The 215000-nt window shown below is 45.4% G+C and overlaps 23 protein-coding genes, 1 long non-coding RNA gene and 1 pseudogene across 35 annotated transcripts in view; 14 read left to right on the top strand and 11 right to left on the bottom strand.

The window, feature by feature from the left end:
• The window catches only part of nfixb (nuclear factor I/Xb), a gene marked incomplete in the record, with an annotated part of 110906 nt that extends 100484 nt beyond the window's left edge, over positions 1-10422 (bottom strand). Inside the window, 2 exon segments of the mRNA XM_030350166.1 lie at positions 1368-1454; positions 9418-10422. Coding sequence (XP_030206026.1) covers positions 1368-1454; positions 9418-9420 — 90 coding nt within the window.
• A 17756-nt stretch (positions 10423-28178) lies between these two features.
• On the top strand, positions 28179-30178 carry gadd45gip1 (growth arrest and DNA-damage-inducible, gamma interacting protein 1). Its single transcript, XM_030344028.1, has 2 exons — positions 28179-28618; positions 29588-30178. Exons 1-2 carry the CDS (start codon positions 28206-28208, stop codon positions 29871-29873), a joined length of 699 nt encoding a protein of 232 aa, XP_030199888.1. The 5' UTR covers positions 28179-28205; the 3' UTR covers positions 29874-30178.
• Positions 30172-42108, bottom strand: zgc:158403 (tetratricopeptide repeat protein 39A). Its single transcript, XM_030344024.1, has 18 exons — positions 41849-42108; positions 41105-41209; positions 40043-40174; positions 38801-38856; positions 38211-38278; positions 38061-38125; positions 37698-37797; positions 37498-37563; positions 35728-35836; positions 35490-35557; positions 35120-35179; positions 34721-34882; positions 34491-34582; positions 33695-33815; positions 33314-33425; positions 32643-32757; positions 31540-31656; positions 30172-30973 (listed from the first exon to the last, which is right to left on the bottom strand). The coding sequence occupies exons 1-18, from the start codon at positions 41881-41883 to the stop codon at positions 30862-30864; spliced, it is 1695 nt and encodes a 564-aa protein (XP_030199884.1). The 5' UTR covers positions 41884-42108; the 3' UTR covers positions 30172-30861.
• Positions 42109-43608: 1500 nt separating this feature from the next.
• On the bottom strand, positions 43609-49873 carry tspan34b (tetraspanin 34b). Of its 3 annotated transcripts, none has more exons than XM_030345815.1 (8): positions 49565-49873; positions 46778-46856; positions 46135-46350; positions 45584-45658; positions 45376-45483; positions 45143-45274; positions 44926-45021; positions 43609-44101 (listed from the first exon to the last, which is right to left on the bottom strand). In XM_030345815.1, the coding sequence occupies exons 2-8, from the start codon at positions 46832-46834 to the stop codon at positions 44042-44044; spliced, it is 744 nt and encodes a 247-aa protein (XP_030201675.1). In that variant the 5' UTR covers positions 46835-46856; positions 49565-49873; the 3' UTR covers positions 43609-44041. The 3 variants fall into 3 exon arrangements, with proteins under 3 accessions (XP_030201675.1, XP_030201685.1, XP_030201692.1); XM_030345825.1 differs by lacking the exon at positions 49565-49873 and adding an exon at positions 47199-47331; XM_030345832.1 differs by lacking the exon at positions 49565-49873 and adding an exon at positions 47077-47095.
• Positions 49874-51618: 1745 nt separating this feature from the next.
• On the bottom strand, positions 51619-61622 carry znf653 (zinc finger protein 653). Of its 3 annotated transcripts, none has more exons than XM_030376699.1 (10): positions 60931-61622; positions 60383-60423; positions 59819-60139; positions 58491-58975; positions 57796-57976; positions 57372-57456; positions 57161-57275; positions 55891-56005; positions 55426-55525; positions 51619-54060 (listed from the first exon to the last, which is right to left on the bottom strand). In XM_030376699.1, exons 1-10 carry the CDS (start codon positions 61395-61397, stop codon positions 53877-53879), a joined length of 2094 nt encoding a protein of 697 aa, XP_030232559.1. In that variant the 5' UTR covers positions 61398-61622; the 3' UTR covers positions 51619-53876. The 3 variants fall into 3 exon arrangements, with proteins under 3 accessions (XP_030232559.1, XP_030232568.1, XP_030232577.1); XM_030376708.1 differs by having other exon boundaries at positions 57161-57272; XM_030376717.1 differs by having other exon boundaries at positions 59915-60139.
• Positions 61623-61650: 28 nt separating this feature from the next.
• Positions 61651-63623, top strand: swsap1 (SWIM-type zinc finger 7 associated protein 1). Its single transcript, XM_030376742.1, has 2 exons — positions 61651-61983; positions 62249-63623. Exons 1-2 carry the CDS (start codon positions 61720-61722, stop codon positions 62798-62800), a joined length of 816 nt encoding a protein of 271 aa, XP_030232602.1. The 5' UTR covers positions 61651-61719; the 3' UTR covers positions 62801-63623.
• epor (erythropoietin receptor) lies at positions 63043-68176 on the bottom strand. Its single transcript, XM_030376730.1, has 8 exons — positions 67909-68176; positions 67509-67644; positions 67114-67280; positions 66697-66848; positions 66122-66278; positions 65754-65841; positions 65377-65464; positions 63043-65214 (listed from the first exon to the last, which is right to left on the bottom strand). Exons 1-8 carry the CDS (start codon positions 68012-68014, stop codon positions 64507-64509), a joined length of 1602 nt encoding a protein of 533 aa, XP_030232590.1. The 5' UTR covers positions 68015-68176; the 3' UTR covers positions 63043-64506.
• Positions 68177-69364: 1188 nt separating this feature from the next.
• Positions 69365-81527, bottom strand: rab3db (RAB3D, member RAS oncogene family, b). Of its 3 annotated transcripts, none has more exons than XM_030376764.1 (5): positions 81298-81527; positions 77387-77623; positions 73428-73546; positions 73188-73312; positions 69365-72324 (listed from the first exon to the last, which is right to left on the bottom strand). In XM_030376764.1, exons 2-5 carry the CDS (start codon positions 77621-77623, stop codon positions 72137-72139), a joined length of 669 nt encoding a protein of 222 aa, XP_030232624.1. In that variant the 5' UTR covers positions 81298-81527; the 3' UTR covers positions 69365-72136. The 3 variants fall into 3 exon arrangements, with proteins under 3 accessions (XP_030232624.1, XP_030232614.1, XP_030232621.1); XM_030376754.1 differs by having other exon boundaries at positions 81303-81522; XM_030376761.1 differs by lacking the exon at positions 81298-81527 and adding an exon at positions 77985-78123.
• Positions 81528-82475: 948 nt separating this feature from the next.
• tmem205 (transmembrane protein 205) lies at positions 82476-84605 on the bottom strand. 2 transcript variants are annotated; one of them, XM_030345239.1, is made up of 4 exons: positions 84482-84605; positions 84092-84207; positions 83827-83990; positions 82476-83615 (listed from the first exon to the last, which is right to left on the bottom strand). In XM_030345239.1, the coding sequence occupies exons 2-4, from the start codon at positions 84189-84191 to the stop codon at positions 83313-83315; spliced, it is 567 nt and encodes a 188-aa protein (XP_030201099.1). In that variant the 5' UTR covers positions 84192-84207; positions 84482-84605; the 3' UTR covers positions 82476-83312. The 2 variants fall into 2 exon arrangements, with proteins under 2 accessions (XP_030201099.1, XP_030201108.1); XM_030345248.1 differs by having other exon boundaries at positions 84092-84217; positions 84482-84582.
• Positions 84606-84974: 369 nt separating this feature from the next.
• On the top strand, positions 84975-85522 carry LOC115534342 (histone H2B 1/2). The gene has a single exon (XM_030345259.1). It carries the CDS (start codon positions 84990-84992, stop codon positions 85365-85367), a length of 378 nt encoding a protein of 125 aa, XP_030201119.1. The 5' UTR covers positions 84975-84989; the 3' UTR covers positions 85368-85522.
• A 698-nt stretch (positions 85523-86220) lies between these two features.
• Positions 86221-86969, top strand: LOC115538982 (histone H2A). The gene has a single exon (XM_030350182.1). It carries the CDS (start codon positions 86258-86260, stop codon positions 86639-86641), a length of 384 nt encoding a protein of 127 aa, XP_030206042.1. The 5' UTR covers positions 86221-86257; the 3' UTR covers positions 86642-86969.
• Positions 86970-95026: 8057 nt separating this feature from the next.
• On the top strand, positions 95027-112992 carry LOC115534265 (uncharacterized; annotated as a pseudogene).
• Positions 96830-97895, top strand: LOC115534257 (histone H1). Its single transcript, XM_030345117.1, has one exon. The coding sequence runs from the start codon at positions 96864-96866 to the stop codon at positions 97488-97490; it is 627 nt and encodes a 208-aa protein (XP_030200977.1). The 5' UTR covers positions 96830-96863; the 3' UTR covers positions 97491-97895.
• LOC115559668 (histone H2A-like) lies at positions 103340-104081 on the top strand. Its single transcript, XM_030378699.1, has 2 exons — positions 103340-103434; positions 103691-104081. Exons 1-2 carry the CDS (start codon positions 103340-103342, stop codon positions 104058-104060), a joined length of 465 nt encoding a protein of 154 aa, XP_030234559.1. The 3' UTR covers positions 104061-104081.
• A 1181-nt stretch (positions 112993-114173) lies between the features above and the next one.
• On the top strand, positions 114174-114973 carry LOC115532383 (histone H1-like). The gene has a single exon (XM_030342158.1). It carries the CDS (start codon positions 114260-114262, stop codon positions 114881-114883), a length of 624 nt encoding a protein of 207 aa, XP_030198018.1. The 5' UTR covers positions 114174-114259; the 3' UTR covers positions 114884-114973.
• Positions 114974-116298: 1325 nt separating this feature from the next.
• LOC115532401 (histone H2A) lies at positions 116299-117859 on the top strand. Its single transcript, XM_030342180.1, has one exon. The coding sequence runs from the start codon at positions 116972-116974 to the stop codon at positions 117353-117355; it is 384 nt and encodes a 127-aa protein (XP_030198040.1). The 5' UTR covers positions 116299-116971; the 3' UTR covers positions 117356-117859.
• Positions 117860-118583: 724 nt separating this feature from the next.
• On the top strand, positions 118584-119120 carry LOC115532422 (histone H2B 1/2). The gene has a single exon (XM_030342201.1). It carries the CDS (start codon positions 118586-118588, stop codon positions 118958-118960), a length of 375 nt encoding a protein of 124 aa, XP_030198061.1. The 5' UTR covers positions 118584-118585; the 3' UTR covers positions 118961-119120.
• A 1652-nt stretch (positions 119121-120772) lies between these two features.
• Positions 120773-122089, bottom strand: LOC115532430 (uncharacterized). Its single transcript, XR_003974034.1, has 3 exons — positions 121934-122089; positions 121689-121781; positions 120773-121276 (listed from the first exon to the last, which is right to left on the bottom strand). It is a non-coding gene; the product is annotated as an uncharacterized LOC115532430 (long non-coding RNA).
• Positions 122090-124342: 2253 nt separating this feature from the next.
• On the top strand, positions 124343-124969 carry LOC115532411 (histone H2B 1/2-like). Its single transcript, XM_030342189.1, has one exon. It carries the CDS (start codon positions 124373-124375, stop codon positions 124748-124750), a length of 378 nt encoding a protein of 125 aa, XP_030198049.1. The 5' UTR covers positions 124343-124372; the 3' UTR covers positions 124751-124969.
• Positions 124970-126646: 1677 nt separating this feature from the next.
• LOC115532376 (histone H1) lies at positions 126647-127743 on the top strand. The gene has a single exon (XM_030342145.1). It carries the CDS (start codon positions 126696-126698, stop codon positions 127326-127328), a length of 633 nt encoding a protein of 210 aa, XP_030198005.1. The 5' UTR covers positions 126647-126695; the 3' UTR covers positions 127329-127743.
• Positions 127744-128938: 1195 nt separating this feature from the next.
• Positions 128939-130296, top strand: LOC115532391 (histone H2A-like). Its single transcript, XM_030342169.1, has one exon. It carries the CDS (start codon positions 129275-129277, stop codon positions 129719-129721), a length of 447 nt encoding a protein of 148 aa, XP_030198029.1. The 5' UTR covers positions 128939-129274; the 3' UTR covers positions 129722-130296.
• Positions 130297-140746: 10450 nt separating this feature from the next.
• On the bottom strand, positions 140747-151656 carry LOC115537474 (uncharacterized). The gene is made up of 5 exons (XM_030349435.1): positions 150660-151656; positions 149556-149723; positions 146176-146300; positions 142369-145732; positions 140747-142167 (listed from the first exon to the last, which is right to left on the bottom strand). Exons 1-5 carry the CDS (start codon positions 151128-151130, stop codon positions 141514-141516), a joined length of 4782 nt encoding a protein of 1593 aa, XP_030205295.1. The 5' UTR covers positions 151131-151656; the 3' UTR covers positions 140747-141513.
• Positions 151657-154759: 3103 nt separating this feature from the next.
• grapa (GRB2 related adaptor protein a) lies at positions 154760-177520 on the bottom strand. Its single transcript, XM_030344381.1, has 5 exons — positions 176790-177520; positions 173143-173240; positions 171049-171168; positions 164607-164775; positions 154760-156404 (listed from the first exon to the last, which is right to left on the bottom strand). The coding sequence occupies exons 1-5, from the start codon at positions 176865-176867 to the stop codon at positions 156219-156221; spliced, it is 651 nt and encodes a 216-aa protein (XP_030200241.1). The 5' UTR covers positions 176868-177520; the 3' UTR covers positions 154760-156218.
• A 5369-nt stretch (positions 177521-182889) lies between these two features.
• On the top strand, positions 182890-206793 carry epn2 (epsin 2). Of its 5 annotated transcripts, none has more exons than XM_030378939.1 (10): positions 182890-183120; positions 188216-189039; positions 189477-189631; positions 193967-194079; positions 194786-194890; positions 196868-197024; positions 198426-198569; positions 199124-199216; positions 202118-202345; positions 203193-206793. In XM_030378939.1, exons 2-10 carry the CDS (start codon positions 188609-188611, stop codon positions 203510-203512), a joined length of 1746 nt encoding a protein of 581 aa, XP_030234799.1. In that variant the 5' UTR covers positions 182890-183120; positions 188216-188608; the 3' UTR covers positions 203513-206793. The 5 variants fall into 5 exon arrangements, with proteins under 5 accessions (XP_030234799.1, XP_030234806.1, XP_030234830.1 ...); XM_030378946.1 differs by having other exon boundaries at positions 182890-183130; XM_030378962.1 differs by having other exon boundaries at positions 182892-183120; positions 199124-199153.
• Positions 206794-207424: 631 nt separating this feature from the next.
• On the bottom strand, positions 207425-210320 carry b9d1 (B9 protein domain 1). The gene is made up of 7 exons (XM_030378983.1): positions 210108-210320; positions 209895-209963; positions 209187-209298; positions 208908-209004; positions 208702-208764; positions 208277-208344; positions 207425-207915 (listed from the first exon to the last, which is right to left on the bottom strand). The coding sequence occupies exons 1-7, from the start codon at positions 210168-210170 to the stop codon at positions 207767-207769; spliced, it is 621 nt and encodes a 206-aa protein (XP_030234843.1). The 5' UTR covers positions 210171-210320; the 3' UTR covers positions 207425-207766.
• Positions 210321-215000: the final 4680 nt, after the last annotated feature.

Genomic DNA, 215000 nt, shown 5'->3' with positions numbered 1-215000 from the left:
AAACTCCCGTTTCTGTTTCCCACGAGGCCATGCTCCCCTCCCCTCCCCTCTCCCACATCACTCCCACATTACTCCCACAGGAGGGGGAGTAATGAAACTAATGGCGGTAATAGTGAGCAGCTGAGAACAGCGAGACTGTGAACGACGTTATGATTGCTGCAAAATTACGGCGAAAAAAACATGCAACCAGAACTCAAACCGTCAAAGTTGAGTCAAATGCAACACTTATGAAGAAAAAAGATAATGGCTCATTGAGACTAATAACACTGTTTAAAGATGATGAACATTATGATGATGAAAATGCTATTATTAATAGCACTGCTGGTGTTAATAATGTGCTCTTAAAGGAAAACCAAACACTAGTTTGAGCTAGTCTCCTCCAACCAATAACATTTAAAAGGCCTCCAGACACTCTTCTGCCAGACGCTTTGTTTTCATTGAGGGGCGAGGCTGTGTTTTAGGGTGTAGCCGGAATGTTTGATCGACGTTACCTGCTATCCCAAAACTTCCAGTTCATTTAAGATGAAACAACGTTTTCAAGTTTATATTCTTTCAATGATCGATCCCCATCACTGTATCATGCAAGTACATCGCAGTTCATCTACAGTAAGACCTTTGAGGGTTTGGTTTTCCTTTTAGTGCCGTAGTGGTGGTGAGTCTCACCCAGTAGGAGTCAGAACCACTTAGTGGTGGTGGTGAGTCTCACCCAGTGGGAGTCAGAACCACTTAGTGGTGGTGGTGAGTCTCACCCAGTGGGAGTCAGAACCACTTAGTGGTGGTGGTGAGTCTCACCCAGTGGGAGTCAGAACCACTTAGTGGTGGTGGTGAGTCTCACCCAGTGGGTGTCAGAACCACTTAGTGGTGGTGGTGAGTCTCACCCAGTGGGAGTCAGAACCACTTAGTGGTGGTGGTGAGTCTCACCCAGTGGGAGTCAGAACCACTTAGTGGTGGTGGTGAGTCTCACCCAGTGGGAGTCAGAACCACTTAGTGGTGGTGGTGAGTCTCACCCAGTGGGTGTCAGAACCACTTAGTGGTGGTGGTGAGTCTCACCCAGTGGGAGTCAGAACCACATGGTGTTGAGTCTCACCCCAGTAGGATTTATTTAAGGTTCCACGTCTACGCATTACAAGTTGGGTTTACTGACCCATTTCGTCCTTGCGGACCCTCTTTGCGGACCCTCCTTGCGTCCACACCAAGGGCCAAAAAATTGTAACCTTGCGTCGAGGCGACGCAGCTGATTGGTCCCCTAACGTAAACCCGACGCAGAAGGGCAACCGGTTCGCGGCTGCTTGGTCGTCGCGTTGCGTCACCGTGGAACCATAACTAGACCCTTCAGAGACCCGGTGGGGGAGGTGCAGGGTGCTTACCCGGTAGGAGTCGGACACCACGTAGCACTCAGGGATCCCGTGGCCGCCCCGGCCCGGGTCCTCGCTCAGCAGGAAGGTTTCGGTGGTCTGCAAATAAAAAGAAAGCAAGCGTTCGTTAGGTAAACTAACGAAGGAACAGACGAACACAACAACACAGCAACACATTCTTATTGTTGTTACGGTTCACGTGTTTGGTCTCCATCACTCGTATTTTCGACCATTGTGTCTTTTATTTGAATTTGAAACAACATTTCTTTATAATTAAAAGTGATATTTTGAAGTTGATATCGTCTTCCATATTATGCGTCACACTTTGTGTTGTTATAAAGCGTATGGATTGAAAAGTCTCTGCTTGCACTGAACTGATCTGGATAAACACACACACACACACACACACACACACACACACACACACACACAGACAGGGCCGTGATGTATGCATCAGGAAGTGTTGCTCTCTTTAGTTTGTTGTTTCACTAAGTTGGTTCTTTTCAGCCGTGGTCATTTGTATGCTGGGGGACGCAGCGTCTGGGCAGCAGGGGCCCTGGAAGACAGATGGGGGGGGGGGGGGAGTCTGGGATCTGCTAGTACTGTCTGTGTCCCCTGTCTCTGGTCACCGCCCAACGCCCTCACTCAGACACACATTATGTATCAGTATTTATCAATATGCATGACTATGGACCAATAGTTATCAATACCTGACAATAAATATCATTAGTTATCAATAGTTATCAATGTGAATAAATATCAATATGTATTAATATGTACCAATATGTATCAATAGTTATTAATATGTAACAACAATACATATAATTAGTTATCAATATTTATCAACAGATATCAATATGTTTTATTAGTTATCCATATTTATCAATGATAACAATATGACTCAATAGTTTTCCTTAGTTTTAATTATGTATCATTATGTTTCTTTGTTGATCAATATGAATCATTAGTTACCTATACGTAACAATACATATCATTAGTTATCCATATTATTCAATAGATAATCAATATCTTCTATCAATATCTATCATTAGTTATAATTATGTATCATTATGTATCTGTAGTTGATCAATATTGATCCTATAGTTATAAATATGCAAAACGTATTTATATCAAGTATTACGTAATCAGACCAATCACATAAATTATGAAAGAAATACGGAGGAAGGACATTTCGAGCAGAAAACATATTTTCGTCCAAATGTGAGAGGAGATCTTTCGCTGTTTAGTTGTTTAGGGCTCAACCACAATAGAATCACTAACCGCATAAAAGAACAACATGAACTCGTTTTCGGTAAATACATAACTACTACCAAACTGCATCAGAATGCATGGTAAATAAGTTAGCATCACAGAGCACCACTAACACACAGTAACTCAACCCCCCGTGGGTGGAATTAACGTGGAACAACAAACCACAGCCTTTCTAACCAGCTCCACATGAACTTTGTTCGTTACTCCTTCAGACAGAGTCTGGGTAGGACAACACAACAGACTCCTCTAAAACGAGCCGGAATGGAGGACAACATAATTCTACGTCCCGCTAAACCTGGACCCCCGCCGTACCCCCGGGCAAAACGTATCCGCCAGGAGGAGCCTTTGGAGCCGCGAGTCTCTCAGCAGAACGTAGGGCTCTTCAAACCCAGATGAGGTCCGCTGACTGGGAATACAAACCCAATGAAATCCATTAACACTCACATATGGAGAAGTCCAACACACACACGACAGCCTCAAACTGACACAAGCAGACACACTCACGCAGACACAATGAAAACATACGTGTGCGCGGCCTGTACCACAACACATGCACGTATAAAATAACCCTGGTTACATGGCCAGACACGTGTATAAACACATACTCTATAATAAGATGCAGACTGGGGACCTCAGAACGCATTCCGCAGCAGACAGTGTGTGTGTTTGTTTATGTCTGTGTGTGTGTGTTTGTCTATGGCCTTTGTGTCTGAGTGTGTGTGTGTGTGTGTGTGTGTGTGTGTGTGTGTGTGTGTGTGTGTGTGTGTGTGTGTGTGTGTGTGTGTGTGTGTGTGTGTGTGTGTGCGTTTGTCTCTGTATCTGTGTGTCTGTTTATACATTTTTATTACATTCAATAAAACTGATCTTATGTCTTATGTGCTGTGTACTTAATGTACTATCAACCCAAGCCCTTAACTGAGACAGACCAATCCACGATAAAAATCTATCCAGCAGCAATTTGTGTCCCTTTAGCAATCTCAAATGGCTTGAGTTGTAGCTACTGATATATATACACAATTAGTTGATTGGTTAAAGGGGTTAAAATGTTCCAGAATAAAACAATAGGGACATTTTTCCCTGGATGGTTTGGCTCGTGGATGCAAATGTTATTGTTGAGAAACGTTCTTGGTCAGAAGACTTTAGAGCCAATGGCTGCAGTAGAAGAGGTTCATCATGAGGGTTTAACTGATCGCTTCATGTGAAACCTGCATTTATAGGCTGTCGTATTTTAATCGTCGTGGACGCAGAAGCCGAGGTAACCGGGCCATCGTCATCAATATCTGGGGACAGTCTTGAGGAAAAACATTGGCAGTTTCGAGGAAGCCGAAAACTAAAAAGGACGGATTCTCTCTATTTGTAATTCTCCTTGTCACCACTCTGCCCCTCTCTCTCCTTTCACTTCCCCTCCCAGCGAGATGAAATGTGAATTTAACATTCATTTAACTTCTAATTCAGTATCCTTTCGCAAAATGGCCTCCAACATCACACACTCCAGTCCGTCTCTCTGTCTCTCTGCTTCTCTCTCTATCTCCTCACAAACATTCCTGTGTATTTCACTCTCTGTATCTCATTACATTTTTGAATTCATGAATTATCTGTATCTCTCATCATTTCTCATATAGACACACAAAAACACGCACACACATACACACATGTGTGACCTTGGACCTCACAGGCTGTCACTCATTGGGCCAGAACCAAGTCCATAAGCCCTCCTAGTTTAAGCAATCCTTAACACAACAACAACCAGTCTGACGTCCATCCACACAGACAGCATTAGAAAACTGTAAACAAGTGTCTGTTAATTGTTCAAATCTTTGAAATGTTAAAGAAATGTAGAAATCCCCTTTTGAGGATCCGCCCGCCCGCGCAAATTAGTTTTCTTCGGGAGAATATCTCCGTAACGAAACAGGAAACATGGCGTAACTCTGTCCCCTTCAGTTGTTGGTTTCCGGCCCAGATTCTGTGCTGTCTCCACAAGGAACTGCTGGATCCCAGATTAGCTCTAAACTAGTCTCATCAGTTTTCAAGATTAATATCTAAAGTCTGATTTTAGATTAATATGTGAAGTCTCATGGCAGACGAGTTCAATCTGAGTGAATGGGACGTTTGACTTTCTTTTAATTCATATGTGTTTCGACCAAACGTGTTGCTGAAAGCGGGGATCAGTAAGCGTTTATTGGCAAACACAAACACAGCCAGCACTTATAAACTGTAAAAAAAGACTGCCCACTGTAGTAACACACTTATTAAAATCCCTCCTGAAAGCTTCTCCCACTCACATGAATGTGTTTCTTCGTTAAAAGCGAAACAAGGCGCAGCTACGCCCCTGGCAGTTGTTGGGTTCCGGCCCAGGATCTGTGCCGTCTCCCCCCAGAGGTTCTGCTATCACTTAGTAGGACAGCAGGATCCTCTAACCTAACACACATATATAGCCTTTGTAACTTGATTTAAAAAACCAACCCATTCCAACAGACTCTGGGTCCTGTGTCACAGCTCCTCACAGCCAGCCCGGTGTCATACCACCTTCACTTCATGAGGCCTGGTCTACACTCTACACATGCTAACCAGCTAACGACCCGTTTCCATTTAGTTAATGAGTTAACCGACCCGTGCAGATGTGGAAACCACATCAAAGTAGTATGAAAAGTGTGTGTGCATTTGAGGGTGTGCCTGCGAGTGTATGCACGTTTGTATCGGCATGCATTTGTGTTTGCGCAAGTGCTTGATTGTGTGTGTGCACATGAAGGCGTGAGTGTGTGTGTGTGTGTGTGTGTGTGTGTGTGTGTGTGTGTGTGTGTGTGTGTGTGTGTGTGAGAGTGTGTGAGTGTGTGTGTGTGTGTGTGTGTGTGTGTGTGTGTGTGTGTGTGTGTGTGTGTGTGTGTGTGTGTGTGTGTGTGTGTGTGAGAGTGTGTGAGTGTGTGTGTGTGAGTGTGTGTGTATGTGTGTGTGTATGTGTGAGTGTGTGTGTGTGTGTGTGTGTGTGTGTGTGTGAGTGTGAGAGTGTGTGTGTGGGAGGGGGGGGATGAGGGCAGTAGGTTGACGTGGAGAGAGCCCTAGCCAACAGCACCTCAGGGAGCAGCGCTGGAACATTTTGATATTTTACACCTGATACACCGGGGGGCAACGGTAATTAAAGGAGTGTGTGTGTGTGTGTGTGTGTGTGTGTGTGTGTGTGTGTGTGTGTGTGTGTGTGTGTGTGTGTGTGTGTGTGTGTGTGTGTGTGTGTGTGTGTGTGTGTGTGTGTACGTGTGCATGCGAGTGTGTATATGTGTGCGCGTGTACATGTTTCCGGGGCTTGCCACTGGTTCTTGTGTGTTTTTCTCAGATGTACGGCTGCCAGATTATTAAAACTGTGAAACCTGTTTGTGAAATCCAAAAAAAAACATCAAAACAATGTAACAAATATGCAAATATTTAAGCACCGATAAACAGTCGCTATGCTCCGTTTAATGAATAATGCTTTTGGCTCGCAGTCCCTAGAGGGACGCACATAAAGTCACTTCCTTTTAAGTTATTTTCCATCATGAGGTATGGTTGAAAAATGTTGAAAATATCGAAACCCAGAAAAAGGATGTAAACTGACTGGACAATGTGTTTGGTTGACATATAACTAAGTAGTCTGGGTCTACAGCCTGGTTAATCAGCCTGTTTCTAGACTTCTACAGCCTGTTTCTAGAGTTCTACAGCCTGTGTCCAGAGTCATAGCCTGGTTCTAAAACTCTACAGCCTGTTTCTAGAGTTCTACAGCCTGCTTCTAGTTCAGTTCTAGAGCACTGCAGTCTGGTTCTAGGTTGCACAGCCCTGTACTGGTCTTTATTTGCTGACTACACGCCTGCACATGGACAATGCAGCACACCAGCAAAATGTTCCCCTCCCATCGCATGGCTTCTGGTTGTGGCTTTTCAGGGTGATTTATCTGTTTTTGTTCAAAGGATGATCTCTATACTTTATTGTTTGCTACTGGTTCTGCATGCTGGGTTGACTGTATTGCAGTTGATTAACACATTTAACAAACCTCTGTTTGGTCGCCTCTGGTATTTGACCAGCCTTTATTGAAATGTAGAAGGTAAACTTCACATGAGTCAAGCGCTATGTCCATGAAGAGAAAAAGCATTTCACTAATGAACGGAAACATTATAGTAGTAGATTTAAAGTTTGATCACTGATCCAAACAAACCCATTTTGGAATGTTATTTGAGTTTAATGTAAGGTGTAAAAGTACTTCCTTTTGTCAGCTGATTGACAAAAAGCCCTGCAGCCAACGTTGCAACTCAATTATTGTTCCCATTAAGGAAATATGCAAGATAAGTTTACCTCCGCCAAGTTTAATTATCTGGTCTCCTCAGACGTTGTGATGGAGCTACCTGCCAGCATTCCACTTCACTAACTCCCGATATCCAATAATACACATGCACTTTAACCATTAAAACACCTTCACAGCTTTGTTAAAAACAAATATTTCCCCCGAACAAACTCCTGACCGACTCCTTCCCTGGTCCGTTGTCCCACTGAGGACATTCAGTATATATTGATGACATGATCACGTTGAGTAATGACATCACAGTGAGTGATGACATCACAGTGAGTGATGACATCACATTGAGGTATGACATCGGGGTGAGTGGGGTGATGTCAGGCGATGGTTGTTGTGTTGTTGGGGGTTAGTTGGGTTGTGATGGGATCGTTGTGGTTGTTGTCAGGGGTTAGTTGTTTTGTTGTCCGGGGTTAGTTTTTGTGTTGTGAGTGGATCGTTGTTGTGTTGTTGGGGGTTAGTTGGGTTGTGATGGGATCGTTGTGGTTGTTGTCAGGGGTTAGTTGTTTTGTTGTCCGGGGTTAGTTTTTGTGTTGTGAGTGGATCGTTGTTGTGTTGTTGGGGGTTAGTTGGGTTGTGATGGGATCGTTGTGGTTGTTGTCAGGGGTTAGTTGTTTTGTTGTCCGGGGTTAGTTTTTGTGTTGTGAGTGGATCGTTGTTGTGTTGTCAGGGGTTAGTTGTTTTGTTGTCCGGGGTTAGTTGTGTAGTCCAGCTGTCGCCGTCCCTGGAGACAGTGAACCCACTTGGGAGCTTTCTCTCTATCCCTCTCCAGACTGACGTGTATTATCAATATAATTTATAACACAGCCTGGTTCAGGCTTATTGTGTTATTGTGCCGGCCTCTATTCTATTCAGCGATGCATGTCAGACACTTTCATTCAAAGTGACTTACAGTGAACTCAGATCCATGTTATGAGGGAGCAGGCTAGGGTGGGGGGGGGCTCTTGCTCAAGGAGGCCTTCAGGTAGACTGAGGACTGCGGGTATTGATCCCAGAACTTTCCAGCTAGGAGACGACCTATGACCAATACTAGACTATCCTGCCTGCATCATCACAAAGGTCCTGTCTCCACAGGCCACGTTACACCCTGTAGCAGGCGTCCTGATAGGACATGTTGTCAGTGGATTACAGATGCCTTGAGGGGGAGGGGGAGGGGGACGGGGGGACGGGGACCCTGGCATCTGATTGACAGCTGCTGACTCTGAATGCGATACACTGACCGAATACACTAGGACGCGACCCCCAATCTGGTGCTGTGTTTAAAACATGAGGTGAGTTGATTACAGAATGACAGCGTATTGTAATCCCCAAGGACGCCGGCCCTGAATTCATGACCGGGTCCCGGGTCAACACGTCTTTATTCATACAAATCACCCCTCTTTTGAATGTGAAACTGAAACAGCGGATCCTGCTCAGCTGGGCCTGGATTCACTCATCAGCTCAGGCTGGTCACCCTACCGGACGAACCTGCTCTTTAACCCACTACCAACCCACTACCGATTACCAACCCACAACTAACCCATTACTAACCCACTCCTAAACCACCACTAAAGTGCCATTTACCGTTCACCCAATTCTAACCCACTAATCACCCACCCATAACCCACCACGAACCCACTAATAACCCATCACGAACACAATCCCAACCCACCAGTCAATTTGAGTGTTTACAGTGCATGAATAAGCTTTGGTTGATGATAAAATGTGAATATATATATAGATTAATATTGCAGAATATGTTAATATAAAACACATTGCATAAATTAGTAGGCCTAGAAAATGTGCCTTTCATCATTTTTGAAAAGGGCACTTAATTTCCAAAATGACATTATACAAAATAGAAAATGAATAAAAGCGTCTCACTCGACCGCAATTTAGAAGTTTAACTCAAACCGGCTCACCGGTTGCACACACAGAGCGGACAGGACCGCCTCTCCCAACAGGTTGGTTGAATTTGCAAAAGTCTGGCAAACTTCTACTCCAGCGACAGGGGGATATTAAAAAATACATGACTCATTTATTCATTCAAATGCATGACTCATTCATATCCCACCGCACACCGTGTCATGTAATTGTGCAATGAATATGTGCCTGCGGCGCCGCGGCAGCGGAGTGTGTGGGAGCCAGCAGCGGGGGAGGCGTGGTGTCGTGCCGGGAGAGAGAGCTCTCTGGGGCGGCCTGGCCGCAGAGCGACACCGGCCATGTGTTGACTGCTTTAAATGACGACAACCATACTAACGCGCAGTGTTTGACTTCATAGAAAGACACGCACACTCATAAGAACACATCGGTACCGTATATTCGCTATAGCAACTGGACGCCACCACGGCGAAGAAAACAGTTTGGTTCTCGACTCTTCACACGTTTTAAAAAGGGAGAGATAAACACTTGCAACATTTAGAGAGGGGCATTGCATCGTGCCCGCTGCTGCAGGCGCAGGTCAGTAACAGCATGATTGGTTAACAGAGCACGTACCATGGTGCTGCAGGGAAGCGGGCCAACACTCAAACTCCCATTTTCCTCTCGCAAAAGTTCGCTTTCGAAAAAAAAGTCGGGGAGAGAGCGCGCCGGGTGGACCTCGGTTCCGCCGGGCCTACCGGAAGCAGACGAACGGCCTTTTGCTCCTCGAATAGTTCCCCCGAATGTGATTTTTGCTCCGTTCTCGCCGTTCAACGCACACCAGATCGATCGTGTGATAGTATAATAATCCGTCGATTTGATCCAACTGTTAAGTAGACCGTGCAGCCGTTCCGTCCCGTGCAGCCCGGGCGCTGCAGGCTTGTCGGTGTCGGTGCAGACGGGTCGAGCTCTGTCGATCCGGTATCTCCTCACAGACCGTCCGGTGAGACACCACGTCGTGCTCCGCGCGTTTCTTGTTGCGTGTGTCTGTGTGTGGTTGCGCGAGGGGCACCGTGTAGCGACGGCGCTGCTCCCGGTCTGTCCGCGGATCAGCTGTTGCTTCTGCCCGCAGCGGGACACTCTCTCGTTGCGGTTCTCGGCTCGTCTCAACAAAGTTGGCGTCCCGACGGTGGTGCTCCTTCACCTGTCCTTGCGGTGTCACCAGTGCGTGGCAGAGATAGACCGACACCTCCACGTCTCCGCGCGGCCGTCGTGTGGAAGTTCAGCAGGTCGGAGGACAGGCGAGAGCGCGCGGCGTTTATAGACTCTTTAACAAAACAAGCGCTCGAGCGGCCCAACGTGATGTGTGTGCGTGTCTGTGTGTGCGCGCGTATGCGTGTCTACATGATTCGGTGTGGCCTGCCGTCAACAGACACTGGAAGTGAAAGTCAGTCCTGAGCGGCGCGGCGGCGCGGAGGCGCGTCGTGTCCGGGACGGGGAGCGCAGCGGCGGGCTGGTGAATTATTAATAACCCGGGCGCTCCGCTCCGCAGTCTGTCGGGCTCAACGAGTACCCGGGCGGCAGCTGGGGTTTAGGGGAATTAAATACGGGCTCAAAGTAAAGCAGGGACGCAGGGGATTAGTAGCTCACCGGCCGACCGGGAGGGAGGGAGGGAGGGAGGGTGGAGACGGCCGGGGCGGGGGACAGACAGACAGACAGCACCCTGAAAAAGACGCGAATTATCGCGGAGTCTGACTTGTGAATGAAACGGGGGTCCGGGGTCCCGGGAGCCGCCGTGTGTGTGCGTGTGTGTGTGTGTGTGTGTGTGTGGGGGGGGGGGGGGGCAGACGAGACCTTCACTTACAATAGATGTAGGACCTGCGCCTTGCGTCACCTTTTAATTGGCCCTCACCTCATCTCACCTCAACTCGGTGTGTTGTGGTTCGCAGGTGCGGATCAGCGGCAGGAAGCGTCTAACCTACAACACACCGACTCCTGAAGGAAGTGGCCTCATTCCCGCCGCGGTCTCGAGGAACGATCGATTTAGCCAAACAATAAAGGATAATTATGGATTAAATCGAATAACCTAGTTATTACCAGATATAATATCGACTGCTGATGCATTTCAGTAGGCCTAGTCCTTTTAATTATTCGGTCTTTCCGTCTTGATAATATAGCCTTACTAGGCCTAAATAGCCTTCACTTTGAAATAATACATCATGACCCTTCGATGTAAATCCTGTTGAATTATTTTGAGTGAAGGATAGGCTAATTAATCTCGATCTCGTTCTCATTTAAATTAATAAATCTCTTGACATCATCATCATAATATCAGGCCCTATATTTTTGCAATGTGGTTTGGTTAATGCTGATTTAACTCAGGATTCACCTCTTAAATACCGACATTTCTTTACAGAGTATTCCATTAGGGGTTAATCTACTCTTAATTAAGTGCCGTGTATTCTGGATTAAAGCGCACAGCGGATTTAAGAGCTATTTCAAGGGCCATCAAAGCGGGTGGGAAACCATTTAGTGCGTAGAATGAGCATGTGTTCAAGCACACCTTCTGGGTCTTCACACGAGATACAATGTCCCCATAAATTATTTTGTGAAGGGAATTTTTAATATCCCTAACATACATTCAGAGCGGTTTTTTTGCTTTCCTATCTGTGCATGTGCATGTGAGTAAAATGTGTTAGTACTTTAATGAAGATTTTTCTATGTTTTATATTTTCTTCTAATTATTGAATATATAATTGCATGGAGATTATTATTGTTGAAATATTTTTTTAAGATTTATTTGTTTAATAAACTTAAAGCTTCTCTCTAATAATTACAGTGGATATCTCTACTAAAATATGTATTTAGGAGTTTATAATTGAGGCTAGAAGGATATCTTTTATGTATTTGAGGCTAGAAGGATATATTTTATGTATCTCTTGCTACATTTATTAATTTAGGCCTACACAAATTACCATATAATGGTCTATTAGAAAAAAACACTCACAGCCGTAAGAAACTAGGCTATGTCAATGCATTTAATTAAAATTAACTGATTTTATGTGAATTTTATAACGTTTATAATGTCCAAAGACAGACAAAATACAATTTGTATAAATGTTATAATTTGACGTTGTAATGTTATGGTATTTCCTTGCCTTAGGCCTATCTCAATATTATTTTAAAGCCCCTACTCTTCAGAACACAGCCTTGTATTTCAATGAGGCCCGTTGCCCTTAGACTACAGGGCCTGATATTGCCTCACACGTTTTCATCGCAAGGTACAAATTCATTCCACCGAACATTCAAATAAGCCTAGGCCTACACAGAGAAAATACGACGTCCAATATGTCAATAGTCCAAAGTAGCGTCACTCTCACACACCTTAAACTTGACCTTTACAGTTGACCTTATAATTCACCGGTAAAGGTGCGATAGATCAAGTAGGCCTAGCAGAAATTATTCACTGTCAATAGGCCTGCATAGGCCTATATAGGCCTATAAAATATAAGCCTAGAAATCTGCCAATAGTCCTTAAGATAAAGTGATTGAATTTAAGATGTGGTCGAGGTGGTCTTCAGGCCTCGGGGGAACCAGCAGTGTTTTTAACACACCCGTCTCCAGCTTGCTGGCTCGTCACTCCGTTTAATTCCACTCACATCTCCCTTTCTCCTGCTCATTTTCTTTACTCCCTTCCTCCCGTTGGGGTCCACTTATAGGGCACCTCGCTTTTTTCCTCTTTTTTACACAAACCGTGGAACAAAAGTTCCACCGGGCAACGGCGTGTCGAGGAATGCTGACCTTGGCAGAGCTGCAACCGTGAAGCGAACCCCGGCCGTCCAGCCTGCCTGCAGCCATCCACCCTGCCACCCTGCCTGGGTCCGACCAGCCATCTACCCGGCCTGCAGCCATCCGCCCTGCCTCTGTCCACCATGACTGGGTCTGACCAGCCATCGACCCTGCCTGGGCCTGACCGGGATCAGTCTGATCTACGGCTGCTTTCTGAAGCGGGTAGAGACCGATCAGGACCTCGGCCTCCACTAACCCCAGGGTGCTTTCACCACTAAGACCAGGCTGCTTTCTCCACTAACCCCAGGGTGCTTTCACCACTAAGAGCAGGGTGCTCTCTCCAGTCAGACCAGGGTGCTTCCTCCACTGAACCCAGGGTGCTACCTCCACTAAACCCAGGGTGCTTCCTCCACTAAACCCAGGGTGCTTTCTCCACTAAACCCAGGGTGCTTACTTTTCTCACTCTTTGCCGGCCTTTCCTTGGCATGCAACCAGACTCCCAAATGAAAGGAAACACTGAGGGATTGTAGAGATTTGCTAAGACCCGAAATGACTGAATAAATATCTACCTTTGAATATACATTTAATTCCGAAAATGAATAATTCCATAAAATCCAGAATTGAGTGACTCCATTCATGGCCTATATGCTATTTATTATTTTATATTTCATTCTAAAACCTTTGATGTCTCAAATGTGGGTCACTTGGTGTGCCGATAAATCTCCACACGTCAGATCATACCAATAACCAATTCATTCATTCATCTTGAAACTTCAATGGAAGCTGAGAACGAGGCCTTGGTTGCTCGTTTGAAGCTCACGGCGGACCAAGGTGGGATCCCGCAGCAGACTCCGGGGACGGACTTCTGTGCAGACCCAGCGGCGGTTCCTCTGTACGCTAAAGAACTCTTTCCCCTATTACCGTTTTCTGGCACCTCTCCTGTTCCGTCTTACCGACGGCCGGTTCTAAAGGAGACCGCTTCGAGGCAAGGGGTGACGTAAGCTTTCTAAACGTCAGAACAAAGCGCTTTTTATGTTCTAATGCAGCTTGAGAAGAAGTAGGTAACGGTCACGTGGCTCCAGCGGGCAGACACGAGTCGTATCGACAATTATCAACCATATGTTTTGTCCTGCAGTTTTGAAATCGAGGCAGAAGCAATGGTAATGGTAAAATAAATAAATATCGATGGAAAAGATTAAAATAGTTAAAAAGTGAAGATATAGAATATGGGGCGATGCCAACAGGCAAATATTAATAGTTAATTTTAACAATCCGGAGAAATGGCTAACAGAAAAGGTATTCTGGATTTTCAGGTGGAGCCGGTCTTAAAGCCCATTGATGAGATGAAACACCTCTGATGAAGAGAGACGATTGGTTGGCAGCCTGAGCCCGAGCGCGGCTGATTGGCTCTTCAGCTGATCTGATGCAGAGGTAATCAGAAGGTGTGTGTATGTGTGTATGTATATGTGCATGTGTGTGTGTGTGCGTGTCTGTGTGTATGTGTGTGTATATATATATAGGCCTTTACATGTGTGTTTACGTGCATGTATGTGTGTGTGTGAGGGATGCTTTTGTATGCATGTGTGTGTGTGTGTCTTATCTCCAGCTCCACGGCTCTCAGGGGGGCTACAGGCACCCCGCTTATCTCTTCACAGCACGGGACCCTCTGAGTCCCACTGAAGCAGCCGCTTGTGTGTGTGTGTGTGTGTGTGTGTGTGTGTGTGTGTGTGTGTGTGTGTGTGTGTGTGTGTGTGTGTGTGTGTGTGTGTGTGTGTGTGTGAGTGTGTGTGTGTGTGTGTTCCTGTGTACAAAGGCTTTAACACACTGTTAAACTGACATCTAAATACGTCAGTTTAGGGGAGTGCACATAATGGACTGCATTCACACTGCATTAATGCTGCGCTACCCAAAGCACTTCACATTAAAAGTCTCCCATCGCCTTTACAGTCGCACTCGCTCAAGAGCGTGACGAAACACGCGAGGCAGCAACCAGCTCATTGGCAGGAATCAGCCAGGAGAAAATGGGATCAGAACCAGCAACCTCGTGGTCAGCAGAGTAGCTAATTTACTACCGCCACTCTCTTGCTGCGAATGCAGCGTTGCTACCTCAAATAAAGGGGGTTCAATGACAATGTGGGCCTTGCCGAGTTTTATTTTGAAACACCTATTCAAAACCCTTATAATGTCTTATAATAGCTCTGGTGATACACTATCAATAACTTATTTGTCTGGTGAGCTGATGTGTTCCATCGTAGGATTCATGGTTGTGAGTGTTGGAGCAGTAGGGGGGAGGTCCTGTTTCCACTATCACTTCTTCATGCATCCCTCTCTGTCAGGCCGAGGGATGGGGGCATAATCTCTTCCCCTGGAACGCCATGAAAGAGTCAGAAAGACCCACTAGAGTCCTGGCACGCCGAGATCACCTCCCCTCACCACCTCTATCCACCATTTCTCTCTTCATCCCTCGCTTCCTTCCTGCCTCACTCATCCTCTCTTCCTCTCTCCCTTATGTCCCTCTCTCCCCCCCTTCCCTCCCCTCTCTGTGTCCCTCCTCTAGCCATACTGGTTCCCTCCAAAGCTCCTTCCAACCCGCTCCCCTCCAGTCATCTCCCCTCTTTCCGCTATTCTACACGCTCAGCTTAGCTCCTCTCGCTCGCCGTCACCTGTATCCCGAAACCCCATCAGGAGTTTGGGGTTTTTCGGGGATTCCCTGCATTCCCTGTGTTTTCCACTGCTGGGTTCAAGGGGCCGTCCTCAAAGTTACATACAACTGCACTCTGCAAAACCACAGACCCCTGAGCTCAGCCCTGAGTCCCCTCTGACAACAAACAGACGACTGCACTGTTGTGGAACGCCCGCCAATTCCAGCGAAACAACTTCACCGAGAAGGAATCCGCGTCTTGGGCCGGCTTTGTTTGGTTTTGTCTATAGTTTTGACTTGTTTTCACCACAAGCAGCTCTCATCTAGGGGACGGCCGGTTAGTGGATGAATGATATTTGTATTATGATTAGTATACGGCCGGGAATGTAAACAAGCTCATACTGCAAACACAGAGTCTACAGATGGAAAGGCATTCCATGTCCAAGCTATTTCTTTTCATAAAAAATAAAAAACATGGTGGTATCCTATTTCAAGATTAAGCTCTGGCTGTCTGTCTGTCTCTCTTTCTCTCCGTCTCTCTCTCTCTCTCTCTCTCTCTCTCTCTCTCTCTCTCTCTCTCTCTCTCTCTCTCTCTCTCTCTCTCTCTCTCTCTCTCTCTCTCTCTCTCTCTAAGAGACTAATAATAATAATAATAAGGGAGAGGAAAACGAGAAGATGATAAAAGGTCAAAAGTGAATTCTCACACAGTTTGGAGAGAAACCATATGCAGGTATATGTACCACCTCTCCTTTCACCACCTCCATTTACTCCTTCATTCACTTAGTCTCTCCCCCCCCCCCTCTCCCCTCCTCCCTACCCCTCTCCTCCTCCTCGCTACCAGACCATCCAATCACAGCTAGTGATGGGTGTGGTGTTGGCCCTGCTGGGTAGAATCACTCGCTCTGGGAGGAACATGAATATTCATGACTAAGCCACTCCCCCCGTGCGGCCTGATGGTCGTCGACGGCAACACTTGGTCGCAGCACACATGGCGGAACAGCTGTTGGGAAACACAGAGGAGAGCATCTGGCGCAGGGCGAGAGACACAGATGGAGAGAGGATGGAGAGAGAGAGAGAGAGAGAGAGAGAGAGAGAGAGAGAGAGAGAGAGAGAGAGAGAGAGAGAGAAAGAGAGAGAGAGAGAGAGAGAGAGAGAGAGAGAGAGAGAGAGAGAGAGAGAGAGAGAGAGAGAGAGAGAGAGAGAGAAAGAGGGAGAGAGAGAGAGAGAGAGAGACAGAGAGAGAGACAGAGAGAGAGAGAGAGAGAGAGAGAGAGAGAGAGAGAGAGAGAGAGAGAGAGAGAGAGAGAGAGAGAGAGAGAGAAAGAGGGAGAGAGAGAGAGAGAGAGAGACAGAGAGAGAGACAGAGAGAGAGAGAGAGAGAGAGAGAGAGAGAGAGAGAGAGAGAGAGAGAGAGAGAGAGAGAGAGAGAGAGAGAGAGAGAGAGAGAGAGAGAGAGGATGTACTGATAGAGAAAGAGGATGGAGAGAGATAGAGAGAAAGAGAGACACGGAGAAAGAGGATGGAGAGAGACACAGATGAAGAGATGATGGAGAGAGAGACAGGAATAAAGAGATGGGATAGAGAGAGAGAATTAACATGTGTCCAAAGATCAGACAGACAGAACGATGACTGCAACAAGATATAGATGAAATACAGGCAGACAGACAGACGCCTGAGACACAGACAAGGAGACAGCCTAAGAGACGGACAGACGGACGGGGTGAGAGCAGGGTCACAACGGTGTAAAGAAAGGGGCGAGCCAGACAGTGGGAGAACATTAAGAGGGAGGGTCTGTCTGGAAAGAGAGAGAGAGAGAGAGAGAGAGAGAGAGAGAGAGAGAGAGAGAGAGAGAGAGAGAGAGAGAGAGAGAGAGAGAGAGAGTGAGAGAGAGAGAGAGAGAGAGAGAGAGAGAGCATATACGATTCCTTTAGACAGTAAGGGAGAAAGAAAGAAAGTTAGTCACTCCCCACTATAGCAATCATCGTAGAGTCAGCGTTGAGTCGAGTTGCATGCAAACTAACCAATAACAAAGCTAAAAGAATGTTGGGACACAGCCAACTAAACCTTTACTAAAGTGAGACTTGAGCCAACTGACTCTCATGACATGACAGAACGTAGCGACCAGCTAACTGACTGCAGTGACATGGCTAGCTGGAGGCTCCCCGGGCTACAGAATGCTCCTTCCCAGTCTCCATTCTGTTCCCACAGAACCCCATATCACACAGCCACACTCTCCCTGCCCCCTAGAGAGACCCCCCGCCCCCCCCGTGCTGCCTCACCCCCTAGAGAGACCTCCACAAACCCACATACTTCAGCCAAACCCCACCACCCCCACCCCCCACCCCCTGCCCAGCCGTGCCCAGCGAGGAGGTTGGGGAGGTGGGGAGGTGGTGGTGGGTACGGGGGGGGGGGGGGGGGGGGGGGGGCTGTCCTACATACCACAGCAAGCTGGCACCATGCGGAGCCCTGGGCCCCCCAAACTGTGTCAGGCCTCGCGACGCAGGGATGATTGACACATCCTCTCCCCCCACCCCTCCCCCAACACACACACACACACACACACACACACACACACACACACACACACACACACACACACACACACACACACACACACACACACACACACACACACACACAGGCACATACACACTGGTGTTGAGGTAATGCGACAGGGACGGTATGATGGATGTCACCAGGAAGGACTGAGAAAGATAAACAAACACGATGGAAGTCTGTCCTCTTTCTGGGCCCAAGCTGAGGATCGTAGACGAAAGTTTACTATAGACTACGGTGTCCCATCTGGGACAGTCCCCTGGCTTCACTAGCTGCCAATATCCTACACGTAGCGGACTTCTGTTTGGATTTAATCTCCAACAGGTAGTGTATCGTCTTTGGATTCAATATACCACTCAAGCCACTCGGATTCTTTTGAGTACATTTTTGTTCATAATTAATTAATTATTATTTTATGTTGCTGCTATTTCCCTTGTCATGCGTAAGTGCCACATGAAAAAAATTCATTGATCTTTAGTCAATTAACTCAAAGTTGTATAAAACATGCAGAAAAGGTGACCACACCACAACTCTGGGAACCAGTTTCAGCCAGATGTTGTACTCCAAACCCACATTCTGTAGTTTCTTAGATACATAACTGAACAAAAACAACCAATAGAAAATGTAATGATGTCATCAACACCTGACTATAAAATGTAAAATAAAGCATGATCTTTAGTTTCAAGTTGTCATCATTCCTCTTTCTGGGATCCATGGAGACAAGCCCTAGTTCTGATTAAACCAAACTTTAATCTCTAAGTTATTCACCCCAATATCAGGAGGTTCGACACAGTGTCCTAATAAACAAGTTGTGCATTCTGGGGATACCCTGGGGCCTATTCCATTTAGACTGACAGGACTCACTCTGCAACAACTTTCAAATTAAGACTACTGTCCATTAGCCCACTTTTAGCTCACCACGTATACATGCCGTATCTTTGGCTGCTTTAGAAGTTAATAATAATAATAATAATAATAATAATAATAATAATAATAATAATAATAATAAATTACATTTATATAGCGCCTTTCAAATTCAAGGACGCTTAACAATCTGAGAAGTTAGAGCTAATGCTAGTGCAGCCACTGTGCCAACACACTTTCTGTGTCTTTCTTTAAGGCATGAATCCAGAGAGTAACTGCCATTACAACACCTGATTTAACCTTGCATTTAAATTGGTTACATACTATGCCGACATGGATTCACCGAAATGCTAATGTATCAGCTTGTTGAGGTTATAAAAACACCATCCAAATAAAAACATTACTGCGAAACATAGAGAAATAGATAATACAAAAAAAATCAATGAGCGAATAGAAGAGAGACAAGAGAGAGATCGAAAGAGAGAGACAAAGAGATAGAGCGAGGGAGAGAGAGAGAGAGAGAGGAGAGGAGAGGAGAGGAGAGGAGAGGAGAGGAGAGGAGAGGAGAGAGAGAGAGAGAGAGAGAGAGAGAGAGAGAGAGAGAGAGAGAGAGAGAGAGGAAGTGCAGCCATCTTACTGTCATCCATGTTGGTTTAACCAGGAAGTTGCTACACCGCTGTCGCCTCTCCCGTGCCATCCCAGCTAGCCTTGCTGCTGATGCTAGCCTACCGTGCTACGCTGAGGCTAGCCTACTGCACTAGGCTACAGTACTACAACGACTGATGTGCTAAAGAACTAAACACTGGAGCTGGACACACGTCAGAAGCCCGGTCGAATGAACGCAGAAATGTTTCAACATTTGGAGCGTTGAAGAGAGAGAGTGTGTGTGTGTGTGTGTGTGTGTGTGTGTGTGTGTGTGTGTGTGTGTGTGTGTGTGTGTGTGTGTGTGTGTGTGTGTGTGTGTGTGTGTGTGTGTGTGTGTGTGTGAAAATGGGCATAAATGCAAAGGACTTCTCGGGCAGCTGGGTCCACAGTCCTTGCCAGGCCATGATCTGCTGCCATGTGCATGTAAAGCGTGCACTTGTGTGTGATTTTGTGTTTGTGTGTTCATGTGTGTGTGTGTGTGTGTGTGTGTGTGTGTGTGTGTTCATGTGTGTGTGTGTGTGTGTGTGTGTGTGTGTGTGTGTGTGTGTGTGTGTGTGTGTGTGTGTGTGTGTGTGTGTGAGAGAGATTTTGTGTGTTTCTGCCTTTTATTTCAGTTATCGTCAGGAATAAAAGGCCTCTGTTAAGAAAACCAACATTTGTATACCAAACATCTAAAGCGGACTTCCCTGCATCGACATAAACCAGCATTGTGTCGGATCAGAACTGGGTCATCGTGTGTGTACTAGCTCACTCCACCAGCAAAACAGACCCTCCTGCGCCGTGGTGTGTTCCGTGTTGATACGAGGATCCCGCGCGGCGGCGCTCCAAGCGCACATCTCGCGCCAGGTAACAGAAGCGCTGCCAGTGGGAAGCTCTGCGTCGCGAGGACGGAGAACTCACGCACTTCGCAGAGCTTTCATTTCTCACCGCCGTGTTGTCGCCCGTGTTGTGGCGCCACGGTGACATCACTCTCCTCCGATCAGCCTCCTCGAGCGCAAGCCACGAGAGCTTCCGTCAGTTGCCCCATCGTGTTTAATCGCGAGGCCTACGTCAGTCTGATGCCTGACCCTTTCTGTGGTCGATGTTAGGCAAATACGACGAATGCGCCCTGACGGTAGGCCTATACTCTCGCTTTGGGACCACCCGTAGTTGAACAAAAATGCACTGTTTGCGCTGTGTGCATCTGACGGGTGCTTTTGATCAAAATAAATCCCCCTTCACACAGACCCTGCCCGGGCCCTGCTCGCCAAGAGCCGCGTCTCTCCAATCTGTTCCTGATGAACTTCACGAAAACAAGGGAAAGTCATTTTCTCCTGCGGTATAAACATTTAGTCCTCGCACATGAGGAGGGCATTATTGTGGATTTTATTTAGTCATGCCCATTATAGAAAATAAAATGAGACGTCTGAGGAGAAAATTGAGTTTGCCTTTTGTTTTACTGGCGGGCTGAACGGAACGGCGGATTTAGCAGAGCTTTCTATCTCTGCCCTCAATCTGTCTGTCTGTCTGCCAAAACATGACCCTGTCGGTCTGTCGTTGCTCCTCTGTTCTCGGTAGGTCGACCTGTCTGCACTCGTCTGTCCCATTCTGTCTCTCTGACTTTAGCGCAGCAAATGTCTCTTTGTGTCCCAATATTCTCTCTCTCTCTCTCTCTCTCTCTCTCTCTCTCTCTCTCTCTCTCTCTCTCTCTCTCTCTCTCTCTCTCTCTCTCTCTCTCTCTCTCTCTCTCTCTCTCTTTTAAACTGATTAAATGTATGATTTATCTTCATGAACATAATTAGCGTACCCTCTCCCTGTGTTGGAACCTTAGGTCAGACTGAGCTGGATGGATCCATGCTGTGTGTGTGTGTGTGTGTGTGTGTGTGTGTGTGTGTGTGTGTGTGTGTGTGTGTGTGTGTGTGTGTGTGTGTGTGTGTGTGTGTGTGTTTCTGAGCCCTTTATCTGAGGCCTCTAGGATTCTCCTGACCTTTAGTGAGGGTATATGTTTTGGGGTTTGGCAGACAAAGCGCCCTTATCTTCATCTAAATGTGGGCATTACAACACATCTATCTTAAAAGGTCTGCATTGAGGGGGAAAAGAATTGTGTTTGTGATCTGGAAACTGATCTGAAAGGTGACCCTTAAGGAGCCACATGGCTTCCTATATCCTCCTCTCCACTCCTCCTAACCTCACTCCTCTCCCCTCACATTCATTTATTTATATATTCATAAATGCATATCTATTGATAGACAGGGATTTATAGACTGTATATTGATATTCATGACTGTATATTCACTTATTCACTCTTTCAGAAGTCTAGTGCCGAAAGGGCCAGCTGTTTGACTTTCTCTTTATTTTCTAGTTTGGGTCTGTATCTTACCTGTACCTCTCCTGTGTTTCAGTCTCATTGCTGTGGCTGTTATGACACCTGAAGACCCTCCGGGATTAATAAAGGTTTATATTATCTCTTCCGTGACATGAACTCACACCCAGGCCGGGCCCGAGCACGCACACGCACACACGCACACACGCACACACGCACACACGCACACACACACACACACACACACACACACACACACACACACACACACACACACACAGCGTCATGAGCCAGTCTGCGGTCCATCAGTGATCAGACTGATGCCCCACTCAAGTCTCTTAATGTCGGCCGTGTGTCCCCCCCTGCTTCCCGCCGCCTCCCCCACTCCTGCCTCCCCCTTTCTCTCTCTTATTACGTTTCAAAAGGTTTCTGGGAACAGGGGGGTCGGGGGGCTTGGGGGGGGCGGAGGGGGCGTGGCGCTGACTTGGCACCAGGCTCTGCCCGTCTTGGCTACAACGAGCTGGTAACCATGGCATCGCCGGGCACCTCATAAAGCACACCATTGTTGGGGCCCGTGTGTGTGTGTGTGTGTGTGTGTGTGTGTGTGTGTGTGTGTGTGTGTGTGTGTGTGTGTGTGAGATTGTGTGTGTGTGTGTGTGTGTGTGTGTGTGTGTGTGTGTGTGTGTGTGTGTGTGTGTGTGTGTGTGTGTGTGTGTGTGTTGCATGGCAACCACCTATGGGCACCAACACTAGAAACTCACATCTTGCCGGCGGTGCCAACGCCACTGTAGTCTCTCTCACTCTCTCTCTCGCACGCCCTCACCCGCTCTCTATATATTTACCTGCCACTCCAATGTCCTCCATCTTCCTCCCCTCTCCATATCTGTCAACCTCTCTCCATTTCTCTCGGCCTCCCCATTTCTGTCCAAGGCCCCATCTTTTCCGCCCGTCTCTCTCGCTCTCCTTCTCTACGTATGTCTCTCTACCCCTCTCTCACTATAACTGCCTGCGCCCCCTCCATTTCAGCGTCTCCGTCTCTTCTCCTCCCACACACACTTAACCAGTTTCTACACACTGCTTTTCTTAGTCTCAAGTACGTCAGCACATTACAGAGGAATTAGAAGATGACAACACGTTATTCATTCTTCCTCTAGCAGGTGGACCACCCTGGTCACCCGCAGGATCCAGAGCCAGCTCCACAGAACCCGAAGGGGAAACCAAACTGTGCGTATTATTTATTTCTCCTGTCTTCCAGCTCCAAGCGGAGCTGAAGAGCAGTGGTTTCGATAATAATTGTTTCATTCCAAATAGCCTCAAACTCGGGAATTACTACGTGTGAATATATGGAAACAATTTGTGGTTCCTTTTGAAAAAAATGAAAAACAAAGGAAAGGAAAGGTAGCCTAGGAGTCTAGGACTCTGGGGAAGGAAGGAAAGTTGATATTTTTGGTTTGAAAGGGTTCAAATGTCACGCCGTGCCAATAAAGACGACAAAATCCTCGAAGGGCATCCCTCTCAATGAGGAGCGACAACGTCTTGTTGGTAATCTGTAGGATACCTTGAATTGTTGCAGTCGCCAGTCATGCTGCAGAAGTGACGTATGTACTCTAGCTCCCTCTACCGGTGGATTTGGGTAGTTACGAGAAACTCCAAGGGGGATGACCAAGTCGATGAGACGGCCAACGTCAGAGGTGGTCCCCAAAATAGATAATCTGCTAATTTCATCATGTTATTTTGAACAGCAATTCGCTCGTTCCTGACAGAATAGCGACACAGTTAGTCTGAACTCAAATTAAATTTGTATTTGTACACAGTTAATCTGCTCATGTATACATGTGAGCTGCGTACCAATGAGAGCACAGTGTGCAGGGGTTATAAGCAGCGTGTCTTAATATCCTTCTCCTAACCCAGGAGAATTCTGTGTTGTGGTGAATGTTTGTAACATTCGGCTCCTTCCTAGATGTTTACTTGATGGTGTCCAGCCCTCCTTCATCACCACCTGCTGGTCTACAGCCTGCGTCCACAGCTCTCGGTGACGAGCCGCATTCCAAACGAGCCTCTCACATCCGGCTCAATCTCCAGATGTTCTCCATCTCCGTTGTAGCTCTGTTCTAGCTGAAGTTCCTCGACAAGACGCTCAGTCGGCCGCGGAAACGTTTTGGAGGGTAGTTGGTCCTACGAGGAAGTGCTGGCGCGATCAAGCCTCTGCTCGAGTATTCTCAGTATTGGAACGCACCCACGGCCTCCTCAAAAGAGAGAGAGAGAGAGAGAGAGAGAGAGAGAGAGAGAGAGAGAGAGAGAGAGAGAGAGAGAGAGAGACTAATAAGGAAGCATCAGTGTCCATTCAGAGTCCGTCAGCAGGAGGAGGAGGAGTCCTGCTAGCCAGACAGGCCGGGCTGAGGAGGACTGACACCACATGGTTCGGATTCTCAGTCGCTGCCTGCTCTTAATGGGGACACCAGCGCATCGCCGTGGCGATGGGTGACAAGGGCACCTTGGCGCTGCAGATGTTGCAGGCGGCGATGACAGATGGCGCCGGCGTCGCTAAGGGAACACCGGGAGCCCGCCAGCCCTGGCACCCTACCCCTCCACCCTCCCTCCCACACACACACACACACACACACACACACACACACACACACACACACACACACACACACACACACACACACACACACACACACACACACACACACACACACACCAATACCCCTCCAGCCTTCCTCACACACACCAATACCCCTCCAGCCTTCCTCACACACACCAATACCCCTCCAGCCTTCCTCACACACACACACACACACACACACACACACACACACACACACACACACACACACACACACACACACACACACACACACACACACACACACACACACACACCAATACCCCTCCAGCCTTCCTCACACACACCAATACCCCTCCAGCCTTCCTCACACACACACACACACACACACACACACACACACACACACACCAATACCCCTCCAGCCTTCCTCACACACACCAAGTGCGTGCGTGTGTGTATGTGTACGTGCGCGAGTGTGTCCTCAGTTCTGAGGGGCACCAGAGATTGGCAGACAGGCTGGTCAGGTGACTCCAGGCTCAGCCCAATCCCGGTCAGGCCCTCACAGGAAGGGAAATGTCACGATCAGTCATCTTGAAATCTCCAAACGTCTCATCTCTTTTCCACATTAACTCTTTGGTTTCGACTACGATTCTGAATTCTTTTGTCCACAGGAAAGAAGGAATTGGACCAAGTAGCATGGAATACACTGTACAGAGCGGACAATATAACAACAAAACATCCCTTATAAGATGCAGTTTTCTGCCTCATTTTCTACTCATATGACGTAGAGGTGCCCTCTGAATTGTAAACATTTGTCAAAAAGAGGATTCCTTGACATTAGCATCTGTTCAGCTAATATGCTAAATATGATGTGCAGTGCTCTAGACAGTAAATAACGGCATTGGTGACTAACGAGCAAGCAAGGGCATCAGCCGTCTGCTGGGACGCACGCCCGTACCGGGAGCTTTAAGTCATCAGGAAGAGGAAAACAGAGACGCCTCAGATCAGTCAACGTCCAAACAGAAGGGGAGAGAACTTGTTCTCAGAGGTACTGATGTTATCGTCTCTCAAATTTCCCATGTAGTCCTTGTGAACTTGTGTTCCCGGTGAGGCAGAGAATAAGCAAAGCGCAAAGCAATCAGTGTTGTAGAATGCAGATTTGGCAGGGGGCGGGCCAACAAATGAAACCCGATACAATGTTTGAGGAAAATCCATATAATTATCATCACAAAAAACTATTTTTGGTGTGAAGATCCTAACCCTGGTGAGACTGGGTCAATCTTCTCGCTGTAAATGAGCTCCACATGTCGGTAACCAGGACTATGGGATGGAATTCGCCGGTTCTGTTTGGTGGAGATCTGGGCGGCCTTTCTCGAGATAATGCTGACTAGTGATATTGTTCTGCCAGATCAGGAACAAAGCTCCCACTCCTCGCCAAGAGACACAGAATTGGTTCCCCCTTGCGTGTCACATTCTCGGCCAGTAACTTTTATAAATCAACCAAAAGCGGCAAACGCCTGATGTGGCATCAGAGAAGGAGTAGGAAAAGAGAGAGATAAAGGGAGTGCCAGATGAAAAAAAGAAGACAAAAAGTGTAAAAATACACCCCGGGATCATTTGAATAGTCTCACAATTGCATAAACAGTGAATAATCTTGATGAAGCCACGTAGGGGAAGCCACCAAGGCCCTACTAAGCCTTAATGTCTCCCTCTGTCCAACAGTTCCCTGTGCTCCTAGATCTCGAAACCCTGAGGGAGTGAGCATGCAGAACAGGCTCACTCCCTCCATCGCCAACGGCCTCGAAACCTGACAGCCGTGAGACGGCAGCAGAGGTGCAGAGAGTAACGAGGAAAAACGTCCAACTTTAAGTACCCTTAGGAACCAGTAAAAGTCTTCCATTAATCCTTCTACTGAAATATTAAATTACTTCATATAAAACATCCTGCGGAAAAATATATGACCTCATATCCTTGAGGCAAAAACCTGTTGATTCAGCTGAAAAGTGTTGACTGAGTTTAGGCTAAACACACCGTAGGCCAACTTGAGGTTGTACGAGTTGGCGTAATACTCAGTGGTTTAAGTTAAGCACAGTATCTGCTTTGGAATGACTGAGGACAAATAGGTCAATACTGATAAAAGTATCCAATCAAGTAGGCTACTTTACCAATACATACTTAAGTTCTTCAACAATAAATGCTCTGCTTGTACTGATTATAATATAAAGTAGCTTTATCATTGGCCATAATAAGTATTTCTCCATGTAATCATCTCTCTTGCACTGGCCTGTTAAATTGACAGGAGAATACAGATCATGTTTTCATGACCATTGTTCTTCAATCGTCTCCTCCTTAGCTAATGCTTAATTCACAGTTCTGCGATACCCAACATTTGCAAAGATTCCTGTCGTGACCTCATCAAAAAGCATATCAAAACATATCTATTACCCATCCTTTTAAAACAAAATGTCCACATCATCAGTGTTGTACTCAATATCTCTGTCCACAAGAGAACCATCAAAAAACTATTTTCAAAAAACGCTCACATAACAATGCAGTGGCGGTAAAAACCGGTGGCGGTAAAAACGTTACTTCAAACACACAGAAGAACAAAAGGAACATGCTCATTGTTGGTCTCGTCATCAGCATTGAATATAAAAACACAGCACATGATACATTATGGCTAGGTTTACTTTTGAACAGTTGAAAATTAAACTCAACAGTACTGGCAACACGTAAACACATGCAAAATTTGTCAAAACGCAATGGTCCTGCTGAGATAGAGGTTACGATGACATTGTTCTGCCATCCCTTCGAATACTCACAAAATAATTGTTATAGGCCTATACACCCTGAAAGGAGATTTTCAAAAAAGTCTATATTCAGTGACCTGACATAGAGCTCTTCAAAAAAGTCTATATTCAGTGACCTGACATACATTATGGTTGATGGGAGCAAAAAAAAGAAGACAAAACTAATATTGAAATGCCCAGAGGGATATATGTGGATAAAAATCCTTAAAAAACGAAAAAGTGGTTGAGGGGTTGTTTCTTTTGCCAGGTGTGTTAATTTTATGGTCATGTAGGCTGTCCAAAACTAAACAAATCTCACACTCATTCTCACTCGACCGATCACAGTAATTACTCTACACAGGATTGCTATGTTACTCGGCTCTTCTTATGCATGCAGGAGGACACAGAAGGTTGTTTAGGGCTTTAACTGTTCAATATTAATTACTGCTCTCAGACATAGACTAGTCTTCATCTGCTCACGGCTAAATCACTGCACTTGGCAGCCAGATTGCCCCCAAGCGAAACTAAGCTTAGGTTCTGCCACCCCCCCCCCCTAAGCCCCTCCAGCACGCCGGTCCTGGGAACCACGTCGTCGGCGTGGAGACACACACCACCCCGTGACATCTGCGTCTGAGGGCGCCGCCCGCTGCGGTGGCACCCTTGTCTCCCTGCCCCCGGATCCCTTTTCTAGCAAGGGGATAAAATGTAAAAGTTGGAGAGCAGTTGTTGTGGGTGTGGGGCTGCGAAAGGAGAGGGAGAGGGTTTAAAACAAAAACCCTTTATTCCTTTTCTCTCAAAGTAGGCCTTTTGGTTTCCTGCCCGGTGGCCTTTAAGTGTCCAGAGAATGTTTCGAAAGCTTTTGTACAGTGTGGTTGAAAGAGACTTCCCTGCCTACCGCCACCTGCTCAGCCTGCCCCACTGCCAAGTCAAGGTCTTTAAAGGGGAGAATGGCTTCATTCATCCATTCATCAATTAATCAACCATTTCTTATCAGTCACTGAAATGTAAAATACAAAAGGGAACTACAAGACGACAAAACAATAGATAAGGGGTCTCTAAAAAGCTGAGGTCATTGAAGAAACAGGCATCTAGAAAGTATTCAATCATCCAATTAATTAAACTATAAAATTTCTAAATTTCCCACAGTGCCTTGGATTCACCTCTGATCTACACAGTGCAACAAATATGTCTTTTCCCATTCGTTTTAATAAATCAGGCAATGAGTCAGTCGCCGAAACAGAAATAGACAGGCGGGGTCCTTCCTTCATGTCAAGAAAGATGGCGGCGCCCGTGCTGGCTGTGAGGACCGGGATTCTCTTTCGCTCTTTTAAAACCTTTACAACATTAAAACCTTTTATTCCTGTTATACCACAATATGGAGTGTTAACACATACGGCAAACTACCACGCCAAACCGCTGAAACTGAACCTCAAGGATCCGTACATCCCCGACAAGACCAGCGAGAAGACGCCCGAATGGCAGCTTACGGAGAAGTTCGACCGCAAGCGGTATGGCCGATACGGGGACGCGTCGGGGATTGACCCCGCGACACTGTGGCCGACCGATGAGAAGCTGGAGGCGATGATTAAAGACGAGGCAGAGTGGCATCCGACACTGGAGGTGATGTTGAAGAATATCAGTCTACGGGAGGAAGAGGAAGCTGCTAAACGACGAGCAAAGTGAGTTAGGACTCCTGTGATGTAAACCTAATGCTGGCCAGTGGCCACTAACATTTACTTCGACCTCCGAATACGTGTTAGAAATGGAGACGATGTTGGAAACCTACCTGCTAGAAATTGGTGTTGGATCCAGATAATGTAGGCCTACTGGGTTGGGATGTTTGACACCCCGCCTCAAGGTTCTTGGTGCGAACCCCACTAACCTCCACCTGCAGGCATCCTTGAGCAAGATTACCCCCTCCTCGCTAACTAAATGTGGTGGTTTACCTTGTAAGGAATCTTGTCAGATTCCTTACGGGTCTTTGAAGAAATGTCCCCGGTCCTCATGGATGACTTATTCCCAGCCGGTGGTTGACTTTAACTTTGTTATATCCATCAAATAACCCTTCATCAATATCTTGCCCAACATCTAACCTGAAATCAGTCTCTTTGCTGCTCAAAATAGAAAATATTCACACTGACAAATGTTGTGAATAACACTGGTGTTTCAGTCTTAGATTAATACTTGCCACATACTGTCAGTGAGATGTTTGTTAAACTTGGTGGTTAAATAAAGTCACTGCATAAATGGTGCTTAATGTGTTGGCAGTGTAACATTTAAGTGTCGACATTCACCCCCTGCTAATATACATTCATTATGAAACACTGACGTCTGCCCTGCGGTCACTCTGGTAGTGGTTGTACTTCTGATTTGTATGGTGAAGTGCAAGATGGAGGTGCATTTGAGGTCATTACATTTGATTTGATTAGTGAGTCATTCATCACACGCTTGTATCAGAACCAACTTAGGCTGTGGGGCTGCATTCAGAACGATCCAAGGGATGCAATACCTAGTTCCTAAAACCAAACCACTCTGAACGAATTTGGAATAGCCATGGGGATAAGAATGTAAATGTCGGTCAAGATTTTGCCGTTGGGTGCGTGTTTTCTTCACATTGGTAATCAACGCGTTTCTCCATGTGGTTTCAGGGAGAAGCTCATCGCGTCCAACATGGCCAAGATGCCCAAGATGGTGGCTGATTGGCGGCGCGAGCGAAGTGAGACGAAGAAGAAGATGGCAGAGGAGAAAACGCGGAAAGACAAGCTGCTGGCCGAGGCCCGCGAGCGCTTCGGCTACGCCGTTGACCCGCGAAGCTCCAAGTTCCTGGAGATGGTCGCCGAGGTGGAGAAGGAGCAGAAGAAAAAGAAGAAGCTTCTGAAACGCCGGCAGAAGGAGGAGCAGGCGGCCACGCCCCTAGCCCCCGCGGACGAGTGACGAGTGGGCAGACCTCCTGTTCCTGTACATAAACTCACGGTTGTGTTTTGTAGGACGTACATGCAAAATACCCCCCTTCGGATTTAAGACACTTGTGGTTCTAGAAGATGAACTGAGGTCTGGACTGGACATGAGCTATGCTGGTGGGGAACACCAACTGGTCCACGTCAAGGAGAGCTCTGGCCCCGCCCGTCCAGAAGCAGGCTGGCCGTGCGTTCTGAGTTTTGAAAAATATACATCCTTATTGTTCTTTTCAAATGTAATGTTAAAATAATGAATTATGAAAAATAAATCCGTCAACCATTGTTGCAAGTTTATTTACGGAAAAAAGCTTACCCATGGTTTCCAACATGAGGTCAACGTAAATTGAAATAATTACTCATTTTGTACGTGGATTAAAAAAAATCTTAAATCACAGGTTTCCATACCTTTTGGGAACCTTTCTTATAGCTACACTAGGAACACTAACACCATATATTAACTAAATCAACTAGACTCTTTCAAGAAAAAAACACTGAATTTTTACAAAGAAAATCTGTTGCGTATATATAGCTTACAAGTGCCTTCTATTACAATCTGGAGGCTACTCAATGTAAACATGAAGATGTGATGCTTTTATAAACATGTAAACTACAGGACTGGCGATTAAAAGCTTCACCTTTCATTCACACAGAATTAACTCAAGGAAGTGGCTGAGATGACACTGACATTGGCATAGCCACGCACATACTTTGGTTATCCCTACCAAACATTCCGGCCACACAACTGGAGTCCGCAGAGAGACGTAACCTTACATCATTTGATGGAACCTTTCTGTTTAAATCGCACTGTAATTGCAGTAGCTGTGGTTCACCAGAAGATGGTACTGTTTCTTCACTTTGATGCCAATGTTGCTGTCGATGATCTTTAACACAGTATGGCCTGCATTCTTCTGGGCCAGGAAGACTTATTATTTTGGGGGGGGGTGAGTAAGGGGTCTTTCTTCTTCTCACATGCGGGTCATCTCCTCCTGTTCCGTGGGGCTCACCTTCAGCTTGGCGAGTGCAGCGTGCACGCGGAACTGTGTGCGCGACTCCATGGAGTAATCCTTGTAGTTCGTTCTAAAAGGCGATAGAAGTCATTAAAAGTATAAATCTATCAGCCATTTCTTCTGTCCAAAGAGACTTACAATAGGTGTATTTAACCATGAAGATACATCCCAACATGTGTAATATGTCATGTCCAGATATTAAGCAATAAAAAATAAATTAAAGTTACTTTAAAAGGTGCGTTTGGAGTGAGGTTCGGAAAGGGCAATACATGCTCTATTTTAGGAACAAACCCCCCGTATTGGGCCAACGACAGGACTACAGTACCACATGAGAGACTACGGTACCAAATGACTAATGGACTACAGGACATAATCTACAAGACATACCATAGGACTACAGGACAGAAGCTCCAGTATCACATGACTAATGGACTACAGGACAGAGTCTACAAGATGGACTACAGGACAGAGACTACAGTACCAAATGACTAATGGACTACAGGACAGAATCTACCAGACCAACCATATGACTACAGGACCACAGGACTGATGGACTACAGGGCTACAGGACAGACACTACCGGACAGAGTCTACAAGACGGACCATAGGACAAGAGGACAAGACTACAAGACCCACTTGGCCTTGTGCAGCAGCTTGATAGCCTCGTCCCGGCGGTTCTGGTCGATGCAGAGCAGACTGAGCTCAAGCAGAGCATTGGGGACCAGGTAGTGGTCGTACCGGATCTTCTTCTCACTGGTAAGAAGTGAGGGATAGACAGTAGAGACAGGTCATTAAGGAGCAGGCAGGGGTTAGACAGTAGAGACAGGTCATTAAGGAGCAGGTAGGGGTTAGACAGAAGAGACAGGTCATTAAGGAGCAGGTAGGGGTTAGACAGTAGAGACAGGTCATTAAGGAGCAGGTAGGGGTTAGACAGTAGAGACAGGTCATTAAGGAGCAGGTAGGGGTTAGACAGTAGAGACAGGTCATTAAGGAGCAGGTAGGGGTTAGACAGTAGAGACAGGTCATTAAGGAGCAGGCAGGGGTTAGACAGTAGAGACAGGTCATTAAGGAGCAGGTAGGGGTTAGACAGTAGAGACAGGTCATTAAGGAGCAGGCAGGGGTTAGACAGTAGAGACAGGTCATTAAGGAGCAGGCAGGGGTTAGACAGTAGAGACAGGTCATTAAGGAGCAGGTAGGGGTTAGACAGTACAGAGACAGGACATTAAGGAGCAGGTAGGGGTTAGACAGAAGAGACAGGTCATTAAGGAGCAGGTAGGGGTTAGACAGTACAGAGAGGTCATTAAGGAGCAGGTAGGGGTTAGACAGTAGAGACAGGTCATTAAGGAGCAGGCAGGGGTTAGACAGTACAGAGAGGTCATTAAGGAGCAGGTAGGGGTTAGACAGAAGAGACAGGTCATTAAGGAGCAGGTGGGGGTTAGAAAGTACAGAGACAGGACATTAAGGAGCAGGTAGGGGTTAGACAGTAGAGACGGGTCATTAAGGAATGGGACAACTGAACATCATGGTCAGAACGTACAAGACCGCTGGTCTCAACCCTGATATGCAAGTTTAATTCACTTGTCGACAGTAGTCTCCAGTAACTTTCCATTGAATGTTGTCTAATGCCTGCAGTCTGCAGCGGTTACGCCATTCGGTAACAAAGAGCTGTCGCCTTCCTCTGTCTGAGTAAACAGGCCGCCCCTGCCACGGTGACTCACTCCACCTCCTCGGAACCTCACCTGCGGTACACATTGTTGAAGCACTCCTCCGCGGCGTGGAGCCGACCCTGGTTCTGCAGACAGAGACCCTTCAGCAGCTGGATCACACAGTAGTCGTCCACAGAGTAATCGTTCCCTGGGGGGGGGGGGGGGGGGGGGGGGGGTTGGAGTTTGTTACTGGCTTCACACTAACTAACAGGTTAGTAACGATCGGTTAGTTAGCTAGGACCACGGCTGGGGTTTTGGGGAAATTAGACAAGCTGTTGTGGCATCATGTGAGCTAGAACCAGAACCAGAACTAGAACTACGATACGATACCATACAACTTTATTAATCTCCAGTAGGAGAAATGTGTTTGTTGCTATAGCCCAGCAGCAGTGGAAAAACAAAGAGCTAGAGCTGAAACTAGAAACAGAAATAGAACTATAGCTAGAACCATAATGAGAACTAAAACCAGAGCTACAACTAGAGATAGAACTAGAGATAGCGCTATAATTACAGATAGAACCAGAGCTATAGCTAGAACTAGCGCTAGAGCTAGAAGTAGAGTCTGAATCAGACCTAGACCTAGAGCTGGAACTAGAGCCAGAACCATAAATTAGAAGTAAAACCAGAGATAGAATTAGAGAAAGCACTAGAGTTAGAGCTAGAACCAGAGCTAGAACCAGATAACACGTGGTGTTCTGCAGTACCAGGCGCTGCAGCCAGGGTGCGCTCCGCCTCCAACAGCGTCTGCATCATGGCGTCTGTCAGCTCGGGACACTTCCTGATCATGGTGAAGCCGTTCCACATGTACATCATCTCCTGTAGAGCACAGAGCAGAGCATGACGTGGAGCATAAAGTAGAGAACAGTAGAGCACAGAATAAAGTAGAGCAGAGAATAGAGGAGAGAATAGAGCACGTAGAGCACAGAGACACACTGGGGTCAGGGGATTACACGGCGGTGGTTGCGTCCTCCATAGAGGATAAGTGTGAACAAGCTGTGTATACTAAGGGTGTCGGAGTCACACGATGTAGTGCGTGTGCGTGTATGTGTGTATGTATGTATGCATGTGTGTGTGTGTTCGTGTACCAGGACGGGAACAGGTAGTTTGACCGGGCTGGAGGCCCGGTAGCGTCTTGCTTTGCGGATCGCAAACTTCTCCGTAGGCGGAGACTTTCCCGCTATCTTCTGCTTCAGAGTAGGAACCTGTCTGATACACACACACACACACACACACACACACACACACACACACACACACACACACACACACACACACACACACACACACACACACACACACACACACACACACACACACACACACACACACACATCTTGTAAGCGGCAGTACAGACATTGTAAATGCAAACTCAAAATGTTTTGCATGACTTATTGTGTTAATTAAACTCACCCCCTCCCTCATATTTCTTTATGAACTTATTGTGTTACATTTAAGACATTATTACATTTGGGCTCATCATGTCGGCAGCCATTCTTAAAAATGAAATGCATTCTGAGACACAACTCGCTCCGTTCTTTGGGGCTTCTGGAGGCCAAAGCGCCACGACTACTACACTCACTGTAGAACCATACCTGGCACACACACCTACCTGGCATGGTAGGGGGAGGGACAGTTTGGGGACAGCCTACCCGTCCCTACCTGCTAGTGGTAGGGTGAGGGACAGCAAGGGGAACCCCTACCTGGGAGTGATAGGGGGGAGGGACAGTATGGGGGTACCCTACGATGGTGTGGGAGGGGGGAGGGACAGTATTGGGGACACCCTACGAGGTAGTGGTAGCGAGGAAGGAAAGTAGGGGGACACTCTACGCTAGGAGGAGCGGCAGGGCGAGGGACAGAGCCAAGGAGGAGAGCCACAGATACCTGAACAGCTCCACCTCATCCTCCCCAAACGGTCGGGATTCATCCTTGCTGAGCATGCTGAGGCACGCCGCCTTCATGTAGACGTACATCGCCTTGGAGAGAGGGACGGGGGACTTGTATTTTAGCAACCTCAGATGGAGTTCATTTGGTGCTTGCGTTTGTATCATTTGGAGTGTGACGATGGTGTGTGCACTGCTTGTGGCGCGTACTGTGTGCGCGCTGTAGGCTACCTGGGACCAGCGGCTCTCCTTGGTCAGCAGGTCAGCATAGAAGTAGGCCATCTTCCACAGCTGCTTGTAGGTGAAGCACCACAGCAGCTCCCAGTAGCACATGTGGTGGAACTGCTTCCACTCCTGCTGGGCCTTGCAGCCGTCCTCAAAGAGACACACCGCCTGTCCCCACGGCAACGCACATCCAATAATATCATGAAGAGATCATTAGAAGGTCCGGTTTAGCCCACACTTTAATCCTAACAGCGTATTTGTATTCTCCTGGCAAGTGAAGCAATAATACTTTGTTCCTGACATCTAATGCTGATGCTACATGGAGAGGATGAGGCCGTCTCTACACTATAGGGGGTTTAACCTGGCGTGAAGGAGTAGGTCCAGCTTAGTGGAAGATAAACGCACCTTGTCTATGTTCCCCTTCATCTCCTCCGTCCTGCCAGCGAAGAACAGGAAGATGGCCCCCTGGGGATCAGCACATGGTCCATCAGTCCAGAGGACAGTCATCATTGGTCAACAGAAACTTCAATGACAAGCTTTACCCATAGAACGTTAATCGTTTCAAATGTTGTTATTCGATTAACCCCCATCAAGTGAACATCCCTACTGTTAGTTTCATACAATACTTACACCTGGTTTATTTGATCTGTAACAGATTACAACATGAATACTACTGGTGACACCCAAAGTGGGCGTTTCCACCCAGATGGAGAGCGATGAGTCTTCTGAGTTCCGAGGGCTCGGTCACCGTGTGTCGGGGCAGGAGGACACTCACCGTGGGGTAGCGAAGCCGGAATGGAGCCAGCAGCCTCTCAGCCTCTGCCACCTCTCCCTCCCCCGTACCTGAGACACACAAAGAAAAACACGCAAATTGTAACTTCTAAAGATATAAAGTGTGTGTGTGTGTGTGTGTGTGTGTGTGTGTGTGTGTGTGTGTGTGTGTGTGTGTGTGTGTGTGTGTGTGTGTGTGTGTGTGTGTGTGTGTGTGTGTGTGTGTGTGTGTGTGTACCCACCCAGTATAAAGGTGAGGAAGGTGTGGTAACATAGCAACAGCAGGGCACACAGAAGGGAGCGCAGGTTCACCACCGTGGCACCGCTGTGCAGCTGAGACAAACCGTAGTCCTGCAACCATAACACGTAGAGCTTAGTCCACCTGAACCATAACACGTAGAGCAGGGCTATTCAACCTCATTAACAAGTGGGCCGAAAAGGAAAACCATTGGGGGTTCATTGGCCACACAGAGTAAAACTATGTGAATGAATCGCTACAAATAAATCGTACTTAAAGTAGTGTTAACTTAATATATATAATACTACTACATGGAATAAACTTGTCAGACGCATTCCTTCCTAATCGTATCATTATAAAAGATTTTGTTCTCACATATTTTGGACACGTATTTAGAATTCAACAATGTTGTTTGAATCATCGAATCACAAAACAGAACTACTGTACATATGAGACATTTTGAGCCAGTGAGTCAGTGAGAAAGATTGCACTGCCTTGTTTGCCTAGTTTGGCTCATCCTGAGACACTCCTGCAGCTTCTCATAGGTCATGGAGCAACGTGCCCTTGTTCTGATGGCATTCATATGAGAAAAGCTAGACTCACACGTATCGGTTGAGCCAAACATTGTCAGAATAAGTGATGCCAGTTCCTGATTGTGGGGTACTGATACTGGCTAGTATCACCGGCTACACACAGAAACCTGATTTTCATGCAACTATGTTTCTCCTTTTTTTTATTTATTTTTTGCTTGCAACCTCTTTCGGGCCAGAAAAAAAAGTAAGAGGGGCCGCATTTGGCCCACGGGCCGCTAGTTGAATAGGCCTGACGTAGAGCTTAGTCCACCTGAACCATAACACGTAGAGCTTAGTCCACCTGAACCATAACACGTAGAGCTTAGTCCACCTGAACCATAACACGTAGAGCTTAGTCCACCTGAACCATAACACGTAGAGCTTAGTCCACCTGAACCATAACATGTAGAGCTTAGTCCACCTGAACCATAACACGTAGAGCTTAGTCCACCTGAACCATAACATGTAGAGCTTAGTCCACCTGAGCCATAACACGTAGAGCTTAGTCCACCTGAACCATAACACGTAGAGCTTAGTCCACCTAAACCATTACATGTAGAGCTTAGTCCACCTGAACCATAACACGTAGAGCTTAGTCCACCTGAACCATAACACGTAGAGCTTAGTCCACCTGAGCCATAACATGTAGAGCTTAGTCCACCTGAGCCATAACATGTAGAGCTTAGTCCACCTGAACCATAACACGTAGAGCTTAGTCCACCTGAGCCATAACATGTAGAGCTTAGTCCACCTGAAGAATAACATGTAGAGCTTAGTCCACCTGAAGAATAACATGTAGAGCTTAGTCCACCTGAACCATAACATGTAGAGCTTAGTCCACCTGAAGAATAACATGTAGAGCTTAGTCCACCTGAACCATAACATACATGTAGTGGTCAGTCCTGAACCATAACATGTAGAGTTTAGTCCACCTGAACAATAACATGTAGAGCTTAGTCCACCTGAACCATAACATCCATGAGGAGGTTAGTCCTGAACCATAACATACATGTAGAGCTTAGTCCTGAACCGTAACATACATGAGGAGGCTAGTCCTGAACCATTACATACATGCAGAGCTTAGTCCTGAACCGTAACATACATGAGGAGGTTTGTACTAGATACAGAGGAGGCACGGTGATGAAGATGTACAATGAAAAAGAGCTGAAAGTGAAGATAGACGATGAGTATATATAATATACCTTGTCGCCGGAGAATCCTGCAAACTCCAACACCTTCAGGATTCGGGCAGGAAACATGGACAGAGTCTAACAGGCAAAGAAATAACTACGTGAGGTCTTCAGGCTGGAACACTCTAACAAGGATTCAAGACTCAATAAGATTATATTTTGTGACTTTCCAAATTAAAAGCCCCTATTCAAAAATATATTTCGAGACTTACCAAATTAAAAGCCCCTATACCGAATGCCACACCTCCCTCGAGGTGGAGGTGGCTTGGTCCAACCAATGAGTCCTTGGACTGGATGTATGAGTGGAGCTCTCTGGGGGAGTCAGACCGTTACCACGGTAACAATGCATAACAATGAGACTAATGGAGACCAAGATGTCTCTTTTATGCAAAGGTATGAAAATGGTACATTGGTGGAAGAGTTCTGAACCTCCATGGGCATCTTTCACGGTTAGTTTAGTTCTAGTTTACACATGGTTAGTTTAATACATAGGTTAAAAATGGTTAGTTGTATTCCCAAGCAACAGATGGTTATTCTAGTTACTAGTCTACAGATGATATTATAAGGTGTCATACTTGTAAATCAGGTAACTGTTGCGGACTTTAATTCCTCCTTTGATAAAGCTGACCATGTTTTCATCCTGAAAGGGATTGGGGTTAACAAAATGTATCACAAGAATCACAACAACAAGAACAACAAAGAACAGCAGGTGAGTGGAGGTTTACCTGTAGGAATGTGAGAGAAGCTCTCTGGAGCTGGCATTCAGCAAAACACGCTTCAGCATGCAGCTGCTCTGCAGACACACACACACACACAAACAGAGACACACACAAACAAACACAAACACAAACACACACACCCTTCAATCTTGGAAATCAGCAGTGAGTTTGCAGCTCACCGAACCCGGGCTACCCGCCTGAGATCCATAATGTTTTACCCTGGTTCGGGCACGACCCTGACCCTGACTCTGGGGCTAAGCCCTGACCCTGACCCTGGGACTAGGCCCTGACCCTGACCCTGGGATTAGGCCCTGACCCTGACCCTGGGATTAGGCCCTGACCCTGACTCTGGAACTAGACCCTGACCCTGGGATTAGGCCCTGACCCTGACTCTGGGTCTGGGCCCTGACCCTGACTCTGGGGCAAGGCCCTGACCCTGACTCTGGGACTAGGCCCTGACCCTGACTCTAGGACCAGGCCCTGACCCTGACCCTGGGACTAGGCCCTGACCCTGACTCTGGGGCTAGGCCCTGACCCTGGGACTAGACCCTGACCCTGACCCTGGGGCTGGAGGTGCTGGAGGGGCTGGTCCTTACCTTCAGTTATCGACTCCCCTTGAAACTTCACCAGCCCGGGAGGTTTTCGACGAAACCTGAAATGTACACGGGGGGTTATGGTTAGGGTACCCCGTCAGGGTAAGGGTAAGCTCTGTTTAAGAGTTAGGGTAAGGGTACCCAGTCAGGGCAAGGGTAAGCTCTGTTAAAGGGTTGGGGTACGTTCTGTTACAGGGGATGGGTCATCACTGTTGGACCATAGACCTCAGTGTTCCTATTAGGCCCCATGCAGACTCAACATCCTGGAACAATGATGTCCATGGTCAACATTTTTAGGATTTGTGGTGGAAAGTGAGTTTTCCTACAGAACAAATGTATAAAGCATGGATCCATTATGTTAGAAAATACAGAATGGGACCCTCCCCTTTAATATATACTTAACAACAAAGGACGACATGTTTCAAGTTAAACCTACATTAAATACACCACATTTGTACAAACTTCCCGACTCCCTTTATGGATTCCAGCAAAACGTTCTGCTCCAAAGCAAACGCAAGATAGTTGAAGCCCAGTTTTGACACAGACTCATTTACAAGTGAAATATTTCCACTTATCTGCTGTGACTGTCAGATAAGTGGACGAGTGGTGCTTGAAACGGCTGTCTTTATTTCCGAGAGGCACACAAGACATTCCCAGTATGATGTAAGCCATTTGAATATGTACAATAATACAAGCAGGAATATACATGCAGAACATTGTTCACGTTTCAGGAACCACGGAACTGAGTATGAACAGATCGGACAAATTTTATTGCCACTTATCTGCTGTTACTGTCAGATAAATAGACAAGTGGTGCTTTAAACCACTGTCTATATGTCCAATAGGCCCACGAGACATTCAAAGTTTACAACTAGTTAAGAACTATGAAGTCAGCCATTTGAATCTATACAATATAATAAGCAGGAATATAGGCTACATGCAGAACATGCAGAACATGCTTCACGGTTCAGGAACCTGGGAACCTGGAGTGTAGACCGACCATTTCAGATATCAGAGCGCTGACAGGGTGTGTTTTAAACACAGATCACGCCTTTGCTTGGGGTAAAACATTTCTGACATCTCCCAGACCAACATGACCTCTGTGGAACCTCTGTCTGAACAGTCCTGGCCTCTGGACGATGTCCCCACTGCCTCTACCATACAGTTCTAGGAGGTCACACACTCACCTATGACCTCTAGCAGGTGACACACTGACCCATGACCTCTAGTAGGGGACACACTGACCTCTGGCAGACCTCCTGGGCCCTCTTCATGGTGGCCGCAGCGTTGGAGATGTCATCTTGTTCGAAAGTCATCATGGCCTGCATCTCTAGCACTGTGGCATAGATCAGGGCGTGGTACATGCTCTCGTTCACGCTGCACGCACACACACACACACACACACACACACACACACACACACACACACACACACACACACACACACACACACACACACACACACACACACACACACACACACACACACACACACACACACAAACAGGTTAAGATGGGATGTCATTAAAAAAATAACCCTAGAGATCCAATGAAGAGTAATGGCCGTTATAAGTGCACCACAAAACTACACTAATATGGATACCGGTTCTTTAGGTAGAACATCAAACGACACAAATAAAGATACCTGTTCCTTTTGGAGAACATAAACTGCTCCCAAACCCAGTGGGAGGGAGGGTACGGTGGTGTTTGACTCCCTCCCAACTTGAGATAAGCGTTTGTGTGATAGGAAGGTAGAATGAGCAGAGGGACTGATTGAAACATGATTTAGGTTACACATGCATACACCGTGCTAGAAAGAACAACACCAACTAATAGTGTGTGTGTGTGTGTGTGTGTGTGTGTGTGTGTGTGTGTGTGTGTGTGTGTGTGTGTGTGTGTGTGTGTGTCAGATGTTTATTTTCTAGGCTGTTCTCGTGTGTCTGGGCCTTTGGCTGTCCAACCTTCGCAAACATCCTGGAGAGAAGTCAACCAATCAGGGAGCTCCATTCTACCGCCTAGTGCTGATAAGAGCTCCCTGTTGAACACACACACACACACACACACACACACACACACACACACACACACACACACACACACACACACACACACACACACACACAGTCTTAATTAACATTAGATAGGAACCTTTGCTTCTCTATCTAAAATATCGGTCTCTTCCAACACATCTGTGTCTTTCTGTACTCTAGGGATGAGTGAGAGAGGGGGGTTCTGACTTTTAGCCCAATGGTTCTCGTGGGTTCAGTGAGTGAGTGAGTGAGTGAGGGAAAGAGTGAGGGAGGTTACCGTGGTTTCAGCCTCTCCATACTCTCTCTGAAACGGTTGTTGAGGAAAAGGTCCAGGGCCTCCATGCAGTCATCCAAGCTCTCCTTCAGACTCCCCTTGGAGGGGCTACACACACACACACACACACACACACACACACACACACACACACACACACACACACACACAGTTGTCATTCACTTCACAGCGCTACATATCCCCCCTCTATGTTAAGTGAACGGCTGGACCATGTTAACGAACATGCGTCCTGTTGAACTAATCTGGTACCGGAGCAGGTTACTGGCAACCCCCACAGAACCCGTGCGGTCACACAGAATCGTTCAGTCACCTAAGCATGCGCATGAGGTCCCCGTGAGCACTTCTGCAAAGTAGCATGACACTGAAGAACGGCTGCATTGTCATTCACGCATCATTCTTATTATTCACGTTTCCTTGAAGAAGCCAAAAATCTCGTAGCAGCCACACCCACTTCTCATAAACTCAGTCCTCAACCTATCCGGACAACTGGAAAATGGAAAACATTTTTGGCATTTGTTGCCCGACGACTCTTGTTGACAGAGGGACAACAACAGAAGAGAAAGCACAATTCGGAAGGAAACGAAAAAAAGGGGGCTTATTTTCATTTTGAAGTCACTCTGAACTCTGCTCGGAGCGAAAAGTTATGATATCCAAGTTCAACAGTCGTTAAGAAAAAAGGAGAATACTTATTCAAATGACACTTATTTAAATACATCAGTGTCTTACTTGTCTTTCGTATGTGCATCTTTCCCATTGGACATGATAGCCCAGCCACTGCGGACACCTGCACAAAGTTAGGAGAGAACACAACACGCATCCAGGCTTCAAGTCCGAAAGGTAAAAAGGTCACAGGCGGTTTGTTCCACTGTTTCCCTAAAAAGAGTGGAGACAGCGGGAGAGAATATCCGTACACTGTAGCCGAGGCGCTTCACTGTGCCGATCTGCTTTGAAGTCATGTTTTGCGGGCGGAGTGAGTTTTCGCTTGACTCCTCCTTAGCCGAGGCACTGTGCCACGCACACCTTACACTGCTACCCCTTACGCAAACCATAATAACCCTAAACCAAATCTAACACTGGCCCTAACTCTTTGATTATAATATCACATTAAAGAGAAGAACACATAGACAAGACTAGTTAGGTCAGCGCTGGCTTGTTTGTAAGCCAATGGGAACTTTTGTAAAAAAAAAAGACGATGAAGAAATTTCTATAGCTCAGCTCTGCAATGTTCTCTGTATTAATTCTTTTTTTTATTAAATAGACGACGTACAACCTGGCCCCGCAAGACTGCATGCAACCCTGAAAGCCAACTCAATAATGTTATACATTTTAAACTAGATGCCATTAAACACCCATGTTACATTAATTGTGTATCGATATCATTGCATACAGAATCGACTGGTCTAAGATTAAAAATAAAGAGTCATACCCAATTAGACGCGTTTAACGTTTAAACGGACTATTTCAAATTTACGTTGTTAATCATGCATATTGCCACACAGGGGTGGTGTGGCAGAACTAGTACAGTCGGACTGTGCCTTCATGTAAGAAAAACCTCAGTCATTTTTTTTTTTGTTATATCTGTAGGACAGGTGTAAGGTATAAGTGTTATATATCAGGCCTTCAATGTCACTAGTATAGGTGTTAGGGGGACATGTTGCAGATGTATCTACCAAAGGCTAATTTACGTCTTAATACAACACAATAAGGTAATCCAAAAATGAGTTTAAATACACATTAGCATGTACTAGTCAAATGTGGAAAGTCGCTACAATACTACAAGCTACACTGGCCTCGGGTAATTTTCTCCTTCAACTCTAGGGGGCAACAGAGCACAGTCTCTCAATGTGTTACCAGTCACATTATTAATTATTAATAAAATAAGGAACTTGTTACCTCTTTAAACTTCCCTGAAAATATATATATTCCGCCTGTGTGGTCCTTCAAGGGTTCTTCTTATGAGAGAAATAAATGAGTTGTTGTAACATTTAAATGGTCATTTGAGCCAGTAGTAAAATGTGTTGCTGATGATGAACAGCAACGGCAACACATTTTACTATGACCTGTCCAATAAACGAATATGTCGCTGCGATAGATTGGTTAAACAAACTGTTCATAGTTCTAGTACATAGTAATATACTATATCAGTATTGGTATACATCTACACTGCCCTACAAAGGCAAAGCGCAGTAACTACGCCAACATTGAAACTGAGAAAAATGCCTTCAAAGTATTCATACTGGCCGGCCAAACCTGTTTCAGGTACAATAGTGGTGATACTCTCAATTAATACCTTTATAGGAAGAACAATAGTTTTTGTCTCAAGACAAAGAAGGTGTTATAAAACCCATTTTCAGTCTGAACTCAATTTTGACAAAATACGTAGTTACTGCACTTTGCCTTTGTAGGGCAGTACAGTGATATACAGTTTATAGTGCTTCCAGTTCTGTTTAGGGTTCAGTTTACATTAGCCAATAATTGAGTCGAGCTGTAGAGAAATAAACTTCACTTTATTTCAAAATCCTTGTCACCATAACATTAAAATAACGTCAAAATAACCTTCCGGGCATTTATACAGTAATCTGAATACAAAAGATTTAAACCACAGTGTTCTGTTTTAAAAATAGTTTGGTTAATCCACAGGAATTTCTGAACAGTGTAAACCAAAGACAGAAGTCCTTAACGGAACGGCGAGTGTGAGAAATGTGAGCCTAATTGCTTTCAAGTGTAGCGCTATCCTAAATAAATACAGATATTAATTCGAGGCATCAATTAGATTTGGTATACAAACAAAAACAATCTAAAACAAATTTAAGTTCATGCCATTGGCGATGAGCAGGATAAGTCTACTGATTGCACAAAGTCCACTACTCATTGCTGTGATCAAGGAAGAATCATTTGGTTAGAACTGCCATCGGTCCGTCATCCATTCTTTGAACCGATCTTACAGTAGAGGGTCATGGCGACGATCATGGCAAGGAGCTGATGGAAAAGGGAGAGGCACATTTAAATGTACAGTAGGGCTACCGGCCAAATTTAGTAGGCTGACAGAGTTTTGTCCTGCTGATACAAATGCCTTACATGTATGACTTATTCAATATTATTATCATTATTATTATTATTATGACGAAAAATGTGATCTTAAATGGGAAGTGTCACCCTTGGCTGGTTTCTATTATTGATGGATTACATTATTATTTTCCTTGATTCAGTTTGCATCGGTCAATTCGCCAAGAAGAACAGTTCAGGATCGTTTGTTCATTCATTCGTTCAGTCGCGTTTCCGGTAGTGGTTAATCATGTTAATCATTGTGGCCCAGGCTAGTCCCTCTTCACCACTCTGCTAACTTAACACACTGAACAGGGAGTCAGCGAGTGGGAGTCGAGTCTGGGAGAACGAATGATAGAGACGAACGAGAGTGAACTGAAACGTGGAATCAGGTCTATTCGTTCTTGTTAAAGAGTCGTTCCTCGGAACTGATTCGGTCGCAAACGACCCATCACTAGTTTCTACTAGAAGATATATCTGCCTCATACACCAAATCCTCTAATTTATCTCCCAGAATCGCAGAGAAGTTGGACCATTGAGGTAATTGTTCCCCAAATGGACCCATGGAGATTCAAAGAAAGATGTTGCAGCCCGCACTCCCCTCCCAACGCATGAAGCAGTTCTCTCTTACATAAAAAATACACAGCGTGACTTCCACTTTAGTAGTAACTGCAATTTTCCTGAAATGTGGTTAGACTATGATACATTATCATTTTACAATGTGAAATAAACCACCAACATTAGGTCCTTTACTGTACCTCTAGAGCAGCGATTCCCAATGCGACCCCAATAATCGCAACCGAGTTGTCCTCAATAAGCTGCACAATCTTCGGGAAGCAACCAGTTATTGATGTCTGGGAAAAAAATACAAAGTGGGAATAATGAACTCTTAAAAATGTATAAGGTATAGGTCGACAGATGATCTCCATGACATAGTTAGTCTAGCCAGGGGACTTGTGATTGACAAGGACCTACCGCGTTGTTGGATGCTTCAGCTTCAGTACAGAGCAACCTCTGCTGGCAGCACTGGCTCGGGTAGACTTTGTTGTCAGTGAAGTATGTCGAGTTTGTGAAGTCGGTGTAGTTGTAGAATCCACAGCATTTCAGCTAACAGAACAGGAAGGAAGTATAAATGGCGGGGTAAGAAATCGTGTTGCAAGTTACATCCAAGGTAGATCACATCCCATTGTGTCGCCATAGCAACATACCGCATCCATGGTAGAGTTCCAAAGTTGGGTGACGTCATGATCGGAGCCATAATCTTTTACGATACTCTTCTTCGCGGCGTCCCCCACTTTCCCAATCAACTCCTTCGCCTGGAAGGTCAAAGGAGTTAAACGAATACCGCTGACTTTCCAAAAACCTTGGATTTGAATTGAAGCCATAACACATGTGTTGGAATCTGAGTCTACCCACCGCTGGTTTGAACACCAAGATCACCACCGCACCGGCCACCTCCGCCAGGAAGATCACCAGAATGATGATGAAGAACTGCAAGGACAGGAGAGCCTCGTCAATTGCAATGAAAACATCAGGACAATACAAAGAACTTACAAACATAACATGTATAGTTCGTTCAACCATTAAACTGCCAGTGCTATTAAAAGGAAACAATTGAGTTAGCCAAAAAAGGCTATCGGCCTTCAGGTGTACCACATCACACCTGAGACCACCTAAAGGCCATCAAAGGAACTACATGCTCATGTCCTACCAAAGTTGAGACCTACCAGGGGTGAGACCGACCAGGAGTCAGACCTACCAGAGGTGAGACTGACCAGCAGTCAGACCTACCAGGGGTGAGACCTACCACGGGTGAGACCTACCAGAGGTGAGACTGACCAGGGGTCAGACCTACCAGAGGTGAGACCGACCAGCAGTCAGACCTACCACGGGTGAGAACTACCAGCGGTCAGACCTACCACGGGTGAGACCTACCAGCGGTCAGACCCGCCAGGGGTGAGACCTACCAGCATGAGCATACAGCGGCTCTCCTTGATGGCGCCGCAGCAACCCAGGAAGCCGATGACCACCAGCACCACTCCGATGGCGATCAGCAGGTAGCCCACGTTGAGCAGCTGGCCCAGCTCCTCTGGTGCCCCTTCCATACTGTTGAGTAGACCCATGATGGACCTACTGTCCACCTTCACCCAGATACCCACGCCCAGGAGGGCAGCCCCCGCCAACTGGGGGAGAGAGGAGGAGGTGGTGGAGGAGGAGGAAGAGGTGGAGAAGGAGGAAGGAGGGAGTGGAAGGAGATGGGGTGGAAGGGAGAGAAGGAGGTGATTGTTTGGAGGAGGAATGTAGGGTGAGAGAGGTCGTGGAGGAGACGGAGGAGGTGTGGGGGGAGAGGTGGGAGAGGAGGAGTTGGAGGAGAAGATAGTGGGGTGGATGAGGTGGAAGAGAGGGGGTGGGGTTGAAGAGGAGGTGATGGGAGAGGAAGATAAAAATGGACGCATCAAATGATAACCGAAACAACTCACAAGGTAGTAAAAAGTTGCTGCAGATGAAATCTCTCAGTAAAACAACAAGCTGTTTTTTATCAGCCTTCAGATGTCATAGTGTCGGGCATTTATCAAAGGTTTCTTTTCAAAACAAGGAAGTTACACTTACAAAGATGAGGCCGTTGAAGATAAACATCATGAATTTGAGGAACCCGAAGCAGCCCATGTTTACTGTGGATGTGGTCTACCTGTAAAAACACAGGTACGAATTGTTTAGAAATTTCATTTCATTTATTAAAATGTGCGTTGTACATCATTTACATCCATTCATTCTACGCTAACCTCAGACAACGATAGCCAACACTGGGAACAGTAGTTTGGTTTCATTCCATGTAAATACCCCTGAGAGGTTCATGCAGTCACTCAGTTGACAGTGTGTGAGCCTGCGGGCTTGAGAAAGTTAAACACCTGAGAGACATCAGGAGCTCCAAGCAGCAACGCCTGGCCTGCTCACATGGCCGTCTGCAGGCCAATAGTTATCTGATCCTTTTATCAATGCTCGATACACATTTTATAAACACTGCCATTACCTTCCGTGAGGATATCAAGCATTCCCACCGTAGCATTTCCACTGGGCTAAATATAGGCTGTTTGTATCATGAGGTTTAGAGTCAATGACAAAATGGAACCGCGTCACTGTGAACAAATAAGGGGGTGGGTCCGACGTGAGGTCGGAGCCCGGGACCAGCGGCTCTATTTGCCCGGCCTGTCCTTGACATTCCTCTGAGTAAGAAATTGATATTGAGTGGAAGAAGGGAACGCAACGGCTGAAAACACAACGCACAACACACAACTAACACACCAATTTACGGGAAGAATCGGGCAATAAACTACTTCCTCAACAGAGCTATTATACTACCGAGCCGTACCCAAACGCACGCATGCACACACACACACACACACACACACACACACACACACACACACACACACACACACACACACACACACACACACACACACACACACACACACACACACACACACACACACACACACACACCCCGAAGACCATAGAGGTCATAACCACCTGCTTAGGCGCGTGGTTTTTTTATTGGTACAGTTTTTTATTCAGCAAAGCACGTAAAATATCATGAGCTTTGTTCCCAATTGCACCTGAAGTTTCACGTGCCTATGTGCGCACACCAAGCATGTGACAAACTAACACGATGTGGTGTCTTCTGATCAGAACGCAGGGTATCAACAGTGATCAGGGGCCGTCTGTCTCTGGCGCTGAAGGGACCACTCAGAACCAGATGGGCCTTTATGTCTCGTCTCTGAAACAGACACAATGTTGTCCGCAAACATTGACCCCCCCCCCCCCCCCCCCCCAACACACCACCCATTGTGTTTGTGGACAACAGGGTGGGTCTGTGAAAACATCTGGTTTGGAAGGAGGTTTGTAGTACACGTCAGTCAGACATTTCATTACATGGATTCTTACAGAGCATTCAAAGTGCTTCACGGTTGCTCTCATTGTACCTAGATATTGTGTAAAGACGCGATTTACCGACATCGAAAAGTAAATGATTTGCTACGCAAGACAGCCAAAAAGACATTAGCACTTACAAAGAGTTTAACGAATATGAGACCAGTTAGGTTGTTTGCCCGGTTGCCTGGACAACAACAGAGTTAATCATACACACAGGCCAGAGAAGGTTTGAAAACACTAAAGTCCAATAATGAGCTGTGACTCCAGACTACAACCAGTGCTGGCTTTTCTACGTCTTATTTCCTAATGCTCTGCCAGTAAGTCCCCTACAAAACTGGCTAACTGGCCAGCTGAATAACCAACCAGGGGAATATCTGGCCAGTTTATTACCTGACCAGCTGATTACCTGACCAGCTGAGTACCTGGCCAGGGGAGTACCTGGCCAGGGAGTACCTGGCCAGGGGAGTACCTGGTCAGGGGAGTACCTGGCCAGGGGAGTACCTGGCCAGGTGAGTACCTGATCAGGGGAATACCTGGCCAGGTGAGTACCTGGCCAGGGGAGTGCCTGGCCAGGGGAGTGCCTGGCCAGGGGAGTGCCTGGCCAGGGGAGTGCCTGGTCAGGGGAGTACCTGGCCAGGGGAGTACCTGGTCAGGGGAGTACCTGGTCAGGGGAGTACCTGTCCAGGTTATCAACCGACAAGTACCTGCCAGCTGTGTACCTCCCCTGGTCAGGGAAGTACCTGGACAGGTTCGTACCTGACCAGGGGAGCACATGGCCAGATCATTAGCAAGCCAGGTGAGCATTCAAATGCAAATGTCACTTGCAAATCCAAAAAAATATATATAATTACAATCCACCCAGTGATGCAGTTCCTTGTTCTCAAGCCTTTCCTCTTCTCTTTTATTGGACTGTATATGTACTGTTATACACACACACACACACACACACACACGCACACACACACACTGAAGAAGTGATGAAATAACCCATACCCATACAACAAACCGTAGATATCATTTCTAAGACACTTGTGACTATAAGATATACATTTGAAACGCCATATTTACAGTAGCTTTTTCGATCTACAGTTAGTTACGATCATTTTCGAGTGATACAAAGTTATCATCTATATATATTCTCTCCCTGGAAGTTGTCTGAATACATAAAGATGAACAACATGAGTTTATTTTCAAAACTAAATTCATTTAGTGTTTCACCTCGACAGTCACCAAACTGAACTCAAAGCTTTTCTCAGAGAGGAGCAGTAATTGCCGTCTCATTCTCAGGGGACAAGACAAGAGGACCTTTGTTGAATCCTATTGTCACGTCACCCTATTTAACCGGGACAAAACAACAATAAATCTGACACCTGTGCTACACACAAACAAACAAACACACACACACACAGACACACAAAAACACAGATTACATATCAAATCTAAGTAAACCTTGGCTTTGCTCACCTGTTGGGGTAATTTTTCCTGGAAGCTGGCGGGAGGACAGGTGTGTCGAGGGCTGACGTGTAGCTGGAGAGGAGGCAGTTACTGTGGAAGCTGAGCTCTGTACGATAACAGGAGTCCACCGATTCTGTTTTCCCAGTAGTCTCTGTTTCTCTCTCTCTCCCTCTCTGTAGTCACTCTCTCAATAGGTTCTCTCTCTCTCTCTCTCTCTCTCTCTGTAGTCACTCTCTCTCTCACTCTCTCTTTCTCTCTCTCTCTCTCTCTCTTCTCTCACCACGCCCTCTCTCTCTTGCTCTATGCGAGTCACTGTGGATGATCTTCCCCGCTAACAGTGTTCAGGGCTGGGATGTTGATATAGGTCGGGGGAGGGGGGAGGGTGGGCGGAGCCTGTGCGTAGTCACGCAGCATAGAGCTTCCCCAGAGCACACACCTGAGGGAGGCCCCGCCCCCTCCTCTCCCTCTGCTCCCCAACAGAAAACCATGGCTACATCACGCACACACACATTCACCCACAGAACCATCACGCACACACACAACCATCCACAGAACCATCACGCACACACACATTCACCCACAGAACCATCACGCACACACACATCCACCACAGAACCATCACGCACACACACATCCCCTAACAGAACCATCTCACTCACACACATCCACACACAGAACCATCACTCACTCACACAACCATCCACAGAACCATCTCACACACACACATCCACCAAGAGAACCATCTCACACACACGCACATCCACCAACAGAACCATCTCACTCACACACATCCACCCACAGAACCATCACTCACTCACACAACCATCACGCACACACACATCCCCTAACAGAACCATCTCACTCACACACATCCACCCACAGAACCATCACTCACTCACACAACCATCCACAGAACCATCACGCACACACACATCCCCTAACAGAACCATCTCACACACACACACACATCCACCAACAGAACCATCACTCACTCACACATCCATCCACTGAGTCATCACGCACACACACATCCACCCAGAGAACCATCTCACACACACAACCCTGTCTCACACAAACAGAACCATGTCTTCCGCAAACACACACACACACACACACACACACACACACACACACACACACACACACACACACACACACACACACACACACACACACACACACACACACACACACACACACACACACACACACCCGTGCAGGTCAAAATATTTACTATAAATAATACCACATAACATTTATTCCTTGTTGAAACTAAATTCCATGTGGAGCTTGCTCGGCCGGCTGGTTATTTGCATGACCGGTTGGTCGGCTGGGTGCACCTGCCCAGCAGATGCCTGGAGGCTTACGAGGGCGACCACATCAATCACCCTCCCTCTAGTCTACGGCATAATGCTTTGTGATGCCCGATTCTGTTGGGTACCGGCCGCACAGAAAGCGCAACTGAGATTACCTTTGTATCAATACTCTCATAGAGGACCGGCGTAGTCAACTAGAAACAAATAACCTTCATAGCGCGGAAGTAGAACTCAAAACGTTATCGTGTTATGAGCCTATCATCTTATTTACACAAAATTGAATGCGTCCATTTGCAGGTCATTCCCTGAAATCACAGGCTTCCTGGTGACCTCATACTTTGGAAGAGGGACGGGTGTTGCCTTACCGAACTTCAAGCTGACACAACAGGAGTTAGTCAACGGTTAACCTACGACCAAAATAATCGATGGAAGACACTCATTATCTAAGGTTTTCCCCTAGAAAAACTTTAAAGAGCAATTTAACTCAAAACCACATTTTCTTTTGTTTTAAAGATGGTTATTTGTCTTATATTATCGTGAACATAGTAATAGATGCCATTTTGTCAGTTACTGAAATAAGTCCCCAATTTGGCGTTTTTTCTCTTTTAATCCTATGCCCTTCTCCCGAGAACACTACGACGTGAGCGTTCCACTCTGCTGCAAAAGCAGGCGACGAACATTTGAATATTCAAATGTTGATTCACTTGGTATATCAGGAAATACAACAAAGTGATCACAAGGAGAAGATGACTTAAATAAAGTGCATTTATTGCAGAAAAATAAATACGAACTTATCAAAACATTTCACATCATGAACACGGTTCAGTTGTCACTGTTCCTCTATAATCACATTACTTAAGATTTTTGACATTTAAAAATAGTATTCGATATTTTTTTCCAAACTTAGCCTTTTATTCACCCTTTATGTATTCGCGCAACGCCGTCGTTTTTGGTGTGATCTTATCGTGTCAGGGTAACGAAGCCTTATTGGTTTTGTTTGAAATGTTGGCCTGATGGCAGGCCTACCAGGCCTGAAGAGGGTGAACACTGCACTAGATACACTTTAAAATACATAAACCGTGGACCTGTCGGCAACATAGTCACAAATGTAACAGACGTCAAATACCTTAAAGCCAACCATTCCTTTCATTCTGTGGCAGAAACCTTTCCTATTTGGTTATCATACTTGCTACTTTGCGACTGGATTCAGAGTCTTTTCATGACATAGCCGGTAGGGGTTCTACCCAACGCTGTGGATTAAAATAATCTACTGAACAGTAAAGTATAGCTGACCGAAGGTGTTTGAAGGAGAGGGTTAGGGGTTGGGTTAACCCTTACCTCTCAAGCCAATCCAAAAGAGCCCAATTGTAAACAAGGATTTGTAACACACTCTTACTAGCCTAACCTCTCAAGCCAATCCAAAAGAGCCCAATTGTAAACAAGGACTTGTAACACACTCTTACTAGCCTAACCTCTCAAGCCAATCCAAAAGAGCCCAATTGTAAACAAGGACTTGTAACACACTCTTACTAGCCTCTTTATCTTAAACAAGTTTCATAAATACTGTACAATAATAACTTCTGTCTTATTTCCATAAATTACATGAGCAAACAGGGGAAGGACAAAGTGCATCGCTTTAGAAATAAAACAAAAGAAAGAAACAGAGGATGAATCATTGGGTAGAATGGAGAGGGAGGAGCCAGGGGAGGAGTCGGGAGTAGGGATGGGTATCATTTGGGTTTTATCCGATACCGGTGCCTACTCGGTACTTTTCGGTTCCGGTGCTAAAACGGTTCTCGAACCGGTACTTAATAAAACGAAACCGCACACACTTGCTTACATGCCCGACTTGTTATGAGTTTCACATTAAGCAGAAAGTCAGAGGACACCGAGTTGAATGGCAACGGTGTTTGCTAGCCTACTTGATATGCAAGATTTACGGTTGGCATTCAATTACTCAACTTACCCGAAGAGGCTGCTGTGAGTGCTGTGACTGATAAATATCTTTCGGTTCCTCATAACGGTGCCTGGCGTTTTTTAACGCCCCCTGCCCCGCCCCCATGGTGTTGCGGCGTCAACTTGCGTTAGTGCTGGGCGCTATACCGGTTCACACTGAATAACGGTGTGTATTTTCGTTAGGATATGATTTTTTTATAGACCGCCATACCGGTGTATTTGATTACACAACGTTCGGAACGCAGCGCTGCGCTCAACCCTAGTCGGGAGAGACGGGAGCATCACGTCACGGTAACCGTGAACCAGATCCGACCATACAACATCCTCTGATAACACACACCGCCCAAAGGACACATGAATACACAGAAGAGTACCAAGCAACTAACGTATCAAAAGGAGACTTCGTTGTGTCTGTTGAGCAGGAGTTAGACGCTTGTTGATCTGCTAACCGCGTTGCCCAGACCGTGATCACAGACTAACCACCCACATGTCTGGGACTGGGTTTAACCATCTGACGACCTGACGCACGTTGGATTGGAACCAGACACCTCCATGTTTCAAGTGAACCGGTTTAACTGCCGAGCTACAACACAGAAGGCATTCTGGATAGCAGTCACAGCGAAGACCAGTGGGCCCATCTTTGGAGGCCTGTCAGACCATAGATGGTCCTTTGTAGGTCAGTGTTAGTCATTCACCTGTAAAACTAAATTTCCAAGCATTGTTCTTTATCGCATGCTGTGTTTGGGTGGCATCATGGATGGCCCTCTGAGACACACTCCAAATCCCAACATGGTGGTACCTCGGCTCTCTGAGCGGAGTTACTTTGAGGACTTTCCCCGTCACCCTCTCCCAGAGCTTCTGGTGCTCTGGTGTTCCCCCTCTGTTTTGTACCATGGTTCTACGAGCGATGTTTCTACGAGGACCAGGAGACACGACTATCCCCATCACCCAGTCCACCCGATGGTGCTTTGTCTGCATCATGGATGGTCTGGGAGAGATGTTGATCCGAGGACTACAAGACTACATTTCCCATCACCGCCTCATGGCATTTAGGGGGCAGACGCCTGCTGGTCGGGGTGGCTCTTCAGCCTGTGGAACTTGACGCTATGGAGCTTCTCGAAGCGCTTGCCGCAGTGTTGGCAGGTGAAGCGGTACTGCTCCTCCGTGCGGTGTTTCTTCATGTGCCAGTTGAGCGACGCCCGCTGCCGACACTGGTAGCCACAGACCTCACACCTGAAGAGAAGACAGGGGACGGCTCCTTTTAAATGTTGTCATATTCCCATTGTTCCGGTCTAATGTGTGGAAGGTGTTTCAATTAGGGTACATCCAAAGAACATATTTCTCGTGGTTAGAATTACAATTAGGGCATTTGGCAGACGCTTTTATCCAAAGCGACTTACATCTGTTAATACACACATTGACACCGACAGCAGAGTCAACCATGCAAGGCGACAGCCAGCTTCTCAGGAGCAGTTAGGGTTTAGTGTCTTGCTCAGGGACACATCAACAATCAGCTAGGAGGAGCTGGGGATTGAACTAGCAACCTCTCGGTTACAAGACAACTGCTCTACCTCCTGAGCAAAGCCGACCCTGGTTGAATTGTTTCATTGTCACTTATGTGATGACTTTGTAACACTAAACTCTAAAGATTGACACTTTTAAAGAGCACGTGAGCACTATTCCAGAAGGAATTCGAACAGTGTGATTAAATAAATGTTTATTTTATGAGAGAGTTTTAGGAGTGTTATCCCCATGGTTATGACAACTTTATCATACTTTTTTAAGTATCGTCGGTGTGGAGCTGTTTAGAGCGTTATAAAGAGCAATGTTGTAAATTAAATCCCCCTTAATTTACAACATATTTTTAACTGCCTCGTCATCTAATTAGTGACGCGCATGAATGGATGAACGAGATTCCCACTGTCCCTACCTACTATCCAGCGAAACCACAGCCAAGGGAACGGGCTTGGCAGAATCAGCGGGGAAAGAAGACCCTGTTGAGCTCGTAAGTTGCTCTGCTACTTACGACACCCTGACCCAGAATCAGGTCGTATGCAAGTGGTTTAACACCCAGTCCTTCATAAACATGCGGTGTGATCATGGAGATCATGGAGTGTTATACTTTAGGTGTCCGGGAAGCCTACGCCTCACTCAGACCTTAAATAAATCGCCCCACACACACACACACACACAAAAACAAACACACACACACTACACTAGACTCTATGTGTCCAGGAAACCCAACCCTCAGACATGGGTTGGGCTGCATCACTTCCCCATCCACGCACACATGCCGTTATAGAATAAGTGTACGAAAACGAGAACTTTCACAGTGTTTTGGGGTGAATGGCAAAAACATAGGATCACTGTATGCCCCTTTTTTCTCTAAATTGGCAACTTATTTCAGAAACAGTGATAAAACGGCAAAGCTAACTTTGTTGACAATCATTTAAGAGAAATTATGTTTAAAACAAAAAAAAAGTTGGTTTTGTGTTCACTGTCTCTTTAAGAACGTGTTCCTCCGCTGACTGTAGCTATCTGAAGGTGTACGTGTTCCTCCACTGACTGTAGCTATCTGAAGGTGTGGCTGGGACTCACTGCAGCGGCGTCTCCCCGGTGTGAGTACGCCGGTGGACCTCCAAGTGATTCTTGCGTTTGAACGACTTCCCGCACGTCTCACAGATGAAGTCCCGAACCCCTGCAGCGCCACATCACAGCACACGGTTAGGGAGACTCGTTTTTATAAAGGTTGTCCAACAACACTACAGTATAAAGGCCTTTTTTTCCCCCGTTCAAACTCAAAGTCAAATTCAGCTTTATTGTCAATATTTTCACACGTACCAAAAATACAAAGGAATCGAAAAGACAATTGTCACTATCCCAAGGTGAAAGGGAAAAATGGCACACGCACAAGAGATAAAGACAAGTCATTTCCTAACACCAAGTAAAGAACCGATAAAGACTAAAAGTAAACATTAAAATATAATAAAATATACCAGAGTCTAATGTATATGTAAGAAAGTAGCAGCAAAAGGTTTCTCTAGGCACAACAGGTGAACCCACCTGAGTGGATGATCATGTGACGGTGCAGGTGGTTGGACAGGTAGAACTTTTTCCCGCAGCCCGGGTGGGGGCAAACCTTGGTCCTGCCCTTCCGGTGCACCAGGTTCACGTGGTTCTGCAGAGAAGAAGAACTCACTCTTTACTGTTCATCATTAGAACCATGACGTTATACTATTCAGCATTAGAACTATAACTCTTCACTATTCAGCATTAGAACTCTATCATTTATTATTCCCAATTAGAACTCTATCACTTTTTAGTAAATAATGCTTCTAATGCTGAATAGTATTCAGCCTTCAAACTCTTAACTATTTAGCTTTATAACTATCACTCACTTCATATTAGGGATCCATATTTTTTAACTATTCATACATTTTGCATATTTTGGCACAAAATACGATTTACAAAGGCCTTAATTTGAACAAGCATTTACTTCCAAATCCATACCTTGAGAACTCATTGGCTGCATTAACATTACGGTAGTAGAAAAGTATTTAGTATCCTCATCTGCTCATCATCCCAAGACTTCAGAGCGTGAAGAGAGGTCCCTGGATTACACGCTAGTTTTGCTTCCTTTGAGACAAACTCCAAAAACTGACTGAAGAAGCCATCCAGGCATTCTCCATCTTCAATCTCAATGATCCATCTGGCTGTTAGCCAATCAGGAAGCTCTGTAAACATTCTTTGGTTTTCGCCACAGTCGTTGGTAGATTTCAAGATTAGGAATCCGACAGCCTCGAAGGAAGTCTGCAAACGCTCTGAGCTCAATTCTGTTTTCTGGTCATAACCTTGACCATGAGCTGAGCTTATCTCTGAAGGCTTTAGCTATCGTTAAGAAGCATCCATATCTTTTTCCAGGATGTCGCATGCTGAATGATTAGGCAGCCTCGATGCCAAACAGGAAGCAGCTCTCAATGGCATTCTTTGCCGGTCCGCCCAACATACTTGTCCCTATCTGCCTGCGCTCTCATTGAATGCATTTCGTCTTGCAGCTTTTTCCACTTCTTCTAGTTTAAGATCTGTTTGTTCTCAGCGTCAAGGTGTTCAAGCTCTTGCCTCTCAAGTTTGCAACACTTCAAAAGGGACGCTTGTTGGCAAGGGACTCTGGAAAGATAGCATGCGTGTGTGTGTGTGTGTGTGGGGGGGGGGGGGCTCGAGTGCGGATGGGTGATCGTGGCGTGTGTAAAGGGAAAGGATAAAAGTTGAACTTCAGCTAACTCTATGCAAATTAGCTTTCATTTAATGAGGTAAAGGTAGGGTTTGGGGTTACCTGGTAGCTGCTGATGGCGACGTACACCTGGCTGCAGCCGGCGTACGGGCAGTGGAACATCTTCAGCATGCCGTCCGCCTCGATGACCGGGCCGCGACGGCTTCTCCTGGACCTGCTGAGCGGGCCGCCGTTAGACAAGTCCATCCGAGCGTAGCTTTAAGGTGAGGCGTGTTATGACGTAGCTTTACGATGTACATCTGGGTGTTTATACCTGCAGAGGCCGCGGGACCTATCCCGCTCACAGCTGGACTCCAGGTGTTGCTCGGTGGGTTCCAGGATGTGTTTATCACTCAGACCTGCAGGGGGGGACAAAAACAACTCTGGTTAGGATTCACTATTCTTGCAGGTGTTCCATTCTGCTCAAGGGCACAGGGAAGACATGCTCCAACGAGATCGTTATAATTATTATAATTATTCGCCCTATCTAGGGATCCAAATAAAATAAATGTCAGGAACATGAACGAATAACTAATTCGTTCATAATAATTATTAATCCGGACTCACTAACTTGTTGACAAACCCAAATAAAATAAATGTCAGGAACATGAACGAATAACTAATTCGTTCATAATAATTATTAATCCGGACTCACTAACTTGTTGACAAACCCCGCCGACGACGGTTCGATGACTGACCTGAGATGGACTCTTCGTCCTCCTCAGCCGCCCTCAGCTCCGCGTCGGAGGGGCACACCTGGTCGAAGGCCACGCCCTGGATGACGGTGCAGGTGACCTCCTCCACGGCCCCGGGAGCCACGCTGAGCTGGAGGCCCTCAGGGGCCAGAGACCCATAGCCTGGCCCCGTGATGATGATCAGCTGCCACAGGGAGAAACTGGGTGTGATTGGGGGATGAGGACATAGAAGTGCTGGGATTGGTAGGGATGTTAGGCCCCGCCCACTAGAAGGTTTGAGTAGAAGGTTTGAGTTATAGATGGTTTCACGGGATCAGGTGTTTGTTGTGATTGACTGGGTGCTTTTATTTGATTTTATATTTGTACTTATTTTTTCCGTTGTTACACATGCATGCAGCTTGAAAGGAACAACTGTGATAGAGAAAATAAATAATTGTTTTTAGAATGCTTTGTAGAGAAGGTGTGTGATATCACAGGACAATACAATAACTGACCAATAACTGAACTGAACTGACACTATAAAATGTAATTAACAAAAATGAACGACACAAATATCCAAATAGATCTGTCTCTATAAAGTGCTGCTAAGTCATCAACAGGTGTGATGTCACCATCAAAGCCTGCTTTTATGATGTCACTAGAGACTTGACACCTGGTGGTGACATAGGGCACTTCAATCCAGCAATATCATCGGTTACCTGGGGGCCTTCCAGTGATGACCTCTGACCCTGGATCTGGCAGCCGTCAATCATGGTCTGGAGCCCCTGAGAACCGAACAACTCGGCGTGCTCAGACTCTGCCCCGAGCTCCACCCCCTGGCCAGACTCCGCCAATTGCCCCGCCCCTTGGTGGGACAGAGCAGGCTCCGCCTCCGCCTTCACCAGCTTGTCCGTCAGGGCAGTTGCCATGACGACACACGTGTAACCGCCGGCCGTTATCTCCAGCTCCTCCGAAAACTTCACCTCTCTTCCCCCACCACCCCCAGCGCCTTCCCCCTCTCCTTCGCCTTCTCCCGAGTGATCCTCTCTCCTCCGGTCCTCCTCCGGCTCCCCGTCTTGCAGGCCCCGCCCCGCTACGTGGACCACGGCGCACCTCTGGCTCCCCTGGTCCTCCGCCCCGACAAAGTTCTCCGGAGCCGGCGGGGGGGACCGGGCGGAGCAGACGTCTGGTTGTTCACCCACGTCTAAAAAAACAATGTAGAGATTAGAGCTGTCAGTTAAACACGTTATTAACGGCGTTAACGCAAACCAAATTTAACGGCGTTAATTTTTTTATCGCGCGATTAACGCAATTATTTTATAAAAAAAAAAAAAAAAAAAAGTTTTTTTTTTTTTTCTTTGGCTCAAAACAAAGAAGCAGTAGCCTGACTGCTATGTTCAAATGACATTTGTTCAAAGCAGTCGTTTAATTGCACTATAGGCTCTTTTTTTGTATCGTCCTGTTTTGATCAGTGTATATGCCAATGTTGTTATCAATAAAAAATCATTTGCACAAGGCAAGCCGATGCACTTCATCATGTTGATACGAGAATTAAAATGAGAAGAATTATGGGACAAAAAAATCAAGGGATATTTAGCATAGAAAAATAATTTGAGATTAATCGCGATTAATTAGAGTTAACTATGACATTAATGCGATTAATCACGATTAAATATTTTAATCACTTGACAGCTCTAGTAGAGATACGTTAGAACTCTTTTTGTGTCAATTCTGGGGTCTCCCAGAGAGGGTCCTGGTTTGGGTCTTTCTTTGTTAGCATGATTGCCTGCTTTACCCCTGCCCTGCCTCCGGTTGTTGGCGTTCACCTTAGCATGAAAGGCTACTTTCAGGTAGCATTTTAGGCTACCTAGCATGTTTTAGCAATATATAACTTAAGGCTCCCAAAGATGTTTGGGTACTGAGCTTGTAAAGATGCCTAACATGTTCGCTACTTGACATGCTTGTGATGTCCATGTGTTTAACCAGCTGACCAAATGCAAACATATACAACATCATCCTCACAGCATTCAGCGATGTTTCTCCATACCTTCCTCCCGCTCCTGAGCCCGTTTGACCCAGTCCCTCCTCTGCCTGGTCACCGGGCCATTAACCAGCGCTAGGCTTCTACTGGTTGTTCCCTCACCGTTTCCCTCCACCTCTCCTTCAGGCTCTGACTCGCTGGTGTCCCCCGGTGGCGGCAGCAGGTACTGCACGAAGGAGTGTTCGGCCGGGCAGCGCCAGGCCGCGGCGGTGGCGAAGCCGGGCTGTGGCTCCAGCCCTCGAAGTTGGGGCTCATAGGGGCAGCTGTTGCTGTGGTCTTGGTACCAGGACACCAGGCTCTTGAGGCTGGAGTCCTCTTCCATAATCCCTGGAGGAGTGAACAATACTACTTTGCCATTTCGTTGATCAGCCATCACAAGCCATTTAAAAACTGACCCATTAATGACACCGCAACTGGGAGTGTCCACCGGAATGAGTGACGGATAGCTCAGCCTACCAGTTGGTACAAACAACTGGGTAGGCTGACCTATATCTACCCTTTATGTGGACTGACACCCTGACATACTTTTTGAATGCAGTTTTATCTTGTATTGTACGTGTGCTGCCCCACCTTTTTTGTGCTTCCCAGGAATTTCGGGGGCATTCTTCTCCCTGCAACACAGTATCCCACACAATAAGAGTTAAGGCACAGCGCCAGAGCTTGACCAGGCCAGGCATGGTGCAGTTCATGTCATCTTCAAACTGTTTAGTCATTCAGCAGACACTTGTCTCCAGAGTGAACCAATTTCATGAAGGTAGCGTTTTTGGCATCTTGCTTAGGAACATCGCATTGGGATTCAAAACAGTCAGACACCCTCAACACAATTCTGCCATGACCTTATCCATATTTTGATTCCAAGAAAAGTCAGTGTAGTGGTAATATATAGACCACACCCGATTTGTTAAAAGTAAAATAAAAAAGTCTGTAATGATACGACCATCTGGAAAACCTTTGATTCGGTGTTCACCTATATAGTTTATAACAGCTCTGACCATAACCCAAAACATTATAGACAGCAACACGAAGCTACATTTCATTCAACAATGTGTTAAAACATACTCACTGTGGTAGTAACGTACCACTAATACATTATAATAACACAAACTAACCCAACATACCCATGGCGGTTCTGCAGATACTTCTCCCCGTAGGTCGAGTCCAGCAGCATCAGGTACTCCGCCAGGCCGGCGTCGCTCAGACTCGTCCGGCTGCGGAGGTCCGTCCAGCGCCGGTGGGACTCCCCCAGGTAAACCCGCCGCACGTCGTACTTCTTCCGCGACTCCAGGCGTCGCTGGGCCCGGTCGGTGTCGGTGAGCCGGGGTCGGCCCCTACAGCGCCTCAACACACCGTTTGTGTTGTCCAAGGGAGACTCTAGCCCTGCATAGAGATCCGCCATGTTAGCGACGAATACACGGCAGTTGTTGTGTTGTGATTGTGTTGCAAAAAAACGGAAGTGACACCAAACGTAACGGACATGACAAAAAAACTCTAATATTTCAGTCTGATTTGTTAATATATTTGATTGATTGCTTTTGTTCGATTTTCTGCCCTGTATTGTACCGGCATTGTATGCAGAGTTGTTCATTTCAATAAAAAAATATTTTGTGATAAAACTTTTGTGAACATTAAAATGTGATCAATCTTACAGGGACATATCAAGCGTATAAAAATAGTCAATTCCAAATGAAAGCGTACCGTACCGAGATCATTGACACATTTCAATACAAACACAGATTTAGATAATCCCGATAAGCGGAACATTGTATTAATGTCAGCACGTTTCCCCCCGACCCATCACCGTGACGGACAGTCACTTGGTAAATGTAAACAGTGGCATGAAATGCCCACTCCCTGTCAGACCTCATCTAATTTGACTGACAGATGTCTCCGATACGTCCCCTGACAGTATGGCCGACGTCTTAACGCACGTGTTTAGTACGTTCATTGCGAAAGGAGGCCAGGTAAACCATGTGAGCGGTACTTTATCGTCAACATGCAGCGCCCTGGTGGTCGGCGAGAGCACCATGAGCCGCTCTGTGCTTCTCCTCGCAGCTCTGATCGCGGCCTCCCGGAGGGGCATGAAGGTAGTGTTCTTCACCCGGACCCAGATCCAGACCCTGCCCCTTTCCGTGACAAGCTGCCTCCCTAACCTCAGCCCCGATAGCTTGAAGGTAACTTGTTAGTTAACATAATTATCAATACGATGAACTCCAACATTTGCATGAGCTGGAAAGTTGCATGGCATGTTCGAGGGAAAGTTTTCACTTTTGCTGTTCTCCCCAAAATCAGGGTGATTCTACTGAATTGTATTCTTCATATTCAGAAGGAACTTCACTTGAATAGCACAACGTTTAATCATTCACTTTTTTGTCTTTATTACCTGCATTTTCATTATTATTATTCATGATAAGTGATTTCATTACTTATCCCATTCAGATGATCAAGTTCTGCTATCCGCGGACGCTGGAGGAGCTACTCCTGCAGGTGGCCAGCCTCCACGAGCCCGAAAACACCTCGTCCACCGCCCCCTCCCTCATCATAGTCGACCGCCTCCAGAATTTCCTCTGCGGTCCGGGAGGAGGAGGGGGCTTCCACCAGGGGGAGCAGTCGTGCGCGGCTCACCTCTCGGCCCTGCTGCTCGACACTACCGCGTTCCTCACGAAGGTCCTCGAGCGCCGGGCCCCTTGGCTGGCTCCCTGCCGCCTCCTCGCCTCCTTTCAGCCGGAGTGCGAGGTAGGGCCAGCTGACCCTGGCTCCTCTCACCCGATGCTGGCGGTCCTCGAGGTCCTGGATCGATACTTCACGGCGCGGTGCGCTCTAGACCGGGATGAGAGCTACGCGGCCGTTGCGGCTGGGCTGGAGGACGTGTGGCGAGTGGACCTATCAGGGGCTGGGCCCATGGACCCATCAGACCGAGCAGACTGCACATCACAGGAGTGGCAGCTCGTCGTCTTCACTAACGGATCAATGGAGTTTAGATCAGTGTAGAAAGTGTGTGTGTGAGTGACTACATTATCTATCCTCTTAATGTTATAGTATGAATAATATTTCATCCTATAGTTTATTTTATATTTCTACTTATTTTTGCTAATATGTCGTTATTTATTGTCACAGCAGTCAGTGTTATGTTCTTGTTTCTTGGTCCACCTTAGACCTTGTGGTCACTTGTTCTGATCTGACCTTGTTTTTCTGTTCTGGCTTAATCGTATTGTTCAGTACGACAACTACAATGGCTGTATAGCATCATCTTTAATATTGACAAAGGTTTTAAAAGGAAAAACATAGATGAAAACTTCAGATTTTCAGTTGTACAGATCACTTAAAAGAAACCTAAGTTTTAGGCAGGTGTATTAGTTGTATTTTAGTTTTTTTGTTTTTTTTATTTAAAACTATGTTTTGTTTAGAATTAATGTACATTTTTGGTTTAAATCTCAACCATGGTAATGAAGTAAACTTTTCCACAGGGTTGTCCAAGTTTATACAGCCTGACTGAAACAACATGTTAAGAGCACCGCAGCAAAGTAGATTCACTTTTAGTTGTCACTCTTCGTGTTGTCTGCGGGTGTCTTTTCCGGAGTCCATATGAATGCGGCTTCAAAACTCTCCTTGACCTTACGATGTTTCCCATCAAGGGAAAGTGGTTAGGAAAGGAGATGGGGTGTGATGTTTTGGACTTTTTGACCGTAACCAAACTAACATGAACACATCTAACAGAAGAAAATAACTAGATTATTTACAGTGTGACTGCAACACTGGGCAACAATCACGGACATTGATATTCAGCATTACATTAAAAGGGTCCCTTCACTTATGTCTGAGGATGATTAGCCACTACTAGCCATTCTAAAATTTGTCGACTTGTGCCATCATAAATGGCAGTGATTATTTAGCATCAGACCTGGTGTTAAAAAAAAATATCGTGAACCTATCCTCACCTCAAAGAATATTCTTATTTTAGGAAAATCACCATCATAAACCTAACAAAAATGACAATGTATACAAATAAAGATTTGGAAGTAGACATTGCCATGCAATTAAGAATGAATACTTTTGGTTTAATTCAAAAGTGCTTAACTGAAAATAATCCTATTGGTATTGTGATATTTCATGTATATAGACCTGAGGGAACCATATAAGTCAATATATGTAATCCTCATAGTTATCGAAATATAAAGTTAAAAAATAACAATTCTGTAAATCAAAATACATCATAGTTTAACAGTATACATGTTGTTACTGTATTACTACTTTAAATCAAGTAAAACATTTTTTTTTACAAATGAACTAGACCTGCCCGGACAATCATATAACACATACACACATACACACAATAAGAAATGCCAGGTATTAAACATCCCACAGCTTCTTTTCATCATTCATTCATCGTAGGGCTTGGCGTAGAATCACCAGCCGGTAAGCTGCTAGTCGTAGTGCTTGGCGTAGGATCAGCCGTTAAGCTGGTAGCCGTAGGGATTGCTCTGGGATCACCAGCCAGTAAGCCAGTAGTCTCAGGGCTGGGCGTTGGATCACCAGCCGGTAATCTGGTAATTGTAGGGCTTGCTGTGGGATCACCAGGCGTTAAGCTGGAAGTCGTATAGCAGGGAGCAGGATCACCAGCCGGTAAGCCAGTAGTCGTTGAGCTTGCTGTTGGATCAGCAGCAGGTAAGCTGGTAGTCATAGGGTTTGCCATTGGATCACCAGCCGTTGTATACCTGCGACTGTCTGGTCAGCACTGGTCTCGGCTCAGACCAGATCTCGTTCTTATACTCGTTGTAGACCTGTGTCTTTCTGACGACGTTGACGCAACCGGAGCTCATGGCACTGTAGTCCATGGAGACCCCGGAGTCCGCCACCGCCATGTAGGTGTACCCGGGGCCCTTGGGGGTGTGGTTGGGGTACTCCAAGCTGGAGCCGGAGGAGAGGCGGCCGGATCCGGAGCTCCGCTGCATGGAGCCCAGATCGGAGCGGGACTCCGACGAGGCAAACAGCACCTCCATTGGGGAGCTCTCCTCCATGATGTCGTCCAGGTGCTCCTCCACCTCCGTGCTGGCCTGCTGCTGGGCGTCCAGGGTGACGTAGGCGTCCTGAGACTCCAGCAGGGAGGACTGGGAGGAGGGCACGGCGAGCCGGTTGAACGCCCGCAGCTGCTCCATCAGCCAGTGGTCGTGGGGCGGCTCACGCCACACCCCCATGCCTCCCGAAGCCTCCTCCTCCTTCCTGGAGGACTTCTCCCCCTGTCGCTCTACGGGCCCGGCTCTGGAGGCCTTTAGGGGAAGAGGCGGCGTGGGCAGCTGGGAGCACAGGCTGAGCTCAGAGAGGACCTCCAGTGGAGAAGGACACTCCTCAGAGGAGTAAAAGGCTGGCCTCAGCCACAGACTGCCATTGGTGTGGCCTAGCCACTCCTGCAGGTAGACAAGAACACGTTAGCCTAGCCACTGCTACAGATGTTCACAAATGTTAGCTTAGCCACACCGGTGCAGGTCTGGGACCGGTAACACAGAGCCAGGTTCCTGCGGTGTGTTCTGGGCACACCGCAGGATAGTTTGTATTATCATTAGTCCTACCCTGAAGTCTCCTCCGTACACGGTGAAGAGGCCCTGAAACTTGCTCTCAGGATTTGGGATGGCCGGCCAAATCTTCTTTTTAATGAACCTGGAAAATGAATATGGATTACAAACATGAATTCATGCATTTAAAGGGGGCTCTTAATTCACCACCAGGTGTCATGGTAGATTACATCAGTGCCTGCCAACACATGTGGGAGGGTCCACCGATATGTAAGCGGGATAGATCAGCCTACAAGCCTACCAAGTGCACTGTACCAACTGGTAGGCCGAGGTCTGCTATGACTTGACCGTGTTGGGTCTTGTGATGGTAGGGTGAGGATTGGGAGGGGGGAACGTTCCATTTGGGGGTACAGAAGGGTTCAGTGGTGACGGACCTGCGGTTAGACATGATGAGGGTGACGGAGAGCAGAAAGACGATCACAGAGATGATGGCCACCAGGAAGATGATGAGGATGTCAAAGCCTGCAGGGAACACCGCCATCCAGAGACATTCGTCAATCAGCCATAACCATATATCAAACAATCAATGAAACCATGGCCACATACCATTAAGGAATCAATCAATGAATCAATCAATGAATCAATGTGGTGATGCATACTTTAGTGTACAATCATAATCTGAGCTAGCTTCAATATGTAAAAGAGTGTGTGGGTGTTTGTGTCTCTGTTCATGAGTGTGTGGGTGAACGAGTGTGTGTGTGTGTGTTTGTGTGTGTCAGTGTGTGTGTGACAGAAGAGCCACCTGCAGGGGGTGTCTCCATGGAGACAGGCTGGGTCCAGGCACTCCAGTAGCCGTTGTAGCTGATTCCATCCAGCTTGCCGCGCGCGCGGACCATGTATATTGTCCCCGGGCTCAGGCCCCTCAGCACGACCTCTGACCTCGCTTGCACCTCCTCCACCTGGCAGGGTCAGACCTGAGCTTAGCTTGTGTTTGCAGCCAATAGAACGCAGGGCAGAGGCTCCCCACCTTTATGGCCTGTGAGCCCATCTTTTGACCATTTTTGTAACTCCGACTTCAACACATTAACTACCGATAACTCATAAGAGGAATATCTCCATTTATATTTGGTGTGTTTATCCGGTTTATTGTATTGTATAGTGAATTGTGATTCATTGTGTATGTACAACATTCATTGTAGTTATATCGGTGTCTTGTAATCCTGTGTGGGACGGGCCACTTGTGTGGCATGACACGAAAATAAACATCATCATCATTATCATAAGACCGAACATGCATTTCATGCTTGATAATCCTGACCCACAGGTGGGCCCCACTTGTCAGGGTTTTTTTGGGGGGGCGTGTCCACTGGAACTCACCTGCGGCAGGCCGCCGTTGGCCGGGGCATAGCTGACCTCGTACATCATGCTGTCGGACATGTACTTGACCTCCGGGGGGACCCAGGACACCCGCAGCTGGCCCTGCTGCTCCGTCTGGGACACACTCAGGTTCCGCGGGGGGTCTAGGAGGACTACAGACCGACAGGCAGAGATTATGTGACACCCTGGTATTTTTAAGACCAAGAGAAAACTCAGTTCCTGTAAGACCAGGTGGACCGTGGAATCCACGGCCACAGAGGGTGACTGTTCGACTCTGCTCGAGAGTCACAAAGGCAACCGACCAGGTGGCATACGCTGACTCACATTACAGAAGTATTTCCCCCCGGAACCCTTTGGTCTGGGAGTTGAGCCTGCCCTAGCCGCTATAACCCTGTATCAGGGCCCCTCCTCACTTACAGGCGAGCTCCACGAGCAGGCTTCGGTTGTGGATCATCACGCTGTCTCGCTCCACCTTGATGTCCATCTGGATGAACATCTGGGTGTTGTTCAGTTGGCAGATGAACAGCCTCTTCCCGTCTGCCGCGCGGTGCGTCCTGAGCGGACACCGGCTGCTGTTCTCTTTCCTGACGACCAGAGAACCAGAGAGCAGCGTTGGAGCTCAACTCAACCTTTACGTGTAAATCAGCAGACATTCATGTGTGATGGACTCGGAGCTCCGTTGAGCCACCAAATGCACTAATCTAACTCCTTTAATCAACAGTGTTAGGATGTTGTTTAAATCTGCCAGCCCCCCAGTCTGGTACTGGCCTAGGTCTGGTCTTGTCTTAGCAGGCATAGCCATAGGGACTCACTGGTAGGCGTAGGTGAAGGAATACCGGCCCACATGTCCGGCCGTCGCCTCGTCTTCCTCCCAAAAACAGGTGAAGTCCTTCCGTCCCTCCGCGAAACACTTGGGGTTCGCTGGCTCCTCCCTCAGCAGCATAGACACTGGGAAATATAACAACACATTTAGACTATGAATGTGTAGTCTGTCATTAGTACAACGTAGCAACTAGATACTGGCTTGTTTAAGGCTTTCTTTTAACAAAGAAGTCCATGTTTTAAACTTTTAAAGAAAACTTATTTAAGACAATGCAACAATATCAAAGTTTCAATGTTTCCCAAGTTGTAGGTCTAGATAAACACTTTTGTTTGCATTTGTAAGTGTTTTTCTGTCCCAGGGTTAGGAAAGGAAATAATTGATTAGCTCACCTTTGTACTGGAAGTCCTGTGGGTTCCTCGGAGCGGACGACTGGGACAATTGGACCAACAAAACCATGCAGAAGCCCAACGATCGTTTCAGGTTATCACTTTTCATTGTCCACTTCTCTCTGAACACAATTAACACTCGAAGCTTTCTTATTGTTCGTCTTCATAACTGAAAGGCGATGCGCTTCTCGGCGGCTCTCTTCTGTGTCTGATGGAGGCTTGTTATTGTGATACCATGGACAGTGCGGAACGTCTGCAACCCTGAAGATAAGGAGGCTGAGCGTTGGGCTGTTTACGTTCTCAACGAAAAGGAAGAGGTGGCGGAACTTACACACGTTTTCTCTCTCTCTCTCTCTCTCTCTCTCTCTCTCTCTCTCTCTCTCTCTCTCTCTCTCTCTCTCTCTCTCTCTCTCTCTCTCTCTCTCTCTCTCTCTCTCTCTCTCTCTCTCTGTCATTGGTGGGTGTGAAAAAACAGTTCATTGATGTTTACAACTTTACTGCTGGTGGGCCGTGCTAAACATGAACTTCACAGATATTAACCTCTTCGATTAGACACATAAAATTGACCATTTCTCCTTCAATTTCGGCAACATGTCAGAGCTTTCATGCGAGGAGAAATAATATGCATGAATAGGCTAATTATTATTATACTATATTAATATCATGTCCTAAAACAATTGTATAGTTCGTTTGTCCTGTCCTTTGTTCTTGAGGTGCGACCCAGGACCACGCGCCAAGTAACGGAAACCACACGTGGGACCAGTTTGCGCACGCAAGGAGACTTCTTAACGGTTCCTTATCTGCCAGCAGCACCCGCGCGCGCTCTCCTAAAACCGTGTTATCTGAATTACGAGCGCTGCTGTCGCGATAAGTCCAGGGAGCGCATCCCCACCCGTCCCAACACTGGAGGAGCACTTGAGACAGCACTTGGGTCTTTGAGCCAGCACTTGGGTCTTCGAGCCGTCGTGTTTTGCTACATTCTGGCGCAAGCCTACTTCTCAATTAACCTGCGATACTCAACTTTAAATGTCAGTCAATCCATTATTTACACTACAATCTATGACGAATAGCCCGTGTGGGATTAATAAAGAACCTCTAAACTCATCAATAAAATCTGGTTTCTCAATCGCCTTAAACCTTCTCAATTGAAACTACAGATCGTTTCTTCTCAGAGAGCGACCCGAGAAGGAAGTGGTGGTTAACTTTGCCACGGGCCTGGGAAAGGGGGCCCCAGGACATAAGAATTGTTGTGAGGTGACAAACTGTGGCTTGTCTGCTTCTCCTGATAACCAATAACGCAGCACATTTAGCGGTAGCACACAGGTTGGTCATAAATTATAGAAGCTGTCGTCAGCCATGCCTTTCAAATGTTCTTCTGAAGCTAGAAGGCTACAACGGACCTGGTCAGCATATTTAAACATTGTGCATACAATCCCCAGAAAAAAAATGATGTGTGCAATTTCGCTTTTATGAATAGGATTCTTTATTCATTTTTTACATACAGACCAATTTCATTTCCATGTGTATTTCTATATTATTTTCCTAACAAGGTTGACAACATTATCTAAAACCAAGGAGCAGCAACTCCAAACGTGACCAACTGCGGTTTCTCTTAAAAAGGAACTAATCTGGAATGAAACATAATGCTGAACAAAACCACAAAGGATATAACAAAGCCCTGCCCAACGTCTTCCGCAATGGTACACACGACATGCCTCTGGCGAATGTTTCACCTGACAACTCCAGAAACATCTTTCTCTATAGTAGCATCAAGTTCGGCCATCTGGCCCATCCAGTGTAGCCTGGATCCGAAGGACAGTGGGCAGATGATCTGATAGCATCCCCGCTACTGCTAGTGAACAGCCCTCAAGTAATCAACAGTGGACAGATGGGCTGGCTGACCAAACACCTTACACAATAGAAGGGAGTGACCACTTTATGGCGAGCTTGGTCCACCTTTTTGACCTGTGTTGGACAGCATTTGGCAAAGCAACGTAACGTTTGGCAGCTACAACGGCAGTAACGTTGGAATCGAAAAAAGTAACCCTTCTCTTGGTGGTGGACTTTTTTGGTTCATCGTAAACACCAAACATCGCCTTCAGCATTGCCTAGCGGATGCTGTTTTTTGTTATTTGCTGTTGACCGATCCTCATCACCCCTGATTGCTCCATTTAAAAAGGCACAGGACCTAGCACAGTAAACGCACAATGGCAAACTGCCGGACATTCAACACTAAATAAAAGGTAAACAGTTGCACTCTGCACATATCTTCTGCTCAGCATTAAAGTGAATACTTTATAGGCACGATGAAGTGCATCGTAAGGCACCAACGCCCTGTTTTTAACCTGACTTAGGTACAACACAAACCCTAAAGTTTCCAGATGACCTTTAACCTTCTCCCTTACAGTAGTACGAATATTTAGTAGTCACATTTCTACAGCACAGTGTGTTCCCTTTCAGAATGTTTGGACGGAAAACGGTACAAGAAAACACAACTTTAGTTATTTGCCAACGAAGCGCGTCATTTTGCAGGTTAGCTTGTATGCTAACGTAGCGGTGTCGGGCCATGGCTGTGTATGGCGCATGCAGCACACGCGTAATGCGGGACAAGGCACATGCCGGAGGACATCAGGGGGAAAGGTTATCAAGGCGTGCTGGGAGAAGGCCCAACAATTATCAATTCCACATCCTGGAGCAGTCACCAGTCTAGTGCAGTCTCGCTCAGATGCTGAATCAATCTTATCAAAAGCAGAATTTATCTTCTCGGTTCTGATAAAGCTTTCAATGTTCAGTGAGGATGGGTTTAAGGCATTACCTTACTGATAAGCAACAAGCCCTGGAGCAGAATTTCTGAGAAGGGGATGCATCGTTTAGTACAAGGAGAGTAGTCCGTACAAAACGGATGTGTAGTCCATAACCATGATTTAAAATTTCATTTTGACGTAGAGAGCCTGTCAAATTTCAGGATGAAGATCATTGATTTGGGGAAAAGGCAGCAACAACAGGATAAAACACAATTAAAAAAAAGTGTTAGTCATTCTAAACACTCATTCTCTCTGGTTGTGATTGGTTGAATACATTAGTTAAATACAACTTTAATATTTGGGCACTTGATTGTATTCTAAAACATACTACCAGCATGTATAGTTAGTGCGTAGTTCGGTTCAGTCTGGGAGGGAGGGAGAGGGGATGGCCATGGCTCTAAGGGACCTGATCAGAAGGTGATTCTGATCTACTAATCAAATGTCTTGTCAATGATCTTCTGGAGTTCAGTTGTTGGGGACGTTATTTGTAGTAACATACCCTTTTTCCATGGAGGCGTCACCATATGACAAACACAAGTGTGGCTTATAAAACTAATTATGAGTTTACTACTTTTGGGCTGAGTAATACATACACAGACGCCGCATTGACTGCTTGGAGCTGTTGCTGCGTTCCTGAATAAAAACAACTTATTGAGATCGGTTGAGAAATGTATAGGTGCTTTTAATCCAGGAAAACCATAGCTCCCCTTTTACTCGTTTAAAGTCAAGTCTTGGGCTCCCAATTATGGCAGCAACGTTAAAGTACGACACAAATGCCAATGCGGTGTCTATGTATATATGTCTACTGTGCTATGTACCAGGGCACCTCGTAGACTTATCTTCACTAGTCCAGTCTACTTACTCTTCTACCCATGACTTTGTTCATAGAAGGAGCAGACCCATAATTACCACACCTGTGTTAGTCCTACAATGAGGTCTCTCGGATGGGGGTCTTTTCAGTGAACTTTAGACTCCTCTACCAGAGCAAGAGTTTCCTGCAAAGACGATGACAACATCATGATGGACAGCACTGGATAGTGTGTTAAGGCCACAGAGCACAATGCTAGGGATGGCTGTGTGCGTGTGTGTTCACGTGGCAGCGTGTGTTTGAGAGAGGATAACAAAAGAAATGACAGTTTGAGAGAAAACGTCAAAGCAAAGAGAAAGAGATTGAGAGAGAGAGAGAGAGAGAGAGAGAGAGAGAGAGAGAGAGAGAGAGAGAGAGAGAGAGAGAGAGAGAGAGAGAGAAGAGAGAGAGAAGGAGGGAGAGAGCGAGCGAGAAGGATAAAACTCAATGTATTATTGATTATGGGATGCCTTGTTATGGATGTGTGTGAGGTTGGGCAGAAGAAAGAGTGAGTTTGTGTACTTGTGTTTTTGTGTGTGCGTCGGGCAGTGCGGCCGGGGTGTGTGTGCAGATCAACAGTTCAGCAGGCGCAGCCCCCCTGTCCGTCCGGGGGGCCGTCCTGCATTGCCATGTTGCGCTGGTTCCCCAGCATCCCAGAGTCCCCCTCCAAGCTCTCGCTCATCTTCTCACAGATGATGTCCACCAGCCGTTCAAACACCTGCTTCACGTTGATGTGGTCCTTAGCACTCGCCTCGAAGAACTGGAACCCTGGACGCAGACGGACAAGTAAGCAAGTTAGTAAGTAACATTTATTAATAAAAGCACATTTATAATGTGTTTGCACTAACCAAAGTGCTGTACATAGTGCATACAGTAGGCAAAGATGAAGGCAAAATAACATTAGAATAAAATACAAATAAAAGACATGAAACCGGACATCCACACACAACAAAGGCAGTAGTGCAGAGGTCAGATAGTTAATGGGGAGGGAAGGCAAGGTTGAACAGATGGGTTTTGAGCCTTGATTTAAAGGCATAAATGGAGGGGGCATCACGTATGTCGGGTGGCAGTTGGTTCAACAAGCGCGGAGCAGCTACAGTGAAGGCCCGGTCACCTTTTTGTTGCAGTCTGGAGCGGGGGATGTGTAGCAGACCCTTATTATGGATAGGATTCAGACGCATGGACAGTGTGTCATCAACCGGGGAAACGATCCAACAATCCAACACTTTGATGTTGGATTGTTGATGGATACGTCTCTAATTGTGTGTAACTAAGATGCACTTTCTACTAGCTAATGAGGAAGAATTAGGTAATGAAAAGGAAAAAAACGATAATAACTCTCGAGTCAAAACTGAACCTACAGAAGATGACACATTTTGACACACCGCAACTGGTAGAGAAAGCTATCATCACTGTTAGGTGGCATTAAATGTACAACGTAAATATAAACGTATATATATATATATATGACGCATATACAAACGTATATACGTTGTGTAGAAACGGATTAGGTAGATCGTGTAGAAGTATAGAAACATAGCGTATATAGTGTAGAGTAGACAGAGAGAAACAAATAGTGGAGGCAGTATAGAAACGTGTAGTGTAGATCGTGTCGACAGAGGCGTCCTCACCGAGCTCCTCGGCCAAGCGCTGGCTGTCCTCCGTGGGGACGATGCGGTCGTCCTCCAGGTCACACTTGTTCCCCACCATGATCACCTGGGCGTTGTCCCACGAGTACGTCTTGATCTGCGTCGCCCTGGGAGACCCACAACACACTCGTTATCCCGGGTTTACGTACATACTCATGATCCCAACATCATGGTTTGTATACATACTCATTGACACATATCCCGTTGACATGCTCAACTCACCAGTCTTGGACAGCGTTGAATGACTCCTGGTTTGTGATGTCATACATGAGCAGGAAGCCCATGGCGCCCCGGTAGTATGCGGTGGTGATGGTCCGGTACCGCTCCTGTCCTGCCGTGTCCTTCAGGGACAACGCAGCACACAATGGTTCATAATGACTCATGACTAAAATGCAGGTGTTCGGCCACAAGGTGGCGCTGTGGGTTTCAGTGGGTAATATTATAGATGTAAACATGAACAAAAGCACTGTTCACAATGTTCATGTATTTATGAAATAAATTAAGTCAAACACACACTACTCCACTAAGCGCAACACAACACTATTACAGGAGCATGAGACTTGTTCATACTTTATTGACAGGGGACCACTTAAATCCAAAATAAGGATGGGATGGGTTTGTTGTTGTTGTATGAGACATAATGCAGCAAGATGTAATGTGTTTTTTATAGAAGATAATACTAATGTCACATAACCTACTGTAACACACTGTAATGTAATGTTTGGTTAGGGTGGTCAACAGGAGGAAACCAGGGCAGGGAGAACACGCTATCTACAAGCAGGGGAAAACCAATCACAGGGAACCCAAACAGGAAGTCAGGCTCTCCTGCCCGCTGCTGTGTTGCCATGACGATCCTTGATAGCGTTACAAAGTTCTGACTCGGAAACCAGTCTGCAAACAATGCCACCGGATTTTATAGAAATATACAATGAGAAAAGGGAGAGAAAACAACGAGACAGAAAGATCAACAGAGAGAGAGAGACAGATGGCAGAGAAAGAGACAGAATCATAACGAGAGAGAAAGAGAGAGAGAGAGAGAGAGAGAGAAAGAGAGAGGGGGGGAGAAAGAAATAGAGAGAGACAGAGGGAGAAGACTACCAGGCCGATGGATATTACATTTTCATGCCGATCAGATTACCTTAGGCAATAACGTAAGCACACACACACAATGCACGCACACACACACACACACACACACACACACACACACACACACACACACACACACACACACACACACACACACACACACACACACACACACACACACACACACACACACACACACAAAATTGAGCAATGAATAAAACCCAGCCCCTCCCTAATGTTTACCTGACGACAAATCTGTATTCCTTGTTTGCATCAGGTCCGTGTGTGTGTGTGTGTGTGTGTGTGTGTGTGTGTGTGTGTGTGTGTGTGTGTGTGTGTGTGTGTGTGTGTGTGTGTGTGTGTGTGTGTGTGTGTGTGTGGGTGTGTGTGTGTCTTCACTGATCTTCTCATTGCAGGAGGAGGAGGATGGGGAGGGGGAGTGCACTGGTCGTCCAGGTAACCAGGGGCCATTGAGGTTCATGAATGTTCTATTATTGTCAGGATTGTTCTAGGTCCCTGCTGGTCCTTCAAGGAGGACCAGAGAGAGAGAGAGCAGGGACTAAGGGACTAACAACCTCAAAGAACCCAGGGGAATCAAACAAGAAGCACTGCATGATAATTAATCCCTCACAAGCTAAGAACAAGAGTACAACATGCTAACAGCAAGCATACAATACCCTTAACAATAAGCGTATAACTAGCCAAGAACAGGCAAAAAATATGTGTTCAACTAGCAAACAACTATTTAACAACAAGCCAACCACAAGCTAACAATAATTCTACAACATGCTAACAACAAGCTTAACCGAAGGTCATAACAGTCAAACAAGAAGCTTACAACATCCTAACAACAAGCGAAACGTAAGCTAACAACCGACTCACAACAAGCTATACAGATGATCCTAACGAGCTAACAATAGCCTAACCGCCAGAGCGCTTGCATCATGCCAAGGGCAGTTCCCTGTACACCTCTATACCAAATGTAGCAGCTCAGCGTTACTCTGAGTCATGCAAATCCACAATCAAATATTTGGCCAGGTATAATCCGCCAAACTCTGGACAAACAGAACGCCTCCTTTGTTGTGGTAACCAGATCCTCGCTGGAGACAAAGGCGGGGCCCTCAAACGGATGCACGCTGCCTGAGGAGCGAGGACCGGGAGCGGGTGCATTGACGTCAGCGCTCCCCCTTATCACTATACAAGCGTCACCTGGTTTATATGAGCGGGCCACACAAAGACCTGGCACACTCTAACACCATCCCAGCAACCCCCTCCCCATGAACAAACAAACACACACACACACACACACACACACACACACACACACACACACACACACACACACACACACACACACACACACACACACACACACACACACACACACACACACACACACACAAAGCTCCCAGCTGCAACACTTGGGAGGCCAGAATTATTTGTTTTTAAAAATGGTCGCAAAGCATGTCTGTTCGGCACACCTGAAGTCTACAGCTGCACTGTTTGTGTGTGTGTGTGTGTGTGTGTGTGTGTGTGTGTGTGTGTGTGTGTGTGTGTGTGTGTGTGTGTGTGTGTGTGTGTGTGTGTGTGTGTGTGTGTGTCTGTGTGTCTGTGTGTCTGTGTGTGAGCGGATGTTTACTATGCTGTCATTTGAATTGACTATTTAACGTCTAGCTGCTAGCAAATAATTATGACTACAGTTGGTAAGATGGGTGAGGTTAGATGTTATTAGGATCAATTAGGTTATATGTTATCAAGATGACTGAAGTTACATGTTATTAAGATGAATTGAGTTTTATGTTCAAGATGAGTTAAGTTACAAGTAATTAAGATAAGAAGGGTTAGGGTTAGGGTTGGGTTACATACTTTAATGAATAGGAAGAGGTTAGAATCTTGGTTGACTTTGGGATTGAACCAATTCCTTGGGATTGGAGTCTGACACCCAAGCCACTCCTTCCTGTGTGAGTGTGAGTCTGTCTGTATGTTTGAGAGTTTGTTAGACTGCACCAAGGCTCTCACAAAGTTCATTTCAGTATAACTTTAAGCATCAACAGAGAGCAAGATAATCCACCTGTGTGTCAAAACGACAAAGGCCTGTGATACATGTGTGGCAGCTCCAGGTTATGATATACTTATTCATCCCATGGTCAACTACTACATCAGTCCGAGCTAGGGAGCTAGTGTAGTCCCTGGAACCAACTCCAGGTGTAGTCCCTTGTCTTTGTGAACACAGGAAGAACATACACACTCCATGCAGAACGTTCCCCCTGCACACCTTCTGGGAGGCAGTTGTGCTACCACTGTGCGCCCCGTGACCCCAGATCTGAGGTGACTGGCAGATATTTCAAACCATAGATAAACAGTGTTTTAAAAAGTGTTTGCCCTCTCTACATACTGGCACCATTTCCTCAAACCTAGAAGATCATTAGGGCACGCCCGAATATCCTATTGTACTTGGCAGTGAAGCAGGAGGCTAGATAGCATGGAGAAGGTTGGCATGAAGGATGTTAGGATGTTAGGATGAGGTGTGCAGCAGGGAGGTGGTTCGCTTGGACACTAGTGAGCTTGGAGGTGGTGCGAATGAAGGTAGTTGGCATTTAAATGGTTAGCTCGGAAGTTAAACAGCACTAAAGGGGTTGCACCTCGGGAAGGCTGACAGAGTTAATCATTAACCCGACAGGAGTTCCTCTTTGGCGGTGCATATATGTGGGCTACCCTGCCAGCACTACACACTCACAGGCTAACAGTCATTGTCACACATGCAGGCATTGTGTTATGCTCCTCAATAGTGCAGAGCTATGCATTGTACATATAGCTTCTCCACTCACTACTAATAATACCCCTAGAATCTGGGGACCTCATACTTCACCTTCACTTATTGGAGCAATTGGGGTGTGTCAGCTCTTTAGTGTAGAATGTGTGCATGGTATAGAGAGAGAGAGAGTGACTGTGTGTGTGTGTGTGTGTTTTGGTGTATGCTATAAGACGGCTGATCCTTTGCAACGTGTGAACACTGCCTTGCTCCTCCACATGACTCTAGCTGACCTCACCAACCCAGGTCTGCATAGCGGTGAGCCGGTGACCTGACTCACCCAGATCTGCAGTTTGATCCTCTTGTCATTCCGGAACACCGTCTTCACCTTGAAGTCGATGCCAACGGTGCTGACAAAGGCGGAGGTGAAGGAGTCGTCCGCGTAGCGGAAGAGGAAGGACGTCTTGCCCACACTGCTGTTGCCGATGATCAGCAGCTTGAACATGTAGTCGAAGTTCTGGTCCGCTGCGTCCTTCTGGGTGGGCGGCTGCTGGAGCCGGGAGTCGTTGGAGGCCATCTGGAGGTCAGAGGTCAACGTTTAACATTTAACAGATCACTCAAAGTGATCCATTGAAGTGATCTGTGAAGTGATCTGCAAAGATCTATTCAGGGGGCTAAATTGTCGTAGCACCCCCAGCCAATAGCAGATCGATTTGATGGATCAGGCATCTTTAACCTCTACCTCCTTTATATATGGTGAGATAACATTTCTCTCCTAATTTAAATGGTCACTAAATGATATGGCTTCTGCTCTGTCAGGTCGTCTGAACAGCCCTGTGTCCGAGGGGTGCGAGCTAAATAGCCTTGCTAAGAGCACAAGGTCACCACAACCCACCCAGGGACAGCTACTCAATCCCCTAATCGTGACATTGCCTTACCTTATCCCGCAGTTTGTCAAAATCATCAGCTGATTCGTATATACTATATGATTCGTATATGATCTATAGAACAAGTTTCAGAGGTCCCATTGTACTGAGGACTAGTTACAAGGAGGACTTGCACACCAAGTGACAGGGAAACGCTTGTTACAACGTTGATGTTGCAAGTTACTGGCAGGCCTCAGGGTTTGAGGAAGGAACCAGCAACATGTTTGCAAGAAAACAGGTTAATCTTTATTAACAACGTGGCCACAACACTCCACCAGGCCTTCTCATAGCTAAATTATGCCTTTACAGGCAGTGACAGTATGATCTACCCAGAACGACAGCATCTGTCCAGTCTCACTTTCTACAAGGGACACCCAACCACACCAAACGGTCTGTATCTCTCAGGCAACCTCTGTTAATCATCTCCTCTCTTGCACCTGTTCTGCTCCCCAAAAAGGCCACACCTGGCTCCCTGCCGACAGGTGATCAACACACTCTCTGTATTGGGTTTATTAGCCAGCAATAACCACTTATCAAGATACCCATGATGCATTATGGCCCTTCATTGATGATCCTTACATTACTGGATCCTAACTCTCAAAATCTCTTAAATACAACTACCAGTTGCCTTAATGTAACCGTTTCTATTTTAACACAATTTTGTGAACATTATATTTCAAAACTAAGATTAGGTAGTTGTAATGACAAAAATGCTACAAGGGTGAAACAGAGCTAGATTTTGAAAAGAAACTCCCCTCTCTGATCCTTCCTTTCCTATGTTTCTCCAGCATTGAGAAGTGTTCCAATCAAGGAAGAGATTTCCGGATTGGTCAGAAATTAATTGAGTGCGGTCTTAAATCAAAAGAGTATTTCACTCACTAAAAGCTGCCGGATGGCCGTAGTATTTTCAACTCAAATTATAGCTCTTAAATCGTACCTACAGCACCTTTCACTTGTCCATCGGCCCTGAGAGACTCTCTCTCAAGGACCAGAGAAAGAGTATGTGAACTTCACGGTCAGTATCTATTCCACATCCCCACCGCTACACAATCACTGCAAAACACACTCGTCTCCATGGTAACCTGCCGGGGGCATCAGTTGCAAAGCTGGCCCCATTAGTGACCAAGGCTGTCCACTCACACGGCTCTTAAACTGTCCAGATGGAAAGGCAGCACGGCCGGTGCAGGGAGAGATGCCTATCTGACTATAAGGGAGCCATCACTGGGTCAGATCCACAAGGCTGCACTGTCAAGGCTGGGTCAGCGGCCCATGAAAACATCTGAAACGGTGCAGTGTGGCTGTACTTATGGGGACCGGGATGACTGCTAGTACAGCAGGGGATTGTGAGATGTTAGAAGCAGAATCTAGTCGGTAAGACATCGGATAACACTCATTATAGGGGTAAACAAAAGAATGTTTTTCTTTCAGGTTAAACACAATCAAAGTGTCTGTCCATCACATCGCTTGGTGAAACTTTTTCTTCATGTGAATAAATGGCCAATAGACTCTCAAAAGGACCACTTCTGAACCACATGAGCACATCAACATTGTGTCACGTTATGTTTATAATACAAGGTTTGTGTGACAGCATAGTGTGATGTGTGTGAATGTGTTGATGCTTGTCTGTCACTCTGGGGCCTGCCTGTCTCTCTGGCACCTGTCTGTCTCCCTGGGTACTGTCTGTCTCTAGGGCCTGGCCTTCTCTCTGCCACTTTGGATACATTCTACCAAGTAGGCCTCTGTATCCTACCCCCCAACCGGTCCCAACTCGAACCTCTGGCTGTGTAATCCTGTATCACATGACGCATTTGATGGGCTCTGTATCTGCTAAGGCGTTTAGTGTGCACATTCACAGGGGCCACACAAAGGGGCCAGCCATAAGAAATCTGCTTGTTTTCAAGCTCATTGCCAAGAACAATATAAGCCCTGGGGTCACATGTCTCTAGTCTATCGAGCAGCTGAGCGGGGTGGTCCAGCAGCACAGTGAACCTCATAGCTGGGCTCATGTTTCCGACATAATGCATCAATCCCCCCCTTCAGCCCCACCACCTGAGGTGGTGGGGCTGGACAACAAATATAGGGCATACTGTATAGGTTACTTATCAACATAATGACCACAGTTGCAGTGCCCTAGGGAGGCAGGTGTCATTAGGCTGCTGGCTTGGATGGACGGAGCGACAGATTGACTATCAGCAGTATTGATCCCTAGGCAGCTGGCACATTTGACATGGGGCGGCCAATAGAGGGCGCTACTATGAATTTGAAGAAGGAAAACAACAACAACAACAACAACAACAACAACAACCACCCTAAGACTTAAGAATATATATATTAATGAGCAAGGTTAATATATAGTTAGAGAGTAAAATGTATAATCTGCTATAAAATGTAGATTAAAAACTGTTTCCGGCCTGGAGCGAAAAAATCTTTGCCCATTTACTCTTGTTCTAATTTGTAGATTTGCAATTCGCTCCCCTCAAGGCAAGAGATATGAACTTGTGGGGGCACATGGCACCTGTCGTAACAACATTTATCTGAAGGCTGCCAATTAATAATCTGTAACACGATCATTGCTATAATACGGTCATCTACAACAATGATGAGTTCAAGTACTGCAGCGGTGCTGTGGCTCTGTTACATCTCCATCTCTCATGGAGAACAATGCTCAGGAGACTTTCTCCGAGACTGCGGATCTCCTCATCATAACTCCAATGACTACATCTGAATCCGAGAGTTGCTAACGTTTTGCTTACTTTATTATTTTAACTATAACAAATAATGTAAGCAATGATTATTATATTAAAAAAAAACATTTTAAGTAGGCTTACCTCAAACAACGTAAACTAAACATGTGTCATTATACAACGAGAGGCCCCTTTATGTATTGAAATAAACTGGTTTGTGATAGGCTACCTGGTTGCTTGTGTGCTTGATTTTTGATGCAGCCCCCACTGAATAAAAATGCACCAGCCGCAACTGCATCTCACCCTTCAGTATAAGACTCGCAGAACACGAGCATACTTTATCATAATAAAATATTATTTGAAGTATTGCATTTATGTTTATTAGCTATCTTACGAAAAGTTGTCTCGATGGAAACATAGATAGCCGATAATTTTTCAGTTTATAAGAAAGGACATATTTGATTGAAGGGCGTAAGAACGAGCCTTTAGTGAAACAAAAACAAAAACGAATATAATCGGCAGCGAGATATACGAGTTGTATGAACATGTGAGTAACAGTTGGTGAGTGGAATCGCAAGTCTGTGATAAAGGGTGTCGCCACTGGACTAACAGGAAATATAAGGAAAAAATAAACTTCTTACTTTACCTTGTTGTGGGAAAAGTCCAGTTGAGTCTTCTATCGGATAGATGTCTCACTCTCTCTGGTCCAGCGAGGAGTGGTTTCGAATAGGAAGAGCCAAATAAGCTCCTTTCCTTCCTCTTCCCTTCAGTGTACGCGCAGGTTTTCCTCAGGCGCTCCCGGATCTCTCTGTGTACACTAGGAGCTGCTGCTGCTGCTGTTGGCAAGCACTGCGCCGGCGCAGCTTCCCGGCTCACCTTCATCACCATCAACATCACCATCATCATTACTCAACCAACCGGAGGGGACGAGTTGTTGTAATGTTGCGGTCTGCCGGGTTCAGACCAGTGATCCTTATGTATTGCATAATTGGCTTACCGTTTACTGACACTGATTATTGCAGTGCTTACTCAGAGTAGGCTATACGTTTAAGTCCATTCGTTCCTTAACCCTTGAGAATAATGCAATGGTTATTACACAAATGTCCTCCTAGACGACTATGTATGGATACTTTCCTCGTTGGAAAAAGGCGCATTCCATGATCTTTCGAAACCGGTTCGGTTCACCTCGGCACAAAGCAGCTCGCTGGACTTCCTCATACTTTTTCACGCCCAAAATGCAAGGAATCCTTCCTGGAAGCGTGTTGTTTACATTTACACCCACACACCCACACACGCACGCGCGCGCATACACGCGCGCGCACGCACGCACGCGCGCGCACACACACACACACACACACACACACACACACACACACACACACACACACACACACACACACACACACACACACACACACACACACACACACACACACACACACCTTCATTAGAGGGATTTCTTTATTCACAATTGCACAATGAAAATGGCAGGATGATGAGAAAGCTTAACTCAAAAGATAATGATGATATTTAAAAGTATTGACATAACATAACCCTGAATTTAACACTAGCCCGGTAAAAATTGTACAAGGAGCTGAGCAGATAAACTTGTTTTAACTCCCTGATGACAGATGCTTGAGGAGACAGCTGACATTGTGAGTTCTTCCTTCATGTTACTGGATCACTTACTTCCATTGTTAAAGTTGCAATGTGTAATATTGGCTCATAGCTTAAGCTTAATACCCTGAACATATCTGTTGTCCATCTCAATCTTTAGTTCTCTGCGGTTCAATATTTTAGTATGAAATGAAAGACAATATTTCAAATCCACATCTGATGTTTATTTTAAATTTGCTGCTTTATATAAAAAACCCACACTGGTCAAACAATTTACAAAACACACACAATTTGTTGACCTTCATAAATATTAATAATGTCGCTCAAGCACATCAATCTTAGCATTTTCTCCATTTGATCAAAAAAGCTTTCAGTCAAGGCCTAAGACTCATTCGTATGAAAAGGCTAGGTTACATTTCTTAATCATGTGCAAAAAAAAACTGCTGAAATACTGCTGACAGAACACACGTGTTGTCTGTTAAGGCGTTAAAACACTACCGATTATCATCTGTCAAAGAATGTTGACGTAAATAAAAACAATAACTTTTAAGCACATTCTACCTAGTTTATTTTCAAACAATTTAAAATACTGTTTTATTTCTTGATTTGAAAGCAAGCTCTGTTGAGGTTATCATTATTACTAAGATTTCAATTATTTTCTCACTTAAAATACAAATATTTAATCATGCAGCTCATTTAAATGAATTCAATCCAAACTTTATTGTGTACATCAATTAATAGTAACAATACTTATTGTATTATTATTATTATCATTAAAGGCTTCATTCTTAAGAGTTTAATTCTGCTAAATAAAGACGTAGCTAATGTTTCCTAGGCTCCGTATCAAGGGGGCAGCCTCGCAAATAGGGTTAGCATACACACAGCCAATCTCTACCAGCCCATTAGTTGGGACAGGGTGAGGTTTAATACCCCTGCAGTGGTCACAACAGGACCCCATGTGTCCCCCTGCCGTCATAGATGGTGAGGTTGAGGGCCCTGTAGAGACTAGATGGTGGTGAGGTTGAGGGCCCTGTAGAGACTAGATGGTGGTGAGGTTGAGGGCAGTGTAGACCAGGTTAGTGGTTGTGCAGACGAAGCCCACCAGGTTGACAAGATTGGAGAGGCCGTGGTAGCGCCCAAACATCCTCTTGCAGGCTCCGTACTTGGGGTCCTGCTCTCTGAGCTTGGCGTAGGCCTCCTTCTGGCTCCCCAGACCCACCTGGTCGCCCAGGCCATGCTCCTCCTCCACCGCCCTCAGCCGGAACATCAGCTCCGTGGCTGCAGGGCCCAACCACTGTGCGTTGAGGCCGGCCGTGACCAGCGCTACCAAGTATAGAACCATCTGGGGGTCAGAGAGAGGGGATCATTTAAACAGATCCTCAAAGACAGGCTGCTGAAGATACCCTAGCTGTGAGTATGTATGTTATAAAAGCAATGCCATGTGAAGGTAGAAAGCTCCCATACTACACAGCCCTTTTTCAATTTTACTTTTTTGTTCCATTTTTTCCCAGGTTGGAGAGACATGTCTCTGTCACTGTCTGCGTGTCTCTCACCTGCACATTTGCATGCCACTCCGTCGTCTCACTGGCGTGGTGCAGCGCATACACGACCAGGCTGCTGAGGTTAGCCGCCAGCAGGCAGTAGAAGTACACGGGGAAAAGCTTGCTCTGCACCAGCCCGAATGTGTGCCTCGTTACCTGCCGCACCAGCACAAAACCTGTCGGCCAAGGCACGGGAGACGTTGAGCCAATGCGCGTGCAAAAGCTTGTTTACAATTTTAGAGACAAAGTTTTCTCGCAATTGCTCCGATCCACTCACCTGCTATGAAGGACACCCAGAGCTGCATCCCCCAGGAGAAGGATAGGACCAGCAGGTGAATCACCCTGACCAGATCCGTAGGCTCTCGTTCGGTAACCATGGCTGATCAGTGGATGCTAGAAGGAACTACCAGTTAGACAAACGTTGGCTTAAAAATTAGTCGAACACTGTTGATATATGTAGCGTTTAACCTCGTAGCTGAAAGGGAGGTTATGGCCTCAATATTACTCTTACTTAAGTAGGTGGAAGGTTGTGAATTTACGCAACATCGTGTTAAAACACTCGTCGATCATGAGAGGAAAGAATAAACGCTTTGTAATTCTGTAATATCCTCCATATTCTTCTAATATAACATGGATCAACCCCACGTTGTGTGTGGTGTGCACTTACTTTACTTTTTTCCGACGCCAAATTAAGGTATTAGCACATCTGATAGTCTTTCTGACATAATGTTATCTTCCTGTCTAGATCGTCAACGGCAAACCATACATGTGGACCAATCACAGACCGTCTTGGGAACGTTTAGTTCCTCCCCTTTGTGTGAATAATTTATTTCCTCTGCTGTGAATCTATGGTGTTACTTAACTTTGTTGGAGCTCAGAAGTGTATCGTAAGATGTTGGATGAATGTAGAAGATGACGATGAGTTGAGGATCCTGGCCCTGGGTTGCTAAAAATAATATAATAAAGTAATAATAAAATAAATGTTCTCATAATTTTACTTTGGTCAGTCGAGCCTCTCTCGTTTGTGGGGAAATGCCTCCCTCTGCCGGTACGATATGTTCATACCACTCTATTTCAGCAAATCATATAACTGGACTATCCCATGATGATTTGCATGCGCCTCCTATAAATACCACCGTCAAACCGGAACTAGCACCTTCGAAACCAGTCTAATCATGCCTGCTGAAGTCGCCAAACCCGCCCCCAAGAAGGGCTCCAAGAAAGCGGTCTCCAAGACCGCAGTTAAGGGCGGAAAGAAGCGCCGCAAGACCAGGAAGGAAAGTTATGCAATCTACGTCTACAAGGTGCTGAAGCAGGTCCACCCAGACACTGGCATCTCATCCAAGGCGATGGGAATCATGAACTCCTTCGTCAACGACATCTTCGAGCGCATAGCCGGTGAGGCCTCTCGCCTTGCTCACTACAACAAGCGCTCCACAATCACCTCCAGGGAAATCCAGACCGCTGTACGTCTGCTGCTCCCCGGTGAGCTGGCAAAGCACGCCGTGTCTGAGGGCACAAAGGCTGTGACAAAGTACACCAGCTCCAAGTAAACTCTTGATGAATGTAACCCAAACGGTCCTTTTAAGGACCACCCAATTCAGCTTAAAAGAGCCTTCCTTCACTCTACAATGATCAATTATGATATGCATTGGAAATCTTAATGCGGGCTAAACTATAAAAACTGATTCAAATAAAGTATTTTTGATTTATAGCACGACTGATGTACGGAAACACTACCTTCTGTATTGATGGGTTAATTACGTTTTTTCTTAAAAGGAATCTCTTGAGTAACCTACACTATGAACTTTTCTTTGGTAAACTTTAAAGGTTGTAAACGTGTACCTCATAGTCGAGCTAGAGCCCGCAGCCAATTAAGTCCACGGTGGGCATTTGTTTGCATTTTCTTCGCTGAGGGACATTCGTTGACATCTTATGGGAAATCGTTTGATAGGTCTATATAAAACGATACAACGGCCTCAGGTCGAGCTGATAATCTCGCTCATTAAGTTTTCTAATGATCGACGTTTTATGGGTCAATAGCTATTGTTTATGTATAGCATGTATATATAGATATATATGTGAATTGAATATATATTATTATAGCATAATTATTTAGGTCAACCTTGATGTCCTGGGCGTTCTCCATGATGTACATCAACTTCGCGCCTGTTTACTTTTGTGTTAATATATAGAAGTGGCGGGGATTGTTCTGCATGAATGACCCATATGCTAATAGACTGCGACGCCTCCTTAAGCCCAGACGACCATTGGCTGAAATATCTTCTCAATGCGCGCCATGAATACAAATTAGAGCGCGCTCAAGTCAGGAGCCTTCTCATTGGACAATAGTCGGCAGCCTGTTTTCTGCTTTCCTATAAGAGACGGTGCGTCGCCGGTAATCACCATTCTGTTCTGAACGAGCTGAAAGAAATATCAAATCATGTCAGGAAGAGGCAAGACCGGAGGCAAAGCCAGAGCGAAGGCCAAGACCAGGTCGTCCCGTGCCGGGCTGCAGTTCCCCGTCGGCCGTGTGCACAGACTTCTCCGCAAAGGCAACTATGCTCATCGCGTCGGTGCCGGTGCTCCCGTCTATCTGGCCGCTGTCCTTGAGTATCTGACCGCTGAGATCCTGGAGTTGGCTGGAAACGCCGCCCGCGACAACAAGAAGACCCGCATCATCCCCCGCCATCTGCAGCTGGCCGTCCGCAATGACGAGGAGCTCAACAAACTCCTTGGTGGAGTGACCATCGCTCAGGGCGGTGTATTGCCCAACATCCAGGCCGTCCTTCTGCCCAAGAAGACCGAGAAGCCGGCAAAGAAGTAAATTCGAAATAAGCATTGAAAACCAAAAGGCTCTTTTAAGAGCCAACCAAACCTTCACCAAGAGCTGTAGTTTCTGAACCAAATGTATCTGTTAGCCATATCCCTTACTCTGTTAACATGAACACAACATTTAATTTAGACAAATACTAAAAGGATGAGCACGCTTGGGGAATGATAAGTTTGCGGTACCATTTAGTCCATCATTTAATAATATAAAACACATTTCCCCTTATACTCATAATGTGGAGAAGTCTTCATAGAATGAGGAGCTCAAATTGGCAGAGGGAGTGGGCGTAAATTCGGCCCAAGTAGACTAGAAAGCCGCCGAGAAGTAAAATGCTGAACCAAAAAATGCTGACTTTTTTTTTATGAATTAAAAAAAGTGCAAAACGTTTTTATTCCCATTCAACCGCACCACTCAGTCCGATTAAGTCACAGCAAGGCCCAATGGCTCACACTTGTCCCCCTTTAGGCCCCAGAAGCCTGACTGCTATTGGAGGTCACTGAGGGTCCCACAGACATACACAGAGCTCCCAGCACTGCCCTGTGTATTGTATTAAGTCACAGCAAGCCCCAATGGCTCACACTTCTCTCCCTTTAGGCCCCAAAAGCCTGCCTGCTATTAAAGGTCACTGAGGGTCCCACAGACACACACAGAGCTCCCAGCACTGCCCAGCACTAACACTAACCCTAACCCTAACACACAGACACACACAGAGCTCCCAGCACTGCCCAGCACTAACCCTCACCCTAACCCTAACCCACAGACACACACACACAGAGGTCCCAGCACTGCCCAGCACTAACCCTCACCCTAACCCTAACCCCCAGCACTGCCCTAACCCCCAGCACTGCCCACACCTGAGCTTCATGAGGCTGACTTTCACAGTCAGCCTCATCATTGCCCCAGGATGAGGCTCCCCAGGATAAGGCCTCAAGTTGTGTGTGTGTGTGTGTGTGTGTGTGTGTGTGTGTGTGTGTGTGTGTGTGTGTGTGTGTGTGTGTGTGTGTTGCCCCAGGATGAGGCTCCCCAGGATAAGGCTCCTAGTTGGGTGTGTGGGTGTGTGTCTGTGTGTGTGTGTTTCCCCAGGATGAGGCTCCCTAGGATAAGGCTCCTAGTTGGGGGTGTGTGTGTGTGTGTGTTGCCCCAGGATGAGGCTCCCTAGGATAAGGCTCCCCACGGTAAAGGCTCCAACTTGGATGTGTGTGTGTGTGTGTGTGTTGCCCCAGGATTAGGCTCCCCAGGATAAGGCTCCCCACGATAAAGGCTCCAACACTTGGGTGTGTGTGTGTGTGTGTGTGTGTGGTTAGGGTTAGGGTTAGGGTGAGGGTTCAATTATACCTGCCGATATCCATTTGTGTGTGCATTGAAATGTATTTGTGAGAAGAGAGTAATTTATATACAAATTACAAAATACATTTTGTAACACAATTATTATCTTTTCCAGAGCCCTGTTTCAGGTAGCTGGTTTTGAGGCAACCCCGAGTTTGTTCGCTCTGAGTTAGTGGAAACTCTGGGTTTTCCGTTTCAGGTAGCAGGTTCAGCGCAACCGAGAGTTAGTTGCTGCGGCAACATACGCCGTGGGTCTAACGTGCTCGGGAGGTGGTTAGACCTACTCCGAGTTTGTTGTCTAAGGCTGAAGGCAGCTCTCCGACAGAAGGAAGTGTTAGAAATGGCATGTCCTTTTCTACGAGAGCCTGTGGACGTAGAGGCTGCGATCCTCAGAAGGAATCTCCGTGAGGAACGATTATTAAGACCCCGGTTGAATAGCCTATACTTTACTTTCCTGATAATTTTCTTCAAGAGGGCTATCGCTTTTCAGCGCAATCTATCATTTATTTAGACCACCTTCTCAGCCCCCATGTTAACTGTCAAACGCACCGGGGGCATGCTCTAAGTTTAATTTTTAATTTTTTATCGCAATTAACGCATGTGCAGAATGATCCGCCCCGTGCATCCCACCCGCTCTGTAGTACAGTCACTTCAACGTTGTGGCTTTCCCATGATCAGAGTAGCTGATTAACCATGGACAGGGGCGGCCTTCCCTACAGGCGGGTTAGGCGGCCGCCTAGAGCGCCATCTAGAGGGGGAGCGCAAAATAATGCGCCCGAAAAAAAGAAAAAAAACACAATTATATATTTTTTCCCTCCTGGCGCATATTTTTGCGCCCCTTCTATATCTCCAACCAATATTTTGACATAAAAAAAAAAATCGAACATTAGGGTAAAATGAGCCAAAAATCGAAAACGGAGGGGAACCTACCTCCTTGGTTTGGTTAGAGTGTTTTCAAGAATCGAGAATCAAGAACGAAATCAAGAAAATGAAGAGGCAAAAGCCATCCGGGGCGCAATTTTTTGCTCCGTGGATTTTATTCTTGAATTAATGTTTGTTCATCGTTGCGATCGTTGTTGTGTTTATGTGAAAGAAATGCAGTTACAGGGCAAAACAGTTTTTCAAGGTTGCAATTCAGTTTTCGTGGGGAATTAACAAACTTTTTTTTTTTTTGCGTAGGGGGGGGGAGCGCCAGGAGTGAAGCTCGCCTAGAGCGCCAAATGTGCTGGGGCCGCCCCTGACCATGGACCTGTAACTACTGCAAGTCAAGAAACTCATTTTAAGAATGCAAGGCAGAAAAGACCCTGGTACTGCTTTTAACCAGATGCTGTTCTTCTCTACATGCACATGCTCAGCATAATCGTCTGCATTGTTCACTGAAGTAAAACCCTTTGAGTAAACTGTTCAACAAAATAACTTGTCCCACCACAGCCCGTGTTCTAATAAAGACAATCTACTTATTATGAGGATTATTTTATTTCCTGAAAGCACAAAAAAAAAAACACCTTTAACTAATGTTCCAAAATATGGATCTCCAAAGCATCATGTTGCATCTTTTGAATTGTTACAATTGTATGGAGGTTGGTGAGGGCATCTGGTTCAAGTAGGGCGATGACGCCATCAGTAACTGGAAGAAGATGATTAGACAGTGCAATTATTACTTGAGCCAGAATATTGCCCCATCTAATTTGCAACGCGCTGGGTTGCGTGTACATATTTAATTATTTGGATTATATTCTCCGGGTGCCTCCCCAGGGCATTCAGAAAGGGTTTCGGTGACCAACCTTGGATTACCAATGGGCAGAGGAGGAGGGACTCCTGTCACAAACAAGTGATTGTATTTCAGCTCCTCAATCAATCCTTCGAGTGGATTTGGTGATGAGATGATTTGCTTCAGGACTGCATAACTAAAAGCCCGTCGATTCTTCAGGAGGTCACACACATCTTTCTCGGCCTTTTCAACCACCTCTAGGATATGTGGTGGTGTCTTATCGTTCATGCAGACTCTGCGCAGGTGATAGGATAGAGACTCTTGGGTCCTCAAGCAAACTGGACAGAGTAGATAGTGTCTATGTGCAGCTGCAGATTTCCTGGTAAAAGAAAAGAAATACGTTCATTCAGAAGTCATCACAACAAAACATTTAAAACATGGTAATTGATGAAGAGAAAGTTCTCTCACGGACACGTCGGACAGCGAAATATTTGTATGTGATTGTATATTTATAGTTATGATTGATATTTCCACGACAGTAATACTTCATGAGCAATTACACTATATATATATATATAAATAAACAGAGGCATTAAATATTACTTACTTTTCCCCAGCCATTTCTTAAGATGAGACAGCGAGTGAAGATGAATCCCTGGAAGAATTATGGAAGAAAAATGCTGGATATTGGGTTTGATGACGTCTGTGGGATGTCAATAATTCAACACAATTATTTGAGCTGTCTGATGCCGGGTTAGGCTACTTTGTAGGATGAATTGTTGAAGGGGGTAGATGACTGTTATAAGTTCGGAAAACCACTGCCCTATAGTAGGCTATATGGATTAGTGACATATATATAGGCCTATTGCTATTAGGACCTGCTCCATAAGCATTGCCAACAAAAAAGGGAAAGCTACATTCATCAAGATGTGAGCTCCTTAAACAGGTGTGTATGCCCAATTGATAATTAACCAGAAAAAAATTATGGCGTCTGTAATATATTGTTTGATTTACTCCCATGACTACGGTCTGTTCTGTCCCGCCTGGGTACGCGTAGTGCCGTTGGTACGCATGCGCAGTTTAATACCAAGGTAAAAAGGGGGTAGAATGGTTCTCTTTCCATGGCTTCACCCAGGAAAGTAAACAACGGCGCCCACACTAACAGCAGTCATTCAGAGTCCTCTTGGGACTGCTCGAACTCAGTCGCACTTCCGACTCCGACTGATCCCTCACTACTGTTACGTATTTTAAGAATCTAAGCTACCCACACATAGACCCAATGATGCAGGACCAAACATATAAGCTGCGTTACCCTCACATAGCCACAAGGGGAGCATGATGTTATTGAAGGCTGCTCCCTCTTCACCTTTAATTAAGTGAAGAAGCCGAAGCCATAACGTCACCCCGGCCACGCCCACTAGGCAACGCCCACTGCATAGGCCACACCCACTTGACGTCCTTTACGGAGGACGTCGAGTGAACAGGCCAGAGATCAATAGGTAGACGGCGCAGCAAGCCACTCGGGCCTTAGCCCGGGGGGCTTGAAGTAGATCACGGTATTTTCCTCTCACTCCCGTTAGAAACAATTCCCTCCGTATAGCTTCAGTTACCATACCGAAACATGCCGACGACTTTATAATAAATGAAGTGAGTTAAAGCAACCCGGGATTGGACAACTTTCTTCGAGAATATGCAACACTACGATCTTTTTCTTTACTTCTCTCGTCAAATGTTACCAAAAATTTCCCAATGGCGGCGCGCACAGTCGCAGCGGCTGAGTGCCCGAGCAGTCGATGCTATGTGCTGATGTGTATGTACGTGACGTTTTTAGTTTTGTGTACGTTATGTCGGGCGGATAACACAGGCGGTTACAACAGGCATGACCTCATTAAGATCGGACTTTGCCATGAACAACAAATAACAAGGGAGTTCCTCAAAACACACAGGATTCCGACGGAGCTGGCAAGGAACCCCGGCTCTCCGTGGATTATCATCCCAGCAGGGAGGAGGCGCAGGCGGCGTCGAGAAAGGAGGCAAAAGCGAGGCTGCAGGGCTGGCGTGCTAACTAGGCTACGGAGGCAGCCATTCAGACCACCGCTTCCCAGCCTGTTTCTCACAAATGCAAGATCCCTTGCGAACAAAATGGACGAACTAAGACTACAGACTGTAGCAAACAACACCGTGAAGGACGCGTGCATTCTGATCATCACGGAGACGTGGCTTCACCAATTAATTCCGGACTCTGCAATCGAGCTAGCAGGCTACAACACACAGCGCCATGACAGAACAGCTGACTCTGGTAAGAGCAGAGGAGGGGGGCTCTGTGTGTACGTGAACAGTAGCTGGTGTACCAACGCTGTGACTGGATAGTCACTGCTCTCCGGACTTGGAATATCTGACTGTGAAATGCAGGCCCATTTATCTCCCAAGAGAGTTTACTGCTGTCATGGTTACAGCTGTTTACATACCACCGGATGCTAATGCTAGCGCGGCTATCAGACTTTTATATGCCAACATTACTAGCAAACAGAGCACATATCCTGATGCTGTGCATATCATAGCAGGGGATTTTAACCATGCAAACTTGAAGACGGCACTCCCTAAATTCCATCAACATGTTAAGTGTGCTACTAGAGGAGATAACATCCTGGACAAGGTATACTCCAACATCAAACTGGGCTACAAGGCCAGACCACTGCCACACCTGGGCCAGTCTGATCACCTGTCCTTGCTTCTAATCCCTGCATATGCCCCCCTCAGAAAAACTGCTCCCGTCACCACAAAGACTGTGGCCGCATGGCCAGAGGGTGCCTCCCAACAGCTTCAGGACTGCTTTGAGAGGACTGACTGGGGGGTCTTTGAACATCAGGACCTGGAGGTGTTCACAGACAGTGTTCTGTGCTACATTAAGTACTGCATAGACGCTGTCACAGTGGACAAGTGCGTCCGGGTCCACCCCAATGAGAAGCCCTGGATGACCAGGGGGGTCCAGCGGCTGCTTAGAGAGAGGCCCACAAAGACCCAGGCCCGGGTCTTTGTTGCCGGGCCTGGAGGTCCGGCAACAAAGACCTCTACATCACAGCCCGAGCCAACCTGAAGAGGGGCATCAGAGAGGCCAAGGCCGACTACAGGAGGAGGATAGAGGACCACCTGAGCAGTAACAACAGCAGGCAGGTGTGGCAGGGAATTCAGCACCTAACCAACTACAGGACCAACCTTGGAGCCGCTGAAGGTGACCCTGCACTGGCAGAGCAGCTGAACATCTTCTTTGCCCGTTTTGAGGTCACAGCACCAGAGATGGCACCACTACACCACCACACAGCCAACAGCAGCATAAACCTCACTATTGAGGAATATGAGGTGAGACGCGTGCTGCGGGCTGTCAACCCGAGGAAGGCTACTGGTCCTGATGGCGTCCCTGGACGTGTGCTGAAGGACTGTGCTTATCAGCTGGCTGGAATCCTCACAAAGATCTTCAACCAGTCCCTGGCACAGTCTACTCTCCCACCATGCCTGAAATCCTCAACTATAGTCCCCCTACCCAAGAAACCCCACATCTCTGGATTCAACGACTACCGGCCAGTGGCACTCACGCCAGTGGTGATGAAATGCTTTGAGAAACTGGTCCGTAGTCACATCACAGCAGCCCTGGCCCGCAGCCTTGACCCCCACCAGTTTGCCTACAGAGAGAATCGATCCACAGAGGACGCCATAGCCATAGCACTCCACACTGCACTATCCCATCTGGAGCAGCAGGGGAGCTATGTGCGAATGCTTTTTGTGGATTACAGCTCTGCACTCAACACCATCCTCCCTCACAAACTGGTGGTCAAACTGGAGGACCTGGGGCTGCCACACAAGACCTGCATGTGGATCTATAGCTTTCTCTCAGATCGCAGACAGAGGGTTAGAGTAGGCCACCATACATCCACGGCCCTAAGCCTCAGTACCGGCTCCCCCCAGGGCTGTGTGCTGAGTCCCTTACTCTACTCCCTCTATACACACGACTGCTCCCCTGCCCATCACAGTAACACCATGGTGAAGTTCGCGGACGACACCACAGTGGTGGGGCTCATTTCCAGAGGGGGAGACGAGGCTGCCTACAGAGATGAGGTGGGGCAGCTGTCAACATGGTGCAAGGCTAACAACCTGCTCCTCAACACCTCAAAGACCAAGGAACTCATCATAGACTTCAGGAGAAAGAAAACAGAGATCACACCATTATTTATCAACGGGGAGAGTGTGGAGAGGGTAGCAGACTTCCGCTTTCTTGGAGTCCACATAGAAGACAGCCTATCCTGGAGCGTGAACACCTCTGAGCTGTTGAAAAAATCCCAGCAGAGGCTGTTCTTTCTGAGAATACTCAGGAGGAATAACATCGCTCAAAGTCTGCTGGTGTCCTTCTACCGTGCCACCATAGAGAGCATCCTCACATACTGCATGGGCATATGGTACACCAGCTGCACAGCGGCTCAGAGAAAAGCGCTCCAGAGGATCATCAACACCGCCCAAAAGACTGTCGGCTGCCCTCTCCCCACACTGGAAGAACTACATAGTTCCCGCTGCCTCAAAAAAGCCCAGAACATTATTAAGGACACACACCATCCCGGTCACTCCTTGTTTGAACTGTTGCCCTCAGGCAGAAGGTACAGATCACTCAATACAAGAACTAACAGACTCAAACACAGCTTTTATCCAACTGCAATAACCACCCTCAATACTGGAAAAACCCGATAATACTGCAGAGTACTCATATTGATGGCTCAGACTGAGATATGCTCACTGTTGTTTGTTTTGACTGTGTTCATGCTGTTTGTCCTGTGTGATTATGCATGTATGGCTGGATGTGTTTATGTATGTTTGTTTAAACTAGGTATTTTGAATTCAACATATTTTTTAATATATATTTTATGTATGTTTGTTTAAACTAGGTATTTTGAATTGAACATATTTTTAATATATATTTTTATAGACTCTTAAATGTTGCACTGACTGGAGAGCACTTTGAAATTTCGTTGTACTTGTGACAATGACAAATAAAGACCTATTCTATTCTATTCTATTCTATTTTAATAAATCTACTGTCAACTCCAAGACTAAAGCGTATCTGTTGACCAGAGTATCTTACAGCGTCTTTATTTCAGTAGAATGTCAATTTTAAAAGCAAATTTGCATTCTGGGTGAAATAGCAATAATTGAAAAGAAATTAGTCGGGTTATGTTCACGATACAATTCCTTTCTATGAAAGTCGACTTCACGACGCAAGCACTGGGCGGGGTCCGTACTAGAGTTCCCGCCCATCGTCTCTCTCAGGTCCTCTGCGAGCCTTTATAAAGTCGGGGTGTCCATCTTAGACTTCACATTGCTTCTGCTATCTAGTCAATCATGTCTGGTCGAGGAAAAGGAGGAAAAGGACTCGGGAAAGGAGGCGCCAAGCGTCACCGTAAAGTTCTCCGTGATAACATCCAGGGCATCACCAAGCCAGCTATCCGCCGTCTTGCCCGTCGTGGCGGTGTGAAGCGTATCTCCGGTCTGATCTACGAGGAGACCCGCGGTGTCCTCAAGGTGTTCCTGGAGAACGTGATCCGTGATGCCGTCACCTACACCGAGCACGCCAAGAGGAAGACCGTCACCGCCATGGATGTTGTCTACGCTCTGAAGAGGCAGGGACGCACCCTGTACGGCTTCGGCGGTTAAACCATCTTCTCTAACCCTAAACCCAAAGGCTCTTTTAAGAGCCACCTAAATACTTGCTGAAGAATTACTCCTACAAATAATAGATGTATATTTGCAATGAAAAATAAGCTCGACTTTTTTGCACGATCGATGACAATGTTCAAAGTTCCGTCACCAAGATGGCCTGCTCAACATTATCTCGTGTTTCCCCCTTGGCCGCCAATACTAATGACTGTCAATGATTGACGCTTAAGCTAAAGAAAATGTAAAAGCGCAATCAGATGTATTTTAGCTGTCTTGCGTAGGATGTAGCTTAGATGGAGACAGTATATATACCCTATTGAAATGAAAGACCACCTTAAAAACGTTTGTCCATTTTTCCATTAAATATATTTAACTCACTTATTCCTCTATCAATTTGTTTTAGAGCTATATATTATTATTTCATAGCCGTATTTATTTGATGATTGAATCAAATGGCATTCCATGATAAAATAGCGTTATAGCATTGACTCTAGCCTATTTCAACCTTTATGCTATATGATTAATGTTATGTCATGGTTCATCCATTCTGGGTTTCCTTCTGGATCGTTACATTCTATTGAAAGGCGCTTAATTTCGAGCGTGGGTTGACAAAATAATTTAACGTAACTAGGGATCATTCGATAGATAATTTAATAAATATATCAAAATATATTTAATGCACCTGCCAATATCGACTCAGTTTGGGTTCAATCTAGCCAACATTATTTGTTCATAAAATTTAGTTGAGTAGCCTATTCAAATCCATTTGGATGTAAAAGATGATGTGTAATTGGAGACAATAAACGGCAAAAAGCGACTAACGTTCGATACAAACGCAATTTTTCAAACGCAATGGACTAATGTTCCATACAAACGCAATTTTACTCTGCAAAATGTCCAAATGTATTTGAAGTAATCGAATAAATATCATGTAGCCTATTTAAATCCATACAGATGTATGTTTCTGATTGTTGTTGTAGCAGCTATAGGCAAGCCTTCTGACGAGTGTGTTTAACAGCAACTAAATGCGTTAATTGTATCAGAACAACAGAGACTCAGGACATGTTGATCACTGTCAACTGTTGGTCTGAAGTCTTGGTCATTTGAAAAAGAACTTTCCGCATTATGAAAGACTTAATGTATTATTAAAAACAAATCTCAACGAAACCTAAGTGACCATCACCAGGTCACGTCGCAATCTAAGCGTTATTGTAAACAATTGTCGAAATCATTGGTACATAAAACCAGGTACGGTTGAAATTTAGCATTTCTTCTTGTAATTTATTACCTAGACGTGTCAAATACTGACATCACATTGGAATTTTATGCTGGTAAATTTAAGGAGGAAACACAAACGAGACGAACATTCCCACCCTGGAGTAATTTTTCAATGGTTGAGTCTGTACGGTTCTCATCGTCTGTATAAGGACAGCCCACAGACCGGATTTACTCACATCTGATACAGAACCTCCCGAGAACATGTCTGAAGTAGCCCCTGCACCCGCTGCTGCCGCCTCCCCGGCGAAAGCCACCAAGAAGAAGCCCGCTGCCCGGCCGAAGAGGGTCGGCCCCAGTGTGAGCGACCTGATCGTGAAAGCCGTGGCTGCGTCCAAAGAGCGAAGCGGAGTTTCTCTGCCAGCGCTCAAGAAGACTCTGGCTGCCGACGGCTACGACGTGGAGAAGAACAATTCCCGGGTCAAGGCCGCCGTGAGGAGCTTGGTGTCCAAGGGAACCCTGCTCCAGGCCAAGGGCACCGGAGCGTCTGGATCCTTCAAGATCAGCAAGGAGGCAAAGAAACCCGCCGCTGCCAAGAAGGCCGCCGCCCCAAAGGCTAAGAAGCCCGCAGCCAAGAAACCCGCCGCGGCTAAGAAGGCAGTCACCCCGAAGAAAGTCAAGAAGACCCCAACCAAGAAGCCGGCATCCGCTAAGAAAGCGACCCCGAAGAAGGCAAAGAAGCCTGCCGCGGCTAAGAAAGTTGTGGCCAAGGTTACAAAGAAAACCGTCAAAAGCCCCAAAAAAGCTCCCAAGCCTGTTGCCAAGAAGTCTCCGGCAAAGAAGGCAGCAAAGCCCAAAGCAGCCAAGAAGGCCGCTCCAAAGAAGAAGTAAACTCTCTATGTCAAGTTGAATTCCCCCAAAGGCCCTTTTCAGAGCCACCTACACGACTTTAGGAGCATATTCCGAATGCACTTCTCTACATGTATAGTTTCTTTAGTCGCCCATATTGTATCACAACGAATGAGTGACTACCGTGTTGCAAATGGTCCTATATTTGGTCTAATCCATTTATTTATACGCGATATAAGAGCTTAGGTGGGTTAAAGCCTCATAAAGCATCAACAAACCAACATGAGCTGTCCATCACGTAGCTATAAACCTAGGCTATTCAGTTTCAGTCTTATAGAGTAGGCTATTCATTATAATACAATGCACAACTGTTTTGAGGTTCCAAGACAACTATCTTCACTAACCATATATAGTAATAAAATAAAGTAATACTTGAAGGAACCCTAGGGGAAATTCAAAAGAGAGTAAATATGAAAGCCGTAATACAAATAGCTAGGCTATATGTAACGTCCCTCAGAAGGTGAAATCAAATGCGAACCCCCCCCCCCCCCCCCCCCCTGAATCCAATAAGTGTCCCTGCATTTTACTCATTTGTTTAAATTCCCTTCAGTGTTGTCGTATAAATTCCTATAATATTTGCAATATCGAATGATCCAAATAATAGGCTAAATAGGCTACTATCATTATATTCAAACTAAAATATATTCAACCCTTCATTATCCGCATATCTTGGTGTAAAAGTGAGAGGCTGATGGATGGTAAATGGATGGTTTCACCCCTCCCCGATTATCCAAAGCCGGAAATAACTGGGCGGGCACCAATGTGAGTGCGGGACTCGCGATTTCTAACTACGTTTTTATAAGGACCAATCAGAGTGTTGGGGTTCTCCGGGGGGCTGGCTATATAAAAGTTCCACTAAGAGTTTTAACTATCACTCTTTGAAGACCCCTAACCAACATGGCCAGAACCAAGCAGACCGCGCGTAAGTCCACCGGCGGCAAGGCCCCCAGGAAGCAGCTCGCCACCAAGGCAGCCCGTAAGAGCGCCCCGGCCACCGGCGGCGTGAAGAAGCCCCATCGTTACAGGCCCGGGACCGTGGCCCTGAGAGAGATCCGTAGGTACCAGAAGTCCACCGAGCTGCTGATCCGCAAGCTGCCCTTCCAGCGCCTGGTGAGGGAGATCGCTCAGGACTTCAAGACCGACCTGCGCTTCCAGAGCTCCGCCGTCATGGCTCTTCAGGAGGCCAGCGAGGCTTACCTGGTCGGCCTGTTCGAGGACACCAACCTGTGCGCCATCCACGCCAAGAGGGTCACCATCATGCCCAAAGACATCCAGCTGGCCCGCCGTATCCGCGGAGAACGCGCCTAAACGGACCTACTTCCAAACACCCAAACGGCTCTTTTCAGAGCCACCTACTTATTATAAAGAACCATCCCTATATACTTAGCCATAATGCATCACCACTATCACACAGACTTAAACTAAGAACTCTTCAAATAATTGAGACGGATATTAAATGATATGCATGTTATGTAAAGATTGCAACGCAAAATTAACTATATGCAGAACATAGTATACAATGTATTATTGACGTAGGCTACAATTTTCAGTTGAATGGAAACGATTTATATGAAAATATATCAACCCTTATCGTTAATTTTAGATGGTAATGTGATATTTTGTTGGAAATGTTGAGGGGTTGGTTATGAGGTGATATCGTGTTTGAGGTCTGAGGTTGGTGAGAGATAATTTAGGAGCAAGGATAGAGATGGAGATTAGATACTTTAACTTAAGTATTAGATAGGCCTATAGGGTAAGGAATAAGCATTGTATATGGTTTTGGTATAAGGATGGCTACGTTTCATGGTGAATTAATTATTAATTATTATTCATGATTTATTTTCTAATTACTCATAAGATTCCATCGCTTCCTTGGATAAGAACGCGTCGCGCACATTTAGTGTCCTATATAAATGAAGCCTCCTAGAGCAGAAAGGTTCTATTTCTTATTTTTTTCGTTGCTTATGGCAAAATACTGCCGCCTATTGGCCATGAATCTAAGATATGTTATTGGTCCGTTTTGTATTGTGTGGGCTAGCCAATGAGCAAAGGGCTGGAGGTCTATGTAATCTCCTGTTTGAAGAGAACCATTGTAATTACTTTGAAGCATTTACGTACCGAAGTAAAACATGTCTGGAAGAGGTAAAACCGGACCAGACACTTAAAAAGATAAATAAAATGCTTTTTAATTTCATCTGGGGAACCACAAGGGAAGTTACAAAGAGAGAGCTTCTATATATAAAAAAAAAAAAAACGGAGGGCTCGGAGCTGTGGACCTGGGGCTGAAATTAAGAATTGCATTTTGTAAAAATATTGCATCTGGTTTTAAAAGAGAGGCTGTTTGGATAGGTGAGGCGTTGAGCTGGACCAAAAAGAGGGGTCGTGCTAGAAGTTCACTGCCTTACTTTAAAGTAATGTATGGTGATCTTATAGAGAAATCGGTACACCTGAATATTGACTGGCTTGGAACGCCCAGTAAAGATATATATGTAATTGTGTGTAATGACTTGTATGGTGACATTTTCCACTATAAATATCTAGATGATGCTGAAAAGCAGGTGTGTCTGAAAAACATACGGAGCAAAACTATATCTGAAAAAAAGAGGGACGTAATGTGGCTGGTCTCAGTAAGGAGACTAGCAGTTCGAGCAGTGGTGAAGTGGAGCTGCTTCGTTAAAACTATTAAATGTCCGATTCATAATTGTGATGAAGATGAATCAGTTGAGCACCTGCTTGTAGACTGCCACAGATCACAGTATGTCTGGGGGAAAATGTCACAGATTGGTTTTAACGTTAATATCACATATAAAGCTGCTATGTATGGAGTTTTCGAGGAACGCATGTCTGCCATGGATCAGGACTTTCATTGGTCCGTGGTGTGTGCTGTCATTAACAAGCTGTGGAACACTAGGTGCGCCATGGTTATAAAACAGGAATCCATCTCGGGAGAGGTGGTATTCAAACATTCAAACAGAGCTTAAAAGACAACGAACTCTTGACTCCAGGGAAAAAAGAATGAGGCCATGGCACTTATTGACTTTGTGAATTATTATTATTATTATCTTATTTTTCAAATGTGTTGTATTTCAATGTGTATTTTCTTGTATCTTGTAGTAAAACCGGAGGGACAGGCTTTTACACTGTCCTGAGCGGGGACTTCAACTTGTATACTGAGGCTAATGACAGGATCCCTGTCCCTACGAATCCTCGCAGCAGGAATAGGGAAGGTGATGCTTTGAAAAAAATGAGTGAATCTTGTGGAGTTAAAGATATTTTTAGAGTGCTGCATCCTTTTGATGTAGGCTATACTCGGTTCGATGCGCGTATCAAAACGAGGATAGACCGGATATACATGACTGCTGACATTACACCTGTAAGCTATAAGACTCGGGTTTTGGTCAATTCAGACCACCTGGCTGTAATAGCACTTTTAAAATTTGGAAAGACGGAAAAAAAAGGTTTTTGGAAACTAAATGTTAACTGTTTAAAGAACAACGATGTAATCACTGAATTAAAAAAAGAAGTAGTAGTCACAAAAAGTTTAAAGGTTTTAACCATGTCCCATGTGGAACTGTGGGAAGTTTTAAAAGAACGTCTGAGGTATTTTTTCAAATTTAAATGCAGAATGTTAAACCAGGAGCAAAATGCAAAATACAGCGCACTCACGGCTCGTTTTGTAGATTTGAAAATTAAAGCAAATAAAACGGAGATGGACACAGAGACTTTGTCCGAAATGGAAATTGAGCTGGCCAAATTAAATGACGTATCATTCTGCCTTCGCCTACAGGCAGGTATGGGGGATACAGCATGTCCTACCAACGTACATAGCCTGGCAGGTATACAGAAAAAGAAACTCGAAAATAAGCATGTGGGCCCAATACTAAATGAATATGGTCTTTTAATAGAAGATGAGAAAACAAAAAGGGAAACGATTAGAGAAATGTGTGAAAAACTGTATAGAAAATGTGATATTAATATGTCAAGCTTGCAGTCTTTTCTCGGCTCGATTATTTTGAACAGGGTCGATCTTATTTCAGAGGGTGGGGTTATCACTCCTGATGAAGTAAGAGAAGCAATTTCTCAGTTGCGTAAGGGAAAGTCACCTGGGCCAGATGGCCTTCCTAATGAGTTTTACCTCTCTTGCTCAGACATGTTGGTAGATTTGCTAACCTCAGCTTTTAATGACGGAATCAAAGTAGGCAAGATGCACGCATCCTTTTATCATGGTGTGATATCGCTAATATATAAAAAGGGGCCCTTTCCCAGTCTAGATAATTGGAGGCATGTCACAATTATGAATGTAGATTATAAGATCTTAGCAAAAATAGTAGCAAACAGGCTAAATGATGATCTAGAGAAGCTTGTGGAAAAGGAACAGACATGTGGCATTAGGGGGAGGCTAATGTGGGACAATTTAGGTCTGTTAAGAGACATTACCAGTGGGAATCTAAAAGATGAGTTCTTCCTGGTAAGCCTTGACCAAAAAAAAGCTTTTGATTATATATCTAGAGAATACTTGTGGGAAGTGCTAAGGGCTTATGGTTTTAAACAAGAACTTATTAATATTATTAAATTGTTATGTGTAGAATCCACAGTCCAAATAAATGTTAATGGTGTCTTAACGGATTCATTTGCAATCAAGAGGGGGGTAAAACAAGGGTGCCCCCTCTCAGCAGCTCTCTACATTCTCGCTATCAACCCTTTATTGAGCAAGATTAAGAACGATAAAAGGCTCTTGGGTATTAACACTAGTGGCGGCGAGCGTGTGATTGTCTTGGCCTATGCCGACGACATTACCATTATAATTAAAAACGGTAAAGAATTGAACATTGTTAATGAGCATTTGTCCCATTATGAAGAGATCTCTGGTTCCAAATTAAACCATGACAAAACCGAAGGTGTCTGGTTCGGGAAGAGCGAGACAAAACCAACGATAGATATAAACGATAAAGATGCAATGACAATCCTGGGCATAAAGTTCAGTAGGAATGATTGTTATGGAGAAAACTGGAACGAAAAAGATAAAGAGATTAAAGAGGAACTGGATAAATGGGAAAATAAATCATGTAGCTATAGGGCCAGGATTTTAATCATAAAAACATGTGTTATGTCAAAGCTGCTGTTCTTGGCGACCATTTTTCCTCCTAAGGACCAGACACTTAAAAAGATAAATAAAATGCTTTTTAATTTCATCTGGGGAACCACAAGGGAGGTTACAAAGAGAGAGCTTCTATAGAGAGAGAGAGCTTCTATATAAAAACTAAAAAAACGGGGGGCTCGGAGCTGTGGACCTGGGGCTAAAATTAAGAATTGCATTTTGTAAAAACATTGCATCTGGTTTTAAAAGAGAGGCTGTTTGGATAGGTGAGGCTTTGAGCTGGACCAAGAAGAGGGGTCGTGCTAGAAGTTCACTGCCTTACTTTAAAGTAATGTATGGTGATCTTATAGAGAAATCGGTACCCCTGAATATTGACTGGCTTGGAACGCCCAGTAAAGATATATATATAATTGTGTGTAATGACTTGTATGGTGACATTTTCCCCTATAAATATCTAGATGATGCTGAAAAGCAGGTGTGTCTGAAAAACATACGGAGCAAAACTATATCTGAAAAAAAGAGGGACGTAATGTGGCTGGTCTCAGTAAGGAGACTAGCAGTTCGAGCAGTGGTGAAGTGGAGCTGTTTCGTTAAAACTATTAAATGTCCGATTCATAATTGTGATGAAGATGAATCAGTTGAGCACCTGCTTGTAGACTGCCACAGATCACAGTATGTCTGGGGGAAAATGTCACAGATTGGTTTTAACGTTAATATCACATATAAAGCTGCTATGTATGGAGTCTTCGAGGAACGCATGTCTGCCATGGATCAGGACTTTCATTGGTCCGTGGTGTGTGCCGTCATTAACAAGCTGTGGAACACTAGGTGCGCCATGGTTATAAAACAGGAATCCATCTCGGGAGAGGTGGTATTCAAACAGATTCAAACAGAGCTTAAAAGACAACAAACTCTTGACTCCAGGGAAAAAAAGAATGAGGCCATGGCACTTATTGACTTTGTGAATTATTATTATTATCATCTTTTTTTTTTCAAATGTGTTGTATTTCAATGTGTATTTTCTTGTATCTTCCTGAAGTGAATTGTAAATCCTGCATAATTTAAATAAAAATATATAAAAAAGTAAAACCGGAGGCAAAGCCAGGGCGAAGGCCAAGACCCGCTCATCCCGTGCCGGACTCCAGTTCCCCGTCGGCCGTGTGCACAGACTCCTCCGTAAGGGAAACTATGCTCGACGCGTTGGTGCCGGAGCGCCCGTCTACATGGCGGCGGTTCTCGAGTATTTGACCGCTGAAATCCTGGAGTTGGCTGGAAACGCGGCCCGCGACAACAAGAAGTCCCGCATCATCCCCCGCCATCTGCAGCTGGCCGTCCGCAACGACGAGGAGCTCAACAAACTCCTAGGCGGAGTGACCATCGCTCAGGGCGGTGTGCTGCCCAACATCCAGGCCGTCCTTCTGCCCAAGAAGACCGAGAAGCCCGCCAAGAAGTAGAATCAGAACCAGACTACTATTAACACAAAGGCTCTTTTAAGAGCCACCTAAATATTGAATAAGAGCCACTTCTCCCAGGGGGAAGTCAGTCCGAGGGGGGGATTCGGAGAGAGCCTATATAATGACGTCATATTAAATGCTGCGGAACATCCATTTTTTACAGAGACGAGAACACGGGTGACGTAACATTCAGGGCTCCGCTCCTGATAAACACTCGGTGTGTAAAAAAAGATCTGCCAACTAGCCACTGTTATTCACATACGTTAGCAAGTAAAAAATGTGGAAATTAGAGCCAACTCGGCCGTGCTGAATTTCACACACTAACAACATGCCGACAAGCTGTTGCGGTCCGGGATTATACACGGCGTTATAACAAGGATTCAGGAGGTTATTTCTGAAGGTTTACAAAGGAAAGTGACAATAAAAGAAAGCCTTCAATTTCACCCTGAGTTACGAGTTGTCTGATATGAGGAAAGTGACGGTTTCTCCGTCAAGTGTACGGAGAAATCAAGTTTGAGCTGGCCAATAAGCAGAGACCTTGGCCAGCTCAAACTCCGTCAAGTCTTTGCTCTTTTTTTGCCAACCAGTTTACATGCGGGATTCCAGAATCAAAACGATAACATTCAACGTGTCTATTAATATGGCAGCAACATTTGACACCATTTAGAATGTTCACTACAACAGATGTTGGAACACCAACATGCTAAGGTAAAATCAGCATAGTACCATATTAAGCTATGGACAGTTCTGCGTTGTGCGTCATAGCCTGTCGTTTTAATCAAATGAAACATGAGGGGTGACGCTGTTGTTTTTATTGGTCGTAATGAAAGAAAACATATGGGGTAACACTGTTGCTTTTTATTGGTCGTCATGAAAAAAGCAAAAAGGGTAACACCTGTTTTTTATTGGTCGTCATGAAAAAAAACAAAAGGGGTAACACTGTTGTTTTTTATTGGTCGTCATGAAAAAAAACATAAAGGGTAACACTGTTGCCTTTTTGTCAAATAAAATATAAGGTGTATCACTGTCGTTTTTTATAGGTCGTCATGAAAAAAAACATAAGGGAAATAATAGAAATACACACATACATTTTAATGTCATGTATATCCTCTTTATTGATGATTGATTATTGTGTATTGTCATCGCCTCAGTAGTCATATATAACCTCAGACCTAATAAAATTACAAATCTCAGTGGGTAGTGGAGAGAGCTGTGAGCTTACCCCCTGGTGACCGGGGTTCAAGTTTGGTTGATGTCTTCTGTTGGAAGACTCATATCTCTATTTCATGCGAATTATAAAGTCAAGTATAACCATTGTGATGAATTTAGTCAGTGTCTTGATGGTCCATTGATAAGTTCCGAGGTCAACACTCTGAACAGCTGAGGTTCGGAACGTTGACAGGGGTACGACTGTCGTTATTGGTCAACATGAAAAAAACATAAGGGGTATCACTGTTGATTTTTATCAATTAAAACATAGGGGGTAACACTGTCTTTTTTCACAAATGAAACATGAGGGGTGACACTGTCGTTTTTCTTTGGTCGTCATGAAAAAAACATAAGGGGCAACACTGTTGTTTTTTATTGGTCGTCATGAAAAAAAACCTAAGGGGTAACACTGTTGTTTTTTATTTGTCGCCATGAAAAAAAACATAAGGGGTAACACTGTGGTTTTTTATTGGTCGTCATGAAAAAAAAACACTGTCGTTTTTATCAAATGAAACATGAGGTGTAACACTGTCGTTTTTATCAAATGAAACATATGGGGTAACACTATCCTTTTTTATCGGTCGTCATGAAAAAAACATAAGGGGTAACACTGTCGATATTTATCCATTAAAACATAGGGGGTAACACTGTCGTTTTTATCAAATTAAACATGAGGGGTAACACTGTCGTTTTTCTTTGGTCGTCATGAAAAAAAACATAAGGGGTAACACTGTAGTTTTTTATCGGTCGTCATGAAAAAAACTTAAGGGGTAACACTGTTGTTTTTCTTTGGTCGTCATTAAAAAAAATTAAGGGGTAACACTGTTGTTTTTTATTGGTCGTCATGAAAAAAAACATGAGGGGTAACACTGTTGTTTTTTATTGGTTGTCATGAAAAAATACATAAGGGGTAACACTGTTGTTTTTTATTGGTCGTCATGAAAAAAAACATAAGGGGTAACACTGTGGTTTTTTATTGGTCGTCATGAAAAAAAACACAAGGGGTAACTGTCGTTTTTTATCGGCCGTCATGAAATAAACATAAGTGGTAACACTGTCGATATTTATCAAATAAAACATAGGGGGTAACACTTTGTTTTTCTTTGGTCGTCATGAAAAAAAACATAAGGGAAATAATAGAAATACACACATGCATTTTAATGTCATGTATATCCTCTTTATTGATGATTGATTATTGTGTATTGTCATCACCTCAGTAGTCATATTTAACCTCAGACTAAATTAAATTATAAATCTCAGTGGGAAGTGGAGAGAGCTGTGAGCTAACCCCCTGGTGACCGGGGTTCAAGTCCGGTGGATGTCCTCTGTTGGAAGACTCTTATTTCTATTTCATGTGAATTATAAAGTCAAGTATAATAACCATTGTGATGAGTTTTTCAGCTGTCTTGTTGGTGTATTGATAAGATCAGAGGTTAACACTCTAAACAGCTCAGGTTCGGATCCCTGTAAAAACAGACAGGGGTACGTCGTTTATTATTGGTCAACATGGAAAAAACATGAGGGGTAACCGTCGTTTTTTATCGGCCGTCATGAAAAAAAACACAAGGGGTAACACTGTCGTTTTTATCAAATGAAACATGAGGTGTAACACCGTCGTTTTTATCAAATGAAACTTAAGGGGTAACACTGTCCTTTTTTATCGGTCTTCATGAAAAAAACATAAGGGGTAACACTGTCGATATTTATCGATTAAAACATAGGGGGTAACACTGTCTCGTTTTTATCAAATGAAACATGAGGGGTGACACTGTCGTTTTTCTTTGGTCGTCATGAAAAAAACTTAAGGGGTAACACTGTCGATATTTATCCATTAAAACATAGGGGGTAACACTGTCGTTTTTATCAAATGAAACATGAGGGGTGATACCGTCGTTTTTCTTTGGTCGTCATGAAAAAAACTTAAGGGGTAACACTTGTTTTTTATTGGTAGTCGTGAAAAAAAAAAAACTGCACCATGTTGGAAAAGACCCACAGCACAAGTGGAACCAAGGAAAGTTTCCAGCAAAAGGCTCTGTTTGTTCCTACTGCCACAAACCCAACCACTGGGTGGCAGTGTGCCACAAGCGTGAAGTAAACACTGTAGCATTGACTCGGAGCAAGACTCAACAGATGATGAGGGAATGCTGAGCATAAATATGATGTAGCCCGAAGACCCCACTGTTGATAAATGGGTGGTCAAATTGGAAATTCTGTCTAAAGAAGTGAAATTCAGAATTGATACAGGCGCAAAGTGTAACACATTGACTCTAAATAGCTACCAGTTTCTTGCCCACACAGGTGAGTTGCAGCGCTCTGAGACAGTGCTCCGCTCATACTCCAATCACCGGCTGAAGCCTGTAGCTGCTGTTAATCTACAAGTCAAGTCAAAAAAGTGTAAAGAGACCATAGTGTTTGAAATTTTGGACATTGCTCAAGAGAATGTGCTCAGTGGCGCTTCAGCTGAAGCGTTGGTGCTGATTGTGCACCTTGACTTACTGGAGAGTGATGCAGAGAGGCGCTACACACGAAACCCTGACAATACTGAAACACAGCGTGTTCCTGCTGGACTTCTTGAGTTCCCAGAGCTGACGCGCACCACTGGAACCATGCCAGGTAAATACACCATAAAGCTTGAACCAGGTGCAAAAGGTGTAGTTCATCCTGTACGGAGGCAACCAGCCGCTCTCAGAGGCAAGATACTGGAGAAACTGCATGAAATTGAAGAAGATGGCTACATTACCAAAGTTGAGCAGCCTACTGAGTGGGTGAGTTCCATGGTCGCCGTAGTAAAAAATGGCAAGGTGAGAATCTGCATCGACCCAAGTGACCTAAATAAAGTCATAAAGAGAGAACATCCCCCCATGCGAACCGTAGAGGAGGTTGTCTCAAAGATACCAGGTGCTACAGTCTTCTCAGTCCTAGATGCGAAATCAGGATTTCTGCAGATAGAGTTGGATGAATCATCGTCCTTCCTCACCACCTTCAATACACCAATAGGTCAATTTAGATGGCTTAGACTCCCCTTTGTTATAAAATGCGTGCCTGAAATCTACCAACGCATCATGGACCAGATGCTCGTGGGCATTGAAGGAGCTGTAAGCGTGATGGATGACATCCTTATAGCTGCCCCCACAGTGCAGGAACACGATGCAATTCTGCGCAGAGTGGTCGAGAAAGCTACGAGCTACAACCTGAAGCTTAACTTCAATAAATGCCACATACGCCAGCCTTCTGTGCCATACGTGGGACACCTGATAACAGCTGATGGTCTGAAGCCTGACCCAGCGAAAGTGGAAGCTGTTCAGGGCATGTCGCCACCATTGGATAAAGAAGGTGTCCAACGCTTCTTGGGCTTCGTTACTTACCTGTCGAAGTTCATCCCTAACCTCAGTGAAGTGGATGCGCCGCTGCGCCAGCTCCTAAAGAGAGATGTGGAGTTTGCATGGCAGCCAGCTCAGCAACAGGCGTTTGACAAAATAAAAGAGCTGTGCACATGTTACGGGTCCCAGGATTGGGTGCCACGGCAACAATAAAGAAATCTGTAATGTACAGAAAATGGTGAGAAACAATGAAGACACGACTGCTCAGTTCGTCATCCAAGTTGCGTCTCTATTCAAATTCACAAATAAAATACAAACATTTCTCTGAATGTCTCTTGTTCAGTCTTCAAGTGTACATCAAATATTCACTACATCGTACATCCTATTCTAATTCACATTCATGTTATAGCTCGTGCACATTCAATATTCTCCATTAGTCCACTTGACTCTACTTGAGCAACGTACTCATTTACATTCACCTGTTTAAGTGAGTTAAAGCATCAATAATAATATAGTGCAATAAACAGCATTAATCCACTGTACTTGAATGCAACATGTTGTTGGCAATTATTCTCGATTCACACACACTTAAATAAAACATAAGTATTACTCAGAGAAAGCTAAACGTTTTCAATACAAAGTTAACCAAGTTGTGACTGGATGTAACAGTAACATTTTTATCTTTAACCAGTATGCATTAATATAAACATTCTTTCAAACTTGTATATCTGTAACCATGAACCATTAACATTTATTCATATTCCCATTTGAACTGTAGTGTAAAGGAGACCACAAATAAAACTAACACTGTGCAAAGTGCTGACAAAAACCCTTACATTTCGCGGAATGCCCGCAAGGCAATACACAGGGTGAACAATAAACCCATAATCGGCGGGAACTGCCGTTTCGCGCCTTCCGGTATTTACCCCTGCCATTGTACTCAACGGCGGTATTTTAAAGTCTCTTAAGTTCGCTAAAAACACAACAAAACATGACCCAAACTTCTTTAACAGTTATACATATAAAGCAAGGCTTTAGAAGGTTGACATTTTATAGTTTGAACCAACTACTGACCTGTAATGTACAGAAAATGGTGAGAAACAATGAAGACACGACCGCTCAGTTCGTCATCCAAGTTGCGTCTGAGGACGCGGGAGGAAGTGCTCCCGTCTGACGACAACCCGGAACGCAACTACTTCAGTGTCAACAGTTCCACCTGGGTGCTGCTTAGATTTTAAGTTCCTCTCAACACTAATTATGAGGAATAAATGAATGTACTGGTCTCATACATTTATCAAAATCGTTTCAAGCCCTTAAATTCAGAGAAAATTACCTTCTGCTAATATAAATCAAATAATCAGTTTTGAGAGTACCACACACACATCCCCCAGTGCTGAAGTATTTTGATCCTGCAAAGCCTGTTGTGATATTCTGTTATGCCAGCAGCAGCGGACTAGGAGCGGTCCTGCTGCAAGTGGATCAGCCCATCGCTTTCTCCTCAAGGTCACTCACTGACGCAGAGACGGGCTATGTGCAAATTGAAAAAGAGACACTCTCCATTGTCCATGCCTGCACTAAGTTCCACAATAACATGTTTGGAACACATGTCACAGTGTACAACGATCACAAACCTCTCGAAGACATCTACAAGAAATCCCTGTTGTCTACACCCATGCGGATTCAGAGAATGCTTCTTCGCTTGCAGTGGTATAATCTCACTGTAAAGTATAGAAGAGGAAAAGACATGGAGCTCCCGGACACACTGTCCAGAGCACAGCTATCGGAGAACACACCAGAGATGGATGGCTTAGAGTGCATCTCCATGCTGACCTTTGTCTCTGTGAGTGATCAGAAATATAGAGAACTACAAGTACGCACAAAAGAAGAGCTCAGCTGTCTCCAACAGATTATTCAGTGTGGCTGGCCAGAGCACAGGCGTGAGGTGCCTTTTCAGATTCAGCCATATTGGGACTCGAGGAGCCAGCTCGTGTTGTCCGATGGACTCATCTTCAAGGGACTCCGAATAGTAGTACCCCCCACCATGCGTGAGCACATGCTGAGGCTCATATACCAATCACATCTGGGAATAGTGAAAAGCAAACAGCGAGCTCGTGAAGCCCTCTACTGGCCAGGTATGAGTGCACAAATTGAAGAAGTAGTCAGAAACTGCAGTTTGTGTGCAAATTTTCAAAATAAACTGCCCAGACAACCGCTCAAACCAACGGAAACACCCAACCTTCCCTTTGAGAAGGTAGCATCAGACCTCTTCGAATTAGAAGGGAAACAGTACATACTGCTTGTGGACTACTACTCAAAGTTCCTTGAAGTGGACCGATTGAGAGACACGCGCAGTCGCACTGTCATAGACACACTTAAAGCGCAGTTTGGAAGGCACGGCATCCCTGCAACGATGAGGACAACAATGGCCCACAGTACTCCTCAGAGGAGTTTAAAGACTTTTGCAAGAGTTACAGCATCCTACACGTCACGTCTTCCCCACAAACGCCACACTCAAATGGTGAAGCGGAGCGTGCCGTGCAAACTGTGAAGAGGCTCTGGAACAAGGCACCAGACAAACATCTTGCACTACTGGATTACAGGACTACTCCCCTCGAGTCGGTAGGCCTTTCACCAGCTCAACTGCTCATGGGAAGGAGGCCACGCAACGGCAATGGCACGTGAGCTCCTTGCACCAACGGCCTATAACCCAATGAAAGTCAAGCGTCTGCTAGATCAGACTAAGGACAATCAAAGGTACTATTATGACGGCAAGAGAGCAGGCAAACCTCATGGTTTCCAGAGGTTGTAGTCAGACAGCACAGTGCTCCGCGATCCTATATCGTTGACAGTGGAAACAAGGAGTACCGCCGCAACAGCCAACATCTTCGCACAAGCACTCCAGCCGCCAACCGTCCACGCCCCTGGATACGTAATGAGTTATGGACTGAGCCGCCAGAGCAGACAGCTGAAAAGGAACTGACAGCTGAAAAGGAACAGCTGTCTCCTACCCCATCTGAACAGCCTCGCTCGCCTCCCAGAGAACCCTTGAGCCATGCTCAGGCCCGGGCAGGTGAACTGTACATCACCAGGCGAGGCAGAGCGGTCAAGCCGCCCGACAGACTGACTTTATGAGTTGTGTGCATGAAGTTAGTTAGGGACAAGGTGTGGTAAAGACACCTACGGAAGTGAAGTGCTGGTAACCTCTCCTTCCCAGTTAGCCTGATCAAAAGTTCAAAGCATTAACTTAGTTAAGTTAGTGTGATCAGCAAGTTAGTGTGATCAGATTTAAAGTTAAAGAGTTTGTTACTTTGTTTACTTAAGTCAAATGGATGTCAAGGTTAATTTGACATGAAGTCATGACATTTTAGCTGCTAAAATGTTTCTGAGTTGTTCCTAGATTGTATGCCTTTTCTTTGAAAATAAGGGAGATGTAATGTATTGTTTGATTTACTCCCATGACTACGGTCTGTTCTGTCCCGCCTGGGTACGCGTAGTGCCGTTGGTACGCATGCGCAGTTTAATAAATCTACTGTCAACTCCAAGACTAAAGCGTATCTGTTGACCAGAGTATCTTACAGCGTCTTTATTTCAGAAGAATGTCAATTTTAAAAGCAAATTTGCATTCTGGGTGAAATAGCAATAATTTAAAAGAAATTAGTCGGGCTATGTTCACGATACGATTCCTTTCTATGAAAGTCGACTTCACGACCCAAGCACTGGGCGGGGTCCGTACTAGAGCTCCCGCCCATCGTCTCTCTCAGGTCCTCTGCGAGCCTTTATAAAGTCGGGGTATCCATGTTAGACATCACATTACTTCTACTATCTAGTCAATCATGTCTGGTCGAGGAAAAGGAGGAAAAGGACTCGGGAAAGGAGGCGCCAAGCGTCACCGTAAAGTTCTCCGTGATAACATCCAGGGCATCACCAAGCCCGCTATCCGCCGTCTTGCCCGTCGTGGCGGTGTGAAGCGTATCTCCGGTCTGATCTACGAGGAGACCCGCGGTGTCCTCAAGGTGTTCCTGGAGAACGTGATCCGTGATGCCGTCACCTACACCGAGCACGCCAAGAGGAAGACCGTCACCGCCATGGATGTTGTCTACGCTCTGAAGAGGCAGGGACGCACCCTGTACGGCTTCGGCGGTTAAACCATCTTCTCCAACCCTAAACCAAAGGCTCTTTTGAGAGCCACCTAAATACTTGTTGAAGAATTACTCCTACCAATAATAGATGTATATTTGCATTGAAAAATAAGCTCAACATTTTTACCCTTATGATGTCAATGTAAAATATCTGCCACACATGAAAACTAAACCTTTTTTCTAATTGGCTACTAAGGGTCAAGTTCTGTCACCAAGTTGGCCTGCTCAACATTATCTCGTGATTCCCCCTTGGCCGCCAATACTAATGACGGTCAATGATTGACGCTTAAGCTAAAGAAAATGTAAAACCGCATTCAGATGTATTTTAGCTGTCTTGCGTAGGATGTAGCTTAGATGGAGAAAGTATACCCTATTGAAATGAAGCACTACCTTAACGTCAATCCATTTTTCCATTAAATATATTTAACTCATACTTATTCCCTTATTCACTTATTTTAGAGCTATATATTATTTCATAGCCGTATTTATTTGATTATTGAATCAAATGGCATTCCATGATAATAGCTTATAGCATTGACTAGCCTATTTAAATCTTTATGCTATATGATTAATGTTATGTCATGATTCATCCATTCTGGGTTTCCTTCTGGATCGTTACATTCTATTGAAAGGCGCTTAATTTCGAGCGTGGGTTGACCAAATAATTTAACGTAACTAGGGATTATTCGATAGATAATTTAATAAATATATCAAAATATATTTAATGCACCTGCCAATATCGACTCAGTTTGGGTTCAATCTAGCCAACATTATTTGTTCATAAAATTGAGTTGAGTAGCCTATTCAAATCCATTTGATCCAGGATGTAAAAGATGATGTGTAATTGGAGACAATAAACGGCAAAAAGCGACAAACGTTCGATACAAACGCAATTTTTCAAACGCAATGGACGAATGTTCCGTACAAACGCATTTTACTCTGCAAAATGTCCAAATGTATTTGAAGTAATCGAATAAATATCATGTAGCCTATTTAAATCCATACAGATGTATGTTTCTGATTGTTGTTGTAGCAGCTATAGGCAAGCCTTCTGACGAGTGTGTTTAACAGCAACTAAATGCGTTAATTGTATCAGAACAACAGAGACTCAGGACATGTTGATCACTGTCAACTGTTGGTCTGAAGTCTTGGTCATTTGAAAAAGAACTTTCCGCATTATGAAAGACTTAATGTATTATTAAAAACAAATCTCAACGAAACCTAAGTGACCATCAACAGGTCACGTCGCAATCTAAGCGTTATTGTAAATAATTGTCGACATCATTGGTACATAAAACCAGGTACGGTTGGAATTTAGCATTTCTTCTTGTAATTTATTAACTACACGTGTCAAATACTGACATCACATTGGAATTTTATGCTGGTAAAGTTAAGGAGGAAACACAAACGAGACGATCATTCCCACCCTGGAGTAATTTTTCAATGGTTGAGTCTGTACGGTTCTCATCGTCTGTATAAGGACAGCCCACAGACCGGATTTACTCACATCTGATACAGAACCTCCGAGAACATGTCTGAAGTAGCGCCTGCCCCTGCTGTTGCCGCCTCCCCGGCGAAAGCCACCAAGAAGAAGCCCGCTGCCCGACCGAAGAGGGTCGGCCCCAGTGTGAGCGACTTGATCGTGAAAGCCGTGGCTGCGTCCAAAGAGCGAAGCGGAGTTTCTCTGCCAGCGCTCAAGAAGACTCTGGCTGCCGACGGCTACGACGTGGAGAAGAACAATTCCCGGGTCAAGGCCGCCGTGAGGAGCTTGGTGTCCAAGGGAACCCTGCTCCAGGCCAAGGGCACCGGAGCGTCCGGATCCTTCAAGATCAGCAAGGAGGCAAAGAAACCCGCCGCCGTCAAGAAGCCCGCCGCCCCTAAAGCCAAGAAGCCCGCCGCCAAGAAACCCGCCGCGGCTAAGAAGGCCGTCACCCCGAAGAAGGTCAAGAAGACCCCAACCAAGAAGGTATCTGTTAAGAAAGCGACCCCGAAGAAGGCAAAGAAGCCAGCCGCAGCTAAGAAGGTTGTGGCCAAGGTTACAAAGAAAACCGTCAAAAGCCCCAAAAAAGCTCCCAAGCCCGTTGCCAAGAAGTCTCCGGCAAAGAAGGCAGCAAAGCCCAAAGCAGCCAAGAAGGCCGCCCCCAAGAAGAAGTAAACTGTCCATTTGAATTCCCCCAAAGGCTCTTTTCAGAGCCACCCACACAACTTTAGGAGCATATTCCAAATGTAGGCCTACTTCTCTACATGTTAAGTTTCTTTAGTCGCCCATATTGTATTACAAAAAATGAGCGACTGCGGTGTTGCGAATGGTTCAATATTTGATGTAATTCATTTATTTACACGCAATATAGTCTTAGGTGGGTTAAAGCCTCCTAAAGCACTTCAACAAACCAACGTGAGGTGCCCATCAACACGTAATAGCCTATGCTATAAACCTAGGCTAGTCAGTTTCAGTCTTACAGTGCTCAAACTGCAGTTTCTGAGTGTATATTATTTATAATACAATGCACAACGGTATTGAGGTTCCAAGACAACTATCCTCACTAACCGTGTATAGTAATAAAATAAATATATTGATAAATTAATACTTGAAGGAACCCTAGGGGAAATCAAAAGAAATAATATATCTGAAAGCCGTAATACGAATAGCTATGTGTAACATCCCTCGGAAGGCGAAATCAAATGCGAAAAGAATCCCCCCCTGAATCAAATGGCCCTGCATTTTACTCATTTGTTTAAATTCCTCAGCATTGTCGTACAAATTCCTATAATATTTGCAATATTGAATGATGCAAATAATAAGTAGGGCCTACTAACATTATATACAAACTAACATTTATTCAAACACTTCATTATCCGCATATCTTGGTGTAAAAGTTAAAGATAAAATGTTATGGTTTCACCCCTCCCCGATTATGCAAAGCGGGACATAACTGGGCGGGCACCAATGTGAGTGCGGGACTCGCGGTTCCTAACTACGTTTTTATAAGGACCAATCAGAGGGTTTGGGTTATCCGGGGGCTGGCTATATAAAAGTTCCACCTAGAGTTTTAACTATCAATCTTTGTAGACGCCTAACCAACATGGCCAGAACCAAGCAGACTGCGCGTAAGTCCACCGGTGGCAAAGCCCCCAGGAAGCAGCTCGCCACCAAGGCAGCACGTAAGAGCGCCCCGGCCACCGGCGGCGTGAAGAAGCCCCATCGTTACAGGCCCGGGACCGTGGCCCTGAGAGAGATCCGTAGGTACCAGAAGTCCACCGAGCTGCTGATCCGCAAGCTGCCCTTCCAGCGCCTGGTGAGGGAGATCGCTCAGGACTTCAAGACCGACCTACGCTTCCAGAGCTCCGCCGTCATGGCTCTTCAGGAGGCCAGCGAGGCTTACCTGGTCGGTCTGTTTGAGGACACCAACCTGTGCGCCATCCACGCCAAGAGGGTCACCATCATGCCCAAAGACATCCAGCTGGCCCGCCGTATTCGCGGAGAACGCGCCTAAACTGACCTACTTCCAAACACCCAAAAGGCTCTTTTCAGAGCCACCTACTTATCTTAAAGAACCATCCCTATCTACTTAGCCATAATGCATCACTACTATCACACACACTAACTAATATCTATTCAAATATTTGAGACGGATATTAAATGATATGCATGTAATGTAAAGATTGCAATGCAAAATGTACCATATGCAGAACATAGTAGGCTATACAATGTTATTGACGTTTAATTTTCAGTTGACTGGAAATAATCTATATCAACCTTTATCATTAATTTTAGATGGTAATGTGATATTTTGATGGAAATGGTCATGTTGAGGGGTTAGGTATGAGGTTGGCGAGAGATAATTTAGGTGCAAGGATAGAGGTGAGATGCTTTAACTTAAGTAGGCTATTAGATATACGGTAAGGAATAAGCATTGTATATAGTTTAGGTATAAGGATGGCTACGTTTTATGTTTGATCAATTATTCATGACTTATTTTCTAATTACTAAGATTCCATCGCTTCCTTGGATAAGAACGTGTCGCGCACATTTTTAGTGTCCTATAGAAATGAAGCCTCCTAGAGCAGGAAGGTTCTATTTCTTATTTTGTTGCTTTTGGCAAAATACTGCCGCCTATTGGCCATGAATCTAAGATATGTTATTGGTCCGTTTTGTATTGTGTGGGCTAGCCAATGAGCAAAGGGCTGGAGGTCTATAAAAACTCCTGTTTGATTTTGAAGCATTTACGCAACGAACTAAAACATGTCTGGAAGAGGTAAAACCGGAGGCAAAGCCAGGGCGAAGGCCAAGACCCGCTCATCCCGTGCAGGACTCCAGTTCCCAGTCGGCCGTGTGCACAGACTCCTTCGTAAGGGAAACTATGCTCACCGCGTCGGTGCCGGAGCTCCCGTCTACCTGGCGGCGGTTCTCGAGTATCTGACCGCTGAGATCCTGGAGTTGGCTGGAAACGCTGCCCGCGACAACAAGAAGACCCGCATCATCCCCCGCCATCTGCAGCTGGCCGTCCGCAACGACGAGGAGCTCAACAAACTCCTAGGCGGAGTGACCATCGCTCAAGGCGGTGTGCTGCCCAACATCCAGGCCGTTCTTCTGCCCAAGAAGACCGAGAAGCCCGCCAAGAAATAGATTATAAATCTTACCTTTAACCCCAAAGGCTCTTTTAAGAGCCACCCAGATTTAACCAAAGAGCTACATCTTTTAAACCGGTCAACGCCACCGCTTTTAAAGTTAACCTAGTTCGTTTAGGTCGGGTTGGAGTCCCCGACGTGGGTTCCAGCGAGACTGTTGATCTTAAAGAAATTGCCCTTTCTATTTTTACTTACTAAAATACCCATTAGCTTTCCTTTTTTATTATCTATATTTACCAGAAAAATACATGATCTGTAAACAGATAAAACGAGGGTTTGAGACCCAATTTCTGTCTGGGTTAGAGTCTGGGTTTGAGGCCCAGAATAAGGCCTTTGGTTTTCCTTTAGGTCGGGTTGGAGTCCCGGCGCGGGTACCAGAGAGACTGTTGATCTGATCTTGAATACATTGCACTTTCTTTTACTTATTTCTTTGCATGTGTTTTCTTTTACTTATCTATTTCATTTTATTGCATGACAATGTTTATGTGAAGCACTTTGAGTCTGCCTTGTGTATGAAAAGAGGTTTATAAAATAAAGTTGCCTTGCCTTAAACTTCTGTGTATTTATTCTTCGCAGACTTTCCATTCTTCATAGCAGCAAAGTGTCGTTAATTGATATCTAATTAGCAATGGCCCCCATGACAGGTTCTCTTCAAAACAAAAAGCAAACTACCACATAATTGGGCTTAGGCCTATGTGTACAAACACTGAGGATTTATTTATATTACCAACTCTTGAGCTGGTTGGGTGAAAGTCGGAATGTCTGTACTTGTACTAACCACTGATCATAGGCATGATAATTGTTTAGGTAAACCGCTACATTTAAAAGGTTTTTGCAAATGTAATATAGCTTACTTGGCCGGTTAGGAAAGAGGAGTTCAAAACGGTTAGGAAGAGCAAGAGCTAGAAGCCGAAGTAATATATTAGGCTATTACTGTTTTTCGAACTTGAGTTAAATATGTAGTTTGATTATGTTTGGGTTTCGTCATAAATAAATATAATATAAGACAAATATAAGCCCCTGTGCAGTTGTGGCTAGGACGAACTATTCATAAACGACAGTGGCGTTTCAAAATATCGGCGCGCTGTTGCAGATCAGCTCCCAACTGAAATTGGGAGTCGGGTATTCTAGCCAATCACGTAAACGGACGAACCCCTTTTGATTTGAATCCGCCTCCTATAAATATGGCCGTCCGACGAAAGCCAGGATATTCGCATCCTATTTCAACATGCCTGAGGTAGCAAAACCCGCGCCCAAGAAGGGCTCCAAGAAGGCCGTCTCCAAGACCGCAGTTAAGGGCGGCAAGAAGCGCCGCAAGACCAGGAAGGAGAGCTATGCCATCTACGTCTACAAGGTGCTGAAGCAGGTCCACCCCGACACCGGCATCTCCTCCAAGGCGATGGGGATCATGAACTCCTTCGTCAACGACATCTTCGAGCGTATCGCCGGTGAGGCCTCCCGCCTGGCTCACTACAACAAGCGCTCCACCATCACCTCCAGGGAGATCCAGACCGCCGTCCGCCTGCTGCTCCCCGGTGAGCTGGCCAAGCACGCCGTGTCTGAGGGCACCAAGGCGGTGACCAAGTACACCAGCTCCAAGTAGCCTTCACCATTCAACTAAACAAACGGTCCTTTTAAGGACCACCCAAATGCATTCTTAAGAGCTACTCCACGCTGTATTAAGATGCCAATGCTGAATTTATTCCGTGTTGTGGGACTAGTTGCATTAGTATCAAGGCTAATTAAACGGATGCTAGAATACACGGCAGCACAAATTATTTCTGAAACTTTTTATTAATTGACCTATTTAAGTCAATTAATTACTTGGGTCCATTAGCGTGAGGTGTTTGTAGGACACTCCCAACTAAAGGGTCATCAGAATCACGTGGCTCTGATCTAGTTTTTCGGATAACTAGCTTCTGTATTTTGTAATAACACAACTTTTTTTACCTTGTATTTCTTTCAAATTATGCGCTATTACTACCTAATTAAAATAGCGTCTTATATAACTGGCTCTGTTAGAACCATGCTGAGCTCTTCTGAATGCGACCGTACGCTGAAGACAGATTCCATTGAGCTCAGTCGCCATTTCAATTCAATTACATTTTATTTGTATAGCCCTTAATCACCATTACAGTCTCAAAGGGCTTAACAGGCCAAATATTTGTGACACCCCCCTTTACCCATGCCCCCACACGGGCAAGAAAAAACTCCCTTGAATCAGCAAGGAAGAAATCTTGAGAAGAAACGCAGTGTAGGGGATCCCTTCTTCCAGGGATGGTCAGGAGTGCAATGGGTGCCACAATTGACATACAGGTAAATACATGCCCATCATATAAAAATGGTGATGGGGTTCTGGCCGGTAATCCATGAGGAGAGTCGAGGCATCCAGTCCAGCACCCGCAACACGCTAGAACAGACAGAATAGTGAATTAGAACGGTAAAGTACATAGTGGGAATGTATAATGTATTAAGAAAAGCACAAGCAAACAGAGTGGTCTTCACTTCGCATCTGTTTTCACACTCCAAATGCAAGATTGTAGGGGTGCGTTTTGAGCTTCCCTTTGAATAACTCCACAGAGTCAGCTTCCCTGATCGCTGATGGCAGCCTATTCCATAGGAAGGGGGCTCGATAGGCAAACGCTCTCTGTCCAGCCGATTTCTTTTTAACCTTCGGCAGTGAAAGAAGGCCGGCTCCCGAAGACCGGAGGGACCGAGAAGGACTATAAGGAATGATCAGGTCCTTCAGGTACGATGGAGATAATCCATGCAAGGCTTTATAGGTTAGCAATAGCACCTTAAAGTCTGATCTAAAAGTTATTGGTAGCCAGTGTAGAGAGGCGAGAATAGGTGTAATATGCGGTCACTTCACGTTATCAATTGTAAACTACGTAGGCCTATCCGAATGGCCACATGTTTTTATTTATTAGGTGGGTAGGCCTATGAACTATGGACATTTCCAGTGAAGTGGAAAACGTACACTGTAAAAGGTAATTAGTTGACCTTACTTAAAAAAAGTATGCAAACTTGTTGCCTCAAAAAAATTAGGCAAAGTAATCTTAAAATTAGTGAGTTAGAAAAGCTTGTTTATTTTAAGTGTGCAGTACTAAATCAAGTAGTACCATTAACACGTTTTTTGTATGATCATGTAATTTAATAGCTATGATTTGTGTTAACTTAATTTTTTCATTTTGTGTGGACTGCTTGATATAAATTTAACCCCACTTAGAATTACTAAATACCTACAACTTAACATTTTTAGTTCGGTTCACTAATTTTTCAAGCTCCCTTTAATTAAGGAAATCAATTTCCTTGTTGCAGCTGCCCAGGTTTGGACAACCTTGCTAGGTTCTTTTCCGACAATATCAAGTAATAACAAGTAACAACTATTTGAAAGGTGTCGCTATTTCCACTATTACCATACCTGCATAACATACAGACTTTAATGCTTCTTTTTTTTTAAATGTTTTTTTTGTTATTGAGATCGTAAATAAGAGAGAATAGTTGCATGACAGCGTCAAACTTTCTATGATAACAGGAGAACATTAATAGCTGCAAAGCTTACAAAGTGCTATTTACAGATGATGGCTCTTTAACCCAGAAGACTGTTCTTCAGAGTTAACAGTTTTGGTGGGAGGTTTTTCTTTCCCAGTCCAAGCATCACAGTCTGAATGAAGTTGAGTGTATTTGCCATGCATTTTGGGTAATCCAGATGTAATGCATATGTAAGCCCAAACAACAGACAAACTGCCTGAGGCAAGTTTTTAGTATGATCCATGACAATACCTCCCTCCAGAATGATGGCAGTGGAGATGGGCTGGAGGTCCACTGAGCTTTGACCCTCGTGAGGACTATCTTCACTGATAACTGTCAGCACACAGACAGTGATGCATTCTAGGGCCTCATCTCTCGCTGTATCCTACAAAGACACACACATTATTCAACATTGCAATTTATGCTATTCTAAAACATTCATTTTTTGTGTTTGCTAGAGAAGATGGCTTTAAATATGTGTTCACACTGGATTGTTACAATATAGCAAACAAAATATATTTAGTATGGTTAAACTACAGCTATGGAGATACAACAAGGTCTATACATTCTTGAACAGTGAAACTGACTTTTCAACCTAGACTCCTACTCCTTAGATTTGAAATGAATGAATGGCTGTTTACATATCCCTCAGATTAGTTGTGCTGGTATAACTATACAAAATACATCAATCACTATACAAAATGTAAATTGAGCAGATATAATTAGATCTTCTATGTCAACACAGGTATAATTTATATTAATGCAGACCAAACTTTTTCTTACGTGCAAGTACTTACAGAGCAGGTCTTGAAGAATTCACTGGAGTCTTCACCGAGTAAAATGGGAATGCCTTTGAGGACAACAGAGCGAAGTACTGTCACGTCTGGTGTCTAATGATACACAGAGAGAGAAAAGACCAGTTAACAGTGTAATTTGCAAGGCACAAGCAGACAGGAAATAAAATAGGTTGGTCTGGATCATCTCATTTAGAACTTGATTGATGAACTATCATACAGATCAGAAGCAAAATGAACCTACTAACCATCCAGCTCATGTGCTGCATCAGCTCACTGAGTTTGTGGCCAACAGCTCCCTTTTTTGTTTTGAAAAGTTCGATGAAACGTGGGGCGTACTGGTCCAGAGCCTCAAAGAAGTGTCCCTCAAGATTCCTACTGGCGATTCGGTTAAACTCAGCAAACACCTGAAAAAGTAGAGAGAGGGGTGGGGTAGGGATGGAGAGGTGGCAGAGGTATTAATATTCCAACAAGTGTTTGGATTTCTAGCCACACACCTTGAATTTCTTCTTGATTGGCATTATTTTATTGGTTGAGAACAAAAATAGCTTACCTGTCTCTCTGTGAAGAGTGCTGGCCATCGTTCAACCATGATCTGTACAGCAGGCTACTTTTTTACAATTTCTTGTCTGGGAATGATTGGTCCATCATTTGTCAAATGAGAATGAGATTGCCATTTGGTTGTTTTTTCTTCATTTCTTCCACGAGAACCATTCTGGCATTTTCAAGGCTTGTTTCATCATGTCCTTTAGGTAAGTTAGGCAGGTAGTTTGATTCACCTTTTTTTTGGCCGTTTGATATTCTTGCTAGAGGATTCTCCCTCTGGGTTGCCTTTCCTTCTTTTGCCTCCATTGATTGCTACATCTTCACATCCAGCTTTTCGAAGCTTTGTGCGATAATTGGCCATCTTAAATTTAAGGCTGTTTTTCCAGCCATACCATCTGTGTGGTCCATGTTCAGAGAGGCAGGGGTGTTTGCTAATCAGTGCTTTTGCAACACTGCTGAAGTCATCATCTTCAGGTTAAGCCTTGAAACTGTACATCCTTTCAGCAAGTTTTGCTAGTATGTCATGCTTCATATCTCTTGGTAGAGTCATACGTGTTACATCTTTCATAAAGGCAAGATCTACCTGTCTGAGTCTATACCCAACATCAACTGAGAAATTGGGTATGTCAAAAAACTCTGGCCACTGTTGTCTTAGCAATGGTGATGCTCCTACAGTCGACAGGATCTCAGTGTCTGCTATGCTGCAATCAGTGTCTGATGGTGTGGCGGGTGATGACAATGCTGTTAAATGGAGAGTCACAAGAGGGATGATTTTGACTGTAGCTCTTTCAGGTAAATCAGTGAGCATTTAATTTGGGGAACCACAAGGGAGTTTACAAAGAGAGAGCTTTTATACAAAAAAAACGGGGGGCTCGGAGCTGTGGACCTGGGGCTAAAATTAAGAATTGCATTTTGTAAAAACATTGCATCTGGTTTTAAAAGAAAGGCTGTTTGGATAGATGAGGCCTTGAGCTGGACCAAAAAGAGGGGTCGTGCTAGAAGTTCACTGCCTTATTTTAAAGTAATGTATGATGATCTTAATAGAGAAATCGGTACATCTGAATATTGACTGGCTTGGAACGCCCAGTAAAAATATATATATTATTGTGTGCAATGACTTATATGGTGACATTTTCCCCTATAAATATCTAGAGGATACTGAAAAGCAGATGTGTCTGAAAACATTTGGAGCAAAACTATATCTGAAAAAAAGAAGACGTAATGTGGCTGGTCTCAGTCAGGAGACTAGCAGTTAGAGCAGTGGTAAAGTGGAGCTGTTTCGTTAAAACTGTTAAATGCCCGATTCATAATTGTGATGAAGATGAATCAGTTGAGCACCTGCTTGTAGACTGCCAGAGATCACAGTATAGCACAGTATACCAAGGTAGAAATAAAGATCCTTTGGGCAGGGGGAAACTTTTTGTTTCCCTCCCATTCTTTCTTTTTTTTAAAACTGCATTATATTGTTTACTCCAGTTACTCTTCAACTTCCTTCACTTGATTTAAACATTTCTTTACGTCTGTAACTATCTGGCTTTACTAAAACATTTTCAACCTCACTTCGCACTGAAGCTCATTGTTAGATTTAAGATAAAGCATTTGGATTTAGCAATTATATTTATAGAAATGTAGAATTCGATTTAGGATTTATATTTAGCTTTGATTTAGGATTTATATTTATATATACGATTGAGCATTTTGATTTAGTATTAAGATTTAGAAACAAGATTTGGATAGAATTGTATTTTTAGCTTAACATTCTAATTGTATACATGTATACAGGAAAATGTAGCAGTGCCTTTTGGGCGGGTGTTTATTTTGCAAAATCTGGGAAAATCACAGCAGGCTTTCACCAGCCAAAGTTTACGAACAGCACTGCATAGAAAAGGCATTGCACGAAACAAAGTAATATGCCAAACCAGTAGACTTGGTATATAGCCCATGTTCCAAAATGGACCTGTGAACAATCTGGATTATGGATCTCAACATCTATTCAATGCATCCGCGCGTTTAAGAAAGCGCATGCGCAGTAACACCGGATATCTCTTAGCCAACCACATAGAGGTAGGTCCACAGCAACATTTGCATGGGACTTGCATTAGGATTCAGAGGGTGACTGAGCATCCGCATCGACTCCAATCATGCCCGATGCTGTAGCAAAACCTGCGCCCAAGAAGGGCTCAAAGAAAGCCGTCTCCAAGACTGCCGTCAAGGGAGGCAAGAAACGCAGAAAGACCAGGAAGGAGAGTTACGCCATCTACGTCTACAAGGTGCTGAAGCAGGTCCACCCCGACACTGGCATCTCCTCCAAGGCGATGGGAATCATGAACTCTTTCGTCAACGACATCTTCGAGCGTATCGCCGGTGAGGCCTCCCGCCTTGCTCACTACAACAAGCGCTCCACCATCACCTCCCGGGAGATCCAAACCGCCGTACGCCTGCTACTCCCCGGTGAGCTGGCCAAGCACGCCGTGTCTGAGGGCACCAAGGCTGTGACAAAGTACACCAGCTCCAAGTAAACTCGACCCACGAATGCAACCCAAACGGTCCTTTTAAGGACCACCCAATTCCGCTTAAAAGAGCCTTCCTCCACTCAATGATCATGTTCTCTACTGGAAATGTTTATAGGCCTACTGACTGATGTATAGGCTTCAATTGTATTTATGTTTTAAAAGGCACGTTGTGACTGGGTTCACTACCTATTTCACAAAAAGTTCAGGACAACACAACTCTGCATTAATAAAAAATGGAAATCTGAAATTTTGCTAAATTGGCTATTTTGTGCCCCTTGGACATTATCACTTAAATTGTCACCCCATATTCACAGTTAATTAACATTGGTTTACTTACTCGGCCTCCCGGCATAAGGCTATATAGAAAATAGATTTCCTCAGGAAAAAAAAACCTTTCAAAACCTATTTTAGCCCAGCTAGAACTTAAAGGAAGAAAACCAATTTAATACTGAATATCCATATCACTGGAGCATGGTACCCCAGTGGTGGTCTTGCTAAGACTCAATACCAGTGGGTGCTCCTGAGCTTGCCACTCAGTGGTGCATGGGCCTGGATAAATGCGATTGCCCGAAGAGGGCAACAAAAACAGTTGGTCGCCTCTACTAAAATAACATTTCCATTGAGTATGGTTTTCAGGTTCAGTTTTTGTGTCGGCCGCCGCCGGGCCTTGGAAGAAGCACTCGGAGATCACAAAACAAATGCTGCCTCCATTTACAGCAGAGTGGAACGTTTACATTGTATTTTGGGAGGATGGCAAAAACAGATTTAGTTTTTCAAAAAACGTATTTTATTAACAGTGATATTACTATGATGATCATGGTCATATATAACACTACCACGTTTAAAAAATGTATACAGCACATGGTTTTGGGTGCACTGGCTGTTTCATGTCGAATCAAACTCTAAGATAATAACTTGTTCAAGGAAGGAGGGGTTACATGTTATCCTCATATTTTGAGGATACTATTCTTTTAGTTTTATTATGGATGTCCTGCCTATGCTATATATACATTTATTGTGATAATCTACAAGTACCAATCCCTAAATATTGTTATTGTTATTCATCTGAAGCTTATGATAGGCCCTTCAAAATATGAATACCATTTTATTTGTAGGATACAGCAAGTGTGGATTTTTTTGGTCGACCACATATTCACGCTTTAATTCATGCTATAAAACCAAAATTGAGGCGTTAATTATTTTGCCATGTCTCCAAACAAGCTCATTTCAATCATCTTGAATAGTAGGCCTACAACATGCACATTCAAAGAATCACATTTGCCTAAAATAAGACCATGTTTCTTCATAATTTGTTTAAACTCGTTGATGAGGAAAGAATGCCTGCAATGTATTTGTAACAACACTCAAAACGTATATAAAAAACATCTAAAAGCAAAAATTATAAGAGGAATCTATGTGTATAATGAGCTGGCTGGTATACAGCAAGCCTTTACTACCGCGTGTGTTTACCAGCTACTTTCTACGCGCTTTTTAATGTAAAGTACAGACACACGGGATATGTTGCTCGCTGCCAATTGTTAATCAGAAGTGTGTGTCATATAAAAAAGGATTGTCTGCATTATTAGAATAGAAAGGCATTATTAAAAACAGATATCCGAGAAAACAGATTGATACCAAAATCACGTCACGTGTAGAGATACGGTTTTTTAGAAATATTTTCGACATCCATGGCGCTTACAGCTCTGCAAGGTTCAACATAAACATCTCTTCTTGTAGTTTGTTAACGAGAAGTGTAAAATAATGATATCGTGTGTAAGTTATAGCTCGATAAAAATGAGGAGGAAACACAAACGACACATCTTTCTCCCTCACAGCAAAACTCCTCACCAGTTGAGTCTGTACGGTTCTCACTGCGTGTATAAGGACAGCCCACAAGCGCCAGTCAGGCAATACTCAGTTTCAAACTCTTGATAGTAAACCAACCGAGAAGATGACTGAAGTTCCTCCAGTAGCTGCTGCCGCCGCACCGGCGAAAGCGACCAAGAAGAAGGCGGTGGCCAGGCCGAAGAAGGTCGGACCCAGTGTCAGCGATCTGATCGTGAAAGCCGTGTCCGCTTCCAAAGAGAGAAGCGGAGTTTCTCTGCCAGCACTTAAGAAGGTTTTGGCCGCCGATGGCTACGATGTGGAGAAGAACAACACCCGCATCAAGGTCGCCATCAGAAGCTTGCTGGAAAAGGGAACCCTGGTCCACACCAAGGGCATCGGAGCATCTGGGTCTTTCAAGATCAGCAAGGACGCAAAGAAGCCAGCGGCGAAGGCTGCTGCCCCTAAAGCCAAGAAGGCTGCTGTCAAGAAGCCCGCCGCCGCCGTCAAGAAGGCTACCCCAAAGAAAGCCGTAGCAAAGAAGACCTCCGTGAAGAAAATTACTACCCCCAAGAAGGCGAAGAAACCCGCTGTGGCCAAGAAGGCGGTGGCGAAGAAGAGCCCCAAGAAGGTGGTGGCCAAGAAGGTAGCAGCCAAGAAGAGCCCCAAGAAGGCACCCAAGCCCGTCGCAAAGAAATCCCCGGCGAAGAAGGCGGCCAAGCCCAAAGCAGCGAAGAAGGCAGCCCCCAAGAAGAAGTAGATGATCACATTTAGTTTTTGTTGAAAACCCCAAAGGCTCTTTTAAGAGCCACCCACCTGACTCAAAGAGCACAAATCCTATGAAACGACCATCCATTAATGTTATATGTTATGATTTTATAAATCGAGGTTTTTCACTATTTAGTGCAGAAATGTAGTGGTGGGTGTTTCGTTGGACCCTATTAAATAGGGTGCCACGAATATATAAATCCTACAACAATCGTAATTTTTGTTGATATTTGTTAGCCTAACCTTTATAAAATAGGGTCCATGATGAAACTGCACCAACCTTAACCTACGTTAATGTTACTTTAGCTTCTCGCCGGAAAAACGTGACAATTATTTCCATTACAAAGTAGCACAGGTAGCAACTATTACACATTTGCCCTCAATAAACAATGTCATTCAAATAATGATTTATAAGAGTATAGCCTACTAAACAGAAAACGTTCCGTGTTCTGTAAACATAACTATCTCCACATTAAGTTTATGTTTATTTATTTATTTATTTTTTCCACAATGTCTTGTTTTTTTTAAACGATTTATGATGACTATATGCTCTGTAAGGTGACCTTGGGTGTCTTGAAAGGCGCCTCTAAATTCAATGTATTATTATCCTATTATTATTATGGCTTCGGAGTTAACAGTAGACGATTGTAGAAATAGATTGTAGACGGATGTAGAAATACTAACTTTGCTCTGTTTACTCAATGTATTGTGTTAAACTTTATTTCAAAATAAGACGTTAGATCACGGTATTCAAAATTCAAATATAAAAGGCGGGAATGGTATGACCTGATTATGAACACACTAGCTGGGCGTGTGAGGAAATACAATGGGACCCAGCGCCTATTCGCTGTCAGCGTCTTTCCAATGACCAATCAGCGTGTGGCAGTGTCCCGGGGCTGGCTATATAAACCCTTGCTCTACTGCGTAAAGTTACCCTTCAAACCTTGAAAACTTTGCAGAAATGGCTAGAACCAAGCAGACAGCGCGTAAATCTACCGGTGGCAAAGCCCCAAGGAAGCAGCTCGCCACCAAGGCTGCCCGCAAGAGTGCCCCGGCTACCGGCGGTGTCAAGAAGCCCCATCGTTACAGGCCCGGGACCGTGGCCCTGAGAGAGATCCGTAGGTACCAGAAGTCCACCGAGCTGCTGATCCGCAAGCTTCCCTTCCAGCGCCTCGTGAGAGAAATTGCCCAGGACTTCAAGACCGACCTCCGCTTCCAGAGCTCCGCCGTCATGGCTCTTCAGGAGGCTAGTGAAGCCTACCTGGTCGGTCTGTTCGAGGACACCAACTTGTGCGCCATCCACGCCAAGCGTGTCACCATCATGCCCAAGGATATCCAGCTCGCCCGCCGTATCCGTGGAGAACGCGCCTAAAAGTGTCTAACGACCTACCCACAACGGCTCTTTTAAGAGCCACCCACATATCTTTAAAGACAATAAGACCTTGCTTGAATCCAATGGTTGGGTTTTATAAAGCCAAATATAATCATAAGATCAATGCGTCAAAACGTATTGATGGGCAATTATGACTTGTTGCCATTTTTCCAATACAAAGTGCTGCGAGAGCTGACCCATGATGTCCTTTATACATTATCTGTTTTAATTGTTAGGATGTCATCAAAGTACAGAATGTTTCAATGCTAAATTAACTTTATATAGAAGCGTGAAAGATTTTTTTGTACTATACATCAAAATACAGTTGGCTATTCGGATTTCTGATATTAACAAAGAGCAGGTTTTAGTTATAATAGTACATTAATATGTAGTTTTTGATCAGTTTTCTTATTAAATATTGGGCCTCTGAATTAAAGCCTCTCACCAATAATGTAAATCCTCTAATGCTGCCACCTGCTGGCCATTTTTCGGTAGACCTAAAATGTTCTCGCACGTGATTGGTCCATTTATTTCAAATTTACAATGGCCAATGAGCAGAGACCTGAATGGTAGATAAAAGCGGGACGCGGGTACGTCCGGTACTTGTGCTTTATTTGAAACAAGTAATAATGTCAGGAAGAGGCAAAACCGGTGGCAAAGCCAGGGCTAAGGCCAAGACCCGCTCGTCCCGCGCTGGGCTCCAGTTCCCCGTCGGCCGTGTTCACAGACTTCTCCGCAAAGGCAATTATGCTCATCGCGTCGGTGCCGGTGCTCCCGTCTATCTGGCTGCTGTGCTCGAGTATCTGACCGCTGAGATCCTGGAGTTGGCTGGAAACGCTGCTCGTGACAACAAGAAGACCCGCATCATCCCCCGCCATCTGCAGCTGGCCGTCCGCAACGACGAGGAGCTCAACAAACTCCTTGGTGGAGTGACCATCGCTCAGGGCGGTGTGTTGCCAAACATCCAGGCCGTCCTTCTGCCCAAGAAGACGGAGAAACCCGCTAAGAAGTAAATTCTATAAGAATTGTAAACCAAAAGGCTCTTTTAAGAGCCACGCATATTCTTTCTTAAGAGCTTTATTTCTTGAACCAAACGGGTATGCTATAATGAACTTATTGGCACCCACATACCGGAACGGTGTCGGTTTAACTCGGCCTACTTGTTATGTAGGCCTGTAGACGTTCCTTGCTGACTCTATGAACGTCAGCAATATTGACACGTTCTGATCGAGTTTTTGAATGGATTTCAAGAGGTCAGATTAGCTTAAAGTTGTTCCATTGACTCGCACTTTCCCTCCATTTTATTCTCTTCGTAGGATGCATTTTGGAGGGGAGTTGGACTTAAAACATCCTTAGTAGGCTTATGTACTGTTTAAGTTCAAGTTTTAAACAATTTGGTCTCGTAAGATATACGTTCTTGTCCTGTTTGCTCGGCACAGAAAATTCTATGTACTCATCAACCTAGGCAATGCCCTCATATTCTATTGTGCCCTCTTAATAATGCTGGGTAAAGACTGAAACAAAGCATGTAACCAGTGGCGACTGGTCATTGGGGGCACGTGGGGCTCGGCCCCACCTACTCGCACAAGAAAAAGAAATCAGAAAATGAAAATAAATATCTTTTATAGATATATATTGAAAAAATAATCTCCCCAGAAAGTACTGTAAAATAATAAGTTTGGCGCTTTTATTTCATTTTTAGTCGACCCTGGCTTGCTTCCTCCGGCTGAGTTCATCTGGAGGGGCAAGAGGGGCTCTAGCCCCTTCTGCCCAATGTAATGTGTATTGGACTTGAGAAACTGAAATGCGCATGCTCAGCGTGTTTCTATGGAAGCATATATGTAGCAAAATTCAAATGGCAATGCAATTTGGAATTACATTATCCATTTGACAATTCAATATGCAATTTAATAATGTTATTTGTAAATACGTTATTCAAAGTGTATTTTAACATGCAAAGTGACAATGCAATCCTCAATTAAATTTGCAAAAGTTATAACAATACAAATAGAATAAAATTTTGTCAAATTCTTTGAGTTCCTTTATACAAATTGAAAAGCTATAGCGTCCCCGTGATTGCAATCCACTTCGCCACGCTCCGTGTGTCGCGATATTCAAATGACATTTCAATCCGCAAAACGGAATCCAAAACGGAATCCAAAGAGGGAATCCAAAGAGGAATCCAAAACGGAATCCAAAGAGGAATCCAAAAAGTCAATATGCAAAGTGGCAAACGTATCAGCCAATCAGCGTCTGGGCGGGAACTACGTCACTTGCTCGTAATTTCCTTGTTCACTTCTAGTTCGTATGTGTCAGGTCCATGGTCACCAATGGCATAGACCGCGGAACGTGTTTGAACAAGGGGGGGCCACAATCGCAAGAGGGGGTCACCAACATTTTACCAACATTTTAGGTCCGACATTATCCATAGCCAAGGCTATGCACGGTATACGAGGACACGCACGTAATGCCATCAGTCACGTCAGCCAGCACAGAACAGCGCAGAATAAAATGCACAAGAAAGGTACCTCGGTGGTCGGTGGTAACGCAACTGAAACTGCTTGCTTGTACCAGTACTAAAGAGAGAGAGAGAGAGAGAGAGAGAGAGAGAGAGAGAGAGAGAGAGAGAGAGAGAGAGAGAGAGAGAGAGAGGGAGAGAGGGAGAGAGGGAGGGAGGGAGGGAGGGAGGGAGGGAGGGAGGGAGGGAGGGAGGGAGAGAGAGGGAGAGAGAGGATGCGGATGCACATCACTTTGCCAGGATGATTTTACTTTAAATGTCCAAACAGCCAACAACACTAATAACCCAAGTCCAAAATATGCCAGCACAGAAGTGCGCAAATTGCCATAACAGTCAACACAGCACAGAAGGCTAGCCTACATAGATGAATCAATGGTCATGACTTAAGCCCACAACATGCCAGCACATAACTGTGCAGAATAAAATGCTCAATCAGCCAACAATACACAACAAAAGCACCACAGTAAGATGTTAACTCAACATAAACTCACTTGTATCAGTACAATGCAGTATAAAAACATTGAACAAAGAAGAGTGCACACGGCGGTGCTAATAAAACCATTGACCTACGCTTAAAACTTCCCAAAGGCCTGCCTGCGTCTGTCATTGGCCTGCACGAACTCCTTAGCGATGGCTGTCATGTCGATGTCCTCCAGAATGTCACGGTGAATATGGCAGTTCATCAAGTCATTCAGTCTTTTTTGTGTCATTGTGGATCGGAGGTATGATTTCAGTCGACGAAGTGTGGAAAACGAACGCTCTACTTCTTTCGCGCGATTTTCAGTGCTGCGCAGTTATAGGTCTACATTTTGCAACATTCATGCATGACGTGTGACGTGAACAATATTGGTTTAGAAATACCATTGATTAAATTATTACAGCATGGGTTGTGTTTAAGTTTGATCTTGTCGACAGGTTTTGAGTTGAAAAAAAAACTTGCAGGCCAACATTCATTTATTTTTTTAATAATCATTTCAAAAAGTTACCCGGGCCTCGGCCCCCCTGGCCCGGCCGGTTCCGCGGTCTATGACCAATGGAGATTATTGATACGCTCCGAAGTTTGGCCGATGATGTGGAGAACAATCGTGTTGAAGACACAGATGCACTAGATAGAGTGCGTGTTCTGGGAGATAGGATAGACGACTTATCCTCACTTGTACGTTTTGACAGTGTGGTAAACACAAAGATTTCCGAAGTGCTACAGGCACTGGGTGCGAAACATAGGGTCGGGAGACCCACCGTCTCCACCCACACCCCCTCACCTACAAAGCTCTCAACAACCTAGCCCTCAGTTACCTCTGCGACCTCCTCCAAGATTACACTCCCTCCCGCTCCCTCCGCTCAACCTCTGGACTACTATATGTATCCCCACATCACGACTCATTACGAATGGGTGCCCGGTCATTCAACTTTTCAGCACCCAGGCTCTGGAACTCCCTCCCCCCACACATAAAACAGATACCCTTGGAGACAATAGAAAGTGACGTAGTTCCCGCCCAGACGCTGATTGGCTGATGCGTTTGCCACTTTGCATATTGACTTTTTGGATTCCTCTTTGGATTCCTCTTTGGATTCCGTTTTGCCAAATCTTTTGCAAAGCGTTCGTTTTGCGGATTGAAATGTCCTTTGAATATCGCAACACACGGAGCGTGGCGAAGTGGATTGCAATCACGGGGACGCTATAGCTTTTCAATTTGAATAAAGGAACTCAAAGAATTTGACAACATTTTATTGTATTTTTATTGTTATAACTTTTGCAAATTTAATTGAGGATTGCATTGTCACTTTGCATATTAAAATTCACTTTGAATAACGTATTTACAAATTACATTATGAAATTGCATAATGCATTGTCAATTGCATAACGTAATTACTTATTGAATTGCAAATTGCAAATTGCATTGCCATTTGAATTTTGCTACATATATGCTTCCATATGTTTCTCTGTGGACGGAGATTATTTTACTTCCCCCACTTACTTTAAGTGGGGCTCGCTCTTGGAAGCGGGCCCCTTGTTTTTCACAGTTCATTGGCTGTAGCGTGAGGCACGTGATGAGTCATGACTCGAGTGACCTCCCACCTCACCTCACGTGCCGGGCGCAAGAAGCCCGGTCGCTAAGAAGAGAATGAGATGGATAACTTTGCTAACAAACATGCCGGAGGCACACAAACATGAATGTGGTAGATCATCTATTGGAGCATAGATTTGGGACCCTTAGTCTGGAGGAAAAATTAGAGGTAAAACATCTTATGTCTTGTGCCATTCAGTCTATTTATGTTTTTTCCAGTCTTATGTTCCCACTGCTGGCCTGCGCCTTGTCGTGGTGGCGAGTAGGCTTTAAACCAAGACAGGCCATTCTGAATCTTTTCTTTCACAGCTATTTTGATTTCTTTGATTTCTCCTCCAGGACACTGCTTAGGCCTATGGGAAGTGTACTCCATGGTAAAATGATATTGGGTTCTTATAGTAGCTCTTACAGCTGTTTGCAGTAGTATCATTTTATTCTGAGGTTTACGGAAGCTTAGTTTAAAGTTTAAAAACGTTTAAAAACTATACTTTCATTATTGCAATGTTTTGATGTCAGCAATAAAAGATTAAAAGCTGCACTAATGTACTTTATTAATTGAATATATATATATATATATATATATATATATATATATATATATATATATATATATATATATATATATATATATATATATATATATATATATATATGTATGTATGTATGTGTATATATCTGCTGTCAAGGGCAATCACATTAATGTCAGTTATACCACGGTCTGCGGGAATACTCGATTCTGATTGGATGCAGGGTGTGCATTAACTCCTGATATACGGACACCTGGACAAGTAGTTCCGTCAAATTGTCTGTTTACCGTTCTCAATTAATGCGCTAGCTGGCGTATCGTCTCTAAAATAGTAGTAACCATAGCAACGGGAAACAAAACAAAGCTGAGCGGACTATATTACCTCCCGCTACCTCCCGTTCTAAAGTCGTAGCTATGGCCCGTCCTAATTACTGGAGGAGTGAACAACGTTTCCGTTGCATGAGAACCCAACGGGCGTGTAATGGTGGTTCCGGGTATTAGTCAGACCCTCAGGCGTAACCAGGCAAACAAATGTATGTTTTGTGGAAAACTTTATATTCGGATTGTAAAACGCATGAAAATATAAATTAATGGTCTTAATTTGGTCACCGTTGGTAAGTGACCGTGGTATAAGCGGGATAATGCCCTTCGAGGTGTCCATTATCAGGAATTAATGGACTTCGCGGAGGCAACCGTCCTCCGCTTCGCGTCGGACGGTTCACGCCTCCACGTCGTCCATTAATTCCTGATAATGGACACCTCGTCGGGCATTATCCCTTACTTAACTCACGATTAATCGCAAAAAAATCTATGCTAAATATCCCTTGATTTCTTGGTCCCATTAATTTTTCTCATTTTAATGTTCTTATCAACATGGAAAAGTGCATCGACTTGCCCTGTGCAAATGTTTTTTTATTGATAACATTGGCATATACTGATCAAAACAGGACAATGCAAAAAAATCTTCAGGCTACTGCTTCTTTGTTTTGAGCCCAAAAAAAACAACAACAATAAAATAAATAAATTTCGTTAATCTTGTGATAAAAAATGTAACGCCGTTAAAATGGTTTGCGTCAACGCCGTTAATAACACGTTTATCTGACAGCGCTAATATATATATGATACATGGAGAACAGTCACTTAGTTAAAAAACAAAAAACCCAGCATACTGAATAGTGTTACGGTATATTTTTATTTGTAATGGTTGTGATGGCCCCAGTACCTGCCTGCTGTCCTGGCAGGTGCTTGTGGGTTGAGCTGAGGGCTGAATAGAGAATGGGAAACACAAGCCAGGGCTACAAACAGCATGGTGGGACGCTGACTAGGTAAGACCAATGAAGGGAGCTCAATCTCTATTTTTAAATAATTTTGCTTTTTTATGAAAATTACCAATTTTATTTGTAATATATTAGGGCTGTAACTTTTTCCAAAAATGAGTTTCAAACAAAATTAAAATGCCCCATAATTTGTTTGGATGGATGTCTGTATGCCTGAAAAGCCAGTAGAAACACTAATAAAAGTGAAGGGGTCTACCATTTTTGTTGAATGATATCGGCAGTTTAGACGCCCCAGATGTTGAACTACATTTTTACATACAGTCCTGTGTTGTGTAGGATTGCCGGGATCAGGCGGAGTCAACGTCTACAAAGATCGCCACGGCTGTGAAAATAAACGTGTGACGTCACGAACACTGGTTCGTAATTTTAAAGAATAAAAAATATTAGTCTAGCCCCACCTGTTTTTTACATGTAGAAACGCCACTGCATCTAACCACTGGATGTCAGCAGCATCACAACCAGAAGATAACGACGGGCTAATGCTCCTGTTATGGGAGAAATACTGTGAAAAACAAAATGCATGCCTTACCTCTCCCTGAGTCCCACTCTCAGAGAGGAGAGACTAAAGAGGACCTAGGTAAGTTTACTTTCATGCCACTTAATTGTCTCTGTTCCTTAAAGATCCCATGGCATGAACATTTCTTAATGTGCTAACATAAATATAAGTTCCCCTAGCCTACCTATGCTCCCCCAGTAGCTAGAAATGTCATTGGGTGTAAAACGGGCACTTGGCATTCTGCGCGCCTTTTGAAAAAACAAAGCACACACACACACACACACACACACACACACACACACACACACACACACACACACACACACACACACACACACACACACACACACACACACACACACACACACAGGAATGCTTTTGTCCTTCTGTATGACGACTGTATGGCAAGGGTTTATTCTAGCTATGATTCTTTGAATAGTAATCGCTCAATACTTGTAAGTCTGCCGCTGGTCTTCATTGCTAAGAAAAATGTTATTGTTGAAAGCAGCAGACAGCAACGATGCCTGGTCATCATGAGGATAGACTTCCAATGTCCAAAGACCGGCAGATCCCGGCCTAAGCCTGACGACAGATGGGAGGCAGCACAGTCTGGCGGCTGGGGGATTGACTCCCAGCTGAAAGGTACTGGGGTCCCCTAAATCGACAGCTTAACTATCCTTGAGCGAGAGATGCCTAACCCCTACCTGATCATGAATGAAATTTCCCTGAAATCACCAAGTCTTTTTGGATGAAAGCATTTGCTTCATAAAAATAGTTATAAATTAAATGCATCTAATTTACATAATATTAAATAGCAATATTTCAACATCCCCGCTAGCTTCATGGCTGTAATGGGCTAGGGTAGGTTTCTTATGAGTGCATTTATTGTTTATCGCAAAGTGTCTTTCATGTCCGAAGAGACACACAAAGTGTTTGTGTCTGTAATAACTAGTAATTGTGTTTGTTCACCAACTAATTTAAAAAATAATTTAAAAAAGAAAGGCCTAAGGTTGCGAGCAGGAACTGAAAAATAAGCACCTTAACTACCAAGGGGATTAAAAACATAAAACATACAAAATAAAAATGAATAGCTCCAACATTTTCATATTTTTGATCTCTCTGATTATTAATATGCTGGTATCAGTAATTGTTGGTTATTTTTTTGTCTTTATCCGTTAAAATCAAGCTTTTTGCCCTCCTTTATCAACTGTAATGAATGATATGGGCACAAGAGGGCACCAGAGTACAAACGTAACAATAAAGACTGTGTTCTATATATAATGAATTAATATTGTATTATTAGTGAGAAGGGGAATAGCAGGGAAGCTGGATAGGTAGAAAATATATCTTGATTTATTTTTAATTCATCTTGACGCATCTTTTACATTCATCCTTATCATGGACACTTATTGACACTTCTTTTAAATGCAGCTTCAATATGTGCCATGCAAATGAGGGCAGGATTATGGAGAAACTTGTCTGATTGGTACCGACGTGTTTCAGGTAACATTGTGTGTGTGTGCGTGCGCGTGCGTTTTCTTCACATTATTATTATTATGTGTGGGTGTGCTTATGTGACAGTGGGTGTGTGTGATTGCCCTCGAGCTTGGGCAAGAACTTCCCTTTCCAAAGCTCTGATGCGGTGTTTGAACAGGTCTCTCTCTCTCTCTCTCTCTCTCTCTCTCTCTCTCTCTCTCTCTCTCTCTCTCTCTCTCTCACAATTTTTTAATCATGAGTTGTGGCCTAAGTGCACTGGGTTCATGGCTACCAAGCAGCTGGTTCCCGCTATGCAAATTGATCACTGTGAGATGAGCTTCATAGCAGGCAAATGGAAATGCATTCCACGTGATCGGTGAAGGTCAGATATTGTCGCTTCCTTGCTCCGCCTCCTGCCCAAACATAGTGTTTGACAGGTTGTTCTTGTTCCAACCCAGAAAGATTTGTTTTTATTCAACAGAAGTTGACTGATCTAACAGTTAATATTCATGTTTAATGACTAATGGTTTAATGATAATGAACGCAACATAAGCATTTCAATACGTGTAAAAAAAATGGTTTGAGATTTCCTATATTGCATCATCATTATTTATTGTATGTATACTGAAAAGGAGATTGGCGAACGCATGCACCCCTGGTGGGATGCCATTGTTTAAAACATGTCTGTCAGCTTTAAAATGACTTATCCTTACTCTTTGAGTTCGGTTGGTATAGAATTATATTATTCAGCAAGTAAGAGTCTCCAAGCAATTTAAAAAGTTGCAGGATGTCTGTATTAGCAATACTAAATGTGGAGGAGTCCAACAATTATGTTACCTCTATATCTTTGCACATGCTTTTGGCTTATCCAGGTGTTCATTGCTTGTATGTACTACTTGTATGATTGTCGAAATGCCATCACCCCACCTGGCCTTATATGCAAAACAAGGACTAGTCGTTCACGGAGTAACAGCGTTAGATGATTGCATATGTCTCTCTCCATGGACTTGCTGAGGATGGCTGTGTGGGCAATGGATAAGAAATCCTGCCTTTGTGGCTGCAGTTTTAGAAATGGGGATTATCGTTTATGTTTTCAAAATTATTGGCATACAGTTTATGTCCATGAGTAGCTGGAAAGGTTTGTTAAGCAAATCACCTAGCAGTTAAAACCAGTCTTAAAGGATCCTCCCTCCGAGTCCATCCGGTCCTTAATCCATGTCTGGGTTTACCTTACGAAGAACAGCCTCCGCCTCTGTTGTTGTTATTTGTAATGACTTGTATTTTATGTGCAATTGGGAAGGATTCAGTTACGTCTTGATATTGGTTAAAAAAAAACGTCCCCATGTTCAGGCTTGCGGTCTATTCATATCGCTAGAAGCCTAATACACAACCCCGTACAAGCCTATACATCTGGCTGACCTGGGAAGTATGTAGGAAATGTAGGACAACCCCGTACAAGCCTATACATCTGGCTGACCTGGGAAGTATGTAGGAAATTTGTACATGCTTTGCTCTCCTTTCACAAATTTTAGTTGGGTGAGGTGCGGCTGGATGTACAACACCTAAAAACAGTATACAAGAAGCAAATTTTTTATTTGGTCCAAACTGCCACGTTTTTTATTACTTCTTCCGAAGTGTACTAGGTTATATAAACCTTTAGGTCTCCAAGGAATCGATGAGTACAGAGAGCAAAGATTAAAGAAACACATGGCTACACCCTACCTGTATGTGCCTTCTGATCTTTGAATACTGGATTAGAAAGATCCGATGGAGAGATTAATTGAATGTGGATGGAATAATAAACGGTGTTCTTCCTAAACTAACACTTGTCATTTGACAGAAGGGGAAGACACTTGGGTATGATCCCCAGTCTGTCTGTCATAGATTGAAGCAGACGGGGTTGATATAACAGGTCTTCAGAAGGAACTTGGTGAAGATTAAAAACTTGCTCATTAAAGAGTGACTCATAAGGTTGTCAACATGATCGGAAATACCCTAAGGAGACCTTGAGTCATCACTGTGTGTGTGCGTGTGTGTGTGTGTGTGTGTGTGTGTGTGTGTGTGTGTGTGTGTGTGTGTGTTTGTGTGTGTGTGTGTGTGTGTGTGTGTGTGTGTGTGTGTGTGTGTGTGTGTGTGTGTGTGTGTGTGTGTGTGTGTGTGTGTGTGTGTGTGTGTGTGTGTGTGTGTACATGCATCCTTGTCTCTGAGGCCGGTCGTGTGGCATGATGTATGAGGATTTTGGAGGGATGAGCTGAATGGATCCTGGCACGACCAGCCCTGGTGGCAATGTGTGTGCTTCTGTTCGTTAGAGACTTTGGAGCGAGCTGATTGTTGTCGATTTAAGTGTGTGTGTGTGTGTGTGTGTGTGTGTGTGTGTGTGTGTGTGTGTGTGTGTGTGTGTGTGTGTGTGTGTGTGTGTGTGTGTGTGTGTGGTAATGTTGCTGTACACAAAAGCGAGTAAACTGACTACTTATTCAAAGTACATGAGTAACCAATCAGATCAAGAAGTAAAGCATCTATAATTTTTAATTATAGAAATTTTCCTTTTCTAGACTTGCCAAACGCACCCACAAACCTCCGTTAGCAATATAATTAGGAAAAACGACTTCCTTGTACGATTCTTCAGAAGAACATTCAGAGTTCTTTCCTGCCACAAAAGTTAACAATGGCAATATAGCACTTTCGTCTTTTGGAATCGAAGTGCGTTGGTAAGTTTATGGACCAAGTAAGGATTAATCTGCATACTTTACAAAATATGCAATCACAAAAACCAAAGGGCTATATTGCCATTGTTTACATTCTAAGCCCACAATAAATGCTCTTCAACAGAGTCTGTACAAGAAAGTCATTTTGGCAAATGATGATGTAAAGGATGTTTACGTTTAAGTGAGCGACTACGATGATGGTTTGGTCAACCAGACCAGTCTAGTTTGTTAAAGGCTGTGCAATCATTGAGTACTGATTTATTTTAAGACATGTAGCGTTATTATACATTTATTTTGCTCGGCAAATTAAAGAAGGCCAATTATCACACTGTAGGAGATGGTATATGTTTCCGAAACAAAGTAATGGGTTACATATGTTGGAACAGGGGGTGCACACTCCTGGGACATAAACATACACAACGTCTGGTCTTGTCGTCTGGTCGTTTGAAGCACGCTTTAAGATAATCAATTCCCTTTGGATAAGCTTAATAACCCATCTCACAGCCAGAATAGATCAGGTTCCCAGTCATAGACATGCCTGGGATAGTATAGCATGCCACATGATAACGATTTATCATTCAACTCTTGTCTTTTTATTCATTCTATTTATTCCTTTTTCAGTCTAGAGTGTTTTAAATTATTTTTTGATTCATTTTATCAAATGTTATACTAAACGAGTGGTTAAATATTCTTTATGAGATCATGAATGCTTTTTAATTGCAGCAACTGTTTGCTGATAACAAAGGCTGCCATGATACTGGCCCAGCAGATCATATCAGGATCTAAAACACCTCGAAACATACTTCTCTTAAGGTTTAAACTGAATTCAATAACTTTGGATAATCAATAGACAGTGGCACATCACTAAATCATCATGTGTTGGTGTTGAATAAGACAGGTAAATGCAGATGTTAAAGACTAATTCATTTATTGCATCGCCTTTTGATTTCATAAATGTATATTTTTATTGTTTTATTTACAGCATCAATAACAGTTAGGCATAGTGTCTGCATTTATAGTAAAACATTTTCTGATATTTAAAATATATTTATGAGATCCCTTCCTGTATTGCAATACACATCTGCCAACCACTAGTCTTCTAGCGCACAACAGAAAAGTTTGTAAATGACCCTTCTAAGAAAGTCATACATACAAATTGTGTATTTGCATGAGTCTATTTGTGTTGTCTAAATGTATAACGTACAAACACCAATCAGCACCTATAAACAATGGTAGACTTATTGTTTATAGCTGGCCTGAGCTAAATGTCAGGCCAAAGTTAGACCCCATGTCTGTTCATGTGTATATCGTCAAAGATACTTAGCATAACTCGGATTAAGCCTTGTTGTAAGACTCCACAAGAAGGAGCAAAAGTCTTCCCCTGTATTTGTACAGTAATTATATTTTTTTACGCACGCAATAAAGTCAAATATTTGTCTTGGACAGTCACCCACCGCTGTGATATGGGACACATTGGCACACATACATTCAAAGGTATAATATTCCCCACAATGTTTAAATTGGTCTGATTTTCAAGGTATCCGAAAATCACATGTGGACTGACTCGTTCGGCATCCGGAGATGCAACCCTTGGATAGTACATGTAAGAAGAAAATCGCTGTCCTATATCTTGGGTTCCCTTGATGCTTGAAACCACGCTGTATTTCCACCTCCTGGGCTAGCCTGTGCTCTTGTGTGGTTGTGCTAAGGAATCAGGATTTCTCTTGGTCTGAGATGGTGAGCTGCTCCCCTTGTTCTTTAGGCCCTTTATGCTGTACAGCTTGCCAACGCAAATCCTAAACCCAGACTTGTTGAGGTCCTGCCCCGAATCTCCCGGCTCTGGATCCCCCATAGCTGAGACCTGCCTGTAGGTGGACTGCTGGCTGCTGACTGTTGGAGCCATCTGATCACCGGCAATCATGGGTTGGGTCTGACGTTGGAGCTGGGACTGTGAGTTGGTGTATGAGTAAAGAAAGGAGGGCTGGGGCTTGGGTAAAGCACCCGAACCCTGCCCCGTCAGAGGATGTCCGTAGTTCAAGCTACGCCGGGAGAAGGCCTCCAATGGGCTCTTCCGATCCGCACCCTTCAGAGAACCGGCTGTGGTCATTGAAGAGTGTCTTCTGTTCTGCCCTTGTTGTGGTGTTAGGGTTTGTTGGGTCTGGAGGGCGTCCACCTTGCTGCTTAGCTGCTGGTATGGCCGTGGCAACTGGGGAACCGTAGGGGGAGGGGTGGGTATTGTGGGTTTAGCAGCTGGGGACTGAAAGGGGACTGGACTTTGGTGGTTCGGCGGTTTTGGCCACCCTTGTGGAGTTCTGGGTGGAGTTTGCAGACCCTAGAGTTGAGGGAGAGGGGGAAATGTTTAGGAACTGAGTGATATTGGAATGTCAGTTAGAAATATGAATCAGCAGTGTGGATGATACCGCAACAAAGTGTGTACAGTTGAATAAAAACAGCACAATAAGAACAGCACAATAAGGACCGCATTAAGGGTACATTATATCCTAAAATCTATAAAATTGTGTGGTTATCCTACCTTCTTTTCCTCTGTTTCTCTTGTAACCCAAGGCCCTCTTCTAATCTGGGCTCCGCTGGTTCTTAGTGCTGATGTTTCTGAATGCGACTCCCCTGAGCTGGTACCAAGTCCCCCTTTTGTGAAGAGCTCTGGGTCTTTCTCTTCATCCCTCCGAAAATGCCATCCTTCTTCCCATTTCCTGGTCAACTCTGCTAACTCACCACGACTATCTTTTCTTATCACTTGCTTTGCCTCCGGTTGGACCCTCGGGCCGGAGACCACAGCAGGCCCAGCCACCACGGTGTCTGGTGGCGGCGCTCTTGGCTGGGCGGCAGCTCTCTTTGGTGTCGGGGTGGGGGCCGGGGAGGGGGCCGGGGAGGGGACCGGGGTGATGAAGGGGGAGACTGTGTTCTCGGAGGATGCTGAGGAGGAAGACCTCCGGAGTATTTGTCTGAATATGGGCGGAGGAGAGGTTTCGATGTCGGCTGACTTCTTTCCTGAGGCAGAACGGGGGTACCCGTCAACCCCCAGAGGCTCCAGAGGGTCCGATTGGCTCTGGGGACTATTATAAATTAAACTTTTTTCCTGTTTTGTGGTTTTCAGGGGCAAGAGACTTCCCTTTTTGGCTATTTGTGAAAGGCCTTCCGAAACTGTTCGACTTCGCTCACCTGCAGCTAAAATGGCTGCTCGATCATTCCCAATCCGCACTTTATACTCTCTCTCACTCTCCCCTTCAGATCCTACTCCATACTTAGTTTGGGCTTTGAAGCTGTGATCCGTTGTCCTGTTATCCAGGCCGATCCCTTGATCAAACACGGGGGAGGGGCGCCGTGTTTCGTCGCACTCGTAGTATTCGTCTGAGGTGGTAGAGTCCTCCTTCGAAGAGACGTACCCGTCACTCGTGTCGGGGGTCGGCGTCCGAGTGTCGGGGCTGGAGCAGGAGCGTCCGTCTGGGGTCCTCCGTGTGGGAGTGCGAGGGGAGAGCCGGCCGGCAGTAGTTGGCGAGGTTAATTTAAGGGTGTGTGGGCGCGTTGGCTTTTCAGGGGTGCGCGAGTCGTTTTCGGCTTTGCCTTTATCTGGATTCAGCCTATAGTGTACGTTGTTTACAGCCTCGTCATTGAAGGGGTAAGTCTTGACACCGCGTTGGCCCCCTTGAATTTGCACACGTGAAATACTATCAACCACAATAATGGACAAAGACCCAGGTGTATCATTGTTTGGTTTGGGTATATGTTGGTTATCAATGGCTTTGTTGTTTTCTGATGTATGAAAAGAAGAAGGGGACTCAGAGGCTTTAGCTGCATGGGTTTGGCTGTGTGTTTGCAGTAGACCTTCATTAGTTAGCACATGTTGTGTGGCCTGTTGAAAGTCTGGTTTCGTCACAACCTTACTAACTTTGTCTGGTTTGCTGAGCTCCTCAATGACTCTGGGAGATCTGACCATGAACCCTGCTTGGTTTGTGTTCCCTGACTCCTTCGGCCTTGTATCTTCAAATTGATTGTCGTTAGCCTGCAGTGTATTCACAGTCAATATTGATTGGGGCATCTGGTTAGTTGCCTTCTTGGGGTCAGGGAATTCCCTATAAGATCCATCTTTTACGTCATTCACCAAATGGGTTTTAATGTCTCTTCTTTCCTGTAATTCGGCATATTTTGTTGTTGAATTGACCACAGTTTTAGGGCTTATCTGTTTCCTTGTTGACGTCATAAAAGCATCCTCCTGCTGTTTGGAAACAGGCTTGCAGTCGTCCACCACCGGCCCGAAACCTGACAGTTTCCCATGCTCCAAGACCACTCCACAGTCAAGTGGCTGGTTCAGAGCATTGCATTTGCTCCCACTGTCCATCAGCAGGTGGACTGTACGTGGTTTGGGCACCGGTGGAGTAAGAGGGGAGGTGGATGGACCAGAGCAAAGGAGAGGAGATGTGTTGGAGGAGTGGAAATTCATTGAAGGATTGAAGTAGGATGAAGAGATGGAGGAAGATGGAAGAGGGGAAGAGATACTGGGGGATGCAGGCGGGACCACTGGAGACTTGGTTATGGAGCGGGAGGGTGATGAGGTAACTGAGACTGAGGTAGTGACGTAAGGGGAAGTAAACCTTCCCAAAGGAGGCTGGGTAGGGGAGACCTTTGAAGCTGAGATACTGCCACTAAGGGTGGGGCTTGGGATGGAGGGAATGTAGTCTTCTTTGGAGGGGCTTTGTGGCTTTGTACCAAGATCCTGCTTGCATGAGACTTTATTTGCAATCCTGTTTTGTGTCTGTACGGTTGGTGCCGCGTTCTGCTGATATACTGCAATCGGGCTAGCCTGGACAGGCGAGGGAGCAGGGTTAGAGGTTAGCGTGTGGTCCAAATTCGAGAGAAGATCAATGTGTATCTTTTTCTCTGTGTCTGTGGTCTCTTGTATTAGGTAGTGTACGGGGCGGGTAGGCACTGCAGATCCAGTTTTAATTATGGGGGCTTTGTCACTGAAAGATGTAGGTGTGTCGATTTGAGGTGTGGTGATTTGTTGGGATGCAGGGTTTGTAGAAGGTTTAGATTCAGTATTGACAGGTTGCTTTTCAGCCTTTAATTTTGTTTCAGAGGTCATGATATGTACTGATTTATTTAAAATCATGTGCACATCTCGGCCTAATGGCTTGGTGGCAAGGGTAGAAGATAGTCTTGTGATTGGTGATATGGGTTGTTCTTTATAAACTGCAACTTCTTGGGCGCCAACCTGTGTGGGATAAGCTTTTTTCCCTGTAATGTCCTGGAGATTACTGTCACGTTGCCTGAGTTGGGCCACCTCTGGAAGGATCTCCTTTGGAATGCTGAATGGACTGCTGAATCGAATAGCTTGGCTGGTCTCAAACCTCTCAGAGCGCTGCATATGCACCTGGCTCTGCCGACTGTTATCCCGAACGTTAATGAACCCAATGACATCACTGTCCGGGTCGGGCTCCGGCCAAGTAGGCAGATATGGGATCATATAAGCTTTCTCCATGTCCATCAGTCCTGGATGGAGAGGAGGAGCTTCCACCTGAGCTGCCTTTGCGGCCATCTTCCTTTTGGCCTTTGTCCCCATTCCCACTTTATCCTGGGTGTTGGAGTCTAGAGGGCTGTTTGGGACGGAACCAGAGGCAGGATTGGCGTTGTTCATACTCATGCCAAGCAGGGCGTACATAGGGTTGTGCCGTTTCCTAGTGACTTCAGCAGAAGGGGCCACGGCGACGGGCTGAGGGATGAATTCGGGCTCAGGCTCTGGCTCCATGGCAACCTGCTTGAGGTCGACGGCGCTAGAGGTGCCGTAGAGTTCACAGAACAGGCGATCGAAAGCGTCGACTGCTTGGCCGGTTACCACGGTAATGAGGTGTCTGTCCAGCCTTGATGACATCCAAGTGTACCTATATAACGTTCAGATACATATTTGCACACACACACACACACACACACACACACACACACACACACACACACACACAGACACACACACACAAACACATCAATGAACATCGACAAGGAAGCGACAATAATGTAAATTAACCCCACTTCGAATGAAATCCAAAAAACATTGTACACACACTAGAATTATAGTCTATATCTGTGCACACCAGTGTCAGAGATTAACTTTCTTCAACAAAGGCAAACTTGCAGCCCCTGGGTTTAGGGATCTTGGAATAGCTTTAAGGGCTCTTATTTATAAACCTAAAAAAGGCGGCTATGTACTAGTACTAGACATACCATCCATAGTACAAGATATAATATAGGAATAATTTATCCTCATTGGATATTAGTTTTTTTTTTGCTAATTTCTGACATACTCACACACACACACAAACACACTGACCGGTAGGATCCAGACACTGCCTTGTCACCGTCCACAAACATGAAGCGATGTCCCAGTCTGCCGCGCAGTCGAGTGCAGGACCGTGTTAAGAACTCCTCTCCCCCTGCACAGCGCACCCGCAGGTTCTGTAGCACACACACACACACACACACACACACACACACACACACACACACACACACACACACACACACACACACACACACACACACACACACAAAAACACACACACACACACACACAACACACAAGACACACACAGACACACACAGACACACACAGACAGAAAGTTACACATGTGGAGCTTAGAGGATTTATGGGGTAGTACAAGAGAAGTTCCTATTGATTCATCTGGGTCAGGTCAATCAGTTTTGAGTGGTGTGATGGAAAAGCCAAGGCCCGTTTTTTATAATAGTGCATGGAAATAAAATGGAGCAAAACTGACACAGTTAGGAGGCCGTTATAGATTAACTGGTGGGGCCTTCAGAGTATCGTACAGCGAGAACGTAAACTAACATCGTACTAACGGTGGTCTCAATTAAGTTTGGCTTGCTGAAGTCACAAACTTCCCACAGCCTTTCAGATAACACAAGTAGCATGCTGGCATCCCCTGGCTCTATTGCTTGGCTTAACTGCCGCCTACACTTTCTTGCTTTCCTTATCTGCCTGCACTTTCTTCTTTTCCTTATCTGCCATGTCTATGCTTTCTTTTGTATGGCCAAAATATTATGATAATATTAAGCCATAAAGCATACAATAAGTAACCAGGAGCCTTAACAGTAAGAACCAAATCTGCTGAGTGGACAACCTGATATATATATCAAGTTGAATAGTTTAACAAATTAACAAATGTATTACATTTCTTTCAGCTGGCTCTCAACTCTTCCCTTGGTTATTTACCTACTGGACAAGGAAGAGGATCTCTCTGTGTCAGGTGGAATGGGTACTTTGGGGCGTGGCCTTTGGGTGGAGGCTCCTACAACCACTTTGCAATGTTATTTCTTCTATTGTCTCTGCATCCCCGGAGAATCTCCCTACCTGGCACTGCTTGCAGTGCCAGGTAGGGATTACAGTTGGAAGGCCAATCTGGTAGAACAGGGAACCACCCAGGAAAATAAATTATATTGGATGCCGGTTTGATTCAGGTTAATGTTACGGTAGAATCATTGTCTCTACAGTACAGAAATACCGAGACAAATGTGTCTACAGTTCCGCAGCCTGGCCCTCCAACTATTTCACGCTAGCTACCTATGGCTTTCCTGGCAAAAGCTTAATTTTGGCGCCTGCCTAATGTTTTAATTTTAGTTGCCACAGCCCACAACAGCATGGGAGCCAACCACTGGAAAAGCCTGTTCATTTCCAATCGGCCTCGGAGAGAACGGACAGGGCCTTGGACCGACAGCAGTGTGGGATCCAATAACAAAATGTGCAGACCAATTTGTAAGGCACAGATTAAAAACTGGTCAAACTACATGTAGTAATAGGGCAGCACTCGTGGCTATCTCATGGAAACAACTGTTGCTGAATTATGTTTGCATGTGTTTGCAAGCATTGAAGTAGATCTGTCAACAAAATGTCACAAAAAAGTTTTGTGCACTCACATTTTATTAGTAGTGAAGTCGGAGCTTCAACTCAAATGTAGTTTGAGACGCCGCAGCTAACCTTAGTTTAGCCGTGGTTGATGCTACCGACAAAGTCAAATACCACACAAAGTGATCAATCAGGACCTAGGGCGCGTTGTACTTCACCTTTAGACATATCTTTACCATGTCAAAGTGTTCAAATACAGTGTTATAACTTCATCTGGTGAAAACATTCCATTGACCCTAATTGGATCCAGAAACATGTGACTCACTTTATTCTTGCTGTTGATGACATTTAACGATCTAGTTGAATTGAGGTGTATTCAACGGACTTGTGTGTGCAGGTCTGTGTGTGTATGGGTGCGGTGTGTGTGTGTGTTTCTAACCTTTAAGCAATGTGTTATCAGCGTGTTTAACTGTAATGTCTATCTCAGCATCTTGCTGTGAGTTTGCATGTGTGTATTTCTTACTGAGACACATTTGACTACATATCTGTACATGTCAAAGCATGCTTGGGCATCGCTACACTTGCACACACACACACACATGCAGGCACGCACACGTGGAGTATATTATACCATGTTATCAGTGTGTTTTAACTTCTGCCGATGGGCCTCAGTGACATAATCCTTATTGAACTGCCTTGGAAGGAAACCATCTCACTTCATTCATCACTGAAGTAAACTTTATGCTCTTCATAACTGATAACAATTAATTGCATACATTTTATAGCGGTTAGCAAGACACCCAAATCAAGGCCGGATTAACCATTAGGGCAACTGGGCACTTGCCCAGGGCCTGTGACATCAAAGGGGCCCTTGACAAGGTTTTTTTTTTTTTTTTTTTTTTTTCAAAGTGCAAACATACATCTACAGACACCACATAACACGACAAAACCCAGATACGTGTGACAGACATGTAACATATACCAAAACATAAAGAATTATACGGGGACAAGGACAGATTACAAGAGGGTTTGGGGAGGTGTTTGTGAGAGGGAGAGAGTGAGTGGGTGGGTGTGTGTGTGTGTGTGTGTGTGTGTGTGTGTGTGTGTGTGTGTGTGTGTGTGTGTGTGTGTGTGTGTGTGTGTGTGTGTGTGTGTGTGTGTGTGTGTGTGTGGCCAGATGCTTTCCTCCGGCATCTCCGACCCCCAACGCGATAGAGGTCACACCCGAAGCACCTTATCCCCCCTGATGAACCCCCCCCTCCCCAGGGCAGCTGGCCCTAACAGCCATTAACAGTGGTAATGGAGGTGAGGCCTATTAAGTTAAGTTAAGGCCTACCTAGTTGTTTGCTGTCAAGACAATTTAAACTTTCAATAAGTACTCATCAAGCCACCAAGTTCTGATGATAGCGACTTTACGATTGTTTGGCGGCGGGGGGGGGGGGGGGGGGGGGCCCTTGAGCCTTGTTGCCCAGGGCACAGAAAATTGTTAATCCGGCCCTGACCCAAATGTGTGATACCAACAATATGGATATGACACCTCATCCAGCACGAAATGATAAACCAAAAAAAGTAGTATTTTCTCATTCCAAAGGTGGCTTCTCCATTCGAAGCACCAAAGTAAGCATCTTCCATGAAGGCATTGTATAACAGCATCGCTAATGATGCCTTGCTTGGTGCCAGTTGGCAGGGACAGCCGGCTGTGAGAACGCACCCACATGAGGATGAGTACATGTGGGGACACATAGCACAGGAGCTTCCACAACCTCATTAACCCTGTTTGGTAGCATCTGATTGTATCTTTATCACCAGGAGGTACCGTTTGCGTCATGTGACTGTGCGTGGCTCCTCACCTTGAGTTGTCCTTGGTGCATTTTGGCCCTGTCGCACATCGACAGGAAGTGAGGTAGCGTAGAGGGCTCCAACAGGATATAGACCGACACCTTCCGCTTATACCCCGCCTCCAACAGGTCCCGGAAGATGTCGACATCTGTAAACAGGTCCATCACTACGGCGATCACCTTGGAGATACATGCAGGGGGGGAGGGCAGAGTGAGTGTTCATGCGGCATGTACATGTGTGTATGCATACGGAACACGGCTTTGGTGGAATTTGTTCAATTGCGCTCTATTTACTGCATTACTGGGTTAGAATGTTGACTCGTAAACTGTGAACTGTTCAATCAGAAACTGGCATTATCAGGATCCATGCACACTGTTGAGAGACGGATATTCTGCCTGCAAAGTAACAGAAGAACTGTCTGATCAGTCCACTCTGGCTGTGAAGTTCCAGTATTGATATAGGACACAAAAACAGCAAGTGATATACATGAACATGCAACCATGGCAATGAAAACGCAGTCGGGGTTCATAAGAAGTGCCACGTGGTAATCACCCCATTGAAAGCGAAAGTTCAGGAGATAAAGTCACCAAACTGCAGCAGATAGGAACACCTAAAAATGTATTTGCACCCCACACACACGCACGCACAAAAGCGAGCACGCACGGACGCACATACAGAAAATCCAACGGACACATATTTACAGCTCCATGTGAAATGATCAACGTGAAGTCCCGCGCACCCTCACTGATAAATCAGCTTCGCCCAAAGTTGCCTCCTCGCTGTCAGTTCGCTGTTAAGAGTCAGTTCCTCCAGAACCACCATGACCGCTCAATAACACATGAACAATGCAAATCAGTGGTTTAGCTATGAAAACGGCTTGATTTGCCTAGTTTTGTACAGTCGGATCCTAGGCTATTATTGGGCGATTGAATGAATAGGCCTACATGTTTTGGTGTTTGTCTTTTTGCCGGTAAAGTTAGGAATCCCTATTGAGACTGCAGGCGAAACTAAATGGGAAACCATACACCTGATTACTGTCTCCGGTCAAATATACTGCGATACTCGGAGATCTGAGAGAAACGTAGTCACATTGTGCCTCGGTCGGGGTTACGTACCTTTGTAGCCTGCGCAATACTTTTCCGAATAATCTCTTTTATGTGCGCTTGGCCTTCCTGCGGTGGCTGCGTGTACACGGTGGTGCGGGTCACCCCCCGGTATGACGCGCTGTCCGGCCAGCCCAGGTCCAGCTCGGGCACCGACGTGTCGGACAGATCCGGCCAGTAGTGCAGAGACAGCGGGACGCCGTCCTCGGCGTCGCCGCTGTCTTCCAAGGGGCTCGCGTGTAGGACGTCGGAGCCCGGGTCGTAGGGCACCACCAGCCGGGTGAGAACGTCCAGTTCGGAGTCCGACAGGAAGCCCCGCAGCTCGCGAGCCTTGAGGAACCCGTGGAAGGCCTCGCGACCGTCCTGCAGCAGCACCTCCAGCGCGAGTCGCTGGTTCTCGCAGTATAAAAACTCGGGCTTGTTCTCGTGCGTCCGCGGGTTCACATGGTTCTCGTCCAAACACTGTATCTGGGACAGCGCCATGATTCAACCCCGGATAAAAGTGGGCCAACGAGAAATGATAATAAATATAAATAATAAAATAGAATCCACCGGTTAACAAGAAAGAGCAATTAAACACGTAAAAGAGTACATGTTATAATCCTTCTGCGCGGCATAAGTTTTTGGAAAAGTTTCGGAGACCACGAGTTACGTCATCGCGACGTTCACCTATGAATAATTAAACGTCTTCATTTGGCCATCCTTTGGTATGTTCTGTCGTTGCCATTTCCGAGTCGGGGTGGTTGACCGCCGTCAACCTGCCTGTAACCGTCCTCAGCCTCTGTGCACTCCCCCTAGTGCTCCACAGGTGCTACCCGGCGCACCCGCGCCGCGGAGTCCGTGTCACGTGACCCGTATATCACGACTAGACAAGCGGCCTCGGGCCTAGCCTGTGTCGCTGTGTCAAAGGGGAGAGATCAGCTCCAATGTGTGTTCGTAGCAGCATAACTATGTATCGCAACAGAAGGCTCCAGCTCTCCGTTTCGCATACCGTCAACTTTCGAAGGAATGTGACATGATCTTTATTGGAAGACGAAAATAATTATAGGCCATGCGAGGTTTCACTCAGGTGAGACATCGGCGCTGGTGTAATGAGACAATGGACTTGGCTGCTGCTTTGTCGGGTAGTAATGGTTTCTATTTTGCAGATGGTAAATGCTTAACCATGCATGGCTTATAGGATCAAGGCTGCATAGTTCAGGGGGTCCCTGGATATTTTCATCTCATCCTTTCTCTTTTTAAATATAATTTTGAATGACCAGGTGAAACAAAGGGATACAAAATATTGGAATAAAAATGTAAACTTTAACGCTGTGGTTGCATATTGTATTATTATTATTTATTATTTATTTGTATGTTATTATTTTGTTATGGTAGTATAATACACAGATTTGTAAATTATTTATATTTTCTGTTGTCTTACAATTGTTCTTTGCTAATATTTTTTATTCTAGAATTATTATTCTAGAATGGGAGCAACTCTAAAGTGATCTAAATTCACCCCTGGGATCAATAAAGCATTCCTGCTTCTGAACACAAGTACAACTAAAGCCAAGGCTTTTAGGCTAATTTATTTATTTCCTTGGAGTGAAAACTACTTGAAAAAACTATTTAGGTACCATCAGTTTGTGTGTGTGTGTGTGTGTGTGTGTGTGTGTGTGTGTGTGTGTGTGTGTGTGTGTGTGTGTGTGTGTGTGTGTGTGTGTGTGTGTGTGTGTGTGTGTGTGTGTGTGTGTGTGTGTGTCAGAGCATGTGTTTGATTATGTTTGTGTGGTCCTTAGGGCTTCTTTATGGTCTTGAGATACATTATTGTTCTTAAATTAGCTGCAGCTTTGGGAACAAACTGTCCATGTAGTGTGTTGCTGGTGTAGCGGTAAATGGCAATTACAGCTTTAACATCTTGTTTCCGCATAGCAAAGCAAAAGGAACAAACTATCAGATAATAAGACAGCACTGTTGTGTGGTTGATTGCGTTATGCTTCAAATACCTTGTTATGCCTTTGTTGAGGCATTGTGGTGAGGCACAGTGCTTCACATTGTGTTGTGGTGTTTGTGTGTGTGTGTGTGTGTGTGTGTGTGTGTGTGTGTGTGTGTGTGTGTGTGTGTGTGTGTGTGTGTGTGTGTGTGTGTGTGTTTGTGTGGGTGTGTGTGTGTGTGTGTGTGTGAGAATCTGTTTCTCTGCTGCATGTTTTTCACGACTATTACTGAATGTAAGGGAAGACATTTATTTATGTGCGTGCGTGTGTTCCCTTAAGGTGTGTTTGTGTGTGTGTGTGTGTGTTTGTCTGTGCCTGCCGTGCGTGTGTGTGTTCCTGCCGCAGGGTAGGTGTGTGTGTGTGTGTGTGTGTGTTTTTGTGTGTGTGTGTGTGTGTGTGTGTGTGTGTGTGTGTGTGTGTGTGTGTGTGTGTGTGTGTGTGTGTGTGTGTGTGTGTGTGTGTGTGTGTGTGTATGTTCTTGCCTTGGGGGCAGTATACGAAAGGTGTCTGAGGGTAAATAAAAAAAATCCACTGTTAAATACCAACAGTGGATGTAAAGCTCAGTAGGTGTTTCCCCCTCCAGCATGTTGGCTGCCAGGCAGGTAGGGCATGTTGCACAGGGTGCTTAGTCATTGACAGCAGTTATTTGACATATTCTATGCAAAGGTTAAACTCCCTCACAGCCTCTATACAGCTTTAAGGGCAAGTCAGCCGGTCCAAACACTCACAAAGCTATTGGTGGATGATTTATAGTGCTGCCTCATGGTTTATTGGCATGATTGTTTAATAGTTTGTCCAACCTCACTTGTATCTCACTGACTCGCTGCCACATCATTTTTAAATGCATCTAATTATTTCCAGTCCGTTGAAAGCAGTTACAGAGATATTACAGGCAGCGATCTAAACTGGTTCTACTGTTTTACTCAGTTTCCTCTCCCTCTCTCGTCTCTGTCTCTGTCTGGCTTCCCTTCTCTGTCTCCTGCTCCACCAGAGCTTTTCCCCTCCTTGTTCTCTTTCAATGTAATGTTCCCTCTTCCTTCTATCCCTAGTTTCATCCGGATAAGATGCAACCCTGAATGGAACATTTTCCATTACAATATAAAGATTGAGGCAGTGGCTGTTTTCGTACCATTTACTGTGTGGGTGCAGTAGCGGATTACAATCTCACAGTGTGTGTGATGATTATGCAAATATGTCAGCATTACTGACAGTCATTCAGACACACACACACGCACACACACACACACACACACACACACACACACACACACACACACACACACACACACACACACACACACACACACACACACACACACACACACACACACACACACACACACACACACACGCGTAAACTAAATATCTTTCCTTTGTGAAACATCAGAGGGATGTTTTGCAGTGCAGAATATGAAGACCACAATAATCCATGCTATATTTAGGACACCTTCGGCCTCCCATCTTGTCTCGTCATCTCTGTTCTCTGCATAGCGCCGTTGGTTTGTTGACTTGTTAACTATCCCCATGAAGTCTTAGTGGCTGGTCCCTGCAGAGATCAGGAAGGGCAAAACAGTATGTTTAAAGATAAGAAAAATAAGTAGAACATGATCTGCCCCAGGGTATTGTGGGACACAACCTGTATTTCATAAACGCACACACACGCACGCACATACAGACACACAAACACACACACAAACACACACACAACGACTCATCTTGTTTGCATGCATGATTGTAATATATTTCCAGGAACTAATTAATGTAATATTTTAATGATATGTTCTTCTGTTTGATCAATTATGTGTGATCCTTTCAACTATCCAACATGGATTTTTTTCTTATTTCAATATGGAATTATGTTTGCATATAATTTAAATAGCTGCTTATGAGTACGATAACCATATCTGAAATCCGGTAACGTCTTTTACTTCAAAGAGTGATGAAATACTCGTTTGCCTCAATTCTGCAAAAGCAGAATTGAGGCAAAAAACAAAGTTGCAAGGATTTAAGATTGGGTTCCATATGAGCAGTTACAACAGGCATTTTAAATGTTGTCAAAACGCCCATCATACTCACTGGAGCGGGCTCGAATCCATCCCTGACACAAACAAGCCAAAACACGACAAATTATACAAATTTAAGGATGGAAATATATTGGATCTTTATTTCAATCGTTTACAAACACGTGGAGTAATACAGATTAAAGTTTTTAAAGGTACCACAGACAGTGTTTGTGCTGAATCATCAAAAGTAGCTGAAACGTTAAAGTCTGATGGCTCAAATCTCTGTGAACTGGGTGTTTCATACTGTTCCCGTTGGGAAGGCAAACTAAAACCTCCTGTCCGAATTCGGACGTTCTTAGAAGAAGTTGCTGTAAAGCTCTCAAATCAACCCCTTGCAGACTGGCTGCTAAAATCCTCTTCTGAAAGCTTTGGTGAGTTTCTCTTCGGCGGAATATCTCCGTAACGAAACAGAAAACAAGGCGTGACTCGGTCCAGTTTTTGGTTTCTGGCCCCATAGCTGGCAGGACTGGGGGATCTGGGATGAGTTATGTTAGGAAAAGTTCTGTCTGCAGTACCTTTTAATGTTGAACAGAGCAATAATGAATAACACCCAGTTTATATCTGTATATGATTTTACATGAAAAGGAGTACATAGACATACAAAGTCATTAAATCCTAAGTGAACAGCCATGATTCTGAGTGAACAGCCATGAATTGCTATGCCTGTTAATTTGTATTTATATATGTATTTTAAAAAAATACAAACACCTTTTGAAGTATCTGGGTAGTGAGGATTTGACCATTGTTATAACCAAGATATAATGTTTATCACACAGCAGAGACTCAGAGCACTGTGCTAAAACCACACACACACGCACGCACGCACGCACGCACACACACACACACACACACACACACACACACACACACACACACACACACACACACACACACACACACACACACACAGTTGCTGTCTACAAACGCGTAGGCTCTCCACTATTGAACTCTGTCTCAGTGCAGACAGCGCAACGCTTATATAACACCCATTCACACATACACAGAAAATATATTTATACATTTTACATAATCTCCTTCGGAACAGAATATTCACAGCGGCAAGGACGCACACAGACACATACACACACAGACACACACAGACACAAAGACACACAGACACACACAATTAAAGTTCTGCATGTTAACAGCAGATGCCAGGGAATGTGTGGCGTCAGCGGTATCCTCAGAGCACGTGGCCGACACCCACCGCTGCTGGGTCGGCAAACACGAAGCAGCCGTTCCGCGCTCTGCGCTGAGCCACTAACACAGTGTCCACGTAGACCCTACCGATCCCAGTCCAGCTCCAATGCGTCCCACTGTTTAGTGTCCCACATCCGCCAGCCGCCAGCCCACCACACCCCTTTTAATCAGGCCGCTTGGTCTCTGCAGTGCACACAGGGCCCGCCCCAACTCGCGTCTGATTGGATGACATGAGGTGGGTGTATTACAAAGTGTCGAGGAACAGCAAGGTGGTCTCTGTCGTGAGTGGTGGACCTGGGGGGGGGGGGGGGGGGGGGGGGTACGGTGTCGGGTCACTGGCCGTGGTAAACGGGCTGGACGTACTCCGGGGGGAAGTAGCCAACGCGTCCATGGCAACGGCCCTTCCATCGCTGGGGGTCGGAGCAGTCCAGCAGGTCGACGAGGTCGCCGCGCAGGAAGTGCAGCTGGGAGGGGTGGTGCGGGGAGAAGTCGAACAGAGCGTGTGCGTGGTGGGGCCGCTGCAGTGGGGGGGGGGGGGGGGGGGGGGGGAGGGAGAAGGGAGGGCAGAGGGGGAGGAGGGAGGGAGGGAGGAGACAGAATGAGGGAGGGAGGGGAGAAGAAAGCACGGAGGGAGGAGCCAAGATGGGGGAGAGAGAGGAAGAGATAATAAGGGGGAGAAGGAAATGACGAAGACGGGTCGAGGAGGAAGTGAGGAAAGTGATTGGAGGGGAGGGATATGTGTGTGAGGGGGAGGAGATGATTGGTGGGGAAGAAGGGAAGAGAGAACAACATCAGTTCATGAAATACAGATGATATATTGCTGACTGAATATATATTCCCTGACTCAACTGCCTACAGTTCTTACGACACAAACATTTCTCTCAAGGAAGGTGATTGCTATGGCAACAGGAAAGTTTGCTCATCGTTGGAATAAGTCATTTTAGATTTCTAGCTTTGAAAAAAGGGAGAACAATCGATACATTTATACACATTGTTGTGAATGAGCTCAACGTAATCAATTTGGAATTATTTTGTCCAATAAAAAATGTCCATTTGTTTTCAGTCTTACGATTACTTCTACCAACCAAGTTGATTAGTTTATAATCAAATGAGGTGCTTGTGTGCCGTCCCTTGTGTCGGCTTAGCTCAGGTGGTAGAGCAGTTGTCTTGCAACTGAATGGTTGCTAGTTCGATCCCTCGAGTGTTGATGTGTCCCTGAGCAAGACACTTAACCCTAACTGCTCCTGACGAGCTGGCTGTCGCCTTGCAAGGTTGACTCTGCCGTCAGTGTGTCAATGTGTGCATTAACCGATGTAAGTCGCTTTGGATAAAAGCGTCTGCTAAAAGCCCTAATTGTAATTGTACTCCACCACGTGATCTGTTGAACACACTCTCGATCATTCATTCATTCATTCATTCATCCATCACCGCATTTGTTTTTCGCTGCGATGGTGTCAAAGTGTAACACTTGTCCCTAGCGCCAGTGTCACGTTGACCCTGTACTGGCGTCCCTTCTCCTCAAGACCACCTCTGAAACCACCTCTCTCGCCATGAATTTCTTCTTCTCCCACGCAGAATACCGAGAACACTGCCTGGCATTTCAGAGAGCTGCTTGATGAATCAGGCGGAGTGACGCGCGCGTGTGGAATGGGGGAGGCAGATGGGCTGTGTGGAGGTGGGTGTGGGGGGGAGGCATGCCACGACAAGGAGTGATGTCGTGTGTCTAGAGGAGTGACACGCACTGGTGACAAATATGCTGTCTAGCAGCCATGGGTGGGGTGGGGTGGGGTGGGGTTGATGGTGGGGGTGGTGGGTGCGAGCGGTAATGGATTTCTTCACGGATCAGTGAGAAACACACACACATAGACGCACACGTGCACCCACGCACGGGCACACACTTATGGGTGCCCTACCTGCAACAGGTGCGTTTAGAAATAAAGATATCACCTTGCCATTATTTTATGATTTAATGAAAGGGGGTGGGATCAAACAAGTGTATACTTCTTCCCACTCCTTTACAAATGTGTTCAGAAAAAAAGGAAATCAGAGCCTTGTTGCTGCCATTTGATGACATGTTTTCTTGCATATTTGAAATACATTTGAAATCAATCAATCAATCGATCAATGTCATGGAGCTTTCTCAGCTTGGTAAAATTCCACACTCTTTTCACTCAACCACTTACCCAGAGTTTACCAACGTGACTCATGAGGGTTATGAGAGTTGACCCCCCCATGGGGGTTCAAGAGGTGTTGTTGTGTAAGACAGCGACGACAAATTCCTAGCAACCACTCTGTGACAGGCCGACTTATAACCTCAAGATAGACAGAGCGACAAGCACAGGCAGCTGGAGCAGGGAGACGGGTGAGCGGGAGATAAGTCTCATGAATCAGACTTTAGATGAACATCTCAAGTCTGAGGGCAGACAAGCTGAAATTTTGAGAAGCAGGGCGGGTCCCTTTCTATCGCTTCACGTTTTTGTCTGACTAATCAGGTCGCTGGGGACGAGGATCTGTGAGCACGTTATTGGCAAACACAACCTTGGGTTGGGCTGCCCTTGTTTGTTTAAAAAGTAAAAGTGTCTTTTAAGGTTGTCAATCCAGTAATAATAATAATAATAATAATAATACATTTAATTTAGAGGCGCCTTTCAAGACACCCAAGGTCACCTTACAGAGCATATAGTCATCATTCAAAACTATGTAAAACAGACCAGGAATAAAAGGAAAACAGAGGTTAAACATGAAGAAGAATAATAATTAATAACACTCAAAGACGCCTAAAGTGAAGGGGGGACCTCACTAACCACCACCAATATGTAGCACCCACCCAGTAGAGGCTGGCCATGCTTACTAAAATCCCATTCTGATCGTCCACCCGCAATTCAGTTTTGTGGGTTAGTATATCTTATTAAGGGAGCTGAAATAGTGTATATCTCCGTAAAAACACAAGAACCTAGCCGTAACTTCGCCCCTTGGCATTTCAGAATACCGGGACCAGGCTCTGTGCCGTTTCCCACCCAGAAGATCTGCTGTAACATAGCACTAGGACTGCTTGATCCGAGATGAGGGAGAGATAGACAGGTATAGACAGAGAGAGACAGAGAGCGTGTCAGGGAGTGACTATGAAGACACAAAACCAGGCAGACAGGCAGCGCCGCAATGACTGAGTTCTTCTTTCAAGAGAAGACATCACGCTGGCATCCCAAAGTGGGATTCATGGAAGACAGATAGACATCAATGGGACAGGAGATCAGATCACTGCTTTGTAGAAAAACTCTGATGTTTATTTTGCGGCGTGTGTGTTTGAGCTGCATGTGTGTCTGTTCCTTTGTGTGCTCGAGTTAGCGCAAGAGTGAACGTTTGTTTGTTACATGACATTACAAAACACACACACACACACACACACACACACACACACACACACACACACACACACACACACATACTTTCTCATGAACACACAATCAAACACTGACAAGACACACAGACACGCAACACACACACACGCACACACACAACAATAAATGTCAGCACTCCCTAAATAGATACTGAAAGTGTTCAGTATCTCAACTGCCAAGATACAGAGAGAGCAAAAAACAAGCCAGAGAACGGCTTCATGTCTCGGTGTTATTCTCTGTCCTCCGCCTCTGAGCAGGAGACGGGGAGCAGAGATGAGTCCTCATCTCCTCCCCGGTGACTCAAAACTCTTTAGAAGCAGGGAAGTATTTTAATACAAAATATGAATAGATTTTAAAGTCTTGATAATCCTGCCATTGTCAAACGACACACAAGTACACAAGGTATGCACGCGCGCACACGAACGCAAACACACACACATGCACATCCATACATAATACGATTTAGATTTTAAGATAGATCGAGCATATCACGATGATATCGTCGTCTGCTATCTGATATCCTAAAGCGATGGAATATTAAACGTGTTAACTCTATATTAATGTTGTGGTTTTTTCCTCCACACATTATTACGTGCTGGATATAACCAAGGCTATGTCTATTTAAAGTTGATCTCTGAAGAACACTTTGTGCATCGAGAAAGAAACAGGTGAGGAGAGAGACGGAAGAAGAGAGAGTGGATGTGTGTGTCAGGGGGTGTTACTATTAAAAAAGTCCTCTAGGTTATTGAGGGCTTGGACTTTGATTTCAAGGCCCTACTGGAATACAGATGACCGGATGAATTCAGAGCCGTGACGCAAAGGCATGAAGAGGGGGGCATACAATTGGAGGCATAAATGCCAAATAATCTGCCTTTGTCTTCAATAGGGTGCCGAGTAAAACATAACAGTTGTTGCTATTTTTGATTTGTTAAAGCCCCCGGACAACTTTCTTGCAACTCCCTCGCCTACATACAAAACAAACAACCCAAAAGAACGACATTAATTTCAAGCTGCTCACTGTAATTTTAAAACTATTTTTAAAACTGGAATGCAGTCAAATTGCATCATTATTCTGCTTGCTCGTGGGCACTCAAGCGTTGAGGCATAAAACAGAAACACGGGCCTCTGTTAGTACAGCAATGCAACCAGACGTGATGGATGATGGGGATGAGGCATTTAAAGACACGCGGCCTGGTGCGCAGTCAGGGAGGATATCTCGTGGGACAGATGAGATATCTGGAGGGGTTAAAGCATTGGTTCTCAAAGTGCGGCCCGCGGAATCATTCCTGGCGGCCCGCAATGACATACATAATTATGTAAGTTATAAAAAATCAAAAATAAATAAAAATAAAAAAACTTTTTTTTTTATTATTATATCAATATTAATTTAAATAAATATAAAGAGAAAAGTCGACTCTCTCTAGCTTTCAATTAAATCCTTTTACATTTGTTAGTTTTAATCCGACTGTACATTACTTTGAAAGGCTGAACCTCAGTTTCGTGATTTAGACCTCACTTGACCTCACTCCCGGAGGTCCACGGTGCAATGTTATTTTTGATCACTGGGATGTTGACGCGTTTCCCGCCAATTTTTTTTTCCTTTGGCGGCCCTCAGTCAAATTTTGGGTTCCTAAATTGGCCCTCAGTTGTCAAAACTTTGAGAGCCCCTGGGTTAAAGGATGAAGTGGGTGGGGGAAGCCAGCATGCGTAACGTCCAACACCACACCACCCTCCCGGTGTTTTTATGCTTTTATGATTATTATATATAATTTTTTTTGTTTGTTATTTGACAAACCCTTTGTTAAAATATATTTACATTTTGCATTGGCCTATAACCTAAAATACACATCGGTTGCTATTTATTTTGGCACACGTAAGGCGTTGTTGCCCTACTGTGACGATGAGGAAGATGAGGGAGAGGAGGAGGCATGGGCGATGCAGGGTTGAGTGACAGACCAGTTGTGACAAAGTGTGAAAGTGAAACGCTGTGACCTAATGTGGGAAGTTTGTGCACATGGCAGCCAAAGGCCCGACAGCACAATATGAAATTGTGTCTTAGATAGAAATAAGAAGATATACAATGTTAGATCCATTTGTACCTTTTCTAATAAATGATTTATTTATCTGATATCATCACTTGGATTTCACATCCACCTGGCTGACACAGATATGATTTTGTTTTCCATATATACTGTATATGTTTTCACTTTTTACTACAAAATATCTTGCGTTAGTTGGTAGTAACCGTGTGGCAGACACGAACCCACACAACAGATAACAATAGCTGGTATTCTCACCTTATGTTGGTGGTAGCCTAGCTATGCCTCAAGCTCATACATGTGTAGTCGAGCCATCATCCTTTTCCAAAGCCCTGAACTCCCAGTCTACACTCACCAGTCTCTAACACACGTCTGAGAATACATCCGAAAAATCCCTCGGTTGTTATAGCAATATTAAGCTGTGTTGTTGGGGATAATGTTAAAATGTTATAGAAGTAGCAATACAGTACACATTTTATGGTAAGGCCTAAAAAAAAAAATATATATGTATATTGACGCAAACTATAATTATGTTTGTGTACAGCATCTCTTCATTCTGTAAAAGGATGGGCGAATTTTCTCGTTTTTAAATGAAAACAACCTACCTATCATTCGCTGCCGCTGGAAAAAATAAAATAAAAAAATAAAATAAATTCCCTACCTACCCATGACCTCAACTGACAACCAACAGGATTGAGCTCTCTGTCTCTCTCTGTCTCTCTCTTTCTTTTATTGTTATGCCTAAACATCCTCTTCTAAAGAGATTTCGTCGAAATACCCTCAGGCTGAAGCAGTCATTATTTAGTTATTAGTCACTGATGGAGATTTCAATGTCTCATAGGGCAACGGTTAGCAACTTAAGCGGGGTGCGCCCCTGCCAGCCCTGCTAGACGTCATGCTGCCATGAAGGCCAACACTGAGCATGCTAGCTTTTAATAACCACACTGTGACCTGATGTGAGAATCTAGCAAATCTCTTTCAGGTCCAGTACTCCAGCAGTAGCTGCTGGCGAAAGACAGCATGTTTTGTGTCCTGTTCATCATACGTTTGGGCATAGCATCAAGCAAAGTAGACGTTCACTACAGAAACTTAGGCCAGGAGCTGCAAGTTGGAGCGTAGCAGTGAGTTGTAATTAGTAATTGAATAGAATAGCGATAAAACAGAGCTTCAAACGTGTTGAAATGTTCTGGTCTTTGTGATGAAAGGTTGGGATTCATGGGAACTGTACTTGCTGACTTGATTAGATTGAAATCTTCACAACTCTCTAGAGAACTATGATTTCAGAAGTGGCTTCTACAATATATGGACTTCTGCTCTGTTCAAAGGGGATTCTACTCAGTATATAGTCGATTCTACTCAGTATAAAGTGGAGTCTACTCAAGAAATAGTGAATTCCAATCATGATATAGTGAATTATAGTCAGTATGAAGTTTATTCTACAGGATATAGCTAATTCTATTCATTTAGTCAAACATTCTTTGTTGATAGTGAATTATGCTCAGTATCGAGGCAATTCTACTCGGTATATAGTGATTTATTCATATGTTGTGAATTCAACATATGAACAGTGTTAATTCACACACTGGTGAATGCAGCAGAATGTGTGAGAGAAGTGGGACCTGGGCCAAGCAGAACCGATGAATCAATCAAACTGAGGGAGAGGGATGTAACGTGATGTCTAATGTGAAATGAAAGCAACCTGCCACTGGGCATCCAGGCTGTCAGGACTAGACGCTGATGGGGGAACGCAAGGTGAAGACATGTGACTAATGCATGAGAAGAAAGTGCAGGAGAAAGTGGAGAAAGCCGCCGTGCTGGGAGCGCGTGAGGATGATATATAACAGAACTGGAAAGGGCGGTTCTGTCATACATGGATGGGGACACCTACAGGGTACGTCTTGAGTTGGGTTGTGTGTTTTGTACAGTATATTCCAATCAGAATTTAACCTAGGGGCGAGTCAGTCAAAATTAGTGCGGGAGATATTCTGGTAGTGAATCCGGACTAGGATTAGGACTAGGGGTGGCGTAGAATACCACAGGGGGATTGGTGTTGGGGGGGGGGTTGTGGTTGGAGGTACCATTGCAGGGCAGTGCAGCAATCAACATATATTAATTGCAGGCTGCAGCATAAAATTTAGCATTATCAAAGAGAAGTTCAAACGGTTGGGCCGCGGCCATGATAACGTAGTTCTGCTTGAGCAGGGCCGGATAAACCATCAGGGCAACTGGTCCCTCACCCAGGGGCGCAGTACGTCTAAGGGGCCCGGGGCACCATCAACTAATACAGTATGTGTGTATGCAGATTTTTGCAACCCGTTCGATTAAAATATGATGTTAAATCACGTCAAAAACAGTGTCCGTAGCTGCCTGCACAAATGCCGCCTGCCATCAGCTCTCCGCGGACACAGTGAGCGACGGCGAGAAACAAGTGACTATGGGGTGAACCATTAGAGTCACGCAGGCATGGTTTCAGGCCCGGGTCTGTTCCCAGAAGCGCGGCACAAAGAGAAAACAGGTAATGGCCGGGTTGCGAACACGCACATGTTTGGGCGGGAGGCCTTCGGCAGCGCTTATCTTTGACACAAAGGCTCTGGATGACAGCGTGGCCACAGGGTGCCTACCAGGCGCGCTGGTAGGACAGGAGATCCCCTTCTAAGCCAACCTTGATGTGGTATCACGGTTGCCTACTCCTCTAATCCCATGATTGTGGGATATCTTTTGAACATTTGTAGAAAAACAAAATGAGTGAAAGAAAAACTGGGGCCTGCCCCATGCACGCTTCACATGTTACGTCCACAGCCTGAAGGAGACGGGTGAATACATATGTTATTAAATTTACAGCGGAAGCTAAACAAGTCCACCCTGTATGATAAAAAAATGACTACTGTTAGTTGACTAATTTCACCCAATTCTGCCAAGTCCTGATACTAATCACGACTTTATAATTATTCTCTCCGGACTTAGCTGAGTCTTCAATTTGACTGGAGGCCAAGAACAGATGGCAGCAATTCTTTGGTCTTTCCTGGCTTTAGACTGCTTTGCTTTCCAATAAATACTTAGACTGTCAGTGTCGTGGCCATAAACTCCTTCAGTGCGTCATACTTAATAACCTCATTACTCAATACATTAGAGTACGGAAAGCGGTAGAGATGTGGAGGAGAGAAAGCAAGACTGACAAAAACATATGAAGAGAGACAGAAATAGCTAAATAAATTAAAGAAAGACCAATACACACACACAAACTGACTAACTGATATCATCCATGTCCAACATGAGGTCTTACCCTGGCAAAGTGTTCCGGGTCCCTGAGTAGAACAGTTCGCTCCTTTGCGATGCTGTTGGTGTGGTAGAACACCACCAGCTCATTCAAGGAGCTGAAGAGCTCGTCCCACACATAGTACTGTCCACAGCGGTCCTGCAGCACTTTGAAATGCTGAACGTGATCCCCGTAGCTGGAAGACAGAAAGGGACGGAGAGACACACAGGCAAATAGACAGGTGTTAGAACATTGACCAAATAAATACCCAGCAGCCTCATTAATGATAAACAGGCTGATTTATTATTAGGAATATATGTTGTAAATACCAGAAAACTATGTTGGAGGCACTTTTTTTTTCTTTTCATTTAATGTTGCAAGTTGGCATCACACATAATGACTAAAGGAGTATTGTGAAATATTTGTTTACATAACACAACAAGGTCATATACATTTGCGGTTAAGATAGTGCCTTTAAACATGTTTAGACCGACCCATGGTCAAAGTCAAGTTGAGTCAATTTCTCGAATTTGCGTCATAGCAATATTAAAAAACACCCCCCTACCTTAAAATAAACTCTTAAATAAGACACTTTGAAAAGGGACACAGAAGTGTTATCCTTCCTTCCAGGGATGTTGATAATAACTGCACAACAAGCATTTATATTGTAAAAAAGCTACAGAGGTTAAGACAAATACAGTTGTTAATAAATCAAAAAAATATATAATAAATCACTCATGAATGGGAGCTAGTCCGGTCATCTGATTTTAATGGTCTTAAGTCTTAATTTCCATGCAGAAAGCCATTATTAAAACTGGAAAAATAATTGTATATAATTAATAAAAGTAAAAATTGATGAAGAGGATTTGTGATTGATCGGCCGCCCAGTTCTCAGTTGTGGATTTGAAGTTTTTGAACCACTGCCCATCTTTATTGTATCGTGTTATTCACCTGTCTGATGTTTGTTTTGCCAAGTTAGCCCTGTCATAATGGGATGATAGTTTGTAAACACAAGACACAGCGGTCAATGAGCTTCCACATTAAGAGCTTGGATCCGACGCTGACATCATCCTGGATGACCTTGTTATCCGGTCGTTATAACACTCATAAATTAGTAAATAAGTCCAAGGGTACAGCAGACGTGCCTGCAATCGCAACGCCTTAACTCGTCCTTTTTTATGGTTGCGTTTCCGTTGACCCAAGCTCTCCAGCATGCATATTTTATACACTGCGTTTGCTTGGAACCCTCCAAGGTAGACCCACAACGGTTACTCTCTTCATGTTTCATCGCATGGCCATTCGTCTGCTTCTCCTTCTCCTTCCTGTGAGCCACCGTTATGGGAACACTTCCCCTTGCCCTTGTGTTTTCTCCTTGTCTCCAACGTCGGTCCTGTCCTTCCTATCACGTCCGTCTGTCGTATTTAACCTATTTTCTAAGCGTGTCCTTGTCTCACTCTGTGACGTCGGTACTTGGGTTTGTAATGCATTGATTGATGACGCTCTGTGACACTGTTTGTCCGGTCACTTCACGCTTAATTTTGTTCTCTTGATCAATTCCAATTACCAGCTTCATCTCCTTTTTCACCTTTTGACACCCATCGCCACGGTTATCTTGATCCGCACTTCGTTCTGTGACTCATCCTTTATCTCCCATCTAACTCACAGATAATCTGATGTAGCCTACATACTAACCCCCACACACCCGTAGCCATGCGCCGTCCGTTCTTTATGTGGGCTAATGTGCCATGTCGCACCCTGCTGGCAGGGGCTAGTTATTGCAACTTTTGTCTAATCACTAACTAATTCAAAGTGGATTCAGTCATCTGGGGAAGGATGGATGGAATGGAGCCACCTACTAGCTCCATTCCATCTGCTCAACAAACCAACCTAAGACCCATAGTTATCATACCAATGGAGAACATTACATCACTTGTATATGTCCTTATTTTTGCATATGAAATTGTAGAACTTTCAGGGCATTATTGGTAAGCACTCGACGACCACTAGTAAAGACATCTTTTGTTAAACTAATGACCTTCTTATGCACACTATATTCCAGTATTTTAGTCAACAATATGTTTCAACTAACATAGTGCTGCACACTATTGTGCATATTTGCATACACATCTCCAATGTTTTTCTCCCAGCCTTCATCAAGTCATTTTGGATCGTGACTTATCTAGCAGGTATGCTAAATAACTCTGTGTAAAGTGTAAACAAAAGGACCACCCGCCGCTAAATCCCCCCATGTGTCGCACAGCTTAAGCGATACAAAAACATTGTGAGGGATTCGTGTCTCATGGACTTTGAAGACGCCACAAGATAAGCAGCTGTCTGGGCTCCACGTCTCCCCGCTGCAGTATCCGTCTCCCCTTTGCCGTATCTTTATCCCACACTTTCTTCCATTGAGGCGTTCTGTCTTCCCGTCGCTCCTGTCAACCTTCTGATGGACCGCCGTCCCTCGACTCTCTGTCTCCACACCCCTGACTGCGCTCGTCTGAAGACCCCATCAGCGCCGCCCCGATACCACCCCCAAGTAAACAGCGCGTGTGTGTGTGTGTGTGTGTGTGTGTGTGTGTGTGTGTGTGTGTGTGTGTGTGTGTGTGTGTGTGTGTGTGTGTGTGTGTGTGTGTGTGTGTGTGTGTGTGTGTGTGTGTGTGTGTGTGAGAGATTGGGAACAGTCAATAAAGATTCCCACAGGCGGAACAGATACCAGACGAGATTAAGAAGCCAAGCGATATAAACCCATTATCATCCCCTCACTCTCACTCTCTCTCTCTCTCTCTCCCCCTCTATTTCTCCCTGTCTCTCTCTCTCTCTCTCTCTCTCTCTCTCTCTCTCTCTCTCTCTCTCTCTCTCTCTCTCTCTCTCTCTCTCTCTCTCTCTCTCTCTCTCCTCCCCCTCTCTCTCTCTCTCTCTCTCTCTCTCTCTCTCTCTCTCTCTCTCTCTCTCTCTCTCTCTCTCTCTCTCTCTCTCTCTCACTCTCTCCTCTCTCTCTCTCTCCTCTCTCTCTCTCTCTCTCTCTCTCTCTCTCTCTCTCTCTCTCTCTCTCTCACTCTCACACTCACACTCACGCTCACACTCACTCTCACACTCACACTCACTCTCACTCTCTCTCTCATTGGCTGGGTCTCAAATGAACTCAATTAAACTGTTTTTGAAGTGAATTAGTTCATGATTAAATAATATCTGAAGTGTGAAATGCAGCCACTCTTTTACATAATTCAGCACACATGCTTTTTAGAGGCTTTTGAAGTTGCGGAATGCACCGTGACAACCATGATGTGCAAGTTTGATACATTTTTCAATTTGTCAATTATACATTTGTTACTAATTAATTCATGGTCTTCACGGTGCACCATGTTCTTTAATACAGATTCCACGCACACACAACTACCCTTTCCATAACATTGAAGAATAGTCTGGCAACATTTCAAATTGTTCCTTTTAGGGCATTTAGCAGACGCTTTTAGCAGACGCTTTTACCCGAAGCGACTTACACCGGTTCATCCACACATCAACAGCGGAGTCAACCATGCAGGGCGACAGCCAGCTCGCCGGGAGCAGTTAGGGATAGGTGGCTCGCTCAGGGACACCTTGACACTCGGCAAGGAAAATATTAACAATATCACAATTGCTGTGATGGAATATTCCCTGGTCATTGTACTCGGTAATAGAATTGGTGCTATTAAGCCACAATGAAATGATCAATAGACTAGATTTGTGCATTGTGTGTTTCTGTTTCCCAGACAGGGTATTCCATCCTTTTACTGTTTCCACAACTTCACTGCTAATTTCACTCACTGGTAGGTTGATTGATTTGTAATTTTACTTTCTAGGTCAGCAATCTTGTCTCAGTGAAACGAATACCATCAATACTTCAAGATACCCAAAGAGCGTGTGTGTGTGTGTGTGTGTGTGTGTGTGTGTGTGTGTGTGTGTGTGTGTGTGTGTGTGTGTGTGTGTGTGGGGGGGGCTGTGTGTGTGTGTGTGTGTGTGTGTGTGTGTGTGTGTGTGTGTGTGGGGCTGTGTGGGCGTTTGTGTGTGTGTGTGTGTGTGTGTGTGTGTGTGTGTGTGTGTGTGTGTGTGTGTGTGTGTGTGTGTGTGTGTGTGTGTGTGGGGCTGTGTGGGCGTGTACGAGAGTGTGTTTAGGGGGGATTATGACAGCTGATCCACTACCATTGGGAGCTCCGGTCTCCGGTTGGTGCATGACTGCCAAACATGCAACCCTTGTCTTGCATGGTAAGCCTTTCATTTGTCAGCTTGAATAATATATATTTGAATCTACAAGTAGTGTTGTGGTTGGCTTCTACTCAAAACAATCTCATGAAAGTTACCTGGGCTGCATTTCACAAATGGCAAGTGTTGTGGGGGATCCAGCAGTCCTACGATGTCATAGCCAGACTTCCGCGAAGATCAGAAAATCATTCTCACTACTGGATGACGTTTTCAGAAGCTTATTTCTCCAGCCAACATGGTGTTGATTTGAAAGTTTTACACAGCTTACTTTTGTTGGCAGAGTTTTCGTTCGGCCAATTGTGCTCTTAAGGATCCACGCCTCCAGCGACGTGGTTAGTCAAAACAAACATGGAGCGAAAAAGAGTGAAATGCCCGTTTGCCCAGATTTGAGCTCATCTGCAGTCAGACTTTAGACTATTTTAATCTAATCTGATTAGTGAAGCCATAGGGGGGAAAGATCACACCAACACATGCTGACGTCATTTTCGCAGTTTGTAGCAATTACAGTTCTGAATAAACGGAACAATAGCGTTCTGCTCACACGCCCAATCAACTCGAGTCAGAGAAACCCAGTGTGAGAAAAGGGCATGGCAGGAATCTGAACTCTTCATTAACGCCTTAATGAAGAGTTAAGTCCGGGAAAAAGCGGTTTAACTTGATGCAGGTGGAGAAAACAAAGAGAGACGAAGAGGAAAAAATTCATAAGGAAATGACACACAGCTATAATGGCTCACGGTACAAGTGACACATGACCGGCTTGGTATGCCTCACGAGTCCTTGTTTAAAGTTTAACACAAGTGGTTCTGATGTAACACAAACCAAGGACTTGCACGGGTGTTTGGTTCAGGGCACAGGAAAGGCACCAATTGTTTTTGGGACACAAAACGAAGAAGCCCCAGAGTGCAGTTCCACCCCAATGTGGTTGTTGTTAAATAGAAGTACAGGCACAACACTGTTCATTGTTAAAATATGCATATTGGTGGTGTACTACTCCTCCTTTGTCCTCTGGTTCTGTGTGATGTAGTGCTTCACTTTTCCCCGGCTTAACACGTATTTGGGCACAGCATGGCACAAGGGTGTTTCATATGAGAGTAGGTCTTTAACCCGCCGTAGCGTCAGACATGAATATCCAATTTTAGTTTCAGCCCCACATAAACAATGAGTCCCCCTTCCCACTAACGCAGACTCATAAAGAACCCATCGGGTCATGTTTATTCAGTGTTTATCTTCCTGTTTCTTCTCACTTGTTTTATTTGTCCCAAACAAATACAAAAGCGACGTCATCCTTTGCATGAAATCTTTGCGCTGAAAATAGAACAACAATAAAATCATTGATGTAGATCTTCTCTCTGGTTGGTACTTGGCCCAGTGGGAGCAGATCTATAATTCAGAAGAAGACAATGCCTGTGGTTCCTCTGTGTTCTCTTCTCCCTCTCTCTCCTGTCCTTCAGGTTTTGACAAAACTGTTGTTTTCGGAACCTGCCTGACTTTCACCCCATTCGTTACTTTGTGATCTGCTGTATCGCAAACTGTGTGGAGAATAATGTAAAGCACACACACACACACACACACACCACACACACACACACACACACACACACACACACACACACACACACACACACACACACACACACACACACACACCCTAAACACACACACACTAAACACAGACACACACACACAAGAGCGGACGAACGTATGTGTTTGTGTGTGTATGACCAGTGTGTGTTTGTGTGTGTGTGGGAGACCACTGTGTATTTGTGTGACCATTGTGTGTGTGTGAGTGCGTGTGTGTGTGTGGGAGACCTGTGTGTGTGTGTGCGTCTGTGTCTGTTTGTGTGTGTATGACCAGTGTGTGTTTTGGAGACCACTGTGTGTTTGTGTGACCAGTGTGTGTGTGTGTGTGTGTGTGTGTGTGTGTGTGTGCGTGTGTGTGTGTGGGAGACCTGTGTGTGTGTGTGTGCGTCTGTGTCTGTTTGTGTGTGTATGACCAGTGTGTGTTTTGGAGACCACTGTGTGTTTGTGTGTGTGTGTGTGTGTGTGTGTGTGTGTGTGTGGGTGTGTGTGTGTGTGTGTGTGTGTGTGTGTGTGTGTGTGTGTGTGTGTGTGTGTGTGTGTGTGTGTGTGGGAGACCTGTGTGTGTGTGTGCGTCTGTGTCTGTTTGTGTGTGTGTGTGTGTGTGCATGAGACCAGCGCGTGCAGCTTTGTGAGTGTGTGCGTCCCATACCTTACAGACATGGAGAACTCCCCGGGAGCGCTCTCGCTCTCTCTGACCAGGAAGGCCCCGCACTCCCTGGGTCGGAGACGGCCCTCGGCCACGCCCCGCGACACCCGACCAGCAAACCACCTGCCGGGAGACATTTAACGACAGTAACGCACAATGCATTGGATTTGTGAAGGGCTGTTCTAGATTAAACCACAAAAGAACTAAAAGGTCTATTAAAAGGGACATTTAAACATGTAAAGGCCTGCAAATCAAGCTACAGTTGAACTACCATCATCCTCACTGACTCGCCACCAGCTCAACACCACCGCAGGCACTGAGCTTGATCAACACCATCACCACATTTCAAGTCTGGCAACGGACTACAAATGAGGCCTTTGATCATTCTTCAGCGGTGCCAAATAACCACACGAGATCATATTCATGACTGATTTTCAACTCATTTTCTATTTTGAACTTGATTTTATGGCATCCGTTGCACTCAAACCCGTCCCTAGAAGGAGGGATCTCTTCTCCAGGTTTCTTCCCGGATCGTAAGGGGACTTTGACCTTGAGAGGGATTAGTGATAGGTGGGTTAACGTGCAATGAGGCACGTGAAGCCTTTTGACACTGAACCACAGTTAACCACTTAACTCTGGTTAACCATTTATACAGTCCAATAAAGGACTGCATAGCAAAATTAGAAAGCAATCGAATAAAGACCGAGATCTGCTGCATATGTTAGGCCCTTATCTTCTTAAGGAGGTCATTTTCCTTATGTTCTGAACTATTGTGAAACACTGTAGTCTGTGCAGTCGAACCTGAGGGCTTCCAGGCACCGGGCCATTGGCTGGACTCAATCAGCTGGTTGAGCAGGTCAGCGAACACGTTGGGTTGCGTCCCGGGACGTTGGCTCATGTACAGGGATCTCGGCTTCCCTACAGCACTCCTCACTCTACCTTTCTGCTTTTTCTCTTCGTTCTCTACCCTGACCTCTGTAGTCCTCAAGTTGATCATGCCCCATGGAAAATCAACCCACACACACAGGCGTACACACACACACACACACACACACACACACACACACACACACACACACACACACACACACACACACACACACACACACACACACACACACACACACACACACACACACACACACACACAGGAACACACATATACATACACACAGGAACACACACAGAGTGCTCATTAGCTACCCTGTGGGTTTCAGAAGGGATGCCAGTGTTTGACCCAGCTGGTGTTTCCGACAGAGATACAGGGTGGACCCGCGGTGTGGCTTTGAACCCTCACACACTCCTGCAAGTGCACGCACGCACGCACGCACACACACACACACACACGCACACGCACACGCACACACAGCCAAAACAATACTCATGCATGAACACACAGACACATATTAATGTGTCCACATGTGAAAGATGAAACTAAATGCATCATAGTTCACACACCCCCGCACACACACACACACACACACACACACACACACACACACACACACACACACACACACACACACACACACACACACACACACACACACACACACACACACACACACACACACACACAGTGTGGTTATGTAAGGCAGGAAATGAGTGTGTTCCTGGGGGAGCAGACCCGTCGGCAGAGGACAGATGTCCAGAGCAGAGCGGAGAACGGCCAGCGGCCGTGAACGCTCACTGATGAACCGTTCAGATACGCCAACATCGGAAAAATTAAATACCGAATACGGAAGATTTCCATGAGCAATGCTCGTTTTAGGAGCCAAAATGTGTGTGCTGATATGTGTTTGCCTGTGTGTCTGTGTGTCTGTGTGTGTCTGTCTGTCTGTCTGTCTGTCTGTCTGTCTGTCTGTCTGTCTGTCTGTCTGTCTGTCTGTCTGTCTGTCTGTCTGTCTGTCTGTGTGTGTGTGTGTGTGTGTGTGTAATTGTTTGCTGTCAATGTGTGTGTGTGTGTGTGTGTGGTGTGTGTGTGTGTGTAATTGTTTGCTGTCTATGTGTGTGTGTGTGTGTGTGTGCATGCGCATGCGCGTGCGCGTGCGTGCGTGCGTGTGTGCGTGAGTGCGTGGCGTGCGTGTGTTTACTTACGCGTGGGGCCTGAGGTTGATGTAATTCTTGGGCACAAAGCCCTTCCTGCTGTCCAGCTCTGCTGTGTACCAGTTGGGGTCATCCTCCATGTTGGTGATCTGGGAGGCGGACACACACAATACAAACCACCGTGATTCACTTCATAGCCTCTTTTATGACGAATATTATTAGATTATTACCCTTGTGACTACACAGTGTGGTTAGGGACAGCGCTCAAGGTAACAGGCAGAGAATAATTCCACATTACGGTTAAGTAGTTCCGTGGCGTTATTAAATATTAAGGTCAAGCTGTTGCAGATTTTGACATGGCTTATTATTATTTAAGAGTAAACTAATCATGACACTGTTATGTAATGCTAAATATACTTTATTTAGTCTAAATATGTTTGTGTGTGTGTGTGTGTGTGTGTGTGTGTGTGTGTGTGTGTGTGTGTGTGTGTGTGTGTGTGTGTGTGTGTGTGTGTGTGTGTGTGTGTGAGAGAGTGTGTGTGTATATGTGTATGTGTGCGTCTGTGTGTGTGTGTGTGTGTGTGTGCGTAAGTGTGTGTGCGTTTCGGACATGCCACTGTGTATTTTCTTTATACAACGTGGGGATGGCTGATGCCCAGGTGATCCGAGAGTCTGTGGCCCTGGAGGGTTTTCGGCCGCCTCTGAACCTCTCAAACAGATGAATTATGGATTGAACGGTTGGAAGCGCTCTGCTCACGTGAGGCTCAGGGCTACAGGCTTGCACGAAAGCCGGGTCTCTGAAGTGCAATTCTGATGAATAGCCACCGAAATGCTCAACGCATCCATAGTAAGACCGTTTTATGAATGACGCTCTCCCAAGCGCTTTGGTTGTGACCTAGTTGGACTGAATCTGTGGATAAGCTTAATAGGATCTGTGTTCAACAGTAATGAACTGCATACGGTCTAGTCTACAGATATAGGATTGCTGTACTACGGAGTGTTGTGAAAGTGATGTTTTTATTGAAACAAAAGACAGCTGTGGTGAAATGGGGGGTTATCACGCTGTACATGGAGCCGAAATGCTCGACTTGGTCCTATTTATATATTTTATAAATATGCTTTTCTTATGAGTTGTGAAACTCTGCTCTTCCTTGTCTCACCGCATTTCCCCCCTTTTCACTGCGTATGTGCCAGGAACTGAAACTAAATGGGAGCGACTTAATCAATCCATATCTCTGGTAATAAAACCTCCTTTTAGTCTACTGACCAAAACAGTGGTGATGTCAGCAAGCACATGATGCCGGACTGGGCTATAAACTTGACTAACTGCATCGATGGCCGCACAGTTTCTCATTTATGCTTTCGGTCATTGTTTTTAACTTAAACCAGTGATGCAAATGGCTAAATATATAGTGTACAATTATGTTTTATTTATCATTATTATTTAACCAGAGAAAACTATACATTTATTATACATATATATAGATATATAGATATGTATATAGATATAGATATGTCGAATGTCAAGGATTGGACATTGGACGTCTGATTTATCTTTCAAATTGATATTTCACTTACATTTTTCAAGACTTAAACTTTCCTGCTCTTCATTCAGTATGTCCTACTTTCCGGTACTTGGGGGTTTCATGTGGCCACAGTGTCTTCAAGCTTGAAGTAGGATGGCTGGATGACAAGTTTATAATGACATATATGCCTGGTTGAATTGAGTGGCTGGATTTTGCCTGCTCGCTCCCTTTACCGTATTGTTGCTTTATAAGATTTCGATTACAACTGGTTCAACTCAATGAAAAGCGCAAAAAAAAAACACACCACAAAACCCAGAGGAAATTGCAGCACATTTTTGACCAGCAACATGTGACCAACTGCTTATAAAAAATCCAAAATGAGTCCACTCTGTTGCCAGCTGGAACTAGTCGCTTGGTATTCGGCGGGAGACAATCACAGGATGCACGCATGTGAGGGTATGTTGGTCGACTATGACTCACAGCCCTTACTTGAGTCTCTAAGGAGGACTGTTATGAGGATATAACTCAGCCATCTGCTGGGCACCGTGTGCTCGGAACAGAGATAGAAGCTCTGGAAAGGTACGAAAGGAAACAAGTTGGTGGCAGGTGCAGTGTACACGGCATGTGTTACTCAATGATGGGGCAATATGTCCCCATTGTCGTCACACCTTCAGAGTAGTTGTGTGTGTGTGTACGTGCGTGTGTGCGTGCGCGTGCGTGTGTGTGCGTCGTGTCAGTGTGTGTGTGTGTGTGTGTGTATTTGTATCTGTGCACACGTGTGCGTGTGGGTCTGGCTCAGGTGCAGTAAATTTAATGCAAATGGTATTGCGCAGAACGTATGTAGGCCATAAGAATTACGGTTCAGTGCTTTATTCAAACACTATGCAGGTATGGAATGGGACCCACAACTACGTCACCAACAACTGGCAGCACAGCAGCAATTCAACCGAAACACATTTGGAGATATCGTCAACTATACTAGAGAGACATAGCATCGATCCATCGCTAGCATCGCCATACAGTGTACCTCTCCATTATAGGTAACATTTCCAGCAAGTGTGTAATGCATTAGGGCATCTGTGGAAGGGGTTCTGTGAGGTCTTACTTCTTGAAACTACTTTTTCCCACCCCCTCAGACAGTTCTCAAGCACAACTCTTTCAGGTTTGAACTACGATCGACCTGGATGTTCCTGCACCTTCTGCACCTTTCCACGGAATTCTATTTTAGGGCTCCGTTCTCTCTTTTTTGTGTGTTGGCTTCTACAGTGAATGTGTGATGCAGTCATCAGGGTCTGGACTCTGTAGCGGAAGTCAGCAGCATCAGCAGCAGCAGAGAATGCTGGCCATGCTTGAGTTATAATTGTTATAATTATCAGAGAGAGAGAGAGAGAGAGAGAGAGAGAGAGAGAGAGAGAGAGAGAGAGAGAGAGAGAGAGAGAGAGAGAGAGAGAGAGAGAGAGTATGGCATATCTGATTGGCTGGTCAACTGGAATGGTGGGGGGTGGGCCAATGTGCATCTTGGCTTTTGCACTGGTGTGTGTGTGTGTGTGTGTGTGTGTGTGTGTGTGTGTGTGTGTGTGTGTGTGTGTGTGTGTGTGTGTGTGTGTGTGTGTGTGTGTGTGTGTGTGCGCGCGCGCGTGCGTGCGTGCGTGCGTGCGTGCGTGCGTGCGTGCGTGTGCGTGTGTGTCCCAGGGAGAGGGAGAAAGAGAGTGAAAGACTGGCAACCCATTTTATGCAGAAATGTTAGAATAATCCAAATTCAATAGATGAGTCACAGCCTGTCACCTTGTGCCCCAGTTCCGGGCCGTAGTTTTGACTCACTCTTATTACAACCATGACTTCAACTACTTATACTACTCTTATTGTGTGGAGGGACATATTTCCTTATGGTTTTCAATCCTCTCTTTGATTCTACCGCTGCCCCTTGCTTCTTAGGCACTCATATCTATCTCCCATCTGGGATCCATAAGTACCATCATATAATCAGCACAATTACACTCAACCCAAAGTCCAGCTTAAGTGAACACTAAGGACTATGGTTTGTTGCATTTAATTCAGCGGACTTCTTACGGACAGACGTTCAGGTGTCCCATGCGTACACTTTCGGCACATCTATGTACAACTATTCTTCTCGCGTGGAAGACAATTTGTGTGTGCGTCTTGATGTCCTACCTTCAGCACGTCCCCCTTGGTGAAGCTGAGTTCATCATTCTCCGTGGCGCGGAACGTGAACTGCGCCACCGCCTCCATGACGAGACCCCCGGCTCCAAGGCGATCGCTCACGCGCACTCTCACACGCACTCTCACAGGCACTCTCGCGCGCACACACCTCCGAGGAGAGCCCCCTCAGTCCCCCGGACACGCCGAAGCCTCCGCTGCAGTGTGAGCGAGGTGGAGGAGAAAAATCACAAAATACAACAGAGTGAGGCTCCGGCAAACCAAGTGAGAGAGAGGAAGAGGAGAAGATATTGCCTCAAAGAGAAGGACGAACTAATGAATGAGAAATCAAGCACGCAGGACAACCGAGAGAGAGAGAGAGAGCTAGAGAGAGAGAGAGATTGAGAGAGCGAGAGCAGAGTGCTGTCTTGGTGGGCTCTGAGAGGCGGAAGACCACAACTGGCACTCAGCATCACACTGCCATGAGTAACACCTCCAGAGAGAGAGAGACACACACACACACACACATAGAGGGAGAGACACAGAGAGGAGGAGAGAGAATGAGGTGCAGAGACTTACACACAGAGACAGAGAGTGGGTGGAGAAAGAGAGCCAGAGAGAGAGAGACACACACACTCACACACACACTCACACACACAGATCAGGGGGCAAAGGGAGTAGGAGGCTGTTCCTGTGTGTATTTTTGTCCAAGGATTTGTGTGTGTGTGTGTGTGTGTGTGTGTGTGTGTGTGTGTGTGTGTGTGTGTGTGTGTGTGTGTGTGTGTGTGTGTGTGTGTGTGTGTGTGTGTGTGTGTGTGTGTGTGTGTGTGTGTGTGTGAAGGAAAGGGGAGGGTGGGGAGGCGGGGAGGAGGGGCGACCTGAGGACAAACTGTTGTTGCATCTTCTAGAAAACTTCCTGTTTCTAACAAAGACATTTCAGGTTAACCACACTTAGAGGAGAGGCGACGGGAGGGACGAGAAGAGGGGACGCGTTGGGAAAGGAGGAGAAAAGAGGAAAGGAATTAAGGGAGATGGGATTGGAAAGGAGAGAAGAGAAGGGGACCAGGAAAAAGAGAGAAGGAGAAGAGAGGAAAGGAGAAGGAACATGAGGAGGGGAAGAGCAAAGAACAGAGGAGGGGAAAGATACTAATCAATCCGATATAATCGAATCAAATCAGATGATATGGCATAAGACTTCAATTATCCCTACATAACCTTTGACAAATGGTTTAGGTTGGCCATTAAGAAGAGGGGACAGAAGGTCGACGGGAGAAGCAAATCAGCTCAAACCATAACAGCATGACAAAACAGAAAGAAGAATGGAAAACAGAACAACAGGTGGTGCAGGAAGTGAGTGCTCAGCTGATCTCGTGTGAGTCAGAGCTAGACCCGAGAGCGGAGGACGAAGAAAAGAGGAAGAAAAATAGAAGGAGGGGGAGGAAGGGCAAGACTTTGCCTTCCAGCAGAAATCACTAAAGCCCAAATCAAACTCATCCTTAACTTAAGTCCAACTTGACCTTAACTATCTTTTAAACATGTCCTGAACATAAAGGTATTATATGTAGCGTTGACACAGAGCCCTTAAAATGGGTACTGCAGTCCAAGTTCACTAGAGAGTTGTGCCCCATGCCCCCTCTTCCCAAGTGTGATAATGTCATTGTTTGTAATGTCAAGCAAAGACAAGTCCTTAACTGTAAAGTGATCAGTATATGTTTGCAATGAATTTATTGTTTGCAAATGATCAGGATCTAAGCTGTTTCCATCGTTCTAATGCAGCTCCAAGACTTCAGGGTAGAAGGTCGGCTGGAATCTGATACAATCTCAGTTGATTCAGTTTGTTCACTTGCTTCCACAGCTGCAGCCAGTGGTGTTTTTGTGTCAAGTTATTCGCTATATGGCCACCCGGAGAATACTGAATCAGCCAAAACGTAAACACTAAAATGTTCTAAACCAGACTGGAAATACAAAGAAGAACATACTGGCTCATTCAGTGTTTCAACTTAGCATCGGCCTCTGATGACATATCATGGTAATTGTATGATTTAGTAGAGTCTAACTTGTCCTTATCTATGGTCGAAATCATAATTGCCTCATACAGAAGCAGGCTCAGTCGACCCGAAACAGATCTCACGGCACAATTCACTCCCTAATAGCTGATAGGTGGCTTTGACATTTCCAACAAATGAAACTCAAATAATAGCTCTTAAATCTTACCCACAGCTCCTTTAACTAAAGTCAAATTGGATCTTAATGCCTTCGAATTTATGTGCAACTACCAAATCCCCCAAAATGGATTTTACATAAATCCTGATGAAGTGAAGACTAGTTTCCCTTCTAAACTCTGATGGTTCAGCATCCTCACATAGCTCACACACACAAACACACACACACACACACACACACACACACACACACACACACACACACACACACACACACACACACACACACACACACACACACACACACACACACACACACACAAAATAGTTGGTGTGACGGTGAATGCGAGGATGAAGCCAGTGTTGAGCATACGGCTCATGGGAAATGAGTGGGCATCAGCCAGAGGATAGGTGTATTCAAAGATGTTTTTTTCTCTAAAGACCACAAGGTGCCATTTTAATTCTGCTTCTGTTTCCTTTAAACTTGAAACATGTGAGAGTATTAGGACTTGACTCAATAGCTCGCGCATCCAGCTATTCCTTCCATTTTTTCCTCCCCTACCTAACACCTACATCACAATATTTTCTGCCTCACCTTGTTTCATGGCCTTTTACGCTCTCGCCTCTTCTTGGCTGTTCACTTCCTTCCTGCCTTGCTTCCGGTTCCTTTCCTCTGTCGGTAATTCTCAGTCTATGTAACCACATGTAACTATTTAGTAACACCTCCAACCCCATGCACCTCTACTAAGGTTATGTGTCAGGGTGAACCGCAACACTTGGCCCATCATTTGATATTCACTTGTGCATATCAACAGCTAAGCCATGTCCAGAATAACAACAATGGACATTTTATTTATTTATTTATTTATATTTATTTATATCTGTATTTTTGCACATCCATCTGCACTGTTTTTTATGTGTGTTTTCGGCTGCTACTGGATACTTGAATTTCCCCCGGGATTAATAAAGTATATATCTATCTATCTATCTATCATGTCAATGTTGCCTGGTCCAGAACCTCCGAGAGATGCTGCTTCGACAGAGGTGGTTGCATTGGTTGTCATACAACAAATGCAATCAGCGGAGAGTCTTGACATCGATGGATCGATTAAGGGTTGAGGCACGGCCCCAGCCAGTGGGTCGGACCTAAGTCAGCATTTCCTAAACCACGGTTCCGGACCGAAAATGGAGGTGCAGTCTTTAGTTGGGGCTGGGTTGCGGCCATCCGAAGCACAGTAGACTCTGAGCCCTCCCGACTCTGTGATCCTTTGGTTTCATGGAGGATGTGGTGGTTGGGCCCTGACCAGGACACACTGAAATGGTCGTATTGGTCCCAAGATGAGAAAGTGCCCTTGATCTGAAGGGACGTGTTCACACTCAGGGTGGAACAACACTGGTTAATAATCAAGCTCTGGCAGACCATTGAACAGACCCACTGGGTCTTGCTGCAAAGAACTGGTGGTGGTGAGAAAGTATGGGCGTGTGTGTGTGTGTGTGTGTGTGTGTGTGTGTGTGTGTGTGTGTGTGTGTGTGCGTGCGTGCGTGCGTGCGTGCGTGCGTGCGTGCGCGCGCGCGCGTGCGTGTGTGTGTGTGTGTGTTAGTGTGTAGGGGTGGGGATGGGGGGATGTTGAACATGAGTAGTGGAGTAGGACAGAATGTTTAGACAAAACTCAATACAGATAAACTAGACACACACAAGACATCCATAACATGTTTTGAAGATATTGATACCCTCACACACACACACACACACACACACACACACACACACACACACACACACACACACACACACACACACACTAACACTCACGTACGCACGCACAAACACTTAACAATGTACTTCAGGGAAACAGTGGGATATTTCCAAAGAAATGAAAAGCATCAACCCAACAACAACCGAGCCATTGGCTTCATGTGATCAAGCCCATGCCAGTATGTGGAGGAAAGAATGATATCAGATATCGCACAAATATTATGGCGGATATGGCCTTCTGCAGCTCAATGCCTTGGACGTTCACACCCACACTGTTGGTGCTTTCCCTCCTTTATCAGACAACTGATGTGTTATGTGGGTTGAGCTCAATGGTGAAAAAGTAGTTTAACATAACTTTTAACCTGAATTCCCCTGCTTCTACTAATTTTAAATAGGGAGTATGATTCACAATTCACTGCAACTAGGAATACTATTGTAATATATTGAATGACTCAAACAACCTTTTTGACTCTTCTAAGAACAATTTTAGGGATTTTTTCAATCAATGTTGGATGGTTCCGTCAACTGCAGAGGTTCCTGCCCCTTGCCCTAGTATGGTCATTGGACCACCGCCCTGCGGTGCCCTCACGCCGTGAACCTCCAGACTCCCGCAGGGAATGTTTCTCATGAGTGCCTTTTAAACGGTAGTGGAGCAGACTGCGGTGCTTGATGTTAATTGGTTTTAATCAGACTTCATTGTTAATCATAGGTCACCAACGGCGATAATTGCATATCAAAGGACAGACATGGCTTTAAGGACTCATATCAGGCGTTTCTCTCTTTCTCTCGTTGCTACAAATTGAGCCTCACCAGCCATAGGAAAGGGCAGTACTGCCCCCTTTAGACTTAAAGTGGCCTTGCATGGTGAGGGTTTGGCTGATCACTGAAGATCCACTTGTTTCTCCTTTACCATATTCTGTCATGGATAAATGATGAATAAATACATATATTAGGGGACTCTAATTTACATACAGCCCTGAAGATATATAAAAGCAATCACACGATTAAAGAGACCACATCTTGATGCGGATTACGTTTATACTTTTGAGGCAAACATAATGCATCAACATCAGCCCCATAATTTAGTAGCTGAAGTAGGAATTTATTCTTATATTTTGCCATTATAAAATTAAATTCCCATCAGCTTAAATCGTCTGACCAATTGCCATAGCCTAGAATTGTCCTAGTGAGACAGACAGACATGCAGATAGATGGACGGAAAGACGGAAAACCCATCTGACACAAGGCCATACAACAAAGATTATAACTGGTAAAGAAGGCTTCTATAATATCAAGTGTGTGCAAAGACAAAACGAAACCATTTCTACGTTCATATTTCTAACTTTAAACATAACTTTGTGTCACCTGCTATTGATATCTCTGATTGCACTTTTTATGGCCCATGTCGGGTGTACTTCCACCCCATTAACTGGATAAACTTGCCCTGGAAGTGTGTGAGAGAGTGGAGACCAGTGTCGTTACGCGGTTGCTTTCACACAAAACTGGGTGGAATGCTGTCCTGCAACGGACACACCTACAGAACAAAAAGTATGTGCCAGTCTATCCCTTGGTGTTCTAAAACAAATTGTCTGGGGTTCAGGCTAGTAATAGTTTGTAATGACAATGGCTCTCATTAAGAGAGATTCCACAAGTGGTATAACGTGTATAACCTGCATACATGAGAGAGAGAGAGAGAGAGAGAGAGAGAGAGAGAGAGAGAGAGAGAGAGAGAGAGAGAGAGAGAGAGAGAGAGAGAGAGACACACACACACACACACACACACACACACACACACACACACACACACACACACACACACACACACACACACACACACACACAAACACGCGTGAGTTCAGCCATTCAATATATATCACATTGGAGGTCCTCGGGTGTACATTGTATCCCTTCATAATACGACATTATCTTCCAACCATGGAAACCCCAATGCTAAGCAACCCCATTGTTCCATTCAGGATCCTCTCTCATCTACTTTCAAATGACTTTCAAAAATTAATATTCCTCTTACTCGATATAAAACTTAAATTGGCCGTGCATTTACACTTATGCTTATGCCTCACTCATTATGTCTATTCATGCGAATGTGTTCCTAATCGAGGAATGCGATGAGGAGACTTTTGTCCTCACGGCGAGTCGAGCCGCGTTGGTCACACCCTTCTCCGCCTGGCCCCCTCCCGAGAGGCTATGCCCGCCATGTTCTGGAGTCAGAGGCGCGCCGAGAAGCGCTACAGATACGTGTAGCTCGCTGTTGACGTTAGCATAGCAACATTCTGCTGCTACGCGGGGGCGCAACAAGCTCCTTTAACTCTCAATTCAAGTATTTTATCTAAACACCACATAGATACTCGCCCAAGGGGGTTATACCTATAAGAGACATAAGGACCCGTACACTAAGCCGAGAGAAATGGTAAGTTCAGGTATGCTGTAGCGATACCGCCGTTATTTCGTGTTTTTTTCCCCCCCGGGTTGTCGTCCAGCCTCCAGCTTCTGTCGGCGATGTCTCCGCGGACCGTATCGTCTCGTCGGGGCTAGGCTAGGCTAGGCTAAGTAGCCTAGCATGCTAGTTAGCTTACGCCTTAGCGTAGCTTTTAGCCTGCGCTACGAGTTGTTTGCACGGATCTCCCGACTCTCACGTCTTGATGATAACTTTTAGAACAACTTTTTTTTTTCGACTCACTATCAGCCGTTGACCAACAGATGTGTTGCATCCCACTACGGAGTGCGAGAACACCCGAGGACCTCCAACATGCTAAAGTAACACACACGGCTAGCTAGCCCAGGGGAACTTTTCTTTAAAACCAAGTTTTTATCTCCAGCGAGCCATGGGCGGGTTGCATCCCCGGAGAGCTCGGTCTGGCTATAACACTGTGTGGGTCTGCGGTGCTAATCGGGCGACTATTTCCCGAAAGACACGACGGGAAACTGTTGTGTTTTACGCTGAGTTTGTGATATTTTCCGAAGTTTGAGCCCTGGTACTATCGTACCTCGATAGTTTATTCGGTTATTCCACCGGCTGGCTGTACTTTATCTTCCCCTCATCACTATATCACTGCAGTCAGCGAGCTACTGGTGCAGTGGCCTTAATACAGCAGTACACGCTGATCGTTAAAACAATGGTTTGTGGTTTTATTTCAGTTTCTTCCATTTGGGAGGCTTGCTGCATATTAGCACGGTGGCTAGCGTTAGCCAGACGTTAGCATGTCTGTTTTGCATCAGACGGAGAGGGAGCCGTGATTTATTATTCGGCTGGTACCATGAGCGCTCCCAGTGTTGCGTTTTTTTGCGGGCCCATGCTGTGTAATACCATGCCCATCATTATACGCTGGTTGTTGAGGATGGCAAAGTATTAGAACACATTTCCCACCAAATAGTAACTGTTTACTTAGGCATAGCTAGGGAGGTTTAAGCTAACGCAGACATGGTAGTACATTGGGGTTGCTATTTGGTAGTACATGTCCAGGTCAGTCACTGTGCCTGAGCCTAAACGTGGCCAGAGAGAAGGGCAGGGCTTTGTCCATTGTCAGGATGATCGGTCGGTCGCAGTGGGTGACAGATGCATTATCACCGTTCTCTCCTCCCGTTCCTCGGTCGCTTTGTCTCTATGGGCTGGGGAGGACAAAAGACTAGATGACGTGTCGATGGGGGGGGGGGGGGGGGGGGGGGGGGGGTTGTAGTAGTAATGTCCTCATTTCTCTCCTTGCGTTACGTGTGACGCCTTTGCTATGTTACGCATTCGTTAGCCAAACAGTCAACCGTGTGGTTTTGGTAACTACAGGGCCGTATCTGCAGAGAGTAACAAGTTCAATTTTTACCTCACCCCTTGAACGGTCTTGATACATATTTTAACAGTAAAGCACTTTGGGTGGGTAGACCTGACTCGGTCACTTGGATGCTACTCCTCTACACTCACAAACACTCTCGGTTGCGCAACAGTTGTATCTGTAGATCAGTTTTACCCTTGCTGTGCAGAACTGGCAAGGTAGACCTGTTCTTCTACTTCTGACTTAAATGCTCTAATCAGTTTATCGGGACCATGCCAATATGCTCCCACACAAGCACAAATGCAGGAGATGGATTTTCCTTTGGACAGTGTTGGGCACCAGAGAGCTCAGCTCTCATGCCGTGAACATCAAGATACCACACAAACTAATAGAAAGAACTGTAAACATTAATTGCGATCATGTGATTTTAAACAGTAATTTCACCCAGGTACAGAATTGGTCTTGTATTACCGCTTCTATAAATGTGAACCTAGAATTAAAGGTTTGATTTCATTCAAACACTCCCACCAGCTGTATTGTAGCACAATCCTAAGCCTCTGCTTTGCCTAAACCTGCTTCTTGTTGTCCCCAGTGGTCTTTTTAATTAGCATATTGCTTCTCTCCTCACTGAGCTCTTTGAATGTCTCTGTGTGACTGTTGTTAACCTTGGAAGCTGTCTGAATTAATATATTGGTCTAATCTAGGGTTTGCCGGAATTCCCTCATGGGATTAGTACTTTTAGTCATCTATAATGCCATGATAGTGTATTTTTGATAGTAACTAAAGTAGTCTGGATGGGAAAGAATCAATTGCTTTCAGTGTGTGAAGACGTATTGTGACCGGAGTATTCAGAGGCTTGCATGACACCTGATTATGTCTTCAGCTGGTAACCCGTCACCGACTGACATGGGTGGGAAAAATGGAACGCCTTTAGAATACCATGAAATTCCAAAGCGGCTTAGTTTGGTTCTTCCAACGCCATAACCATGTCATTCAACACGTTTTAGTAATGGGGTTTCCTTTGAACAATTGCGCTGTTCAAGTGAGCAGGAATAAACTCATCAGCTAATAAAGTTCCAAAACAACTGGTGATTTCATTCATAGGCGTGGTAACGGGAGAAAAAACAAGCTATGTTGCTTTGGCTTTGCAGGGTCTGTCAGCATACGTTTGCGTGTGTGTGTGTAAAGACTTGCGCAATTGCTGAATGAATTGACCGGGTTGAGAAATTGTATTCTCGATAGTACATGTTTCATGTGCATGGCTTCATGATGAGGCGTGTGTCTGATCTCTCTTTTCTGTCACACATAAACACAAACGCACAGATCCTGCTCTGTGTTTCTGAGGCCTTGGGAGTTTAGTGATTCTACCAAATAAGAAAAGGCAGAGAAGGGGAGAGTGAAAGGGAGAAGAGGAGGGGTGTTCCGGAAAGGAGGTGAGCGGAGGAGGGAGGGAGGCTAGCGGACAGACTCTCCTCTCTTCTTCCTGTCTGCGGTGGGTGAATCGGTGATTATAGCAGCAGATGTGTCATTAGGTCTGGCTTGTATTCATGTTGGGGGGGGGGGGGGGGGATTCTCTGGCGTTAAGTGAATTTACGGGATCTGCCAAGTTGTTTTCTTATCCCCCACCCCCTTTCCTCTTTTTTCCTCACCCTTTGACGGCCCAAAATCCAGCTGCAACCCCCCACCCCCCCACCCCCACCCCAAAGCGAGCCAGCGCCGCACCTACGTTCCTGCAGGTGAACACATGCACCTGCACGCTCTTCCAAGCGGTGGGCAAACGCTGGGAAAGCGTCCTCGCTTGGGCGCCCAACCCTGGTTGGGGAAAGTGCTTGTTCCCAGGCGTGTGTGTGCTTGCAGGGCGCCTGGTGTTATAAACCATTACCATGCATTGGAAAAGGAATCCCAGCTTCTATGTAAGGAGACTAAGAGCATGAGTGCATGCATACCGGTCTGAGAGTCAACCCGGTGGGTTGACTTATCAGCGGCTGTTAAGCAGCCAATGGGTGTGCACTGTTTTGGTTAGGTGAAGGCTACAGGATGCTCGGTGAGATCTTTTTTAACAGTTCATGTATATGGCCACTGAGGCCATCAGCACACAGGTGGTCCCGGCAGATCAGCCTTTTGTTCATTCGGCAGTCACCACTGTGTGTTTCTTCACTGCTGCGGAAATGGGCGCATCAGCCCATGTTCACATCGAGGAAGCAGATTTATTTTGTAACGTCTTGTAACGAGAAATGAAGCTCAACGCATGAAATAGCTGGGAAGGGCGATTCTCTTGGCACACACGTCTTGCCTAAGGTCAGGGATGTTGCATTGTGATTGCAATAGCATGGGTGCTGACAGTGAGCTGAGCTGTTTTTTTTAAAGCAGTTTTAGCTGGTCATCACATTACGCCAGCTCTCAATGTGACACAATAAGGATTTGCATGAATAAGCTTGATTTCAGAAATATTTTGATACCATGAACAGTCTTTGTGCACTTGTCTTTTGGACCGGCTACGCAAGTAGCGTTGTGAATAAATCTCAAGCGGTAAAATGTCATCTCACTGAAAAACATCGGGCTGATGAAGATTGAACAGAGGAGTGGCTCATCGCTTAATTGGTCAAATCCAGGAAGTGACATGGATCCAGTGCTTCCCACTGATTATGTTTACCGAGTTAACCCCCCTCCCCCCACCATATAAGGTCAATATCCGCTGGCCTGTTCTCCGAGCGTCTGTCTCCGAAGGCCACCCAGCCAGCGTGCTTCATCACCTGGCTCTCTGTCATCGTGGTGGGGCGTGGCATTGCCACACACACCCTGCCTTGTAATTTACAGTCAAGGCAACAGGGTGCAATAAACCTAGGGGAGGGCTGAAATATGGCTTCTCTGTCACGTCGGTATGGATGGATCCGTCTTTCAAAATATCTCTCACCCACCCCATTTGATCTGTCTACTTTAATGTTGACCGATTCCAAGGTAGCAACCATGATGGCCACAGCACATGCATTAGTGAGTGTTCCTGCTAGGCTTGGGCTGTATCAATGTTTTCATACCTTCCTGACATTTCACAGAGGTATACTGTTTATGACGGTATGTCTGAAAATAAATAATAATTTAGAAAAAACTAAAGCTGAGCTCTTGGTGATAGAAGTCATGTAGTATGTATGGCCTTGTATAGCCGACAATGCGGTGGGTCTAATATGCGATTTGCAAACTTCCAAGTCTCGCTCGGTTTAAATACTTATGGGGCGACACGGCCTGGATACTTTTCTCAAAAGCGATTTTAATCTATTGTGGACGTGAGACGTATATGAGTTAATAGTGTTTTATTCAGGGTCTTTAGGGCAGGGTCCTTTGTAATTCGCCTCTTTTGTAGAAATATTGAACAATATTTTTATTTCACGTGGAGGTGAAACACATCAGCTGGTTACTCTTTTTAGATTTTCAAAGCAAATTTCTCTCAAAGCTAAAACTGGATATCATGACTTAACTTCAGCTAGGCTACACCTCAGACCCTGTCTGAATGAATGAACTGGTTACATTTATCTTGAGTGAACTCAGAGCGAGAGATCAGAAACTTGACGTTGATGTAGTTGAGAAGGTGTGAAATATAAAAAATGAAAAGAATTCCCCTAGAAGAAAGAACTTTCGTTTTGGTTTCCTATTTCCTCACCGTGTACAGATAACAACCGGGAAGTGTTGCACATTTACCACCCTTATCGATCCGTCAGTCTCACGGTGTTGTTTCTGTGATTTCAGGTGATGGCGTGGGCGTGTGTGCCGTCCGCTTTCCGATTGTGGAGATGGTTCTAACCGCCACCGTTCTGGTATACAGAGGCTTGTCGCGCTGGCCTTGAGAAGTCCCATAAACACACAGCACACACTGCCAGATACGACCAGACAGCCGTGGGAACGGTCACAGGCGTACAGGACGGGCTGCCCTACGTACTCGCAGAGGTTCACACGCGCAAACAAACAATCATACCCCGTGTGTGCGCCTGTTTGTAGGAGACTCCCTCTAAAGCGATTCCCCCCCACCACCCCCTTCATCCCAACCCCCAAAACGTCCTTCCGTCTGGGTGAGAGTCCCCCAACGATTTCCTCTTGATATTTTACCCGCCAACCTCCACCATCTCTCGGTCAACCGCCAACATGCCGAGCTCCACCATCCGCCGGCAGATGAAGAACATGGTGAACAACTACTCGGACGCGGAGAAGAAGGTGCGCGAGTCCACGTCCAACGACCCGTGGGGACCCTCGTCGTCGCTGATGTCGGAGATCGCCGACCTCACGTACAACGTGGTGGCCTTCAGCGAGATCATGAGCATGATCTGGCGGCGGCTCAACGACCACGGGAAGAACTGGCGGCACGTGTACAAGGCGCTGACGCTGCTGGACTACCTGGTGAAGACGGGCTCGGAGCGGGTGGCGCTGCAGTGCAAGGAGAACATCTTCGCCATCCAGACGCTCAAGGACTTCCAGTACGTGGACCGCGACGGCAAGGACCAGGGCATCAACGTGCGGGAGAAGAGCAAGCAGCTGGTGGTGCTGCTGAAGGACGAGGAGCGGCTCAAGGGCGAGAGGTGGGGGCGTTGGCGGTGGAGGGTCGGCCAATGGGTGCCGTGGGGGGGTGTGTGTGCGGGGGGGGGTGTGTGAGAGAGCGAGAGCGTTGAGTGCTCCTTGGTAATGCAGTGACTGACTGTTCTTAGGGACCGGATGGAGAACAGTTTTTGTATGCCATGTTATATTTTCAGAAAATGACATTTATTTTACAGCTTTTTAAATTTCAGGATACATTATACCAATACCGATTTTTATTTTGGTACAATTTGCCTTCGGTACGACAGCAGTTGTATAGTTTTGTCAGATAAACACCGGGCATATATTGTTCCGTCTTAAATTGCAACGGAAAAATGAACTCTTTAACACCTGTACTTCCACGGGCTCACAGGACCCACCTGGCTCTAACTCTGCTCCTCATCGCTAACCCGTCTCACCCCTCACCCGTCTCACCCCTCAGGTCCCAGGCCCTGAAGACCAAGGAGCGCATGGCGCAGGTGTCGACCGGGGGCTCCCAGGTTGGCTTCGGCCGAGGCTCCTCCCAGCCTAACCTCTCCACCTCCTACAGCGAGGAGTACGGCCGCTCGGAGGGCTCCCCAGCCTCCTACCATGGCTGTGAGTAGCATCTGATTGGTTGAAGAAGCTAACTCGCATCTGATGGGCTGTAAACAACCAGTATTCTGTGCTGGAGAAATAAGCCCTAGCATCTGATTGGCTGTAGACCATCAGCATTCCGTGCCGGAGAATCTGATCGTAGCATCTTATTGGCTGTAGACGACCAGAATTCCCTGCCAGAGAAACAAACCTTGCATCTGATTCACTGTTGCCTTCCATCATTTCGTGCTGGACTATCAAACCTTACATCTGATTGGAAGTTGACCGCCAGCATTCAGTGCTGGAAAAATAAAACTTCCATCTGATTGTCGGTTGCCAGACATTGTACTGTGCTGCAGAAATGATCCAACTCACTGGCATGATACATTATTGTGAACACAGGCACTCACACACACATACACACTATCTATTCTTTACTCGCATTCCCGGTCTTGCCAGCATCCGGAAGCCTTCCCAGACCCTTAACATCGCTCGGTCTCTGGCTTGCAGCACAGGGGTTACTGGGGTTGCATTCTTAAGCTAAGACGAGCCATACATACGCACGCACACACAGAAGAAACAAAACTACTAGGCCCTTATCCCCTTTCTCTTTACAACTGAGGCTTCAGATGCTTTTAAAAGTTGACGCCCCCAATGTGGAGAGAACCAGTTCTATGGACCCACAATCAGTCCATAAACCAGAAACTCGCACAACGTAAGAGTTAGGGGGGATGTTCACCAACTTCTTTGTGTCTCTCTCTCTGTGGGTCGCTTCACCAAACCACCAGGGCCTCATCCTAGAGACGATGAAAAGGAATCTCAAACAGAGCAGGGGACAGGAGGAGGGGAGAGGGGAGAGGAGTCTAAGGGAACGACCGTTTAGAGTTTGGGTGGAGGCCGGGAGGAAGTGAAATGAGGAACAGCGCAGGGAAAATGGAGGGGGTGTTGAAATGAAAGCAAAGAACCCAGCCATTATTTTCCTTTCCACTCACACAGAGACCCGGCGACCTCTGCCACACAGCATGGGGTGATGGGGGGGGGGGGGCATGCAGGGTGTTTGTTGGTGTTTACTTGTGCATGAATTTGCCCGCTCTTTTTTTGGTGGGTTATTTCCTGCCTGTTTTGTCTGTTTTTGCAGGACTACAAATGCATGTCTTCACTGGAATGTGTCAGTCTCGTGTGTGTGTGTGTGTGTGTGTGTGTGTGTGTGTGTGTGTGTGTGTGTGTGTGTGTGTGTGTGTGTGTGTGTGTGTGTGTGTGTGTGTGGTGTGTCACATTCCAGCGCATGAAACACTGTCTGTGGTCGGACGTCCTGGCCAGCTGAGTCATCAGTTGTGATAACGGAAGGGAAGTTGGCCTGACAATTTGGTTGGTGCTGGGGGGGGGGCGGGATTGAAGCCCCACATCAAGGGTGATTTTTAAATTTAGCCTCTCTCAATAATGCTCCTTGTTCCAATCCAGCAATTTCTTACTAGTTTCAGTGTAACAATAATGTAGACATACATCAAAATATATCTTGTTTTGTAAGGATAGGATGTGAAAGTAGCTTGGGAATTAAAGATTTGACCCCCAGCCACCGAGTAGTGATCAGCTAGGAAGTGTGGACCTGTGGGGACATAGTTAAGTTAGGCCACGTCATCCACATAGTTCTGAATACAGAAAGCTAGATAGATCTACACCAGTTGGGTGTAGATCCACAGATCCTTCTCCACAGAGTTTGGGCAGAAGGTCTTAAGATCTGTGTTGTGTCCACACCTCTATCTCTCTACTGGCCCCACGCGGGGACAACAAAAGCAAAGGGTTTGGGGATTAGATGTCAGTTTGAAATATATGTTGAGCCAACGGTCGAACCATGGAAACAAGACATTCTAACTCAACCCCAGACGACTTTGCATTCGGGTAAAAAGTAACTAGTCAAGGTGAACAGCGACTTGGTAATGTTAGTAGTTTAGTAATGGGTATGGTTGTTATGACGCTAGATGCGAGTTTCATCATATATGATAGCATGTTCCAACAACGGCCTACATTTTGTATTGTTTGGGGATGCTTTGCACGCTGTTTGTGCTACAAGGCCATTACGGGCAGCGGCAGTAATCAATGTTTTGGCTCTGCAGCTCCAAAGCACCAACACCAGTGTTGTTGCAAGAAATTCCAGCTTTGTAGCCAAGTGAGGGGGCAAGCGGGGTTTACAATTTCCAGAGGTTGAAAAGAACTTATTGTGTGTGTGTGTGTGTATCCTGCACACTAATGGTGGCTTGTATGGGCAAATGCGACGGCATTTGTCCACCTGCCAGTTCTGTTAGTTGGCCAGGCGGATGTATTATGAAGAAACAACCCATTAGTAGGTTTTCCTTAAAAAATACCAATCAAGTGAACTCAAAACTGCAGTCTAAAACACTTAAGAATTGTAAGTTAATCCTATGTGTGTGGATGGGGGAAGTATTTGAACGGCTTGAGTCATCCTTATTGAATAATTCATTTGACCTCTTTTAAAACAACATATCCTGCACTGCAGCCGGTTTTAAAAAGATTGTTGTTTCAAATGGAGTATGTATACCAAAACCTGGGACACCCAGCTGCTTTGGTTAACCTGTTGATAACCCTGCCTCCCTCTTCTCAGAAACACGTCCATGTGGTTGAATTGACGGCTCGCACCACATCCTGACCTAGTTGCATCGGCAAAATCTGACAGGACTCGATCTCGGAACTTCAGAAATGGCTGATGCCTCCACCTCCAAGTGATTGCGCTGAAAAAATTGAGAATACTGTTGCAGTTTTCCTTTTCATGACAAGTCGGCAGCATTCAATTTGAGACGAACAGGCGAAGGCAGTGAGTGCTGAAAAGTATTGTCACTTTTGACTGCCAAAAAGAAACCGTGTCCCAGGCCCGATGTGGTCACAGAGCCTCTGTCCTATTACTCACCCCCCTCTTCGGGGGTCTAAATATACCCTGACACTGTCGTAATGAGTACAGCCCAGCAGAGCTCTCAAACCCATAAGGCTAAATCTGATTTTCATCTACTAGTGACATCTTCCTTTCACGCAACTGAACCAGACGAAGGCCTTTCCAGCGGCACAATGTTCACCAGGGCCGGTCTGGGCATGTCCTAAAGATAGCATCGTCGCCCTTCTTTTTACGATGGGAGTCTCTCCTCACGTCTCCTGTCTTCAGGATCACATTAAGACAGTCAGCACGGGGCCCCCTTCGTCACGGCTGCAGTGAAAGGAGGGATACATCGGAGGGGAGAGGAGAACATTTGGAAAGATGCCCCCATACAGATAGTATTCATGAGAGAGGGAGCCCGTGTGTTTGCCCCCGGCCGCTCTCCTCCGTTCACTCAGAGCGAGGAGAACGAAGAGGGCCGGAGAGAAGGCCAAGCAGATTAAATGGAGCTCATGGCTCCATCATCGTCATCTGAAGACTGCAACTCGAGCTCGAGCCTGGGTTCCCCTCAATCATTTGAGACCCTTATCTGGGCCTTCAGCACTTCCTGACGGAAAGATTGTAATGGAGTCCTATTGCAGGCCTAGTTCCGGGACAGAGCTTTCAGGGTGGCTGCAGCTCTCTGAACCCCTCAGATCCATATTGCCGTGTCCACTGAGCTGTAAAAAGTGGCTGAGAACACATGTTATTTGATGCTATTCATGTCCATTGATTTTATCAGAAAGGCACTACTTGACGAATCAAAGATTATTATGAAGGGCCTTTATGGACCTTTTGATGGGTCCAAATGTGTTTCTTTACTATATCTGATGCCTTTGCTTCTGTGTGTAGCAGTCACTGTTTGGTGAGGCTGGCTCACAGTCTGTGAGTGGCTCACAGAACAGTCACTGTTCTGTGAGTGTTGCTCACAGATTGTGAGTGTTGTCACACACTTTTTGAAGAGGAAAGAAACCTAAAGGTGGTGTGGTGAGGGTGTGAAATGGTTTTCATTTCGTGTGTGTGTGTGTGTGTGTGTGTGTGTGTGTGTGTGTGTGTGTGTGTGTGTGTGTGTGTGTGCGTGTGTGCGTGTGTGCGTGCGTGCGTGCGTGCGTGCGTGCGTGCGCGCGTCCCCTCTGGTCTGCAGCATGGCTACATAGTGTTTGCGTCTGCCTCATGGCGTCTCGTTATCCAGCACACAATGCTTTACACTCTGTCCCATACCAGTGCACTCAAACTCACACACACGCACACACTGGCTGCAGCTATGTCACGTAGCATCCCGTAATTGCTAATATTCCATGTATTATTTACACGTAGCCCTGTGAGGCATAGATTCCAGCCAGTGAATGTGTGTGTTGAATTTGTGTCTTTCTCTCCGTGTGTGTGTGTGTGTGTGTGTGTGTGTGTGTGTGTGTGTGGTGTGTATGTTGTAGCTACGTCTCCCAATGCTGGCTCTGAGTTGGAGCAGGCCCGGCCTCAGACCAGCGGAGAGGAGGAGCTGCAGTTGCAGCTGGCCCTGGCCATGAGCCGCGAGGCTGCAGAGCAGGTACACGCACAAAGACACACACACTCACACTCACACACACACTCAAACACACAAAAGCAAATGCACTCGCACGCACATAGGCATACACACACAGGAAAACTCCCTCACACACGCAGACACGCATGCGGGCACAATCCCTCACACACACACACGTACATGCGGGCACACACAGGCACACGCAAATGCACAACACACAGGCACACTTGCCAAACACACGTCGGCCCCTTACTCTGCCAGGATCGTAAATGAGAGCATGTCATTTATAAGGGCTGGAAATATGATTCCTAATCTCTGTTGTTTGGGTTCTCTGGACTAAAGACAACGGGGCTGAAATGCCGCAGCAGTAGTTTCTGAACTGAACGCTTTGGAAACAATTATGAGAGTAATGAGACTTGTTGCTCCACCCCAACATAATGTGACTGAAAAATAATTGAATACAAATACTGTCAATGAAGATCTTTCCTTGCCATTGAATTGAAAGCCGTGCTCAAATGCCAGATCAGCAACATTCTCACTCTGACTCTGCATTATACACCATAAAGAGGCTTTATCATTGGCATCACTTTACATTTTATTTAATCATTCGTTACCTGTATCTTTGGTCAGGGGCTACCCTTACGGCTGCCCTGTCTGGGAAGGAGCCGGTGGATCTGAAATGGCGGCCGTGCTTAACAATCAAGCTCTTTTCCTCCCCCGGTGTGAGCAGGAAGATCGTGTGCGGCGGGGAGACGACCTCAGACTACAGATGGCCCTGGAGGAGAGCAAGAAGGGCGGCCCGGGCTCCGGAAAGCTCGCCAAGAAGAAGAGAGAGGTGACACGCTCATGCTAACGCTGCCTAGCATGCTCTTGGCGTGTTGTGCCAGCAAGATGCCGGCTAAAGCCGTAGCCCGCTGCCCACGTGGACACGCCAGAGATTCAAAAGTCTGTGTGTGCGTGGGGGGAATAGTACTGGATCCACACACACGTTCACATGTGTGTAGTCGGGGTTAATGGAGTCAGATTTTCCCTTTCTGCGTCCGGGTTTCCCGAAATAGCCAAGTCTCTTCCCATTCCCATATTGTGTCTGACTCGTGTCTGCTCTCTGTAGCTGGAATGTACAGTAACTGGCAGAGGGTGGACTAGTTTCCAAGCATTGCTATGGAGAGTGAGTCCTTCTATGTATAGTGTAGGGCCAGACGATATGGAACAAATGTATCATCACGGTAATTATTTGGGAACTGTACATGACATTCAAAATACCATTCTAACCGAGGGACATTACATTGACGTATATGGGAATTTAAAGTATAGTATCAGACTAAAGTAGTGTTCCTTCCTCACTGATATTTCTCACTGATATTTCAATCGTAACTAATTCATACAATAAAACCTGGTATCACGATAAGTTACATCTTCATTTGATGAAGATACAATACCAGTCGAAGACGATAAAGGATAATATACAAATATTGCCCAGACCTAGTAAAAAAGAAAAAAGGAAAGGAAAATAAAATGACCCAAGCCAGATCTATTGTAAATATGTTGAGACAGTGGGGACACTAAAAGACGGGTTGGCAGCTTTTCAAAGTGAACGGTACAGTTAAACAATGTGCCTTGTTCCCTTATCATTACTTTCCACACACAATCTTTCCAGCAATCTCTAGTGTTAGGAAATGGAAGAGGCCTAAGCTCCTCAGACACCTACGGGTGCTGTTACTTGTGCTGTTACGGTGCAGCTACCATGTGCGCCGGCAGGCTGCCATCTCTTGTATCGTAGAGCAGCGAACTGTGCACGTACAACTCGGAACGAGTCTTTGGGCAAAGGTGCTTGCGCGCCAGGCCAGAGACACGTGACCCATCAGTACCCTTAAGCCAACGTTTTATAACCCATGTGTAATTGCAGATTATGCATTTCACTCACTAACTACTAGGGGTGTGACGATACACTAAACTCACGAGACGAGACGAGATTTTAAGAAAACTACAATGACAAAATTCATGACTGGACCAACAGACTTTTATTTAACCGAGTTGTACATGCGTTTTGAAATGTTTTATTATAGCTCTTTACATGCATGAAACTAAAACTAAAATTTATAAAAGTTGATAAATTAAATTAAATAATTCTCTTTTTTTCAACTGCAAACAATATTATGTGCAAAACCAAATCAAAGTTCTACTCCATCAATACAGAGTGCAAATAGTGCAAACAGAGTCTGACCAAGTATGTCACTGACAACTTGGTATTGTCCGTGTCTTATCAGTCACTCTACTGCCATTCATCATTTCCGCCGGGTACCCAAAATGCTGCCAAACAAATGATTTAAAAGTGGCGGGGGCATCTTCAACGGTAATACGGGTATTTTCCGACGTCATTCTGCCTGCCTATGGCTGCTTCCCCTGCTTCCCCTCCTACTCCTCTTCTTCTTTTCCTTCTCTTTCGTTAGGTTCTGGCAGCCTAGACGTAGCAAAGGAGCATTACTGCCCCTACAGGCCACAAATAGAAGTTTGGACAGCTCACAAATCTCACGAGACAGATTTTTAACGCGACGGGTAATATCGTCGAGTTTAATCTCGCGAGATCTCGTGGCACGAGATCTCGTCACACCCCTACTAACTACATTATTTACTTTGCTTATTTAAAATCAAAGTCAGTTTGGACGGTCTTCTGATGTGGGGAGTGGTTGGTGGCGGCGCCCTCTACTGGTCAGCCTCCACTGGGTGACATGGTAGGTGGGCGGTGGACTAATGCTATGGCTCTCTCTCTCTCTCTCTCTGTCTCCGTCTGTCTCTCCTGCTGGTTCTCCAGCCCCAGTCTTCCCTGATGGATCTGATGAATGTCCCGGAGCCGGGTGCAGGTGCAGGTGCTGGGGCCGGGGCCGGGGCCGGGGCCGACCCCTGGAGGGCCGGGGCCGGTGCCGCCGCTGCTGCTGCTCCTGCGACGGACCCCTGGCAGTCATCATATGGTACACACTGCTGTCTGTCTGTCTGTCTGTCTGTCGGCCTTCTGTCTGTCTGTCTGTCGGCCTTCTGTCTGTCTGTCTGTCGGCCTTCTGTCTGTCTGTCGGCCTTCTGTCTGTCTGTCTGTCAGCCTACTGTCTGTCTGTCGGCCTTCTGTCTGTCTGTCTGTCAGCCTACTGTCTCTCTGTCTGTCGGCCTTCTGTCTGTCTGTCTGTCGGCCTACTGTCTGTCTGTCGGCCTTCTGTCTGTCTGTCAGCCTACTGTCTGTCTGTCGGCCTTCTGTCTGTCTGTCGGCCTTCTGTCGGCCTCTGTCTGTCTGACTTCTGTCTGTCTGTCGGCCTTCTGTCTGCCACGGTCTGTCTGTCGGCCTTCTTTCGGCCTCTGTCGGTCTGTCGGTCTGTCTGTCTGTCTGTCTGTCTGACTTCTGTCTGTCTGTCGGCCTTCTGTCTGCCACGGTCTGTCTGACTTCTGTCTGTCGGCCTTCTTTCGGCCTCTGTCGGTCTGTCTGTCTGTCTGTCGGCCTCGGTCTGTCTGTCGGCCTTCTTTCGGTCTGTCGGCCTTCTGTCGGTCTGTCGGCCTTCGGTCTGTCTGTCTGTCTGTCGGCCTGTCGGCCTTCTGTCTGTCTGTCGGCCTGTCGGCCTTCTGTCTGTCTGTCGGCCTTTGGTCTGTCTGTCGGCCTTCTGTCTGTCGGCCTTCTGTCTGTCTGTCGTCCTTCTGTCTGTCTGTCTGTCTGTCGGTCTGTCGGCCTCAGTCTGTGCGTCGTCTTGAGTCCAACGCCCCCACCACTAGACTGTCCTGCATGTGTGTTGAGGTATCCACAGGTTTGTACAAGCCGCTCCTTCGCCAGCAGGTAGAAAATGTGGACAGGCTGTTGTTCCCAGCCTGGCTGTTGATGACTGTCCCCTACCTGTTCCTTAACGACTTGTGTCTGAACTGTACTCTTGTCTCATCGGGTCTTCTCAAAGATTTGAGAAGTAAACAGCAGAAACTAGAGCTTGTCGTAGGATACTAGGAATGCTGCTTAGCCTGCCCAGTTGCATTGGACAGAGTTGTGTGTTCAGAAAGATATTTGCTAGGCGAGAGAGGTTTACGTATGGAACAGACCATGAGAGGAACTTAAACAGGTTTATTTTAAGTTGCCAGGTGCCAACGAGGAAGTGGTTCATTATTGCTGGAAATCCCCTGGTGAAATGCTTTACTCATTTCCTGTGTATTTCTAACCTTAACAAACAATAAATGGAATTTAGATTGATAGGAAAGGCATGCCCACTGACACTGACGTGTCAGAAAACTGTTTATAATGGCACAAATTCCTAATCTAGAAAAATCCCCGTACTTGGCATCTGGTCCAGTTATCGTCACTTGGACGTGTTTTCACCACACCTGCCTCTCTCTCTTCTCTTAAGGTGCTGTGGCTAAACCAGTGGATCCGTGGGGAACCAACCCTTCCGTTCCCCCCATGAAGGGCAGCGATCCCTGGGGAACAAACCAGCCTCCAGCCCCAGACCCCTGGGGCTCAGCCTCTGTGCGGCCCAAGACCGCTAACGCAGGTAAACTAACCATCCCTATGTTGAGTTTCTTATAAGGAATTATACCTGTAAGAAATAGTCCCCTCCCGAAGATACCGGTGAGGAACATCCAGGGTAAAATGTCCACTTTTTCCATGTATGGACACGAGATGAAAACTCATGCTTCCATATTTTGGAAATGCAGGATTTCCAACCTATAAAGTTCATTGACACCCTTTAGGATAAACTGTGAAACTGGACTCAAGCGGGCCACTGGTGGAAATATACCACCATCTCGTGAACACATGCACACACATGCGCCAACGCCAGAGAAAAAGCCCTTAACTCTGAAGTTCAGCCAATCCAGACACCGATTCAAACATGCCAGTGGTTGCCATGGGGCTGCACTAGTTTCCACATCCATTCCCTGCCTTGTGTTTGTTTCCATGCGTCGTCATGTGGGAACCTGCTCTGCTTCAAATAGGCCTGTGTCGCGTGTGTGTGTGTGTGTGTGTGTGTGTGTGTGTGTGTGTGTGTGTGTGTGTGCGTGCTTTCAAGGTTCATCTACATTTGTGTGTGTGTTGTCTCCCTTCCAGGTAGCTTTGACCTGTTCAGTGCATCCAACGGTACGTCTAAGGAAGACTTCTCAGAGTTTGACAGCCTGCGCACCTCCTCCTCTGTCCCCACTGGTACTCACCCTGTCCGTCTGTCCTTCTGTCCGTCTGTCTGCCTGTCTGTATGTCTCCTGCTCTCACCTTGTCTACATCACACAGCGTGTCGTGTGTTCTTCTATGTGTGTGTCTGTGTGTCAACGTCCTGCAAATACAAAACGATACCAAAAAAAAGTAGTGCACAATCTAAAAACAAATAATTGCAAATGGCCGTGACGGCTAGAAAGTAAAAGCCCCCATCCCACTTGTATTTTGAGTCAACCGTATTCGCAAAACCCTATGGTCTAGCCCTGATGTAATGCTCACAGGTAAAACAGTATCGATCAAAAGGGGAGAAAACGATTCAATAATGTGACATTAGGACATCTATTTTGAGATTGCAATGCGATTAGAAAAGATGCCATAAAAAGCCCATTATGATCTCCCTGAACCCCTCTTCTAGGAATCAGAAGGGGTTTATTCCTGAGAGTGGGACGAGGAGCGTTCCAACGTACTGAAACAGCACAGCTCACTCTCTGAACCTGGAATCCTCCATTGTGCTGTACATAATGTGCGTGCTTCAGGCCGGCGATCTCGAGGTTACGCATGCTTGGAGACGCATGTGTGAGGAATGCGACCTCCATCAACTCTTGGCCTCGTGCGATCCACTCTGGCCTCAACCCCACTTTGTGTCCGGACGAATGGACGGAACATAATGGATATATTCAATGTGCAGAAATACCCATTGGCTGACTCGGTAGAACATGGTAAAGCTATTGCAAATGGCAAGGCCAAATTCCTGAAAAGGACATAATCAAAATGTTTTTGCAGAACGTGTGGCACTAGCATTTTGTCAATGTTGTTGAATATCATAGGACCAGAGCAAATAGAAAAATGTATGCTTCAAAGATTGTTTTTTTTTGCCTCTGGTTCCGTTAAAGTCCGTAAAAGTGTTATGGTCAGGTCCGCTTTCATAGCATTCCTTTGTCCCCGTTCTGGGTTGTTGGGTTCTGTACGGATCAGATCGGGTTCTGAATTCCCCCCCTCTTTTTTCTTCTCACGCTCTGTCGGTCTTCCCTGGCTCTCCAGAGAGCGGTCGGTAACTGCTCTCCGGTGCCAACACGGTCTGATTTAAACCCTACTGAGTTACGGCGCTCTGTGGGGAAGGCTTTATTACTGGGCATCTGTTTGAACCTGGGGGGAGCGGGGAACAATGTTGCTGGAACTGTCTGTCTGGTGTGTTTGGACAGTCCCGGGCTTTGGGGAAAAAGGGGGTCTCTCACTTTGGGACTTTGGCCTCTGGTCAATGGAAATAACGTGGTAAGGTACTTCCACGGACCCAGGGCAAGGGAACACCTGTGACATGAAACCATTATTATTTATCGCTTCTGACAAGCATAACGAGCTACATCCATTGTGTGAAAACCTGATTCTGATAGAAACCGGATGGATAACTTCTAATCACGATCGAGTGGTCTTTATTTACTTGACACTATTTATTATGCTTCAGTTCTGCACATACTCTTTCCACAGTGTCTCAACTACACTTTGGGCCAAGAGCATCCTTTATAACATTATGTATTAGAGACAGGAAGCTTCAGGGTCTTAGTAATACAATATCACTATGATCTTTGCAAACCGATAAGATATGTAATCCGATTGTGTAAATATTGTAGTTCGGTATTACCATTTTTTTTTTGTTGCTATTTTTCTGGAGCCTGAAGACGGAGGTTCCCCCAGACAGTGGTCCGCTGGCCCTGCTAAAGGCTGTTAAAGGCCCAGGTACCGCTGACAGACGTGCACTCATCCAGTGCCTGGTTCTCAACCCCCCCAATGCGGCCGGTTTGGTGCCAACACGGTCCCCGCCTCCATACCGCCACTGCTGCTCACACAGTGAACGATTGAACCACATGGAGACGGCTCGTTTGTGCCTTGTGGTCATGGAGTTAGTGCTCATTGTTGATGGGTCCCCCGTGTGGGCCCGTTAGGTATTTCCGCTGTCTGCGTGTTGCCTCACAGTCTACCTCCAAAGAGCCGTTTTAGTGCAGCCAATAATTACTCCAGTTGTGTGTGTATGTGTGTGTGTGTACATACGTATGTGTGTATGCTTTTGCGGTTAGACGTTTCAGGGGCGCCATGACAATAAACCAGACGTACCGTGGGCGACTTAAAAATGTGATCGACTGATAATAGAACTTGGCAAGCTTCTCGTTCAACATTTGTTGGGTGCGAAATAATTGTCGCCTCTCGCATTCATGGCCAGAACTGACTCTTGTGTTTCAATTTTGCTTTCTTGTCGTCATGTTGCGATCATGTGGGGAATCATGTAGTGATGATGATCACTGGTGACCAGTATGATGTGACGACACCCTGATGGGTATATCAAAACAACACCTCTCCATTTAGAAGACGTGTCTATCACCGGGGCTTGTGGATGTGTCCATACCTCTTCCATATATCTCTATGTCGCTGTGTATTTACATCTTTATTTCCTTATCCATCTCTTGATCCTTCATAGATCTGTCTTAACGTGTAAACATCGGTGTCTGCACTATCCTTTCTCCTGTTCGCTCCTTTTTTACGTAGATGGCTTGCTGCTGCATTGTACGCACTTAATCTACATTGCACGTATTCATACTACTTAATTGTGTAACATCTGCAGTAGCTGCTAGCACTGCTGTACACGGGGAATGGGTTAGCCTAGGGATTGTTAGTACTTGCACTTGGCTCTATGAACATCTTTACTGTACTGACAGCGATATATTGTTTCACTTCTTATGACAAATGTACTTGTTGTAAGTCGCGTTGGATAAAAGCGTCTGCTAAATGCCCTAAATTGTAAATGTACGCTGACGCATCATCTGAATGGCTCTGCTCTGTGATTGGCTCTGAGCTCCGTGAGACCTCACCGTACCCCTCCCTCTCTCTCCCTCCCTCCAGGGAACGGGGGTGTGGTCTCCTCCATGCCCTCCCAGGGCAGCCTGGCCAGCAGCGGCAGCATGGATCTGTTTGACCCGCTGCCCACCTCCTCCTCCCTGGGCCTCCACCCCACCAGGAAGACCCCCGAGTCCTTCCTGGGGCCCAACGCCGCGCTGGTCAACCTGGACTCCCTGGTCACCAAGCCGGCCCAGCCCGCGCCCATCGCAAACCCCTTCCTGGCCGCCTCTGGTAAGAGTGTGTGTGTGTGTGTGTGTGTGTGTGTGTGTGTGTGTGTGTGTGTGTGTGTGTGTGTGTGTGTGTGTGTGTGTGTGTGTGTGTGTGTGTGTGTGTGTGTGTACTTTGTTTAAAGGTGACACATTTGAAAATCGGCCTCTTATGACATAATAAGTGGGCGTCTCCACCTAGATGTATGACGGATAGATGAGCAACGTTTGCTACAGTCCACTGGGGAGGCTGGTAGACTGATCTATCCAGCACACATCCAGGTGGACACGGCCACTTGTGATGTCACAAGTGGCAGATTTTCTAAACGGCTTGTAACAGCTATTCACACTCACACCTGGTTGTATAATATGTCACCTTTTTAAAAGTGTGATGAACCTCAGTTGCATGCATGACCCGTTGAATTCATGATCAGCTCCCAGAACTATGGATTGATGAGTGTTTGTCGGGTGTGTCGGCCTTCATGGCCACCACTCTCAATTATCCAATCCCTCACATGATTAGGTAGGTTCAGAAAGACACAAGCACATATACTGTATGCTCGCACACCAAAATGAACACCTCACACTCACCAATGGCGGACAGAGCTGACCATTTGGCCGGGACAAACTAAAAGATAGGACCCTAGTTAGATGAAGTCAACCTGCCCGGCAGCCAATTGAGGGTCCCCCCCCCCCCCCCCCCAAACTCACCTTAGAACGCTAAGGTTCTCCGCTCCAGCTGGACAGACACCAAGTCTAGACTGAGCTGACCTTCACAACTGAAGTTTGGTTCTCTCCCCCGTGTCTCCCTTTTCTCCCCCCCCTCCCCCCCCCCCCCCCCCCCCCCCCCCCCCCCCCCCCCCCTCCTCCAGCTGCAGCGGTCGCCCCGGTCCAGGCCAACCCCTTCCAGGTAGGCCAGCCCGCCCCGCCCACCCTCAACCAGATGCGGGTCAGCCCCATGCCCGCGGGCTTCGGGTCCCTGGCCGCCGACCCCATGCCGCTGACCTCCATGGGCCAGCCCGCCATCACCATGGTCCCCCTGGTCGGCATGGCCCCCGGGGGCCGCCCGGGGCCCGGCATGGGGATGGGCCCCGGCATGGGGATGTCCATGCCCCAGCCGCTCATGTCCAACGTCATGCCCCCGCAGGCTGCCGCGCAGCCCCCCGGCACCACAAACCCTTTCCTGTTGTGAGTCGCCCCCAGCACCCCCCCCCCCCCTCCCCAATGAACCAAGGGGGGGCCCTCTTTCTCTTTGTATGACCCACACCCAGACAGCGCCTTCTCGCCAGCTGTCACCTTTTATGACACTCCCCCCCGGCCCCCGCCCCACCTCCGTCACCTCCACCACGCGCCCCCCTCCTCCACCTCGCCACTCCCCCTCCCCTTTTGCTTAAAGCTGCCTCGCCCCCGTGCTGCGGGACTCGAGGGAGGGGGTGGTGCTGATGACCCCGGAGCCCGACTGTAGACGTAGACGGGGGGGGGGGGGGGGGGGGCAGGCCAGGCCGGGATGCAGTCGTTGCCGGGTTATGATGCAACCGGACGCTCTGTGCCCCCCCCCCCTCGACCGCCACCCTCGTCTTCTCTCCTTCCCTCGGTGTCCTCCTCTTCCTCTTCTTACTACCTTTCCTTACGTTGCGTCGTTTTTTGCTTTTCTACCGAGTAGCATAGGTTTCTATCCTACCGCACCAACCCCGGGATCTCGTTTGGGTGGCGTCCCTTTTCCACCAGAGCTAAACTAACCCGTTCTCTCCTTCGGTTGGTTCCTGTACGGCCGCGTCGCTCGCTGCACCGTGTGCTACACCACACCGTGTGCTACACCACGTTTGTATTTACATGTCAGGATTTTTTTTTTTTTACACCGTGTATATTCCGGCGGGTGTCTGTTGACACACACTGGAGTAGTAGATGAATGTGCGTCTGTGTGTGTGTGTGCGCGTGCGTGCGCGTGCGTGTGTGTGATTTGAAGTGCGGTTACTAAGCAGGGATTTTGCACACTTTTGCATTTGTTGTTTTTTACGTTTTTGTTCCTCCCCCCTCTGTGACTCTCGGGGGCTCACCGTCGGATCCGGGCGGCGCTGACGGACGCAAACGCACCACTCTCTCTTTTTTTATTTTATTTTTTTATCTACGGTACGGCGTGGCCACTGCTGTCCCCAGGCCGCCCCCCCCTTTACGTTGTTCACATCCTACTACACAAACTTTGATCTTTTTGGGGGAAGTCGCCAGGAGGGAGGCGTTGAAACTATGGGTATGAGGTGTTACTAATGTGTTTTTGTTACCTAAAAAGTGTATGTATTTGTGTTTTCACGCATATACATGCGCACAAGCAAAGGATACTGTCTGCCCCTCATTCTAACACTGAACGATGCTTATGGGGGTCTTGTGGCTCTCACGTATGATGAAAAAGACGCGTATGATGGAGGCATTGTGACTGCCTATGAACACACTGCGTAGACATGGGAAATGTGGTTATTTTATTTTTTCATTTAAGGGGTGAAAGGGAAGTGGACAGAGTCAAGTATGCGTGTATGTCTGCTTGTGCTTTATTGGGGGGGGGGGGCAAGGTAGCTACAGCAATCTGTATGTTTGAAAGTGTGTGTGTGTGTTTTGTGTCTGTATGTGCGTGTGTGTGCGACCAAACTTCAAGGGCCTATCTCGCTGAAGTGTGAGTAAAATATATTGGACAGAGATTTAGAGGGCATGTCGGCCCAAGCCCCAAGGGATTTACAGCATCACACCCTGCCAACAGTAGCCTGTCAACACACCCACACACATACGTGCACACACAAGCGCACACACATACACACAGGCATCAGGTTTGGAGGACTTGTCTATTAATGGCACCGGAGGGAATCCTTCAGCCAAGGCTGACCTGGCATTATGTATACAAGTGTTATATTTTTGTGCTCTTTGTTTTGTTTATTACTTTTTGTCCTATTTTACTCTCTAGATGTAAATCCACAGTCAAGACTTTAAACCATTTAGACGTACGAACTATGTCCCTGGCAGTTTTCGTTAAATTTCATATTTTGGGGGAATACTTCACCTGTTTTCATTAGAAGCACAGCACACTGTTACCAAAGTCCTGAGTGACGGAGATTTACTACAAAGGGGTTGGTGGGAATTCTGGTCATATTTTGTGGACACGTAGCTTTATGGATTTCTGTTAACATAATTCATTGATCACACGAAAACCACAAAGTAAAGTTGATGTGTTTGGGGGGGGGGGGGTCATGTTAAATATATGGGGAGGGTTCATGTTTAATGTTGTGTGAAATTAGAAGCGTTTCCCACTAAAGTACAGAGGAAATATGGGCCCAGAGATGAGAGAACTTGCCCAGAGATGACCCTTGCACATAGATCCTCATTGTTTTGTCACTGTTGACCTTCCCTGTGCTCAATCCCACCCCGCAACCCCCCCTGTTGACATCACTGCCAATGATATTCTTCTTCGTGTCTAAGTGGACCCCGTTCGTTTTCATTCACTTTTGTTTTGACGTTGAGTTGGCGCCCTCCTCTGGTTCGTTGTGCTATGACAGCTGCGCGACGCAAAACCTTGGATCAAGTCGGTCCTTTATTTCTCTCAGGCTATGGGCGGTGGGGGGAAACTGTTTGTGATGTGGATGACAGTGATATGCAATGTTTGTTCTGAATGACGGGAGTAGGGATCCAACTTTACTCGCAGACCAGCAACACCTTTTTGATTCCAAACTAGATATATGCAACAAACAAACAGACAAAAAATCTGATATGTGGAAAAGATTTAAAAAATGATTTTTGAAAAGAAAGACGTGCTTGATTTGTGTTGCGCAAACGTTAAATTTAGCTAAAACGTTTATCGAGTACTGCTATGATATACAGATTAAATATCTCTAGCTAAGACGATGTCTCTTGTTACTTTCTCGCCGGCCTCATCGGTCAACTGCAGCGGTTGTGGGAACACTTTTGTCCCTTCGGTGTGACTCCTTAAAACCAATTCAGATGTTGAATTACAAAAAACGAAGAAACACTCCCAAGAGAAAACAGCCCCAACCGTAGTGGTGGTGGAACGAGGCCGGTGGCTAGCGCCTCGGTGTTAACATGTATTCAATATGCTTTTATCAAGAGGACTAACACGCGTCATGGACTGTCTTGTTTATATGCAGACCTGTTGTTCTTCCATGGTTCCGTCTGGTCTAGTTAACCTTTTCATAGTACCGGGAGGAGGCTGCTTGGTTTGTCGTTTTTTTTCTTTGTCACTATAACTGTATAATATAATTTATCATTTGTACTATTGTAACATACTGTTCTTCTGTATACCGTTATTATTCTGTGTATTGGGTTTTTATTTTTAGTAGGAAAATCACCATGGTATTTTAACAGCATTTAAAATGAACTTAAAAAACGCAGCAATGGCCACGTGAACAAATATTACATCTGTAGCTGCATCGATTTAAAATGAAATAAACTATGTACTTCTCCAGCTCCGTAAAACCGTGTCACAAGTGATTTTGGCTCTTGAGTGCTTTCATCTACGTTGGCTTCGAAATCAAGCAAGATGGAACATCTATCATGTTGTAAGCATAAGGCTTAATACCATGCCTACGCGTCTGATTTTAACTACGAGTGATACCCAGGGCGCAGTTAAAAAATAAATAAAAAAGGATTTTGAAATTGGATTCAAATTGATCCGGATTTGGAAATCCCATGTTTTGCTATCCAGGATAACCTGATCCATCTTACTTTTATGCCAGTTTTTAAAGGAGCATTGGATTGGATCACTGATCCAAATACCACATTTTGGGATCTACAAAACAGAGTACAAAGTTTTGAAAAACCCAAAGGGCAGGTTTGATCCAGATCAAATGTAAAATTGGATTACATGATCTGATTTTAGTTTGTAATCCCTCTTTTGCTTTGAAAAACCCAATTCCAAGATTTGATCCAATCCGTTATCCCACTTGTTTACTTTTGAAAAACTGGGCCCCACAGTATTACAAGTATTGTATGAAAAGTAATTTGTTGCTCCAAACTGAATGGACACGTTCTTTGATCCATTATTTTGAGTCAATTATTTTTATGTTGTAAATAACAGGTAATCCAATGAATGAAACGTGAACACAACTATTCTGAAGCATAAATGACCATTTATTATAAAAATACAAAAAATATCCCAAAGGATGAAGGTTTCTTTCTAGCTATCAAACAATCACATAAGCGCATAAACAAACAGAATTTCATTCATGATGCGTCTTAACATAAGACAGGGTTCGTGGGTATTCCTATACCCATGGTTTTGTATAATGCCATCTCTTTTCGTCAGTGTCAAAATCAAATCATATCTTGTACAAAATTATCAATAACAGGCAGCAAGTGAAGGAAATTCAGTAACAGTCTGTTGAGCAGAATCTCCCACTTTTGTCAATGCTACCGTCGTGTCCTCATATACAGGCTTTGTGTGGGGGGGCTACTCGTGTGGTCTCAAGCCGGTCGACGAGGCCTGGGACAGTGTGTTGGAGGGATCTGAAGGTGTACCGTCATAGCCCAGCTTCTTCATGTCCTTGGTCACGATGTGGAAGGTCAGCGTGACAAAGCCCTGGGAGCACACGCGTGTCACTGAAGACCCCCCCCAGGGAACAGATAGTTAGATATTAAAAATAAATAAAGATTGATATAAAACATCTAATCACTATGTGAATTACGTTTTTATATTTGGGACAATATTCTTCCTCTCAACAGCATCTTTTTTTGTTGTATTGATTAAATGTAAAATAAATGAACCTGCAATAAATTCAGTTAACATAGAATTGATGTCTATTTGTCTGGAATGTTTTTCCTAAACTGCACTTAATGATATTACTGTATCTTCCCTGGGCCTCTATATTACTCCACTTCTATTGGACAACGGTATATAATGTGCCAACTCAGCCCTCTACATGAGCTCCAAATGTGAGGAGGATGTACGTTAAAGACCCACCTTCTCTGCCCTCGCCCTGGGCCACCACCTTTGGGTCTGTGTACTCTGGCCGCCGCCCCATCAGCCAGCTGGATGAGACGGGACAAGGGCAGGGCCATTCACTCTCTTTTCCCCTCAGTACATAACCTTGCATTAGCCAATCACATCAGCCAACACTTTCAGCTTTAGCCCCACCCTCTCAACTGTCATTATGCTGAACACTCACACCTGCAACGTCTCGCAACAACAAACCCTCAAACATGAAAATCACAAGCTGCAGAAACTTCTAGGGGCTAATAAAGAGTAAGATAGAGCTTCAAAATAGGATTATGTAGAAATGATGCATATTTTTATAGAGATGGTCTAGTCATTTAAAGTCATGTTACCGTGTTCAGCAGATGTGTTGACATACAACTGTAAGGATAGTAATAATAATGCACTCTTACCTCGTGAATTTCTGAAGTCTTGATGTGGATTCAGGAACAAACATGGGAATTGTTTTCGTATGTCTGTGGAAAACAAACATGTCTATTTTTGTACCTCCTGTTTAAATAATAACGAGTATGAAAGCAAATGGAGGAGGTTAAAGGAGGGGAATCGAGCACAGCGATGAAGTGTTTTTGAGGTAGAGTCAAGAGTGTGATGCACTCACTGTCCGGGCGAAAAGGGGATGTGTGTGGCGCCGTAGCCTCGGACCACATCATTGCCAAACGTGTCCGGGCCGTACACGCTCACCACGATCTGAGGCCCTGCAAAACACACACACAACACACACACCGTATAATACATGTGTAGAGACAGGCTGTTGTGAGAAAGACTATTTGCCTTATAGGTTCTGTGCGGTCTATGCAATTGTCTTTTGGTATTAAGGGTATTGTTCTGATGTGGTGTTGAGAAAATGTGTGTGTGTGTGTGTGTGTGCGGGTCTCACATCCAGATGGGTTGGTGCTCTTAAATGTAATTTCCAGTGGGAAGTTCCATATGAGTTTGTGAGGCGACAGTCTGCTTTTGGAGGTTATCTGAGAGATGCCTTCCTCTAGACCCTACAAAGAGTAACAACAGGGATACAATGACATCTCTGTAAATTGATTTGCAGACTCTTACCAAGATTCAGACTTGTTTAGGAGTTCGCTATTCAGAACATATTGGAAATCTTTTGAAGTAATTCAAGTGTTTTCCCCTTACATGAACAGGAGCTATGCAACTGAAACTCTGCAAGTCAATAGAAGCGGATTACGGAAAGCAAATGCTAACCCAGCAAACTCTCCCTCTGGACACACAATGATGACTTTGGACTTAAACAACTCGTCTGAATCAGGGTAAGAAAGGCATACCCCAATTTAATAATCTGTATCCATTTGAAGCACATGCTGTACGTATAATGTATTTCCATGTCATTATTATCTATTTGCTGCATTTGTTAATTTATTCAATACCGAGCATGAATTGCTCAAATTGTGTAAAGGTAACGTGTCCCACATTGACACGCTATATCCTACATGAGGTTTGTCTGGATCTGGGCACCTTAAAAACACCTGTCGTGTTATGTTATACCAGATGAACACCGTTTATTATCATAACGTTAAATCCGCCAGTAGAGCCACAACCACTTATAGTTGACAGCAGAGCACATACTCACCGAGGTAGGAGCCCAGTCGTGGCCGTACACGAAACAATATTTACAGTACAGGTCGTCGTACTCTGGAAACTGAAACAGGGACGGAGGGCAGACAGTAGGTTACTGTTAGACAGGTGGACAGACACACGGACAATAGACTTGGGGAGGGTGACTAGCTTACGTTAGCCATCTGACTAGTCCCTATCGGGTCTTACTCGGGTTCTTAATACTCACGTTGCCTCCCTCGATCTGCCCGTTGATCATGAGCAGGAACACCGATGGGTTGTTGGAAGCCATTAATGTTTCATGTATAATTTTATATGGACGAGTACGTGGATAAAGCCCTTTCTACTATTGCTATGTGGTAAGTTTGAGTTAGCATTAGCGCTGTAAGCCTACTTCGTTGCCAGGGTGACGCGTCCCCGACGGTACCTACGGCAAGCTGCGTATTCCAAACCTAAAATGTTGACTTTAACTGTCGTGGGCTTTTCTGTCCACAAGGGGGCAGCAATGTTTAAATTTAATTCGCAAACTAACGTCGTGCATAATTTGCCAGGAAATATAATGGTTGATACAGGGGTAGAGTAGCACGATATAAGAGATATTACAACCAAAATCAAATATATATATATATATATATATAAATATATATATATATATCTATGTTTTCGTCTGCCATTTCTGGGCAGAATCCAAAGTAGGGATCGCTATTTAAATGCCCTCATTTTAAATGTGCACTTCATCTGAGCTGTTCTGATGTTAATTGTTTAAAAAAACACTGATTCATTCTAATTTTGAGAGCCTTATCTATTTACCCATTTCAGCCAGACTATACACTGTACAATTGTTGTGTGTCCATCTCTATTCCTCGCTGCGGTCATCTCTCTGACAGATCTTTGACCCCTGCTGTCTGACATAACCAGACCCTTTGTCTCTCTGACCCATAGGGGACACCAATCTCTCTATTCTCTCTCACACACACACACACACACGCACACACACACAGCTTATTAGACAACAACAATCAAATCACCTCTGGGAAACGGGAATCAACATGAATTCCATGCCACCAAAGAAGCGCCAAATAACATCACACCATAATAAACGGGGTTGATGTTAGTTTTGTACCTATTCAATGCAGGGAGGTGAATCACTGTGGTACATAGAAGACAGACAAACGGAAACATACTGGCAGTCTTGCCAGTAGCAGTTACATGTCTCTGGACCAATCACAGGTAAATCTCTGCATTCATATGTGAACCTTTGGAGGCGTCGTCTGCATACTGATAATCATATTTCTAAACTATTGAATGGTAAATGGACCACATTTATCTTGCGCTTTTCAGACCTGTGGCCACTAAAAGCTCTTTACAAATACTGCCTCACTTTCACACATTCATACCCGACAGCAGTCTCAGACATAAAAGGTAGCAGCCGGCTCTCCAGGTGCAATTAGGATTGGGTGTCTGGTTCAGGGGCCCCTCAAGACTGAGCGAGGAGCAGCCAGGTATCGAACCAGCAACCTGCTCTACTTCCTGAGCCTCTGTTGAGGTTCTGCGTGAGGAAGTACATTCATGGACCCCCACTTTCCGCACCCAATCTTATGTCCTGCACCCGCCCATTTAAGGTGACGGTTGACAGAGGTCCATCTTGCACTTCAAGTATTGTTATTTAGGGTTATCAAGGTGTGCATTAAGCGTCAGACAATCAGGTTCTATGCAATCCATTGCAACCTCAACTAGTTTCAGTATGGATTTCTTTCTATTCTATACCGATTTTGTGTGCAGAGACTATTTTCCTTCCTGGCTACCTAGCCAAATGGGTTTGAAACCCCACTTGAAAAGTATGAGCTATACAGGCAGGTTGAGATCATACCCCATAATCCTGAGCTTTTCAGCTGACTTTGAATTGTATATTAATATACTTTTGACATTTTGCTGAAAATATATTCTGCAGGTGTGGTGGGCACATATGACTGTGATATGGTTATTTTCGGTTTAAAGGTCCCGTCCAATAACCGCCCCCTTGTATACGCATCATCTCTGGGGTTTAACCCATGTACCCCACCACAATGTTTTGCTGAGGACTTTTTTAATCTTCTAGCTCCCTCACTCTCGCTCTTGCCCCTGCCAAAAGGTTTGTGTCTGACATTCTCCTCCCTTGAAAGGGTTTCAATTCAAAACCCTTCGATCAGAATGGAGCTTGGTGGACCATCCCGGCTCAATACTTCACGGGGAGTCTGCTGAACTTCAACTCTTATTGCACACCTCACCTCTCCTCTACTCTGCCTTGCCCTGCTAAAGTCGTGGTGGTGGTGGTGGTGAGAAGGATGTTGGTGGTGGTTGTAGTGGATCTTTTATTTCTTCCAATTATCCACCCCATCTAGTTGCAACCCAAACCCACTTATATCAGGGAGCTTCAATCGGAAACAGTTGAACAGATTTTGTGCTTGTAATTAATGTTAGATGTCATTAGATATGGGGGGTTATCCTGCTGAAGAAGCAAAACCAGTGTTCCAATCCTATGGGGGTCAAAGCATTTCTAATCTGCAGTGTCTGGCCTGTGCATGCATGTAGGGCCTCAGACAGAGCGTCCAGGTTCTTATTTCTCTGGAGATATCTTCCCCAGAGAAATAAGCAGAATCAGCAGAGCAAAAATACTGACATTTTTTGGCGTGATTAAGAAAGGATATACTGTATCCAAGCAAGTACTAACCAATGGCCTGGGAAATCGTGTCGAAGCATGTTTTTAAGAAAACGCACGCGCAGACGCACACACAGAATTACATGCACACACGCACACACACGCACAAACAGATATCCATGCATGCCTACACACACACACACACACACACACACACACACACACACACACACACACACACACACACACACACACACACACACACACACACACACACACACACACACACACACACACTCACTAACATGCACACACACACATGCACTTGCACACACGCACAAACAGACATGCATGCATGCCTGCATGCATGCACACACTCGCATGCAAACACACACACACACGCACACGCACACACACACACACACCGATTAGCTTACAGTGAACAAGCAGGGGAGATGGAATGGCCCACTAATGGAGGTTAATGTTTGATGCTGTGTGGGACTAACAGGCCATGACAGTGGCTTCACCTCGGCTGGCCACAAAACACCCCCCCCACGCACACACACACACACACACACACACACACACACACACACACACACACACACACACACACACACACACACACACACACACACACACACAGACTTCCATGCCGCCCAAGCTGTGAGGGGGAGAGGAAAGAGGGGTGAAAGGACGGTGATGATTAAAAACTGAAAGAAGGAAAGTTGTGGAGAAAATCAAGGGAGGGAAAGAATGAAGGGACAGATAATCAGTATAACACAGAATGACAGATGGCTCGCAGTGACAGCTAGTTTATTGAGGAGATAACGAGGAAATTGTCCTTCTTCACCTAGTGGCCATCTTGGTTCTAAACACCAGCTGGGTGGGGGAACTGAATGTGAAATGGTGGAGGTAGAGTCAGATAGAAGTAGAAACAGAGAGAGACAAATATATTTTAAAGTATTAAGTATTTGAATATGAAGTATTAAGTACTTTAACCGCAGAAAAAAACTGAAAATCTAGAATACATACACAGCCTTTGGCGGCCTCTAATAAAACTCCTTGCGTACATAAACACAGCGCTTCAAAACAAAGGTGTTTCATTAACGAAGTGAGACCCCAGCCCTACCCTATCTCTGTACAACAGGAGAAACACGCTGACCTTGTGGGTGGGTGGATGGATGGGTGTGTGTGTTTGCGTGTGTGCAGCATGTGTGTGTGACTGTGTGGCTGTGTATGTGTGTGGTCTTCCTTTGACCCAGTTCTTGACGTTCTCCCATGGGGGAGTAGGCAGAACCTCAAGTCCTACCGCATGCCTCACCTGTCCTCTACTCTACCTTGCCCTGCTAAAGTCTTCTTGGCGCAGGGCATCTTCGTACCTGTCCACGGGCACACTGGCCTGATTAAGGACTGATCTGTGTGTGTGCGTGCGCTTGTGTGTGTGTGTGTGTGTGTGTGTGTGTGTGTGTGTGTGTGTGTGTGTGTGTGTGTGTGTGTGTGTGTGTGTGTGTGTGTGTGTGTGTGTGTGTGTGTGTGGGGGGGGGTTACAGGCATTTAGTTAAAACACTGAAACACTCATCTTCTCCGAGTGCAGTTTAAATTCAGTAAATAAACAGTAGAGTTGGGTTGTGTCGCGGAGCTGTTAGTTAAACACACTGCTGCTTTAGGGTGGCTGCCCCCATACACGCACACGCACACGCACACACATAGACAGCCTCTTGGGCCCCCTGTTGAGATAACCCCAAGGCTGGCTTTGCCGAGCTCCTTCGAAAAAAAGCTGATGTCGCTGCAAATAGTCGCGGGAGAGCAGACAGCGATCGGCGGCGGCGTCCCAGGTCATGAAACGCCCTAATGTGGTCGCTACGCCAACCGGCTTAATGTGACAGCTATTTTGCATAAGCGTTTTTTTTTTTACACAGTCGTTGTTTTTTTGTTCACTGCTGTCTAACGTTGACACGCATATTATGTTGTCTAGGCGCGTGAGATACCCTTTCCCTGCCTTACTGTGTTAGTTGTTAGCGTCCTAAACGGGACTCGAAGTGATGTCTTTGTCACAGAGTCGAATAGTCCTCAGGACCAAGCTTCCCTTCGCGTCCTCAAAATGGAAGGCAGAGTCTGCTGCATGTCAACGTGTGGCACGAGAAGCTGCTCTCACAAGCCGTGCAGGTTGACAGCTGGTGGTGCTGGTGGAGCTGGTGGTGCTGGTGGTGCTGGTGGCGCTGGAGGCGCTGGAGGTGTGGTAAATGTTGGTGGGGAGGTTTTGGTGGAGGTGGTTGGGGGAGGTGGTTGGGGGAGGCGGTCTCCTTCGCATGAGGGATGGCTTCTCAATTCAGACGCTGTGTGACTGTAACTCAGTCATCTGGCCGGAGCAGAATCAGAGAGGTCAGGGACGGGTTATTTAGATATTCATTAACAGAGTGGTTACACACACACACACACACACACACACACACACACACACACACACACACACACACACAC

Source organism: Gadus morhua, chromosome 2 (assembly GCF_902167405.1).
Source record: "Gadus morhua chromosome 2, gadMor3.0, whole genome shotgun sequence".
NCBI lineage: Eukaryota > Metazoa > Chordata > Actinopteri > Gadiformes > Gadidae > Gadus > Gadus morhua.
Note: the sequence above shows the minus strand (reverse complement) of the source record. Positions and strands in the feature narration are given on the sequence as shown.

What these genes read in the sequence shown, in the direction of transcription:
- gadd45gip1 (XM_030344028.1), top strand. Translation starts at nt 28,206, where the DNA reads ATGTCAAGAAAGATGGCGGCGCCCGTGCTGGCTGTGAGGACCGGGATT. An exon ending in GCTGCTAAACGACGAGCAAA is followed by an intron (nt 28,619 to 29,587) that starts GTGAGTTAGGAC and finishes ATGTGGTTTCAG; the next exon opens with GGAGAAGCTCATCGCGTCCA.
- zgc:158403 (XM_030344024.1), bottom strand. Translation starts at nt 41,883, where the DNA reads ATGTCCAATGGGAAAGATGCACATACGAAAGACAA. An exon ending in TCCGGCTTCGCTACCCCACG is followed by an intron (nt 35,180 to 35,489) that starts GTGAGTGTCCTC and finishes GCTGATCCCCAG; the next exon opens with GGGGCCATCTTCCTGTTCTT. An exon ending in TTCAACAATGTGTACCGCAG is followed by an intron (nt 31,657 to 32,642) that starts GTGAGGTTCCGA and finishes ACTTCTTACCAG; the next exon opens with TGAGAAGAAGATCCGGTACG.
- tspan34b (XM_030345815.1), bottom strand. Translation starts at nt 46,834, where the DNA reads ATGGGCTGCTTCGGGTTCCTCAAATTCATGATGTTTATCTTCAACGGC. An exon ending in TCTTCAACGGCCTCATCTTT is followed by an intron (nt 46,351 to 46,777) that starts GTAAGTGTAACT and finishes TCTCTCCCCCAG; the next exon opens with TTGGCGGGGGCTGCCCTCCT. An exon ending in GGAACTCTACCATGGATGCG is followed by an intron (nt 45,275 to 45,375) that starts GTATGTTGCTAT and finishes CTGTTCTGTTAG; the next exon opens with CTGAAATGCTGTGGATTCTA.
- znf653 (XM_030376699.1), bottom strand. Translation starts at nt 61,397, where the DNA reads ATGAACAACTCTGCATACAATGCCGGTACAATACAGGGCAGAAAATCG. An exon ending in GGCTCAGGAGCGGGAGGAAG is followed by an intron (nt 58,976 to 59,818) that starts GTATGGAGAAAC and finishes TTGTTTTTTTAG; the next exon opens with ACGTGGGTGAACAACCAGAC. An exon ending in ACCGGGGAGACGCCGCTGCA is followed by an intron (nt 54,061 to 55,425) that starts GTGAGTCCCAGC and finishes TCTTCTCTTCAG; the next exon opens with GTGTGAGGTCTGTGGCTACC.
- swsap1 (XM_030376742.1), top strand. Translation starts at nt 61,720, where the DNA reads ATGGCCGACGTCTTAACGCACGTGTTTAGTACGTTCATTGCGAAAGGA. An exon ending in TCAGCCCCGATAGCTTGAAG is followed by an intron (nt 61,984 to 62,248) that starts GTAACTTGTTAG and finishes TATCCCATTCAG; the next exon opens with ATGATCAAGTTCTGCTATCC.
- epor (XM_030376730.1), bottom strand. Translation starts at nt 68,014, where the DNA reads ATGAAAAGTGATAACCTGAAACGATCGTTGGGCTTCTGCATGGTTTTG. An exon ending in ACAGGACTTCCAGTACAAAG is followed by an intron (nt 67,645 to 67,908) that starts GTGAGCTAATCA and finishes TATATTTCCCAG; the next exon opens with TGTCTATGCTGCTGAGGGAG. An exon ending in CATGGAGACACCCCCTGCAG is followed by an intron (nt 65,842 to 66,121) that starts GTGGCTCTTCTG and finishes TGTTCCCTGCAG; the next exon opens with GCTTTGACATCCTCATCATC.
- rab3db (XM_030376764.1), bottom strand. Translation starts at nt 77,623, where the DNA reads ATGGCCTCCAACGACTCCCGGCTCCAGCAGCCGCCCACCCAGAAGGAC. An exon ending in GGATCAAACTGCAGATCTGG is followed by an intron (nt 73,547 to 77,386) that starts GTGAGTCAGGTC and finishes TTGTCCCTGAAG; the next exon opens with GACACGGCAGGACAGGAGCG. An exon ending in GCGCTTGGCCGAGGAGCTCG is followed by an intron (nt 72,325 to 73,187) that starts GTGAGGACGCCT and finishes GTCTGCGTCCAG; the next exon opens with GGTTCCAGTTCTTCGAGGCG.
- tmem205 (XM_030345239.1), bottom strand. Translation starts at nt 84,191, where the DNA reads ATGGTTACCGAACGAGAGCCTACGGATCTGGTCAGGGTGATTCACCTG. An exon ending in CTGGGTGTCCTTCATAGCAG is followed by an intron (nt 83,991 to 84,091) that starts GTGAGTGGATCG and finishes CTTGGCCGACAG; the next exon opens with GTTTTGTGCTGGTGCGGCAG. An exon ending in AGTGGCATGCAAATGTGCAG is followed by an intron (nt 83,616 to 83,826) that starts GTGAGAGACACG and finishes TCTGACCCCCAG; the next exon opens with ATGGTTCTATACTTGGTAGC.
- LOC115534342 (XM_030345259.1), top strand. Translation starts at nt 84,990, where the DNA reads ATGCCTGCTGAAGTCGCCAAACCCGCCCCCAAGAAGGGCTCCAAGAAA.
- LOC115538982 (XM_030350182.1), top strand. Translation starts at nt 86,258, where the DNA reads ATGTCAGGAAGAGGCAAGACCGGAGGCAAAGCCAGAGCGAAGGCCAAG.
- LOC115534257 (XM_030345117.1), top strand. Translation starts at nt 96,864, where the DNA reads ATGTCTGAAGTAGCCCCTGCACCCGCTGCTGCCGCCTCCCCGGCGAAA.
- LOC115559668 (XM_030378699.1), top strand. Translation starts at nt 103,340, where the DNA reads ATGTATGGAGTCTTCGAGGAACGCATGTCTGCCATGGATCAGGACTTT. An exon ending in AACAAGCTGTGGAACACTAG is followed by an intron (nt 103,435 to 103,690) that starts GTGCGCCATGGT and finishes TATATAAAAAAG; the next exon opens with TAAAACCGGAGGCAAAGCCA.
- LOC115532383 (XM_030342158.1), top strand. Translation starts at nt 114,260, where the DNA reads ATGTCTGAAGTAGCGCCTGCCCCTGCTGTTGCCGCCTCCCCGGCGAAA.
- LOC115532401 (XM_030342180.1), top strand. Translation starts at nt 116,972, where the DNA reads ATGTCTGGAAGAGGTAAAACCGGAGGCAAAGCCAGGGCGAAGGCCAAG.
- LOC115532422 (XM_030342201.1), top strand. Translation starts at nt 118,586, where the DNA reads ATGCCTGAGGTAGCAAAACCCGCGCCCAAGAAGGGCTCCAAGAAGGCC.
- LOC115532411 (XM_030342189.1), top strand. Translation starts at nt 124,373, where the DNA reads ATGCCCGATGCTGTAGCAAAACCTGCGCCCAAGAAGGGCTCAAAGAAA.
- LOC115532376 (XM_030342145.1), top strand. Translation starts at nt 126,696, where the DNA reads ATGACTGAAGTTCCTCCAGTAGCTGCTGCCGCCGCACCGGCGAAAGCG.
- LOC115532391 (XM_030342169.1), top strand. Translation starts at nt 129,275, where the DNA reads ATGGTAGATAAAAGCGGGACGCGGGTACGTCCGGTACTTGTGCTTTAT.
- LOC115537474 (XM_030349435.1), bottom strand. Translation starts at nt 151,130, where the DNA reads ATGGCGCTGTCCCAGATACAGTGTTTGGACGAGAACCATGTGAACCCG. An exon ending in GTATTGCGCAGGCTACAAAG is followed by an intron (nt 149,724 to 150,659) that starts GTACGTAACCCC and finishes TGTATCTCCAAG; the next exon opens with GTGATCGCCGTAGTGATGGA. An exon ending in GCAGTGTCTGGATCCTACCG is followed by an intron (nt 145,733 to 146,175) that starts GTCAGTGTGTTT and finishes AACGTTATATAG; the next exon opens with GTACACTTGGATGTCATCAA.
- grapa (XM_030344381.1), bottom strand. Translation starts at nt 176,867, where the DNA reads ATGGAGGCGGTGGCGCAGTTCACGTTCCGCGCCACGGAGAATGATGAA. An exon ending in ATCAACCTCAGGCCCCACGC is followed by an intron (nt 171,169 to 173,142) that starts GTAAGTAAACAC and finishes GTCTCCCGGCAG; the next exon opens with GTGGTTTGCTGGTCGGGTGT. An exon ending in GAGTTCTCCATGTCTGTAAG is followed by an intron (nt 164,776 to 171,048) that starts GTATGGGACGCA and finishes TCTGTCTTCCAG; the next exon opens with CTACGGGGATCACGTTCAGC.
- epn2 (XM_030378939.1), top strand. Translation starts at nt 188,609, where the DNA reads ATGCCGAGCTCCACCATCCGCCGGCAGATGAAGAACATGGTGAACAAC. An exon ending in GAGCGGCTCAAGGGCGAGAG is followed by an intron (nt 189,040 to 189,476) that starts GTGGGGGCGTTG and finishes CTCACCCCTCAG; the next exon opens with GTCCCAGGCCCTGAAGACCA. An exon ending in CCCCTTCCTGGCCGCCTCTG is followed by an intron (nt 202,346 to 203,192) that starts GTAAGAGTGTGT and finishes CCCCTCCTCCAG; the next exon opens with CTGCAGCGGTCGCCCCGGTC.
- b9d1 (XM_030378983.1), bottom strand. Translation starts at nt 210,170, where the DNA reads ATGGCTTCCAACAACCCATCGGTGTTCCTGCTCATGATCAACGGGCAG. An exon ending in AGACTTCAGAAATTCACGAG is followed by an intron (nt 208,345 to 208,701) that starts GTAAGAGTGCAT and finishes CGTCTCATCCAG; the next exon opens with CTGGCTGATGGGGCGGCGGC. An exon ending in CCAGGGCGAGGGCAGAGAAG is followed by an intron (nt 207,916 to 208,276) that starts GTGGGTCTTTAA and finishes GGGGGTCTTCAG; the next exon opens with TGACACGCGTGTGCTCCCAG.